Consider the following 288,358-nt stretch of genomic DNA (forward strand, 5'->3'; position numbering starts at 1 on the left):
ATGGACAAAAGAATGAGGTTTTCTTTAAAAAACAAGGACATTTCTAAGTGACCCCAAACTTTTGAACGGTAGTGTAAATATTAGGACGAGCAATATCAACGTGGCCTAGACCAAAATACAGTAGAATAGAATACAGTATATACATTTGAAATGAGTTGTCACACCCGGATCTGTTTCACCTGACTTTGTGCTTGTCTCCACCTCCTTCCAAGTGTTGCCCATCTTCCCCATTATCCCCAGTGTACAGTGCCTTGCAAAAGTATTCACCCCCTTGGCATTTTGGTATTTTGTTGCATTACAATCTGTTATTTAAATGGGATTTTTATTTGGATTTCATGTAATGGACATACACAAAATAGTCCAAATCGGTGAAGTGAAAAAAAAATATATATATATTGTTTCAAAAAAGTATAAAAAAATCAAAAATAGAAAAGTGGTGCGTGCATATGTATTCACCCCCTTTGCTATGAAGCCCCTAAATATGATCTGGTGCAACCAATTACCTTCAGAAGTCACATAATTAGTTAAATAAAGTCCACCTGTGTACAATCTAAGTGTCACATGATCTGTCACATGATCTCAGTACATATACACCTGTTCTGAAAGGCCCCAGAGTCTGCAACACCACTAAGCATGTGGCACCACCAAGCAAGCGGCACCATGAAGAAACAGGTCAGGGACAAAGTATGTGGAGAAGTACAGATCAGGGTTGGGTTATAAAAAAATATCAGAAACTTTCAACATCCCACGGAGCACCACTAAATCCATCATTAAAAAATGGAAAGAATATAGCACCACAACAAACCTGCCAAGAGAGGGCCGCCCACCAAAACTCACAGAGCAGGCAAGGAGGGCATTAATCAGAGAGGCAACAAAGAGACCAAAGATAACCCTGAAGGAGCTGCAAAGCTCCACAGCGTAGATTGGAGTATCTGTCCATAGGACCACTTTAAGCCGTACACTCCACAGAGCTGGGCTTTACGGAAGAGTGGCCAGAAAAAAGCCATTGCTTAAAGAAAAAAATAAGCAAACACGTTTGGTGTTCACCAAAAGGCATGTGGGAGACTCCCCAAACATATGGAAGAAAGTACTCTGGTCAGATGAGACAAAAATTGAGCTTTTTAGCCATCAAGGAAAATGCTGTCTGGCGCAAACCCAACATCTCTCATCACCCTGAGAATACCATCCCCACAGTGAAGCATGGTGGTGGCAGCATCATGCTGTGGGGGTGTTTTTCGTCAACAGAGACTGGGAAACTGGTCAGAATTGAAGGATGGCTCTAAATAAAGGGAAATTCTTGAGGGAAACCTGTTTCAGTCTTCCAGGGATTTGAGACTGGGACGGAGGTTCACCTTCCAGCAGGACAATGACCCTAAGCATACTGCTAAAGCAACACTTGAGCGGTTTAAGGGGAAACATTTAAATGTCTTGGAATGGCCTAGTCAAAGCCCAGACCTCAATCCAATTGAGAATCTGTTGTATGACTTAAAGATTGCTGTACACCAGCAGAACCCATCCAACTTGAAGGAGCTGGAGCAGTTTTGCAATGAAGAATGGGCAAAAATCCCAGTGGCTAGATGTGCCAAGCTTATAGAGACATACCCCAAGAGATGTGAAGCTGTAATTGCTGCAAAAGGTGCCTCTACAAAGTATTGACTTTGGAGGGGTGAACAGTTTATGCACGCTCGAGTTCAGATTTTTTGTCTTATTTCTTGTTTGTTTCACAATAAAACATATTTTGCATCTTCAAAGTGGTAGGCATGTTGTGTAAATGAAATGATACAACCCCCCCCAAAATTGTTTAATTCCAGGTTGTAAGGCAACAAAATAGGAACAATTCCAAGGGGGTAAATATACTGCTCAAAAAAATAAAGGGAACACTTATTAAACAACACATCCTAGATCTGAATGAAAGAAATAATCTTATTAAATACTTTTTTCTTTAAATAGTTGAATGTGCTGACAACAAAATCACACAAAAAGAATCAATGGAAATCCAATTTATCAACCCATGGAGGTCTGGATTTGGAGTCACACTCAAAATTAAAGTGGAAAACCACACTACAGGCTGATCCAACTTTGATGTAATGTCCTTAAAACAAGTCAAAATTAGGCTCAGTAGTGTGTGTGGCCTCCACGTACCTGTATGACCTCCCTACAACGCCTGGGCATGCTCCTGATGAGGTGGCGGATGGTCTCCTGAGGGATCTCCTCCCAGACCTGGACTAAAGCATCCGCCAACTCCTGGACAGTCTGTGGTGCAACGTGGCGTTGGTGGATGGAGCGAGACATGATGTCCCAGATGTGCTCAATTGGATTCAGGTCTGGGGAACGGGCAGGCCAGTCCGTAGCATCAATGCCTTCCTCTTGCAGGAACTGCTGACACACTCCAGCCACATGAGGTCTAGCATTGTCTTGCATTAGGAGGAACCCAGGACCAACTGCACCAGCATATGGTCTCACAAGGGGTCTGAGGATCTCATCTTGGTACCTAATGGCAGTCAGGCTACCTCTGGCGAGCACATGGAGGGCTGTGCGGCCCCCCAAAGAAATGCCACCCCACACCATGACTGACCCACCGCCAAACCGGTCATGCTGGAGGATGTTGCAGGCAGCAGAACGTTCTCCACGGCGTCTCCAGACTCTGTCATGTCTGTCACGTGCTCAGTGTGAACGTGCTTTCATCTGTGAAGAGCACAGGGCGCCAGTGGCGAATTTGCCAATCTTGGTGTTCTCTGGCAAATGCCAAACGTCCTGCACGGTGTTGGGCTGTAAGCACAACCCCCACCTGTGGACGTCGGGCCCTCATACCACCCTCATGGAGTCTGTTTCTGACCGTTTGAGCAGACACATGCACATTTGTGGCCTGCTGGAGGTCATTTTGCAGGGCTCTGGCAGTGCTTCTCCTGCTCCTCCTTGCACAAAGGCGGAGATAGCGGTCCTGCTGCTGGGTTGTTGCCCTCCTACGGCCTCCTCCACGTCTCCTGATGTACTGGCCTGTCTCCTGGTAGCGCCTCCATGCTCTGGACACTACGCTGACAGACACAGCAAACCTTCTTGCCACAGCTCGCATTGATGTGCCATCCTGGATGAGCTGCACTACCTGAGCCACTTGTGTGGGTTGTAGACTCCGTCTCATGCTACCACTAGAGTGAAAGCACCGCCATCATTCAAAAGTGACCAAAACATCAGCCAGGAAGCATAGGAATTGAGAAGTGGTCTGTGGTCACCACCTGCAGAACCACTCCTTTATTGGGGGTGTCTTGCTAATTGCCTATAATTTCCACCTGTTGTCTATTCCATTTTCACAACAACATGTGAAATTTATTGTCAATCAGTGTTGCTTCCTAAGTGGACAGTTTGATTTCACAGAAGTGTGATTGACTTGGAGTTACATTGTGTTGTTTAAGTGTTCCCTTTATTTTTTTGAGCAGTGTACTTTCGCAAGCCACTGTATTTATACCTGTGTTCTCTGTTTGTCTGTTGCCAGTTCATTTTGTTCGTCAAGCCTACCGGCGGTTTTCCCCTTGATCCTGTCTTTTTCCTAGTTCCTCTTTTCTAGTTTTCCCGGTTTTGACCATTCTGCCTGCCATTCTGTACCTTGTCACACCGCCCTGGATTATTGACCTCTGCCTGCCCTGACCCCGAGACTGCCTGCCGTTCTGTACCTTATGGACTCTGATCTGGAATACTGACCTCTGCCTGCCCTTGAATTGTAATTTTGCCTGCCCCCTGTTCTAGTAATAAACTTTTGTTACTTCGACACTGTCTGCATCTGGGTCTTCTCCTGAAATGTGATATGAGTAAAGCAGTATGGAAACATTATGACTAGTGTTCCATTATTAAAGTGGCCAGTGATTCCATGTCTATGTATAAAGGGCAGCAGCCTCTAAGGTGCAGGGTTGAGTAACCGGGTGGTAGCCGGCTAGTGATGGCTATTTAAAAGTCTTAACGGTCTTGAGATAGAAGCTGTTTTTCAGTGTCTCAGTCCCAGCTTTGATGCACCTGTACTGACCTAACCTTCTTAATGATAGCGGGTTGAACAGGATGTGGCTCGGGTGGTTGATGTCCTTGATGATCTTTTTGGCCTTCCTGTGACGTCGGGTGCTGTAGGCTATAGTGTAACACTTATGTCAATGAAATTCTTGAACCCTAGTTCAATCTCTCTCTAACTCAAAAGTATTTATTCATGACACTCTTATATTTATTCATTTTATTTATTAACTTCATATCTGTTTACACTGATTGTACAGAAAGAAAAGTTAAATGTTCTAAATCTCAAGTAAGTGGGTGTAATGTCGTTTTACATGAAACAGGTGACCTTTATTTGTATAAAATTGTGTCCCATTCAACTGCATGATCTACATATACAGTTGAAGTTGGAAGTTTACATACACCTTAGCCAAATACATTTACACTCAGTTATTCACAATTCCTGACATTTAATCCTTGTAAAAATTCTCTGTCTTAGGTCAGTTAGGATCAACACTTTATTTTAAGAATGTGAAATGTCAGAATAATAGTTGAGAGAATGATTTACTTCAGCTTTTATTTTTGTTATCACATTCCTAGTGGGTCAAATGGTTACATACACTCATTTAATATTTGTTAGCATTGCCTTTAAATTGTTTAACTTGGGTCAAACTTTTCGGGTATCCTTCCACAAGCTTCCCACAATAAGTTGGGTGAATTTTGGCCCATTCCTCCTGACAGAGCTGGTGTAACTGAGTCAGGTTTGTAGGCCTCCTTCCTCGCACACACTTTTTCATTTCTGCCCACAAAATTTCTATAGGATTGAGGTCAGGGCTTTGTGATGGCTACTCCAATACCTTGACTTTGTTGTCCTTAAGCCATTTTGCCACAACTTTGGAAGTATGCTTGGGGTCATTGTCCATTTGGAAGACCCATTTGCGACCAAGCTTTAAATTCCTAACTGATGTCTTAAGATGTTGCTTCAATACATCCATATAATTTTCCAGCCTGATGATGCCATCTATTTTGCGAAGTGCCCCAGTCCCTCCTGCAGGAAAGTACCCCCACAACATGATGCTGCCACCCCCGTGCTTCACGGTTGGGATGGTGTTCTTCGGCTTGCAAGCCTCCCCTTTTGTCCTCCAAACATAACAATGGTCATTATGGCCAAACAGTTCTATTTGTGTTTCATCAGACCAGAGGACATTTCTCCAAAAACTATGATCTTTGTCCCCATGTGCAGTAGTCTGGCTTAGTCTGGCTTTTTTATGGTGGTTTTGGAGCAGTGGGTTCTTCCTTGCTGAGCGGCCATTCAGGTTATGTCGATATAGGACTCTTTTTACTGTGGATATAGATACTTTTATACCTGTTTCCTCCAGCATCTTCACAAGGTCCTTTGCTGTTGTTCTGGGATTGATTTGCACTTTTCACACCAAAGTACATTAATCTCTAGGAGACAGAACGCGTTTCCTTCCTGAGCAGTATGAAGGCAGCGTGGTCCCATGGTGTTTATACTTGCGTACTATTGTTTGTACAGATGAACGTGGTACCTTCAGGCGTTTGAAAATTGCTCCCAAGGATCAACCAGACTTGTGGAGGTCTACAATTTTTTTTCTGAGGTCTTGTCTGATTTCTTTTCATTTTCCCATGATGTCAAGCAAAGAGGCACTGCGTTTGAAGGTAGGCCTTGAAATACATCCACAAGTACACCTCCAATTGACTCAAATGATGTCAATTAGCCTATCAGAAGCTTCTAAAGCCATGACATAATTTTCGGGAATTTTCCAAGCTGTTTAAAGGCACAGTCAACTTAGTGTATGTTAACTTCTGACCCACTGGAATTGTGATACAGTGAATTATAAGTGAAATACTCTGTCTGTAAACAATTGTTGGAAAAATTACTTGTGTCATGCACAAAGTAGATGTCCTAACCGACATGCCAAAACTATAGTTTGTTAACAAGAAATTTGTGGAGTTGTTGAAAAACTAGTTTTAATGATTCCAACCTATGTATATGTAAACTTCCGACTTCAACTGTACACCAAAGGTTAAAAAAATAGCTTTCCATAGAATTCTGCATATTTTCAGCAGAAAACCGTTTTCAAAATACCCCTCAAGTCATGTCAAACTGTGTTGAATTGTAAGAAATGTATTTTCAAATGTAAAAAAAAAATCCAGGGGAGGACACCCTTCTACTGTTCGTCCGCCACAATATCTACACCACAATTTTGCCCTTGGTGCATTCTGTAGTATCGGGCTGTAGGCTAATCAGTACTGAGTAAACTGAGAGTGAGAGTGGTGCCAGGCTCTAGATTGGCAGAGAGAGATGAGTGATGGGAGAATGAACAGGTTATGGAATGTGTTTCTGGTTTGGGACAATGCCAATAAGTTCACAAAGTTTGATACAAGCAGTCAGTGCACCCATAACTTATAATTCCAAACCTCTCTCCAATTCAGTCATACCTGGGTGGGTCATGCCCTCTTGTGGTCAGTGTAGAAATGGAGAAGCAATTTCCTAATGAAAACATCCCAAGATACATGTAGAGCCTGCCTGATTCTAATGATGGTTGGAGAGTGTTAGAGATGGGCATAGTATTTATTCACCATGTGCTGCAACTGTAATGTCAGTACACATCTTGATTTGAGATCAAATACAGAGGAAAAAAATTGCTATTTAGATTAAGGAACTGAAAGACTGTGTAAGTGAGAGACAGAGAAGGAAAGAGAGACATATTTGACATGATTGAACTAGAGATTGCGCCGGGGTAATGTATGGTGGGTGGGGCAGCCGAGGGTGTAGTGGTGTTTGGTAGTGGTGCCCTGCCCTGTCTCCATACTCAGCTGTTCAGGGTGGGGCCATCTGTCTAACAGACACTGTCCAGTGCAGAGTGGGACAGACGGCAGCTGCTGTATTCTAAACACAGCATGTATAGGCACACACACACACACACACACACACACACACACACACACACACACACACACACACACACACACACACACACACACACACACACACACACACACACACACACACACATATACCAGTGTTTCCCCTATATTCATTTAGCAGCAGAGGGACACATTTGCATTATACATTTTTATATATAATTTTCAGGATGGTAAAACGTTTTCAGTGTAAACTTAAATCCCCATGCAGTCTTTGTAATTTAAATCATCCTCACTGTATGTCTAATCAATCACTGTATGTGTTTATTTAATAAAATATATTTGTAATAATTATTTCCCTGAGCATCCTTTGGCCCTTGAAATGCTTAGTCGGATCATGTGGTCAGTGTATTAAATTTTAAGATATTTACATACACAGCCCAGAGCCAGAGCCCAGTTCCGCGATAGTGATGGAACTTAGGTTTATGAGTGTTTTAACGATGCATCTGTCCTACAATGGCCAAAGATGTAGCATGCGTTTCCCAAAACACCACACAGAGAGAACGTTCTCCAAGTGCGTCGTTGAGACATAGTGTCGATACCGACAGGATCAAAATAAAGGCTGCACAGTTTTTAGATCAGATTTCTCAATTTAAATCATACCGTAACGTTATAATTATTCCACAATACTGATGACATATCAGCTCTTAGAAAGATATCACCTACGGCGGCTTACCGCACTAAATCAAGATTTGGCACATTGTTGTTGCACATCATGAAATATATTGAGGCAAAAATTACAGACAGAACCATGAAATACAGCCCCAGACCAATATTCCTCCTCCACCAAAATTTGCAGTTGGCACTACGCATTCAGGCAGGTAGCTTTCTCCTGGCATCCGCCAAATCCAGATTCATCCGTCGGACTGCCAGATGGTGAAGTGTGATTCATCACTCCAGAGAACTCGTTTCCACTGCTTCAGAGTCCAATGTCGGCGAGCTTTACACCACTCCAGCCGTCGCTTGACATTTCGCATGGTGATCTTAGGCTTGTGTGTGGCTACTCGGCCATAGAAACCCATTTCATGAAGCTTCCGAGGAACAGTTCAAGTGCTGATGTTGTTTCCAGAGGGAGTTTGGAAGTCAGTAGTGAGTGTTGCAACCGAGGACAGAAGGTTTTTACACACTATGCACTCAGCGGTCCCATTCTGTGAGCTTGTGTGGCCTACCACTTGGTGGCTGAGCCGTTGTTGTTCCTAGACGTTTCCACTTCACAATAACAGCACTTACTGTTGACCGGGGCAGCTCTAGCAGGCCAGAAATTCGATGAACTGACTTGTTGGAAAGGTGGTATCCTATGATGGTGCCACGTTGAAAGTCACTGAGTTCTTCAGTAAGGCCAATCTACTGCCAATGTTTGTCTATGGAGATTGCATGGCTGTGTGCTCAATTTTATACACCTGTCTGCAATGAGTGTGGCTGAAATAGCCGAATCTACTCATTTGAAGGGGTGTTCACATACTTTTGTATATATAGTATAACTAGAGTATTGCTTAAAATTGGAACAGTAGTAGGCCATGGAGCTATCTAATTTGTGCATCACTTTGTTGATGAACAGGAAACAATGCAACATACGGTAAGAAGCTTTTAGCAATTTGATTAATTGTGCAAAACTAGCCAGCTAAGCTAAATTAGATAAGTTTTCTTGCTAACTACATCCAAGGTGGTGGCAATTTTATAGTGTACTTACCAATATTGCCTTCAATTGAAATATGTTATTCTCTTCTCCATACTGTCGTTTAGTAGTCTATGACATCCTCTTTCCGGGGCATGTGTGACAGAGATATTTGTTCTATTTTTCTGGAAATCCAAGGTTTCGTTACAGTTGTAGGGAGTGTAATACAGGCGCTGACTGAGCTCTCGCTTTTGTAACAGTTTTGCCTCCATCCCTCTCCTAGCACCAGGGACCCTCTGCACACATCAACAACTGACACCCTCGAAGCATCGTTACCTATCGCTCCACAAAAGCCACAGCCCTTGCAGAGCAAGGGAAACAACTACTTCAAGTCTCAGAGCGAGTGAGGTCACCGATTGAAACTCTATTTTCGCGCACCCCGCTAGCTAGCTAGCCATTTCACACCAGTTACACTTTGTGATGTTTGAAACTTTGGCGACAACAGCTGTCAGTCACATACTGTAGCCTATCATGGGTAAACAGTCCCTGTGGGGAAATGCTATACCACAGATAGAACAATGAGACAGATATTTCACCAGACATATAATACGAAGCATCCGGTTGGCGTTTCCACTCACTACCCAATATGGTAGATAGAGGAAGCCCATTGCCCAGCAGTGGGATAAGATGGAACGAGATGGATTTTGGCCGACATTCTGATAATGAAACATTTTTAGCTCAATACAGTTTCTGTTCCCAAAACTACAATCTGTTAAGAACAGAGTGGACAAAGTTTTGTATACTTTACCCTTTGCCAAAGTTTCAAAAAATGGCATTGTGTAGGAGTGCAAAGGCGAATTGAGTTATTGCACACGCGCACTTCAGAGTAGCTTTCCCCAATGGAAATATGCAAATGATTACTAGATTCCATTTGAAACGACAGGCTGTGGTCTATCTTGGTTTAGTAATAAAAACCTTTGGCTATAGGGTCCTATGCAGACACGCCTGGTGCCCAAATTGATGACGTTTGTTGCGCAGCGAGAGTCGAGTAGAGAGCAAACGTGAATGGTTTGTGTCTGGAGTGTATATGGTCAAAAACGGTGATGCATGTGTTGTAAGTATGTTAAATTTTTCCCTCTTCAATTGTAGGGTCGAGGTTGGACGGGGGGGGGGGGGGGGCTTGGGGGATTGGGGAGGGTCTGTTAGAAGTAAGTCGAGCTCTTTTTTATTTTCTTTATAGAACAGAGTTATTTAGGGGGATTTAGTTGATTTTTTAAATTATTATTTTATATATATATCGATGTAGAGCTAATGTAAACCGTGATTAACTGAATGGCGCCGGAGAGGACGGCTGACGTTTTACGAGCTCCTAACCAACAGTGCTATTTTGTAAATTTTTTTGTGTTGTTTGTAACTTATTTTTTAACTTATTTTGTACATCATTTTGTTGCTACCATCTCTTATGACCGAAAATAACTTCTGAACATTAGAACAGCGATTACTCACCTCGAACTGGAAGACGCTTTTTCCTTTAACGAGTCTGACAAGTCCGACGCGATGGATATACTGCTTTCTCGGGAACAGTCCCAAATCCCCATCATTTGCAAGAAAGAAAAGATGGAGAAAAAGGGGGCGGAGGTCGGGCTGCCTTCTGAGAATTCGTAGGCGAGCGAGTAAACTTCCTCTGCCATCCATTCTATTGGCCAACGTGCAATTATTGGAAAATAAAATCGATGACCTATGATCAAGATTATCCTACCAACGGGACATTAAAAACTGTAATATCTTATGTTTCACCGAGTTGTGGCTGAACGACGACACGGATAATATAGAGCTGGCGGGATTTTCCACGCACCGGCAGGACAGAGAAGCTACGTCTGGTAAGACGATGGGTGGGGGTGAGTGTCTATTTGTCAATAACAGCTGGTGCGCAATGTCAAATAATAAAGATGTCTCGAGGTATAGCTCGCCTGAGGTAGAGTACCTTATGATAAGCGGTAGACCACACTATCTACCAAGAGAGTTCTCATCTATATTATTCGTAGCTGTCTATTTACCACCACAAACCGATGCTGGCACTAAGACCGCACTCAACCAACTCTATAAGGTCATAAGCAAACAAGAAAATGCTCATCCAGAAGCAGCACTCCAAGTGGCCGGGGACTTTAATGCAGGCAAACTTAAATCAGTTTTACCTCATTTCTACTAGCATGTCACATGTGCAACCAGAGGAAAGCAAAAACTCTAAGCCACCTTTACTCCACACACAGAGATGCATACGAAGATCTCCTCCGCCCTCCATTGGCAAATCTGACCATAATTCTATCCTCTTAATTCCTGTTTACAAGCAAAAACTAAAGCAGGAAGTGCCAGTGACTCGCTCAATATGGAAGTGGTCAGATGACGCGGATGCTACGCTACAGGACTGTTTTGCTAGCACAGACTGGAATATGTTCCGGGATTCATCCAATGGCATTGAGTATTATACCACCTCAGTCATTGGCTTCATCAATACGTGCATCGACGATGTCATCCTCACAGTGACCGTACGTACATAACCCAGTCAGAAGCCATGGATTACAGGCAACATCCGCATCGAGCTAAAGGCTAGAGCTGCCGCTTTCAATGAGCCGGACACTAATCCGAACGCTTATAAGAAATCCCGCTAAGCCCTCAGACAAACCATCAAACAAGCAAAGAGTCAATACAGGACTAAGATTGAATCCTACTACACCGGCTCTGACACTCGTCAGATGTGGCAGGGCTTGAAAACTATTCGCACTACAAAGGGAAAACTAGACGCTAATTGCCCAGTGACGCGAGCCTACCAGACGAGCGAAATGCCTTTTATGCTCGCTTCGAGGCAAGCAACACTGAAGCATGCCCGAGAGCACCACCTGTTCTGGACGACTGTGTGATAATGCTCTCAGTAGCCGATGTGAGCAAGACCTTAAAACAGGTCAACATTCACAAAGCCACGGGGCCAGACGGATTACCAGGACGTGTACTCAAAGCATGCGCGGACCAACTGGCAAGTGTCTTCACTGACATTTTCAATTTCTCCCTGACTGAGTCTGTAATACCTACATGTTTCAAGCAGACCACCACAGTCCCTGTGCCCAAGGAAGCGAAGGTAACCTGCCTAAATGATTACCGCCTCGTAGCATTTACGTCAGTAGCCATGAAGTGGTTTGAAAGGCTTGTCATGGCTCACATCAACAACATCCTCCCGGATACCCTAGACCCACTCCAATTCACATACCATACCTCCCCCAACAGATCCACAGATGATGCCATCTCAATCGCACTCCACACTGCCCTTTCCCACCTGGACAAAAGGAACACCTATGTGAGAATGCTGTTCATTGACTACAGCTCAGCGTAAATACTTCCCTCTGCAACTGCATCCTGGACTTCCTGATGGGCCGCCCCCAGGAGGTAATGGTAGGCAACAACACACCTGCCATGCTGATCCTCAACACTGGAGCCCCTCAGGGGTGTTTACTTAGTCCCCTCCTGTACTCCCTGTTCACCCACGAACGCATGGCCAAACACAACTCCAACACCATCATTAAGTTTGCTGAGGACACAACAGTGGTAGGTCTGATCAGCGACAATGATGAGACAGCCTATAGGGAGGTGGTCAGAGACCTGGCAGTGTGGTGCCAGGACAACAACCTGTCCCTCAATGTGAGCAAGACAAAGGAGCTGATCATGAACAACAGGAAAAGGCGGGCTGAACAGGCCCCCATTATAACATCGACGGGGCTGTAGTGGAGCTGGTCGAGAGTTTCAAGTTCCTTGGTGTCCACATCACCAACAAACTATAATGGTCCAAACACACCAACACAATCGTGAAGAGGGCACGACAACACCTTTTCTCCCTCACGAGGCTGAAAAGATTTGGCATAGGTCCCCAGATCATTGCCTGGTATGTCAACTGCTCTGCATTTGACCGTAAGGCACTACAGAGGGTAGTGTGTATGGCCCAGTACATCACTGGGGCCAAGCTTCCTGCCATCCAGGACCTACAGTATTTACTGGGTGTCAGAGAAAAGCCCCAAAAATTGTCAGAGACTCCAGTCACCCAAGTCATAGACTGTTCTCTCTGCTACCGCACAGCAAGCGGTACCGAGGCACCAAGTCTAGGACCAAAATGCTCCTTAACAGCTTCTACCCCAAGCCATAATACTGCTGAACAATTAATCAAATGGTCACCGGACTATTTACATGTTACATTATTGACACCCCCCCATCCATTTGTTTTGTGCACCGCTGCTACTCGCTGTTTATTATCTATGCATAGTCACTCCACCCCTACCTACATGTACAAATTACCTCGACTAACCTGAACCCCCGCGGTACCGGTACCCCCTGTATATAGCCTCGTTATTGTTATTTTATTGTGTTACTTTTTATTATCTTTTGCTTTAGTTTATTTGGTAAATATTTTCTTAACTCTTTCTTGAACTGCACTGTTGGCTAAGGTCAGTAAGCATTTCACGGAGCGAAGGACACTGTCTGTGTTGTTTGTGTTGTCGGCTTGCAGCGCAAAGATCTCAAATCAAATATTATTCGTCACATGCTTCGTAAACAACAGGTGTAGACTAACAATGCAGAAAGAAAAATATATATATTTTAATAAGAAACAGAAAGTGACACGAATAATAAATACACGTTTTGTATTCGACATGTAGGCGCAAGTCAGACAATTTTTATCCCCATAATGCTACACTTTGAAAGGCGGTGACGATTGTCACCTACTTGACAAGTGATTCGCTCGAAAGCACACTATAGCAGGAACAGGTTTTAATTGGCTGATCTCTCAGGCTATCACCATATATCTAGCTGAAACCTTTGAACTTCCCTTCTACATTGTGGACTTCAAAGCGCAAGCAAAGTTTCTAAACTCAGAGACGCAACATTGCGAGACTTCCCGGAACGCTTGCGAAACAACCCAAACAGACCAGGCTGGGTTTTGAGAAGTACCAAGTTGTTCATTTTCTCAAAATCTAAAGGCACAGCCAATATTCGAGACAATGTCTTAAGTAGTTGAACATGTTATTACTCCAACCTCATGAAAGTGACCAACTGACACATTTTCAATTTCGTCAAAAACAACTTTATATCCAAGGAGTGCCTTTGATTTGACGGCTGCACATGCGCAGTTCGGCGCGAGATGACCGTTTAAACCCGATGACGTATGTCTACGCATGAGCATTGCTAGCCAAGGTCGCCATGACATCGTCTACAAGTGTTATCAGCGATTTTTATTGGAGAAGCAGTTTCAGCCTATCTCCATGCTGTACTGTCTTTGGTGCAAGCAGAGGAAGTGTTTCAAGGCCCCCACACCAGTCCATTTTATTCCTTGAGGCCCCCATTATTAGCCAGATAATAATTTCACCCACAAAAATTGACCAGCCCATTTGGCATTTAACCGAAATGCCAGCCCACCCATTTTCACATATATGTCAGAACTCCGAATCAATTGGTCTTCCCCAAAATAATATGGTTAATGTGATAGGTTATTTTAGCCACAGAGTCAAAATTGGCTACACATGTTGTCTTAATTTAAGGTTAGGCATATGGTTAACAGTGTGGGTAGTGTTCGGTTTAAAATAGAAATAGGCAGGGTTTAAGATTTTGGATGTGTTAACTAGTGATGACCCCCTGCCGCCTCAATTTAGAGCCACACCTCATAGTTGTGTGATTAGCGCAGAATTTGAATTGATTAGCACGTCACTCAGTAAATCCACACACCCTAAAATTCTAAACAGTCCCACACTGTTACCACGCCCTATAGCAATTCAAGTCTGGGGACAGGTTAAACTGCAAAGGGCAGAAAGGGCTTATCAGGAATGACTGAAATAAATCCATTTGTCCCCACACAAGACTCTCAGCTGCGCGACATACGTCAACCATTTGGGCACCAGGCGTGTCTGTAAAGCCTCACCCATCTCGGGTGTGGGTGATACTGTAGATCCACCTACCTTTTTCCAGTTTGTGTGTATATACTGGTTACAATATCCCTATACAGCATCTTTTCAACACATATGATCTGATCACCACAAAATACATTATGCTATAAGTCTACTTTATTTTCCACAAAAGTGAGACAAACTAGGCAATCTGATCAAACACCTTTATTTGCCTTATAAACAGCATTCAGTATATTACAGTTCAGTAACTTTCAACACCCTAATCAAATTCATTATTTACAACTAATTTATCAAAAGATTAAATATTACAGTAAGGGGAATATACAGTGCCTTCAGAAAGTATTTACACCCCTTGACTTTTCCCACATTTTGTTGTTACAGCCTAAATTTAAAAAGGATTAAATTGAAATGCTGTTTCACTGGCCTACACACAATGCCCCTTAATGTTAAAGTGGAAATATGTTTTTCGAAATTTTACAAATGAGAAGTTGAATACTTATTGTCTTGAGTCAATAAGTATTCAACGCCTTTGTTATGGCAAGCCTAAATAAGTTCAGGAGTAAAAATGTGCCTAACAAATCACATAAGTTGCATGGACTCTGTGTGCAATAAGTGTTTAACATGATTTTTGAATGACTACCTCTTCTCTGTACCACATGCATACAATTACCTGTAAGGTCCCTCAGTCAAGCAGTGAATTTCAAAGACAGATTCAACCACAAAGACCAGGGAGGTTTTCCAATGCACCGCAAAGGGCACCTATTGGTAGATGGCTATTTAAAAAAAAAAAAAAAAAAAGAACCATTGAATAGCCCTTTGAGCATGGTGAAGTTATTAATTACACTTTGGATGGTGTATCAATACACCCAGTCACTACAGAATACAGGCACTCTTCCTAACTCAGCTGCCGGAGAGGTAGGAAACCACTCAGGGATTTCACCATGAGACCAATGATGACTTTAAAACAGAGCGTTTAATGGCTGAGATAGGGAGAAAAAAAAAAAAACTGAGGATGGATCAACAACATAGTTAGGTTCGTATTGTGGAGTAACAACAGACAGAGTGAAAAGGAAGCCTGTAAAGATAAATATTCCAAAACATGCATCCTGTTTACGAGGCGCTAAAGTAATACTGCCAAAAATGTGGCAAAGCAATTCAACTTTTTGTCCTGAATACAAAGTGTTATGTTTGGGGCAAATCCAATACAACACATTACTGAGTACCACTCTCCATATTTTCAAGGATAGTGGTGGCTGCATCATGCTATGGGTATACTTGTAATCGTTAAGGACTGGAGAGTTTTTCAGGATAAAAAAAAATAAAAACAGAATGGAGCTAAGCACAGGCAAAACCCTAGAGGCAAACCTGGTTCAGTCTGCTTTTGACCAGACACTGGGAGAGGGCTCCCGAGTGGTGCAGCAGTCTAAGGCACTGTATCTCAGTGCTAGAGGCGTCACTACAGACCCTGGTTCGATTCCAGGCTGTATCACAACCGGCCGTGATTGGGAGTCCCATAGGGCGGCACACAATTGGCCCAGCGACGTTAGGGTTTGGGTAGGCCATCAATGTAAATAAGAATGTTTTCTTAACTTGCCTAGTTAAATAAAATAAAAATATGACCTTTCAGCAGGACAATAACCTAAAACACAAAGCCAAATCTACACTGGAGTTGCTTACCAAGATGACATTGAATGTTCTTAAGTGGCAGACTTAAATCTAAATGGAATAAAATATGGCAAGACCTGAAAGTGGTTGACTGGCAATGATTAAAAACCAATTTGACAGACCTTGAATAATTTTAAAAAATAATAAAAATGGGCAAATGTTGCACAATCCAGGTGTGGAAAGCACTTACCCAGAAAGACTCACAGCTGTAATCATTACCAAAGGTGCTTCTACAAATGATTGCCTCTGGGGTGTGAATACTTACGTAAATGAGATATTTAATTTGCAAAAAATTGTTTCATTATGGGGTATTGTGTGTAGATGGGTGAGAATTAGTATTTATTTATTTTTTAATCAATTTTGAATTCAGGATGTAACAACAAAATGTGGAATAAGTCAGGGGGTATGAATACTTTCTGAAGGAAGAGTATAGACAGGGGATCAAATTCTGCTGCAATGTTCCCAGAGAAGCATGGCAGATGGCTTTGTTGCTTTACCACCTTATGATCAACACAATCACATTAAGTTGTAATTTTCTAAAGCTATAAATCTAAGTAAACAAATTAAATGCAATGATAAGGAAGAAGGGACTATGACATGGTAGAAAGAGGAGAAGAAACAACCTCTAAAAGAGACCTAATAACATTCTAAATTCTTTAATAGACCTACAACTTCCAGTCCATGCCGGCTACCAAAATATGATATCACAGCAAATTTCTGGCCTCATTGTTGTATTTACAGTGTGGATTTCTGAACAGAAGTTAGTTATATCTCCATATCAAATCTTCCTGAAAAGAAGTCAGGATAAAATGGCATTTTAACAAAGCATTCCATTGCTTTCATGTCTTACTGCATACTGTAGTCGATCTATATTGAAGTCATCCAAAAGCAACGTCTCAGTCCCAACATCTACCACTTTAAAGTAACACCACTAACTATGAATAACACACGTAAAGAAAAGCATTTGTTCCCATCTGGGTGAATGGAAACTAGTAATCATTGAAACTTTGAAGAGTGGCATGACTTATTGCATAGTAAACATTTTCATTATGGATTCCATCCCTCAGCAGTCTGCAGCACAGCAATACATTACTCAGACCTTACAAAAGGCATAGGGAATCATCACACTATTGAAACAGAAGCATATAGCACTGAATGTGCTGTTATATTTCATTTGATGGCTTATTAGCCAGAACATTCTATGGGGAGAACATGAGAAACCAGGCTATAAATATGGCACTCTTGATCTCAAAGACAATATTTTACTTGTATACTGTATGTGGCCCATCAAATAAAGCTTTGGCAATTTACTGGATTACCAGTATTGTATTGAAAACAGACTTTTACAAAATGACCATATGTTTTGAGGCAAATCACAATGTGACCAATATGCTCAAATACTTATGTAGTCCCTTGAACTTTTATACCCGCTGTTAAAAATGTGCAATCTGTAGTGGTGAACTTCAATATGAGCAGATGATAAATGTTAATATACAGTTCCAGTCAAAAGTTGACACCTACTCATTCCAGGGCTTTTCTTTATTTGTACTATATTCTACATTGTAGAATAGAAGACATCAAAACTATGAAAAAACATATGGAATCATGTAGTAACCACAACAACAACAAAAAGTGTTAAACTAAAGTATATTTTATATTTGAGATTGTTCAAAGTAGCCACCCTTTGCCTTGACAGCTTTGCACACTCTTGGCATTCTCTCAACCAGCTTCATGAGGAATGATTTTCCAACAGTCTTGAAGGAATACCCACATATGCTGAGCACTTGTTGGCTGCTTTTCCTTCACTCTGCGGTCCAACTCATCCCAAACCATGTCAATTGGGTTGAGGTCGGGTGCTTGTGGAGGCCAGGTCATCTGATGCAGCACTCCATCACTCTCCTACTTGGTCAAATAGCCTTTACACAGCCTGGAAGTGTGTTTTGGGTCATTGTACTGTTGAAAAACAAATGATCGTCCCACTACGCGCAAACCAGATGAGAAGGCGTATCGCTGCAGAATGCTGCGGTAGCCATGCTGGTTAAGTGTGCCTTGAATTCTAAATAAATCAGTGTTGACAGAAAAGCACCCCCACACCATCACACCTCCTCCTCAATACTTCACGGCGGGAACCACACATGCGGAGATCATCCGTTCACCTACTCTTATTGGTGTCCTTTAGTAGTGGTTTCTTTGCAGCAATTCGACCAGTCTCCTCTGAACAGTTGATGTTGAGATGTGTCTGTTACTTAAACTCTGAAACATTTATTTGGGCTGCAATTTCTGAGGCTGGTAACTCTAATGAACTTATCCTCTGCAGCAGAGATAACTCTGGGTCTTCCTTTCCTGTGGCGGTCCTCAATGGAGCTAGTTTCATCATAGCACTTGGTTTTTGCGACTGCACTTCAAGAACTTTGAAAGTTTCTTCAAATTTTCCGGATTGATTGACCTTCATGTCTTAAAGTAATGATAGACTGTCGTTTCTCTGCTTATTTGAGCTGTTCTTGCCATACTATGGACATGGTCTTTTACCAAATAGGACTATATTCTGTATACCACCCCTACCGTGTCACAACACAACTGATTGGCTCAAACGCAATAAGTAAAGAAATTCCACCAATTAACTTTTAACAAGGCAAACCTATGAATTGAAATGCATTCCAGGTGACAACCTCATGAAGTTGGTTGAGAGACTGCCAAGAGTGTGCAAAGCTGTCATCAAGGCAAAGGGTGACTATTTTGAAGAATCTCAAATTAAATATATTTTGATTTGTTTAACACTTTTTTGGTTGCTACATGATTCCATGAGTTATTTCATAGTTGATGTCTTCACTATTATTATACAATGTAGAAAATAGTAAAAACAAAGAAAAACCCTTGAATGAGTAGGTGTGTCCAAACTTTTGACTGATACTGTAAATATACAACAAACAGAGGATGTCAATATATAGTTATTTCAGTTTTAGGGATCCGTCCAAATTAAAACCATAGAGTACATCCAACTATAGAGCACATACCGGCTCAGACAGTAGTATAGAACTCCCCCATAGTATTACCCTAGTGCCTATAACAGTGCAAGACTCTTCCTTACTTACCTGGCTTTCTAGAGAACAAGTTCGCAACGTTAGCGTATGCTGTATAAATATAGGCCAGGGCAGGGCAGAAGTGGTATCTGTGCAAAAATAATAGTAGACTATCGCAGAGTTAAAATGATCAGTCAGCCTGGGTTTATCTGTCCTTGGTGGTCAGCTTCTCAATCAAATCCTGTAGTGGGACCAGCTCTTTCCTGTCAATCAAGTTAAACTCCTGAAAAAGACAAAAAGAGAAAACTTGGGTTAAAGCAGGCGATTGCTACAGATTGGTGGTGGATAAGGTGAGTTACCCCTTACCATTGCAAAGCACTTTGAGCATCTGGAAAAGCACTATTTAAACCCAATTCATCGTTATAAAGATAACATCTCAGTCCTACTCAAAGGGTCATGGCCTCCAGTTCTTGGTGGCATACTCTTGAGGATAGCCTGGTTGCAACTTTGTTTGAGTCAACATCAAAATGAGCTTGCTAAAGAAGATATGCTTGACTGGGAACCAGGTATTTACATCTTTATCTTTTAGCGTAGCCTTGCCAGCACTATACAATTACCCAGTCGGGTAAAGTACTTAATTATAAATATTTTAAAGTACTAATTAAGTCATTTTCTTGGTGTATCTGTACTTTACTATTCATATTTTTGACAACTTTTACTTCACTACATTCCTAAAGAAAATAATGTACTTTTTACTCCATGCATTTTTGCTGAAGTACTCATTACATTTTGAATGCTTAGCAGGACAGGAAAATGGTCCAATTCACACACGTATCAAGAGAACATCCCTGGTCATCACTAATGCCTCTGATCTGGCAGACTCACGAAACACATGCCTCATTTGTAAATTATGTCTGAGAGTTGGAGCGTGCCCGTGGCTGTCCATAAAAATAAACTTGAAAATGTGGCTGTCTGCTTTGATTAATATAAAGGAATTTGAGATGATTTACACTTGTCCTTTTGATACGTAAGTGAATTATAGCAATTACATTTACTTTTGATACTTAAGTATATTTAAAACCCAAATACTTTTAGACTTTTACTCCAGTAGTATTTTACTGGGTGACTTTCATTTGAGTCATTTTCTATTAAGGCATCTTTATTTTTACTCAAATATGACAATTGGGTACTTTTTCCACCACTGCAATTACCAAGACATTTTAGGCCTATTCATTCCTGTGACGTTCATGGAGGTGGGTTCCAGTACTGAAATAGACTTGGGAACCAGGCTACATTGATAGTGGGCTCCAGTCCAGTACCTGAACGAAGAAGATGAAGTGTTTGAAGGAGGTGTTTAGGTGGGCCTCCTCCTGCAGCTGCATCACAGAGTCAAAGTGCTGGTGGTAGATGTGGGCGTAGACCCTGAACAGGCGCTTCAGGATGGTCTTAGCCACAGACATGAAGTTCCGCTTGAACGGGACACCTTGAGGGCAAAGACAAGGGTACAAAGTGTACAGATATAACAGAGACGAGGTATTCTGATAAATTATGGTGTCACTTTACTAGAAATGCAATGTGAAAGACATGGTAATGGCAAAACATGACAGACATGAACTCATACCTATCTTAGATGGGAAGAGTGTCTCGTCATCGAGCTGGTCCTGCACCCAGGTCATTAGGTAATCAATGTACTTGGGAGCTGAGCATTTGATCGGCTTTTTGATGTTGGTTCCATCTGCCCAATGATACTCATATCTACAGAAGAGAAGTTTCATGAATGGCAATTATCATTATGACATGAAAAAAAAAGCATGCAAGCACATGCACGTACCTACACAACCACACCCACACTTACTTGGGCCCAGCAGACATGACAGGACAGCTCTCTTCAGTGCAGAAGTCTGTTATGGTACCATAGAGCATGTTGATCTGGTTGAAGAAATCTACAGCTGTGGAAATAAAGAAATAACAAGGACATGTGGCATCATGTGGGACATGTTAGCTGATATTCAGAGAATTTTATATCCTACAGACAACATTCATATTGACGAAAATAAAAGTGCTAGTGTGTGATCTCAGATCTAATTAGTGTGTTGGCAGACATAAAGGGCACAAAGGCATTCTCACATTTCTCCACCCATCCAGTCACCTCTCCCTATGCGCAGTCTACTGCAAATGAAATCTCGCTCAGGGTCCCCAAATAGCTAGACTCCCATGCATTCCTCTCAAACACACATGAAAACAAATACCGTCTCATCTAATACACACTGAAGTCAGTAAATGAGCAATGTTCTTAAAGTTCCACCTGTCAAACCATCCTCCCATTCTATATTGAAACATGAGGAGGAACAACTCAGAAATTATTTTGTCATAGATTGAACTCTGTCTTAATGATGTTAGCGTAGCCTGGTTCTCTATTTGCTAATCTCACAGCAGAAACCTAACTAGTCGGTCCACTGACTGACAGAGGTCATCTGTTTGTGTGTGTAAGAGAGAATGTGTGTGTGTGCGCCAGAGGATGTGAGATATGCGCCGGACGAGTCGTTGGTCTTGGTGGAAGACCAGAGACAGCAAACAAAGCACCAACAGGAGTGGATGATGAGCTCTGTTTAACAGTCAAAGTTGTTTTTTAGGCCTACTATGTTAGTGGTGTTTATTGGATAGAGAAGCAGACTTGTTCCTTACTGTTGACAGCCACCCACTCGTTCAAGTCTTCCCCATCAGGCAGCATGACAGCCATGCGTAAGTTCCCACTGCCCAGTGTAGCCTCTGCATGTTTCAACAGCTCATACTGGTGAGATCCCTCTGGGATGTTCTTCTTGGGCTTGAAGGTCTTGGAAGACCGATTGCCACTGTGTGAGAAATTAGAATGGAAAGACAATGAGTTGGATCGTGTGTGTCTCATAATGGGAGATAAGTGAAGTAGGGAGTGATACAGTAGGCTACTCATTTATTTGACTGAAATAAATTGATATGGAATAGGAAAGAGCATATAATCTGATTTCAACAATAACAAAAGCTGACCGCACACCCTCTTATTAAATAGTAACAGCCAAAGTGCTCTTTGATACAGTCAGCTAACTAGCAACTGAGCTAACAATTTAGCTATCTAAATTTCTCATTCCAGTGTTTGACAAAGTTATGTAAATGGAAAAGAGACAACACTGAATGTAAAACGACTTCTCTTTTTAGCAAGCTAGATGGACATGGCCAGCTAATAACTAAGGCCTATGTAGTTGCATCTTGCTAGTTAAATTAATGCCACAAAATTGCTAATGGTTTAAATACACTACAGAGAGAAATAGTACATTTGGGTAAGTTGCTACCTAGTTAGCTAGCAATATATAATATTTATAATAGCTAACCTTGGCTAGCTAGACTAACTAGTTAATCTAGACATTGTAAATTAGCAATTTATACAAGGCAGCGCTCAGCTAACGTTATAGACCTAGCGCTAGTTACCTAACCAACCAACAGCTTAGCTAGTTACACTCTGCAGACAGTCAGCTAGCTAGCCTGGTTTTACATGTTGTTAGCCAGCTAGCTAGTTAACTTAAACGAGTTAACTATGTGTTAGCTTAGCTACCTAACGTTAACATAGCAAACAACGGTGGAAATGGTAACACTAACTTGAAAAGGCAGGCACATTGAACAAGCACATCAAAATAAGAGGCAGACGAATACTCACAATAGAAAGCTCATGTTTATCTTCTTTAACGTTATACAAGAGGAGCTTTCGCTAGGCCGTTGTGGAGAGAGATGAAGTCAAAACAAATGATTCCAGTCCAGTCAGTATCAGCACAGTGCCAGTGCCGTGGCTTGTCAAACTAGTCCAAATTTCACAGACTGCTTAAAGCGGCCCCTGGCCTGAAACAAAACTTCGTCCTACCACTAAAATGTAGCTTTGCATCAGCGAGCTCTGCAACATCTAGCTACCTAGTCACGGTAATATACATTCGACCGCCCTAAACGTTTACTTATCTGGTTGATTGAGTAACATTTCTGTGAGATCTGGCAATCTGCTCAGCACACTTATTTACAGCTCTCTTCAACGAGCCCTACTTGGAAATGAAATCTCGCGATAGAATCACATTAACGTTTTCATAGTACTCTACTAGGACCAGCAGAGAGCAGTGTTGAATCAAAGTGTATTTAAATATGGTTAAATCGTTTTTCATTGGTAAAACTGGTGCTCTCAACTTTATGTTAGAATCACCAACAGTATTTAGCACTAGAACAAGTGATTCAATTGAGATAGGCCTTTACCTTACTTTTTTTTCCTTATTTTTTTTGGTCCATTGCCATCATGGGTTTTACAGATTGAAAAATGAAGGTGTTTACATATTTCAATATGGACTCCTATTGGTCATATTTTTGCAATCCCTTTACCAATCACAATAGCTATCCTCCATTAATAGTATGTTAAATAATACACATTGGCTAATAAGCCAATACGTTGTGACTGTTACCTCCCGTTTTAGTTATTGTGATGATAATTATTAGGTGAGAGTAGCTACAGTATAGCCTAGTTTTTGGCTAAATTAGCTAGCTACCTGCTCTAAGCGTGACTTGCTAGAAAGTTAGAAATAAGTTGAAGCAAAAGTAACTAAACGAGACATGTTTTATTATCAGCTGAAACAATATGTTTCTCCTGTCTTCAATGAAAAGGTCATATTAATCTCCCAAAATAAATGCGATCTCTGACGAGACACGACTCTCCTCCATCTTGCGTAACAAACACTACACCTGTCCAACCAGTAGCGGATGAGATGTTCATAGTTAAAACCATTAACTTCTTCTTCAACGACGGTTGGCATCCAATATTTTGCATTACCGCCCCGACCAACTGAACTATATATATATATATATATATATATATATATATATATATATATATATATATGTACACTGCCGATTTTGCAGGTTTTCCTACTTACAAAGCATGTAGAGGTCTGTAATTTTTTATCATAGGTACACTTCAACTGTGAGAGACGGAATCTAAAACAAAAATCCAGAAAATCACATTGTATGATTTTTAAGTAATTAATTAACATTTTATTGCATGACATAAGTATTTGATCACCTACCAACCAGTAAGAATTCAGGCTCTCAAAGACCTGTTAGTTTTTCTTTAAGAAGCCCTCCGTTCTCCACTCATTACCTGTATTAACTGCACCTGTTTGAACTCGTTACCTGTATAAAAGACACCTGTCCACACACTCAATCAAACAGACTCCAACCTCTCCACAATGGTCAAGACCAGAGAGCTGTGTAAGGACATCAGGGATAAAACTGTAGACCTGCACAAGGCTGGGATGGGCTACAGTACAATAGGCAAGCAGCTTGGTGAGAAGGCAACAACTGTTGGCGCAATTATTAGAAAATGGACCTGGTCAATGACCTGAAGAGAGCTGGGACCACAGTCTCAAAGAAAACCATTAGTAACACACTACGCCGTCATAGATTAAAATCCTGCAGGGCACGCAAGGTCCCCCTGCTCAAGCCAGCGCATGTCCAGGCCCGTCTGAAGTTTCCCAATGACCATCTGGATGATCCAGAGGAGGAATGGGAGAAGGTCATGTTTAGACCAAAAATAGAGCTTTTTGGTCTAAACTCCACTTGCCGTGTTTGGAGGAAGAAGAAGGATGAGTACAACCCCAAGAACACCATCCCAACCATGAAGCATTGAGGTGGAAACATCATTCTTTGGGGATGCTTTTCTGCAAAGGGGACAGGACGACTGCACCGTATTGAGGGGAGGATGGATGGGGCCATGTATTGCGAGGTCTTGGCCAACAACCTCCTTCCCTCAGTAAGAGCATTGAAGATGGGTCGTGGCTGGGTCTTCCAGCATGACAACGACCCGAAACACACAGCCAGACATTTACATTTACATTTAAGTCATTTAGCAGACGCTCTTATCCAGAGCGACTTACAAATTGGTGCATTCACCTTATAATATCCAGTGGAACAACCACTTTACAATAGTGCATCTAAACCTTTTAAGGGGGGGTTAGAAGGATTACTTTATCCTATCCCAGGTATTCCTTAAAGAGGTGGGGTTTCAGGTGTCTCCGGAAGGTGGTGATTGACTCCGCTGTCCTGGCGTCGTGAGGGAGCTTGTTCCACCATTGGGGTGCCAGAGCAGCGAACAGTTTTGACTGGGCTGAGCGGGAACTGTGCTTCCTCAGAGGTAGGGAGGCGAGCAGGCCAGAGGTGGATGAATGCAGTGCCCTTGTTTGGGTGTAGGGCCTGATCAGAGCCTGAAGGTACGGAGGTGCCGTTCCCCTCACAGCTCCGTAGGCAAGCACCATGGTCTTGTAGCGGATGCGAGCTTCGACTGGAAGCCAGTGGAGAGAGCGGAGGAGCGGGGTGACGTGAGAGAACTTGGGAAGGTTGAACACCAGACGGGCTGCGGCGTTCTGGATGAGTTGTAGGGGTTTAATGGCACAAGCAGAGAGCCCAGCCAACAACGAGTTGCAGTAATCCAGACGGGAGATGACAAGTGCCTGGATTAGGACCTGCGCCGCTTCCTGTGTGAGGCAGGGTCGTACTCTGCGAATGTTGTAGAGCATGAACCTACAGGATCGGGTCACCGCCTTGAGCCAGGGCAACTAAGGAGTGGCTCCGTAAGAAGCATCAAGGTCCTGGAGTTGCCTAGCCAGTCTCCAGACCTGAACCCAATAGAAAATCTTTGGAGGGAGCTGAAAGTCCGTATTGCACAGCGAAAGCCCCGAAACCTCAAGGATCTGGAGAATGTCTGTATGGAGGAGTGGGCCAAAATCCCTTCTGCAGTGTGTAAACCTGGTCAAGAACTACAGCAAACGTATGACCTCTGTAATTGCAAACAAAGGTTTCTGTACCAAATACTTAAGTCATGCAATAAAATGCAAATTATTTACTTAAAAATCATACAATGTGATTTTCTGGATTTTAGATTCTGTCTCTCACAGTTGAAGTGTACCTATGATAAAAATTACAGACCTCTACATGCTTTGTAAGTAGGGAAATCGGCAGTGTATCAAATACTTGTTCTCCCCACTGTATATACACACACATTTGGAAAGTATTCACACCCCTTGACTTTTTACACATCTTGTTACGTTACAAACTTATTGTAAAATGTATAAATTAAATGTTTTCCTCGTCAATCTACACACAATACCCCATAATGACAAAGCAAAAACAGGTTTTTATAAATGTTTGCAAATGTATTACTTTAAAAAAAAAAACATTTTGCTATGAGACTCGAAATTGAGATCAGATGAATCCTGTTTCCATTGATCATCTTTGAGATGTTTCTACAACTTCATTGGAGTCCACCTGTGGTAAATTCAATTGATTGGACATGATTCGGGAATGCACACAACAGTCTATATAAGGTCCCACAGTTGACAGTGCATGTCAGAGCAAAAACCAAGCCATGAGGTCAAAGGAATTGTCCGTAGAGCTCCAAGACAGCATTGTGTCGAGGAAAGGTACAAAAGAAATTCTGCAGCATTGAAGGTCCCCAAGAACACAGTGGCCTCCATCATTCTTAAATGGAAGAAGTTTGGAACCACCAAGACTCTTCCTAGAGCTGGCCGCCCGGCCAAACTGAACAATCGGGTGAAAAGAGCCTTGGTCAGGGAGGTGACCAAGAACCCGATGCTCACTCTGACAGAGCTCTAGAGTTCCTCTGTGAAGATGGGATAACCTTCCAGAAGGACAACCATCTCTGCAGCACTCCACCAATCAGGCCTTCATGGTAGAGTAACCAGACGGAAGCCACTCCTCAGTAAAAGGCACATGACAGCTCGCTTGGAGTTTGCCAAAAGGTACCTAACAGACTCTCAGACCATTTCTCTGGTCTGATGAAACCAAGATTGAACTCTTTGGCCTTAATGCCAAGCATCACGTCTGGAGGAAACTTGGCATCATCCCTACGGTGAAGCATGGTAGTGGCAGCATCATGCTTTGGGGATGTTTTTCAGTGGCAGGGACTGGGAGACTAGTCAGGATCAAGTCAAAGATGAACGGAGCAAAGTACAGAGAGATCCTTGATGAAAACCTGCTCCAGAGCGCTCAGGACCTCAGAATGGGGTCGAAGGTTCACCTTCCAACAGGACAATGACCCTAAGCACTGTCATGATGTGGCCCTTTCTGGGTGTAGAACGTGCCCCCCCCCCCCCCTCTCTCTCTCTCCTAAACCCAGGTTTTGTTATCTCAGGTCATAAATTCCTGGCAGAGACACTCTCCCGCTGGTCATGCAGAAAGATAGGGAGAAAGCACAGAGAGAAAGCTCTTAAATCCCCAAAATAGGAGAATTAAATCATTTCTACTTTTGAGAATGTCGGAATGGTCCGTGGACGCTTAAGGTACAGTTATGATGAGTGTGTTTCATTTGGTGATCTCATGAAGGACAGGAAACACACATAACAGTTTCTCTTAAAGTGTACATTTCCCAGCTGTCAGGTTTACATCTAAATTGTGAAAAGTATGTGATTAAACATGAAACTATTTGTGAAGAGATATCATGTGATATTAACCTTCTAAATGAGAGTATGGATTTTCATACAAAGATGAACTAGTCAGTGGCCACACCCCCGTGAGGCCAGACATCACATTAGGCATCATGGACCGCCCTTTTCTACTGAAACGTATAAAACCGACTCCTGATGAAATTCACACCAGACCACGCAAACCGCGATGTAAGCTAAGGTTGCAAATGGTTGAATTTCTAAGACAAAAACATGCCGGGTGACGCTGGTGTGTGAAGTGGATTAAACTACAACTCTACCAAAGGACAAGACTATACCACGTGGAGCATTGGCTACACGGCTGGAAATGGTTAATCTCTGAGACTATCGATTCACTACAGAATAAGTGAGAAATTCTAGAGGACACGAATTACTAGTCTGCAGCTAGAAACTACGTAAATTACGTGTCCCCCTGTTCAGGGACACGTAATTCCATTTCTGTCAGTCACATGTCTGTGGAACTTGTTCAGTTTATGTCTCAGTTTTTGAATCTTATGTTCATACAAATATTTACACATGTTAAGTTTGCTGAAAATAAACACAGTTGACAGTGAGAGGACGTTTCTTTTTTGCTGAGTTTATCACTCATTGGCCTATGTCTCTATGCTGGCACAGATCTACTATTCACAGGGATCCTCTCAGAATCCTTCACCCTTGACCCATCCTCCTCTACTTTCTTGACTGCCACAGCATATGATACCTTCTCCACTACTCTGACTCTACTCTACTTCATATCCCCAGCAACATGTGCACCCCTACACAACTTTATCCACCAAAAACGACACAATCCTCTATCCCACGCCTTCCTGCACACTTCCCACATCTTGGAATCTCCCTCCTACAGACTGCTGCGACATTACCATAAATGTTGCACCAGAAACAGATTAGCCACAAAAGCTCTAAAAGGATAACTGATGAATCCTAACATTGCCTTGTCGGGTAAAGACCCAAAACTCAGAAGGACTGACAGTGACTCCTCTGTTTCACCATACTCACCACCGGGTCTGCGTCGCACTAAACCGCAGGCATCACAAACACCAGGAATATTCAACTTCAATTGCTCCACCTTCACACTTAACGCTACCCCAGAAATTACTCTTCAATGGTGCCCTGTTTCTCAGAGCAAAGCAAGAAACAGATCTTGACCCAAGTTGTGTGACACGGAGCGCATGCTCCCTCTGATTAGAACAAAACACAAACAAATATCACAAGTCCACTAGAGGTTACCTTCACTGATTCAACTGCACCCAACTCTTTTCCCAACTACCCTGAAAGCACAAATGGATCCACCAAAATGCAACAATCCACTTTCTCCCAAAATGTCACTCCTACTGGACCAGATTCTTCTTTATCATATCCACCGGTGCCATGCTTGGGCTCTGAGCTCTTCACCACACCTTCCACCTCATTTAACTCACCCTCACCCTCATTCACTTCCATTTCATCTCCAGAACTCGGTGCACGACTCACTCTGTTTGCACTTGACACCAATCTTCTTCGACACCCTATCTCCACTTTTATCGGCATCATCTACTGCTGGGTAGAGAATGCCGAACTTGGTGTCCAGAAAGCAATGTAGGAGCCCCCTCACGTCATTGAAGGCGGACCTCTTCTTCATGCCTGCTCTGTGTAGTCAGGGTAAATATGAATATTCTGGCCGTCATGGGTGATGGGAGCCGCTCATGATGCCTTACGGACAACAGCCTCCTTCTCCTGAAGGTAGTCGAATTTGACTACGATGGGTCCGGGCGGCTCCCCATTGTTAGGTGCGGACTGTAAGCTTCTGTACGCACGGTCAAGGGTGGGGCGTAATGGAGGCCTAGAATTTCCTGTAGCAGTTTAGCTATGAACAGGACAGGCCGCAATCCGCCTATGGTCTCGAGTCCCTCTCTCACGCCGAAAATGCGACCGTTCCCCCGGCGCTATCTGTTCTTGATGGTCTCGACCTTGGAAGTAAGTTTGACGACATCTGATGATAGCCGGGTGACTTGCTCTTCCAGTGTCACCACTTTGTAAGTGGATGCTCTTACTGACAAGTAAGTATTTGCGTCGCCTTCCAGGCTATTCAGACGTATGTCCTGTTTCGCCAAGTCTTCTTTAACGGAGTCGATCTTTGTGTTGACCTCAGTGGCGAGAGTGGCTATTTGTGCGGAAAGGTCAGTGGATAGTGACTCCACCTTAGCCAGCACCATCTGTTCAGACTTAATGATAACCGCCATTACCTTAGCTAGGTCAGGGGGATCAGAATCCGTGTCAGTGTCCGGTAACACCGGCCTTTAGTAGAGGCCTGCTAAAACTTGTGGCTGTTGTTTTGACATTTTACGATGAAAAGGGCAAAAATGTCAGAATAAATTGCCAAATTTGTGAATTGAGTTTGATTCCTAATTGAATGTTACAAAATTAACAAGGATCGGAAGGTGTTGGTCAAGTATTAATAGTAAATTGTTTGCCCTGGACAGCACAGAGAAAACACGTCTTCACGAGTTCCTGTTCACCAGCGCCCCCTGTTGTTGTATTTTTATTTTTTAAAACATACAAAAATGTATGTATTCTGATTTTTCAGCAGGTGCTGCAGCACCCTCAGTACCCATACTTCACGCGGCTTTGGCCCCAATTGAACCAATCTTGGTCAGAGTGAAAAAATAGGAGGAGCAATAGGACCTCGCAGACTTCACAGCACAGTTGGATCATAAATGCGCCATGAATCCACATGAGTAACGTTAGCTTGTTGCGAAAACGGAATGTTCCTGCTTGCTGACAGCCCCATGTCAATAAATTACACAGTAGCATTTGAGGAAGAAAGCCTACGATATATCGGGAAGCTGACACTATAATATATAAAAGTCACACCGCTTAGCTAATGGCTTCTCTTCAACTGTGAAAAAGACAACGTTAATTTACAGCGTGTGTTCCCAGTTTTGCATTCTCCCTTTCATCTCATTGCAGCAAACCAAGATGGAGTGCGAGTGGAAACCAGACGACCAAGGACTTCAGCAAATTCTACAGCTTTTGAAAGAGTCCCAGTCTCCCGATACGTCCACTCAAAGATCCGTCCAGCAAGTATCCTTCGCTCTCGTCTAAACATGAAAGTTTGGACCTCATTGATGGTGTATTCGAGGTGTTTCTGTGGTAGTTTGTGTGGTTAGCTTGGCTTGGCAAACATGACACGCGGGTAGGGCAGGCGCTAGGCTTCTGTTCTGTACAGGGCTAGCGGATAGTATACTGCATGTAGTTAGCTACCTACAATGTTACAAATATACTTTTCTATTGAGTCAGCCACATACTATGATGGGAATGTTATAAATGGGGTGTCATGCAGTAGCCATCAGTCATTAGTTAATCAAGTAGTCTTAAACAAATGTTTTCCCAAATGATAGTTTAGTTTTCGTATAGTCTCAAATCCTTTGATCTCCGAGTAACGTTAGTGTTGTTGAAATAATGTAACGTTAGCGGGTACAGTGTAGTTACTAGCGATTGCCGACCCTTTGGGCTTAAATGCAACAAAGAAACTGCAAGCCTGCGTTTAGAACGAGTCATCCCCCTGTCTCCCCCAGTATGGTTTCGATTCTCTCCCGTCATACAATGATGTCAGAAAGGGGAAAGAAAGCTGAAAACAACGTTCTCATTTTGGTTTAATCTTCTGTCCTGACATCTTGTTGAACCTGTGAGTTTAGGAACGTGACTTTTCAGCCAGCCACCCGCTCGTGGCAGTGATTATGTATACGAGCCTTCTTGTCACATTGTCATCATCATACAATACAGGTGTTACAGTATCAAGGTGCATTCGAATCATGAACGTTGGTGTGTGCATTCAATAACGGGCAAGACGTTCTATTGTAACGTCTTTATAGGTTACCTACTTAGTGTAGTGTTTGAGTGATGCAATATTGTCCATGTATGTAACTCTGCATACTCTACTCTCCATGTATGCAGAGTAGAGTTCTTACTGATTGGTGGTGTTGAATTGCCAAGTGCTTCTATTTGACTATATGTGCTCAGACTCCACAGCATCAGCCTGTTGAACATCCTATGATAACTGTGACTGATTTCTGATTTGTTATTCGTGGTGTCCATTGATGCCCTCTAAAAACCATTTAACACTAATTGCTATTTAACATCAAACTTTACAAACAGCTTGTTTTTGTGTATACAGCACACACTGCATGTCTACTTCTATGGTTGTGTGCCCAATGTTGGCTCTTTCCTTAACCATATTCTCTAAAGAGACTGGAACAGCTCAACCATTACCCAGACTTCAACAACTACTTGATATTCGTGCTCACAAAGTTGAAATCAGAAGGTAAGATATTTACCCCTCCACTCTCATTCTCCATCTCCTATTTGTTTTGTTTTACTACTTATTGGCACAAAAGACAACTGTAGGCTACAGAATGGTTGCTGGCAGTCACAGGCTTATCTCGTCCACCAACCAGCCCTCTCTGCTAGCAAATTAGCCTGGGGACGAGGTTACAGACGGGCTGATGTTCTGACCACCTAGTCTAGTGACGGGGGCTGCATGTCTGTCTGTTCTAAGAGTGGCGAACCCTGGAGGAGAACCCCACGGCTGGTGTCTGTCTTTATGACCTGCCACTGGCATTAAACAAAGCATGTGTGCTCATGTATGTACATGTGCTCATGTATGCTGCTGATTCAACCATATATATGCATTTATTACTGGCCACCCATTCCTAAACAGACTGCAACTCTCTCTCTGCGTGTGTGTGTGTGTGTGTGTGTGTGTGTGTGTGTGTGTGTGTGTGTGTGTGTGTGTGTGTGTGTGTGTGTGTGTGTGTGTGGTGTGTGTGTGTGTGTGTGTGTGTGTGTGTGTGTGTGTGTGTGTGTGTGTGTGTGTGTGTGTGTGTGTGTGTGTGTGTGTGTGTGTGTGTGTGACCACAGTTAATGAAGTCACTGAAACCCTTAGAGTTGCAGTCTGTTTAGGAATTGGTGGCCAGTAATAAACTGATCCTCAACATCTCTAAAACTACTTTATTTTATTTAACTACGCAAGTCAGTTAACAAATTCTTATTTACAATGACGGCCTCCTGCGGGGACAGAGGCTGGGATTTAAAAAAATGTATAAAAATATAAATACAGGACAGAACGCACATCACGACAAGAGACAACACTACATAAAGAAAAACCTAAGACGTCAACATAGCAAGGCAGCAACACATGACAACACAACATGGTAGCAACACAAAACAGGGTACAAACATTATTGGGCACAGACAACAGCACAAAGGACAAGAAGGTAGAGACAACAATGCATCACGCAAAGCACCCACAACTGTCAGTAAGAGTGTCCATGATTTAGTTTTTGGATGAAGAGATTGAGAACTGTCCAGTTTGAGTGTTTGTTGCAGCTCGTTCCAGTCACTAGCTGCAGCGAACTGAAAAGAGGAGCGACCCAGGGATGTGTGTGCTTTGAGGACCTTTAACAGAATGTGACTGGCAGAACGGGTGTTGTATGGAGGATGAGGGCTGCAGTAGATATCTCAGATAGGGGGAGTGAGGCCTAAGAGGGTTTTATAAATAAGTATCAACCAGTGGGTTTTGCTACCGGTATACAGAGCTTACCAAAACTAAGAGCATTGTACACTGCTCAAAAAAATAAAGGGAACACTAAAATAACACATCCTAGATCTGAATGAATAAAATAATCTTATTAAGTAGTTTTTTCTTTACATAGTTGAATGTGCTCACAACAAAATCACACAAATAATCAATGGAAATCCAATTTATCAACCCATGGAGGTCTGGATTTGGAGTCACACTCAAAATTAAAGTGGAAAACCACACTACAGGCTGATCCAACTTTGATGTAATGTCCTTAAAACAAGTAAAAATGAGGCTCAGTAGTGTGTGTGGCCTCCACTACAATGCTTGGGCATGCTCCTGATGAGGTGGCGGATTGTCCCCTGAGGGATCTTCTCCCAGACCTGGACTAAAGCATCCGCCAACTCCTGGACAGTCTGTGGTGCAACGTGGCGTTGGTGGATGGAGCGAGACATGTTGTCCCAGATGTGCTCAATTGGATTCAGGTCTGGGGAACGGGCAGGCCAGTCCATAGCATCAATGCCTTCCTCTTGCAGGAACTGCTGACACACTCCAGCCACATGAGGTCTAGCATTGTCTTGCATTAGGAGGAACCCAGGGCCAACCGCACCAGCATATGGTCTCACAAGGGGTCTGAGGATCTCATCTCGGTACCTAATGGCAGTCAGGCTACCTCTGGCGAGCACATGGAGGGCTGTGCGGCCCCCCCAAAGAAATGCCACCCCCACATGACTGACCCACCGCCAAACTGGTCATGCTGGAGGATGTTGCAGGCAGCAGAACGTTCTCCACAGCGTCTCCAGACTCTGTCACGTGCTCAGTGTGAACCTGCTTTCATCTGTGAAGAGCATAGGTTTGCCAGTCTTGGTGTTCTCTGGCAAATGCCAAACGTCCTGCACGGTGTTGGGCTGTAAGCACAACCCCCACCTGTGGACGTCGGGCCCTCATACCACCCTCATGGAGTCTGTTTCTGACCGTTTGAGCAGACACATGCACATTTGTGGCCTGCTGGAGGTCATTTTGCAGGGCTCTGGCATTGCTCCTCCTTGCACAAAGGCGGAGGTAGCGGTCCTGCTGCTGGGTTGTTGCCCTCCTACGGCCTCCTCCACGTCTCCTGATGTACTGGCCTGTCTCCTGGTAGCGCCTCCATGCTCTGGACACTACGCTGACAGACACAGCAAACCTTCTTGCCACAGCTCACATTGATGTGCCATCCTGGATGAGCTGCACTACCTGAGCCACTTGTGTGGGTTGTAGACTCCGTCTCATGCTACCACTAGAGTGAAAGCACCGCCAGCATTCAAAAGTGACCAAAACATCAGCCAGGAAGCATAGGAACTGAGAAGTGGTCTGTAGTCACCACCTGCAGAACCACTCCTTTATAGGGGGTGTTTTGCTAATTGCCTATTTCCACCTGTTGTCTATTCCATTTGCACAACAGGATGTGAAATGTATTGTCAATCAGTGTTGCTTCCTAAGTGGACAGTTTGATTTCACAGAAGTGTGATTGACTTGGAGTTACATTGTGTTAAGTGTTCCCTTTATTTTTTTGAGCAGTATATTTGGTACAAATCATTCCCTATGTTGTTCACCTCAGCTGAATCTGGTATTGAATGGTGTGGCTGTTGAACAAGTTGAGGAGACTAAATTACTTTGTTACCTTAGATTGTGAACTACCATGGTCAAAACATATAGATTAATTGGTTGTAAAGATGGGGAGAGGTCTGTCCATAATAAAGAGATGCTCTGCTTTTTTGACACCACACTCCAAGGAGCAAGTCCTGCAGGCTCTAGTTTTATCTTGATTATTGTCCAGTCATTTGGTCAAGTGCTGCAAAGAAAGACCTACTTACACTGTAGCTGGCCCAGAACGGAGCGGCACGTCTTGCTCTTCATTGTAATCAGAGGGCTGATATTAATACTATGCATGCAAGTCACTCTTAGCGAAGAGTTGAGGGAAGACTGACTGCGTCTCTTTTTTGTTGTACCTTTTTACCCCAATTTCGCAATATCCATTTGGTAGTTAGTCTTGTCCCATCGCTGTAACTCCCGTGCGGACTCAGGAGGGGCGAAGGTCGAGAGCCATGCGTCCTCCGAAACACGACCTTTCCAAGCCGCACTGCTTCTTGACGCACTGCTCGTTTAACCCGGAAGCCAGCTGCACCAATGTGTCGGCGGAAACACCGTACAACTGGTGACATGAGTCGGCGTGCATGCGTCCAGCACACATCAAGGAGTTGCTAGAGAGCGATGGGACAAGGACGTCCCGGATGGCCAAACCCTCCTCACTGCGATGCAGTGATTTATACCGCTGCGCCACTCGGGAGGCGCGTCACTTGTTTTTGTAACAAACTTTGTGTTGGAAATTCCAAATCGTTTGCATTGTCAACTTACACACACTTAACCCACCAGACATGGCACCAGCGATCTTTCCCCCAGGTCCAGTACAGTATTATACAGTCATGAGTACATGGAACTCCCTTCCATCTTATATAGTGCAAGTGAACAGCAAAAAACAAAATCAAAGCAACACCTCAAGGCACAACGCCTCTCCCCCATGTGACCTGCTTGTGTGTATGTACTGACATGTATACTGAACAAAAATATAAACGTAACATGCAACAATTTCAAAGATTTTAAATTGGTTACAGGAAATGAGTCAATTGAAATACATTTAAGTCATTTAGCAGACGCTCTTATCCAGAGCGACTTACAAATTGGTGCATTCACCTTATGATATCCAGTGGAACAACCACTTTACAATAGTGCATCTAAATCTTTTAAGGGGGGGGGGGGGGGTTATAAGGATTACTTTATCCTATCCTAGGTATTCCTTAAAGAGGTGGGGTTTCAGGTGTCTCCGGAAGGTGGTGATTGACTCCGCTGTCCTGGCGTCGTGAGGGAGCTTGTTCCACCATTGGGGTGCCAGAGCAGCGAACAGTTTTGACTGGGCTGAGCGGGAACTGTGCTTCCTCAGAGGTAGGGAGGCGAGCAGGCCAGAGGTGGATGAACGCAGTGCCCTTGTTTGGGTGTAGGGCCTGATCAGAGCCTGAAGGTATGGAGGTGCCGTTCCCTTCACAGCTCCGTAGGCAATCACCATGGTCTTGTAGCGGATGCGAGCTTCAACTGGAAGCCAGTGGAGAGAGCGGAGGAGCGGGGTGACGTGAGAGAACTTGGGAAGGTTGAACACCAGACGGGCTGCGGCGTTCTGGATGAGTTGTAGGGGTTTAATGGCACAGGCATGGAGCCCAGCCAACAGCGAGTTGCAGTAATCCAGACGGGAGATGACAAGTGCCTGGATTAGGACCTGCGCCGCTTCCTGTGTGAGGCAGGGTCGTACTCTGCGAATGTTGTAGAGCATGAACCTACAGGATCGGGTCACCGCCTTGATGTTAGTGGAGAACGACAGGGTGTTGTCCAGGATCACGCCAAGGTTCTTAGCACTCTGGGAGGAGGACACAAGGGAGTTGTCAACCGTGATGGCGAGATCATGGAACGGGCAGTCCTTCCCCGGGAGGAAGAGCAGCTCCGTCTTGCCGAGGTTCAGCTTGAGCTGGTGATCCGTCGTCCACACTGATATGTCTGACAGACATGCAGAGATGCGATTCGCCACCTGGTTATCAGAAGGGGGAAATGCGAAGATTAATTGTGTGTCGTCTGCATAGCAATGATAGGAGACACCATGTGAGGATATGACAGAGCCAAGTGACTTGGTGTATAGCGAGAATAGGAGAGGGCCTAGAACAGAGCCCTGGGGGACACCAGTGGTGAGAGCGCATGGTGCGGAGACAGATTCTCGCCACGCCACCTGGTAGGAGCGACCTGTCAGGTAGGACGCAATCCAAGCGTGGGCCGCGCCGGAGATGCCCAACTCGGAGAGGGTGGAGAGGAGGATCTGATGGTTCACAGTATCAAAGGCAGCAGATAGGTCTAGAAGGATGAGAGCAGAGGAGAGAGAGTTAGCTTTAGCAGTGCGGAGAGCCTCCGTGACACAGAGAAGAGCAGTCTCAGTTGAATGCCCAGTCTTGAAACCTGACTGATTAGGATCAAGAAGGTCATTCTGAGAGAGATAGCAGGAGAGCTGGCCAAGGACGGCACGTTCAAGAGTTTTGGAGAGAAAAGAAAGAAGGGATACTGGTCTGTAGTTGTTGACATCGGAGGGATCGAGTGTAGGTTTTTTCAGAAGGGGTGCAACTCTCGCTCTCTTGAAGACGGAAGGGACGTAGCCAGCGGTCAAGGATGAGTTGATGAGCGAGGTGAGGAAGGGGAGAAGGTCTCCGGAAATGGTCTGGAGAAGAGAGGAGGGGATAGGGTCAAGTGGGCAGGTTGTTGGGCGGCCGGCCGTCACAAGACGCGAGATTTCATCTGGAGAGAGAGGGGAGAAAGAGGTCAAAGCACAGGGTAGGGCAGTGTGAGCAGGACCAGCGGTGTCGTTTGACTTAGCAAACGAGGATCGGATATCGTCAACCTTCTTTTCAAAATGGTTGACGAAGTCATCCGCAGAGGGGGGGGGGGGGAGGGGGAGGAGGATTCAGGAGGGAGGAGAAGGTGGCAAAGAGCTTCCTAGGGTTAGAGGCAGATGCTTGGAATTTAGAGTGGTAGAAAGTGGCTTTAGCAGCAAAGACAGAAGAGGAGAATGTAGAGAGGAGGGAGTGAAAGGATGCCAGGTCCGCAGGGAGGCGAGTTTTCCTCCATTTCCGCTCGGCTGCCCGGAGCCCTGTTCTGTGAGCTCGTAGTGAGTCGTCGAGCCACGGAGCTTGAGGGGAGGACCGAGCCAGCCTGGAGGATAGGGGACAGAGAAAATCAAAGGATGCAGAAAGGGAGGAGAGGAGGGTTGAGGAGGCAGAATCAGGAGATAGGTTGGAGAAGGTTTGAGCAGAGGGAAGAGATGATAGGATGGAAGGGGGGAGAGAGAGAGCGAAGGTTGGGACGGCGCAATACCATCCGAGTAGGGGCAGAGTGAGAAGTGTTGGATGAGAGCAAGAGGGAAAAGGATACAAGGTAGTGGTCGGAGATTTGGAGGGGAGTTGCAATGAGATTAGTGGAAGAACAGCATCTAGTAAAGATGAGGTCAAGCGTATTGCCTGCCTTGTGAGTAGGGGGGGAAGGTGAGAGGGTGAGGTCAAAAGAGGAGAGGAGTGGAAAGAAGGAGGCAGAGAGGAATGAGTCAAAGGTAGACGTGGGGAGGTTAAAGTCACCCAGAACTGTGAGAGGTGAGCCATCCTCAGGAAAGGAACTTATCAAGGCGTCAAGCTCATTGATGAACTCTCCAAGGGAACCTGGAGGGCGATAAATGATAAGGATGTTAAGCTTGAAAGGGCTGGTAACTGTGACAGCATGGAATTCAAATGAGGAGATAGACAGATGGGTCAGGGGAGAAAGAGAGAATGTCCACTTGGGAGAGATGAGGATTCCAGTGCCACCACCCCGCTGGCTCGATGCTCTAGGGTTATGCGAGAACACGTGGGCAGACGAAGAGAGAGCAGTAGGAGTAGCAGTGTTATCTGTGGTAATCCATGTTTCCGTCAGCGCCAGGAAGTCTAGGGACTGGAGGGTAGCATAGGCTGAGATGAACTCAGCCTTGTTGGCTGCAGACCGGCAGTTCCAGAGGCTGCCGGAGACCTGGAACTCCACGTGGGTCGTGCGCGCTGGGACCACCAGGTTAGAGTGGCAGCGGCCACGCGGTGTGAAGCGTTTGTATGGCCTGTGCAGAGAGGAGAGAACAGGGATAGACAGACACATAGTTGACAAGCTACAGAAGTGTTGTTTCTTGTATTATTGTCTCTTGTGTCTTTAGAGAACTGTTTCACTTTGATATCCTTTTTCTTCTGTCCTGATTTTCTCTTTCTTTTATTCTGTTAACTAGATATTCTTTGTTGTTCTTCGTTAGCTAGCTAGCTTCTTCCAAAAGAGTCCTTAGCAACTGCTTAGCAACTGGTAAACAATTCAGCTAGCTAAGATAACTACAATTTTATGAAAAATAGTTATTTTTCAAAAGCCTATCTTCTTTGTTTGTTGCTTGTTTTTTCTCCTATTCAGTCTTGCAGTTTTCTTTTGCTTTTTTCCGATGTACTTCACTCTAAAAACCATGTAAATTTCAATATTTGTAGGAGCTCATTTTTCAGCTGCTGCTGCTAAATAAATAAATGATACCCTAATCTATGGATTTCACATGACTAGGCAGGGGCGCAGCCATGGGTGTGCCTAGGAGAGCATAGGCCCACCCACTTAGGAGCCAGGCCCAGCCAATCAGAATGAGTTTTTCCCCACAAAAGGGCTTTATTTTAGACAGAAATACTCCTCAGCCACCACCCTTTCCGCAGATGATCCCCGCAGGTAAATAAGCTGGATGTGGTCCTGGGCTGGCGTGGATACACGTGGTCTGGTTGAGGCTGGTTGGATTTAATGCCAAATGTTCTAAAATTACATGGTTGTGAAATGAAACATGAAATTCTCTGGCAACAGTTCTGTTGGATGTTCCTGCAGTCAGCATGCCAATTGCACAATCCTGCTACTTGAGACATCTGTGGCATTGTGTTGTGCGACAACTGCCTTTTATTGTCCCCATTACAAGGTGCACCTGTGTAATGATCATGCTGTTTTAATCAGTTTCTTGAATATGCCCCACCTGTCAGGTGGATGGATTATCTTGGCTAAGGAAAAATGCTCACTAACAGGGATGTAAACACATTTGTGCACAACATTTGAGAGAAATAAGCTTTTTATGAGACTGGAACATTTCTGTGATATTTTATTTCAGCTCATGGAAAATGGGACCAACACTTTACATGTTGAGTTTTTATACTTTAGTTCAGTATATGTGTAACTGATAGGCACTCGCACATGTTAATGATTTTAAATTTATGTAAATTAAGTATTTTGTCTGTAATGTTGTGTCAGACCCTTGTAATACTAGCTGGTGCCATAGGCATTGGCTAATGGGGATCTTAATAAATCAAATCAAATGTCTTGTCACTGATGTGGCACCACACCACTAGAATATGGGTCATTCAAATTTTAAAACTAATCCCCGGCCGGGCACAACTCAACTCCTGACCTGCTGACAACCTGTTTGTGTACAGTAGAATGGATGACCCAACGGTTTAGGCTGATGAGCCATTGCCTTTTGAGGATGGCGTTTGTTTTACTGCTCTGTGTCGAGAGAGATGCAGCGGTAATCAAATTTTAGTGTACTTTTAAATCAGAACAGAGGTAGACATTGGATCAAACGGCCATGGAGGAGAATTATCAGACAGTGAAATACCAATGGGGAATGCCCATTCAGTAGTATTAAGGGAAACTTGTTCCTTGCTATAAAGGCCTTTTTGATAAAACAGAAATCATGACTGAGGCTATGACTTTGATTGTAGTTATGCTACACCAAGCTGAACATCACAGTGTTAGGGGAATGAGTCAAAGAAAATGAACTTTTGAATCAGGGAAGCCAGTGAAAGCAGTGGTTTGCCATTGTACTGAGTAGAGAGGGTATGACATGTTTTTGTTTGGGTTTTCTAGTAGTGTTGCTATATGAGACATGGCTATACAGCAACCCCCTGCTCACTAGATGTTTAGCCTTTGTCTGTAGTGTACTTAATAGTGTATTCAAACTCCCTTCTACAATGAACAAATATGAACGCAACATGCAATAATTTCTAAGATTTTGACTGAGTTACGGTTCATATAAGGAAATCAGTCAATTGAAATACATCCATTAGACCCTAATCTCTGGATTCCACATGACTGAGAATATAGATATGCGTCTGTTGGTCACAGATACCTGAAAGGTAGGGGCGTGGATCAGAAAACCAGTCCCTATCTGCTGGGGCCACAATTTGCCTTGTGAAGCGCAACACATCTCACATGTCTGGTGAGAATGCAGGCCATGGAAGAACTGGGACATTTTCAGCTTCCAGGAATGATGTATAGATCCTTGAGACATGAGGCCGTGCATCATGCACATGAGGGGATGGTGGCGGATCAATGGCACAACAGTGGGCCTCAGGATCTCTTCACGGTATCTCTCTGCATTCAAATTGCCATTAATAAAATGCAATTGTGTTCGTTGTCTGTAGCTTATGTCTGCTCATACCATAACCCCACCGGCGCAATAGGGCACTCTGTTCACAACATTGATATCAGCAAACCGCTCGGCCACGGCGCCATACTGCCATCTGCCTGAAACAGTTGAAAACGGGATTAATCCATGAAGAGCACACTTCTCCAGCGTGCCAGTGGCCATCGACAGTGAGCATTTGCCTACTGAAGTCAGTTACAATGACAAGCTCCATTCAGGTCAAGACCCTGGTGAGGACGACGAGCACGCAAACAAGCTTCCCTGAGACGGTTTTGGACACTGCAGAAATTCTGTTGTGCAAACCCACAGTTTCAGCAACTGCCTGGGTGGCTGGTCTCATGATCCCGCAGGTGAAGAAGCCAGATGTGTAGGTCCTGGGCTAGCATGGTTACATGTGGTCTGCGGTTGTGAGGCCGTTTGGACCTACTGCCAAATTCTCTCAAATGACTGTGGAGGCCGCTTATGGTGGCGAAATGAATATTCAATTCTTTGGCAACCGCTCTGGTGGACAATTCTGCAGTCAGCATGCCAATTGCACTGTCCCTCAACTTGAGACATCTGTGGCATTTTGTTGTGACAAAACTGCAAATTTTATTGTCACCAGCACAAGGTGCACCTCTGTAATGATCATGTTTAATCGGCTTCTTGATATGCTACACCTGTCAGGTGGATGGATTATCTTGGCAAAGGAGAAATGCTCACTAACAGGGATGTAAACACATTTTAGAGAAATAAGCTTTTTGTGCATATTGAATATTTCTTGGATGTTTTTATTTCAGCTCATGAAACATGGGACCAACACATTTACATGTTGTGTTTTTATATTTTTGTTTAGTCTATTTAGACGCCAATCAAATGCATCATGTAAGTTAGGACAAGTTGTGTTAATTCTATTAAAACAACATTTTGTAAAATTAGAATTGTGTTAATTTGGAAAAATCTTCATTGAATGTTTAGTCCTAATAGAATTTATGCATTTCGGCTCATCGACTAATCGTACATTGACTTAACCTCTCTAGGGGGTGTGGGACGGTAGCGTCCCACCTGGCCAACATCCGGTGAAACTGCAGAGCGCCAATTTCAAATTAAATTACTATAAATATTTAACTTTCATGAAATCACAAGTGCAATACATCACAATAAAGCTTAACTTGTTGTTAATCCAGCTGCCGTGTCAGATTTCAAAAAGGCTTTACGGCGAAAGCAAACCATGCGATTTATCTGAGGACAGTGCTCAGCACACAAAACACTACATACAGTTACCAGCCAAGTAGATTAGTCACAAGTCAGAAATAGCAATAAAATTAATCACTTACCTTTGATCTTCGTATCATTGCACTCACAAGACTCCCAGTTACCCAGTAAATGTTTGTTTTGTTCGATAAAGTCCCTCTTTATATCCAAAAACCTCAATTTTGTTGGCTCGTTTTGTTCAGTAATCCAATGGCTCAAATACAGTAAGAAGAGGCAGATGAAAATTCCAAATAGTGTCCGTAGAAACTTGTCAAACGATGTTTATAATCAATCCTCAGGTTGTTTTTAGTCTAAATAATTGATAATATTTCAACCGGACAATAGCGTCGTCAATATAAAAGAAAGGCAAGAAACAGCTCTGGGGACATCCCACTATCCACTGACTCAAAGTTGTCATTCTCCCTCATTTTTCAGAATAAAAGCCTGAAACAATGTATAAAGACTGTTCAACTAGTGGAAGCCATAGGGAATGGAATCTGGGTCCTATCCCTTTAAATGGTGGATAGGCTTTAATTTCCAAAACAGCCATTTCAAAATAATGGCACTACCTGGATGGATTTTCCTCAGGTTTTCGCCTGCCATTTCAGTTCTGTTATACTCAGACATTATTTTAACAGTTATAGAAACTTTGGAGTGTTTTCTATGCATATCCTAGCTTCTGGGCCTGAGTAGCAGGCAGTTTACTTTGGGCACGCCTTTTATCCGGAGGTGAAAATAGTGCTCCCTACCCTAGTGAGGTTAATAGAAAATGGAATTGACCCCTAAATTGACTGCCCCTACTCCCCCCTTCTCTCCAGATGAGCCGACCCGGTCTCTGAGTGGTCTGATCCTGAAGAACAATGTGAAGGCCCACTACCAGAACTTCCCCAATGGAGTGTCTGACTTCATCAAGAGCGAGTGTCTGCAGAACATCGGAGACTCCTCACCCCTCATACGGGCCACTGTGGGTAAGTGTCATAGCCTGCATTTGTAACAAAGAATGTTGTCCTCATTGAATTATAGTGCTCTCTTCTAAGTGGTCACGTCCATGATGGACAATTTGATCACTATAATCAAATACACTGTAAGCAGTGTAATAAAGGTTGATTAAGACAGAGCAGGGATCATCAACTAGATTCAGTCGGGGGCTGATTATAATAGTATTTATCTTGAGTACATGGTCGGTGGGGCGGAATATCATTACAAATAATTTGTAGACTGCAAATTGAAAGCAAGATGCCCAAACGGGTATATTTGACAAAATCATAATGTCAAACCTTGCTTACATTTGTAAAAGATCACATGTCTTTCTGTTATGCGTGGGAATACTTGAACTGATTTCCTGGCGTTTTTTACAGTCTCATGTCCAACAATAAATAAAACAAAAATAATATACAGTTGAAGTTTACATACACCTTACACATTTCAACTCAGTTTTTCACAATTCCTGACATTTAATCCTAGTAATTATTCCCTGACTTAGGTCAGTTAGGATCACCACTTTATTTTAAGAATGTGAAATGTCAGAATAATAGTAGAGGATGATTTATTTCAGCTTTTATTTCTTTCATCACATTCCCAGTGGGTCAGAAGTTTACATACACTCAATTAGTATTTGCTAGCATTGCCTTTAAATTGTTTAACTTGGGTCAAACGTTTCGAGTAGCCTTCCACAAGCTTCCCACAATAAGTTGGGGGAATTTTGGCCCATTCCTCCTGACAGAGCTGGTGTAACTGTGTCAGGTTTGTAGGCCTCCTTGCTCGCACATGCTTTTTCAGTTCTGCCCACACATTTTCTATGGGATTGAGGACAGGGCTTTGTCATGGCCACTCCAATACCTTGACTTTGTTGTCCTTAAGCCATTTTGCCACAACTTTGGAAGTATGCTTGTTGTCATTGTCCATTTGGAAGACCCATTTGCAACCAAGCTTTAACTTTCTGACTGATGTCTTGAGATGTTGCTTCAATATATCCACACAATTTTCCGTCATCTATTTTGTGAAATGCACCAGTCCCACCTGCAGCAAAGCACCCCCACAACATGATCCTGCCACCCCCGGGCTTCACGATTGGGATGGTGTTCTTACAAGCCTCCCCCTTTTTCCTCCAAACATAACGATTGTCATTATGGCCAAACAGTTCTATTTTTGTTTCATCAGAACAGAGGATATTTCTCCAAAAAGTACAATCTTTGTCCCCATGTGCAGTTGCAAACCGTAGCCTGGCTTTTTTATGGCGGTTTTGGAGCAGTGGCTTCTTCCTTGCTGATCGGCCTTTCAGGTTATGTTGATATAGGACTCGCCCCTATAGGACTCGTTTTATTGTGGATATGCACTTTTGTATCTGTTTCCTCCAGAATCTTCACAAGGTCTTTTGCTGCTGTTCTGGGATTGATTTGCACTTTTCACACCAAAGTACGTTCATCTCTAGGAGACAGAACGCGTCTCCTTCCTGAGCGGTAAGACTGCAGCGTGGTCCCCTGTTTCTACTTGCATACTATTGTTTGTACAGATGAACGTGGTACCTTCAGGCATTTGGAAATTGGTCCCAAGGATCAACCAGACTTGTGGAGGTCTACAATTTTATGAATGAGGTCTTGGCTGATTTCTTTTGGTTTTCCCATGATGTCAAGCAAAGAGGCACTGAGTTTGAAGGTAGGCCTTGAAATACATTCACAGGTACACCTCCAATTGACTCAAATGATGTTAATTAGCCTATCAAAAGCGTCTAAAGCCATGACACCATTTTCTGGAATTTTCAAAGCTGTTTAAAGACAGACAACTTAGTTTATGTAAATTTCTCACCCACTGGAATTATCTGTCTGTAAACAATTGTTGGAAAAATTACTTGTCATGCACAAAGTAGATGTCCTAACCGACTTGCCAAAACTATAGATTGTTAACAAGAAATTTGTGGAGTGGTTTGAAAACGAGTTTTAATGACTCCAACCTAAGTGTATGTAAACTTCTGACTTCAACTGTATGCTGAGCACTTGTTGACTGCCTTTCCTTCACTCCGTGATCCAACTCATCCCAAACATCTCAATTGGGTTGAGGTCGGGTGATTGTGGATGCCAGGTCAACTGATACAGCACTCCATCACTCTCCTTCTTGGTCAAATACCCTTACACAGCCTGGAGGTGTGTTGGGTCATTGTCCTGTTGAAAAACAAATGATAGTCCCACTAAGTGCAAACTAGATTGGATGGTGTATCACTGCAGAATGCTGTGGTAGCCATGCTGATTAACTGTGCCTTGAATTCTAAATAAATCACGGACAGTGTCACCAGCAGAGTACCATCACACCACCACCTCCATGCTTCATGGTAGGAACCACACATGCAGAGATCATCCGTTCACCTACTCTGCGTCTCACAAAGACACAGCGATTGGAACCAGAAATCTCAAATTTGGACTCATCAGACCAAAAGACATATTTCCACCAGTCTAATGTCCATTGCTCATGTTTCTTGGCCCAAGCAAGTCTCTTCTTCTTATTGGTGTACTTTAATAGTGCTTTCTTTGCAGCAATTACACCATGAAGGCCTGATTCACGCAGTCTCCTCTGAACAGTTCATGTTGATGTGTCTCTTACTTGAACTCTGAAGCATTTATTTGGGCTGCAATTTCTGAGGATGGTAAAGCTGATGAACTTCTCCTCTGCAGCAGAGGTAACTCTGGGTCTTCCTTTCCTGTGGCGATCCTCATGAGAGCCAGTTTCATCATAGTGCTTGATGGTTTTCCTGTGTTGACTGACCTTCATGTCTTAAAGTAATGGACTGTCATTTCTCTTTGCTTTTTTGAGCTGCTCTTGCCATAATATGGACTTGGTCTTTTACCAAATAGTGCTATCTTCTGTATACCACCCCTGCCTTGTCACAACACAACTGATTGGCTCAAATGCATTAAGTAGCAAAGAAATCCCACAAATGTAACTTTTAACAAGGCACACCTGTTAATTGAAATGCATTCCAGGTGACTACCTCATGAAGCTGGTTGAGAGAATGCCAAGAGTGCAAAGCTGCCATCAAGGCAAAAGGTGGCTACTTTGAAGATTCTAAAATATATTTTGATTTAAAAAAACATTTGGTTACTACATGATTCCATATGTGTTATTTCATAGTTTTGATGTCTTCACTATTATTCTACAATGTAGAAAATAGTACAATTTTAAAGAAACCCTTGAATGAGTAGGTATGTCCAAACTTTTTTTACTGGTACTGTTTATTTATTTATATATATCACACACAGTACCAGTAATAAATCAATTATATATATATTACTGTGTGTGTGTGTGTGTGTGTGTGTGTGTGTGTGTGTGTGTGTGTGTGTGTGTGTGTGTGTGTGTGTGTGTAAACAAACAGGACAAAAGGGGTGGGGGGTGAAACTCAATTTTATATATATAAATAAACACACAGTACCAGTAAAATAGATAGATAGATATGCGTTTCACCCACCACCCCTTTTGCCCTCAGAACAGCCTCAATACGTTGGGGTATGGACTCTACATTCTTTCGAAAGCATTCCACAGGGATGCTGGCCCGTGTTGACTACAATGCTTCCCATGGTTGTCAAGTTTGCTGGATGACCATTGGCTGGTGCAAAAATTCTTGATACACATGAAACTGTTGAGCATGAAAACCCCAGCAGCTTTGCAGTTCTTGACACAAACCGGTGCACATGGCACCTACTATCATACCCTGTTCAAAGGCACTTAAATATTTTCTTGCCCATTCAACCATTTTGAATGACACACAATCCATGTCCCTTAATCAATGTGGATTTGAAATGGATTTAACAAGTGACCTCAGTAAGGAATCATAGCTTTCATCTGGATTCACCTGGCCAGTCTGTCATGGAAAGAGCAGGTGTTCTTAATGTTTTGTACACTCTGTGACTGTCAATACCATTGTACCCATAGTGCAGAAAAATGACTTAATGATGGACAGCTCCAGATCTGAATGGCAGTAGTGTCTAAGCTTTTGTTCCAGCCCAGCTCATACCTGATTAGAAAACCCTTCACACACTCCTTCTCTTCAATGACTGAAACAGATCAAAGCAGGAGAATGGTGTTCCAGGCAATGTTCCCTCTAATATTTTTTGGCATTGAGCAATTTTTTGGTCTGCTGATCGCTAACTTGAACCTTGTGTGTAACTTCCGGCGTGCGTTTACTGTGAACCCTCAAGGCTGTACCCGCTTTAATATACTGTTTTAACAGTGGCCAAATAGGCTACTGTGGCTATTTGATCATAATGTAGGTCTACCGGAGTGCCCTACCATCAAAAACAATGGAGAAAATGCATACCGTAACAGCTATTTCCATGTTAAAATGTTATCATTCAGCCTACAGTAGCAGCCAACGTAGGCCTACATTCCATGACACTTTTGGGGGGAAAAACTAAAAAAAACAACATGCAGGGCTTGACATGAAGTTGTTTAGCGACTTGTCCTTCAGACAAGGAGGCGACTGAACATTTTGTTGTAATGCAAGAAACCACTTTACAAAATAAAATGCATTATTATTCCAATACCATTTATTACAGAGAATCAGACAGATTATGCTACCCGTTGCCTATTGGCTACTTGGCTTATTCAAGCCTGTCTCAAAATACAGCACCGCCCCTTTTTTAAGACATAAAAAAAAATATACTTTTCAAAGATGTCTAGAAATGTTGAAGTTTTGTGCTCCCACATTGCTGACTACAAATGAGCTATAACTGGGCTAATAACTCACTAACTAGCTAAAAATGTGAACAAATGTGCGCACGTGGCTATATGCAGCTCTCGCTTTGATCTCAAAACAAGCGCATAATAATTGCGACCGCTCATGCTGTAAAACAGTCCAGTTCAAAGTAAATGGCACAAATCCATATATGGCAATGTTCTAATTGCATGTAGGTCTACTGCAGCTCTGATTGGTTATGGCGCACTGGTCTGTGTGGAGTACAGGCCTGAGTCGTGCCTGTCAATGCAATAGAATCCTAGTCCGATTGCGCTCTGCCTATTTAAAAAAAATAAAAAATAATAATAATAATAATAATCTCTTGCGTAGTTTAGTTTTGTTTCGGTATGTTGCATTGATAGTGGCTAATATTGCGTTGATTCCAACAGTAAAGGGAAACGTTAAGTGTTAACTTTCTAGAGTTTTCCCCGTGAGTTCAGTTCAGTCTTGTGCTTTTCTCGAAGGTGGAATTTATTATGATTTTTTTTTAAATGTGCGTCAGTCCCTGGTGAGCTGTGCGCCCACACGCAGCTTAGAGGGAACATTGGAACCGCTTACCTAGTTTTTTAAAGGTGATAATACTCAGACACACCCATTGGTTCTAGAATAGAGGAGGTGCAAATAAGATTTGCAATTTGGTATCAATAACATCACAGTAACTTTACCTCAAACAAACGTGTGAATACCAATTAATTTAAAACCCACCATAGCAGGTAGGACTAAATAATGTGACTAGGTGAAAAATCTGTGCCCTTGAGCGAGGCACTTAACCCTAATTGCGGCATTAAGTCGCTCTGGATAAGAGCGTCTGCTATATGACTAAAATGTATTGTGTAAAACTTGTCAATTTAAACAATTGTCGCCAATTTATTTATTGCAAATGTTAGCAAGCATTCGATAGTTGATCCAGATATTCTTACCTTTGCCTCGGTTTCGTCCAGATCATCATGGCCCTGGTGACATGCGTGAAGCATGTGACAGGCATGTGTAGTTCTGTATGATAGCCACATTAGCGGCTAATTAGCGTTTTAATTTTTGAGGAGTGACTACAGATGAATATATTGATAAGTCACCTTGTCCGAAAGACAAGGTGACTTATCATTATCAAAAAGTCACAACAGGGTAAGCCTACACTAAACACAGACCTTATTTGAATTGGTAAAAAAAATCATAATATGGAAAAATGAATTGTGAAAAAATTATTTGAAATCATTGACATTTTTGACCACTGTGTTTTTATGGGTATTATGACTCGTACTGTATTAACCTGAATCTTTGAGTCATTGAGGGGGATTCGATTTTCTGGCCCGGGTTACCTCGGTTGGAGAAGTTTGCAACGGGTGAAAAGTGATTTGCATTCTTTTTGGAACCGTGCTGCCTCGTGGGCCTGAGCCAGGTGCCCCGTTCAGAGCCAGTGGTGGAAAAAGTAGCCAACTGTCATACTTGAGTAAAAGTAAAGATGCCTTAATAGAAAATGACTCAAGTAAAAGTCACCCAGTAATATACTACTTGAGTAAAAGTGTTTGGTTTTGAATATACTTAAGTATCAAAAGTGTAAATAATTTAAAATTCCTTATATTAAGCAAACCAGATGGCACCATTTAAAAAAAAATATATATATATATATATATATATTTGTAATTTCTTAAGTTACATTTTGAATGCTTAGCAAGTACTTTTGGGTGTCAAGGAAAATGTATGGAGTAAAAAGTACATTTATTTTCCTTTTAGGAATGTAGTAAAGTAAAAGTTATCAAAAATATAAATAGTGAAGTACAGATGCCCACTGCAAAATCAGCTCAAAACAAAAGTGACGTAGCATAGGCTAGATTATGTACGTGAAGCAATGAGTAGGATTCTCTGTTTGCCATTTAAAAAAAAAAAAACGCTTTATCTGCCTTCCCAATTTAAAACTACTTTGAAAATTCTAACATATATTTTATGGAAAATATATGTTTTATGTTTCTGGACGCTGTACCATGCTGCCTTATTTCCGACATGACCAAGCGGCACAGATTATTGTTTGATTTGAGAAAGGCACTCCTCCCTCACTGCTTTTGCCTGTTTACGTCACAGGCCATAGACTGGTACACCACGGCTCAGGGTAATATAACTCCGTTCGTCTCACTGGTGTCTGGCTGCATGGTTATTTCTGAAGGTTTGATTAGCCAGCTGGCTTGTTGAGATAGCCAATGGTGTTTGCATGGTGCCTCCTTATCAGAGTCAGCAGGAAAGCAACAGACTGTGCCCGGGGCTCTGTTGCCATGGTTACCAAACATCTGACAGAAATGAACAAACAGGAGTGTGTAAATCACCTATTATAAACCGACTCAAAGTGCAGGATATTGGCTCTGCCAATCCTGATGGTGATCATGATGATTAAGCAAGGAGGTGATTGTTATAAGGGAGGGTTGTGGAGTTGCTCCGAGGAGACCTGTCTCATCTGTCTCTCTTTCTGTGTCTTTGTCTCTCGACCTCAGGTATCCTCATCACTACCATCGCCTCCAAAGGGGAGCTGCAGAACTGGCCCGAGCTGCTGCCCAAACTCTGCCTTCTGCTGGACTCTGAGGACTACAACACCTGTGAGGTGAGGGATGAGACTAGGACAGGGTCTGGGCTGCCAGGTCTGTGAGCTGAGCTATATGTCTATCACTACTACTGAGGTGACGACCTAGGTTAACACAGGACTGGGCTGCTGATGTTTTCTGAACTGTCATATGCTAAATATTGTGAGGAGAAGACTAGATAAGGATACAACTGGACTACACTGCTACATCTGGGAGCTCAGGTTTACAATTGTTCTACTAATACGGTCTCATGACTGCTACTGAGGTGAGTATGGTTTAGGATAGAGGTTGGTTTGAGAGTTGTTGACCCGTCGCTGTAATCGGTGGATTAATCAGAGATGATCTGCGTTTGAATGAGTGACCTTGATGTTTTGAATGAGTGATCTGGTTGTCTTGTCCTTTTTCACATTCAATACCAGACACAAGCAAAAAATATGTAGGTGTTTGTTAGTGTTCCTATGCACTTCTCTGGGGAGGGGGGGGGGGGGTCAAATAAAGCAGCATCTGGATGGAGTCCTGCTGACCGGCTCAGCTGAAGGCAAATACTCACAGCTGGATAGGAACTAACCCAAAACTGCAGCTTATTCAACATGAAATCACTTATATTATCCCTCTTTCTCTCTCTCTGCCTATCTTTTATACCAGTGAATATAATCTGACCTCATTTCTTGACTGGCTCTCGCCATGACCAAGAATACTGTCTTTGGTTAAGAGCAAGCCAACAACATCAAAGTGGTGGTGCTAAATTAAGCTTTTTTTTTGGGGGGGGGGGGGGGGGAATATTCTTAGCACTTAATCACATTCGGTGTCAATGTTGGGTGGCTGCCCTACTATTAGCGTTACTAACACAACTATTAGAATGACTGATTATTGCAAGAAGAGTTAGTAAGGTTAAAGGGATGGACACAATGCTACTGTACTTTGACTTCGTCATTGTGCTAAAGCTAGTTAGCATTGGCTCTTGAAACTAACACTAACTTCCTTCATAAAAAAATAAATAAAACGGTATCCATTTTTATGTCAGAATCTCACAGTATCCCTCCTAGTTGACACAGCAGATCTGTGGTTAGTCAATCGATCAGTCAGATTTGTGATCTTCATTCATTTGATGTGTCATCATGCCATGTTTGGGGGACATTTTAAGACTAAAGCCCTATACTATGTATGTGATTTGAGAAGGTAGCGAGGTAACGTAACTTTGGTCAACTCTGAATAACTGGTACCATGAAAGTGGCTCACCTTTTTAGCCAGGTAAATGTATATGGCAACTAATCCTTCATTACTAACCTGCTCCCGGGCAGGCTAACTCCATTTATCCTGAATGTAGTGCAGGGCTCAACATTAACACTTGTTCTCTTGTCCGGGACAAGTAAAATAAAAATCACAATATCAAGCAATTACTCCGATATGAATTGGATCAGTGAGGCCAACATTGGAATAATATTCTTATCGAATGTTCATATACAGTGCATTCGGAAAGTATTCGGACTCTTTGATTTTTTTGTTCCACATTTTGTTACATCCAGAGGTTCGATCGGGTTCAAGTCCGGGCTCTGGCTGGGCCGCTTAAGGACAGACACTTGTCCTGAAGCCACTCCTGCGTTGTCTTGGCTGTGTGCTTAGGGTCATTGTCCTGAGTGCTCTGGAGCAAGTTTTCATCAAGTATCAATCTGTACCTTTTATTCTCTGCTCTTCTCCCCCAATTGCTCAGTTTGGCCGGGCGGCCAGCTCTAGGAAGAGTCTTGGTGGTTCCAAACTTTTTCAATTTTTAAGGATGGAGGCCACTGTGTTCTTAGGGACCTTCAATGCTGCAAAAAATGTTTTTGTACCCTTCCCAGATCTGTGCCTCGACACAATCCTGTCTTGGAGCTCAACGGACAATTCCTTCAACCTCATGGCTTGGTTTTTGCTCTGACATGCGCTGTCAACTGTGGGACCTTATATGGACAGGTGTGTGCCTTTCCAAATCCTGTCCAATCAATTGAATCTACAATCAAGTTGTAGAAACATCTGAAGGATGATCAATGAAAACAGGATGCACCTGAGCTCAATTTCGAGTCTCAAAGCAAAGGGTCTGAATACTTATGTAAATGAGGTATTTCATTTTTATTTTAACATTTTTTAAATCAATATTTGCAAAATTGTCTAAACCTGTTTTCACTTTGTTATTATGGGGTATTGTGTGTAGATCTGAGGAACAAAATGTATTTAGTCCATTTTAGAATAAAGCTGTAACAAAATGTGGAAAACGTCTAGGGCAGAATACTTTCCGAACACAGTGTACATAAATAAAAAAGCCTACATGTCAGTGTAGGTGATATGCATATTGGCTACAGCCTCTTGTCCAAGCTGATGCAGTAAGGCCCGATGAAGTGTGGTATATGGCCAATATACCACGGCTAAGGGCTGTTCTTATGCACAACGCAATGCGGACTGCCTGGACACAGCCCTTAGCCGTGGTATATTGGTCATATATCACAAGCGCCCAAGGTGCCTTATTGCTATTATAAAGTGGTTACCAATGTAATTACAGCAGGACAAATAAATGTTTTGTCATACACATGGTATACGGTCTGATATCCCCTGGCTGTTAGCCAATCAGCATTCAGGGTTTAAACCACCCAGTTTGTAATGAATGATAATTAACGTCAAAAGGCTTGATTCTGTCGACATACTTGAGGCGTGGTTCATTGTTTCGTCGAGCTTATAATATGGAGAAATAAAACGATCAGCATTTTAAGATAAGTCTTTTGCATCAACCATTGCTTTTGTAGTCTGTTTTGAACAGTATCAATATCTTATTTTTTTTTAGGCCTGGAGGGAATTATTTAAAAAGAATACAACACTTTATATTTTTGTTTAGTTAAGTGTTGGTCCCGTGTTTCATGAGCTGAAATAAAACATCCCAGGAATTTTCCATACGCACATGAAGCTTATTTCTTAAAAATATTGTGTATACATTTGTTTACATCCCTGACAGTGAGCATTTCTCCTTTGCCAAGATAATCCATCCACCTGACAGGGGTGGCATATCAAGAAGCTGATTAAACAGCATGATCATTACACAGGTGCACCTTGTGCTGGGGACAATAAAAGGCCACTCGAATGTGCAGTTTTGTCACACAACACAATGTAACAGATGTCAAGTTTTGAGCGAGCGTGCAATTGGCATGCTGACTGCAGGAATATTCACCAAAGCTGTTGCTAGAGAATTTAATGTTCATTTCTCTACCATAAGCCGCCTCCAACAATTTTAGAAAATTTGGCCTCACAACTGCAGCCCACGTGTAACCACGCCAGCCCAGGACCTCCACATCTGGCTTCTTTACCTGCGGGATCGTCTGAGACCAGCCACCCGGACAGCTGATGAAACTGAGGAGTATTTCTGTCTGTAATAAAGCCTTTTTTTGGTGCAAAAAATCCATCTGATTGTTTGGGCCTGGCTCCCAGGTGGGTGGACCTATGCCCTCCCAGGCCACCTATGGCTGTGGCCTTGCCCAGTTTTGAAATCCATATTATGGTTTAATGAATTTATTTCAATTGACTGATTTTCCTTTTTATATGAATTGTAACTTGGGCTCCCGAGTGGCGCAGCAGTCTATGGCACTGCATCTCAGTGCTCGAGGCATCACTACAAACACCCTGGTTCGAATCCAGGCTGTATCACAACCAGCCATGATTGGGAGTCCCGTAGGGCAGCGCACAATTGGCCCAGCGTTGGCCGGTGTAGGCCGTCATTGTAAATAAGAATTTAACTGACTTGCCTAGTTAAATGTTATTTTTTGTTCAGTATATTTGGTTGTAATTGTAATGTTGCAGTATTTTCTAGGCTAGCAAGGGTGGCCATCCTCCAGGAGAGTCTTAAAGGGGCAGTGTTGTATTTTGTGACCAGCTTGAATATGCAACGAAGCCAATGGGCAGAGTGTGCATTTTTTGGTCTGATTCTCGATGGTAAACAAATATGGTAATGTAGGTTATTTTGTAAAGTGGTTCCTTGCGTCATACAATGATGTAACTTGTTTGTCTTTAAAAAAAATTAAATTGATAGGTGTGCAAAAAAAGGTGCTTGTGCACTGATTTTTCAAATTTTTTAAATGTAACCTTTATTTAAATAGGCAAGTCAGTTAAGAACAAATTCTTATTTACATTGACGCCTAGGAACAGTGGGTTAACTGTAAACAGATGTTTACCTTGTCAGCTCGGGGATTCGGTCTAGCAACCTTTCAGTTACTGGCCCAACGCTCTAACCACTATGCTACCTTCCAAAGACTGCATTAATGATAAGTAATAACATTTAAGACGGTACTTCAACAAGCTTATTTCACACGATAGCCTGCTGAATTTGCTAGGTAACTTTCCTTTTGACTTCGGCACATGAAAACGTGGCACTGACTCGCCCGTGGATTGATGTTTCAGCGTTATCGGTGAAGAGTTCGGCGTTTTGACTAGCCACGTGTGACATGCATCCGCAGTTACAAGCCTGTTAGAGTTGGCTGCAGGCGGGCGAGAAATATCCACCATCGTAGTACGTATGAAGCCTGAGCTGCAATCTGAAGCTACAAAACCCTGAAAAGATCTTGCTTCGTTTTGTAGTATACACCTCAGGTGTTACTCTGTCTGCTGTTGGTCAGCCAGTCCCCTCGCAGTTCTCTCTGACACGCCTTTAGTTATGGGTGTGTCCTGAGTTATAGCCTTCTCTCTGTAGTGTGTGTGTGTGGCTATGCTGTGCTCATAGATATTCAAGTCAGGTAAAGGGTATGGAGAGGGTTAGAAAAATCCACTGAATGCATTTGATGATCAAAGTACGAAGGAATGAATGTAGTGTGTTTGCATGGAGGCTAGTGTATTTTTAAATACCAATTTGATTGGGGCGTCATACTTTGCATCAAGCCTGGCGCTGCTGATGCAGAGTTGCATCGTGGGAAAACGCTCCCTTGCAACAGCCCCAAAAATAGCCTGGCTGTCCAGGATGCTTTGCGGTGGCCCCTGGCGGCTTGCCAGCAGCAGTAAATATAAAGCCACACACTCGCCTCACAAATGAGCTGATTTGAGGGTACCACACCCCACACACACACAGTTCTTCATATACACTAGTGATGGGGGGGTAATTGCTGCAGTTAAATGTCATTATATTATATGGATGCTTTGACTCTCTATCGATTTTGTTTTAAAAAAAAAATAAAAAAAAGGGGAAAAGTGTGTATCAAAATGTTGCGTTGGCAAACACTAGTCTGCTGTACCTGTGCCAACTCCACCTTTTCATCATATAGCTTGTTCTCCATCTTCTTTTTTAAATAGTGAGTCAACATGTTTTCTTATTTTCTCATGCGCTCTTGTCTCTCTGCAGCAGACATATAGTGAGCAATATATTTGGAACATCAAATTGCAATAAATACGCAATATCAACTCGCAATACATATAGAAAAACATGAGAATCCACTATATTGTATCGGCACCTAAGTATCGTGATATCATCCCTGGCAATTTCCAGCCCTAATATACACACTGGACAGCAGTCTCCATACAGATGTGTGGCTGGGGATCACTGTGTTCTGAAGGACACACACAGAGACAGGTGAGCTCACACACCTACGTGCATTCACTTACAGTAAAGCCTAGACATACCCTCTCATTTTCTTCTTACTCACTTGTGTAGTGTTGATTGGACTCAGACAGCACATGACCTTTGTACTTCAGAATGACCTAATCTTGGCTTGATGATAGATTAGTGTCTCCACTTCCTTTTACCATCTCTTTGAACCTGTGTGTGTGTGTGTGTGTGTGTGTGTGTGTGTGTGTGTGTGTGTGTGTGTGTGTGTGTGTGTGTGTGTGTGTGTGTGTGTGTGTGTGTGTGTGTGTGTGTGTGTGTGTCAATGGCTCATTCAGATCTACACAAGCTGCATGCCATTGATAATTTACCATGGAAGCATGGATCACTCTTATAGTCTAACACTTAAATATGCCCCAGTGCTATCTTCAACGGGACACAATCTGGACTCATCAATGGGAATCCAAGTAAAGCCGACGGGAGATCGAGTTGACCCGTACTCCTGGGCCTGGCAGACATCCCAAAGGACAGCCTGTACAATGGTTCTCACTATTGCCACAGGGTGTTCCTCCAACACAGAGCAGGTTCAGAAGCAGAGATTTAGTGCAAGTTATTTTCTGCGGTGGAGCTGGAGTGAGCTGTGATTAGTTTTGGTAATACTCTTCAGGCGGGCGGGTACTCCAAGGGTTTGGTGTACTCGGCTAGAGAAACCTCGTCAGTCGGTTTAGAAGTGTCGCCTTGAGATCTGCGTAGCCTAGTTCTGCTGTTTTTAATTTGCTGAAAGAGTATTTGCTTTCATCAGAGAATATAAATAGTATGCATGTAGCGTATTAGGCCTGCTGTTAATATGTCAGTGATTGATGTGAGTTATTCAGAGCATATGGATGAGTCTCAGCCGGGTCATGTTACAGACAGCCGTTGAACTTGTAAATTCTAGCTGACTGGTACATTTGTGTGTGTGTGTGTGTGTGTGTAAAAAAGGCATTCCACTGACTGAGCTCTTTGGCAGTGGTCTTAACAGCTTTGCGTGGTACAGGGCTCTGGGTAGCATATTACGTGATGAGAGTTGACGACCTCGAAGTCTACTGGGCCTCACAGGCAGTGCTATTGGCACTGGGTGGCGTGCCTCTGATTTTGGCTCTGAGCAGTGTGTCTTTTATGTGTTTATACATAAAGATGATCCTTTAGCGGCTAGCCTATTACTAGATTTATCCACATCACACACTGTTCTGAGTGTGTTAAAATCCGCATTGCACGCAGACTATATTTGTTGAAATCTGCAGTGCTCTCAAAGACACAATCTTGAGTTTCTGTGCTGCAGTTTCATTGTCTGCGTTTAGTCCTCTCCTGCTCTCCCAAGTATTAGATGAATCTCAGTCCCTTTGTCTGCACTGAGATCCCTGTGAGCTGAGTTGACTCTACCGCAGTGTGGAATGGAATGCTAACTAGGTTTGGCAATTTTACGATTGCGTCGTCTGTCGACGATGTTTGACAGCCATCGTCGATGGTGACAACATCGTGATGTCACATGATTGTTTTTAGCCTATTTGGACTTGACTGGAGTCTGGCAGTGAGCACACAGCAGGGCATCATGCCAAATGGTATTTTCCCTAAATGCCATAGCTTTCATTTTCTTTCTTTAACCTTTATTTTATCAGGGAGTCATACTGAGACCAAGGTCTCTTTTACAAATGAGCCCTGAATTACAGAAAATGCACACATCCAAATGTAAATACAAAACGAAAGCAGAAAGGAAAAACACTGTCATAAACACGTTCATTAGTAAAAAGGTCTTCAATCAGCTTTCTGAATTGGCCTAGAGGCACAAAAAACATCACATTTAAGAACATTTTGAAGATTGTTCCAAAAATAAGGTATAAGAAAATGTAAAAGCTGATTTACCGAACTCCGTAGAGACCAAAGGAATTTCCAGAGTTAGCCATCCCTGAGACCTGCTGTGGTAACTTGTCTAAAGTTTAGTAATGATGTTGGGTACAGAGGGACTTTTTGTAGACTATACAATCGTTTATCAACAATGTTAGGATGGGATGATGTGTCATTCCAGACGTCACCCAACCCTAATGCTAACTCCACACAGGTGTCTGTCTCTCTGACCGTCAGCACAGCAGTCCCTACGACCGCAGACCGCGTCCGAACCTGTTCTGTCTCTTGTCACAGCAGTCTGAGGGGCCCTCAATACCCCTCTCTCCTATTTCCCCTTGTTCCCGTTCTCCTCTGTCACCCCTTTCCCTCTCTTCCCCTCTTCCCTCTGCGCCCCTCACTCTATAAAAAGACCAGAGCAGGTATGTGTGTGGGTTGTCACCTCACGCTTATAGAATATTGGCTGATTGCTTTATTTAGGTTTTGCTGGAGAGCAGTTTTTACCGTGGTGATTAATAACGGCGCGGTTGGAAGGTGCTGGTGTGTGTTCCTGTCGTCTGACCGAACAACCAAGTGTAGCGCTGGCTGGTGCTTGTTCGTTCAGACATTGTACTGTATACTCTAGCATGTTGTCTGAACATAGCTTTCTAACAGAGGATAAAGGAGTAATAAAATGTTTTTTTTTTAATTTAATCCCTTTCTCTCTCTCTCTCTCTCCTCTCAACAGGCTCCGATTCTTTTGCGTAGTTGTAATTCTTGCACATTTCCACAGCAAGGCTCTTAGTCTTACAAGGACTATCCAGGTTCATTGGTATGTGCTCTTAGTCTGACTGCCCTCCCACTTTCTCTGCTGCTTGCGCACACACACACACCTGTCCCAGTCATTAGAAGCTGCAGAAAATATGTTTGTGCAAAACTAAATGAATGAATGCTAGCTAAGTTTTTCCTGGTTGGACCTTCATTTACAATTAATCCAATTTCAGTTTGTGTGGTGGTATGGATTTCTGTAACTTTGTAGCAAGTATGTACTGCATGGTGTAGTGCTTTAGAACGGTAAAAAGGTGCCTATTGTTGGAACTGCTTCGGAGTAGAGGTCGACCGATTATGATTTTTCAACACCGATACCGATTTAATCGGCCACTTTAAAAAAAAAATATATATATATATATATATATATATATATATATATATTTTTTTTTTTGTAATAATGACAATTACAACAATACTGAATGAACACTTATTTTTAACTTAATATAATACATCAATAAAATCAATTTAGCCTCAAATAAATAATGAAACATGTTCAATTTGGTTTAAATAATGCAAAAACAAAGTGTTGGAGAAGAAAGTAAAAGTGCAATATGTGCCATGTAAAAAAGCTAACGTTTAAGTTCCATGCTCAGAACATGAGAACATATGAAAGCTGGTGGTTCCTTTTAACATGTCTTCAATATTCCCAGGTAAGATGTTTTAGGTTGTAGTTATTACAGGACTATTTCTCTCTATACCATTTGTATTTCATTTACCTTTTGACTATTGGATGTTCTTATAGGCACTTTAGTATTGCCAGTGTAACAGTATAGCTTCCGTCCCTCTCCTCGCTCCTACCTGGGCTCGAACCAGGAACACATCGACAACAGCCACCCTCGAAGCAGCGTTACCCACGTAGAGGAAGGGGAAAAAACTACACCAAGTCTCAGAGCGAGTGACGTTTGAAACGCTATTAGCACGCACCCGGCCAACTAGCTAGCCATTTCACATCGGTTACACCAGCCTAATCTCGGGAGTTGACAGGCTTGAAGTCATAAACAGCGCAATGCATTGCGAAGGGCTGCTGGCAAAACGCACAAAAGTGCTATTTTGAATGAATGCTTACGAGCCTGCTGGTGCCTACCATCGCTCAGTCAGACTGCTCTATCAAATCATAGACTTAATTATAACATAATAACACACAGAAACACGAGCCTTAGGTCATTAATATGGTCGAATCCGGAAACTATCATCTTGAAAACAAAACATTATTCCTGTTACATTGCACAACCTTCAGTGTTATCTCATAATTACGTAAAATTCTGGCAAGTTACTTCACAACGAGCCAGTCGGCCCAAACTGTTGCATATACCCTGACTGCGTGCAATGAACGCAAAATGACACCATTTCACCTGGTTAATATTGCCTGCTAACCTGGATTTCTTTTAGCTAAATATGCAGGTTTAAAAATATATACTTCTGTGTATTGATTTTAAGAAAGGCATTTATGTTTATGGTTAGGTACAGTCGTGCAACGATAGTTTTTTTTTCGCGAATGCGCTTTTGTTAAATCATCCCCGTTTGGCGAAGTTGGCTGTCTTTGTTAGGAAGAAATAGTCTTCACAGTTCGCAACGAGCCAGGCGGCCCATACTGCTGCATATACCCTGACTCTGTTTGCAAGAGAAGTGACACAATTTCCCTAGTTAAAAGAAATTCATGTTAGCAGGCAATATTAACTAAATATGCAGGTTTAAAAATATATACTTGTGTATTGATTTTAAGAAAGGCATTGATGTTTATGGTTGGAGCAACGTGTACCTAAGCGATTATATGCAACGCAGGACAGGCTTGATAAACTAGTAATATCATCAACCATGTGTAGTTAACTAGTGATTATGATTTGATTGTTTTTATAAGATAAGTTTAATGCTAGCTAGCAACTTACCTTGGCTTCTTACTGCATTTGCGTAACCTTGTGGAGTGCAATGTAAAGCAGGTGGTTAGAGCGTTGGACTAGTTAACCATAAGGTTGCAAGATTGAATCCCTGAGCTGTCGTTCTGCCCCTGAACAAGGCAGTTAACCCACCGTTCCTAGGCCGTCATTGAAAATAATAAGAATGTGTTCTTAACTGACTTGCCTAGTTAAATAAAGGTCTCCAAAACAAATCGGCCAAATCGGCATCCAAAAATACCGATTTCCGATTAATTAGGGCCGATTTCAAGTTTTCATAATTAATCGGTCATTCCGATTAATCGGTCGACCTCTACTTCGGAGGTGTCCTATAACTTTTCCAAGTGTCCCGTGCATTCTCTCACGTCAGATGTCGTCACTCCTACGCGCTGCTCGTCCCTCAACCGATCTGTCTTTTAGGACTTGGAATTCATAAAATGCCAAACACTAGTTCCTAATTCTGAAAATCGCTCCTCTCTCACCCTTAGTAGCTATGGCGCACTGGCGGAAAGCCATGCTCGATCAGCAGAGCAAGCTGGTTTGAATGGCCATACGGTAGCTAGTTTGCCAGCTTGTTGGTGAAGTTGTACGGTACCAAAGTTATGGGACTGTTCTCAGAAATTGCCATGTATTTGACACTGACAGAAGCTGGGACTGTGACTCACTACTTTGTAACAGTTGGCCACCGTGATGACGTTGCAGAAAAGTCAGCTGTGTTGAAATCATGAAACGTCTTTTGTGCATTAGCTACAACTTCTGCGCTAGCTAGCTAGAGGGAGCATTCAGCATTGAGTGTGTGAACTGGTGTTGCTAGCATCCTTCCCTTTTCGTTTCATGGATTGATTTGAGACTGGTTCAGCCAGCAAGCAGATACTAGCTAGTTTTCTTGCAAATTTCATAAATACTGATTTGTACCACCACAAAACACCTTAACTAGATGTAGAGTTGGGTAGTGAAGTCTTGCTCATGCAGAAAAACGTAGCTACAGGTTTATAGTTTTTGGTTAAGATTAACTCTTTTGAGGATGAAAGGGGATTCAGTGGGCGACGTCATCTTGGTAACCTTTTCGAATGTTAGGACTAGGGATGTACATTTTGTCTTAACGTTTAAAGTGCCATTGGGGGAAAAAAAAAAAGTATGCATGCATGCATGTATGCATTCATGCATGTATGCTGCATACATTTTTTTTTATATATGTATATGTGTATGCATGTATGCTGCATACATTTTTTTTATATATGTATATGTGTGTGTATATATATGTTAAATGACGAGTTCACAGTTCAGATGTGGTTCTACGTGTGACCGCTAGGGGGCAATGCACTTCAATCTACCACGGTCCTGGCTACTACCTACCGGTCATCACCAGTTGTCATAAAGCCTGTGTTTTTTTTTAAATTTAACTAGGCAAGTCCGTTAAGAACAAATTCTTATTTACAATGACGGCCAAACCCGGATGACACTTGGCCAATTGTGCGCCGCCCCATGGGACTCCCAATTTATTTTATTTAACTAGGCAAGTCGATTAAGAACAAATTCTTATTTACTATGACGGCCTAGGAACACTGGGTTAACTGCCTTGTTCAGGGGCAGAATTACAGATTTTTACCTTGTCAGCTCTGGGATTCGATCTAGCAACCTTTCGGTTACTGGCTCAACGCTCTAACCACGAGGCTACCTGCCACGCCACTCATGGCCAGATGTGATACAGCCTGGAATTGAACCAGGGCTGTAGTGACACCTCTTGCACTGCAGTGTCTTAGACTGCTGCGCCTCTCGGGAGCCTGTGTATTTCTATATTTTATTTTCTTAACCCTTGTGTAGTCTTGACATTCTGTATACTCTCCTTGTCCTAAGGGTAAAAAATGACCCGCCTTCACTAAACCTCTAAAATAAAGCAGCTTAATTCAATTTTAAACCCCAAATCTGTTTTGCATGAAGAAACAACCAGTCATCCATCACAAACTTTGAATATCTGGGTTTTCCCTCTTCACAATGCAGAAAGACTGCATTTAATCAGTGGACACCACTCGTTTTTATTATAATTCACCTGTCATAATTTTCTTTACTAAAGTACAGGTTTATTATTGTTAAAGGTACTGCATAGGTGTAAACGTGTATATATATTTTTTAGCAAGAGATAGCACTTGTATAGCCTAAGAAAGTAGCAGAAATGTGCAGAAAGTAGTTTTGAATGCATTTTATTGAAGGGAAGAGATCTCAAACTTTTTTGGCAACATAGTGATATATTCTTATACTGTACAATGAGGAATTCAACTACAAAACACTGGTCTTCTCCCATTTTTTTTTAACCACTGCCCCCTCCCACAAGGTGTATAAGCAACAAGAATAAGATAATAGATACAAAACAAAAACGTGAAGAACATAAATCAATCAACTCTAATTAGTGTGTGTGTGTGTATGGACTTTGCAGATGTATTTCTCACATGTGCAGCACATAGTATATGTTTTACAGTCCTTTTGGGGGGCAGAATTGGCATCTCCCTTCTCTTGCCTGCCCCAGCTGCAGCCTCAGGTGGATCAGGACAAGATTCAACCTCCTGAACAGCTTTCACAAGCGCTGCTGTTTGGGGGAGGCGCTCCCTTCGTTGAATGTGTGGGGTTACAAGTGCATTTCCCAGCTGCTCCAGGAACACCCTCGTCTTGTTCCGCTTATCAGGCATCCAGGTAGGGTTGATCTTGTTCCATATCACGCAGGCATTGTATGAGGACACATCAATGATGTTATGGAAGATGACCAGGGGCTAGTGGGCAGTCGGTCATCCTCCTGCAACTGTAAGTTACAATCACCTTGTCCAGGTTGTCCACGCCTCCTTTGTTGTGATTGTAGTCCAGGATGATGGCTGTCTTCCTGTCCTCACGATCACTGATCTCAGCCGCTTTGTGCAGTGCGCTCAGGAGGACTATATTCTTGTTCTTTTTGGGAGGTAAAAAACTAGAGTGGTGGTGGGGGTGAAGGCAAACTTTGATGAGAAGGCCTCTCTCCCCATCTTCTAAGTGTAGCTGGATTGTGCGTCACAGGCCACCCATATCTTGATGCCATACTTTGCTGGGCATATACTGCTGGAAAGGACAGCAACCTTTTGACAAAAGAGATTACTATCAGTAATTAGTATCAGTGTCACAGAAAACATTCACATAAATCAATGATATTACAGCAATACATAATAAAATGAACAGTGAAAATCCCTTACATTACAGATATTTCAAAATGTACCTCTGAATGGAACCAGTTGCTCATCCACTGTTACTTCAGGCCCAGGGTTGTAGAGGTATGGCAGACTCTCCACCCACTTCTCCCAGACCTCTCTTATGGCCATCAGTTTGTCTCTTACACGTCTTGCAGGTCTTGCCTCATGGTTATCAAATCATTACATTCTTGAGAAAGTGTGAAAGACTTTCAGTGGCATCGTGGCACGGAAAATCACCCTTCCACTCTCTGCATCCCAGAGACTACATGTAGCCTCTCCTCGGGACCTATATACACCCGCTAAGATTAGCAGCCCTATGTAGGCACGCAGGTCAATCTCATCCATCCTTTTCCAGTTGTCTTCATATTTACGGAAACCCTCCAAATTTGTCATCTCCAAGATGATTTTTTTCGATGGCTGGTGTGATGAACATGTAGAATGTTGAGGCGATGTCCTGGACATGGGCAACTGCATGTCTTGTGGGCCCTGGGGTCATCCTTATGACATTTTGTGCTGCCATCCTGCCCTGGTTGTCATATGGTGACAAGGACCATGTTATTTTGCTGTTCTTTGACAGAAATGTCTCTCTTTCAGCTTGGGGGATTTCTTCTTCATCTGAAGATGATGCATTGTTCTCTGTGTTGTATTCTTCCCCATTTTCTTCTTCAGATACCACCTCTTCTAAATCATTGTTCCATTATTCCTCCTGGACATCTGAAAAATCAGGTCTATGACCTGTTGGGCACTGAAACGTGCAGTCATGGCTTCAGCAAAGAGAGAACTGGGGGGACTGTCATCTGCAGCACCTTTATAGCCTCTGACTGCATTCCCCATTAGTAAACAATGCTTTCCAGAAAGTTATATTTTGCCATTTAAAAAAAAAAAATTGTCTGTGAACTTGAGTCGTGGGGTCGCTGAGGGGAAGTGCTGCACATGCACAAGAGGTTTAGTTTTCTGAGTTCAATCAGTAGCACACAATCTCAATTTCTCATTGTGTGACTTTGTGGTGTGTAAATGATTTTATAACTGCCGGGTCAAAAATGACCCTAAGACTATCTTTGTACCCTGGTGGTGTACAGCTTTCATGGGAATATGAACAAAGGCGATGTTTCACTTTATCTAATGTTGGGGTCACTCTAGGAAAAGTCACCAAATTTCAATTTGAAAAAATATAATTTAAGGTGTTTTCTCTGCTGTTAAACATAGTGGCGGGTCATTTTTTTTACCCTTAAGACAACACAAGGGTTAAAATGTGATTTAAAAAAATTCATGTTAAGCCCTAACCCTAACCACACTGCTAACCTTATGCCTAACCTTAAATTCATTTTTATTTTCATAAATGTTTACGATATAGCCCATCCAAATATGTTTTTTGACTGTGGTAACTAGTGGAAACCCTACGAGACGGCACACACCTTACTGCTTGCTGTCCCACACCCACTCAGCGCCATGTTCTCAGTTTCCAGTACCTACTTCATGTGCCACTTCTCATCAATGTGATTGCACATTGCAGTGATGTATGACAGCGTATTCATAGACGTCGAACATTTATGTGGCGCGCTTTCCATCCGTGGCAAATCATTTGAAAGATGCATTTCTCCTACTAATGTTACAGCATTTATTTTTCCCTTGATGATGATCGGGGCCAGTTAGTGGTAGTTTTCTGATAACTGCACTGTGATTTTATGTTAACGATCCCAATGTCGTTTAAACATTCACACCCCTAGTTAGGGCAGCATATTGTAGCAGTATGAAGAAACTGCTTCTTCAATAGAAATCTCCGATTACATTTCTAGACGACGTCATGGCGACGTTGGCTAGTGTAAACGCCTTCACGCTGCTCGCTTAGCGAGTACCACTTCCTCTCATTTCGGCCCATACCTGACGCAAACTCTGGTTCTCCGCTTCACAAACACACGTGGCCTCCCTCCTCAAGCGTCTTAGCCGATCGTGCCACCTCAAAAGCTCGATAATGAGGCGACGCAAGCAGGACATTTTTAAGGCTGAGGACTACATGTCACAAATCCCCATGTGCTACACTAGCTAAGCTCATGTTCAGAAGCACGTCATCAGGTCTAAAGGTTTAGAAACTGGCTAAACTTATTTTTAGCAATCCCATGAGCGTTTGCAAGTTCAGACAGATCATATCAGACAGATCAGCAGTATCTCATTTGAGAAAATGCTGTCCCGTGTATCTAAAGTAAATATAATGTCTGCTCTAGAATGTCCTAGCCAATCAGAAAAGATTTTTTAACAATTAAACAATAAGGGCTGAGGAGGTGTGGTATATGGCAAATATACCACAGCTAAGGGCTGTTCTTATGGACAACGCAATGCGGAGTGCCCGGATACAGCCCTTAACCTTTGCCTACACAGTCTCCATCCTAATAGGCTGCATCCACTTCCTTGTAAGCTATATCATTGCTGACCTTGGTTTAACCTTGGTTGGACCGGCTGTCTCGCATCCAGACAGAAACCTTATCTTTTCTTTAACCACATCGTCTCAGTCTCTAAGCTGACTGGTTGGAAGGGAAGAGCGCCCGCCCTGGAAATGGTTACCTAGGAAATGGCCCTCAGATAGACCACGGCGGCCGTGGCAGCGGTGCTTTGTTGCATTCCTCTCCGTGTGTGTAATGTGCGACTGGCGGCATATTGAATTTGTCTGCCACTGCCGTCAATCCCAGAATATATATTTCCCTGGGCAGAGATGTTCCAAGGCTGCATTATCATTATTTACAGACAGAACTGCAAATCATCAGCTGCATTCAAACATGACGCAGGCTTACATTGTCAATGTCCTCTTTAGATTTAGACAATCGAGCTTTTCAAGGGGCTTGTTCTTATTTGTGTGTGTACATTGCCTTCAGAAAGTATTCATACCCCTTGACTTATTCCACATTTTGTTATAGCCTGAATTCAAAAATGTATAAAAAAAATAGATATAATTCTCACCATCGACACACATTACCCTACAATCACAGTGAAAGCGTGTTTTTAGAAATGTTAGCAAATGTATTGAAAATTAAATCCAGAAATATCTCATTTACATAAGTATTCACACCTCTGAGTCAATACTTTGTAGAAGCACCTTTGGCAGCGAATACAGCTTTGATTCTTTCAGGATAAGTCTTTAAGAGCTTTGCACACCAGGATTGTGCAATATGTGCATATTATATATTTTTTTAAATCTTCAAACTCTGTCAAATTGGTTGTTGATCATTGCTAGACAACCATTTTCAGGTCTTGCCATGGATTTCTAGTAGATTTAAGTCAAAACTGTAACTCAGCCACTCAGGAACATTCAGTTTTTTTCTTGGTAAGCAACTCCAGTGTAGATTTGGCCTTGGTGTTTTAGGTTATTGTCCTGCTGAAAGGTGAATTCATATCCCACTGTCTGGTGGAAAGCAGACAAACAGGTTTTCCTCTAGGATTTTGCCTGTGCTTAGCTTCATTTTATTTATTTTTTTATCATGAAAAACTCCCCAGTCCTTAACGATTACAAGCATACCCATAACATGATGCAGTCACCACTATGTTTGAAAATATGGAGAGTGGTATTCAGTAATGTTTTGTATTGGATTTGCTCCAAACATAACCTTTGGTATTCAGGACAAAAAGTGAATTGCTTTGCCACATTTTTTTTGCAGTATTACTTTAGTACCTTGTTGCAAACTGGATGCATGTTTTGGAATATTTGTATTCTGTACCGGCTTCCTTTTTCACTTGTCAATTAGGTTAGTATTGTGGATTAACTACAATGTTGTTGATCCATCCTCAGTTTTCTCCTATCATGGCAATTAAACTCCCTAACTTTTTTTAAAGTCCCCATTGACCTCATAGTGAAGTCACTGAGCGGTTTCCTTCCTCACAGGCAACTGAGTTAGGAAGGACACCTGTATCTTTGTAGTGATTGGGTGTATTGATACATCATCCAAAGTGTAATTTAATAACTTCACCATGCTCAAAGGGATATTCAATATCTGCTTTTTTTTATACCCATCTACCAATAGGTGCCCTTCTTTGCGAGGCATTGGAAAACCTCCCTGGTCTTTGTGGTTAAATCTGTTTTGAAATTCACTGCTTGACTGCGGGACCTTTAGAGATAATTGTATGTGTGGGGTACTATTATTGCATGCAGAGTCCATGCAGCTTATAATGTGATTTTAAGAAAATGTGTACTTCTGAAATTTAGGCTTACCATAAGAGGTTGAATATTTACTCAAGACATTTCAGCTTTACATTTTTTATAAATGTGTAAACATTTTGAAAACCTCAATTCCGCTTTGACATTATGGGGTATTGTGGGTAGGCCAGTGTCAACTCTAAATGTAATCCATTTTAAATTCAGGCTGTAACGCAACAAAAAGTGTGAAAAAGTCTAGGGGTGTGAATAGGCACTCTATATAATGGACAGCTGTGATGTTTGCTAGTTGTGGGCTCAAGGGCATTGAGTGACAGAGTTTGGGAGAAAATAAGACACTCCTGTAGAGTAGTCAAGCTTAGTGCATAGACGCGTGCTCATATGGCTCTCATTGATACACGATGTATACAATAGAATGTGGACACCCCTTCAAATGATTTGAATTCGGCTATTTCAGACACACCCGTTGCTGACAGGTGTCAGCAAAGAACTGTTCGTCGGGAGCTTCTTGCGATGGGTTTCCATGGCTGTTATAGCAGCAAGGGGGGGGGGACCAACTCCATATTAATTCCCATGATTTTGGAATGAGATGTTCGACAAGCAGGTGTCCACATACTTTTGGTAGTGTATATCAAACTGCTCTGCCAAGTGGACACCTGCTGGACTCCGTTTAGTGTGTGCGCGCTCACTGCTAGTGCGTGTCATACTATGTATCACGGAAGTGCTGTTGACTTTTTTTTATGGTGAACACTTTCTTTACTTTAGTCGTTATAGAGCGACTACAGTACACACTGACTGCCTCTCACGTGACTAGGCCTATACTGTAGCTGTTTTTATGTTTAACTGTCAAATTCATCAATACCTCCCGCTGTTCATGTCCTAATTGGCCGTCCGGGTTTACGTGTTTATCCTTGTGCTGATGTTAGATCTAGTACTTGTCCTTTTTTTTATAGGTTGACTCAGGATTGATGGAGTATGACATGTTTACTGTCCATATGGTCTCTGCTCCATCTCCTGTCTTTGAGGCGACTGTCTGACCCTGAAACATATTGGTTAACCCTTCATCTTGCTATTTTTCGATCAATCTCTCACTCTTTCTCCCCCCCCCCCCCCCCCTATCTTTTAGGGGGCGTTTGGAGCTCTTCAGAAAATCTGTGAGGACTCCGCAGAGGTCTTGGACAGTGACATGTTGGACCGTCCGCTCAATGTCATGATCCCAAAGTTCCTGCAGTTCTTCAAGCACAGCAGCCCCAAGATCAGGTGCTGGCTATCTCTCCTGCTCCCCCTGCTCACTGCCTTGTCTCTCCCTCAGTCCTCACTCCTTGGCCAATGAGGTTCCTTAAAACCTCTTGAAGTTCTCCGTGCGGGATCAACATCCAGCGTAAAATCATTTTGCCATATTCATAACCGAACAATAGAAAAATTTCATTTTCTTTTTCAAATATAGGACTATTTTATATCGTTTTATAGATACACCTCTCCTGAATCGAACCACGTTGTCTGATTTCAAAAAGGCTTTACAGCAAAAGCAAAACATTAGATAATGTTAGAGGAGTATATCGTCAAAGTATTCACATAGCCATTTTCCGACCAACCACATGCATCACAAATAACCAAAAAACAGCTAAATGCAGCACTAACCTTTGACAATCTTCATCAGATGACACTCCTAGGACATCATGTTACACAATACATGCATTCTTTTGTTCGATAAAGTTCATATTTATATATAAAAACAGCATTTTACATCGGCGCGTGACGTTGAGAAACTATTTTCCCTCAAATGCATCCGGTGAAACAGCGCTACAATTTACTAAATTACTATTCGAAAACATTTTTAACATGTAATATTGTCATTCTAAGAATTATAGATTAACATCTCGTGAAAGCACCCGCAATGCCAGATTTAAAAATAACTTTACTGGGTAATCACACTTTGTGATAAAAGGGGATGCGATACTCAGAAAAATAGGCTACCGTTACAGGTCAGCGCCATCTTGGAACAATCGAATATCAAATCTACTCTTGTATACTATTGTAAATAATCCCTTACCTTTGATTATGTTCATCAGAAGGTACTTCCAGGAATCCCAGGTCCACAACAAATGTATTTTCGTTCGAAAAAGTTAATCATTTATGTCCCAATAGCTTCTTGTTGTTAGCGCGTTCTGAAGGCTGCTCCAAATGTACCGTCGTGCGCGGGACTTCTCTCTTACCAAAATGCAATTTTTTTTTTATTTAAGTTCGTTCAAACATGTCAAACGTTGTATAACATAAATCTTTAGGGCCTTTTTCAACCAGAGCTTCAATAATATTCCATGGGTACTGTTGCATTGTCTTTCAAAACGTTTCGAAAAGGGAGGGTAGCCAGGGGCGCCCGCGTCATAATGGTGATGGCTCTCCCCATGTGACCAAGATCAACAGCCTCTCTTTCAGTCAGTTTTCACAGTATAAGACTCAAACCACTTTGTAAAGACTGGGGACATCTAGTGGAAGCAATAGGAAGTGCTCAATGAACCATAGCTCACGGTGTGATTTATAGGCAAAGTGCTGAAGTTGAGTCCGCAATTCAGAATTCCACATCCTGTTACGATCTGTCTCTGGGTTTTGACTGCCATATGAGTTCTGTTATACTCAAAGACGCCATTCAAACAGTTTTAGAAACTTTAGGGTGTTTTCTATCCACAACTATTAATTATATGCATATCCTAGCTTCTGCGTTTGAGTAGGAGGCCATTTAAAATGGGCACGTATTTTTTTTCAAAAATCGCTGTAGCGCCCCCTATCCTAGGCGACCGTCAAGAGGTTAACAGCTCTTACCGCCTGGTCAGGCAATCAAATTAAACCAAATATATTTTATAAAGCCTTTTTTTACAACAGCAGTTGTCACAATGTGTAGGGCGTGTGCACTAATATGAAAAGTATATAATAACATGTGAAAAAACTACATGTCATGTCTCAAAATTGATATTCATCTTAACTCCTATATTGTTTTATGTCCTCCGGATTTTATGAAGAAAGATGACTAGTTCAACGGTGAGCCTTTCAGTTAGCCTCAGTTCGTGTACAGCATCCAGCCTAGCTAACTATTTTTTTGTTGTGGTTTTTTTTGGCCTCCATTGATTTAGTTGCCCTAATTTTGGCCATCCTACAAGGGTAAAAACTCCAATAACCTTTGAACGGATTATGATAAAGACATGAGGTTTGGACCATTGGTTTTCTTTAGAGGAGTATCTACACAATTAACATATCTTACCCATTGGTCAAAAGATGCATTTTTGTTTGGACACACTACAAAGTGCCTTACAATAATCTGGCCTAGACCACAGACGGCAAGCTGAAGCACAGTGGTAAGCAAAAGTCCCTAGAAGGAATGACTGTACTCTAGTATGAGTGTACTGTGCCTTCCTCTCTCTCCCTGCTCACAGCCTTGCCTCTTTCCCCCAGTCCTCACTCCCGGGGGAGCCAACACCTTGCCCCTCTAATCGGTCCCAAAACAACCCATAGCCAAGTATTTCAAAAAAAAATTGAGATATATTCACAGGCGCTTTGATCCAAAATGGCCCCTCAAATCCCTCTTTCCTCAGGCTTATAGATTAAACTTTCTCTCTGATTTATATCCATCCTTTGGTGTTATCAAGGTCTGAGATCCCAGATAGGAGACTGGGGGAAAAGGGAGGTGGGGGGAGGAACAGAGACCGAGACAGAGTTAATGAGGGGGTCATGTGAATTTGGGTTGTGTGAAGTTAAGGTTTTAAAGGGTATGTTGTTGTGTTGCAGGTCTCATGCCATCGCCTGCGTCAACCAGTTCATCATAAGTAGGACCCAGGCCCTCATGCTGCACATCGATGGCTTCATTGAGGCAAGTCTGACCCCGCAGTGACCTCTGACCTATACACTCTGACCTCCCATAACCCCCAGACAGCCCTGTAACTGTCTAATATGCCCACAAAGTCAGACACATGGTATGGTATGAGGCTTATGTGACCCCTAAGTTATGCAAACAAACAAACACACAACCAGCACATATTCCCCTTGACACACACAACTCTGCTGACCATCTCACATGGCCATTAGACGTCATTACACACACACACACACACCCACCCCAGCCATAAGACCCAGAATGTGTCATCCAGGCAGGCAGGTATATGGCCTTAGCTCTCAGTGCAGTGTGTCAGTGGGTTATCGCTGCGCCTCTAGGCAGCACAACACTGTTCTAACCTAGCTTCAGTTCAGTACACAAACCCCAATTCCTCTGATTGGATCAGGGCTGGTAAGCCGTTGGAAGTAGATCAGGTTAACCACTGATGAGCTTAAATTCCAGCCAGCTGGGCCCTGGATGAGGACAGATGCACCCAGCACAGTGACATTGACAATACATGACAGGCAGAAGAATATTGCAGGCGGATAAGGGATGAAGAGAAGGCTGCTGTTGAAAGTCCCTCTGTCTTTAGCTGTAGGGGTGAGAGAGCGGGCACTCGGCGTAGAAGAGGCACAGGTCACATGGAATCTGATTTGCATCCTCTAAATTGGTTTATTTCTGTAGGGTGTTTTGATAGAGCTATTTTCACTGGAGTTCTTTATGTGATAACAGGCAGAGGGACGGCTAGAGGCTCAGTAGTCGTAAGTGGTACAGGTCAGACCTCAGGACGCACATGAAGACATTGTCTGAACTCAAGGAACCTTTCCTTGGCTCTATCTCAATTGCCCTAAAATGTGTCATCTCGTCTCCTTCCCTTTGTCTTCTAGATTGGAAATGCCATTTTAATAGTAGTGGGATTATTATTCGTTTTTACAAATAATGTAAAGTGAGGAATGATAGCCCCTTTGAGACTAGTATGGCTACATAGGTGTATGATGTTTGACCCCCTTCCCTCCCTGTAGAACCTATTTGCCCTGGCGACTGATGAAGAACCGGAGGTGAGGAAGAACGTGTGCAGAGCTCTGGTCATGCTGCTGGAGGTCCGCATGGACCGTCTCCTACCACACATGCACAACATCATAGAGGTGAGACTGGGGCTGGGTGGCGTGGGGCTGGGTGGCGTGGGGCTGGGTGGCGTAGGACTGGGGCTGGGACAACCATGGGGTTAGAGGAGGGAGATGTATGGTGAGTGAAGGAGGTTGAGGTAGGGGGAGGGAAGGCGGTTGAGATGGAGGTAGATGGCATGGGGAGGGATATAGAGAGAAAAGAAGGGAAGAAAACAAACCAAGACAATTGAATAGAGTCTTTCATAAGTCTTTCATCAAATGAGCTCAAGATGCCACCTAGTGGCCAAAAGCTATGTTTTCCAGCAAACTTGATCCATAATCAGTTGGGTGATTGTGGCTGCCCAGCTTGTGGCCTTGTAATGGATCCTGAATGTTGATGTGCACTACAAGTATAATGCAAAATAACTAATTTTCCCATGGTCCTCTCCTCCTCAGTACATGCTGCAGAGGACTCAGGACCAGGATGAGAATGTGGCTCTGGAGGCCTGTGAGTTCTGGCTGACCCTGGCTGAACAGCCTGTATGTAAGGACGTTCTGTGTAACCACCTCTCCAAGTGAGTAACTATATATATATATATATATATATATATCTATATCTATATCTATTTCTATATCTATATCTATCTCTATCTCTATCTCTATATCTATCTCTATATCTCACAGATGATGCTACAATAATGTTATAAATGGCATATGGGAAAGCAAAGACGGTCATAGCAGCACAAATGCTTTGTGACACATGCACAGTACAACACCAGCCTCCATATCAAAGCTTTAGCTATAACATTTGCTCCAATCCCACACTAAGTCGTTCTAGACCTCACCCCTGGGTGTACTGTCCTCATCCTGTCACCTCGGCCATTGCTCAAGAGACATAGCTGTTAGAGCTCATCTGTTACACATTGTTGACAATGCTGACGTATTAATGTGGCCTGTCCTTGCCCACTCTCCCCTACCCTCCATCCCCTGTCTGTTTTCAGGCTGACTCCGGTGCTCGTCAACGGGATGAAGTATTCGGAGATCGACATCATTCTGCTCAAGGTCAGTCTGCTCCGAGTGTGAGCCAGGAAATGGATCTATGGGCTGCTGGACTGCTGCTGGACTGGAGACTGATTTAAGATATACTAGACACATCACACCTTAACCCTGGGGGAGGGAGAGGGTGGAGGGTATTGCAAGGCATATCAATCTTGTTGCTGTGCATGGCTGTGTTTCAACCTTGGGTATGTGTTGGTCCTGAGGTTTGAGTATCACCCGTCACTGGCCTGTCACTATGGTTACAATTATATACATTTTTAAAGATGCATAAATATGTATGGGTCTCTGTCTGCTTGTAAGATTATAGTCTGATAGGTGAAATGACAGCTACCCAGTTACAGCCTAAAGGCAGCTCAATGTCTTAAAGTAGTATTAATAATTAGAATTGTGTGTGTGTGAGACTGTGTACACTTGCGAGTGTCTAACTTTGTGTTTTTGTGAGACTTGTGTGTTTAACTGTGTGAGTGTGTGTCAGGGTGACGTGGAGGAAGATGATGAGGCCATCCCTGACAACGAGCAGGACATCAGGCCCAGGTTCCACCGCTCCCGTACGGTTGCCCAGCAACACGAGGGTGACCGGGACGGCATTGAGGAAGACGACGATGAAGACGATGACCTGGAAGATGATGACACCATCTCTGACTGGAACCTCCGTGAGTGGACCTCTTATCTGTTTTTCAAATCAAATTGTATTAGTCACATGCGCCGAATACAACTACTTTAGACCTTACAGTGAAATGCTTACTTATGAGCCCCTAACCAACAATGCAGTTAAAAAAAAATATGGATAAGAAATAAAAGTAACAAGTAATTAAAGAGCAGCAGTAAAATAACAATAGCTGGACTATATCCAGTGGGGTACCGGTACAGAGTCAATGTGCAGGGGCACCGGTTAGTTGAGGTAATATGTACATGAAGGTAGAGTTATGAAAGTGACTATCCATAGATGATAACAACCGAGAGTAGCAGCGGTGTAAAGGAGGGGGAGGGGGGGCAATGCAAATAGTCTGGCTAGCCATTTGATTAGGTGTTCAGGAGTCTTATGGCTTGGGGGTAGAAGCTGTTTAGAAGCCTCTTGGACCTAGACTTGGCGCTCCGATACCGCTTGCCGTGCGGTAGCAATCTATGACTAGGGTGGCTGGAGTCTTTGACAATTTTTCCTCTGACACCGCCTGGTATAGAGTGATGTACTGGGCCGTTCGCACTACCCTCTGTAGTGCCTTGCGGTCGGAGGCCGAGCAGTTGCCATACCAGGCAGTGATGCAACCAATCAGGATGCTCTCTGGTGCAGCTGTAGAACCTTTTGAGGATCTGAGGACCCAGGCCAAATCTTTTCAGTCTCCTGAGGGGGAATAGGTTTTGTCGTGCCCTCTTCACGACTGTCTTGGTGTGCTTGGACCATGATAGTTTGTTGGTGATGTGGACACCAAGGAACATGAAGCTCTCAACCTGCTCCACTGCAGCCCCGTCAATGAGAATGGGGGCGTGCTCGGTCCTCTTTTTCCTGTAGTCCACAATCATCTCCTTTTGTCTTGATCATGTTGAGGGAGAAGTTGTTGCCCTGGCACCACACGGCCAGGTCTCTGACGACCTCCCTATAGGCTGTCTCGTCGTTGTTGTGTCATCGGGAAACTTGTTGATGGTGTAGGAGTCCTGCCTGGCCGTGCAGTCATGAGTGAACAGGGAGTACAGGAGGGGCCCCTGTGTTTAGGATCAGTGTGGTGGATGTGTTGTTACCTACCCTTACCACTTGGGGGCGGCTCGTCAGGAAGTCCAGGATCCAGTTGCAGAGGGAGGTGTTTAGTCCCAGGGTTCTTAGCTTAGTGATGAGCTTTGTGGGCACTATGGTGTTGAATGCTGAGCTGTAGTCAATGAATAGCATTCTCACATGGGTGTTCCTTTTGTCCAGGTGGGAAAGGGCAGTGTGGAGTGCAATAGAGATTGCATCATCTGTGGATCTGTTGGGGCGGTATGCACATTGGAGTGGGTCTAGTGTTTCTGGGATAATGGTGTTGATGTGAGCCAGCCTTTCAAAACACTTCATTGCTACAGACATGAGTGCTACGGGTCGGTAGTCATTTAGGCAGGTTACCTTCGTGTTCTTGGGCACAGGCGCTATGGTGGTCTGCTTAAAACATGTTAGTGTTAGACTAGGACAGGGAGAGGTTGATAATGTCAGTGAAGACACTTGCCAGTTGGTCAGCGCATGCTCGCAGTATGCGTCCTGGTAATCCGTCTGGCCCTGCGGCCTTGTGAATGTTGACCTGTTTAAAGGTCTTACTCACATAGGCTGCGGAGAGCGTGATCACACAGTCTTCCGGAATAGCTGGCGCTCTCATGCATGTTTCAGTGTTAATTGCCTCGAAGCGAGCCTAGAAGTAATTTAGCTCGTCTGGTAGGCTCGTGTCACTGGGCAGATCTCGGCTGTGCTTCCCTTTGTAGTCTGTAATGGTTTACAAGCCCTTCCACATCCGACGAGCATTAGAGCTGGTGTAGTATTAATCGATCTTAGTCCTGTATTGACACTTTGCCTGTTTGATGGTTCGTCGGAGGGCATAGCGGGATTTCTTATAAGCTTCCGGGTTAGAGTCCCGCTCCTTGAAAGCGGCCTTTAGCTCAGTGCGGATGTTGCCTGTAGTCCATGGCTTCTGGTTGGGGTATGTATGTATGTATGTATGGTCACTGTGGGGTTGACGTCATCGATGCACTTATTGATGAAGCCAGTGACTGATGTGGTGTACTCCTCAATGCTATCGGAAGAATCCCAGAACATATTCCAGTCTGTGCTTGCAAAACAGTCCTGTAGCTTAGCATCTGTTTCATCTGACCACTTTTTTTTATTGATCTAGTCACTGGTGCTTCCTGCTTTTAATGTTTGCTTGTAAGCAGGAATCAGGAGGATAGAATTATGGTCAGAATTGCCAAATGGAGTGTGAGAGAGCTTTGTATGCATCTCTGTGTGTGGAGTAAAGGTGGTCCAGAGTTTCTTTTTTTTTCTCCTCTGGTTGCACATTTAACATGCTGATAGACATTTGGTAAAACGGATTTTGAGTTTCCCTGCGTTTAAGTCCCCGGCTACTAGGAACGCCGCCTCTGGGTGAGCGTTTTTGTTTGCTAATGGCGGAATACAGCTCATTCATACAGCCATCTTAGTGCCAGCTTCTGACTGTTGTGGTATGTAAACACATACTCAGTTTTCTTTCCCCATTCACAATTGCTCTCCCTCCTCTCCAATCTGATCCACTTAAGTCCACTGTTTTTGTCTTTCTCTTGCTGTCTCTCTTCCTGCCTTACCCCACATATGTACAATATGCCATCGATATTGTTGACCTTTTTTTGTGGGCAAGGGTGCTTGTCTGTGTACCCCTCTATACTTGCATGTTCTTCTCTCTCTCTGTTTTCAGGTAAGTGTTCAGCAGCGGCGTTAGATGTGTTGGCTAACGTGTTCAGAGACGACCTGCTCCTCCCTATCCTGCCTCTCCTCAAAGAGCTCCTCTTCCACCCAGAGTGGGTCATCAAGGAGTCTGGAATACTTGTTCTGGGGGCCATCGCTGAGGGTAAGGCCCTGTTATAGTACCCTAACCCCTGAGGTCAGGGGGCGACTACTGGAAACCCGAGGGGAGAGAAAGGGAAGGAAGTGTTATGCCGAAAGAGATGGGAGAATGAGACTTTGGAGGGTGGATGACAATCACCTGGGAGTGCTAGAATATCTTCTATATGTAAACTTTGAAACCAGCAGACATCATTGGCATACATGTGTCGTGTCTTTGGCTATGCCGGATTAAGTGATATGACATGCTAACCTATAAAATTCTTTCTCTAATTAATATTACCTGATTAAGCTAATCATGTAAATGTAATTAACTAGAAAGTCGGGGCACCACGGAAGAACGTTTATAGAGCTGTTATCTTCCGAATAAACTCTTAAAATACTTAGTAATACTTTACATCGATAGCAGTCAATATTAACCCTTATCTTATTTTCAGTCTCATAATGAAAGTTGTAAATTCTTGGCTATCTTCACGAACCCTGGCTAACAAGTTGAGTCAGCAATACAAAATTGGGTTTAATTATTTATTTACTAAATACCTAAACTAATCACACAGAATTACAAATACACCGAATACAAATGATGTCATACATGATGGCTGGTTACACAAAGGAAAGGGGGTTGGGCTTGAATGAAAGAGCGGGAAGATTTAGGAACAAAGAAACAGCAGCTATGCTATCGTAAATACATTATCTTATGCATTCTAAATTACCGCCCATTTGGAAAAGGAAAATGCAATAAATATTTACTCTGAGCTGCGCTTCGTTAGATTGGTTGTAAATGCTGGCCGGGTTGGCCAACAGATCTTCCTGTCCTCGGAAGAATGTCTCTGGTGGTAAATTGGATACATGGTGGTATCTTCGTCTGGTTGTTAGACTGGCTCCGTCGTCCGTCCTTTCCTAGCCCATGTCTACAGCGGCCGCTGCTAACTCAACGGCTAGGAAGTATCACTTCTGTAGTGAATAAGCTCAAAGTTCATACCATTCGCCACCAAAGCTCACGCCGAGGTTGGCTTAGTTCTGTACTTGACATGTGTCCTTCTAACGTAGAGGCTGCAGACCTCACGTACTGGAACATGTGGTTATCTTTTCGTCAAAGGCTTATATAGTGGAGAGGGGGAAGGATGTGTTTCATCATTTATAACCCCTGTCTCTTCACAGGGGTGGGCCACTGATCAAGCAGGGCACTTTCCTTATGAAAACCCAATTCTCTCATTTGGAAGCTAAAATTACATTTAATCTCCTAACAAACAATTTAAATATCAAACATTTCAATTGCATAACAATTCCATGTTACTCTGATAACTAGAGGGTGTATACTTTCTCAGGTACAGTTTATGTCGTCCTGTCATCAGTCATAATGTCTCAGATGACAACCGAACTGACATCCATACTCATTACGTTCCCAAGCATATTTCCAATTGGTTTTATTAACAAAATATGTGGTACCTTTCCCCATTTGTTTGATGTTCCCAGACTCTCTATATTTAACACAGGCTATTCAAGTCCTTCAGTAGGGTCAGAAAGAGAGGGGAAGGGAGAAAGGTATTTATGGGGGGGTCATAAACCTTACCCACAGGCCAACGTCATGACACATGTTAATTATAGTAATAACACCCAGCTTCGTCCTCCCAGGTTGTATGCAGGGTATGATTACCTACCTGCCAGAGCTCATCCCCCACCTGGTGCAGTGTCTGAGTGATAAGAAGGCCCTGGTGCGCTCCATCACCTGCTGGACCCTGAGTCGCTATGCCCACTGGGTGGTCAGCCAGCCACCTGACACCTACCTGAAGCCCCTGATGACTGAGCTGCTCAAACGCATCCTGGACTCCAACAAGAGGGTGCAGGAGGCCGCCTGCAGGTGAGAGGGAGGTTGACTGTGGTTCAGTTGCGGTCAGTGTGTGGTTTGCTGTGGTTACTTTTGTCCAGATGTCCTTTTTTATTTCTTTTTTGTAAATGATCGATAGATCACCAGTAATAAGTGGCTTTTGGTTTTCCCACTCAAGCTGGTGATGACTGTCCTTGGGAGTGGAAGTAAACATGATGATCATTGTGATGTTTGGTTGACCCAATCAAACGTTTTTGAACAGCTTGATTGCGAAGTGACGTTCAAAACGACCCTTTATTTTTCTCTCACCCCTTTCTCTCTCTCCTCTCTTCTCTCCCTCTCCCCTCTCAGTGCCTTTGCCACTCTAGAAGAGGAGGCGTGTACAGAGTTGGTTCCCTACCTGGCCTATATTCTGGACACTCTGGTTTTTGCCTTCAGCAAGTACCAACACAAGAACCTGCTCATACTGTACGACGCTATAGGGACGCTCGCTGACTCTGTGGGACACCACCTCAACAAGCCGGTACACACGGACGCGCACATAGATACTAGGGATGTGATAAATGGAACATTTTGCTTAAAGTTTAAGCTAGAGAGATCATTTATTTTTTTGCATGGGCTCTTCGATCGCATCCGCCAATGTCGTCCTTCCGCATCTGCGGTGGAAGGGGCCGAGCTACAGCGGTGTTTGTCAGACCATGAGATATCAGGGATCCCGTGTGGCTCAGTTGGTAGAGCATGGTGTTCGCAACGCCAGGGTTGTGGGTTCGATTCCCACGGGGGACCAGTACAGGAAAAAAAAAAAAATTATGAAATGTATGCATTCACTACTGTAAGTCGCTCTGGATAAGAGCGTCTGCTAAATGACTAAAGTGTAAATGTAAAATCTCAAAACTAAATTACTGTACCTTCATACTTCCATTCATTTGTATGGGTTACCTTCAGACGAGTCCTGTGACACTTGTGGGGGTTGTAGAGAAAAACGGAGAACACCTTCGTGTTCGTGAGTCCCCTTTCCACAGAGGCCAAACCTTTTGGACACTACAGACGTTTTTGTGAGAAGACCGATTTTTAGGATGATTCATGGGCTGACGAACACTGCTGTAGCTCGGCCACCTTCCACTGCAGATGTGGAAGACCGACGTAGGCGGATGCGGTGGATTGAGACAGTCCGTGCAAAAAATATCTCCAGCTTAAACTGAAGGATTTAGATTGATGCACTGGTGCGTCAGACTCTTAAGAAATAAAACGATAACATATTTTAGTTTAGTAGACCCCCCCCACCCTCGCACAATTCCACATCAATTCACAATGCAGAATAATAGTCATATTAGGCATGTATGCTACAGTAGGGCCAGGCAATTAAGTTGTATTTTCCATGTTCATATACCCATGAAAGTGCCTCGGCTATGGCCCGTTTGTTTGTAAGGGTACACTACAGCTTTTTAAATGCCAACGCGGAACCTTCTCTGGAGACCAAATCATCTTGAGGATATTCTACATGCAACAGACCGAAGAACTAAAACACTTGCATCATTAACGAAGTGAAAGAGCCGGCGAGGAAGATGCACTGTGACCCCAAAATTTGTCGCCCCCCCCTCTTTAGACACACACACACATTCCGCCAATGTCTCCCACACACCACAATGACTTGAGCAATACAGAATCTGTACTTGCATTTCATTTCCCCTTTCAAGTGCCTGTTGGATTGTGATTGCTAATGTGTGTACTACTGTATTTGTTTAGGAGTACATTCAGATGCTGATGCCTCCACTGATAGCAAAATGGAACCAGTTGAAGGATGAAGACAAGGATCTTTTCCCTTTACTAGAGGTGAGCCTCACCATTAGGGTTGCAAAGCTACAGGTAGTTTACCAAAGTTACCGGAATCTTAAGTAATTGAGGTAATTAACAGAATCTGTCGATCTATTGTAAATCTTGATTGACTTTAAAAAAAAATGTATTCATAGTCTTAATTTTTTGGGATTTGTGTCCATATTGTCCATGAGTTTCTATTCGATAGATAGACCATATGGTTCAAGAGGAAGTATCCTACATAATGAAAAAAGCATCTAATCAACAATGGTATTATTTTCAATTAACTCTGCAACTCTTCCAACTATTGACTTTTTTCACAACTGCCACCAGTTTGACACAAAAACATTGACAAAAAAATACATGTGACCGACCAGCAGGATTCGGCCTTATGTAGCAAAATTTAAAATGCAGTTTTTTACATTGGATAAAAGTAGAGACTCAGAGCTAAAAAAAGGTATATCATATACTACAGTTGAGAAACAATGTGAAAGTAATTCTGCTTTTAAAGTTGATAAACTTGTAACCCCACTTTTGAGAGAATGGCCCTTAAATGTTTTGGTACACCTACTGGAGAGCCCTTCTTTGTCTACACCCATTCAGCATCGTTCACACCCCCTCTTAAGCCTTAGCCCCACCCATCTCCTTGAAGGATTCACATGAGGCCATGTGCTAAACAGAGTGAGTACGGTAGTGTACTAAACAACCAAAGATTTCAAGACTAAAGGCTGATTTATACTACGTCTATCGACATGTCTGTAGACTGTTGTCGCTGTGCCATGAACATTCAGTTGTTGTCCGACATCAAACTTGTCGTTATGAAAAAGTATAAACACAAAAAGAACAGGCTGCATGACATCAGTGTTTTGGTTAGTTTCTAGCTTGTTAGACAGTTCAAATAATAACCATATCATATAGCTGACAACGTCTTAAATTGAGTTAATTTCTATTTAATATTACAGGAAAATTCATTGACAACAAAATCACTTTTTACAAGTTAATGGTGAGCTGATTACAGAAAATAGCTTGCGGTTGTGAGTGTGATGAAATAAAAGCAGGGCATTCTACTGGAGAATGTTAGAACTTGAACACCGTCTCTTTGGCCTAACGTTATATCCTAATATGACTTTGGTGCAGGTCATGTTCTTCACATTACCGTCGCTGGTAAACACACACTATGTCAAATAAAATTCAAGTTTATTTGTCACATGCATAGGATACAGAAGATGTAAATGGTACAGTGAAATGGTTACTTGCATAGTGGAGTATTCTGTACACTTTAACTAGAAATGAAAATGACTTTCTGACAATTTAGAAACGTATAATATCTGAATGTAGCTAGCTAGACTGTCTTAGCCGTATACATAGATGAACGCTTCTCCCTCTGATAAACTTTGAAAGTTTCCAGTGTATACCCTCTTTTTGCAACCCTACTCACTGTCCTCTAATCAGACCAATCCCCCCCCCCCCCCCGCATCTGTCCTTTCTCGCTCTGTCATCATCCCTCTCTCAGTGCCTGTCGTCAGTAGCCACGGCTCTCCAGAGTGGTTTCCTGCCCTACTGTGAGCCTGTGTACCAGCGCTGTGTTAACCTGGTGCAGAAGACCCTCGCTCAGACTATGGTGAGACACGCGGGCACGCACGCATACAGTGGACATGCAGTGCATTCGGAAAATATTCAGGCCCCTTGACTTTTTCCACATTTTGTTACGTTACAGCCTTATTCTAAAATGGATAAGATTCATTTTTTAAGGCCGACACCCTACCATGTGTTTGTTTAGTGAATGATGTAAATGTTTGGCCTGGATTCTGGCTCCCCTAATCAGTATGTTGCATGAGTAACTTTGTTTCTGTAGCGCAATGCTTGTTTTCTTGCCTGTAAACAATATATTGTTTGTGCCAACTGGCTGCGTGAGTTGGCACTGAACACACCAGGGAGAGGCAATTGGCACAGATTGTGTGTGAGAACATTCAGAAGACTATCTGCTTGCAGTAGGGTGTCATGCTTGGGGAATGTGGCATCTAATTGTTTACAATCCCTCCATTCCCAATTCTAATCCACACTCTCACTTCCTCTACCACTTGTCTACCCCCCTCCCCCCAATCCAGCTCCACCAGTCCCAGCCAGACCAGTACGAGGCCCCTGATAAGGACTTTATGATTGTGGCCCTGGACCTGCTCAGTGGATTGGCTGAAGGGTTGGGTGGCAACATCGAGCAGCTGGTCGCGCGTAGCAACATCCTCACGCTCATGTACCAGTGCATGCAGGTAACCTGTGTCCTCACCTAGAGCTGTGACGATAAACCGAAATGTACCCCTCTTACCGGCGCATTTAGTTTACATCGGTCATTTTCAGTGATTTTGTTTTGCTACACAAAGTTGCTGTAGATTGTTCTAAAACCATTATTTGGTCAACAGGAATAGCCTATGGATTATGTTGATTCCTGCTATGAAGGTACTGTATCTGCCTGACCCCGTTTCGCTGTCGGCTGCTGTGTGAGCGAGCCATTCTCAATCTCTCCCCACTCTGCACAAGGAGGGACAGACGCATTCTGAGAAGCACAAGCTCAAAATGCTATTGCGGGAAAAATACAGTTTTCAAAGCAACTACTGTTGTTCCAGTTACGTAGAGGAGAGTCACGACTTTCTGTGATCATTATTATTATTATTCTTATTTTATCATGTATTTCTCACCTCAATATTGAGTTCATGGTACCACTACATCCGGAGGAGGCTATAGTTAGTAAGGTTTTGATGGTCCCGCAGAGCGCAGCGCACCATTTGCAGTGAATAGTAGTCTAGGCCTAGCACTGGGAAGTTTGTGTAGGGCATCAGGCTACATTTACAGAATGATGAATCAATTAGCCGACATGGCTATCTAGCAACAATATCATATTTAGAGTTAGTGATCTCGCTAAGTGTTTTGAGTTCCCACTTCCTCAGGTGGTGAATAATATAGCCTATAGTGTAGGCCAATATGGACGAAGATGTCCGAAAATTCTCTGAAGCACCAAAAATAAATCGGAAAAGTCTGGATCCAACATTAAAAGGTTGCACATCAAAATATCAATCGTGCATTTCCTGGATATGTTAGATGAAATGGCTTATTTTTGAAATCATAGGCTACCATCACAGTTGTCTGTCTTGGCACTGCTGCTAATGTAAAGTTACTATACATTAAATGTTATTTTTTACTATTGTTTTTATGTTATCGACAAATTCCTCTCTCTCTCTCCCCCTCTTTTCCTCGCTCTCTTTATCGTTTCCTCTCCCAACTCTTTTCCTCTCTACCTCCCTCGCTTTTGTTCTCTCTTCCTTTCTCTTCCCCTTCATCTCCCACTCTCTCGCTCTTTCTTTTTTTCTTTTCTCCCACTCAGGACAAAATGCCTGAGGTGCGTCAGAGCTCCTTTGCTCTGCTGGGTGACCTGACGAAGGCTTGTTTCCTGCACGTAAAGCCGTGCATTGGTAAGTACTCTTTTCTCTTAATCCACATTGGCAGTAACACACCGCTTAGTAGTCCAAATGTCAGGTTATCAATTACCGACGGTATAAGCCTCTTTCTCTCCTGTGCAGCTGATTTCATGCCTATATTGGGCACTAATCTGAACCCAGAATTGATATCGGTGTGCAACAATGCCACATGGGCAATCGGAGAGATATCTATACAAATGGGTGAGTGTTCGCAAAATGTCACAAAACAGACACACACACACACACACACACACACACACACACACACACACACACACACACACACACACACACACACACACACCAGCTTACATGCATTATAATGAACACACGCACCTGCACTCACACACACAGCCTCCCTCACGGACCTTTTCCCGCCTCTCCCCAGGTGCTGAGATGCAACCATACGTGGGCATGGTGCTGCACCAGCTGGTTGAGATCATCAACAGGCCCAACACCCCAAAGACCCTGCTGGAGAACACAGGTACCACAAGGTGGCACTTTGCAGAGCCCGCCAGCCCCAGCGCAGGGAGGTGTCGCACAGTCCATCAGGCCTGCTCTGAGCGCGTCCCAATCGTCCCTCCCTTCTCCAAAAGTGTGCACTTGTTCACTTCCCTTCATGGATTTGACAGGAAATGACCGGTATATGAAAACTCCCCCGTGCCAAGACTAATCCAAAGCGTTTACATTTTTGGGGAGTAGTGAACGTGTGCACACTTCAGGATGAAGGAGAGATTATTGGGACGCACGCTCTGACTGGAGAGAGGCCATTCATCTCTTATCTGAAAGCCTCCTCAAGCCCTATGCCTTACAGGTTTCGCCGGTTTCGCACAAATATTCCAACTATTCCTACCAACCGATCTATGGCTTAGCGGCTCTGTTTATGGGCTGTTGGATCCCAGCTGAACTAAATGAAATGTTGCTCAGGTGGAAAGAGGGAGTGAACCAGGTTTCCACCCATTTATTTATTTTTTTACCCCTTTTTTTTCTCCCCAATTTCATTATTACGATCTAGTCTCATCGCTGCAACTCACCAACGGGCTTGGGAGAGGCGAAGGGTTGAGTCATGCGTCCTCCAAAAACATGATCCGCCAAACCGCGCTTCTTAACTGACAACCGAAGTCAGCCTTTAGGTGCCCGGCCTGCGTGAAGGAGTTGCTAGAGCGCGATGAGACATTTAAAAAAAAAGATATATATATATTTTTTTATAGACCGCTCACTCGGGAGGCCTCCTGAAATCCTTATATGCGAGTAAAGTACATGTCGGATAAAAAATGTCATGACAGGCCTGATGGGAATGGCACATTTTGTCTAAACTTTCCAAATGTTGACAAAAGAAAATACGCTAGACAAGATGATCTTTTTGTCGGTAAAATTAGTTGTGTGACAAAATGGTGTCGGAAACTAGACTGGAGACCCATACTAAGTTCTTCCGCTGCTTTTTCATTCACTACATACTTTAGTCTGCAATCATTGAAGTAATTTGTGGTGACGATGGGCATTGTACAAAAGTCATCATCGATTGTATCATCTCCAACCAATCAGATTATCAAAGCCAATGACGGATTTTCAAACTGCCGCTTTACCCACGTGTGTTCTGGCTCTGGCCCAACCCATCAGTTTCTGGACCAATCAGATGGCCCTGAATTTGTTCGCATTCGGTGACGCGTCAGGGAGGTACTCAGATCCAGACTCATTTCAGAGAAGAAACTAATGTCCATGGGCGTGGTGTACCGTTTGGCCGAGGCAAGGCTTCTGGGTAGCCAGGCACGGTTGAAACCCCTTTATGCACAAATATTGATATAATAACCATCATATCGAAGTAAACTTGGAGTAACGCAAATATGTTACGTAGTCCTCCCACTACGACTCGGGAAAGCATGCAGTTTATTAGGCTACAGATGAAATAAATGACGATTAACTTCACAGGGTGGTGAAAGAGCACAGTGAGCTTGATGCTTCTTTCCAATAAATATTGAGGGTCTTATTCTGGTGACATGATGATCGCTGTTTGACAAGGGGGGAAAAAATGTATGCTCTTAGCATGTAGGTATCCTACCTGCACTGTATCTGCAAGCTGTTGGTTAGAGTACACATGCGAAGACCAGAGTGGGCACATTCGCAATATAACGGAACATTTGTTGTGATAAAACCATCAGTAGAGTTGAAAATGCGATGGAAACCAATTTAACTTGTATTTCTTTATTCGTTACATGGGAATTTAACCGCAAACGTTATTTTATATGCACCACGTCATCACGCACAGCCATTTATCTGCAACAAGTCAATTTGATGGAAACACATCGCTGGTGTGAAAATGCGCATATTGTTTTTATGCAGATTTTATAATATTAGCATGAAAATCTGTCTCCAATTGGATGGAAACCTAGCTATAGACTAAGAATCTTGGAAAGTTTTTAAAAACCGAGCGAACCCTGTAAGTGTACAGTCTTGGCGTGATTAACTGAAATGAATTGAATCTATTGTACCTGTGGTTGTCAGCTTTTTCTAGCTGTATTTCCATTGAAGTGAAGTTGAAGTGTTGAGCAGCATCAGTAGCTGACAGTGAGGCCTTAACTGAGACAGATGAGTGTCTCCCAACCTCACTTATAGTTAAACGCTTAAAGAGTTCATACGGTTAATTGAATGTTTACTGAACACTCGGATAATAGTAATGAATAATAATAACTAGTCTTCTTTGCTGATTGAGGAAAGAGCTAATCCCACCCTAAACATTTTTGTGGTGTTAAAATGTTATAGCACCTACACTTAGCAAACAAACCTTCGGTTACACTCTGCTCTTATTTAGAAGCTCTATTCGAATTGTAAACTGTGCTTGGGAAAACCAAAATGGCCGCCTGACATAAACTAGAACTACTGAGCCAAAATGAGGGTGAAGTGTAACCTGCTTAACTAACCCTACCAGGAAAACTAGGGAATTTGTAGATGTTGTTCTGTTTGTCAGTTTATTTGTTTTTAGTTACAGTTTTTATGTGAATGCATATCTGCCAATAGATGTTGAATGTTGTTTAGTGAAAGGATGGCAAATGTTTGATGCAGGATACGTGATGGATTGATGGAGCCATAGCACTATGCTGTTGAGCTCAGACCACTGCCATTCTATTTTAGTATGATAAATTGAAACATAAACCTCTGTTTCCATTTTGTTTCCATTTGGTTTCCCAATCTCAATTTTTCCCCTAACCAATCAAAACATTCAGAAATATATTAATGTTGATTATCTTATACCTCACCAATTTGATCATTCAGAGCACTTTTAAAACACATTTAATGTCACATCAACACTAAAATTGAGGTGGACTGGGTTTGAGGCCATATATAGCTATAACTCCTCCCCTCCACCCTCATTTGAAACTAATCAGCCTATCCTGCACTGAACTCGATTTCTAATGAGCCTATCATCTGCTTTCTGCATGTCTCATTGGACTGTTCATAAATGCCTGTTTCTTAATGAGAATGTTGCATAGTTTTGTGTCTCTTAAACTTAGGTCCTCTCTGCCTCTTCATAAGAACCTGCTGTGCTGGATACTAGTCTCCTTCCATGTAGTTGGCTTGGAGTAATGTCATTTCTTTCCAACCAAAAGAAAACGTTTCTGTTTCTTAAGGAAAGATTAACCTTTTTGTGAGTTTAAGGGAGAACCCTATGAAAGCTCAATTCCCAGCTACCAACTTTGAGAGGAATAATAACCGTGTAAACATTCCATGCTGGCAGTTAACTAATGACTTCACATTTATACTTTTATTTTTTATTTAAACAAAGATCATTAACATTTTGGAGAGAGGAGTTTGTTGCAAGAGAACAGAGGCCATTTCGCCATTCGTATTTCTGACGTCATATTTCTGACGTCCGAGCAGGCATGTTGCCGTTTGATATTGTCGTCAAAGTGTTCTCCCTTAAATAAATGTTGTGTTTTTACTATCTTAAATTCCTCCCCCGTAGTGAGTGGGGCAGTAATAATCAACACTAGTGAATTCTTCTGTTTATTGTCATGCACAGATTCTGTTGATTTATGTTTCTGAGTTGTTTTTGTTTTTTTCCTCCTCATTGCTCATGTCTTCGTTGGCGTTTGGTGGTGTATAACCGTGATTGCGTTACCTTAGCAATAACAATTGGTCGTCTTGGTTACGTTTGTCCTCAAGAGGTGGCACCGATGCTACAGCAGTTTATAAGACCCTGGTGTGTATTATTCAATCTTTTATTTTATTCATTTTCTCTGGGTCTGTCGCTCCCTGTCCTGTCATTCTCACTTTTCCCTGTCAGTGTCTTTCCCTCTCTCTCTCTCTCTCTTCATCCCTCTTTATTTCTAAAATAAGTATTTTCTGTTTCTCCTGAATTGCCAACCATGTGACTAATCTTGTCCTCTTTTAGGTCCCCTCAGTCTGTGATTTTAATTTTGCCTCAGTAGCACCTTCATGTATTTGATACATTATTGGTTTATTTATTTTACTTTTTGTTGTTGTCGTTGTTAATTGTCGGTAACTACTAATTAGTGCATGGGATTCAGATTGTCACATGCCTGCTGGTTCAGAACGAGAAAGGGAAAACAAACGGCTTCCCAAAAATTCCAGACGCATTCCAAAGCAATTCCCAAAAGCATTTCCAGATCATTCCCAAATCCCCCCTCTCGTCCAATAGTCCTCCAGCTGCACGTGCTTATCCCAGAATGCCTCAAAACTTCCTTTAAGAAAAAAGTTACAGTAAAGGCTTCCCTGAATGCCATATCGGCCAAAGTGAAGTTATTTTAAGTGATCAAGCAGTTTTAGTGATTCACGTGTAAGTGAATCGAGTTAAGTGCCTTCACACAGTCTCAGAATGACAGGTTTGTTTGATCTGCATGCACAATTCTGATACTGTTTTAGATAACCTGAGAGAAATAATTTTCTCCCCACAAGAATGTGTTGTACCGAACTAAGTAGTCTTCCGGTAGTATCAAATCTTTGAAAGATCTAAAAGGTCGTAGATTGAATTCGCATGTATAGAGTAAAAATGGCAAGTTGACATTTATACTATAGGTTCTATTTATAAAAATGTTTACAATAACATATAATCAACAAAACCCTTTGAGGCAATATGTAGTATTTTTATATTTTAGAATGTATTTTACTTATACATGACATTTCATAGTGGAATTTGTTTTTGAATTGTGTTAGAATGTATTAGTGAAAAGTAATAGCAATATGGCATACCTGTACAAGTAAGTTATTGAATGCAGGCAATGGTAACTTCAGAGTGCTATAAGGGTATTGAATTGTAATTCTATGCAGTACTTAAAGGCAGCCCTTCTGGCCTGGTGTAAAACGTGGCTGTTCCTGTTGGCAGGTGTACCTCTTTACGTAACATAAGAGACAATGAGGAGAAAGACTCAGCGTTCCGAGGCATCTGCACTATGATCAGTGTCAACCCAGGAGGAGTTGTGCAGGTGAGGCCCCTAGGCAACGCTGCCCTCTTGAGGATAACTTATGAACTGCACTTTTTATGGCCCAATCAATTGAGGACTATGAAAAATAAAGGAACTGCATTACTGGTTAGATGGCCCCATTCGTGAAGGATGTTAGTTGTAAAACTTGTCTCAAGCCAGACTTTTTCTCATTTCCTCCAGGATTTTATATTTTTCTGTGATGCAGTGGCCTCATGGGTAAATCCAAAGGATGATCTGCGTGACATGTTTGGCAAGGTAAGAACTGATCGTGACTGTGGCCTTTTTCATTTGGGCAAAATTTCGTCCACACCCTTCCGTGACCCGGAAACTTGTAAGTGGTTGAGGAGAGTGTCAATTTCTTAGTAGGTGAACGGGTGATGGCCTTGATAGCCAGTCCTTTTTATGGAAGAGTTTTGACATCTGCCACACCCCCTTTGAAGCAGTTGTTTTCTCGAAGGAGAAAAGCATGCAAACGTTTAAAAATGATATCCTACTTATACGTGAATCTATAAAATGTCTTGCACAACTAGCTACGGTAGTTTTATGACTACACATTTTATTTTGGGATTCCACCCCTGTAAATGTAATTTGCCTGATGACGCGCGAGTGGCGTTATTTCGTAAAAGCGTATTTTCGTCCACGTTCCTTCACATCGCCACTTCTCCTCGATTACCTTTTGACCTTTTTCAAAAGGAGGCGAGTGTGGAAGGTGGAGAGAGGACGCAGGAGTTGAGCAACTCCAATTGAGGAAAGGCCTATGTACCATGGGGCCAAGACTGAGTACCTGTGTGTGAGAAAGGAGAAGATGAGATTATCCTGATCCACAATGTGTGTGTGTATGCATGTGCGTGCATGGCTTTGTGCGTACATTGTAATTATGTGTTGATGTTTTCAGATCCTCCATGGGTTCAAGAACCAGGTGGGCGAGGAGAACTGGGGGCGTTTCTCAGACCAGTTCCCTCTGCCTCTGAAGGAACGACTGGCAGCCTTCTACGGGGTGTAACGCTTTCCATAGGAACAGGCCTGTTCAAGGGGGTAAGTCGCACATTCATGTTTATAAATGGTTGAAAATCTAATTGGAGCTGAGATATCGGATCTAAGGCATTTTCGTGTCTCAGTTTGTCATCCACCTTATTTGAGCAAAACGATAAGCAAGCAAAACAAAGTTGATATACAGTGCCTTCAGGAAGTATTCACACCCTTTGACTTTTTCCACATTATGTGTTACAGCCTGAATTTAAAATAGATTAAATTGAGGTTTTTTTTGTCACTGGCCTACACACAATACCCCATCATGTCAAAAGTGGAATTATGTTTTGACATTTTTACAAATTAATTTTAAATTACATTTCTTGAGTCAGTAAGTATTCAACCCCTTTGTTATGGCTAGCTTAAATTCGTGGTTAAAAATGTGCTTAACAAGTCACATAATAAGTTGCATGGACTCACTCTGTGAAATTCTGTGAAATAGTTTTTAACATGATTTTTGAATGACTAGCTCATCTCTGTACCCCACACATACAATTATCTCTAAGGTCCTTCAGGCGAGCAGTGAATTTCAAACACAGATTCAACCACAAAGAACAGGGAAGCCTGTACAGAATAACAATACACAGATATATACAGTTCAGTTGGAAGTTTACATACACTTAGTTTGGGGTCATTAAAACTTGTTTTTCAACCACGCCACAAATTTCTTGCTTACAAACTATAGTTTTGGCAAGTCGGTTAGGACATCTACTTTGTGCCTGACACAAGTAATTTTTCCAACAGTTGTTTACAGACAGATTATTTCACTTATAATTCACTGTATCTCAATTCCAGTGGGTCAGAAGTTTACGTACACTAAGTTGACTGTGCCTTTAAACAGCTTGGGAAATTCCAGAAAATGATGTCATGGCTTTAGAAGCTTCTGATAGGCTAATTTACATTATTTTAGTCAATTGGAGGTGTACCTGTGGATGTATTTCAAGGCCTACCTTCAAACTCAGTGCCTCTTTGCTTGACATCATGGGAAAATCAAAAGAAATGAGCCAAGACCTCAGAAAACAAATTGTAGACCTCCACAAGTCTGGTTGATCCTTGGGAGCAATTTCCAAATGCCTGAAGTTACCACGTTCATCTGTACAAACAATAGTACGCAAGTATAAACACCATGGGACCATGCAGCCGTCATACCGCTCAAGAAGGAGATGCGTTCTGTCTCCTAGAGATGAATGGACTTTGGTGCGAAAAGTGCAAATCAATCCCAGAACAGCAAAGGACCTTGTGGAAATGCTGGAGGAAACGGGTACAAAAGTATCTATATCCACAGTAAAATGAGGCCTATATCGACAACCTGAATGGCCACTCAGCAAGGAAGAAGCCACTGCTCCAAAACCGCCATAAAAAAGCTAGACTACGGTTTGCAACTGCCCATGGGGACAAAGATTGTACTTTTTGGAGAAATGTCCTCTGGTCTGATGAAACAAAAATAGAACTGTTTGGCCATAATGACCATCGTTATGTTTGGAGGAAAAAGGGGCAGGCTTGCAAGCTGAAGAACACCATCCCAACCGTGAAGCACGGGGGTGGCAGCATCATGTTGTTGGGGTGCTTTGCTGCAGGAGGGACTGGTGTACTTCACAATAGATGGCATCATGAGGATGTAAAATTCTGTGGATATATTGAAGCAACATAATAATGACCTGGGGCTGTTTCTCATGGTTCGTTCTAGGCCCCTTAGATCCAGTGAAGGGAAATCTGAACGCTACGGCATAGAATGACATTCTAGATGATTCTGTGCTTCCAATTTGTGGCAACAGTTTGGGGAAGGTCCTTTCCTGTTTCTACTTGACAATGTCCTCGTGCACAAAGCGCGGTCCATACAGAAATGGTTTGTAGAGATTGGTGTGGAAGAACATGACTGGTCTGCACAGAGTCCTGACCTCAACCCCTTCAAACACCTTTGGGATGAATTGGAATGATGACTGCAATCCAGGCCTAATCGCCCAACGTCAGTGCCTGACCTCACTAATGCTGAATGTCCCTGCAGCAATGTTCCAACATCTAGTGGAAAGCCTTCCCAGAAGAGTGGAGGCTGTTATAGCAGCAAAGGGGGACCAACTCCATATTAATCCAATTCATTTTTGGAATGAAATGTTTGACGAGCAGGTGTCCACATACTTTTGGTATATAGTGTATTCCAAAACATGCATCCTGTTTGCAACAAGGCACTAAAGTAATACTCCAAAAAATGTGGTAAAACAATTAACTTTTTGCCCTGAATACAAAAGTGTTATTTTGGGGCAAACCCAGTACAACACTTAACTGAGGACCACACTCCATATTTTCAAGCATAGTGGTGGCTGGTATTATATTATGGGGATAAAAAAATTTACTTAATGGAGCTAAGCACAGGCAAAATCCTAGAGGAAAACCTGGTTGTCTGCTTTCCACAAGACACTGGGAGATGAATTCACCTTTCAGCAGGACAATAATCTTTAACATTCAATGTCTTCTTGGTAAGCAACGCCAGTGCATATTTGGCCTTGCGTTTGAGTGGCCGAGTTAGTTTTCAATTAAATCTACTTGAAAATCTATTGCAATACTTAAATGGTTGTCTTGCAATGATCAACAACCAATTTGACAGAGCTTGAAGAATTTTGAAAATAATAATAGGCAAATGTTGCATAATCCAGGTGTGGAAAGCTCTTAGAGACTTATCCAGGAAGTCTCACAGCTGAAATCGCTGCCAAAGGTGCTTCTCCAAAGTATTGACTCGGGTGTGAATACATGTAAATTAGATATTTCTATATTTAATTTTCAATAAATTGGAAATGTCTAAAAGCATGTTTCCCCTTTGTCATGTGTAGATGGGTGAGAAGAAAACTATTTTAATCCATTCTGAATTTAGGCTGTAACAACCAAATGTGGAGTAAGTGAAGGGTTTGAATACTTTCCGAAGGATCTGTATGTGTGGGGGATGGGCTTAAAGCATATTTTTTTTCCATTAATATTGGTCTCCCTCTCTCTCTCCTACCAGGTCATGCACTATGGGAGACGACGGATGGGAACCTCTTATACCCAGGGAACATGTTACCCTTTACTGGGGGTAGGGTCTGCCAGCTGGGGAGGGGAAGGGGGTGCAGACCGTGACCCCCTCCTCAACCTTCTGGATGGGCGGGGTGGGAGGGAGGGAGGTGTTAGCCAGCTGAGGCACTCGGCGCCCCCCCCCCCCCCCCCACGCAACAGGCGAGGGGGACATGGGGACCGGCGGGCCAAATTTATCTAGGGAGGAAAAATTAATTTAATCATTTCAACATCACAATCCGTAATGAAAAGATGTCAGCTTAGCCATTTTTGTTTAGTCTCTTTTTTTAAATTTTCTTTCATCCAAGCTCTCCAGCGACGTTAAACAAAACAAAAAAAAGGGGGAAAAAGCTTATTTCGTTTAGTTGTGGTAAAATCATGGTTTTATATTTAGAGGGGGTAGTGCTGATTTGAGGGTAAGCGGACTGTGAAGAAGAGCTTTTAAATCAATACGTATCGGCCGGAAAGTGGCACTCAGAGGTAGGGGGAGGGAGGGTCTTGGTGTAGACTGGAGGATACCAACCATAAAATGTATGTAGGGGTGGTTAAAAAATCAGGAAGTCGCATGGAAATGTTGTTAATGGTCTCAAAGACAACATAGTATCCTCAACAGCCAGGACGGCTGCTACCCGAAGGGTATTCGAGTAAAGTAAATGCTGAAACTATCATTATTTTAAAAAATCGAACCAGCAAGTTTTTTTTTCTCTTTTTTTCTTTGGGAAACTGCCTCTACATATCTTAGAATAAGAATAGCATGTATTTTCTTGTAGTCATCAAAGTAATTACATTGAGTTAATGAAAAATCTTGTCAGTGCATATTTAGAGTAATATCAGAGTTTAAATCTTTTTAGGCAGGTCAGAAGTTGTGTTGCCTAAACCAGTCAGTCAAACACACATCACATACAGAAGTTCACATGATTTTTATTTGTTGTGGTTGAAAGTGACTTGTCTTAAAAACAGGAAATAACTAAGTAGCATGCTTGCGTCAAAGTTGGAAGTGAGGACAGTGGGTGTACAACGTTAGAGTGATATGTGTGGCGTCATCGGATAGTTGTGGTATTTCTTGTATAGCCCTGTGATAAGGTTTCTTAAACAACCATGTAGTTTCCCGTTTTTCAGGTTTTTGTCCCTCCACCACCCCTTTGTTTACCAGAGGCTTTCCCGTCAGTGTCTAGCATGAACCAGGTTTACAAACAGTTTAGAAAACATACAAGTCTGGAAACGATCTTTTATATTCTCATCTAGTTGAATCCATCTAGCAGGGGTTTTGGTTGTGATTCTCCAAAGAGACCGTGAACACTGCTTCATACATGTCATAACTTTAAGGTCAACTTTCTCAGGCTGCCTCTGTTCTGTTCTGTTCTGTGCTGTGGAAGTGACGTGTTCTCTGCATGCATGGACGTTTTACTAGTGGCCATCATATCAGTCTCTTAGATGCTTACCTGACTCTTGACTCATATTGTTTCAAATCTCAATTTCCAGCTTTCTCACCTTTTTCTGAAAACAAAACTTGGAATCGTGGCGACGTATTTCTAACCTTGTCAGAGGGAGGTAGGGAGAGGGGTAGAGAAAGGGCATACAGGGCTTTAGCTGAACGTGTTCATCCTTTGTTCCTTGAGTATTACTACTGGGACTATGGCACTGTCTTGATAGCGTGTCTGTCTCTGACCTTGGTTCGTTGCCGATCCAAAACTCAACAGCACGCAAATCGTTGTTTTTAAATTATTTTTTTTCCCCCGTCTGTACTGTTATTGTTGCTTTGCTTTCTGTTTTAAAAGCATGACCTTTGAGGATGATTGTAATGACCGTTTTGAATGCAGCGTACTCTAATGCTTGATCCCTTGCGTGTTGGTGGCCCTTTACTTCCCAAACCATTTAGTTGACGTGCAATATTGGACCTTGTATCTCATACATACCTGCAGGAGCATTTTTTCCCTTAACCTTTTACCTGTAGCCCACATCCAAATGTATTATCTTGTTAAATACTGTGAAGCTTGAACTATTTTTGGCTCATTTTTGTTTTTGGAGTGTTATTGTTTTGACTCTGTTAAGTGCAGAAGTCTTGAAGTCGTTGATTGCCTGAATTTATCCCATGGTGGGCAGGGATTGGGTGTGTGTGGGAGAAAGCAGCTTTATGTCCAACCAACTAATCAGATTCACTCTGTAGGTCAGAGTAATCATTGTAGTATTTTTGTCCCCCTCACAAAGAACATTAGAAGCACTTGTTCAAACAGACTACACATAAATGCATACTTTAGTAGACCCACACATTTTACCTACTCATAAAGTATTCATTTACAGGAGACTTATAACACTAAACACCTCATGTATTACTTCACTGGGTATTCGATATGGTATAGTCACTTCTAAGGTATGTATATTTTTAAACTTGTGTGGGTGTTTTTGACCTGTTTTAAATATAAGATTCTCAATATCAGAAATGCTCTAAAAGATAATTGGTGTGAACTAAGCCTGGGGATAAAGTACTGCAGATATTGCCACAACCCTTTCCAAAGCCAACAAACTAAGGTTGTTGTTGTTATTATTATTATACATTTTGTATTATTTTTGTAACTGTTTATTGATGGGGGGTTTTACTCATTGGTAACATGTAGTTAATGGGACAATTAAACACTAGTAAAACCCAAAAAATGGTATGTCAAGTTAGCCTGGATCCAAACAGGATTGTTCCTTTTCACTTCACCAGGCTAATGTCAAGTAACACAAATAAGACATAATGGGATATATGGAGGCACATGTTTCTGTAGTTGTTGTTTTTGTGCCATGTCTGTTGTGTCCTGAAGTTGAAATGTATTTAGTTTTTGTCACATTCCAGCTGTTTGGCATGTAAAAAATTGGATGAGGCATGGCTTGATTGGTTTTGTCCTACCACTACTTATCACACTGAATGGAAAAAATACAAACATAGAGGGCTGGTTTCCGAGACACAGGTTAAACCTAGTGATGGTCTATAAAGCATGGTGAATGGAGAATATCCACTGAAATATTTGTTTAGTCCAGGAATTAGCTTTATCTGTGTCCCCCACAAACCGCCCACAAAGATGCATCAAAACAATCTCTGTTGGTGTGCTGTTTTACCGATATTGCTGCTGCTATGATGTCGTTTCTTTACTTGAATATTTGTTTGTAGTAACCGCAGGAGGTTATGTTTACCGTTTTATTTTTCTTATTGTTTTCCAAATGTATGCCTTTTTTCCATCTCCCTTTACCGATAAGAGATTAGTAAGCCTCTCCTGCTTTAACCCTTGAATACAGAGCATATACCCGTCTATGGGTGTTCAGTTCACTAATGTGTTTGATATGTGTGCTAGCTCACCATTAAGACACGGAGACTTACACACACCCAGAGTCAGTGTCAAAGAATAATTGTATCTAGATATACACAGACATTCAAATTGGCTTAGAACTTTGAGGAATATGAAATTAGGAAGAGAACTTGCACATAATTAATGCAACTGTGGCAAAGTGATTGTAAGACATTTGTAGATGGTGTTAAAATGTAATATGTACATGATGCCTTGATAACAACTGGATGATGTGGTGGTGATGGTGATTCATAATGTTTTCCAATAATGGGAAAAAGACCTTGCACGTTAAGCGAAAAACAAATATGCTCATGGCTTCTTACAGCTTTGTTTGCAAATTGAGGTCTTTCATTTTGAAGAAGAGCGGGGCAAAAAGCTTTATTAAAAATCGTATTCTCTTTTTACAGCACCAACCAACCGCAGTAGAATGTCTCATTTAAAGAACACCTCTAACAAATAGCCTGTGACCTTCATTTAGCCATGAGAAAAAAACTTTACTAGAATTTCTCCCAAGTCTGCCTTCACCCCTTTTTGCTGAATAATGTAAGAAACTAGTAATTTATTTATATACAGTGCCAGTCAAAAGTTTGGAAACACCTACTCCTTAAAGGATTTGTATTTATTTAGACTGTTTTCATTCATTGTAGAATAATATTGACGACATCAAAACTATGAAATAGCACATGTGGTCATGTAGTAACCAAAAAAGTGTTAAACATTTCAAATTCTTTAAAGTAGCCATCCTTTGCCTTTGACAGCTTGACACACTCTTGGCATTCTCTCAACCAGCTTCATGAGGTAGTCACCTGGAATGCTTTTCCAACAGTCTTGAAGGAGTTACCACATATGCTGAGCACTTGTTGGCTGCTTTTCCTTCACTCTGAGGTCCAACTCATCCCAAACCATCTCAATTGGGTTGAGGTAGGGTGATTGTGGATGCCGGGTCATCTGATACAGCACTCCATCACTCCTTGGTAAAATAGCCCGTAACACAGCCTGGAGGTGTGTTGGGTCATTGTCCTGTTGAAAAACAAATGATAGGCCCACTAAGCACAAACCAGATGGGATGGCGTATAGTTGCAGAATGCTGTGGTAGCCATGCTGGTTTAGTGTGCCTTAAATTCTTAATAAATTAGTGTCACCAGCAAAGCACCATAACTCCACCACCTCCATGCTTCACGGTGGGAACCACACATGCAGAGATCATCCGTTCACCTACTCTGCGTCTCACAAAGACACGACGGTTGGAACCAAAAATCGTATATTTGGACTCATTAGACCAAAGGACATATTTCCACTGGTCTAATGTCCATTACTTGTGTTTCTTTGCCCAAGCAAGTCTGTTCCTCTTATTGGTGTCCTTTAGTAGTGGTTTCTTTGCAGCAATTCGACCACGAAGGCCTGATTCATGAAGTCTCTGAACAGTTGATGTTGAGATGTGTCTATTACTTGAACTCTGAAGCATTTATTTTGGCTGCAATCTGAGGTGCAGTTAATTGCAGATTTCTGAGGCTGGTAACTCTAATGAACATATCCTCTGCAGCAGCGGTAACTCTGGGTCTTCCTTTCCTATGGCGGTCCTCAATGGAGCCAGTTTCATCATAGCGCTTGATGGTTTTTGCGACTGCACTTGACTCTTTCAAAGTTCTTGAAATGTTCTGTATTGACTGACCTTTGTCTTAAAGTAATGATGGACCGTCGTTTCTTTTTGCATATTTGAGATGTTCTTGCCATAATATGGACTAGGTCTTTTACCAAATAGGACTATCTTCTGTATACCACCCCTACCTTGTCACAACACAACTGATTTGGCTCAAACGCATTAAGAATGAAACAAATTCCACCAATCCACTTTTAACAAGGCACACCTGTTAATTGAAATGCATTCCAGGTGACTACCTCATGGAGCTGGTTGAGAGAATGCCAAGTGTGCAAAGCTGTCATCAAGGCAAAGGGTGGCTACTTTGAAGAATCTCAAATATAAAATATTTAACACTTTTGTTACTACATGATTCCATATGTGTTATTTCAGTTTTGAAGTCTTCACTGTTATTCTACAATGTAAAACGTAAAAAAAGAGTAAAAATTAAGACAAACCCTTAAATGAGTAGGTGTGTCCAAACTTTTGACTGGTTTCTGTAAATGCTGCTGAAATTTTAAAGGCCCAGTGCAGTCAAACTTTATTAAACTGTTTTATATATATTTCCACACTATGAGGCTGGAATAATACTGTGAAAATTATAATGCCCTTTTAGTGTGAGAGGTTTTTGAAAAGGCCACCTGAAATTTCAGCCTGTTTTGGTGGGATGGAGTTTTGGCCTTCCATGAGGTAAATTAGCTAATAGACCAATAAGAAAGAGGGTTATAAACCTCTCTGCCAATAACAGCTAATTTTCAGTTTTCCCCCTCCCCACTCCCAAACAGTCCAAGCAAAATTTTTGCTTGAGAAATTGATCTTTGCTAAGAAGCTATTTTTGTTGATTTTGGACCATTTTAATTGAAAGCGTTGGGCCAGTAACTGAAAGGTCACTGTTTTGAATCCCGAGCCGACTAGGTGAAAAATGTCTGTGCCCTTTTAGCATGGCATTTAACCCTAATTGCTCCTGTAAGTCACTCTGGATAAGCACGTCTACTAAATGACTAAAATGTAATTAATTGTTTCCCAGAAATGATTTGATAGTGAGATAAAAACAGCTGCATTGGACCTTTTTTTTTTTTTAAGGTAAAATAATTTTTGGGGCCACCAAATATTTTGGATCATGCAAAGAATCTATATTGTACTGTAGTAATTTTGTAATGACATTTGTATGATGTGATGGATGTTAACGGTAATCACTGCTTGGATCTGTACATAGTTGAGAATAAATTGTTTACATAAGTCTGGGACTGCTCTTTTCTGTTACTTTAGTGTTACAATTTTAAATGTACTTTAGATCAAATTAAACTTTATTTAATGGTTTTGAACCTGGTAAACAGCAATCGACCAGTTATCGATTGACCCCATACTTTCATCCACCGTAGACAATTAGAGGTGAGGTGGTTGTGTAGATGACGACAGTGTAATGTCCCTATGGAGGAGCCCATTGCAGCCTAGTGTACCCAGATAAGTGTGTTAATGGGAACTACATAGCTAGGGAATGATCTACCACTCTGACAGCATCACCAGTCTTAAGACTTTCTCTTAGAGCAGTGTTTCTCTATCTCCCATTCATGCGATAATGACTGAACAATAGTTAGTCGTTGACAGGCACCAAGAGGTCCACCGACGAGAATAGCCCACATGACACAGCATCTGATACCTGACACAGAAAAGGACTGTACTAACTGCCCTGAAGGAGGAGATATGAGATACACAGTGGTTCTAATGTTATGATAAAACATTTTTGCATAGCCTGGTATCCTTGCCCACATAGGCTGATAGTCATCACAGCAATTTAGAACATTAAAATACACTGAAAATAAATATAAATGCAACAAGTAAAGGGTTTGTCCCCTGTTTTCATGAGCTGAAATAAGTTTCCCAGAAATGTTCAATTCGCACAAAAAGCTTATTTCTCTCAAATGTGCAGAAATGTTTTAACATCCCTGTTAGTGAGCAATTTCTCCTTTGCCAAGATAATCCATCTACCTGACAGGTGTGGCATATTAAGAAGCTGATTAAACGGCATGATCCTTACACAGGTGCACCTTGTGCTGGGGACAATAAAAAGGCAGTCTAAATGTGCAGTTTTGTCGCACAACACAATGCCACAGGTGTCTGAAATTTTGAGGGTCAGTGCAATTGGCATGCTGACTGCAGGAATGCCCACCAGCGCTGTTGCCAGAGAATTTAATGTTAATTTCTCTGCCATAAGCCACCTCCAACGTCATTTTATAGAATTTGGCAGTACGTCCAACCGGCCTCACAACCGCAGACCACGTGTATGGCATTGTGTGGGTGAGTGGTTTGTGGGTGTCAGTGTTGTGAACAGAGTGCTCCATGCTGGCGGTGGGATTATGGCATGGGCAGGCATAAAGTATGGACAATGAACACAATTGGATTTTATCAATGGCAATTTTGAATGCACAGAGATACCGTTACAAGAGGCCCATTGTCGTGCCATTCATCCGCCACCATCACCTCATGTTTCAGCATGATAATGGCCATGTCGCAAGGATCTGTATACAATTCCTGGAAGCTGAAAATGTCCAAGTTCTTCCATGGCCTGCATACTCACCAGACATGTCACCCATTGAGCATGTTTGGGATGTTCCAGTTCCCACCAGTATCCAGAAACTTCACACAGCCACTGAAGAGGAGTGGGACAACATTCCACAGGCCACAATCAACAGCCTGGTCAACTCTATGCGAAGGAGATGTGTCACGGTGCATGAGACAAATGGTAGTCACTGACTGTTTTTCTGATTCACCGCTCCTTAATTTTTTTATTTTATCTGTGACCAACAGATGCATATCTGTATTCCCAGTCATGTGAAATCCATAGATTAGCACCTAATGAATGTATTTCAATTGACTGATTTCCTTAAATGAGCTGTAACCCAGTAGAAATTTTGAAATTGTTGCATGATGCGTTTATATTTTTGTTATCCCATGGAACTTCACAGAGATTTGACATTAGACGTGGAATTAAACAGGGATGCCCAATTTCTCCTTTCTTATTTGTATTGGCACTTCATATAAATAAGGATAGTTTTAGGGGTATTCAGATACAAGACAAAGAGAAAATGTTAACAATTGTCTGATGACGCCACCATTTTTTTGAAAGATCATAATGAAGTCAGGAAAGCTATTGAGTGTATTAATGCCTTCTCACATGTATCTGGTTTATCTCTGAATATTAAGGAAATGTGAATTATTTGCGTTGAAAAGATGTGACTTAAACTCAGTGTGTAGTATCCCTGTAAAAGATGTGATCACAGATTTTGGTATTAAAGTTAGCAAAGATCAGAAAGAAAGGGCCAACTTTTAAATTTCTCTCCTATTGTAGAGAAAATTGGAAAGAGATTTAACTCCTGGTTATTAGGAGATCTTTCTTTATCTGGATGTGTACTTTTATCAAAATCTGAAGGTCTGTCCAGATTAGTTTATACCTCCCTTGCCTTGGATGTTCCTGTCAGTAACTAAAATGGTTGATACTAAATAATTTAACTGCATATGGAGGAATAAACCTCATTTTTTAAGAACAGCGGTAATATGTAGTACCCAAAGTGAGGGAGGGTAGAATGCTCTGGATTTTAAAACCTCTTATATAATCTTTAAAATCAAATCGATACAAAACTATTTAAGAAATAAGGATTGCATTTGGAATATAATCTCTAATTTAATATTCCAACAGATTTGTGGTCTAGAATTCTTACACAAATGCAACTTTGATATGTGTAAAATCCTTATTAAGCTTGCTAACTTTCATAAACAAGTACTTCTAACTTGGAACCTCATGTACAAACACAATTTTTCCCCACGTAGGTATACATAAAATACAAAACAAGTCTTTATTTTTCCAGAACTGGTTTGACAACAACATTATTTGGGTTAAACAATTATTGAATAATGATGGCCAACTATATGATTATCCAGAATTCATGACAACACACAATGTTACATTCACTCCCGAGGAGTATCAAATTGTTGTTAGAGCCGTCCCTAAAGGTGCTATTCTTCTTTTAGGAGAATATAACAATACTACAAGCGCAACAATTGAGGATTTGGTAGCCTCAATACAATTAGAAGGAATTGACATTTTAAACTATAAATGTAATAACATGTATATAAGGAAACTATCAATATGTTACTATTCCCTCTGCTAAAATGTACTGGAATGCAGCCCTGGGACAAGTGAACTGGAACAAAGTTTTGTTATCTGGTAAATATTGTATATCTAATAAGGTGAAAGAAGTATCATACAAACTCATTCATAGAATCTTCCCTGTAAAGACATTTTATTATACACAGATTTAAAATAGCTATTGATAACAAATGTGCATTTTGCTGTTGTGACCCAGAAACTCTTGACCATTTATTTTGGGACTGTTGTCAGAAGATTGTTGTTGTCAGAAGATATGTCAGAAGATTTTGGAGTGAGTTAGAAGATTTTATTTTATAAGAAACGACTATTAATGTTAATCTGAGAGACTCTGATATTATGTTTTATTTTGATCCAAATGATATGGAACCTGATTTAACTTTCATTGTTTATTTGTTTATCTTTCATGGAGGATTCTTTATCCATAAAATGAAGTGGGCAGAGAACAAACCCTTCTTCGCATTATTTAAGAATTGAAATATTATTTTGAAATGATCAGTAAATGTAAAAACAAAAAAGCAATATGCACCATAAAATAATTTAACAAATTGAAAATGAATATTGATATGTAATCTGTTAGGTTTATGTACTTTTGTTTGTATATTTGTGTTTTTTTGTATTTGTTGTGTTCATAATAATAAAAAAATAAAACAAGTAAAACAAATGTGTTCAGTCGAATTCTAGAACCATTGTAGAATATCAGTGCAGAACAGAAACTGCTGTTTTTCTTCCCACCATGGGTGGCGCTGTTTCTTCGTCTGAATTTTTGGAGGAGAAAGATTGAATTCAGTTGCCTTTCGCTTTCTAAAGGAGGTGGAGTTTGAGGTGGGGAGGGAGAAGAAAGAGGAACGTAAGGAAAAGGAGCAAAAGGCAAACAACGGAAACGGAGAACGGCGGAGCAATTGCCTGAATTTAAATTAAACAAGAATATAGTTGAAGAGAGGAAAGAAGAAGAAACCAAGATGATAACGCCCTACTTCCTAGAGAATTTCTGGGTAGGTTCTGCTTTTTTTGTTGTTGGCCGGGTTAGTAGGCTAAATTGTTTAGCTCAAGTCCCACAGTCCCGCAAGTGGATGTGACAAAGACATTAACAAATATATTATTCGCTTCAACCAGATTTATGCGTGATCTTTCCGGTGAAATTGAAGGATCTGGGTCAACACAATGTCACCCCCGCTACTTTTCTCGGCGAATATTATTTTGTCACCCCGGGGATTGGGCCTCTGTGAATGATATCTAACATGACCGCTGAATTGAATCCACCTCTCGTGCAGTCAATTGGCTGTTAAGGAGTGTCTTGGAATGTTTATGGTCTTTCCCGTGGAAATGATTGGACCTTTGTCATTGTCATTCACAATCCCTACTCGTCACTTTCTTCCATACTGATGTTTCAGTGAGTCCAGATGTTTTAATAAGTTTGATGCAGGCTTATGCTAACCTAACTAAGGTGCTACGGTGTTGCAACATTTGTCTGAGTAAGAATGGTTACAATGTTGCAGTTTCCGTTACTGTACTATGTTGAAACATAACATTCTCCCTGAGCGATCGGTTCTGTTTTTGACGTGGCCACATTGTGACTGAAGCTAGATCGATTTAATCGATTATGTCGTATGAAGGCCTTTCCCATAAGGTCCACAATGTTTATTTAGCATCAAATCAAATTGTATTTGTCACGTGCGCCGAATACCACAGACGTAGACCTTAAAGTGAAATGCTTACTTACAAGCCCTTAGTTAACCAACAATGCAGTTTTAAGAAAAATAAGTGATAAGTGAAAAATAAAAGTTACAAATTAAAGAGCAGCAGTAAAATAACAATAACGATGCTATATACAGGGGGTACCGGTACAGAATCAATGTACGGGATAATAAACAGACGTGCTGTAGCAGAGAGAACAGTCTATGACTAGGGTGGCTGGAGTCTTTGACAATTTTTAGGGCCTTCATCTGACACCGCCTGGTATAGAGGTCCTGGATGGCAGGAAGCTTGGCCCCAGTGATGTACTGGACCGTTCTGTAGTGCCTTGCGGTCAGAGGCCGAGCTGTTGCCATACCAGGCAGTGATGCGACCAGTCAGGATGCTCTCGATGGTGCAGCTGTAGAACTTTTTGAGGATCCGAGGACTCATGCAAATACCTGCTCCACTACAGCCCCATCGATGAGAATGGGGGCGTGCTTGGTCCTCCTTTTCCTGTAGTCCACAATCATCTACTTTGTCTTGATCACATTGAGGGAGAAGTTGTTGTCCTGGCACCACACGGCCAGGTCTCTGACCTCCCTATAGGCTGTATCATTGTTGTCGGTGATCAGGCCCACCACTGTGTGTCATCAGCAAACTTAATGTTGGTGTTGGAGTCCTGCCTGGCCATGCAGTCGTGAGTGAACAGGGAGTACAGGAGGGGATCAGCGTGTTGAGGATCAGCGTGGCGGATGTGTTGTTACCTACCCATACCACCTAGGGGCGGCCCGTCAGGAACTCCAGGATCCAGTTGCAGAGGGAGGTGTTTAGTCCCAGAGTCCTTAGCCTAGTGATGAGCTTCGAGGGTACTATGGTGTTGAACGCTTAGCTGTAGTCAATGAATAGCATTCCCACGTAGGTGTTCCTTTTGTCCAGGTGGGAAAGGGCAGTGTGGAGCGCAATCAAGATTGCATCATCTGTGGATCTGTTGGGGCGTTATGCAAATTGGAGTGGGTCTGGGGTTTCTGGGATAATGGTGTGGATGCCTTGACCAGCCTTTCAAAGAATTTAATGGCTACAGACGTGAGTGCTACGGGTCGGTAGTCATTTAGGCAGGTTATCTTTGTGTTCTTGGGCACAAGGTCAATGGTGATCTGCTTGAAACATGTTGGTATTACAGACACCGTCAGGGACAGGTTGAAAATGTCAGTGAAGACACTTGCAAGTTGGTCAGCGCACGCTCGTATTACACTTCCTGGTAATTCGTCTGGCCCTGCGGCCTTGGAAATGTTGACCTGTTTAAAGGTCTTACTCACATCGGCTATCGAGAGCATCACCACACAGTTGTCCAGAACAGCTGATGCTCTCTTGCATGTTTCAGTGTTACTTGCTGTGAAGTGAGGATAGAAGTAATTTAGCTCGTCTGGTAGGCTCGTGTCATTGGGCAGCTTGTGGCTGTGCTTCCCTTTGTAGTGTGTAATAGTTTGCAAGCCCTGTCACATCCGACGAGCATCGGATCCGGTGTAGTACAATTTATTCTTAGTCCTGTACTGACGCTTTGCCTGTTTGATGGTTTGTCGGAGGGCATAGTGGGATTTCTTATCAGCTTCCGGGTTAGAGTCCCGCACCTTGAAAGCGGCAGCTCTACCCTTTAGCTCCGTGCGGATGTTGCCTGTAGTCCATGGCTTCTGGTTGGGGTATGTACGTACGGTCACTGTTGGGACGACATCATCGATACACTTGTTGATGTGGTGTACTCCTCAGTGACATCGGAAGAATCCTGGTACATATTCCAGTCTGTGCTAGCAAAACAGTCCTGTAGCTTTGCATCTGCTTCATCTGACCACTTTTTTTTATTGACAGAGTCACTGGTGCTTCCTGCTTTAGTTTTTTAGTAGTCGTTCAATCTTCTCTGTGTAACATTTGGGATAGTGGGACAATTTGGAGTACAACAGATTTCTCATCCCTTGATTGAGGTACGTTTTCCGAGCCATATCTCACACCAGCTCCGCAGTGTCTTCATTTAAGCAAATGGCCTGTCTTACCCTGTAGTGCAGCTGAAAGCAAGCGTAAGGTGTTGGATCTGCTGGCTAGTGCAGCCACCTGCTACTTTGACAGCCTAGGCTTTATGACAATGGACTTGGATATTGTCTCCCCCCCCCCCATGCCTACTGTACATCCCCCAGTAACCCTACCGTAACATGACATCAGCATTTCGCTGTTGAAGGGCACAGACGGACACTGACACTGCCTGTGGTGTGTAATCGCTGGTGTTTGGGGCCGCATTCCACAGATGTTTGCTGAGATCATAAGGAAGTAGCGGTCAGGGTGCGTCCCTTCTGTTCTGTTTCATAACAAACACAACAGTCAGCTGGACTAACCAGACCCAGAAAAGAGGTCCTGCTGAGATGGAGCAGTACAGTGGAGAGGAAAGTGGCCAGAAGTCTGGGAAACAACACTGTGGTTAGCCTAGTCTGTGATACAGTAGGTTGATATCGGCTGATGACAGTAGAACTCATCTTGATGAAGATAATGTAAAATGCACACACACACACACCACAGACTTTTTGAAGACCTTTGATATATATTTTTTATCTACTAGAGCAATGGGTATATGATACAAGGAAATTGGGTTCGGAGTGAAGAGCACAAAGTGTATTTTTACTCTGCCACATCATAGTACAAGGAGAGGAAGGAGGAGGATGACTGTGTGCCTACACTAATAGTAGGCTACACAACTGATTGTTCACTTTCAGTGGTGGAAAAAGTACTCAATTGTCATGTAAATGTAAAGATATATTTTAATAGAAAATAACTCAAGTAAACGTGAAAGTCACCCAGTAAAATACTACCTGAGGAAAAGTCTAAAAGTATTTGGTTTTAAATATACTTAAGTATCAAAAGTAAATGGAATTGCTAAAATGTACTTAAGTATAAAAAGTAAAAGCATAAATCATTTCAAATTCCTTATATTACGCAAACCAGAATGCACAATTTTCTTTTTTTTTGTGTTATTGATGGATAGCCAGGGGCACACTCCAATAATTTACAGATGAAGCATTTGTGTTTAGTGAGTCTGCCAGATCAGATGCAGTAGGGAAGACCAGGGGTGTTCTCTTAATAAGTGTGTGAATTTGACCATTTTCCCGTCAAAATGTTAACAACTACATTTGGGTGTCACGGAAAATGTATGGAGTAAAAAGTACATTATTTTATTTTGGAATGTAGTGTAGTAAAAGTTGCCAAATATATAAATGGTAGAGTACAGATACAGTAAGTCATTTTTGGGGGTAAGTAGTACTTTAAAGTATTTTTACTAAAGTCATTTTATACAACTGATCACTTTCAACTCACTCAAGACAATTGGACTAATCTTGATGTGGCGCAGCACTCTAACATGCTGACCGTACATGGTGTGTGCTCAAGCGTTGGTAAATAAATGTACACATACATGTTATTCAATCATTGCACCCACACTGGTCGCGAGGGTCTGCGTGGCCAGGCGCTAAAATAGAAATCGTCTCTATTTGTGACGCTCAATGCGCTGCAAGTCCGGCCTCTCCCTTCTCCTCATAGGTTTTTAGAAGCATATGCCCACGTGGGTGATTGAAAGATGAACTTAGGTCGAGAGGAAAAAAAACGGTAAACCGAATTCCTGTGGATTCCTGAATATCTGTGGATTAATTGTCGGAGTAGAGGACCTTGTGCATTTCAGGTAAAATAACAACCCAATGTTTATATCCCAGAAAAAAAATAGCTAGCAAGAGCAAGCTAGCTAGCTAAATTGACATAAATGTTTAATGCTTTTCGACCTGTCCGCACGCACTTGTCCGGTTTGGTCAGCATGTTAGGCACTGCATCTCAGGGCTAGAGGCGTCACTACAGACCCTGGTTAGATTCCAGGCTGTATCACAACCGGCTGTGATTGTGAGTCCCATAGGGCGGCGCACAATTGTCCCAGCGTTGTCTGGGTTAGGGTAGCCCTTCATTGTAAATAAGAATTTGTTCTTAACTGACTTGCGCATAGTTAAATAAAGGTTAAATACATTTTAAAAAAAATATATAGGCCTAGGCTAAATACCACCACTGATTTCTTGAAGACTTTTTAAAATATATGTTTTGATGTACTTCAACATACTAGACTAGAGAAACCGGTATATGATGGTAGGAAATCAGGTTTAGAGAGAAAGAATGAAGACCGCAAGGTGTATTTTTACTCTGCCACATCACAAGCACTCTGAAGTTCAAGGTTTATTTCTCAGCTTGAACGGCTTTGATTATGTCTTGCCACACAATCAAAAGAAACCGACGCCGGTTCAATTAATTGAACTCCATTTAGTTGTAGTTTTTTTGTTGTTGTGAGGCCAACATGTCGTTTCTCTAGAGAGAAATCAAATCATTTACAAGAGAAATAAAGTCATGAACTATGTGGGATGCTGGGCACACACACACTCTCTCTTACACACACACAGATATTTTCACCGACTCCTGAATTTCAAATGTTGACACGGCAGCATCTCTTCCCTCAGCTAAACGAACAAGTGTTTTAGGAATACAGGAAACACACTGTAGTGTCTACTGTGTCACTGCTATGCTTCCCGTTCAATAGCTTTGCTCCCTGTTTTTAAATGAACCTGTTCCCTCTTTCCATTCTGATTTTAATACTTTCTACCCAACAGTCGATAGTATAGTACAGTTGCAGCTGTACTGAAACAGTACAATATTCAGTATTGTTTGCAGTCTACTGTTTTTTAATGTGGTGTTTTGTTTGCATGCATAATGCATTGTGTTCGTGTACAGTAGACTCCATCTAAACCAGGAGCGTATTCAATAATGTTCAGATAGACATGTATTGTGCAGAACAGACATGGCTCTCTACCGTGTGGAATAGCTTTGTGTCGGCTCTAAACATTAGATTTCTGTCTGCTATTTCAATATGTCTCAACCTACTGAATGTGACTGTAGCCCAGGCCAGGCATATAGCCTACTGCCCTCCAAGTGAACTGTGTATCAGTGGATCAGCAGGTTGGGTTGAGAGAGCACTGTAGCTTTCTATAGCCCACTAAACTAGTGTTGTGTGGCTTGTGTGTGGTGAACTGTCTGTCCCCCTCAGCGTTTCATGGGACAATAAGATGTCACCGCGATAAGCAAACAGTGTTAATAGAGCCAACAGCCCTGGGACATATTTCTCATCCCTGTGGTGAGGAGCTGTGTGTGTGTGTGTGTGTGTGTGTGTGTGTGTGTGTGTGTGTGTGTGTGTGTACTAGTGGAAAGGGAAGGGAGCTAGTGGGAAGTTATTAGACCACACACCAGGAAGGAGAAAGCTGTCCTAGGGACACACACACATCCACATAATTCGTACACACTGAAACACACCGAGAATGTTCTAGAAAATGACTGTTGACATTGGTTTGGGGTTTTACTTTGATTAGCCTCAGATGTAGTTTCAAATCACTCCATCCATCCAATATGTGATGAAACATGGTGAGATGAGACCACCGGGCCTAGTAACATTACCATAGCTTCTGCCCTTTCCCTCACTGTGAAGAGCCACTGTCCAAATAATAAATGGCTGCCTTTGTTTGTCTTGCCTCTTATTTGTTTGCCTCTGCTGAGCGTTGAATATGAGGTCATCACAAAATGTCATGCTAGAAAGAGGATAGCTCCTGGCTCTGACCCCTGACTCTCTTGCTCTGTGGAGAGGAATATAGGAGTATTTTCTGTTTGTTTTGGGTTATGGCCATGAGATTCAGTTGTGAGCTCATCAGAGATGGACCTAGCCAAATGACAGTTGGAGGAATCTTTTCATTCTCCCCTGGTATCTGGGGTTGGGAGGTATAGGTCAACATTGAGTTGGGGAAACGTGGGTTTCCACAGGGAACGGCTACTCTTGAGTTGAGTCAATTTATATTTTACCTCCCAAATAAGGTCAAGAACTTGGGCCTGGAGTTTTTCCTCGTCAGGTCACGTTGTCAGGGAAACTCCTGGCCCTGTAGACATTTGTGCTTGGGAGCAACTTGGAAAGGCAACTATTCCTCTGCCAACAGAATGCTTGATTATGAATGGGGTGTGGTGGAGACAGCAGTAAAATATAGGTCTAGATGGTAATTGCTCGCCTCGCAGCAAGTTCTGCAGGCTCTTGTTTTGTCTAATCCTGATTTATTGTCTAGTCGTGTGGTCCAGTGCTGCAAGGAAAAACCTACTTACACTGCAGCTGGCCCAGAACAGAGCGGCACCTTTTGCTCTTCATTGTAATCAGAGGGCTGATATTAATACTATGCATGCCAGTCTCTCTTGGCTAAGAGTTGAGGAAAGACTGACTGCATAACTTCTTCTTTTTATAATAAACATTGTGTTGAAAATCCCAAATTGTTTGCATAGTCAACTTACACACAGCTCTGACACATACACTTACCCCACCAGACATGCCACCAGGGGTCTTTTCATAGTCCCCAAATCCAGAACAAATTCAAGAATGCATACAGTATTATATAGATCCATTATTGCATGGAATTCCATTCCGTCTCATATTGCTCAAATAAACATCAAACCTGGTTTCAAAAAACAGATAAAGCAACACCTCGAGGCACAACACCTCTCCCCTATTTGACCTAGATAGTTTGTGTGTATGCATTGATATGTAGGCTACGTGTGCCTTTTTAAAAATGTATGTAGTTCAGCCCTTGAGCTGTTCTTGTCTAATGATGTTCTGTATTATGTCATTCTGTATTATGTTTCATGTTTTGTGTGGACCCCAGGAAGAGTAGCTGCTGCTTTTGCAACAGCTAATGGGGATCCTAATAAAACACCAAATGTCATGACATTGAGGGAGGAGGCCTTACACATACTGCCCATCTGTCCTAGCTTCATGCAGTCATAGCGAACCTAATGTGAGTTTACACTACAACCTTGTGTATACTTACTTAACCATGGAACTCTCCGGTCCTGTGTGAGTCAGTGAGTTACTGTTGGTTTGACATGTTGTGACAGACCTGCGTGCTGCTGCTCTGCTCGCCTCGCAGGCGTTCTCTAGTCACATGATCCTCAGTGCCGTCGGCAGGCAGACATTCTGATGATGTCATGAGGGCGTCTGGGTTTACACGTGCGTGTGTCGAGGAGAGCTCTCTCGCTCTCCCGATGGCTCCCTCCCTGCCATTTACAGATGGGAAACCTTTTACCATATCTGTCTGGAGAGAGAGAGAGAGACATGTTAAACAGTCACACATACTAAAAGCCTTAGTGAGTTTGTACAGACAAGGATGTTTTTTCGTAGCTTTCACTTGGCCAGTGTGAGAGTGTCCACCTGGGTTATAAGTACCATTGGCCAACTAACTGCTCCAAGGCTTCTTTTGGCTTCATCACTGAAGTTTCCACTACTGAAGAATCAAAGGATATGTGAACATTTTTGATCTGATATTATTTGATCTAAATGTACACAAGTACAAAACAAAGTTCCTGTCCAAGCCTAGTGGGAGTGAAGAGAACCAGAGACTCTTTGCCTTATTTATTTATACAGTGATGACCAATGAGGATTTAGGGAGTAGCTTCAACCAAGGATTTTAGCTGTATTTGTTTGAATGGGCAAAATAAACCATGTTCTGTTTTTTCCACATCTCACAAATCAAATCATATCATGAAGTTTAGACGAGGATACATATTCTGGTCTGGTGGCTAATGGGCTCTTTAGTCTGGTTGCTGTTACACATTTTCTCTTCCAATCCATTTTTGTTGTTGTTGAGAATTACAGCAACCTATTTTCGCTCCTGTGCTAGTGTTCTGATCTATGCACTGCAATTTTCTTTTTCCTTTGTTTTGACTTGCTTAAATCCATGTTATTCGTCATTGTGTACATTTTGTGCTTGGCTCAAATGTGAAGATTGATGCTAACTGGCTATTTCCCATAAAGATCTAGTTTAGCATAATTTGTACTACCAAAGCAAACAGAACACATAACACATTCTCTGTTTTGAGGCCAGAAAGACAGATGGACCTGGGGCATTCCCATCCGTAATCGATACGCATCAATTAATTTGTAAAATATAGAGACCAGCATGGATCCGAGGACAACTAGACCTGTTATATATATATATATATACATACATACATATAATCAGACCTGATCCGAGTGCGGGAAGCAGCAGAAGAGTAAATTTTTAAGCTACTTTATTAACCAGAGCTGATAAAGCGCGAGGGAGAGGCGGCAGAGTGAGGTGATGCTCTAGCAGGGGCCGCTGTGTGTATAGGCTACCGTGAGTGTGAGCGAGTGACACAGGGAACCAGGAGGAGGGAGGGAGGGAGGGATGAGAGACAGCAATCAACCAAGCCGACTCACGCTATAGTAGACTAATACCTGCCATAGCTAGGTTATTTTATCATCCAATATGGTTACGTAGTAGCTACATGTCTTGACTGTAATGAAGCCCGGAGAAGCTAGTTAAGCTAGCTAGATAGCTAGGCTATTTGAGGCGGCATGTGCTTTCTCGTCCTACAGTTACAAACAAGAACTCCATTCAGAATATACAGTAGCGGCCTACCTGTTGGATCTTGGTCGTTGTAGCCTATCCTTCTTTTAATTCCGTCATTTTAATTCCATCTTCCATTGATTTATCCCCTAACTTTTTGCCCCACACAGAGGCTCTATGACTGTAGCCTAGTGCTGCTACGATGACTTATAATTGACCAACAACAAGCTACACGCGCCACTCATGAAAAGCAAAGAGCAGTAGCATAAATGATAGCATTTCTCTCTCTGTCTCTTCCCCACCCCACCCCGACCCCACACTGCAGCGTTTGGATCTGTATGGGTCCTTCTGGAACAAGTCCGTTAAAATGACACAGACCCTTAACAATCAGATCTGACCAGGACCCGTGACATTATTTCGAATTCTGGATCCGGCTTTTCGGGTACAGGTGGATCTGTAAAGACCTCTACCACAGGCCAGCTCTTGTTAAAACGAATGCACGATTTTGCTAAGTGACTGAAATGAGCACTAATTCATGATCATCAGAGTTGAGCTCTGTACTGTCTCTCCCAGCATAAGGCTCTGCAAAACCACACAATCGCCACGTCTGGTGTGTAAACACACACCAACATCTCTTAATGGTCTATAATGGTAGGTAGAGAAATGGGAATACTGTAGAGTTAGTGTAGTAGAAGGTGGTGGTGGAACAGACATGTTCTAATGCTATCCATTGCAGAAGCAGCAATTCAGCCATAACCAAATAACTTCCTCAGGATATGGAACGTTCTGAACTACATATGGTTATATTGGCGCAGAATGGAGGCCTCCTACTGGCATAGAATGGAATACATATAATGGAAAGCCAGGCACATTTCACACGGCATAAAGCAACATGGTGTTTGATTAGGATTATAACATCTGCCACGTGTGGATATAGGATATTTTACATGTTTTGTCTTAATTTACGTTGCTGCTACTGTGTTTATTATATATCCTGATGCCTAGTCACCTTACCCCTATACTTTTGTACATGTAGTGTAGATACAGTTGAAGTCGGAAGCTTCAGCCAAATACATTTAAACTCAGTTTTTCACAATTCCTGACATTTAATCCTAATAATATTCCTTGTCTTAGGTCAGTTAGGATCACCACTTTATTTTAAGAATGTGAAATGTCAGAATAATAGTTGAGAGAATTATTTATTTCAGCTATTATTTCTTTCATCACATTCCCAATGGGTCAGAAGTTTACATACACTCAATTAGAATTTGGTAGCATTGCCTTTAAATTGTTTAACTTGGGTCAAACGTTTTGGTAGCCTTCCACAAGCTTGCCACAATAAGTTGGGTGAATTTTGGCCCATTCCTCCTGACAGAGCTGGTATAACTGAGTCAGGTTTGTAGGCCTCCTTGCTCGCACACGCTTTTTCAGTTCTGCCCACAAATATTCTATGGGATTGCGGTCAGGTCTTTCTGATGGTCACTCCAATACCTTGACTGTGTAGTCTTTAAGCCATTTGCAACAACTTTGGAAGTATGCTCGGGGTCATTGTCTGTTTGGAAGACCCATTTGCGACCAAGCTTTAACTTCCTGACTGATGTCTTGAGATATTGCTTCAATATATCCACATACTTTTCCTTTCCTCATGATGGCATCTATTTTGTGAAGTGCACCAGTCCCTCCTGCAGCAAAGCACCCCCACAACATGATGCTGCCACCCCCGTGCTTCACGGTTGGGATGGTGTTCTTCGGCTTGCAAGCCTCCCCCTTTTTCCTCGAAACATAACGATGGTCATTATGGCCAAACAGTTATATTTTTGTTTCATCAGACCAGAGGACATTTCTCCATATACTACGATCTTTGTCCCCATGTGCCGTTGCAAACTGTAGTCTGGCTTTTTTATGGCGGTTTTGGAGCAGTGGCTTCTTCCTTGCTGAGCGGCCTTTCAGGTTATGTGGATATAGATACTTTTGTGCCTGTTTCCGCCAGCATTTCCACAAGGTCCCTTGCTGTTGTCCTGGGATTGATTTCCCCTTTTTGAACCAGAGTACGTTCATCTCTAGGAGACCACACGCGTATCCTTCCTGAGCTGTATGACAGCTGTGTGGTCCCATGGTGTTTATACTTGCGTACTATTGTTTATACAGATGAACGTGGTATTTGGAAGGCATTGGCATGTGCAGGCATTTGGAAATTGTTCCCAAGGATGAACCAGACTTGTGGAGGTCTACAATTGTTTTTCTGAGGTCTTGGCTGATTTCTTTTGATTTTCCCATGATGTCAAGCAAAGAGGCACTGAGTTTGAAGGTAGGCCTTGAAATACATCCACAGGTACATCTCCAATTGACTCAAATGATGTCAATTAGCCTATCAGAAGCTTCTAAAGCCATGACATAATTTTCTGGAATTTTCCAAGCTGTGTCCCTGTGCACAAGCAAGGATAATACAGAAATGGTTTGTTGAGATCGGTGTGGAAGAACTTGACTGAGCTGTACAGAGCCCTGACCTCAACCCCATCGAACACCTTTGGGATGAATTGGAACCCCGACTGCGAGCCAGGCCTAATCGCCCAACATCAGTGCCCGACCTCACTAATGCTCCCGCAGCAATGTTCCAACATCTAGTGGAAAGCCTTCCCAGAAAGGTGGAGGCTGTTATAGCGGCAAAGGTGGGACCAACTCCATATTAATGCCCATAGTTTTGGAATGAGATGTTCGGCGAGCAGGTGTCCACATACTTTTGGTCACGTAATGTACCTCTGTCACTCCAGTATCACTGCACATTGTAAATCTGATATTGGAACTGACTAAATGCTTTTCACTGTACTTGTGCACGTGACATTAAAACTTAACTTAAAAACTATGTTTAGCGGGCAACCGTTGCACATGAGATTTAGAAGCATTGAGGGAGTTGTTGACATTTGAGGTGTTGCTACATTTGGCTGATCTCTCGTCAGTGATCCGTGCATTGATGGCAGGGGCGCAACTTCCACTGCATTTTTGTCCCCCCACAGTTTTATCATTGGAATGTGATACAAAATGAGGCAACGGTGCACTTTAGGACCATGCGGATGCCTCTGGGTAGTCGGGTATGAAGTCCCCACCCACTTCTAAAGCCAAAGTTCTGTCCCCTGAATTGATCGTGCGGCGCTATAGGCTAACTGGTGGAAATGTCAATTGCATAATGTGTGTGCTACTTTTTCCACTAGGGCCTATTGACTACTGTATGTGTAAGGTACAGTACATGTTGTCTTTTGTTTGTTAGCAAAACTGTCCCAATGAATTTCCACTCATTAGAGAATATAGGCTAGTTGTGAACTAACGTGAGACGTACAGAGATAGTTTGCGTGAAGAGTCATTACAACAATTTAGCTTGAGGTCACTACCTCTCCACCTGGCTAGCTGTCTGTGTGAGTGAAACCAGTGTTCCCAGTAGAAATACACACGTTTGCACGTATGCTTGTGCACGTACACACTCCGTGCAGTCTTAATTTGTCAACTTCTCGCATGGTTATACTCTTGCCTACTTTTGTCTAACTAAGGCCAATGTTTGTTTGCTGACTGTAGCAGAGAAGCATAGCAGCGATTTCCATGGTCTGGTCTATCACTGGCAAAACAATATTCTACTGCATTTGGCATGCAAGACATTACAGAATCCATTCTTTCCGCGGCGTAAAAGTAGCATGTTGTACTGTATCAGTTGCTAATCATCGGCACAACTTGAATAGGCCTATTGATTCTATTTGGGTAAATGGGTACATTTATTAAAGTGATCTCTCTCTCTCTCTCAGCTCTTTCAGCTTTCTCTCTCTCTCTCTCTCTCTCAGTTCTTGGGAAGCTCTGAGCTCTTTCAATTAGGCATTGTGGACATCTCTAGTCTCGCTCCACAGAGGCATCGATTGATATGCACGTGCCAACCCCTCCACAGGTTATCTTTCACTGGGGCGGAGGGCAGTCTTAACAGGCCACTTACTGCCAGGCCAAGAGTAATGACTGGCCTTGAATTTCACAAAGTGTGGTTAGAGTTTTAATCACTACACCAGAGCCTTGGTCAATAAGTCTCCAAATGGGGCATTTGAAGTCAAGAGCCATGTGGCACTCCTGTCTCCTAGTATCACTGAGTCAGTAGTGTTCCACCACAGCACAGTTGTTTTCAGACTCATAACCATCACAGCTTTTCCCTTGTATAGAATGTGTGTGACTGTTCCTTGTATAGAATGTGTGTGGCTGTTCCTTGTATAGAATGTGTGTGGCTGTTCCTTGTATAGAATGTGTGTGACTGTTCCTTGTATAGAATGTGTGTGACTGTTCCTTGTATAGAATGTGTGTGACTGTTCCTTGTATAGAATGTGTGTGGCTGTTCCTTGTATAGAATGTGTGTGGCTGTTCCTTGTATAGAATGTGTGTGGCTGTTCCTTGTATAGAATGTGTGTGGCTGTTCCTTGTATAGAATGTGTGTGGCTGTTCCTTGTATAGAATGTGTGTGACTGTTCCTTGTATAGAATGTGTGTGACTGTTCCTTGTATAGAATGTGTGTGACTGTTCCTTGCGAGTCACTATGGGGCATTGTACTGGTGGGGCGGAAAAAGCAAGAACGCCCAGACCTGTTTCCTGTGATTGTTTTTATTTAGCTTTTGTGTTCATTTTCTTTTTCTATACTGCTGCATTCCAGTAGCACATAATATTAGCCCTTCCTGTTGCTGTAAACATTTTGTTTTGAGTTTTATTTTGTCTCTCCGACTCTCTCTCTCTCTCTCTCTCTCTCTCTCTCTCTCTCTCTCTCTCTCTCTCTCTGTCAGTACAAAAAATACAATCTTAATTTCTCTATTTTTCTGCCTCTGCCTGTCACTCTCTGTAGGTCTCTTGGTATCTAGTCATTATGGTGACTAAGGTCTGGGACAGTCACGGTCTTTACAGTAGGTAGCAGAGACAGTGGACATAGTTTGCAGCTGTTAGCCTAGGATATGTAAAGCATGGTGTGTGAGTCATGTGCTAAAGTCATACTATTGATTATAGCCACAGAGCTGAGGCCTGGGCTGCAGGTTCGTTTGGAATGAGCCTTGCATGACCCTTGACCTCTCGGAGGGGATAGGTAGGAGGGGGCAAACAATATGGTGGAATTAAATGAACCCATGTGTTAATTGAGCACAGCGGGGTGTGATGATGATGTATGACACCGATACAAAGCGCTGACTGTGGCCCTGTTCAGGACGCAACCAGGAAGTGGCTGTGTGGCAGTCAAGGGTTATTTCAGTTGATGAGGTGAATCACAGCTGGTGCACAGATGGACGAATGAGGGTATTTCATATCTATGCTGTGCTAGGGTTGATGGTTTAACCAAAGAATTGGTTTCTGTCATACATTCTCCATAAACTGCTTACAGGGTAAGGAAACCAATTTGTAATATTTTGTAATTTGGGTTTACTTTCCCTTTAACATTGGGGGGTCCTTAAAAAAAATATGCAGCATCACCTAATGCAGGTCAACCTGGTAATATCAGAATGTAGGATGGGACATACAGTTCTTCAGAAAGTATTCACACCCCTTTTTTCACATTTTGTTGTGTTACAGCCTGAATGTAAAATAGATTAAAATGTTTTTTTTTGTGTGTTTTTTTTACGCTGGCCTACACACAATGCACGTGGTTTGCAGAGTTCACAACCTGCTACACTTGTGAGAACAAGTTTTAGTTTATTTCATACCATCATTTATGAGATTTGTCAATTTCTTTTCATTGTCTTTTGTTTTGGAGTGCTCTATGTGAGCAATGAGGGTGTGTCTGGTTTCTCTGACCTGATAATGATGAGGGAGTGCTCGCGCCTGAGCATTTACAGAATTACCTGGCCTGCTGCACGAAAATGTAGGAAAGTGTTGTTTTTTGTGTTATTTAAAAAAAATGTACATCCTTTCCGAGTTATATATTAAAACTATAGCTCCTCACAGTAAGCTATTTTGAAAAATCTTTACAGCAATCTCCCCCTCGATAATCACCATTCCTTGGTGTGAAAGAGCATAGAAGTTATTGGCCTAGTGCTGCATAGGCTATGAGTTCCAGCCCTCATTTCTTTAGCCGTCAATGGATTACTCTGTATCAATGTGTCCTTATGGCAGAGGCTGGTGATCTCGCATTGGTTGACTTTTAACTTTGAGATTTTTATCATTTTAATTTTGATTTTTATGATTAAACACTTGCCATTGATTTTTGAGAAACAAAAAGTTATTTAAATTAAACTGTTCCACGAAAATGCACGTATGAAAATTGGAACTGTCACGCAGAACGGATGGAAATTGTAGAATAAACTGTTCCTCGGCTGTCATTGAAAATAAGAATTTGTTCTTAACTGACTTGCCTAGTTAAATAAAGTAAAAAAATATATATAAATAACTCAACTCACGAGCCGCCTATGATGTCATCATAAAATAATCGTTTCCATGGTCGGATTTTGCCTATAGGCTACTTTCAAGCAAGGTAAGACATGCCTCATAATATGAAATAAAATGTTTTATGTTTTCCAAATGCATGCTGCCTCCAGCTCACATTGTAAGGTGGTGGGTGACGTGCTGATAGCCTGTTGCCTGCACCTCAATGATGAATGGGAGGCGTGCCAAGGTAATTCATAAATTTATCGTGCAGCAAAAACTGTTTTTAACATGATTGCAGTTAGAAATGTTGCGCAATAAATGGGCTTATAAAAGCCCATGTTTTACTCCAGCAGCAACCAGCTGAGAAAAAATAGGCTCTGTCTGTGTGATAGTTGTGAACTAAATTATGCAAATTACCCTATAGACCAATAAGCATGACGGTCAAATGGATTTCCATTAATGACTAAAAAGCATTATTTCGCAATGGGATTATTTGAACATCAAAAGTTGTATTTATCGGCCAAAAGCCTGAAATTGCCAGCTAACCGAAAACCTGCCCGAGACACAGCTCCATACTACTTGTCAGACATAAAGAACTGATACTGTACAGTGCCTTCAGAAAGTATTCCTAGCCCTTGACCTATTCGACATTTTGTGTTACAGCCTGAATTCAGAATGGATTACCTTTTTCCCCCACCAATTTACACACAATACCCCATAATGACAAAGTGAAAACATGTTTTTAGAAATGTTAGCACTTTTTTTCTTAAATTGAAATATCTAATTTACATAAGTATTCACACTCCTGAGTCAATACATATTGGAATGACCTTTGGCAGTGACTATAGGTGTAGGTCTTTCTAGGTAACTCTTTTAAGCGCTTTGCACACCTGGATTGTACAATATTTGCACTTGAATTTTAAATTCTTGAAGCACTGTCAAGTTGGTTGTCGATCATTGCTAGATAGCCATTTTCAAGTCTTGCCATATATTTTGAAGTCAACTGTAACTAGGCCACTCGGGAACATTCACTGAACTCTTGGTCAGCAACTCCAGTGTATATTTGGCCTTGCGTTTTAGGTCATTGTCCTGCTGAAAGGTGAATTAGTCTCCCAGTGTCTGGTGGAAAGTAGTCTGAACCAGGTTTTCCTCTAGGATTTTGCCTGTGCTTAGCTCTAATCCATTTCTGCTTTATCCTGAAACAATCCCCATTCCTTAACGATTACATGCATACCAAGTGGTGTAAAAAGTACCCAATTGTCATACTTGAGTAAAAGTAAAGATGCCTTACTATGAAATGAAAGTCACCCAGTAAAATACTACTTGAGTAAAAGTATTTGGTTTGAAATACACTTAAGTATCAAAAGTAAAAGTATAAATCATTTCAAATGTCTTTTATTAAGCAATCCAGATGTCACAATTGTTCATGTTTTTATTTATTTAAGCCAGAGACTTGTTTGGTTAGCAATGTTTCTGTAGCGCTCATGTGATTACAGAGTTTGCAAAACAAATTGCCATTGAATAGATGCAAATAATCATGATGTCATTTTGCCAGGTAGGCATAAGCTACTTTGTAGTTAACATGGACCTCAAATCTTGAGTGGACAAGTGACAGTGACTGCATGGAATTCAAATGGACAGGTAAGAGAAGGGGGGGGGGGGGGAAATAGAACGTCTCAGTTTAGGAGAAATTAGTAGTCCTGTGCCATCACCGCGACGACCAGATGCTCTCGGACGATGAGAGAACACATAAATGATGAGAGATCAGCTGGAGTAGCATTGTTCTCATGGGGTTATCCATGTCTCCATCAGAAAGTCTAAGGACTTTAAGGTGACAAAGGCTGAGATGAACTCATCATTGTTGACCACCGATTGGCAGTTCCAAAGGCTGCAGGAGACTAGGAAGTCCACATGCGTTGTGTGCGCTGGGATGAGCTTGCTAATTTCTGCCCTCTGTTGGACAGACCTAGGCTCTGCAACAGAATAGCCCTTTGCTGCAGGAGGAAGTTGCCTCTAAGACCTGATCTTAGGTCAGTTTTGTGTTTGACCTCCATAATGTGTAGGGGTAAAATTATGGCACTGTAAGGTATTCCTCGAACGACCATTGAACTTTCCTAAACAGTAGCCTACTACTCAGAGGAAAGCATGAGGTCCGGAAAACGGTGTTTATACTTTTGGCACTGTGAAGTTTGTTGTTTATTTCGGCTCATTTTGGGAATATACTAAACAAAAATATAAACAATTTCAACGATTTTACTGAGTTACAGCTCATAAAAGGAAATCAGTCAGTTGAAATAAATTCAATAGGCCATAAACTATGGATTTCACATGACTGGGCATGGGATGCAGCCATGGGTGGGCCTTGGAGGCCATAGGCCCACCCACTGGGGAGCCAGGCCCAGCCAATCAGAATTCATTTTTTCTTCACACAAAAGGGCTTTTTTTCAGACAGAAATACTCCTCAGCACCAGCACAACCATCCCCCACCCCCAGATGATCCCGCAGGTGAAGAAGCCAGATGTGGAGGTCCTGGGCTGGCGTAGTTACACGTGTCTGCGATTGTGAGGCCGGTAGGACGTACTGCCAAATTCTCTAAAACGACGATGGAGGCAGCTTATGGTAGAGAAATTGACATTAAATTATCTGGCCACAGTTCTGGTGGACATTGCTGTGGCGTTGTGTGACAAAACTGCACATTTTTAAAGTGGCCTTTTATTGTTCCCAGCACAAGGTGTAATGATCATGCTGGTTTTTTTTGTGTGTGTTTTTTGTTGTTGTATTTTACCCCCCTTTTCTCCCCAATTTCGTGATATCCAATTACGATCATGTCTCATCGCTGCAACTCCCCAACAGGCTCGGGAGAGGCGAAGGTCGAGTCATGCGTCCCCAGAAACATGACCCGCCAAACCATGCTCCTTAACATCCTCCCGCTTAACCCGGAAGCCAGCTGCACCAATTTGTCAGAGGCGAAGTCAGCCTGAAGGCGCCCGACCCACCACAAGGAGTTGCTAGAGCGCATTGAGCCAAGTAAAGCTCCCTCCAGTCAAACCTTCCCCTATCCCGGATGACGCTGGGCCAATTGTGTGCCGCCCTTTGGGACTCCCGGTCATGGCCAGTTGTGACACAGCCTCGGATCGAGCCCAGGTCTGTAATGACGCCTCATGCACTGCGATGCGGTGCCTTAGACCAATACTGCGCCACTCGGGAGGACCCCATGATCATGCTGTTTAATCAGCTTCTTGATATGCCACACCTGTCATGTAGATAGATTATCTTGGAAAAGGAGAAATGCTCATTAACAGGGATGTAAACAAATTTGTGCAAAACATTTGAGAGAAATAAGCTTTTAATGCGTATGAAACATTTCTGGGATTTTTTTTCATTTCAGTTCGTGAAACATGGGACCAACACTTTACATGTTGCGTTTAATATTTTTGTTCAGTGTATTTATAATGCTGACCTACCCAGTGCTCTTTCTCTCGGTCCATTTTGGTGTTTGAGGTACATTAGCAGTGTTACTGTGTCAGCCCTATTGTCTCCTCTGCTGTGAATAGACTTAATGATTCAGCTGTGTTGTGAAAGAGCTGGCCTTATTCCACTACTTAATGCTTAAAACAAAGACCGAGATAAAAACTGTTCAGAAGTATTGTGTTTATTTTAAAACTGTATTTCCAGAGCAAGTTAACCATAAATAATACATTGGCAACTTTTAAAACCATGGCTCACCTAGCTTAACCGACATTTTGGGACACCTATTTGAAACGGCAGGTGACCTAATTGCCATGGTTAAAATCAGCTGTGTCAATTAGCCACATCCATTAGAGCTCAGCCAATTGAAATAAAGAAACAATTAAACATACAAACACTTTGCTGCAGAGGTTTGAGATGGTGGATAAGTTATCTTAGAACTGTTGAAGGTTTGTAAGTGACTGAATGAATAAATAGGCTACATAGACAAAACACAACTTGCTCATCAATAAATAATGGGAAGAAATACCTTCGGCGTGTATATGATCAAACCAGAATGTCTTTAGGTGGGGAGCCACTTCCCCACGTGTATGAAATGTCTAGCAAAGGACCTCTGCATCACTGTGCTCTGAATGTGTTGAATAGATACCTCGTCACTTTAGCGCTACTATTTAGACCTACTGTTCAAAACAGTTTCAACTTTTATATTCATATATATATATGTATATATATATATATATTTAGCCATTGATTCTTGAAGAAAAAAAAAACCTAAATGTCTCACAAGCTTATTTCAACTGCCTATAAGAAGTCTGTCCATAGTAAAGCGCTGCTCTGCCTTTTTAACAGGCTCTAGTTTTGTCGCACCTGGACTACTGTTCAGTCATGTGGGTTAGGTGCCACAAAGAGGGACCTCAAAAATGACAATTGGCTCAGAACAGGGCTGCCTGTAGATCTCTCATGGCTCAAAGTGGAGGAGAGATTGACTTCACCACTACTTGTTTTTGTAAGATGTGTTGACATGCTGAATGTACCGAGGTGTATGTTTAAACTACTAGCACACAGCTCAGACAGCCATACATACCCCACAAGACATCCCACCAGAGGTCTCTTCACAGTCCCCAAGTCCAGAACAGACTATGTGAGGCGCACAGTACTACATAGAGCCATGGCTACATGGAACTATATTCCACATCAGGTAACTGATGCAGCAGTAGAATCTGATTTTAAAAAACTGGATAAAAATACAGCTTATGGAACAGTGGGGAATGTGAAGAGACACGCACACACATACACATAAGACACGCACTCTACACACACGTACACATAGATTTTGTATTGTAGATATATGATTAGTAGAGTATTGGCCATAGGGAATATTTGAAATTGTATATAAGTGCCTTAATGTTGCTGGACCCCAGGAACTGTAGTTCCCTGTAGTTGTTACAATTCTCCAGCCCCATCCACTCAGCTATTTACCAAAACAGAGGTGGGGTGGTCAATTTCTTATTGTTTTAACTAACTACAGATCAACATTTTACATTTACATTTTAGTCATTTAGCAGACGCTCTTATCCAGAGCGACTTACAGTAGTGAATGCATACATTTCATACATTCTTTTCTCCGTACTGGTCCCCCTTTGGGAATCGAACCCACAACCCTGGCGTTGCAAACACCGTGCTCTACCAACTGAGCCACACGGGACCTTTTAAACTAGCCAAACAGACAGTTTTAGACATGTCCACGGCATATTAATTATTGAGTGGTGGTGTATAGGGCTGGCACAATTACCGTGTAACCGACGGTTACAGATGAAGGCCGTCATGAAAATAAAATAACCGTCATATAGTTAAAAAATAATGTAACAGCTGACTGAAAGATGGATGTTTCTGCGGTACATGGACTCTTAACGTGATGAGAATTTGTTGCTCCTTGCTGAAACATAGAAAGTGCAAGTGTAGTTGATATGAAAACCGTGGCCATTTGCCTTGCCAGTTACCAGCATCCAAAATTCCATGACCGTCACAGCCCTAGTGATGTATGCATTTTTAAATACCCGTGGTGCAACTGGACACCCTTCTCCAGAGTAGTGATGGTTACTGACCACACAAACAAACAGTCTGGTCCTCTGTCGCAGATGGGGCCACTGTCTACACAGGTCTTCAACAGTCACACTTTCGTCAACCTGCTCCGTTAACGTTATTTGGAACATGCTTAATGTATGGGGATTGTAGAAATGTTCTAGGCAGCATAGAATCGTACAGGGATCGTAAGAAGTATTCTAGGGACCATAGAACTCTGTTAGGGACCATAGAGCTCTATAGGGAGCATAGTAGAGCCTGAACACTATGGCCAGGATGACTATGGTGGACCAGTCAAGGCTGCTGAGGATGCAGCTGACAGCCATGCAGACCATGAGAACGCTGATAGTGGAGAATGCCAGTGCGGTAAAGCATGGACGAACCGCTTAACTCAAACTCAAGGGAACACTATAGAGCGTTTGATGTTCTCAGTGGTTTTAGGCTTACTGCCTACTATTATTTCAGTTTACTAACCATCTGTTGTTTTTTACCCCAGGGCGAAAAAAACAATGGATTTGATGTTCTCTACCATAACATGAAGCATGGCCAAATCTCCTCCAAGGAACTTACTGATTTCATCAGAGAAAGGTACGTTGTTGGTTAGCCTGGTTCCACATCTGTTTTGTGCTATGTCATGTGCTAACGACGGTTGTAACCAGGCTATGGGGTTTTCTTACTTAAACCTCCACTCACCCTCATTTTGAGCCTTTAACCCAATGTTGTTCTTCTCATCACAGAGGTGAATTTGAATCTCGAGGCTTACTTTCAAAGTTACTCAACCCTCTTTTTCTAGTTAACCTTTGAGTTGACCGTCTGTTAAAACATTTCATGTTCAGTCTGGTTTTCTCTCAGTGCAGGTGTTGTTTTCAGTCTTTCGGTTCAATGGTTATGCAAATTAAATGTTGGGGATTTTCCGTTTGACTTGTTATTTGGCATTCGTTCATAGCCTAACCCTAACTTGAGATTCACACGCTTCTCAAGATTTGCACCTATTTGCCATTGACATCAATAGATGATTTACACACAGAAGTTTCTCAAGACTTTATGGAACCCATTTTCCATTTTCTTGCCTTCTATCTTCAACCACATTTGCCTACATGCTCACTTTTTCATGAGTAACCAAATTACATTCTCAAGTCAATCAATCACTTAAAGTACAGTGAGGGGAAAAAAGTATTTGATCCCCTGCTGATTTTGTACGTTTGCCCACTGACAAAGAAATGATCAGTCTATAATTTTAATGGTAGGTTTATTTGAACAGTGAGAGAAAGAATAACAACAAAAAATCCAGAAAAACGTTTGTCAAAAATGTTATAAAATGATTTGCATTTTAATGAGGGAAATAAGTATTTGACCCCTCTGCAAACTTAGTACTTGGTGGCAAAACCCTTGTTGGCAATCAGAGGCCAGACGTTTCTTGTAGTTGGCCACCAGGTTTGCACACATCTCAGGAGGGATTTTGTCCCACTCCTCTTTGCAGATCTTCTCCAAGTTATTAAGGTTTTGAGGCTGACGTTTGGCAACTCGAACCTTCAGCTCCTTCCACAGATTTTCTATGGGATTAAGGTCTGGAGACTGGCTAGGCCACTCCAGGACCTTAATGTGCTTCTTCTTGAGCCACTCCTTTGTTGCCTTGGCCGTGTGTTTTGGGTCATTGTCATGCTGGAATACCCATCCACGACCCATTTTCAATGCCCTGGCTGAGGGAAGGAGGTTCTCACCCAAGATTTGACGATACATGGCCCCGTCCATTGTCCCTTTGATGTGGTGAAGTTGTCCTGTCCCCTTAGCAGAAAAACACCCCCAAAGCATAATGTTTCCACCTCCATGTTTGACGGTGTGGATGGTGTCCTTGGGGTCATAGGCAGCATTCCTCCTCCTCCAAACACGGCAAGTTGAGTTGATGCCAAAGAGCTCCATTTTGGTCTCATCTGACCACAACACTTTCACCCAGTTGTCCTCTGAATCATTCAGATGTTCATTGGCAAATTTCAGACGGGCATGTATGTGCTTTCTTGAGCAGGGGGACCTTGCGGGCGCTGCAGGATTTCAGTCCTTCATGGCGTAGTGTGTTACCAATTGTTTTCTTGGTGACTATGATCCCAGCTGCCTTGGGATCATTGACAAGCTCCTCCCGTGTAGTTCTGGGCTGATTCCTTGCCGTTCTCATGATCATCGCAACTCCACGAGGTGAAATCTTGCATGGAGCCCCAGGCTGAGGGAGATTGACAGTTCTTTTGTGTTTCTTCCATTTGCGAATAATCGCACCAACTGTTGTCACCTTCTCACCAAGCTGCTTGGCGATGGTCTTGTAGCCCATTCCAGCCTTGTGTAGGTCTACAATCTTGTCCTTGACATCCTTGGAGAGCTCTTTGGTCTTGGCCATGGTGGAGAGTTTGGAATCTGATTGATTGATTGCTTCTGTGGACAGGTGTCTTTTATACAGGTAACAAACTGAGATTAGGAGCACTCCCTTTAACCTCTTACATCTAGACGTTCCGCTAGCGGAACACCTGCTCCAATATCCAATGATAGGCGTGGCGCGAATTACAAATTCCTCAAAAATACAAAAACTTCAATTTTTCAAACATATGACTATTTCACAGCATTTTAAAGACAAGACTCTCCTTTATCTAACCACACTGTCCGATTTCAAAAAGGCTTTACAGCGAAAGCTAAACATTAGATTATGTCAGCAGAGTACCAAGCCAGAAATAATCAGACACCCATTTTTCAAGCTAGCATATAATGTCACAAAAACCCAGAAGACAGCTAAATGCAGCACTAACCTTTGATGATCTTCATCAGATGACACACCTAGGACATTATGTTATACAATACATGCATGTTTTGTTCAATCAAGTTCATATTTATATCAAAAAACTGTTTTTTACATTAGCATGTGACGTTCAGAACTAGCATACCCCCCGCAAACTTCCGGGGAATTTGCTAACAATTTACTAAATTACTCACGATAAACGTTCACAAAAAGCATAACAATTATTTTAAGAATTATAGATACAGAACTCCTCTATGCACTCGATATGTCCGATTTTAAAATAGCTTTTTGGTGAAAGCACATTTTGCAATATTCTCAGTACATAGCCCAGCCATCACGGGCTAGCTATTTAGACACCCGGCAAGTTTAGCACTCACCAATATCAGATTTACTATTATAAAAGTTTGATTACCTTTTGTTGTCTTTGTCAGAATGCACTCCCAGGACTGCTACTTCAATAACAAATGTTGGTTTGGTCCAAAATAATCCATCGTTATATCCGAATAGCGGCGTTTTGTTCGTGCGTCCCAGACACTATCCGAAATGGTAAATCAGGGTCGCGCGCATGGCGCAATTCGTGACAAAATAAATCTAAATATTCCATTACCGTACTTCGAAGCATGTCAACCGCTGTGTAAAATCCCTTTTTATGCCATTTTCCTCATAAAAAAAGCGATAATATTCCGACCGGGAATGTCCATTTAGCTAAACAGAAGAAAGAAAACTAAGCTTTCGGTCGACGCGGGCACGAGCCTGAGTCTCACAGTACTGTAACCAGCCACTACCCAAACGCGCTACTTTTTTTCAGCCAGAGCCTGCAAAGCCACGATTCAGCGTTTTGCCGCCTTCTGAGAGCCTATGGCAGCCGTAGGAAGTGTCACGGGACAGCTAAGATCCTCACTCTTCAATAAACAGAGACAAGAAGAACGACACCTTGTCAGACAGGCCACTTCCTGCATGAAATCTTCTCAGGTTTTTGCCTGCCATATGAGTTCTGTTATACTCACAGACACCATTCAAACAGTTTTAGAAACTTTAGGGTGTTTTCTATCCAAAGCCAGTAATTATATGCATATTCTAATTACTGGGCAGGAGTAGTAACCAGATTAAATCGGGTACGTTTTTTATCCAGCCGTGAAAATACTGCCCCCTAGCCATAACAGGTTAAGAGTGTGCTCCTAATCTCAGCTCGTTACCTGTATAAAAGACACCTGGGAGCCAGAAATCTTTCTGATTGAGAGGGGGTCAAATACTTATTTCCCTCATTAAAATGCAAATCAATTTATAACATTTTTGACCTGCGTTTTTCTGGATTTTTTTGTTGTTATTCTGTCTCTCACTGTTGAAATAAACTTACCATTAAAATTATAGACTGATAATTTCTTTGTCAGTGGGCAGACAACAAAATCAGCAGGGGATCAAATGCTTTTTTCCCTCACTGTTGGTTAAAATAATTGTGAGACTAGGGCTAGACAACTTATTTGCTGTAGAGGGAGCCAGTGTTGTATTTAATCAATTACTTGACTTGTACACTGAGTGTACAAAACATTAAGAACACCTGCTCTTTCCATGACATAGATTGACCAGGTGAAAGCTATGATCCCTTATTGATGTCACTTGTTAAATCCACTGCAATCAGTGTAGATGAACGGGAGCCATTCAGAGGGTGGACAAGACAAAATATTTCAGTGCCTTTGAACGGGGTATGGTAGTAGGTGCCAGGCGCACTGGTTAGAGTCTGTCAAGAACTGCGACTCTTCTGGTTTAGTTCTTCACGCTAAACTGTTTCCTGTGTATATCAAGAATGGTCCATAGATTAGGTCCTAATGAATTTATTTCAATTGACTGATTTCCTCATATGAACTGTAACAGTAAAATCTTTGAAATTGTTGCATGTTGTGTTTTATATTTTTGTTCAGTATATTTATAACTTATTACCAGTGTTTCCCCTACATGCATTTAGCAGCAGCACATTTCCCCCTAAGCCTGCCACTGCTGCTGGGGAAGGGGTCCCCCAATGATGAAAGGGTGGCATGGTTGAAAAAGTGATGATCACATTTTTGTGTGGGCCAGCCTGGCCTGAAGGTAAGCAGTGGAATTCCAGTAGAATTCCACCATCAAACATTTTAGAAGATGAGGTTATAAATATAGAGCTCAGACACAATGCAAGACATCTCAAGGTGTGAGAGGAATTATCAAGGAAGGTAGGATTAAGGTCTTTTTATGGTTTAGACACTACAGTTATGCAGTCCACTAGGCCAGTGTTTTTCAGTCTATGGTGTGGCCTAAATAGGCCTAAACCTGTGTGAATAGGCTACACCGCAGACACCTTCCACAGCAAATTCTCTGTGCTTAGGAGAGCTAAAAGGGACTGTAAATCCTTAGGTTGGTTTAACCAGATCGTGTTCGCTCCTGGGTGATATGAAATGTTGCAATATTCATCTACTTTCTCCACAGCCTTTTGTACTCAGCAAAATATATTGAGTATACCAAACATTAGGAAATGCCAAATTCTCTAAAATGACGTTGGAGGCGGCTTGTGGTAGAGAAATTAAGTCATTTTCTGCCAACAGCTCTGGTGGACATTCCTGCAGTCAGCATGCCAGTTGCACGCTCCCTCAAAACTTGAGACATCTGACAAAACTACTAATTTTAGAGTGGCCTTTTATTGTCCCCCAGCACAAGGTGCACCTGTGTAATGATCATGCTGTTTAATCAGCTTCTTGATATGCCACACCTGTCAGGGATGTAAACAAATTTGTGCACAAAATTTGAGAGAAATACGCTTTTTGTGCATATGGAACATTTTGGGGATCTTTTATTTCAGCTCATGAAACATGGGTCAAACACTTTACATGTTGCATTTATCTTTTTGTTCAGTGTAGCTCTCTAAGGTTTGCAATGATTGACATGACAAGAGGAAAACTGCTGATGCACTACTCTTTTGAAATTGTACCTTGTGCATTCTATGTACTATTACAACTTTCAAGAGTTAGATGAAAGCATGACCTGAGCTCCTTAACAAACAAAAAAAATGCATATTTTTTTGCCTTTGTTCATGTCCCTCTACCTCTCCGCACCCCAAACTGGTTAGCATAGCTCTAGTCTAACAAAAAAGAATTGTTCTAAATATTAGCTAGCTGGCTAGAATTTACAAGGCCAGCAAACACATTCCTAACCCGCTAGGAACGCATTTCCTCCAACGCTATAATGAAAAGGTGCCTCGCTCCAAAAACACGTTTTCTGGAGGCTTGTGGGAGGAGTGCTGATGATGTCGCCCAATTTATGCACTTTCAGAAGCCTGATTTGCGTCCATACTGAGGAGAAATCCACACGCAATACATCCCTGACCACCTCCTGAAGCGGTCAGCCAGATCTGAACACAATCAGACCACAATGTGACTTTTGTGCGCCTCGACCCGTCTTTTCAATACGATATTCATATTCTGATAGCAAAGTCACATGTAAGTGTCAAGTGTGGACACGGCCTGTGGTGTAGCTTACTAGCCTACATCTCAGGATTAGGCCTATGCTATATCTTTACTCCTCTGTGAAACTGAAACTCATCTTGCACACTTACCTACCCATCAGAATCATTGTTGACATGTGACTGGATCTGAGTTTTCTGAGGCTGTTCCCTTGAGGAAGTCTCTCATGTCTTAGAAACACTGCACTGGGACTCCCTCTGGTGGTCAGAAACAGACATGCACCCACAGTACTGTATTGTGTAAAGTGATAGCCTGCTGTTATGACTGTGGCCTGTTTCCCAGGCCTCTCAAACACACAACCAATATTCGTCCTGCAGGGAGTTGTTAACTTGTTTCTGTCTATAAACTGAGTGTACAAACATTAAGGACGACTTCCTAATATTGAGTTGCACCCCCCCCTCCCTCCCCTTTGCCATCAGAACAGCTTTAATTCTGCTGGCCTATGTTGACTCCAATGCTTCCCACAGTTGTCATGTTGGCTGGATGTCCTTTGGGTGGTGGACCATTCTTGATACACACGGGGAAACTGTTGAATGTGAAAAAGTTAGCAGCGTTGCAGTTCTTGACACAAACCGGTGCGCCTGGCACCTACTACCATTCCCCGTTCAAAGGCACTTAAATCTTTTGTCTTGCCCATACAACTTCTGAATGGCACACATACACAATCCATATCTCAAAGCTTAAAAATCCTTCTTTAACCTGTCTCCTCCTTCATCTACACTGATTTGAAGTGGATTTAACAAGTGACATCAATAAGGGATCATAGCTTTCACCTGGATTCATCTGGTTAGTCTATGTCAATGAAAGAGCAGGTGTCCTTAATGTTTTGTACAATCAATGTTTAAGTCAAAGATAAATAGATTAGAGAGAGGTTTGGTCAGTAACTTTGAGCGTGAGTGTTTTAGTTTGGAGTGGAGGGGTGCAGGCAGGTCTGTGTGAGTCAAAGGCGCTGCACGGTCAATCCGACGTCTGCATTGGCCGTGTGAGAATTTATGGTGTGTGGCCTCTGCAGAAGACCGGTCATTCATACTTCTTGCACTTTGCGAAGCAGAGCTGTTGTGAAGGAAGTTGCCAAGGAAGTGAGTTTGTGTTTATATAGGACCTCCCGCCCCCTCACCTACCATCAACCAATCATGTCAATGCGGAGTTATACGGAGCCCTCCGCATTGTTACAAAATTCGAGAGGCGCATAGCGATGCGGTACGGAGCTCAATTTGGCCTCTACGTGCCTCCGGCGGCTCTGCTATTGCGTCACACCATCCATACGGAGCCTCCGACCACATTTTCAGATCAAGCATAAATGAGCTTTTAGGAGGGGGAGAATTGTCTTGGCCCAGAGTGTATTTACACACCTGGAGCGTTTTGTTTTTTTCTCTGTGGAGTCATGGCTTTTCCTGTGTGTGTGTGTCTTTGTGAGAGCCTTGAGTTATGGATTTGGGAACTGGGCGATTTTATTATTCCTGGGGTGAGGATATAGAGAGAGTATGCCACAACAGATAAGGATGACCAACCATGGTAACCTGTCTAGAATAAATTCTATAAACCTTCGTTTGGTTGCGTTCCCGTGCATCTAGGCGAAGTTACACTAATATCTGTTAGAGAAGGTAGGTTCAGTCTTTGTGCCTGCCTGCCCGCACGTGTGCGAATGCGTGATTGCTCCTGCTCCCCCTGCCTAACCCTCTTCTCCTCCTGTGCTGACGTGACTGCAGTGGGAGGCTGAGTAAATGACACATGCATAATTCAGGCCTCCACTAAACCAACGTTTTAAGTTTTTACTTCTGTCACTTCCATGCAGGAGAAATGGGGGATGATGATGAGGGTGGGATGGGCTATTCTTTCCTTTCTGTGCTTCGATATGACACTAGATGGGAGACTGACGAGCAGCTCTAGCTACTAGATGAGCCACACTTAGTCAAAGCAAAGCCCAACCAACACTCAACTTTGTGCCTGCAGTCAAACATGTATGTTACCTGTGTTTGTGTTTGTGTGTGTGTGTGTGTGTGTGTGTGTGTGTGTGTGTGTGTGTGTGTGTGTGTGTGTGTGTGTGTGTGTGTGTGTGTGTGTGTGTGTGTGTGTGTGTGTGTGTGTGTGTGTGTGTGTGTGTTTTGTGGGAGTGGAGTTGTCCTGTGCTTTGACTTACATGTGCAGTACTTGTTGTAATCACTCAATTAAAACTCATTACAACTGGTAGAGGTTTTGGGGGCTTTTAATACTGTGTTGTTGGATTGATATTGGTTGAACTTATTCAGAAGAGACTGAGGATGAATCCCAAATGGCAGCCTGTTCCCTATATAGTCGACTGCTTTTGACTAGGGGCCCATAGGGTCAAAAGTAGTGCACTATATAGGGAATCCATTTGGAACGCACACTGAGTGATGTTACTGATTCAGTAGGTGAAAATGATGAAGGTAATGACGTGATGTGTTTTGTCCTTCTAGGGCTACCATAGAAGAGGTCTATGCCAGGTCAATGACCAAACTTGCCAAGTCAGCTGGCAACTTCTCTCAGCTTGGGTAAGACACACACACACACACACACACACACACACACACACACACACACACACACACATTTTGTTCTTCTATCCTCGTGAGGACTTTGGGGAAGAGGGATGAGTTTGAGTTCCATATCAAACCCTCCCTATTTAAAGATAAGACAAGTCTTCCCTGAATGCTCCACTGAACACACCCCAGTTAATAAAGTGTGTGTGCCTGCGTGCGCATGTGTGTCCTGCAGGACATTTGCCCCAGTGTGGGATGTGTTTAAGACGTCCACAGAGAAGCTGGCCAGCTGCCACCTGGAGCTAGTGAGGAAGCTACAGGAGCTTATCAAAGATGTGCAGAAGTATGTGGACGACCAGGCCAAGGTCCACAAAAAGGTATGGCATGGAGAACTGCACACAACTACACACTAATAATCTGCCATTTAGCAAATGCTTTTATCCAAAGCAACTTAGTCATACGTGTATACATTTTGAATGTATGGTTGGCTCCGGGAATCGAACCCACTATCCTGGCATTGCAAACGCCAAAGCCATGCTCTACCAACTGAGCCCCAGAGGACCGCTACTTTGTTCCTTTAGGCATCAGCTAGTCTGTCCTTTTGTATGCCTGTGTGTTCGTACTGTTTGTCCACGTAGGCTGCTGCTGGGGACAAACCTATGTTCACCCTCAAGATCAATAAAGTTGATTCCTTTCAGTCACCACTATGGGGAAGAGTTTTTTAGTAGAGTGATTCTACTGATTCTGGGGAGAATGCGTGTGTTCTGTTTGGGATTCACTGTCCTGCCTGCAGTAGCCACACTGTGTAGCTGTTGAGCTTGATCAGTCTTCCCTCCCTGCTTGTGGATCTGACCCATCGTCCAGTTAACATGCAATGTGTTTACCCGTTCTGAGTTCTATTGGCTTTATTGATTCTGTTCTAGAAAATGGCCCGTCCTGAATGATCTCACCCCTGATCAGCTTGCAGACATGATGTCACTACTTTAGAGGAGCCTCCTAAAGTAACCACGAGGTTCTGCTTGTGATTAATCATTTCATTTCTCTAGAGAGTAACAAAGCAGGGGCTGCGTTTGATCAGTCTTTCAGCCTGCCAAAGTCTGCTGATCAGTAGTAGCTAGGCTAGTTGTTGCTGTCGTGCCAGGGCTGTGCTTTGAAGCCTGCATTTTAGACACCCCTCTCTCCCTGCTCGATTTAGACCCGGAGCGCACAGGAGGTTGGTGGCACCTTAATTGGGGAGGACGAGCTCGTGGTAATGGCTGGAGCGGACTGGGTGGAGTGGTATCAAATGCAATGAAACGCATGGTTTGATGACATTCCATTCGCTCCGTCCCAGACATTATGATGAGCCGTCCTTCCCTAAGCAGCCTGAAATGTCGGAGCGTCGTCTCATGCATGAGTCAGGAGGTCTCAGTCCAACTAACGAAACAGGAACTGTGAATTAGCAGCGGAGATGTGTTTTTGTGCTCTCAGCATAACAAAAGTGTTGTCACACACACAGTGCCCATCTCTCTCCCTCTCCTCATGCGAATGGGGTTTTAACCAATCTCTTCTTTTTTTTTCATTATCTTTGTTGCCGTTAAGTGGTTTCAATAAATGGCTTTTCAAACTATGCTAAAATGATTGTTTTAATGGTTGTTGTCTTCCCCCTCCCTCTGTCTTGTTCAGACAAAGGAGGAGGTGGCGTCCACTAATGGGGCAGTGCAGACCATCCAGACAACCGGGGTGGCCTTACAGAAGTCAAAGGAGAACTACAACGCCAAAACTGTGGATCAGGAGAGACTCCGCAAGGAGGGAGCCACACAGAGAGAAGTGGACAAGGTACACTACACTAGACTTAAGTACACTAGACCAAACTACTCTAAGAGAGAGCCACACAGAGCAATGTGGGAAATCACAGGTGGACAACAGAAGACAATAAGTGTGCAGCTGTAGATTCCCAGTACATCCTATCACTAGCCCATTCTCTGCCTCCATTTCCATACCCAAGTCTGTCATTATGTACATGCGTAATAGTAAAGCCAGAAGAACTGTTTACTGCCACAATCTGTTTCTGAATCGCATACTGTGGTTGGTTGTTGTGAGTAGTAGTGGTGTCTCTGGTCTGGCGAGATCTGTTACTCCATAGAGCACTGTGCGACTCTAATGCTGATGGTGACACATGAGAACAGATGGCCATTTTCCTGTTGTCTGTCTCCCTCTGTTCTCTGCAGGCGGGAGTGAAGGCCAAGAAAGCCACAGAAGCCTACAAGGGCCTTGTGGAGAAATACGCCGCAGCCAAGTCCGAGTTTGAACAGAAGATGGCTGAAACTACACAGGTGTGGGTTTGTGTGATTTGGTTATTCCGTGCACTTTCTAGTACCACAGTAGAATGTGGTTGTGTGTTTCTTGTTTTTGTGTGTGGTGTACTGTACTCTTATGTGCTTTGTGTGCATGTTCTAAGGGACTTGCTGTGTGTGTGTGTGTGTGTGTGTGTCCACCGCTCAGTATTCCGTGCTGTGTGTGTGTTTTGTCAGTCTGTGTGTGTGTGTGTGTGTGTGTGTGTTTTGTCAGTGTGTGTGTGTGTTCTGCGTTCCATGCCTTTATCATCTCCAGCTTGTTTTTTCCTCCCTAACGGAATCATTGTGGAAAACTCTGATTGGAACCATCTGAACGGCTGATTAGATCAACTCTAAATTAAAATCAGATCAACAGAATTTGGCCCTCCATATCCTCCTGCACCGCAGCGAGACACACGGCCAAACTGGTTTAAGTTAGGGGAGCGTTTCTGTTTCCCCCCCAGAGAAAACAGCAGGACAGCTCTGCTTCCTTAGATCACAGTCGACGGCTCATCTCAAATTCAACACATGTGCACATGACTTATAAACACAGCGCGGGCGCACGTGTTCTGTGACGTCACTTGCGTGTGTGTGTGTGTGTTTTGAGTTTGTGTCTCTTATCTGTCTGTCTGACTCTCTGTCTGAGTGTGTCTGTAGGCTGACGTGAATACTGGGGTTTATGCACGTGCGCTCGCCTGTGAATGTACTCTGTGTGTCGTGCATTTTTGTGTGTACACTAAATGTGGTAGTGTTTGCTCGAGCAATCATGGATGTTTGTGTGTGAAAGAATATGAGATTGCCTATATCCATGATTGTGCACATTTTACGAGCTTGTGTGTGTGTGTGTGTGTGTGTGTGTGTGTGTGTGTGTGTGTGTGTGTGTGTGTGTGTGTGTGTCTGCGATGTATGTGTTTATGTGGTCAGGCACGCTCATCTTCCCCTCTATCCACCATGTGATTTAGGAGTTTATGATTATTTATAGTCATTCTCCTCAGTTTACCCCAAACTCTCTCCAGCCAGCACTTGATGGGAGTAAACACCAGCGTTTAGAGCCCAGCCCCCCCCCACCCCCCCCCCCCACACACACACAGACCGCTCCAAACCCAGAGATGAGCCCAGCTCCTTGTGGCTGGCCCACCCTGGATAATTGGCACCTTGTGCTGCAGGGGGATCTGTGTTGGTGTCCCTTCGTTTCCAGACCACCCAAATAGAGATGACACACACAAGAAGGAAGTGGCCAGGGCACAAAGAGGAAGTCTTTAGGGAAATGTATACATGTGTTTTTATCAATCCAAGAGTAATCCTTCCGCGCACTGTTTTTCCTGCATTGGACACGGTGCACATGTTCTGTTGTACACACACACATTGGGCTCTTTTGAATTCCTCTTTTTCGTAGACCGTGACAGTCTTTCCTGACCTGGCCTGACCAGGAGAAAGTATTTGTCTTCGTTATCTATAAGCTACGCACACCAAGGCGCATTGAAGCTGTTCTGGTGGCTCGTGGTGACCTAACACCCTATTAAGACACTTTTATGTTGGTGTTTCCTTATATTTTTTTACCTTTTATTTAAGCAGGGGTTCATGCTGAGGTTACGGTACTTTTTATTTTAACAGGGGGTCATGCTGAGGTTACGGTCTCTTTTTGCAGATGAGCCCTGCATCAACACATCAATAGACAACCATTACACTATTGGCTACGTAGCCTATCTATATACACATCAGTTACACAATACATGAAAAGCAAACACGGAAAACACGAAAAGCAAAACACAATCATATGAAACAAACACATTATTCAGTAAAAAGCCCTGTAACATCCGCCTGAATTGCCCTAGAGGCACCAACTCCACCAACATTTGGAAATCATTCCACATGAGAGGCGCAACAAAAAAAACTAAAAGCAGATTTACCGAACTCGGTGGAGATTGAATGGATCCCCAGGTTTAGCCACCCCTGACTCCGGGTCTGGTAACTTATATGTCTGAAGGTTAACAATGAGGTAAGGTATGGCAGAAGTTTATGCAAGAGTACTTTATAGACATTGAGTGTGCAACGCATCAATATACTAGCCTTCAAAGAGGGCCAGCCTACTTTCCGATAGGTTCAGTACACATCATTGCGTTTTCTATCATCCGTAATAAAGTGCAATGCGCTATGATAAACTGCGTCCAATGGCTTCAATACAGTAGCAGCTGCATTCATATAGACGATATCGCCATAGTCAATAACCAGAATGAATGTTAAGTGAAATATTTGTTTTCTGCTATTTTAAAGTAAGACAGGACCGTGTCCTAATAGAATATTTATAAGCGGGGACACGATTAATGAGGGCACCATCCAAAGTACATATGCACAAATCATCAAACATTTTTAATTGATTTGGAAAATAACATATACTTGCTTTTACCTACATTGAACTGAAATTGGTAGTTAAAGGCTTTCAGCAGGGCAATAAAGGCTGATTGAAGCTCTGACAGAGCCTGGTTAGCTGTGGGGGCAATATCATGCACTACATTGTCATTTGCATACAGGTGAAAGTCAGTGTTTTTTACTTATTTTTTTTATTTTTTATGTAAATAGTGAAATGAACCCGGACCAAGAATCGCTGATCCCAAGAATTCCTGATTTAACACCACCAGTAAATTCACACTGTGTTCTGTCCTTTAAATACATTCCAGCTACACACAGCCAGGTCCAGGCCAATTGATGAAAGACTCTGAATAAGTAATGATTGGTCCACAGTGTCGAAGGCTTTAGACGGGTCAATAAAACGAGCCGCGCAGTGTTTCTTCTTATGCACAATTAAGAACATAATTTAAAACCAAAGAAGTATCAGACATTGTTATATGACCTGGTCTGAAACCTGACTGGTGTACGGTCGTGGCCAAATGTTTTGAGAATGACACAAATATACATTTTCACAAAGTCTGCTGCCTCACTTTGTATGATGGCAATTTGCATATACTCCAGAATGTTATGAAGAGTGATCAGATGAATTGCAATTAATTGCAATGCAAAGAGGGACTTTCCCCAAAAAACATTTCCACTGCATTTCAGCCCTGCCACAAAAGGACCAGCTGACATCATGTCAGTGATTCTCTCGTTAACACAGGTGTGAGTGTTGACGAGGACAAGGCTGGAGATCACGCTGTCATGCTGATTGAGTTCGAATAACAGACTGGAAGCTTCAAAAGGAGGGTGGTGCTTGGAATCATTGTTCTTCCTCTGTCAACCATGGTTACCTGCAAGGAAACACGTGCGGTCATCATTGCTTTGCACAAAAAGGGCTTCACAGGCAAGGATATTGGTGCCAGTAAGATTGCATCTAAATCAACCATTTATCGGATCATCAAGAACTTCAAGGAGAGCGGTTCAATTGTTGTGAAGAAGGCTTCAGGGCGGCCAAGAAAGTCCAGCAAGTGACAGGACCGTCTCCTAAAGTTGATTCAGCTGCAGGATCGGGGCACCACCAACACAGAGCTTGATCAGGAAGGGCAGCAGGCAGGTGCGAGTGCATTTGCATGCACAGTGAGGTGAAGACTTTTGGAGGATGGCCTGGTGTCAAGAAGGGCAGCAAAGAAGCCACTTCTCGCCAGGAAAAACATCGGGGACAGACTGATATTCTGCAAAAGGTACAGGGATTGGACTGCTGAGGACTGGGGTAAAGTCATTTTCTCTGATGAATCCCCTTTCCGATTGTTTAGGGCATCCGGAAAAAAGCTTGTCCGGAGAAGACAAGGTGAGCGCTACCATCATTCCTGTGTCATGCCAACAGTAAAGCATCCTAAGACCATTCATGTTTGGGGTTGCTTCTCAGCCAAGGGAGTGAGCTCACTCACAATTTTGCCTAAGAACACAGCCATGAATAAAGAATGGTACCAAGACATCCTCCGAGAGCAACTTCTCCCAACCATCCAGGAACAGTTTGGTGATGAACAATGCCTTTTCCAGCATGATGGAGCACCTTGCCATAAGGCAAAAGTGATAACTAAGTGGCTCGGGGAACAAAACATTGATATTTTGGGTCCATGGCCAGGAAACTCCCCAGACCCAACAAAAACCCACATATTCTGACAATATCTAAGCATTGATTATGCAAGAATGGGCTGCCATCAGTCAGGATGTGGCCCAGAAGTTAATTGAGAGCATGCCAGGGCGGATTGCAGAGGTCTTGAAAAAGAAGGGTCAACACTGCAAATATTGACTCTTTGCATCAACTTCATGTAAATCACCACATTCTTATTGGCAGACTCAACAGCCTTGGTTTCTCAAATGATTGCCTCGCCTGGTTCACCAACTACTTCTCTGATAGAGTTCAGTGTGTCAAATCGGAGGGCCTGTTTTCCGGACCTCTGGCAGTCTCTATGGGGGTGCCACAGGGTTCAATTCTCGGGCCGACTCTCTTCTCTATATACATCAATAATGTCGCTCTTGCTGCTGGTGATTCTCTGATCCACCTCTATGCAGACGACACCATTCTGTATACTTCTGGCCCTTCTTTGGACACTCTGTTAACTAACCTCCAGACAAGCTTCAATGCCATATAACTCTCCTTCCGTGGCCTCCAACTGCTCTTAAATGCAAGTAAAAATAAATGCATGCTCTTCAACCAATGACTGCCCACACCTGCCCGCCCGTCCAGCATCACTACGCTGGACGGTTCTGACTTAGAATATGTGGACAACTGCAAATACCTAGGTGTCTGGCTAGACTGTAAACTCTCCTTCCAGATTCACATTAAGCATCTCCAATCCAAAATTAAATCTAGAATCGGCTTCCTATTTCGTAACAAAGCATCCTTCACTCATGCTGCCAAACATACCCTCATAAAACTGACCATCCTACCGATCCTCGACTTCGACGATGTCATTTATAAAATAGCCTCCAACACTCTACTCAACAAATTGGATGCAGTCTATCACAGTGCCATCCGTTTTGTCACCAAAGCCCCATATATTACCCACCACTGCGACCTGTACGCTCTCGTTGGCTGGCCATCGCTTCATACTCGTTTCCAAACCCACTGGCTCCAGGTCATCTACAAGTCTCTGCTAGGTAAAGCCCCGCCTTATCTCAGCTCACTGGTCACCATAGCAGCACCCACCCGTAGCACGCGCTCCAGCAGGTATATCTCACTGGTCACCCACAAAGCCAATTCCTCCTTTGGCCGCCTTTCCTTCCAGTTCTCTGCTGCCAATGACTGGAACGAACTGCAAAAATCTCTGAAGCTGGAGACTCGTATCTCCCTCACTAGCTTTAAGCACCAGCTGTCAGAGCAGCTCACAGATCACTGCACCTGTACATAGCCGATCTCTAAACAGCCCATCCAGCTACCTCATCCCCATACTGTATTTATTTATTTATCTTGCTCCTTTGCACCCCAGTATCTCTACTTGCACATTCATCTTCTGCACATCTACCATTCCAGTGTTTAATTGCTATATTGTAATTACTTCGCCACCATGGCCTATTTATTGCCTTACCTACCTTATCTTACCTCATTTGCACTAACTGTATAGACTTTTCTTTTTTTTCTACTGTATTATTGACTGTATATTTGTTTATTCCATGTGTAACTCTGTGTTGTTGTATGTGTCGAACTGCTGTGCTTTATCTTGGCCAGGTCGCAGTTGTAAATGAGAACTTGTTCTCAACTAGCCTACCTGGTTAAATAAAGGTGAACTAAAATAAATAAACATTTTCAATAAAAGCCTTTGACGCTTATGAAATGCTTGTAATTATACTTCAGTATTCCATAGTAACATCTGACAAAAATATCTAAAGACACTGAAGCAGCAAACTGTGGAAATTAATATTTGTGTCATTCTCAAAACTTTTGGCCACGACTGTACATTTTAGTATATATTTTGTAGTTAAAAACAATCTCATGTTGAGTATTTACCAAGGATTCTATAATTTTTGCTAGGCAAGACAGTTTGGAAATGGGGCGAAAATGATTTAGGTCACGTGTGTCACCACCTTTCTGAAGGGGGGAGTATATATATTTGCAGACCCAAGGGATGGACCCAAGGGATGGTACCTGAAATAATTGTAAGGTTAAAGATTCTGCGATCAGAGGAGCAGAAAGCTAAAGCAAGAAAGGATCAAGCAAATCAGCCCAAGTGGATTTTTTTGCTTTTTTTACATCCATCTTTCGCAAGGCATCTAGCACGTCATAAGTCGAAAGTAGCTTAAAGGAAAATCTTTTGGTATTTGTTTCATTAGTCCCATTGTTGATATAGTCCCAACATATTTTGTATGTCAGCAATCAGGTTTTCAAGATACTCTATGTAACTTTCAGAATACAAAAATACAGCAGGTATAATGCAAAACAAAAATCAGCTGGGGCTGTGTTTCCTGATCAGGTCAAACGTCATGGAAAACTCTGGGTCCTAACTCTTCTACTGGCATATTTGTTTTCCTCTAGTTTAGTGACTCCTAAATGTAAGTGGATGATTTGCTGCATATTTACTCCTTTGTGTTTTCTTTCTGTGTTCCAGAAATTTCAGAACATCGAGGAGAGCCACATCGTTCACATGAAGGATATCATTCAGTCGTACGCACAATCTCTTGACGAGACACACGTTCAGATCGGAGAGGTGAGTCACACACACACACACACACACACACACACACACACACACACACACACACACACACATTCCTGTGGGCGGGGTGGGGTTTGTGTCCTGTCCCCTTGCTCAGTGGGTTCACTGTGCGTCAGATGAATTAGTGTAGTCTTTGATCACTCTAATCGTTTAACTGAGAACCAGGAAGCCTTCCATTCAGTGGTTTATATCAACCAATTAAAAACTGATCAAAACTCCCTCTCGACCAATCTAAAACACCTTCAACATGCAACCAGAGGCACGGCATGCCAACTGTACTAGGCATTGCACTCTGATCTTAAGAAGTGTGGATATTTTACTGAACTTTACTGTGTTTTGCTGTACATATAGTACTGAATCAGTGATAATTACAATGTTGATCGTTCCAATTACAACATAATATAATTTTTTTTTACATCTCAAATGTTTATCTTCTATGAAGATGTTCTTAAAGAAATTCTAGAGGTTTTACTACTTGACGCAATAGACAACTCAAAAGAAACTCCGCTCCACTGTGTGTGTACTGTGCAATGGCTGTTGCTGCTGCAGTCCCAGTAGTGTCCACAGGGGGAGCCACAGCCCCACTCTCTGCCTTAAAGCTCCAGTCTTACCATGCATTTGAACAGGAGAAGGACAACGTTGCCTGTCTGTGTTAGCTTGGCTAGGCTGGGCTGGGCTTAATTAAAATAGAGCCTAAAGGTGGGTGAGTGCTGTCCCAAACAGCTGGGAAATGACGCGCAGGCAGCCCAAGTAATTGTGATTCCGTGATGAATACCCTTTGAACCAGATTGGAGGGGAGAGGGAGAGGAGGGATCCGAGGGAGGGAGAATGTGGCCACTCTAATCGTGCAAGATTCTGCTTCATCAGTTAGACCACAGACACTCAAACTCGGCCTAGACATGCAAACACGCACGCACACAGTACACTTACTTGACCAGCAGTATAGACAAACAAATACACACACTGTCATTATACTGTACACACGCACAGGGGTGTCTTGCTCACATTATTTTAGAGGGGGCACAAAGGGTGTGAGGATGGAAACTGTTTTTTTCCCCCCCTGCAATCTAGAGCCATAATATTTTATGCGATGTAAAACAAATCTTTTATTTATTTTTTTGCATAAATTATCTTTATCTGTTAAATTGACATTTCAATGAGGGTGTCATTTTGACTGTTGTAAATCACACATCTCAATATACTGCATTAACATGCCGATGATATTACATCCAAATCACAACATAGTACATGGGATCATAACATACATCATCAACACAGGCACATATCATGGTATTTGTAGATTCATTATCATAAGGTGCCCGATTTACTTGTAAACCAAGTATTTTTTTTGGCATATCTAAGCATACCTCTTGAGCTATCTGTATCCTCCTGACTGGTGCTTTTTTTTTTAAGAAACTTAATATGCTTCTCTGTTAAAATCTGGGTAAAATATTGAAAGGAATGTGAGTCTTATTGCATTTTATAATGGCTTGCTTTTCTGAAGTGTAGCCACATTTCCAGCAGGCATGCCAGCTAAGAGAGCAGCTTGTCTAACTATAACTTGATTGATAGCCAGAAATGACTTGGTAGGCAGTTGTGAGGTTGAGAGATTCCCATTCTAGCTGGCTAGCTAAAGCCAACTTCATAAAATTGCTAGGTGGCTATTATTACAGAGAAACAGCAACACATGTTAGTTTTATTTATTCATCAAGAAGGAATGAATAGGCTGCATAGCTTGATCAAATTAATTTACAAACATACCTCCTGTGAGTCCTGCCCTTCGCTGACGGCTAAAATCAAATCAAATGCTCCATTGTGCACTATGGAAGGAACCACGTACTGGGGGGGGGGGGGGGGGGGGGTCGTCCAGTGTGCCCCCTCAAAAATACCACTAAATAATGATGATAAAACATGGGCTTAAAAATGAAGTTAAGTTATTTATTTAACATCTGCAATGTTTTAGAACATGGAAAATCGGATGTGCCCTTGTGCCCCATATGGGCATGACGCCTCTGCACACGCAAATGGACATTACACCTCTGCACACGCAAATGGACATTACACTGTACACACACGGTCAAGTAAACACATACTCTTAAACAATCCATATTTTCCAAACACATCAACACACTAAAATAATGAATACGGTCTAGTGACTCAACACACCATTAACTGGCCAGGTGACCACAATGTGTACTGACATGCACACAGCCCCAGTTTGGCTGTTTGGCACACTGGCTAGCCTGGCGTTAAGTGTAGTTTCATGTTAACCTGGGGCTGGGGTCTAAACAGTGGCGTGGCAGTCTGCATGTCTCAGCCATTTTCTAGTTCTACTACCCCTCTACTCTCTGGACATGAATAGAAACCACTAAAGACCACGGCATGGGAAAAGAGGAGGGAAGAGGGGAGGATGTAAAGAGACTGCATGAAAGTAAAGAGGGGATGTGAGGTCACACGGTACAATGCGGTTTAAGAGGAGAATGAGGTCCTCTGTAGCTCAGTTGGTAGAGGATGGAGCTTGCAATGCCAAGATATTGGGTTCAATTCCTGGGAACACCCATATGTTGTTTTTTGGGGGATAAAAGCCTCTGCTAATTGGCATATACTATTATTTATGTATTTATATATATTAGAATGACGACAATTGAACTAAAAGTCATATTTGGTACTACGTCCTTACTACTGCGTGTTTATTCTGGTTGATATTTTTACAACGATATGCCTCCGTGCTGTGCAGAGAGTCACAGGCGGGCAAGTGTGTGTGTAGTCTGTGTGTGTGTGTGTGTGTAGTCTGTGTGTTTGTTGTGCGTGCAATGTTTGTATTTGTAAGCGAGCATTTGTGTGTGAGGGAAGTGCCCTTGAGTGCGGATGTGTGTTTTTTCTGTGCATGTGTGAAAAATCACTACCGGTAAGGAGGGGTTTGAGGGGGGGTTCTGTGTGTGTGTGTGTGTGTGTGTGTGTGTGTGTGTGTGTGTGTGTGTGTGTGTGTGTGTGTGTGTGAGAGACGCAGGTGATGACATTACAGTGCATTTCCTCACGGCAGCAGTGAGCAGCTGGGCTAGAGCACCTGACATATCGCGTGTGCTGGAGTGAGCATTCGACCTCGCCAAGGCCCCCCTCCACCCCCCCCCCCCCCACCCCCCCCCCCCCGTGAGGGTGCAGGGGGCTAATGCACTCCGCCTTGCCGGAGGGGCTCAGGAGGGGGGAGGGGGAGACGTGTATGTATGGTCATGATAGTGGATGGAGGTACTCTGTTGTGCTTACAGTATCACGCACATCTGAATCGTTTGGCGAGATGGCACAGTCAGTCAGTCCCTGTTCGTCATCTGTCTGGTCCTTTTACCCTTCCCCCGATACAGTCTGACACACACACACACACACAAACCACTGACAACAAACGGCACACACGGACACACACGCCACTGACATCCAAAACAAATAAACAAACACCATCCTTCCTGTGATAGCACCCAGAGGGCATCAGGAAACCGCTCTGTCAACAACAAACCTACCGACACAAAACCATACCAAAATGTATTATGTAAGCCAGTCCCCACAGGCCATTGAGACACATTGTACAGAGATTTTTATATTTTCTTAAATAACAGAGAGCGAAGCAAACACTGGGTAGTACAGTCTATTAGAGGGAGTATACAGTGGAAAGCACAGAGCCATATTGTATGTGTCACTCCTTCTGAGCATTCTAAAACCAGAGACACCCAGAGAGCAGTCCCCAAGGACCCGAGCTGTCACTCACAACACAAACCATCACACACCACACAGCAAATACACACACATTCTCCCCCTTTTCTCTCTGTCTCACACATGACTATCACACACACACAGATACAGGCACACCCACTCTCTGTCACACACCCACTCTCTGTCACACACCCACTGCCCCATTTTCTTATTGCACCAGCACTTCCCAGTGTTACTACTAACACAGAGTGAGCCCTCAATGGACTCAATCAACACCCATTCAAGTGTGTCGTATTCCAAGTGTCTGCCTCTCTGCCTTCAGTTCTTCAAGTGATTTTTTTTATTTTATTCATGTAATGCTAACTGTATTGATGCCATACTGGGGTCAAATACATGTGAAAATACTTGAGCTGAGCTTGATTTTGTTTCCCCTGTACAATGGAACCAATGGAATAGTCCCAAAAGTGCAAACTCCAAGATAAAGATTCAGTGAGTCTTATCAGAAGCTAGCAGATTCATTACTTACCAACAACAGCTGCACATTCCAATAAAACAACATTGAATATCACTTTCCGTACTTTGTCTAACAACACTATGATGAATCTAACACTTAGGTTTTGTGGGTCAATGCAGCATGTATTTAGTTTCATGGCACAAACGTTTGTTAGCATTCTTACACTAGCTTTATCCAGAGGAAGCAGGCCTGTTCAGGGGGGTTGCCGAGCAACACGTGCCTTGGAGGGAGAAAACGTTCTGCATAGGGCGACAAATTCCCATGATTTGTGAATCTGTTCGAACCGAACAGCTAGGTTGACAGCTAAAATGGCTTTGAAAAAACATGATTTCAGCTAATAAGAAGTATCTCACAAAATGGCATTCACTAACCATAAACTATTTATAAACTCAGCAAAAAAAGAAACGTCCTCTCACTGTCAACTGCGTTTAAGTTCAGCAAACTTAACATGTGTAAATATTTGTATGAACATAACAAGATTCAACAACTGAGACATAAACTGAACAAGTTCCACAGACATGTGACTAACAGAAATTGAATAATGTGTCCATGAACAAAGGGGGGGCAAAAGTAACAGTCAGTATCTGGTGTGGCCTCCAGCTGCATTAAGTACTGCAGTGCATCTCCTCCCCATGGACTGCACCAGATTTGGCAGTTCTTGCTGTGAGATGTTACCCCACTCTTCCACCAAGGCACCTGCAAGTTCCCGGGCATTTCTGGGGGGAATGACCCTAGCCCTCACCCTCCGATCCAACAGGTCCCAGACGTGCTCAATGGGATTGAAATCTGTGCTCTTCGCTGGACATGGCAGAACACTGACATTCCTGTCTTGTAGGAAATCACGCACAGAATGAGCAGTATGGCTGGTGGCATTGTCATGCTGGAGGGTCATGTCAGGATGAGCCTGCAGGAAGGGTACCACATGAGGGAGGAGAATGTCTTCCCTGTAACGCACAGCGTTGAGATTGCCTGCAATGACAACAAGCTCAGTCCGATGATGCTGTGACACACCACCCCAGACCATGACGGACCCTCCACCTCCAAATCGATCCCGCTCTAGAGTACATTCCTTCGACGATAAACGCAAATCTGACCATCACCCCTGGTGAGACACAACCGTGACTAGTCAGTGAAGGGCACTTTTTGCCTGTCCTGTCTGGTCCAGTGATGGTGGGTTTGTGCCTCTAGGCGATGTTGTTGCCGGTGATGTCTGGTGAGGACCTGCGTTACAACAGGCCTACAAGCCCTCAGTCCAGCCTCTCTCAGCCTATAGCGGACAGTCTGAGCACTGATGGAGGGATTGTGCGTTCCTGGTGTAACTCGGGCAGTTGTTGTTGCCATCCTGTTACCTGTCCCGCAGGTGTGATGTGCGGATGTACCGATCCTGTGCAGGTGTTGATACACGTCGTCTGCCACTGCGAGGACGATCAGCTGTCTGTCCTGTCTCCCTGTAGCGCTGTCTTAGGCGTCTCACAGTACGGACATTGCAATTTATTGCCCTGGCCACATCTGCAGTCCTCATGCCTCCTTGCAGCATGCCTAAGGCACGTTCACGCAGAAGACCCTGGGCATCTTGCTTTCAATGTTTTTCAGAGTCAGTAGAAAGGCCTCTTTAGTGTCCTAAGTTTTAATAACTGTGACCTTAATTGCCTACCGTCTGTAAGCTGTTAGTGTCTTAACGACAGTTCCACAGGTGCATGTTCATTAATTGTTTATGGTTCATTGAACAAGCATGGGAAACAGTGTTTAAACCCTTTACAGTGAAGATCTGTGAAGGTATTTGGATTTTTACGAATTATCTTTGAAAGACAGGGTCCTGAAAAAGGGATGTTTTCTTTTTTTTGCTGAGTTTATATAATATACATTTGGGGACAAAATTCTAACTTACTCAATCTGTAAACGAGGCGCACGTCTTGACCCTATGTGTTTGTTGTGTTGTCCCTCTGCAGGTCCATACAGAGTTTTTGCGGAACATGGAGAACACCTCTGTGGAGGGCTTAATACAGAAACTGGCTGAAAGTAAAGGAACGGGCAAAGAGAGACCAGGTAAGATGCCCTACACGCACAGACACACCTGCGATGATAGGAAAAACACGTATGCAGATCCATGTATTACACATATGTTATTGTGAATGACTGGTGAAGCACTTTAGTGGTTAGGGGCAATTTTATATAATTTGTCTACTCCTTCAGTATGCTTGAATCTGACTGTGGCTCAGTGGTTAGTTAGGGGCAACTTCTATACTTACTCCTTCAATGTGGCTGAATCTGACCCTGTATCAGTGTCAGTTTATTAGAGGCAACTTCCTTGAAAGTAACTTTCTGTCTTTAAGATGGATATGGGCCTATGATAGGGAGAGCCAATGAGAGAGCAGTACAAGGCCATCTGACTCAATAGATGTAATCTGCTTTAAAGGTAGGTAGGTGATATTCCACTTAGCATGTGACACCATGCAAGCTGGGACACTGGTCGGGGCGTTTACACACATGATAACTTGGATATATACTGTGTCCATGTGCAGGGGTACGAGGTAATTGAGGTAGATATGTACATATAGGTGGGTAAAGTTACTAGGCAACAGGATAGATAATAAGCAGCAGCATATATGATGAGCCAAAGGAGTGAATGCAGATAGTCCGGGTAGCTATTTGGTTAACTATTTAGCAGTCTTATGGCATGGGAGTAGAAACTGTTTAGGGTCCAGTGGATATCGATATCGCTTGCAATGCGGTAGCAGAGAGAACAGTCTATGACTTGGTTGGCTGGAGTCTTTGACAATTTGCAGGGCCTTCCTTCCTTTTAGGGCCTTCCAATTTGTAGGGCCGTACGCACTACCTTATGTGGTGCCTTGCGGTCGGATGCAGCCAAGCGGTTGCCATACCAAGCGATGATGCAGTCAGTCAAGATTCTCTCAATGGTGCAGCTGTATAACTTTTTGAGGATCTGAAGGCCCATGCAAAATTTTTCAGCCTCCTGATGGGGAAGAGGTGTTTTCGTGCCTTCACGACTGTGTTGTTGTGTGTGTGGACCATGTTAATTCCTTAGTGATGTGGACACCGAGGAACTTGAAGCACTACAGCCCCAATGATGTGGATGAAGTCCTTGATCAGCTCCTTTGTCTTGCTGACGTTGAGGGAGAGGTTGTTGTGGGCCTTCCAATTGACTGACCTTCTCCCTACAGGCTGTCTCGTCATCATTGGTGATCAGGCCTACCACCGTTGTGTTGTCAGCAAACTTAATGATGGTGTGTTACGTTTCCCAGCAAATAAAACAAATAAAGAGGATACTAACAAACATTCACTGACAAGTACCAAAACGAAACAGGTGGGGTTTTAGGAGGGGTTCTAAAAGACACTCTTGGGGGTGTCCACTGAAAGTTGCATAGCAACAACTGGGACCTTAAAACACCCACCATGAGCACCCACTAAATTTAGTAAAGGCAAACCAAAAGGCAAACCAACACCAAACTTAAAGACAGGAAGCAAACCAAAAAAAACAAAATAAGAAAAAAGGGTTGTCTAGAAATAAAAATAGGGAGAGCCAACTAAAGGTGTTAACCCGCCGCATCTCTCAAGACAATTGGAGTTCTGGGCCAGCCACTCTTAAATAGCACCTGGGCTCGCACAGGTGAAACACCTTCCCACAAATGAGATGGCAAACAGCACAGGTGTAACATACAGTATACTGACTAACGAGGTGACACCAATAGATGCACCCTATGTGCTAACAAACTATATGTACTAAAGTCCAACTTCAAAACATAAATGAAAAAACCAAAGCCTGTAACAGTGTTGGAGTCTGACGTGGGCTACCCTCACCGCTTGGGGGTGGCCCATCAGGAAGTCCAGAATCCAGTTGCAAAGGGAGGTGTTCAGTCCTAGGGTCCTGAGCTTTGTGATGAGCTTGGAGGGCACTATGGTGTTGAATGCTGAGCTGTAGTCAATGAACAGCATTCTCATATAGGTGTTCCTCTTGTCCAGGTGGGAGAGGGCAGTGTGGAGTGCAATAGAGATTGCGTCATTTGTTGATCTGTTGGGGTGGTATGCAAATTGGAGTGGGTCTAGGGTATCTGGGATGATTGTGTTGATGTGAGACATGACAGGCTTTCAAAGCATTTCATGGCTACAGATGTGAGTGCTACAGAGTGATAGTCATTTAGGCAGGTTACCTTGACGTTCTTGAGCACAAGGACTATGGTGGTCTGCTTGAAACATGTAGGTGTTACTATGGTGGTCAGGGAGAGGTAAAAAATGTCAGTGAAGACACTTGCCAGCTGGTCAGTGCATGCTCTGAATGCACATCCTGGTAATCCATCTGGCTCTGTGGCCTTGTGAATGTTAACCTGTTTACTCACATCGGCTGCGGAGAGCAAGAACACAGTAGTCTGGAACAGCTGGTGCTCTCATGCATGGTTCAGTGTTGCTTGCCTCGAAGCAAGCATGGAAGGCATTTAGCTCATCTGGTAGGCTTGTGTCACTGGGCAGCTTGCGGCTGCGTTTCCCTTTGTAATCCATGATAGTCTGCAAGCCCTGCCACATTTGACAAGCATCAGAGCCAGCGTAGTAGGATTCGATCTTAGTCCTGTATTAACGCTTTGCCTGTTTGGCTCGTCTGAGGTCGTAGCGGGATTTCTTATAAGCGTCCGGATTAGTGTCCCACTCCTTGAAAGCGGCAGCTCTAGCCTTTAGCTCAGTGTCGATGTTGCCTGTAATTCATGGCTTCTGGTTGGGATATGTCCGTACGGTCACTATGGGGACATCGTCGATGCACTTATTAATGATTCCGGTGACTGATGTGGTAAAACTCATCAATGTTATCGGATGCATCCCGGAACATATTCCAGTCTGTGCTAGCAAAGCAGTCCAGTAACTTAGCATCCACTTCATCAGACCACTTCCGTATTGAGCGCATCACTGGTACTTTTCTGTTTTGCTTGTAAAGAAGAATCCGAAGGATGAGTTATAATAAGATTTGCGAAAGGGAGGGCGAGGGTGAGCTTTATGCGTTTCTGTGTGTGGAGTAAAGGTGATCAAGAGTTTTGTTGCACAGGTGACATGCTAGTAAAAATGAACTGATATGTTTCCCTGCATTAAAATCACTGGCCACATGAAGCGAAGCCTCTGGATGTTGCATTTTCTTGTTTGCTTATGGCCCTATAAAGCTTGTTGAGTGCAGTCTTAGTGGTGGTAAATAGTCTCAGTCTTAGTGGTGGTAAATAGACCGTTACGAAAAGTAAATAGTATGGTCTGCATCTTATCATGAAGTATTCTAACCCGTGCGATCAAACTCTATACTTCCTTAATATTAGAGATTGCACACCAGCTGTTGTTAAGAGCACACACCCCTCCCCCCTTTCTTTTTACCTGAGGCAGCCGTCCGGTCTAGATTATTTATGGAAAAAAACAGTGAGATGTATATTATCCATGTCCTTCTTCCGAGAAACATAGAATATTACAGTACTTCAGGTCCCGTTGGTAGGATAGTCTCGAGCGGAGCTCTTCCAGTTTGTTCTTTAGTGATTGTAAAATTGCCAATAGAGTGAAGGGTGGAGGCGGTTTATTTGTTAGCCAACATAGTCTTGTCAGGATGCCGGCTCGTTTGCCTCTGGCGCCGTTGCTTCCTCTTTCGAGTGCCGGAGATTAGTGCCTGGTCCGGAGAAAGCAGAACATCCAGAGCTGCTGACTCATTGAAGTAGAAATTGTAATCAAAATCAAGGTTAGTGATCGCTGTTCTGTGGTTCAGAAGCTGTTTTCGGTCATAGGAAATAATGGCGGAGATATATACACTGCTCAAAAAAATAAAGGGAACACTTAAACAACACAATGTAACTCCAAGTCAATCACACTTCTGTGAAATCAAACTGTCCACTTAGGAAGCAACACTGATTGACAACAAATTTCACATGCTGTTGTGCAAATGGAATAGACAACAGGTGGAAATTATAGGCAATTAGCAAGACACCCCCTATAAAGGAGTGGTTCTGCAGGTGGTGACTACAGACCACTTCTCAGTTCCTATGCTTCCTGGCTGATGTTTTGGTCACTTTTGAATGCTGGCGGTGCTTTCACTCTAGTGGTAGCATGAGACGGAGTCTACAACCCACACAAGTGGCTCAGGTAGTGCAGCTCATCCAGGATGGCACATCAATGTGAGCTGTGGCAAGAAGGTTTGCTGTGTCTGTCAGCGTAGTGTCCAGAGCATGGAGGCGCTACCAGGAGACAGGCCAGTACATCAGGAGACGTGGAGGAGGCCGTAGGAGGGCAACAACCCAGCAGCAGGACCGCTACCTCCGCCTTTGTGCAAGGAGGAGCAGGAGAAGCACTGCCAGAGCCCTGCAAAATGACCTCCAGCAGGCCACAAATGTGCATGTGTCTGCTCAAACGGTCAGAAACAGACTCCAGGAGGGTGGTATGAGGGCCCGACGTCCACAGGTGGGGGTTGTGCTTACAGCCCAACACCGTGCAGGACGTTTGGCATTTGCCAGAGAACACCAAGATTGGCAAATTCGCCACTGGCGCCCTGTGCTCTTCACAGATGAAAGCAGGTTCACACTGAGCACATGTGACAGACGTGACAGAGTCTGGAGACGCCGTGGAGAACGTTCTGCTACCTGCAACATCCTCCAGCATGACCGGTTTGGCGGTGGGTCAGTCATGGTGTGGGGTGGCATTTCTTTGGGGGGCCGCACAGCCCTCCATGTGCTCGCCAGAGGTAGCCTGACTGCCATTAGGTACCGAGATGAGATCCTCAGACCCCTTGTGAGACCATATGCTGGTGCGGTTGGCCCTGGGTTCCTCCTAATGCAAGACAATGCTAGACCTCATGTGGCTGGAGTGTGTCAGCAGTTCCTGCAAGAGGAAGGAATTGATGCTATGGACTGGCCCGCCCGTTCCCCAGACCTGAATCCAATTGAGCACATCTGGGACATCATGTCTCGCTCCATCCACCAATGCCACGTTGCACCACAGACTGTCCAGGAGTTGGCGGATGCTTTAGTCTAGGTCTGGGAGGAGATCCCTCAGGAGACCATCCGCCACCTCATCAGGAGCATTCCCAGGCGTTGTAGGGAGGTCATACAGGCACGTGGAGGCCACACACACTACTGAGCCTCATTTTGACTTGTTTTAAGGACATTACATCAAAGTTGGATCAGCCTGTAGTGTGGTTTTCCACTTTAATTTTGAGTGTGACTCCAAATCCAGACCTCCATGGGTTGATAAATTGGATTTCCATTGATTATTTTTGTGTGATTTTGTTGTCAGCACATTCAACTATGTAAAGAAAAAAGTATTTAATAAGATTATTTCATTCATTCAGATCTAGGATGTGTTATTTTAGTGTTCCCTTTATTTTTTTGAGTAGTGTGTGTGTGTGTATGTGTGTAGATATATATATATATATATATATATATATATATATATATATATATATAAATATATATATATATATATATATACACATAATATATATACACATATATATATATATATATATATATATATATACATATATATACATATATACACATATATATATATATATATATATATATATATACATATATATATATATATATATACATATATATATATATATATACACATATATATATATACACATATATATATATACACATATATAATATATAATATATATATTATATATATATACACATATATATATATATATATATATATATATATATATATATACACACATATATATACACATATATATACACACACACACACACACATTGCTGTGTTGAGGCTGCAGGCTGCAGACCGAACTAAGCAACCAGAACCAAGCTCTTCTGGAGGTCAGGAGCTCAACATTGGTTCTTGTGTAAACTACGACATGCTACAGCAATCAAGGGAAATCTCTCCAAATGGTGTCACTCCTTCTCCCTCTCTCTTGCTTGGTTGGTCTTGCACTCTCTCGCACACTCGTCTGTGTAAAACCTTGCGTGTCAGGAGTTTATTAGATCCTAATCTCAAAGCCAATCATGGTAGGCCTAAAGAAAATGGGTTGACTATCACATACAGTGCCTTCGGGAAGTATGACCTTTTTCCACATTTTGTTACATTACAGCCTTATTCTAAAATGGATTAAATAGATAAAATTCCTTAGCAATCTACACACAATACCCCATAATGACAAAGCGAAAACAGGATTTTAGACATTTTTGCCTCTTTGGCAAAATGAGGCAAAAATACTGTATTTACATAAGTATTCAGACCCTTTGCTATGAGACTTCAAATTGACCTCAGGTGCATCCTGTTTCCATTGATCATCATTGAGATGTTTCTACAACTTGATTGGAGTCCACCTGTGGTAAATTCAATTGATTGGACATTTGGAAAGGCACACACCTGTCTATATAAGGTCAGAGCAAAAACCAAGCCATGAGGTCGAAGGAATTGACCGTGGAGCTCCGAGACAGGATTGTGTCGGGGCACAGATATGGGGAAGGGTACCAAAACATTTCTGCAGCATTGAAGGTCCCCAATAACCAAGTGGCCTCTATCATTATTAAATGGAAGAAGTTTGGAACTACCCAGATAGAACATCTCTGGATAGACCTTAAAATAGCTGTGCAGCAACGCTCACCATCCAACCTGACAGAGTTTGAGAGGATCTGCAGAGAAGAATGGGAGAAACTCCCCAAATACAGGTGTGCCAAGCTTGTAGCGTCATACCCAAGAAGACTCAAGCCTGTAATCGCTGCCAAAGGTGCTTCAGCAAAGTACTGAGTAAAAGGGTCTGAATACTTATTTAAATGTGATATTTCAGTTTTTATTTTGAATAAATTAGCAAACATTTCTCAATCAGTTTTTGCTCTGTCATTATGGGGTATTGTATGTGTATATTGATATGGGGGGGGGGGGGGGGGGACTAATTAATCCATTTTAGAATAAGGCTGTAACCTAACAACATTTTGAAAAAGTCAAGAGGTCTGAATACTTCCCCCAAGGCACTGTAAGTATGGCAGGGATAATGGGGAGTAATTCACATCTTTACCTTACACATCCTTCTCTCATCTCCATATTCATGAATAGCTTATGCCATCCTTTTGACTCCTGGGGAAGGTACATGGTAATCTATGGTTACAGCCTATGTTGTGTTATGCATTGTGGCTTTCCCAGGGGCTTGCGCTGTATCTTATCAGGTAGCCAACACAAAGGGCCCGACTTGGGGTGTGTTTGTGTGTATACAAATGGTGACCCTTGACCTCTGTGTCCAGACGTGGCGTCCAGACAGCAGCGGCCTTCATTTTGTTTTGACAGCAGAATTAATTGAGGGCTGAAAACAGTTGTAAAATTCCTCCCCTTATCAAGCTGTTCATTAGAGATCGCACCGTGGCCTCGGCCGTGTCAGAAAAATAACCTGCCTGTCCCTTGATGAAATAGCTGAACGGATGGCTGGTCCAGTGCCTTCAGAGAGAGGGAGCTTGAATAAACTTTCTACTGCGGAAACAATCCTAAAGTGACACGCTGCGAGGGTGGGTGGGGGGGGGGGGGGGGGTTCGCAGTGTTCACCGATATCCAGCTGAGCTGTCAACTGGCGGCTAGCCAGACACGCAACCCCTCCGCCCCTTCTCCCTCTCTCTCCGCTCCGCTCCGAGCACCATATGAAGCATATACAATTTAAAAAACCATTCTCCGCTCATGTGTGACTCGACTGCATGCTTCTCTCAAAGAGAGAAATAGAAAAGAAATCTCTTCCTCTATATAAACAAAGTCGTCTTGTCTGTTTATGAAATGTTTAAACGGTTCCCAATGCCGCCTGTGCAGATTTAGGTAAGATTAGCGTGTCTAGTTTGTAGTTTTTTTTTGCTGTAGTCCATGTATGCGTAAATATTGTCAGATGCAATTTTAGGATGCTGTCAGCGAAAGGTTCCTGCACTGTTCTTGCTTTATTTCAGGCAATAGCCGTTTTGGTCAGTCATGCAATGTGGAGTAGCCTAAGTATAGGCTTTAGAAATGTTCTTTCAAATATGTTTATTATTCTCTTAGAATTGGTTACTATGGGGTGTTTGGCAATGGCAGCAACTGTTTAATACTTTTGGAGATTATGGTAAATGTAAGTGTTCCCTCTTGGCTAAGTAAATCTACCTGCTTCATGTCAGCACTGTGTGGATTAGGCATTGAGCAAGGATCCCTCCTCTCCTCTCCTCTCCTCCTCCTCTCCTCTCCTCTCTCTCGTGAACTAGTTCTCGGATGAGCGTAGCGCACACACAAACAGCAGTCACGTCAGTGTGTGTTAGCCGGCGGTGAAGAGCTAACGATAGACGCTCTGATATTGTAGAGTAGATCGGTCATTGGTGGACTCTATCCACTTCACTTGGCGTGATGCGTGCCTCTCGTGACTCGCCGCTTCCATGCGCTTCTCCAAGCTCTGCGCGCCCTGAACAATGCGTCAATTCTGCCCGCGACTGACGTTCTCTGGGGAAGGCTGCATTGAACCGCTGTTGCCGTATATGTTTGACTAAAATATCATTAGCTTTGTTTTTTCAGGTCAAGGCATTTTGGTGCCATGGAAATAAAATCTTGCCCAAGGCTGGCCTCCTCCCCTCTCTTCTTTCTCTTTCCATGGTCTGGTATAGGCTAGTAAACGCAGACTGTGTGTCGTGCATGAGCTTTTAAGAAGATAAATACAAAGGAAAATGCCCAAAAAGGCACTTGGAACGGATCTGTGTTCTGATGAGTAGGCTGTGTAGTCACGGAATCCCAAGATTGCTTTATCAACGGACAAAATAGATAACAAAATTGATAAAATCCTAGTTATTCCATCTACTATAGACTATACCACTTTAATCTTATGTTAATAGGAATTCATTTATTGTTCATAGATTATTCCTCTGAGAAAATTCACATAAAACAAGGTAAAAGTCACCATTTCACACTCATCGTCTTTCTGCTCATGGTAAACCGTAAGATGATAGCTTTTGACTGGCTGACTTGTCATTGTGCTAACATCATATGGGGCCTTGTACTATTGACACGCACATTCATCGTGAGTGTTGGTTTTTCCCACAGCTTTTTATTTTGTATTTTTTTTATTCAACCTTTTATTTAACTAGTCAAGTCAGTTAAGAACAAATTCTTATTTACAATGACGGCCTACCCCAGCCAAACCCAGATGATGCTGGTCCAATTGTGCGCCGCCCTACGTGACTCCCAATCACGGCCGGTTGTGATACAGCCTGGAATCAAACCAGGGTCTGTAGTGACGCCTCTAGCACTGAGATGCTAGAGGCATTTTCCTCAAGACTCGTGGCATTCTAAGTGCTCCGAGGTAAATATGCATAATTGATGAACATTAAATTAAGCAAGATCTTTGTTGTTTTTCGTAGGGGGTTTTCTTATTCATTTATGTATTCATTTTTTGTTGTTGTGAAAATCAAGTTCGGCTCAAAATTACATCAAGGTCATTCCTCCGAGCAGACTTGACCTTTTTTTTTTTTTAACATGTCTACTTATTGAATTATCACTATATGCATTATCATTGGTTTGTCAAGACTGAGATGGAGCCAACTCACAAGCTCTGTGTGTTTAGTGTGTGCGTGCGTTCTCGCTTACGAGAAGGGCAGATCAGGTTAGTGGGGTGTGTCTGTCCATGGGTTTTAAACACCTCACTCCGGGACACTTTAAGTGGTTCAGTGGCTCAAACCTGTTAAATCCCTCCAACTCTGCTAGTCTGCTTAGTTTGAATGGCAGGTGTTATTTCATTTGATTGGTTGTTTGGTCTCTTTCTCCGGTTTACAGTATGTACAGAATAATTGTCTTAAGTGTGTGTATGTCCATGAGAGTGTGTGGCTAAAAGTGTTGAGGGTGTGTGTTTGTGAGAGAGAGACTGAGGAATACTGATTGCTTGTTAGTGTGGCTATACATGCATGTGTGTGAAGTGTGCTGTTGTTTGTGTTGCGTGCTGCAGTGCTTGTGTGTGTCTGTATGTGTTCATGAGTGCAATGAATGTGTGCTGTACTGCACTGTACCTTTGCGTGCTGTAGTGTTTTCCCCTGTTTCAGGATAGAGCGTCACACATCTCGCTGATGGCCACCAGACACTGTGTTGAATGTGCTATTGACCCTTTCTGCCCTCTATGATCAGCATGGACAATTTACCAAGCGTGTGTGTGTGTGTGTGTGTGTGTGTGTGTGTGTGTGTGTGTGTGTGTGTGTGTGTGTGTGTGTGTGTGTGTGTGTGTGTGTGTGTGTGTGTGTGTGTGTGTGTGTGTGTGTGTGTGTGTGTGTGTGTGTGTGTGTGTGTGTGTGTGTGTGTGTGTGTGTGTGTGTGTGTGACTGGATGCTGTCTGTTCCTGCCAAGCCGTCCGTGCGTGCGCGACATTCACAACACTGCCAGCAGAGGGTCATTCACCTCGGGCTCGCACAACTACCGTATAACCATGTGACCGACGGTTATGGATGAAGACTGTCATGAAAGTAAAATGAACGATTTAACCGTTTAAATTGTTGTTTTTGTGGAACAAACTGCTGACTGAAGACCGGACGGCCGGGCATTCATTCGGTTGAGTCCGTTTCTGCGGTAACATGGACTCTTAACAATGTATTGAAACGTTGTTGCTACTTGCGAAAACAAGCAAGTTGTTGTAGCAAACGAGTCGGTTGCCTAGGCAACACCCCCCACAATGTAGCAGCAGGGCATGGATGTTCTAAACCTGGCAATTTGACTGGTAAACTCGTGTACACTTGCAATGGCTGCCCGGTGTTGTGATGCAATAATTTCCATGGTAATGTAGAATGTTCATTCAAATGATGTTAACTGGTGTGGTTCATTCATATTTTTTATGTCAGTTGAGTTTAATCCACAAATCACGTCGCATTGATGGGTACACTTCCTGCTTTTACTTCCTATGGGTACACTCGCAATGGCCGCTAGTCTACCCATTTTGCCATCATTGACTTGAATTTGGATGTCCATTCTATTCATTCTATTTCTTTGTCAGCACATGTAGTCCGGAGAGGAGAAAATGTGTGTTTAAAAAATATATGTTTTGCTGTTTGAGCGGTTATTCCGATGAATTCCATGACCGTCACAGCCCTCCATTCACCTCTTAAATGGCAAATTAACCTAACTTATTGTTTCTGTCTTATCAGGAGACTCTAGAGAAGGGATGGGTGGCCACATTATTCAAAACTGCAAACATTTCTCTCCAACCCATTGCATAAATGAGTAAAATTGCATGAAATCAGTAATAAAATTGCAAAATATTCTCTCCGCCCCATGACAAAATATGTACAATTGCAGCAAACTTTCTTTAAAAGTACCATGTTTTCTCTACGCCCCATGACAAAATATGTACAATTGCAGCAAACTTTCTTTAAAAGTACCATGTTTTCTCTACGCCCCATGGCAAAATGCATAAAATTGCTGGAAATGAACTCTTAAACGTATTTCACTTAGTTCCCCCAAAAGGCTAGGGCTGGCTCTGACTGCATGTGTGGGTAAGGATGTGGGTACACAGACCTGCAAGCCACTGCAGCCCCTCTAAATGATTGTTTCTGTCTTATCAGGTCCTATTGAGTTTGAGGAGTGCAACACTGCCATCGCCACTGAAGGTAAGTCTCACACACACACACACACCCTGCTTTTCTATAGTCTATTCCCACCTCAATGAAACAAACAAACCAACCGAGAACTGGGTGAAAATCTGAAATAAATGTGAAAAGTCAGACTTTATATTTTGCTAATAAATGGTGGTAACACTTAAAGTCTAGATGTTTTAAGTTGTCTGACCTCTTCCCAGCTCAATTGTGATAAATCTGAAGAATTATGAGTGTTTCTAAAAGTTACCGATTTATCACTTTTTGTTTCGGTTTGGAGTTTGTCACTCATATTTGTCAAAACCAAATCCATTTGTTCAGTCTGACACGCACTCCTTTGGTTTGTTTCTAGGAGCCAAACCCAGAAAGAGAAAAACGTATGCATTCCCTGGCCGCCGGAAAGACAACAAGGACACAGACTCCACGTGAGTATACAGCTTCTACTTTTACACTTTGAAAAGTATTTATCAAGGATTTGTAAGTCGTTTTTATACTGTTAATTGTGTACTTTCCACTGTCTGGGAATAGGATGGGATGGCTTTGTGGAGAGTCTTTTTAAACGACTGATTCTGTTTCAAATCATCTTGCTTTTTAATAGGGGTGTCCTGCAGACCCAGGTTCAAATACTATTTAAAATATCTCAAATAGTTTCACATACATTTCGAAATACATATTCGGATAGTATTTGAAAATACTCATGCGCGGACTCAAATACATTCCCATGTATTTGAAAATAGTATTTGAAATAAGTATTTGAAAACTCTTTGAAATAGTAGGCTATTTATAGGACATTATTAGAAAATACTTTCAAATACTTCCAATAGAAGTAGTTATTTGAAAATACACAGAAAACAACAATTTAAATAACAAATAATCAAATACTCATGTAACCCAGGTTTGGTGTCCTGATAGGTGATACTCCTTTAGCTTCGTTGGACTCAATGATAAAATGTTTCACTTTTATGACCATGGCTTTTTTATGAGTATGAAACTACTCTTGGTTGTTTCTTTTGGCATGTTCTCAGGGAGTCGACAGAAGTTGAAGCTGCTGTGAGTACCCTTCAGTTACATACTTTAAAATGGCATTTATTTGAATGACATTAATTCAATAGTATGTACGATACTGTATTATTATACTAGTGAATTATTTTGTAGTGTAGTCATCATGCAATAGTATTGCAAATATTTGTCATTTATTGTAGAAATTGTCGACGTAATTACATTTGTTGAAATGATAGTAATCCTCTCTCGCTCTCGCTCTCTGCCTCTCTCACTCTCTGCCTGTCTCTCTCTCTTCTTCTCTGGGCTGTAGAATAATGCCAACGGAGCTCCTCCTGGGTACTACGGCACCATAGACTTCCAGAACGCTGTGAGTGTCACACACACACTAACAGCAAAATACCACAGCAAGTTATGTGCATTAATGACCCAATATTTTTGTCGTCTCTCTCTTCTAGAATGTCCCCACGGTTGATGAAGATGGCTTCTGTATCAGACCAGAAGACCGCAACGAAAATGATATCCTCCAACACTCCTCAATGCTTTACACTGTTCAAAAACTATTTTGTATTCAAACACATTTTATCGTTCCTTTTGGCACGGATCCCATTCTAATATGCATTCAGTAAGATGTAACCGTTGGTTTCATGTTACCATATCTCCATGAAGCCACTATATTGCCATAGAGCCACTAATCTCTCTGGCTGTGTGTTATGATCTGTTCTGCTCCTTAACCGTGTGTTCCACATGCCAAAGATAACTCGTTCTATTCATCGAGTGACTCGGAGGACGAGGATGAACCCAGGAAGTTCCGCGTGGAGATCAAGCCGGTGGCGCCCAACAACGGGACGCACCAGAGCCGAGCCACCATCGACGAACTCAAGGCCTCCATCGGAAACATCAGCCTGTCGCCTCCAACCATGGTACGTCAATTCTGTAGTCTTTACAACTTCATTTGATAGAAACCTGTTGCTCCACAGTTCTGTCAGAGATTCCACACACATATTGTAGACAGTCACAAACGTTTTGGTCTTCTGGAGCTCAGTTGGTAGAGCAGCATGGTGCTTGTAATGTCAGAGAATAGTGGGTTCACCTTACCGTGAAATGCTTACTTACAACCCCTTAACCAACAATCCAGTTCAAGAAATAGAGCTAAGAAAATATTTACTAAATAAAGTAAAGTTAAAATTAAATAAAAAGTAACACAATAAAAGAACAATAACGAGGCTGTATACAGGAGGTACAGAGTCAATGTGCTGGGGTACAGGTTAGTCGAGGTAATTTGTACATGTAGGTAGGGGTAAAGTGACTATGCATAGATAATAAACAGTGAGTAGCAGCAGTGTACAAACAGGAGGGGGGGACGTCAATGTAAATAGTCCGGGTGGCCATTTGATTATATATCAGTCAAAAATGAAGGAGTCCTCCATACTTCAATACTTTGAAAAGACCAAGAAAGCGATTTGGGATAAAGGAGATCCGATATCCTACAATGTTAAGACCAAGAAAGTGATATACAGTACTACCATTATCACTCTAGTCATGTACATACAGAACAAATTGATTCTGATCTATATACTATCTAACTCCATAAGATGTTTCCTCTGTACACTTCATCCGGACCCATTCACTAACCTTAGTACGTCTACCCTCTCAATTTGCCTGTCTGAGGAGCAGTACAGTTTCCCCCGTCTGTCTGTCTGTCTGTCTGTCAGTCTGTCCCATCTCCTCTCTAACACTAGGGGGCAACAGTACATTGTATTTCTCCTGTAAGTTCTGGGAAACTGGGTACTCCTTCTGAAAAAAATGAGACAGTCACTGTATCATTCATATTTGAAAGTCTTTCCTGAGGTATTCTGTTCTTCCTGTTTGGACCATTGTCTCTGTTCTCTAAGATGAGTCACTGTGGACAGTGTGAGTGAGCTCATTCAGAATGTTCAGTTTTTCTTGAAAGATTGAAATTCGATCATCTGGAGTTAGAATTCAAACATCCTTATTTTTCATTTGCCTGTGTTTGTTATTTACAAGACCGGTAGTATGGAAAAAAGTGTCACAAATAGTCTCCACTTTTGGACGCTTGTTTTCTCTTACTTGACTTGAACACATGTACATCTGTTTAATGGCACAGGTGGAATGGCAATGTCTCTTGTCTCTCCAACACTCCTATTTAACCCCCTAGAGTCAATGTCCGCACCCCCACGGAAATCGAATTAACATAATTTAAAAAATACCTCATAAATCTGTCAGTTTAATCTAGAGCGATCTGTTTTTTTTTCACCCCATCTGCCGACGTCACTTCTGCATCTGCGGTAAAAGATACAGAGCTAGAGGTGGTGTTCTCTGTCATTTATGACCCCACCCCACAAGCGTCTTGGGACTTGTCTGAAGTCAGTCCTGCCCATCTGTCAACTTCTTTCTGTAGCGTCCGAACAGTTTGGGCTACACGCTACACCCCTCTGTGCAAAGGTGAGACTCTCGCGAACATGTACGTATCAGATGTTTTGCTCTAGGACGCCCACAGGCCTGACGAGACTCATCTGAAGGTCACCCGGTTCCAGTTTTAAAAAAAATATGGAAGTAGTGTGTGTATATATGGAGACTGTAAGGGGTTAAATACATGTTAAAAAAACAAAATGTTTCCTGATCTTACTTATATCTCTCAGATATACGCTTATTTAGAACATCCACTTACGATTGACGCAACAGTCAGTGTTTGAGCTGGCCACACAGTTTTTTTTTCTTCACAGAAACATTTTGCACAGACAGTCTTTACAACGTTATGTCCTCAATGTGAGACGTTTATTTTTGGATGCAATGTTCAGACATTCACAGAAGTAGGGACAGCATAACACAATTAGTCGTAGCACTGGGGAAAGAGTGACCTAACACAGGCTGTCATATTTAGCTAACTCTTGTCTGATAGAAACCATAATATGAATTGGCTAATAACAATTACTATTTACAATTCATCACACCATGGGTGCCCTCACCAGTGATCGAAATAATTGAGTAAACCACTTTTTTTTTTAAATCTGAAGTTATCAGACAATGTCTAGTTTGTGTGCGCCGCCATGTTTGTTTTTTTTCGTGTCAACCAAAGATTAGAAGTTACAAGATGAGTTGGGTCTGTTTACAGTATGCATGTTGAAGGAGGTGTGTCATCTACCATCATTCACTTCCGTAAGTTTACTCGAAAGTTGAGTGAATCATCCCTTCACCTCATTTTGTTATAACATCTTTGGCCAGATTGCATTGCAAACATGGCACCACACATAGCTGGCAATTAACTTAGCATTAGCTCATCATAATCAGTACAACCTTCAAAAAAGTATTTTACACACATCATACAGTATGTGTCCACTACAATCTATGCAAAATCGGAATGCATGACTTGTCATCAGTACTTTAAAATATGTGAATAAAACAGTAAATACATTATGCTCCATACATTCATATGGTGTGCTACGGAAGAAACGTCAACACAATGTTCAGAAACTATAATGATAACGTAATAAGGCACTTTGATAGGAACGCACACGTCCAAAGTTATTTATTAGTAGTGAAAGCAATGCGGGTGCCAGCCAGAAAATGTGCCAGGGAGGAAAAGGTTTGTGCTTGATCTCTTGTCGAAGAGAGACGTTTGTCCGGCTCAGTAAAGCCTCAAAGGTAAATTGTCCGCAACAGTGAAATGGGCTACGTCTATGGGAATTAATGAGGAGACGGAAAACACCTCAATTCAAACTGTTGTTAGAAAATAAAACTTGTTAGAAAATAATTTGAAATTGGTAAGTTGAAACGTAGCCTATAGATAATTAGCAGGCAGCGTGCCTTGGTTTGAGGGCAGCGCGGGTTAACTGTCCTGTTGCGTAACAATCACATTTTGGAACAGTGAGGGCATTCTGACATCACGCACATAAAAAAAAAAACTCACGCTGGGGACGACCGTTAGAGATATTTGGAACTCATGCGTGGAAAGGTTAAATGCATAAAAATAAAAATACATTTCCTGATCTTTCTTCCATCTCTCAGATATAGGACAGTCACTTCAGAACTAACTTCCTTTTAGGTCGTTTTTTGGTCAATCTGTTATTCAATGCATTTGTATGGGCTAATAGCAGGAAGGCCAACCATAATTTTGAATCAAATGTTTTTGTATATTTTTTTTAATACTTCAAAGAGTCTTAAAATTCAAAATCAAAGAGCTAAATAATCCTTGGTATGACTTTCTTAAAACAATTCCATCTAGCTTAGTAGAACCCCCCCGGCTTAGACGGCAGCAGGGATGCCGCTTCTGTATAGTTAGTTGCGTGGTGTTACACAGTAGAGTCAGTAGACAAACACACACCACTTCACCCTGCTGTCACATCATGGCATGGCATGGGATAGGATGTGCTGGCATGCAGAGACTGTCAGAGCTGAGCTGCACGCAAAGCCTGGCCTGACCTTTGACCTTTCTGCCTGGAGTTAAGCTCTCCGTTCAACCTTAACTGACTAGCCATAAAATCTCTCAATCTCTGAGCCTCTCTCTCTCTCTCTCTCTCTCTCTCTCTCTCTCTCTCTCTCTCTCTCTCTCTCTCTCTCTCTGTCTTTCTCTCTCTCTCTCTCTCTCTCTTACCTCTGTCTTTCTCTCTCTCTCTCTCTCTCACCTCTGTCTTTCTCTACCTGCCTGCTCAGGTTGGAATTAGCGCCTGCCATTAAACTTCCCTACAGTGTGCGTGTTTGTGTGCGGTAGGGGGCACGCTCAGTGTGCTGATTCTTCTAAAAGAGGTCGTGTGAATCCCCCCCCCCCCCATATCAGCGAGAGGAGTCCTACTGCTCACTAAACAACTGTCACGGAATCTCTCTCTCTTTATCATTTTCTCATTCACTCTGCCACGCTCTCTTTATATCTCTCTCTCTATTGGTCTTCTGCGCTCTTGTTTTATTAGGGTCATTTTGCTTCTTGGTTTGGACATTACTTGTATGTGATTATTTATGCACACTTTATAGGGGTTAGTCGCCCATTAAATGTGACAAAGTGTGTAGAAATGTTTTTCCAGATATGTTTTATTCATACTGTTTGTTTTAAACAGAGTGATTCCACTTTGGCGAAAATTCCTACATTTAAGGATAATTTATTGATATTTTCTAAGCATTAAGGAATATCTTGAGGAAAAACATTCTATGGCTTTACCAAGGCCTGAACCTCTGACTTGGTTCATTACAAATAATATTTTCTCAGTCCAACGACAGAAAACAGCAACCTACTGTTTATTTTTTTCTACTTTGACTTTCACCTAAATACTGGATAATTCCCTCCATGTTTTCTCTCTTATCGCTACCTCCTTTAAATCTCTTCACCATTTTTTCCCACTTTAATGTTGAAGGAAATGTTCTGTGCTCAGAGTTCTTGAGTTAAAAAATCTAGGTGACGAGACGAACATTGCATCATCTGGTGTGAATTATTGAAGACACTTTCCTTTTCCTTCTTCCTCCCCATTCTTTGCTGTTCGTCTTTCTCCTTTTCCTGCCCGGTACACTTCTGTGCTTTTTGTTCCTTTTATTGAAACCACAGTTGGAAGCCGGAATGGTGTGTGTCTGTGTATAGAAGTCTTGAAAGGTGTGTGTGTGTGTGTGGAGATCTGTAGCGTTTGTGTTGCTGGCTACAGCTGTGATTGAACCCATTTGCTGCTTAGTGCCTGTGGGACTAAACCCTGACCTCACAAGCGCTATGGTGGTTTAACGCTTTAGCTGCATCCCTCTAAACCCCTTCTGGTTCTCTTCTTCTCCCTCTTCTTTTTCCCCTCTCCTTATCTTTTTCAGTGTGTGAATAAAGGCTTTATTGGGATTGATGGCCTTTAGTTTCCATTGGGTCACACAAAAGTACATGCAGATCTTCTGTTGGTTGCCATGACAACTGATTTATGTCCTCTGTTAGGGAGCTAGAGTAGCAGTGTCTGTCTGTCTGTCTGTCTGTCTGTCTGTCTGTCTGTCTGTCTGTCTGTCTGTCTGTCTGTCTGTCTGTCTGTCTGTCTGTCTGTCTGTCTGTCTGTCTGTCTGTCTGTCTGTCTGTCTGTCTGTCTGTCTGTCTGTCTCTCCCTCCCTCTTGGTGTGTAGTACCTGATTGATCACAGTGCAGGGTTAGATACGGTGTCCTGTCTGTTCTGTGCAGCTGAATCTTTCCCCCTAGGTTTAATGTGTTCTGTGTGTTTGAGGCTTAATCCTGGGATTTACTGTCTTTTAACACTGGTGTGAAAAAAGTTCATAGTTAATAATACAGTTTTAAAGTTTCCATGTATCAATTACACTGAGTGTACAAAACATTAAGGACAGCTGCTCTTTCCATGACATTGAGTGACCAGGTGAATCCAGGTGAAAGCTATGATCCCTTATTCATGTCACTTGTTAAATCCTTTGTAATCAGTGTAGAATGTAGATGAAGGGGAGGAGACGGGTTAAAGATAGATTTTTTAAGCCTTGAGACATGGAGTGTGTGTGTGTGTGTGTGTGTGTGTGTGTGTGTGTGTGTGTGTGTGTGTGTGTGTGTGTGTGTGTGTGTGTGTGTGTGTGTGTGTGTGTGTGTGTGTGCCATTCAGAGGAAGAATGGGCAAGACAAAAGATTTACACAATGTGCCTTTGAACAGGGTATGGTAGTAGGTGCCAGGCGCACTACTTTGTGTCAAGAACTGCAACACTGCTGGGTTTTTCACGCTCAACAGTCTCCCATGTGTATCAAGAATGGTCCACCACCCAAAGGACAGCCAGCCAACTTGACACAACTGTGGGGAAGCATTGGAGTCAACATGGGCCAGCATCTCTGTGGAACGCTTTCGACACCTTGCAGAGTCCATGCCCCGATGAAATGAGTATGTTCTGAGGGCAAAAAGGGGAGTGCAACTCAATATTAGGAAGGTGTCCTTAATGTTTTGTATACTCAGTGTATACTCTAACTGTTCGGGAAAATTTGGGGGGTTTGCGAGTACCGTGTCACCACTGATAAATATAGCCTGTACATCTCTGTTTTTAGGAAGTATTATTCAGAAAGTAAGATATTACTCAAGTGTTGATTCTTAAAGAGTAATACATTGAGGAACTTTGTGCTGTCATTTTAAGTAGGTCTAGTTTCAGTCCCTGTAAACAGGTAAAAGTGAATTGACCCTGCTCTACTCAATATATGTCCTGAGGCTAGGTAGTACTTAAGCCAGGTCTTAAAATCATGTATAGTCTGTGATAATGACATCTAAGTATGGATACTTTTCAAGCACATTCCAGATACGAACATGTTTTACATACGTTACCGTATCTACTTCAAATGTACTTTCCCTGATCTTCGGTTTGTCTTTGTACATTAAGACGTATGTTCTGGATTTGCTAGGGAGTCTTTTTTTGTTGTTGTTGTGGAGAATGAGGGCTGAAGCTTGTGTGTGTGTGTGTGTGTGTGTGTGTGTGTGTGTGTGTGTGTGTGTGTGTGTGTGTGTGTGTGTGTGTGTGTGTGTGTGTGTGTGTGTGTGTGTGTGTGTGTGTGTGTGTGTGTGTGTGTGTGTGTGTGTGTAACTTATCCGTGCTGTAGTTAATTAGTGTGTTTATATTCTCAGGGTCAGATGCGAAGGAATCAATCCAGTGAGTATTTTATTTTACACTCCTCTCTGTGTCTTTCTGTCTCTCTCGCTCTCTCTCTCTTTCCTCTTCTGTGGCTGCGACCAGGGGGGCTACCTCTTAACTTTTCAACTTCATTTTTCTTAGCTCGGTCATTTTTGAAGAAGTTCGCTCTTTTTTTTTTTCTCCCGAAATCCTAGCGACCTTGCCAAAACCAACACATCCCCAGCGAAAGTAAACATAGTTTGTTTTTTATGTGTGTATTTGAGAAATGACTTCCATTCCCCCTCTAAGCTACGAGTAAGATGAATTGCTTAATTTCTTGTTTCTATTTTGCATGTCAGAAATTATATTTTTCCTCCTGCGCTTTGGCAACAATTTTGTATATTTTCCTACGTTTGATTTTCTGCTTGGATAAATTAGTGCTTGAACAAGTTAATTAATTATCTATGGAGGAATGCAACAAGTCACGTAGTCTCAAACTGTGAACTCACTATGAAGTATTAGTGGGAGTTAGCAAGTAAAGAATGAAGAAAGAAAAATATATTAAATATATTATTTATACACACTATACATGTACTGTATACATTGTTCAAACCCCTTGACTTAGTCCACATTTTGTTGTTACAGCCTGAATTCAAAATGTTATAAATATATTTTTTTTTCTCACCCATCTACACACAATACCCCATAATGACAAAGTGAAAACATATTCTTAGAAATTTGTTCTTTTTTTTCTCTTAAACAAAAATGAAATACAGAAATCTCATTTACATAAGTATTCACACCCCTTTTCTATGACACTCCAAATTGAGCTCAGGTGCATCCAATTTCCTTTGATAATCCTTGAGATGTCACTACAACTTGATTGAAGTCCACCTGTGGCCAATTCAATTTGGACATGATTTAGAAAGAAACACACCTGTCTATATAAGGTACCACAGTTGGCAGTGCATGTCAAAGCAGAAACTACACCATGAAGTCCAAGGACTGGCTGTAGATCTCCTAGATATATCTGGGGAAGGGTATGAAACAATTGCTTGAGTTGTGAAAATCTCCAAGAGCAATTGAAAAAGTATGGAACTACACAGACTCTGCCTAGAGCTGGCCGTCCGACCAAACTGAGCAACCGAGAAAGAACGACCTTGGTCAGGGAGGTGACCAAGAACCCAATGACCACTCTGACAGAACTACAGAATTCCTTGGCTGAGATGGGAGAACCTGCTAGAAGGACAACAGTATAGCACTTCACCGTTCTGGGCCATATGGGAGAGTGGCAAGATGGAAGCCACTCCTATGAAAAAGGCACATGTCAGCACGCCTGGAGTTTGCAAAAATTCACGTCAAAGACTCTGAAAGCATAAGGCAAAGGATTCTGTGGTCTGATGAGACAAAAATTCTCAGTCTTTGGACTGAATGCAAAGTGCTATGCCTGGAAAAAACCAGGCACAGCTCATCACCTGTCTAATACCATCCCTACTGTGAAGCGTGGTGGCAGCATCATGCTATGGGGATTATTTTCAGCAGCAGAACTGGGAGACTGGTTAGGATAGAGCGTCTACTAAATGATAAACATAATAGAGGGAACAGTGAATGGAGCCATATACAGGCAAATCCTTGATGAGAACCTGGTTCAGAGTGCAAAATACATTCGACTAGGGCAAAGATTTACTTTCCAACAGGACAATGACCCCAAACATACAGCCAAAGCAATGCTGGAATGGCTTCAGAACAAGAATGTGAGTGACCCAGCCAAAGCCCAGAAAATCTGTGGAAAGACTTGAAGATTGCTGCTCACCGCCACTTCCCATTTAACTTAACAGAGCTTGAGAAAATCTGCAGGCAAGAATGGGAGAACATCTTCAAATCCAGATGTGCAAACTGATCAAATCAAATATTATTGGTCATGTACACATGGTTAGCAGATGTTAATGCGAGTGTAGCGAAATGCTTGGTGTAGACATACCCCAGACAACTCAAAGCTGTAAAAGCCGCCAAAGGTGCTTCTACAAAATATTGACTCGGGTGTGAATCCTTATGTAAATGAGATATTTCTGTATTTCATTTTCAATAAATTAGCAACAGTTTCTGAAAACATGGTTTAACTTTTTCATTATGGGCTATTTTGTGTAGATGGGTGAGAAACATATCTAATCAATTTTGAATGTGATATGAATACTTTCTGAAGGTTTAAATAACTTCACTTTATTATCCCTTTATTCATATTTAATATCAAGTTCATATCAAGTTATAGTTTTAAAGTATTTTATCCATTTGATAGAGTTAAGACTAATCCTCAAACTTTTTGATAGAGTTTAAGAGTGATAGTTCAAACCTTAAGACTGTTACTGGGTATATTTGGTAGAGATAAGAAATTGATAGCCATGTGCTACACGTGCTCAGGGCTTTTGGGAGTGTATTCCACCCCAGGGTTAGGCTCTCAGGTGCCAGGTGAGTACTATGTACCTCTCTAGTCAGTTTGACCTCCCACCACCACACGCCATGCCAGGTAGTCCTCCTGACCTCCACCTCAGTCCCACCGCCACAGCCTAGGCTAGTGGACCATACAGTACCTTGGCTTATTCTGTTCTCTACAGCTAAAGCTAACATAGCTAGCTAATAACAATGCTATTAGCAATGCTTCAAAACTAGAATATTCTAGTTAAAGTTAGAGATTTGCTGACACTATGGCTTTGTGGCTATATTTGCCACGGTCTTAGAGAGGATACACTTAAGTTTAAGTAGTTTGATGTAGATCTGAACAAATATGTGTCCAAGGAATGTCTTGCTGGTGGGGAACCTCTGCTTCACATAGCACCTAAACACACATTCTAGTTTGAGCCACGCAGAGCACTGCAGCCCTGTCCTTTAACATCAGCTCTCTGCAGTGTGTGTTTTATGTGCGTGTCTGGTTGGGTATGTATGAGACAGGGTTTTCCTCTGCACCTATGTAACCTTGTGTGTGTGCCGAGGTTAAGTCTGTAATTTGTATGTTCTTTCCTCAACCAGGCGACGAGTTGGGAAAGACCAGGATTCCAGCGTCTTTCAACGAGTAAGTTGATGTCCCTTAACTTTCGCAGTTAAAAACGGGCTCAGAAACACTAAAAGTGAAAAGTAAAAGCTCCTTGACTGACACCCTCTAGTGCCATTCTCTCACTGTTTAGTAATTGCTCTAATTTCCATCCCTCTTTCTATCCCTACCTCTCCCTTCCCCCTGTCCCTACCTTCCCCCTGTCCCTCTCTCGCTCCTGCTCGCTCGCTCTCTCTCTTGCTCTCTCTCTCTCTCTCTCAGCAGTAGACCAGCTTTCAATAATGACCTTCTCTCTCTGGATCCTTTCGGCCCGACCCTGGGAGGCTCCTCCTCATCGACGGGTAAGCCCCGCCCCCACCCACCATGTTTTCCCAGAGCTGTATAAACAGATTTCCAATGTACTCCTATGGGTGGCTGGGCGAGTTCGGTGCCAACAATGGGGTTCTATCTAGATCACTTTCCTAAAGTATGGGTCACGACTGTGTGTGTGTGTGTGTGTGTGTGTGTGTGTGGTGTGTGTGAATAAATACATTTATTTATTTCATATTTGTATTTTTTTTATATTTTTGACCCCCTTTTTCTCCCCAATTTCGTGGTATCCAATTGGTAGTTACAGTCTTGTCTCATCGCTGCAACTCCCGTACGGACTCGGGAGAGGTGAAGGTCGAGAACCGTGCGTCCTCCGAAACACAACCCAACCAAGCCGCATTGCTTCCTTGACACAATGCCCACTTAACCCGGAAGCCAGCCGCACCAATGTGTTGGAGGAAACACCGTACACATGGCGACCGTGTCAGCGTGGTCTGCACCCGGCCCCCCACAGGAGTCGCTAGTGCACGATGGGACATGGACATCTCTGCCGGCCAAACCCTCCTCGAACGCGGACGATGCTGGGCCAATTGTGTGTCGCCCCATGGGTCTCCCGGTCACTGCCGGCTGCGACAGAGCCTGGACTCGAACCAAGAATCTCTAGTGGCACAGCTAGCACTGCGACACAGTGCCTTAGACCACTGCGCAACTCGGGAGGCCCTTGTAAATATTTTTTTATGATCTCAGTCGGGGTCTGAACTTATTAGAATAGTAGAATACACAACGTGCAATTAAAAACTTTGCTCGTGCATCAGCAGTTTTTCTCTTGTAATGTCAGTCACTAACAGTCACTCAATTAGCCATGTCAGTTAACAATTTTTAGATTAGTAAGTTAGTCTAGCCAATTATCTAAAATTGTAGAAATGATATCCGATACCGACCGGGCACGCAGGGGCCCTGACCCCCAGGGTGCCCACATTTTGATTTTGGCAAAATGTGTGGAATTGTAGAAATGTAGCTTTAAAACGGCAAAGATATCTCTCCACCCCATGGCAAAATTAGTAGAATTGCATGAAACGTGCTTTAAAACAGCAAATGTTTCTGCAAGCCCCAAGGCAAAATGTGTAGAATTGCAGTAAATTTACTTTAAAACATAAATGTTTCTCTCTGCTGTCAAGAAGGGGGTCACTATATATATTTTGGGTTAAAAATGTTTTTAGACCTTTCATTATGGGGTATTTTGTGTAGGTGGGTGAGATCTAAAAAAAATATTTAATCAATATTTAATCCATTTTGAATTCAGGCTGTAACACAACAAAATGTGGAATAAGTGAAGGGGAATCTGTACATTCAGAAGGCACTGTATAGGGAGGAATGGTCTATGATCCCTCTCAATATGTTCTCCAATCTTATAAAACATTTTAGAAAAGGGCTCAGTCCTTGCAAGGGGAGGGTGCCGGAGTATTGAAAACAGGGGTGCCAATAATGTTTACCCATATCTTTTTTATCTTTTTTTTCATTACTTGTTTAACAAAATCTACATTTCTTAGCAATTGTATTAGTATAAAATAATATCAATTAAACATATGTTTTGCATGTAATATAGCTCAGTATTTGTAGATTTTATTTTATGGTCTTTTTTTTCTAATTTATTTTTGATCATTTATCGAGGGTGCCAATCATTTAGGTCATGTTTTCACTATCATCTCAGACTACTACTGATACAGACATGACCCCACACAGCTCCACAGGTAGGCCAGGCAGTCCCCTGCAGAGCTCAACAACATTAGGAAGCTCCTACTGTGCACACATTACACATTGACATCAGTCTTCCTCATACAAATCTTATGTTGACAGGGAACTCTCCAGTGCTCATGTTTTGTGTACTGCTTGTGTTGGTTATGAGTTTCTAATATATGATGTGACCTTATTTTTTATTTGTTTAAAATTTGACTTAAAGGTGTCATGTCAGGAGGTTTTGCTCATACCTTTTTTTTTACAGTGTATTTAATTGTACAGATTTTTTTGGTGTGGAATTCTTGTCACAGTTTTGATTAGTATGCATTTGGCTGTCTTCAGCTGTAAGTACACACATGTATGTTTACTTTGTTTGGCATCTCATTTACATCCCACTTTTTCTCATTCACTCTGTCCTGCCTCACTCCAGTACAGATATGTGAGAACCTGTTTTTTAGTGGCAAGGTTTATGTGGTGTGACTATCAAAACCGCGTGTGTAACTAGGGCTGTTACGGTGACCGTATTACCGCCACACTGGCGGACACGAGTCATGATGGCAGTCAAATTCCACATGACCGTTTAGTCATGTTTAGGAAGGCCACCAAAAATTCTGAAATGTCCATCCCCAACTACAAGATTTTCCAACAAGTTAGAACTGCCAAAGGGGGCGGAGTTGCAATCTACTGCAGAGAGAGCCTGCAGAGTAATGTCATACTATCCAGGTCTGTGCCCAAACAGTTTGAGCTTCTACTTTTAAAAGTCCACCTTTCCAGAAATAAGTCTCTGGACACCATATGTGAATTGATTGCCCCCCATCTATCTTATGAGTTTGTACTGTCATACTGCTAAACAGGGATATGCTTAACACCCCGGCCGTCCTACAATCTAAGCTAGATGCCCTCAATCTCACACAAATTATCAAGGAACCTACCAGGTACAACCCTAAATCTGTAAACATGGGCACCCTCATAGATATCATCCTGACTAACTTGCCCTCTAAATACACCTGCTGTCTTCAACCAGGATCTCTGCGATCACTGCCTCATTGCCTGCGTCCGTAATGGGTCTGCGGTCAAACGACCACCACTCATCACCTTCAAACGCTCCCTAAAACACTTCAGCGAGCAGGCCTTTCTAATCGACCTGGCCCGGGTATCCTGGAAGGATATTGACCTCATCCCGTCAGTAGAGGATGCCTGGTTGTTCTTTAAAAGTTATTTCTTCGCCATCTTAAATAAGCATGCCCCATTCAAATAAATGCTGAACTAAGAATAGATATAGCCCTTGGTTCACTCCAGACTTGACTGCCGTTGACCAACACAAAAACATCCTGTGGCGTACTGCATTGACATCGAATAGCCCCCTGCGATATGCAACTTTTCAAGGAAGTCAGGAACCAATATACCCAGTCAGTTAGGAAAGCAAAGGCTAGCTTTTTCAAATAGAAGTTTACATCCTGTAGCACTAATTCCAAAAGTTTTGGGACACTGTAATGTCCATGGAGAATAAGAGCACCTCCTCCCAGCTGTCCACTGCACTAAGGCTAGGAAACACTGTCACCACCGATAAATCTACGATAATCGAGAATTTCAACAAGCATTATTCTACGGCTGGCCATGCTTTCCACCTGGCTACCCCTACCCCGGCCAACAGCTCTGCACCTCCCGCAGCAACTTGCCCAAGCACTTCTCCTTCACCCATATCCAGATAGCTGATGTTCTGAAAGAGCTGCAAAATCTGGACCCCTACAAATCAGCTGGGCTAGACAATCTGGACCCTCTCTTTCTAACATTATTCGCCGCAATTGTTGTAACCCCTATTACTAGCCTATTCAACCTCTCTTTCGTATCATCTGAGATCCCTAAAGATTGGAAAGCTGCCGCGGTCATCCCCTCTGCAAAGGGTGAGACACTCTAGACCCAAACTGTTACAGACCTATATTCATCCTGCCCTGCCTTTCTAAAGTCTTTGAAAGCCAAGCTAACAAACAGATCACCGACCATTTCGAATCCCACCGTACCTTCTCCACTATGCAATCTGGATTCCCAGCTGGTCATGGGTGCACCTCAGCCACACTCAAGGTCCAAAACGATATCATAACCGCCATCGATAAAAGACAGTACTGTGCAGCCATCTTCATCGACCTGGCCAAGGCTTTCAACTCTGTCAATCACCACATTCTTATCGGCAGACTCAATTGCCTTGGTTTCTCAAATGACTGCCTCGCCTGGTTCACCAACTACTTCTCAGATAGAGTTCAGTGTGTCAAATCAGAGGGCCTGTTGTCCGGACCTCTGGCAGTCTCTATGAAGTTGCCACAGGGTTCAATTCTCAGGCCGACTCTTTTTTTTCTGTACATATCAACGATGGCGCTATTGCTGCTGGTGAGTCTCTGATCCACCTCTATGCAGACGACACCATTCTGTATACATCTGTCCCTTCTTTGAACACGGTGTTATCAAACCTCCAAACAAGCTTCAATGCCATACAACACTTCTTCCGTGGCCTCCAACTACTCTTAAATGCTAGTAAAACTAATGCATGCTCTTCAACCGATTTGCTGCCCACACCCGCCCGCCCGACTAGCATCACTACTCTGGACAGTTCTGACTTAGAATATGTGGACAACTACAAATACCTAGGTGTCTGGTTAGACTGTAAACTCTCCTTCCAGACTCACATTAAGCATCTCCAATCCAAAATTAAATCTAGAATCAGCTTCCTATTTCGCAAAAAAAGCCTCCTTCACTCATGCTGCCAAACATACCCTCGTAAAACTGACTATCCTACTGATCCTTGACTTCGGCGATATCATTTACAAAATAGCCTCCAACACTCTACTCAGCAAACTGGATGCAGCCTATCACAGTGCTATCCATTTTGTCACCAAAACCCCATATACTACCCACCACTGCGACCTGTCTGCTCTCGTTGGCTGGCCCTCGCTACATATTCGTCACCAAACCCACTGGCTCCAGATCTATAAGTATTTGCTAGAAACGCCCCGCCTTATCTCAGCTCACTGGTCACCATAGCAACACCCACCCATAGCATGTGCTCCAGCAGGTATATTTCACTGGTCATCCCCAAAGCCAACACCTCTTTGGCTGCCGTTCCTTCCAGTTCTCTGCTGCCAATGACTGGAAGGAATTGCAAAAATCACTGAAACTGGAGACTTATATCTCCCTCACAAACTTTAAGCATCAGCTATCAGAGCAGCTTACTGATCACTGCACCTGTACACAGCCAATCTGTAAATAGCCTACACAACTACCTCATCCCCATGTTATTTTTTGTTGTTGCTCTTTTGTACCCCAGTATCTCTACTTGCACATCATCATCTGCACATCTGTCACTCCAGTGTTAATGCTAAATTGTCATTATTTCGCCACTATGGCCTATTTATTGCCTTACCTCCCTAATCTTACTACATTTGCTCACACTGTATGTAGATTTTTCTATTGTGTTATTGACTGTACTTTTGTTTATCCCATGTGTAACTCTGTTGTTTTTGTCACACTGCTTTGCTTTATCTTGGCCAGGTCGCTGTTGTAAATGAGAACTTGTTCTCAACTGGCCTACCTGGTTAAATAAAGTCACGGTAATTAGGCTTCTCCAAGCTCTGATGCTGCTGATGGTCATTAGTAGCCTACCAAACCTGCTAACTGCCTGGTACTCAGCACTCTATTGTCCCTCTAATAACTCTGACATAAGTGCAAATGTAATCAAAAATCTAATCAGACACTTCATGAGAGCCCATGAGCTCATGTTGCGCAACATTTCTATAGGCTATGCAATTGCATGAGAAAACAGTGATGGCCTCTATTAAAATGTAGATCTCATCAGCTTTCTATAGGCTAGGCCTACTATATTTATTTCTAAACTTTCCTAATATTAAGCACATTGCTTCTCTTTACAACAGGAGTATAGCCTACCTGGCTGGCATGAAAATGATCCACGGGTACAGTCACTGGCTGACAAAATTTCAAGGCCGCCACAGCCCATTGTGTGACTGACTGTGTGTGTTTTTATATAGAGTGACGTTACTGCTGATCCATTGCCTAGGCTAATCGTAATCCACAGTTAATTGCACCTAGTTTGGGTCAGAGGGCTGGCTATAAAGCCCACTGGCACGTATGCTGTCAAACACTATCTCGTTACTGTCAAAGGTCCTAGCTTAAAAGCCAAAAGAGCATCAAGTTCCCTGGTTAAGATACTGTGATGATGCTTTTTAAGCTCTCTGTACAATGGAGGCATTACCAGGCGATAACACATTCATCACATTCAGCTAGCCCTGAGTGAACTGCAAACAGTTAATTTGAGAAACCTGTAAGAATTTATAGTTGTTTGATTATTCAGGGGCTTTCCAACTTTGAAGTTGGTTCTTTTGCTTTTCATTCTTTTTGTGTCTTATTTTCTGTGTGTAAGATTTGCAGTCTTGTGTTTGGTTGCTGTATTGTTTTTTTTGCTATCTGTATGTGTTTTTTTGCTATCTGTATGTGTTTTTTTGCTATCTGTATGTGATTTTTTGCTGTCTGTATGTGTGTTTCTCCTCCACCTTTCTTCCCCTATCACCCCCCCTCCTCAGACATTTTGTCTTTTCCTCTCCATCCCTTTATCTCCTCTACACATTAACGAGTCCCCTGTCTTTCTGCCAGGGGAGCCAGGTAACATCTGTTCTTTAGCTGCCCCTCTTTAGAGCAGTGTGGTTGCACTGTACTAAATAGTTTTCCAAGTATCCAATAGCTTTTCAACTATCTAACCTCACTTACAAATAGCCTTTACATGGCATCCAACATTTGATTCAATTGCTTGTCATTCATTTTTTTGTTGTTGTCATTTTTGGTTTTTCAAATGAACACGTTTTGGGTCAACATTTGCTTTGTTTGTCTCTCTCCAAAAATCCACTCTGTTATCGTAGGACTTCATAGTTGTAGCTATGTTTACTTTTTTTCCCAATCAAGCCAGTGAGGAAGATGGCTAATTTAAACAGTGGTAGATTGAAAGGCCCTGCTAAGCTTTGATAAGCTGAGAGCTCTGTGTGACGCTGCGTGTCTGCAGGGTGTGATGACCTAACACCAAACAGTCCGAGTAACTGAGCTCCCCTCAACCAGCTGTAATCCTCTAACACATTTATTACCCACAACCAACCCTTCACAGTTCAATTTTAAACATGTCAGACATTCATATCATAGCCTGGCACTCACATTGCCTAATGTTGCACAGCGATTGCATTTGATTGCAGTTCACAGTGAACTAAGCCTACACCTGGCTGTCTCATAGCAGGGTTGGATTTAATGTTTGAATGGTTTAGATGGAAACCATTTTTTATTATTATGGAAGTCACTGCGTAAGGATTATAAAGAAAACTACGCTACTGGTTTGTTCAATTGAATTGAATGGAATGGAATAACTCCGGTGTATTCAACCGGGGGTCCTGCAGGGGGTCCACATAAAAAATGTTTTCAAAAAACATTGAAGAAAAAAAGATTTAATGTGTGTATGTACAGTCGTGGGCAAAAGTTTTGAGAATGACAAAACTATTCATTTTCACAAAGTCTGCTGCCTCAGTTTGTATGATGGTAATTTGCATATTCTCCAGAATGTTATGAAGAGTGATCAGATGAATTGCAATTAATTGCAAAGTCCCTGTTGGCCATGCAAATGAATGGGCAGCAAATGGGCAGCAAAGAAGCCACTTCTGTCCAGGAAAAACATCAGGGACAGACTGATATTCTGCAATAGGTACAGGGATTGGACTGCTGAGGACTGGGGTAAAGTAATTTTCTCTGAATCCCCTTTCCGATTGTTTGGGGCATCTGGAAAAAAGCTTGTCCGGAGAAGACAAGGTGAATGCTACCATCAGTCCTGTGTCATGCCAACAGTAAAGCATCCTGAGACCATTCATGTGTGGGGTTGCTTCTCAGCCAAGGGAGTGGGCTCACTCACAATTTTGCCTAAGAACACAGCCATGAATAAAGAATGGTACCAAGACATCCTCCGAGAGCAACTTCTCCCAACCATCCAGGAACAGTTTGGTGACGAACAATGCCTTTTCCAGCCTGATGGAGCACCTTGCCATAAGGCAAAAGTGATAACTAAGTGGCTCGGGGAACAAAAAATCTATATTTTGGGTCTTATGGCCAGGGAACTCCCCAGACCTTAATCCCATTGAGAACTTGTGGTCAATCCTCAAGAGGTGGGTGGACAAACAAAAACCCACATATTCTGACAAACTCCAAGCATTGATTATGCAAGAATGGGCTGCCATCAGTCAGGATGTGTCCCAGAAGTGAATTGACAGCATGCCAGGGCGGATTGCAGAGGACTTGAAAAAAAGGGTCAATACTGCAAATATTGACTCTTTGCATCAACTTCATGTAATTGTCAATAAAAGCCTTTGAAATGCTTATGAAATGCTTGTAATTATACTTCAGTATTCCATAGTAACATCTGACAAAAATATCTAAAGACAAAGCAGCAAACTTTGTGGAAATTAATATTTGTGTCATTCTCAAAACTTTTGGCCACAACTGTGCACTACCGTTCAAAAGTTTCGGGTCACTTAGAAATGTCCTTGTTTTTGAAAGAAAAGCACATTTTATTTGTCCAGATCTTCAGTTTCTTTGCAATTTCTCACATGGAATAGCCTTAATTTCTCAGAAAAATAATAGACTGATGAGTTTCAGAAGAAAGTTCTTTGTTTCTGGCCATTTTGAGCCTGTAAACGAACCCACAAATGCTGATGATCCAGATACTCAACTAGTCTAAAGAAGGCCAGTTTTATTGCTTCTTTAATCAGAACTACAGTTTTCAGCTGTGCTAATATAATTGCAAAAAGGTTTTCTAATGATCAATTAGCCTTTTAAAATGATACACTTGGATTAGCTAACACAGTGTGCCATTGGAACACAGGAGTGATGGTTGCTGATAATGGGCCTCTGTACGCCTATGTAGATATTCCATAAAACATCTGCCGTTTCCAGCTACAATAGTCATTTACAACATTAACAATGTCTACACTGTATTTCAAATCAATTTGATGTTATGTTAATGGACAAAAATATAGTGTGTGTGTGTGTGTGTGTGTGTGTGTGTGTGTGTGTGTGTGTGTGTTTGTTTCTCAACTCCTAATATTGAGCAAATTACACTCACTGGAGTATCCGACATAGGCTTTGATAAAGCACCATTGCGACAAGTGTCGCTGGCTGCTGGTAAGCTCTCTTGACACATTTTTGCAAACACATGGCTAACCTTTGTTTTAACCAGTTAAACAGCTGCTCTTAGTGAACATGTGTTTGGAGTCACCTTTCTAGCTCATAGGCTATGTTAGAGTTTACACTTCCTCTTTCAATTATAATGTGGGGAGGTCAAAATAATGAAAAACTATCTATCAAATCTATTCATTTAAAATGTTGATTACTTCTCCTTGTCATTATCATTCACCTGATGAGGTAGGAATGTAAAGATGTTTGCATGAATATCTTTGGTTCCTTCTTTTTAATCTGTGGCATGTGTCTATCACTCTGCCCCACCCTGGACTCTCCGGCACCCCTCACAGCTGAAGTGATATTGCAGCGGGAGCTCTCCTCTCCCCCACTGGCAGACAGCCTGCAGACCAAAGGAGAGGTCACCCCTCTCCCTCCCCTCACCTCCACCACCACTAATACCTTCTCTCCATGGGAGGCCTCACTGGACGACCCCTTCCTGGCTCTGAAGCCCATACCAGCCCGGGCCCAGAGTGCCCCCATCACCTGGCAGGTTGAGCCCCTAGACCCCCAGGATCCAACCCCAACCCCTGCAGCCCAAGTCGGGCTCCCTCAGGGAGAGGACCAGTCAGCATTCTCCTGGTCCCAGAGCCAGTGGATAGCCTTCAACGATGACTTTGTCCCATTCCGACGCCAACAGAGTTGCGGTCCTGGTACGGGTACAGGCCCGGTCAGCCATGACCGGACCCAGTCAAACCCCCCTACCAGCAGGACCCAGTCTAACCCTCCTATTGGCAGGGTCCAGTCTGGCCGGTCCATCCGTTTCTTCTCTGAGGACCCCGCTGACCCCTATAACAAGATGCCGCTGAGCTGTGGGGTTGTGGAGGACAGCGCCTCCTGTGTCTCGGAGGTGTTATCAGCACTGACAGAGGGGATGGTAGCCTCAGCAGCTAGCCAAACAAACAACGGTAACCTCTAGCATGCCACAAACAAATGTTTTTTTTTTTGTCTGAGTGAAGTTTTGACTAGAGTTTTTTTCAATTTTTTTCAACTTTTAAAAAAATTGTCTTTTCAGTTTGAAATGTCCACCTTTTCATAACAATGTTGTTTTTTTAATCTTATTTACAATATTTTTGGTTGAATAATACATTTTTATTTGTTGTTTTTGTTTTGCGGGGCATATGCTTGTTTGCCTTAGAGAATTGTTAACCCAAAGTTTTGTGAGCTATGTTCATTTTTTTCTGTTTGTATTCTATGATTTGGAATTTGCATGTCGTGACTTCTGCGTTGATGCATGATTTTTGCATTACTTTGAGTGATTCTGTTGTCTAAGAAGTTTAAATTCACTGAACCTGTTTTAGAATTCCATCACAAGTACATCACAAGTATCGCAGCATGGCATTACCTTATCATACCCTAGCTCACTTCTGCTTTTAGTCTGATTGACCCTCTTTACCCCCTCCTCCCCGTCCCTCTGCAGTGCCTGCCCTGGCCAGACCCACTACTCCTCTAGCTGGGGCCCTGGTGCCTCCTCCACGACCCTCCTCCAGACCCAAACTACCCACAGGAAAACTCACAGGAATCACTGAAATTGTGAGTGTCTCCGGCAGAGTATCTGCCCAGTATCTAACATATCTCTTTGTGCATTAGAACATTGATTGATGGAACCATTCTCTATTAATTCATGATAATGGACCACATACTATTTCGAGTTTTTCACTCTTGCTATATACAGTACCCTGTATGGGGTTTACTTGCCATATCCGTTACTATTGGTTACATTTCTGTGTTTGTGTGGTCTAACCAGGTACGGCCGTTCAGCCCGCCCAAGACGTTGTCCAACGCCAGTCTTCCTCTGGCTGCTCCCCTCGCCCGGGCAGAGAGCTCCTCCTCCCTGTCCTCCACCGCCTCCCTCAGTGCCTCCAACACACCCACCGTGGGTAAGAACATGACAAAGCTCCATCACCTTCCCATCTCTGTACCTCCTCTTTACAGTCTTCTCCTTTCACCTCCTCTACTGCAATTCACATTTCTTAACAACGTCCTTTCCTCTCAAACAATTCTCAGCTTGTTCCTCTCCTCCACTCTCACCTGACCTAACCCCACTTCTTGTCTTTAAATCTTATTGGGCTTCTCTCCTTCCCTCACTCTTCTCCTCCTCTCAGGGCCTGAGCATACCTTTCGTCTCTCCCGCTCCTCTCCGGAACCAGAGTTCCTCCTTTCTCCCTCTCTTCTGTTTCTCCTCAGCCAAAGTGAGTCTCCTTTCTCCCACCTTTCTCCTTCACTCCGTAAAGCACCTAATGCACACAGTGTGTCTTTAGGGTTTGTCACCCATCCTGATTTCGTACACATGCTCACATTCACACCCAGGTGTGTTGGTTTGGAGCCCATTGCCCTGTGCCATCATCTCACCTCATCTCACCACATTCTTGGGTTTTTTGGTTTCTTTCCTCTTTTCTTTTGTTGGGCCCTTTAAAGAGGATGATGGTTTCATTGGGAAGCTGCCCACCTTTGAGAAGCGCTGTGAAACGCCTGCAGGTAGGGGGTGTGGTCAAATAGCCCGGACACGCCTCTCTGTGTGTGACACACTAACAACGGCCACTCGGATTGGCTGTCTAATCTCTGTCTGCCTGCTTATGAAATGTATCTCTCTTCTCAACGCGTCTGTCAGCATACGCCCGTCTCTCATTGTGAACGTCCATGTAATCAACAAACCGTAAAGCATGGTTGTGTTCTGTTAAATAACAAATCATTTAAAGGTTGGAAGTTAATTGCAGTGTTTAACAGTTCTTACTCAAAGAATCCCAGACAGTAATTAATTCCAATGGTACGTTTATAATAATTCTTAAAAATACATCATATTTTACCCAAATCTAGAACATTTTAATTCCTAGAGAGGTGTGATTTGTTTTGGTATGTAATGTCTTGGGATTTTTTAAATGTACTTTTCCTCTGAAATAATGGAATGATTATTAGCCTATTTTCCATAATGATATAATTGAATGAATGACCTTATTATGTAGTAAATTAACTGTGTTCTTCAGGTTGTGTTGTCTGTTGCATGAGTGAGTGTGAGCCTTTCTCGTTTTGATGTCAAAGTTAAATTGAATTGTACACTTCAGTCATAACAGTACACTCATTTGATCTTTCTTTCTTTATCTCTCTCCCTCTCTATCCCCCACAACTCTCTCCTCCTCTTTCTTTCTTTCTTTCTTTCTTTCTTTCTTTCTTTCTTTCTTTCTTTCTTTCTTTCTTTCTTTCTTTCTTTCTTTCTTTCTTTCTTTCTTTCTTTCTTTCTTTCTTTCTTTCTTTCTTTCTTTCTTTCTCCCTTTCTTTCTCCCTTTCTATCTCTCCCTCTCTCAGGGACATCTCGCGGTCCCAGCCCGGTGACCCTGGCATCCCAGGATGCCTTGCCCATCGCTGTGGCCTTCACAGAGTCTGTTAATGCCTACTTCAAAGGAGCTGATCCCACTAAGTGAGTCTCACATGACCACCTACAGCTCAGAGAGCTAGCCTGGGCCTAACACACACAGCACCCAGGCACGAACACACCACCTGCACGCAAGTGAACACACACCTTGCACATAGACACACACAAACGCGTACACACACACTATGAACAACCATTGTTCCACTGCATTTACTGCTGCATACTGCTATTCAACTCGTCCATGCACATAATATGTTACTCAAATATTAAAGTTAAACTTTGCTCCATACTTCACACACACATGATGAGCCAGTGGGTCTGTCTGTCTGCGTCTGTCTGTCTGCGTCTGTCTGTCTGTCTGCGTCTGTCTGTCTGTCTGTCTGTGCGTCTGTCTGTCTGTGCGTCTGTCTGTCTGTGCGTCTGTCTGTCTGTGCGTCTGTCTGTCTGTGCGTCTGTATCTGTCTGTCTGTGCGTCTGTATCTGTCTGTCTGTGCGTCTGTATCTGTCTGTCTGTGCGTCTGTATCTGTCTGTCTGTGTGCGTCTGTCTGTGTGCGTCTGTCTGTGTGCGTCTGTCTGTGTGCGTCTGTCTGTGTGCGTCTGTCTGTGTGCGTCTGTGCGTCTGTGCGTCTGTGCGTCTGTCTCTGTGCGTCTGTCTGTCTGTCTGTGCGTCTGTCTGTCTGTGCGTCTGTCTGTCTGTGCGTCTGCCTGTCTGTGTGCATCTGTCTGTGTGCGTCTGTCTGTGCATCTGCCTGTCTGTGTGCGTCTGTCTCTGTCTGTCTGTGCATCTGTCTGCGTCTGTCTGTGCGTCTGTCTGTGCGTCTGTCTGTCTGTGTGCGTCTGTCTGTGCGCCTGTCTGTGTGCGTCTGTCTCTGTCTGTCTCTGCATCTGTCTGTGCGTCTGTCTGTCTGTCTGTCTGTGTGCGTCTGTCTGTCTGTCTGTCTGTGTGTGTCTGTCTGTCTGTCTGTCTGTGTGCGTCTGTCTGTCTGTCTGTCTGTCTGTGTGCGTCTGTCTGTCTGTCTGTGTGCGTCTGTCTGTCTGTGTGCTTCTGTCTGTGTGCGTCTGTCTCTGTGCGTCTGTCTCTGTGCGTCTGTGCGTCTGTCTCTGTGCGTCTGTCTGTCTGTGCGTCTGCCTGTCTGTGTGCATCTGTCTGTGTGCGTCTGTCTGTGCATCTGCCTGTCTGTGTGCGTCTGTCTGCGTCTGTCTGTGCGTCTGTCTGTGCGTCTGTCTGTCTGTGTGCGTCTGTCTGTGCGCCTGTCTGTGTGCGTCTGTCTCTGTCTGTCTCTGCATCTGTCTGTGCGTCTGTCTGTCTGTCTGTCTGTGTGCGTCTGTCTGTCTGTCTGTGTGTGTCTGTCTGTCTGTCTGTGTGCGTCTGTCTGTCTGTGTGTGTCTGTCTGTCTGTCTGTCTGTGTGCGTCTGTCTGTCTGTCTGTGTGCGTTTGTCTGTCTGTCTGTGTGCGTCTGTCTGTCTGTCTGTCTGTCTGTGTGCGTCTGTCTGTCTGTCTGTCTGTGTGCGTCTGTCTCTGTCTGTGTGCGTCTGTCTCTGTCTGTGTGCGTCTGTCTGTGTGCGTCTGTCTCTGTGCGTCTGTGCGTCTGTCTCTGTGCGTCTGTCTGTCTGTCTGTGCGTCTGTCTGTCTGTACGTCTGTCTGTCTGTGCGTCTGCCTGTCTGTGTGCATCTGTCTGTGTGCGTCTGTCTGTGCATCTGCCTGTCTGTGTGCGTCTGTCTCTGTCTGTCTGTGCATCTGTCTGCGTCTGTCTGTGTGCGTCTGTCTGTGCGCCTGTCTGTGTGCGTCTGTCTCTGTCTGTCTCTGCATCTGTCTGTGCGTCTGTCTGTCTGTCTGTCTGTCTGTCTGTGTGCGTCTGTCTGTCTGTCTGTCTGTGTGCGTCTGTCTGTCTGTCTGTCTGTCTGTCTGTCTGTGTGCGTCTGTCTGTCTGTCTGTGTGCGTCTGTCTGTCTGTCTGTGTGCGTCTGTCTGTCTGTCTGTGTGCGTCTGTCTGTCTGTCTGTGTGCGTCTGTCTGTCTGTCTGTGTGCGTCTGTCTGTCTGTCTGTGTGCGTCTGTCTGTCTGTGTGCGTCTGTCTGTCTGTGTGCGTCTGTCTGTCTGTGTGCGTCTGTCTGTCTGTGCATATGTCTGTCTGTGCATATGTCTGTCTGTGCGTCTGTCTGTGCGTCTGTCTGTGTGCGTCTGTTTGTCTGTCTGTGTGCGTCTGTCTGTGCGTCTGTCTGTGCGTCTGTCTGTCTGTCTGTCTGTCTGTGCGTCTGTCTTTCTGTGCATCTGTCTGTGTGTGTCTGTCTGTCTTTCTGTGCGTCTGGCTTTCTGTGCGTTTGTCTTTCTGTGCGTCTGTCTGTGCGTCTGTCTTTCTGTGTGTCTGTGCGTCTGTCTGTCTGTCTGTCTGTGTCTGTCTGTCTTTCTGTGCGTCTGTCTTTCTGTGCGTCTGTCTTTCTGTGCGTCTGTCTTTCTGTGCGTCTGTCTGTGCGTCTGTCTTTCTGTGTGTCTGTGCGTCTGTCTGTGCGTCTCTGTCCGTCTGTCTGTGCATCTGTCTGTCTTTCTGTCTGTCTTTCTGTGCATCTGTCTGTCTTTCTGTGCGTCTGTCTGTCTTTCTGTGCGTCTGTCTGTCTTTCTGTGCATCTGTCTGTCTGTGTGCGTCTGTCTGTCTGTGCGTTTCTGTGCGTTTGTCTGTCTGTGCGTATGTCTGTCTGTCTGCGTCTGTCTGTGCGTCTGTCTGTCTGTGCGTTTGTCTGTCTGTGCGTCTCTGTGCGTTTGTCTGTCTGTCTGCGTCTGTGTCTGTCTGTGTCTGCGTCTGTCTGTGCGTATGTCTGTCTGTGCGTATGTCTGTCTGTCTGTCTGTCTGCGTCTGTCTGTGCGTCTGTCTGTCTGCATGTGCGTCTGTCTGTCTGCGTGTGCGTCTGTCTGTCTGCGTGTGCGTCTGTCTGTCTGCGTGTGCGTCTGTCTGTCTGCGTGTACGTCTGTCTGTCTGTGCGTCTGTCTGTGCGTCTGTCTGTCTGTGCGTCTCTGTGCGTTTGTCTGTCAGTGCGTCTGCGTCTGTCTGTGCGTCTGCGTCTGTCTGTCTGTGCGTCTGTCTGTCTGTGCGTCTGTCTGTCTGTGCGTCTGTCTGTCTGTGCGTCTGTCTGTCTGTGCGTCTCTGCTTTTGTCTGTCTGTGCGTATGTCTGTCTGTGCGTGCGTCTGTCTGTGCGTCTGTCTGTGCGTGCGTCTGTCTGTCTGTGCGTATGTCTGTGCGTGCAATGATTTTGGTTAGACCGACACTACTCTTTCAGAGTGGATAACCCACATGGGGCAGATTATAGTCTGGGACATAGAAAACATACACCCTTTTATTGGTTAACTGCTGTTAAATTGCTGCTGTGCAAAATTATTATTTTTGCAGGGATTAGCAAATGGAACATTTCATAAGCAGTGCAGTGGACACACAGGGCAGGGTTGGGGCTCGCACGTAGACCACACCACAGCAGACTGGGATGGGGCTAGACTACCGGGCCTTGTTTACATTTGGACTGAGTTAGCCTTGGCCTGAGTTGTACTGGGTCGAATTTAGACGTGGATGAGTTACATTTGGAGTTAAACGAGTGGACTAACTAAGACTGAGACTGTGCACTGCCTCAGACTACAATTCTATTAAAGGTACAGTACTGTGATAGACTGGACTAGTGGGCAGATGTTTAACCCTTTGTGTTAACACTCTGCTGTGCCGCTCAGGCGCATAGTGAAGATCACAGGTTTAACACTAGAACCGCTGGGCTTTTTAGCCTATAAGTACCCCCTAGGCTAGATAGAGAACGTTTCCGGGCGTCCCCTTTAGCATACGCATCAGATGCATATCAACTCGCATGGTGTGCAGGACAAATTATTTGCAATAAACATAAGCACCAATGCTTATGATGATGATTCGGTTATTATTGGAGTAAGGTTCAAGCTGGGGCAAACTGTGACACCAATCAGGCCCTCGATGACTGGAATTGCCCAAGACAAAGGAGATGACTGTGGACTACAGGAAAAAGAGGACCGAGCACGCCCCCATTCTCATTGACGAGGCTGCAGTGGAGCAGGTTGAGAGCTTCAAGTTCCTTGGTGTCCACATCACCAACAAACTAACATGGTCCAAGCACACCAAGACAGTCGTGAAGAGTGCACGACAAATCCTATTCCCCCTCAGGAGACTGAAAAGATTTGGCATGGGTCCTCAGATCCTCAAAAGGTTCTACAGCTGCACCATCGAGAGCATCCTGACTGGTTGCATCACTGCCTGGTATGGCAACTGCTCGGCCTCTGACCGCAAGGCACTACAGAGGGTAGTGCGAACGGGGCCAAGCTTCCTGCCATCCAGGACCTCTATACCAGGCGGTGTCAGAGGAAGGCCCTAAAAATTGACTCCAGCCACCCTAGTCATAGACTGTTCTCTCTGCTACCGCATGGTAAGCGGTACCGGAGCGCCAAGTCTAGGTCCAAGAGGCTTCTAAACAGCTTCTACCCCCTAGCCATAAGACTCCTGAACACCTAATCAAATGGCTACCCAGACTATTTGCATTGCCCCCCCTTTTACACCGCTGCTACTCTTTGTTGTTATCATCTATGGATAGTCACTTTAATAACTCTACCTACATGTACATTTTACATACACTTAGGTTGGTTAAAGCCATTTGTGAAGTGGTTTTTCAACCACTCCACAAATGTCTTGTTAACAAACTATAGTTTTGAGAAGTCGATTAGGACATCTACTTTGTGCATGACACAAGTCATTTTTCCAACAATTGTTTACAGACAGATTATTTCACTTATAATTCACTGTATCACAATTCCAGTGGGTCAGAAGTTTACATACACTAAGTTGACTGTGGCTTTAAACAGCAAGGAAAATTCCAGAAAATTATGTCATGGCTTTAGAAGCTTATGATAGGCTAATTGACATAATTTGAGTCAATTGGAGGTGTACCTGTGGATGTATTTCAAGGCCTACCTTCAAACTCAGTACCTCTTTGCTTGACATCATGGGAAAATTAAAAGAAATCAGCCAAGACCTCAGAAAAACAATTGTAGACCTCCACAAGTCTGGTTGATCCTTGGGAGCAATTTCCAAACGCCTGAAGGTACCACATTCATCTGTACAAACAATAGTACGCAAGTATAAACACCATGGGACCACGCAGCCCTCATACCACTCAGGAAGGAGATGCGTTCTGTCTCCTAGCGATGAACGTACTTTGTTTCGAAAAGGGCAAATCAATCCCAGAACAACAGCAAAGGACCTTGTGAAGATGCTGGAGGAAACGGGTACAAAAGTATCTATATCCACAGTAAAAACGAGTCCTATATCGACATAACCTGAAAGGCCACTCAGCAAGGAACAAGCCACTGCTCCAAAACCGCCATTAAAAAAAACAGACTTCGGTTTGCAACTGCACATGGGGACAAAGATTGTACTTTTTGGAGAAATGTCCTCTGGTCTGATGAAACAAAAATAGAACTGTTTGGCCATAATGACCATCATTATGTTTGGAGGAAAAAGGGGGACGCTTACAAGCCGAAGAACACCATCCCAACCGTGAAACACGAGGGTGGCAGCATCATGTTGTGGGGGTGCTTTGCTGCAGGAGGGACTGGTGCACTTCACAAAATAGATGCCATCATGAGGATGGAAAAGTATGTGGACATATTGAAGCAACATCTCAAGACATCAGTCAGGAACTTAAAGCTTGGTTGCAAATGGGTCTTCCAAATGGACAATGACCCCAAGCATACTTCCAAAGTTATGGCAAAATGGCTTAAGGACAGCAAAGTCAAGGTATTGGAGTGGACATCACAAAGCCCTGACCTCAATCCTATAGAAAATTTGAGGGCAGAACTGAAAAAGCATGTGCGAGCAAGGAGGCTGTCACGCTCTGACCATAGAGAGCCCTTGGTTCTCTATGGTGTAGTAGGTCAGGGCATGACTAGGGGGTGTTCTAGTTCAATATTTCTATGTTGGTGTTTTGTATGGTTCCCAATTAGAGACAGCTGGTAATCATTGCCTCTAATTGGGGATATTTAGGTAGCCATTTCTCCCACTTGTGTTGGTGGGATATTGTTTGGTTTTGTGCTTGTTGCACCACGTAGTCACGTTTTTGTTGCTTGTTATTTGTTTTGTTGAAGAAGTTTCACTTTAAATAAATATGTGGAAGTCAACACACGCTGCGCCTTGGTCCGTCTCTTACAACAACCGTGACAGAGGCCTACAAACCTGACTCAGTTACGCCAGCTCTGTCCGGAGGAATGGGCCAAAATTCACCCAACTTATTGTGGGAAGCTTGTGGAAGGCTACCTGAAACGTTTGACCCAAGTTAAACAATTTAAAGGCAATGCTACCAAATACTAATTGAGTGTATGTAAACTTAAAGTCCTAGTGAAAAACATATATTTTCGTTCTCTACAATTAAAACATTACAGTAATACATTTGATCAATTTTATTTGTAGATTTGATTGGTAAGAGTTATCGTAAGTAATACAGTTAAGTTTCAGCTTCTTTTGACAATGTAGGAAGTGAAAGATAATATAACCAGGCAGTTGTCACTCTCCATCACTGGTATGGAGTACAGCTCCACTGGTATGTTCTGCTCAGAGGGCGGCAGCTCCCTACTCTGTTTGTTCACGGTTCCGAGCAGGCTAGTCTTCTTTGCAATCAACTTGTCTGCCAGGGAAATTGATGTGAAGAAGTTGTCCGTTGTCACTGCCTTTGCCCATGTAACGCTCTGAGTCTCAAAACCACAGGCTCAAACAGTCGCTCACCCGCTGGCCTGCATTCATCTTTCCCCAGATATGGAAAGCCATTGAGCAAGTACTTGGTTTCGACATCGGCGGCCAACCAAAACTTGTGTCCAGTTTGTTGGCCATGTATTGGGTGAAATGGCACCGAAATCTGGTTTTGGAATAGTTGCTCATCAACAGTTATATTCTCTCCTGGCAATGCAGTTCGTCACACAACATTTCCAGGTGTCTGAGACGGTGGTGATCTTGGTCCATCTGCACTCGTGTTGGTATCCGTGCCATCAAAATGCAGGTGTCTCATAATCTCTCTGAAGCGGTTGCGTGGCATGGTCTCTTGGGAAAAACCTCAAACCTATCAGACCAAGTTAATATGAGTGCAATAAATGCTTTGAGTTCATGCATAGACATGTCCCACATACTGTTTCCTTTTCTGTGCGCATCCGCAGCAGTACAATCTCTGATGTGCTGCAACATCCGCATGTCACGTGAACAAAACTATCCAGTGTGGTGGCAATTTGTCTCTTTGCGTGAGCTGTAGGACCTGCTCTCTCTGCTGCTTTTCTCGTCTCCTCAGGTGTGGTGAAGATCACAGGTTTAACCCTTTACGTGCTGCTCTCCTTCACTCTCTAGGTGCATAGTAAAGATCACTGGCGACATGACCCTGTCCTTCCCCATGGGTATCATCAAGGTATTCACCAGTAACCCTTCCCCTGCCGTGCTCACCTTCAAACTGAAGAGCACTTCCAAACTGGAGCAGATCCTCCCCAACCAGACACTACTGTTCAGGTGAGTGGAGAAATTCCAACATTCTGATAACCATATCAACTGTGAATAAAACGTTAACATAAACATTCATACAACGTTTTAATGAACCTGATCAGGCATACAGGACCAAAGAGAATCATTCAGCTATATCAGTAAAGACCAGATTCCAATACAGGTGTGTGCGCGTATGGACCCAATGAAAGGCTGTAACACTGGTTGAACACCAGTGGACAAGACTGAAGCATATCAGGGTGGCAGCCCGTAGAGAGGGAGGGAATAGGGGTTGTGGGGTGATGAGGGAAAACCTAGCTTGCGTCATTGAGGGGAAATTCTATTAGCATCGGTCATAAACCTATCATTATCCTGGCAGCGAACTATTTTCCACCATTCCTCTTCAGACATCAGGTTCTCCACAGGCCATGTCTAGAGGAGTGTTGCGTCAACTCTCAACAAGCTACAATATCACCTCTAAATTGAAGCTTCATGTTGTGTTTTCTCCAGCATAGCCACCATGTGTCTAGCCCTAGCCAACTTATTAGCAGTGAATCATCAGTGGAAAACAGACAGCCACCTGAGAGTCTCTTTGAAGAGTGGATTCCTTTCTTCCCCCAAAGGAAAAGAGGATCTTTTCTTCCCTGTTTTCTTTCTGTCCTTCTCGGTCTGCTTCCTCTGGGTAACTCTGAGTCCACATGGTTGGACTAATTGAATCAAACGGAATTCATTTTTTAATAGCTGGGGGGCAATAAAAGGGTTTCCAAGCTATTGGAGCTCTGTGCAAGTGCGCATGCACACACACAGAGCAATGAATATTTGAGTCTCTGATCATTTTGTGTGTGTGTGTGTGTGTGTGTGTGTGTGTGTGTGTGTGTGTGTGTGTGTGTGTGTGTGTGTGTGTGTGTTATCCAGTGATCCCTCGCAAAGTGACACTAATACCAAGGACTTTTGGTTCAACATGCAAGCTCTCACATCCTACCTCAGGAAAGCATCAGAGCAGAACCCTGCTGCATCCTACTACAATGTGGACATCCTCAAATACCAGGTTAGTCCCAGACTAAACTAAATACTCACTTTAGTATATTGTATATACTACAGTATATACTCCAGAAGTAAAATAAGTTATACTCAAAATGAAACGTTTATTACCATCCAATTTGTGTTTGTAAATGTATTTATTTCACATATTGTTAGTGTATTAATTGTTTTGGCATCTCTCCAATAATATGATATTTGCTGTTTTCCTTCTGACCTTATGCTGTATCACTGGGTGTGCAGGTGTCCTCGAATGGGATCCAGTCGACCTCCCTCTGAACCTGGCAGTGTACTGGAAGTGCACCTCCGCTACCACTGACTTGACCTCTGACCTGTCCCTCTGTCTAGGTGTCCTCTAATGGGATCCAGTCCACCCCTCTGAACCTGGCAGTGTACTGGAAGTGTACCCCCACCACCACTGACCTGAGGCTGGACTACCGTTACAACCCAGAGTCCATGCTCTGCCCCGGCCCTCTTTCCAACGTACAGGTCCTAGTGCCCGTAGACGGAGAGGTCATCAACATGCAGTCCCTGCCCAATGCTGTCTGGTGAGCGAAACGACCAGAGAACATGTGGACAGCAGTACTATTTAGTTGATATCTTTTTTTTTTATTAACCCCTCCACCTCTTCAGAGGACAAATATCTTTTAGTTTTTTTACAGCTATTTTTGCTACATATACATACATTTTACATACAAATTTAGTATACACATTTTACATACAAATTTTACTTTTATATTTAAAGCAGTCACATAACAATAATACAATACCAAACATAAACTCTTTAATCCCAACCCTCAGCCACTCTCAGCCTATCACCATAGACCGCCCTCGTTTGGTTTCCATGTGCCGTATATTTTTCATTGTGCTATGAAGTTTTACATAGGTTAAAAAAAATTCTAATCGTATAGTATCCACAGATTTTGAGCTAAAGTTGAAAACCTTTCCTATGAATATTATTTATTGACTGACAATGGCTTTCCAAATCGCCCAACAATGCTATTTGTAAAGTTAATTTTAAGTGCATGTTGTGATTTTATTTATTTTTTTAACAATTCCTGAACCTGTGATCAGAAACAAGCTACATAGGGGCAATACCAGAATAAATTATCTATTGATTCTGTCTCTTTGTAGCAAAATCTACAGAGCTGAGATAGTTGTATGCCCCATATATATAGCAATCTGTTGGTGGCAAGAATTTTATAAACTCAGCAAAAAAAAATAAACGTCGCTTTTTCAGGAACCTGTCTTTGAAAGATAATTCGTAAGAATACAAATAACTTCACAGATCTTCATTGTGAAGGGTTTAAACACTGTTTCGCATGTTTGTTCAATGAACCATAAACAGTTAATGAACATGCACCTGTGGAACAGTCGTTAAGACATTAACAGCTTACAGACGGTAGGAAATTAAGGTCACAGTTATGAAAACTTAGGACACTAAAGAGGCCTTTCTACTGACTCTGAAAAACACCAAAAGAAAGATGCCCAGGGTCCCTGCTCATCTGCGTGAACGTGCCTTAGGCATGCTGCAAGGAGGCATAAGGATTGCAGATGTAGCCAGGGCAATAAATTGCAATGTACTGTGAGACGCCTAAGACAGGGAGACAAGACAGACAGCTGGTCGTCCTCGCAGTGGCAGACCACGTGTAACAACACCTGCACAGGATCGGTACATCCGCACATCACACCTGCGGGACAGGTACAGGATGGCAACAACACCTGCCCGACTTACACCAGGAACGCACAATACCTCCATCAGTGCTCAGACTGTCCGCAATAGGCTGAGAGAGGCTGGACTGAGGGCTTGTAGGCCTGTTGTAAGGCAGGTCATCACCAGACATCACCGGCAACAACGTCGCATATGGGCACAAACCCACCGTCACTGGACCGGACTGGCAAAAAGTGCCCTTCACTGTCAAGTCGCGATTTTGTCTCACCAGGGGTGATGGTCAGATTCGTGTTTATCGTCGAAGGAATGAGCATTACACCGAGGCTTGTACTCGAGTGGGATCGATTTGGAGGTGGAGGGTCTGTCATGGTCTGAGGCGGTGTGTCACAGCATCATCGGACTGAGCTTGTCGTCATTGCAGGCAATCTCAACGCTGTGCGTTACAGGGAAGACATCCTCCTCCCTCATGGTACCCTTCCTGCAGGCTCATCCTGACATGACCCTCCATGACAATGCCACCAGCCATACTGCTCGTTCTGTGCGAGATTTCCTGCAAGACAGGAATGTCAGTGTTCTGCCATGGCCAGAAAAGAGCCCGCATCTCAATCCCATTGAGCACGTCTGGGACCTGTTGAATCGGAGGGTGAGGGCTAGGGTCGTTCCCCCCAGAAATGTCTGGGAACTTGCAGGTGCCTTGGTGGAAGAGTGGGGTAACATCTCACAGCAAGAACTAGCAAATGCAGTTCATGAGGAGGAGATGCACTGCAGTACTTAATGCAGCTGGTGGCCACACCAGATACTGACTGTTACTTTTGATTTTGACACCCCCTTTGTTCAGGGACACATTATTCCATTTCTGTTAGTCACATGTCTGTGGAACATGTTCAGTTTATGTCTCAGTTGTTGAATCTTGTTATGTTCATACAAATATTTACACATGTTAAGTTTGCTGCAAATAAACGCAGTTGACAGTGAGAGGACGTTTCTTTTTTTGCTGATTTTAATTATTTAAATTTAAAAACTCTGTTGAATCAAGTGTAGTTTTTTGTACCAGTTCATAAACCATATGCCATGGAATTGGTACATTGAAAGTCTCTTCCCATTTATTGGTAGTGCTGCAATCAGTTGGTTGCAAGTTTGGATTGAGCAGATATTCCCATATATTTTCGATAACTGCATATGACATAACTCCTCCATTTCTATTCATAATATCATGAATAAATATAATTAAAAAAATTATTAATCAGTACATTTGAGTTTAACCATAACATTTGTTGTAATATTTGTTCTATCTTTTATGGAGGATAAAACTGAAATTGTAACCAGCTTTGTATGGCTTGTTTAAAAGGGAGATACTTTAAACAAAATTAAATGTTCAATTAGTCGGAAATTAGAAGTTGTATAAAGGCAAAAAGGCCATTTTTGAACAAAGGATGAGCCTTTCTTAATAATCTACTGGAGAAGCATTTTGGGTTTAAGTATAACTTATGCATGAGTGAAGATTATTGGTAAACTACAAGGTAGTGTAAACACTGTATTTTTTTACAATCCAATACGTAATATGGTACACTTGTCATAATTAGGTTTTAATCCAGAGAGGCTAGAAAAGTGATCAAGATCTTCAATGAGACTGTGCAGAGATCCAGATTGCAGACTTAAGAAAAAACTCATCAGCATACATTGACACTTGTTTTTATCCCCAGGATGTCTAACCCCTTGATGTTCTTGTTGGATCTAATTTTAATAGTTGGCATTTCAATGGCCATAATAAATAGATATGGAGACAACGGACAGCCTTGTTTTACTCCTCTTAAAAGCTCAATACTTTCCGAGAAGTAACCATTATTTACTATTTTACAATGTTGTGATTTTTTTCATCACAACATTGAAGTGTTAAAGGCCTTCAGTTTTTTAAATGGACTGGATCTTTATACTTACCATCTGGATACTGCTTTAGTAGTAATGAAATCAGACCTTCTTGTTGAGTACCTGAAAGTCTACCATTTGTATAAGAGTAATTGAAACAGGCTAATAATGGATCTTTGAGTGCACAAAAAAGGTTTGATATACCTCTACTGGTATACTGTCAAGCCCTGGTGTTTTTCCAGACTGAAAAGATTTAATTGCATCAAAACGTTATTCTTCTGTAAGTTGGCCTTCACACAGGTCTTTCTGTAAATGTGTTAATTTTACATGATGATGATTATTATTAGGAAAGAAATCCTTACATCATTCAGTGGAAATGGAAGAGACTGAAAATAAAACATATGCTTAAAATATTTTGCTTCCTCTTTCAAAATATAATTTGGTGAATCATGGATAACTCCATTTGTAACAAGTTTCTGTAAATTATTTTTGTGTATTTTTAACCATTTTCCATCCAATTAACTTTATTTTGTAATATATTACACTTGATTGTTCTTGAATAAGTACCTCCATTTATTTTTGTTTTTCCTATTTTGTGCCTCTATAGTACAGTTCTGCGATGTTACTTCCTCTATTTCCTTTATTAGTCTAATCTCTTTTGACCTAAACTGCTTTTGTTTTAATGCTGAGTATTCTATTGGATGGCCTCTAAAAGTACATTTGAAAGTGTCCCATACAATAAGGGGATATGCTGTACCTATGTTGTGCAAAAAAAAAGTAAATGATAAATTATTTTGTCTTAGTTAAGAACAAATTCATCCAATAGGCTTTGATTAAAATGTCCAATATCCCAGTGGAAATTCAGTAAGAGTTATATGGAGGCCAATTAGATGGTGGTCCGATCGCATTCGGTCTCCTATTAATACTTTTTTTAAACTTTTGATGTCAGGAAGAATGAGACTAGGAAGTAATCAAGACGGCTAGCTTGATTTAGCCGCCTCCATGTATATCACACTAGGTCAGGGTTTTTCAACCTCCATATATCCACTAGTTCTAATGTATCCATGATCTTTGTGATCTCCTTAAGTGCTTGAGGGTGATAGTTTGTAGAATGATTTCCTTTACGATCCATCGAGGTACTTAAAACCGTGTTATAATCGCCCACCATAATAATAGATTATTTTGTTGCTTGTGAGCTCAATAAATTATGATATATATTTTCGAAGAAGTGTGGGTCATCATTATTTGGCCCATATAGATTAATTAGCCAGATCTGTTTTTGGTCCAATAGCATATTTAAAATAATCCATCTTCCTTGCAGATCTGTTTGTGCCATCTGATCAAAATTTGTATCAATTAGTATAATCACCCCTTTTGAGTTTCTTTGCCCATGACAAAAATCTATTTCTCCCTCCCAGTCCTTTTTCCACCCAACCTCATCTATATTTGTAGAATGAGTTTCCTGTAAACAATAGATATTATATTATTTATCTTTTAGCCATGTAAAAATGTATATCTTTTTTTATGATCTGCTATACTTATTTCCGCACTTACCATAATGATACCCAAGTTTCAATTATACTTACCACAACCAATGTTTGTAAACTTACCATTAAAAAGCACCATGATGATAGTACCATAATAATTTGCAACTTTGTAAACCTCCAATTGTCCTAATATTCCACCCACTAAAACCTCCCCCCCATATCTAGGTCTGTTCAACCAAAATATGGGGCAGTCCCATGATAACATAAATAACTATGAGGGTGCTTAAGGGAACTAACCAAATAACATTTTTACCAATAATAGATCATATTAATAGAAATAATAACAGCACAATTTTATAAATGCATGCTCATATTTTGAAAGTCCTAGCAAGGCTATAAGCATGTCAGCCCAGCCTGCTCAGTTCATTGGATTAAATTGTTCGAAAATTTTTGAAAAAATGAAGAGAAAACAACCTACATGTGTCGCAAGACCAGTCCTTTTTTTTTAATGTCCATTACATGCAAGACATTTCATGTAGTCCTCATATAGCCTGTTGTATTCCGACAAAAAAAGGAGGAAGGAAAAAGGAACATAGATTCTAACGGCCGCTAATGACTACAAGTAAAAAATGTGTCTTAGGCATCACACTGCCCATAAAGGAATACCCAAGTTTAACTTACGATCGACTCTGACACAGCCATGGCACGATAGCCAAGAATACATGCATTACTGACAATCCATAGCGAGTAAACCTGTAAAACCAACCTTCTCTCCACCGATACACATTTAGTTTTTATTCCAGGGTCGTTGCTCTATCATCTCGGCTGTTTTACACATAGGCCTATATCATTAGGATCAGTAATATAAAATATAGCATAAATAGCTTATATAGAAATATAATATACCTTTCTCTCGCTTAGAGAAGTGCTTCCATAAGCCAGTGATTGTGTTAGTTCTACCGTTAACTTCAATCAGTTTATCCGTCTTAACCAGCCCGCCACACACTTATAGAGACAACAACCCTGTTGACAATACCTACTCCATTTGCCGGTGTGTATCGGAACAATAATCATCCTTTACATTTTTTATATTGAGATTTATATTTTAAATGTAAAAGGGTAACAACACCAATTATTTTAGGATCGTATAGGCCTATTCCAATGGAGAACCGTTTTTAGTTATATAATAATTTTGCCTTATAATAAATCTATTAATATTTATTAAGTTTTATCTTAAAAGCGAATCGTTCCGATTCACATCGGCGAACAAGGGCCGAACTATATAACAGCTTTTAAGTCATAATATACCCGACCTCTACAATTAGGCTATCATATTAAACTAAAAAAACAACCTTGGTATTTCTAATGTTCAATCTTCGAATTAAATAAATAAACAATCATACAGAAAAAAAGATCAGCCTTACCCAACTTCGCCTTCCCCTGAATCAGAACCTGATATTACGTCCAAAGTTCCATATTGCCTAAATAGAAAAAGGATAAGTTCATCATACCCATTCTGCATTATCATAAGTCCAACCTTATTTTAAGTCCACATATAGTCCACGGTTCCATACTGCATGAAAAAAAAAACAAATAAGTCGTTCATGTAAAAAAAACAAATGAATCAAATCAAATGTTATTAGTCACATGCGCCGAATACAGCAGGTGTAGAACTTACAGTGAAATGCTTACTTACGAGCCCCTTAACCGACAGTGCAGTTTAAAAAAATACGGATAAGAGATAAAAGTAATTAAAGAGGAGCAGTAAAAAAATATATATATATATATATATACCTCCCGCAGTAGCCCAGGCAATAGATCCTGTTTTTAAGGCCTAAACCTCCCGCAGTAGCCCAGGCAATAGATCCTGTTTTTAAGGCCTAAACCTCCCGCAGTAGCCAAGGCAATAGATCCTGTTTTTAAGGCCTAAACCTCCCGCAGTAGCCCAGGCAATAGATCCTGTTTTTTTAACTGCTTGCTCATACTTGTAAGCAATGCTCTATCTTCTGGAGACATTAGTTATAAAAACGTCCCCCTCCAATGTTACATTTGTAATTTTAGACGGCTTCTCTTCAGTTTTGCTCGCAGAACTCGATTAAAGGTCTTCTCTTGTTCGCTTCTTTTTCGAGCATATCAAAATGCTGATTAATAAGTAGTTCCAGATTCTCTATATTATCCAGAATGTTTGTTTCATAGTTATCAGCTAATCCTCAATTTCTGTGATTTAATTCATGGGACAAGCTGTTCCTACCACGCTGCCACCTGCCAGTTACTGATGCTTTGATATATTGCTTGCTTGATTGATTCGAATTGACTGACTCATATTGATAAATTGATTTTCCATTACAAAAACAGACCACAACAGTCAAGACAGCACAGCACTGGCATCAGCTGTGAGCATGGTTAATGTTGTATTGTACTTATCGCTAGCATTACATGTGTGTTTTTGTTGTTGTATATCTGTAGTAACAGGAGTGTTTCCTCTAGGATTGGGGGCAGAGGTAGTGGCTAGAGTGGGGTCTTCCTGAATGACTGTGAGGTCATTTTTAACACTTTTTTTTAAAAGGACATTCCTACTCCAAAATGCATGAACATTTAATTATGTTCTCTTACTTTGAAATTCATTTTTCTTACCACATTTGAAAATCGAGGACTGTTTTAATTGTATTTCTTGAACTCAATGACATCACCAGCCAATTCTATATTAACCCCCAAAGAATTTAGCTAGCTTAACATTACTGCATCTTAGCTAACAATTATTACATGTGTCTATTGGCTACACTTCCAGGATTACACGCTAGCTAGCTAGTTACCTTGGCGGTTTCTCGGACCATCTGATGAAAATCTGAAGATATGTAACTTTGCCACTTTTCACTCTGATTTTAAAAGCCCATCTGTGCAGAAAAACATTTGAATTCTATATATACTTTATATATACATTGCATTCTGAAAGTATTCAGACCCCTTTATTTCTTCCACATTTTGTTACGTTACCGCCTTATTCTGAAATGTATAAAATATTTTTTTTCCGTCATCAATCTATACACAATACCCCATAATGACAAAGCAAAAACAGGTTTGTAGAATTTTTTTCAAAATCTTTGAAATAATAAACAGAAATACTTTATTTACATAAGTATTCTCAGACCCTTTGCTATGAGACTCACAATTTACCTTTTTTTTCAGTGGTGGCAACGATTTAAAATGAATGAATTTAGGGGAAACACTGAATAGTGTATCTGTGTTTGTCATGTCTCTATGGTAGAGTGGAAGTGCAACTACTTGTGTAAGATACATGTTCACATGTCTTCTTTCATCTCTTTCCACCAGGAACTCAGAGCTGAATAAGTCTCTATGGAAGCTGAGTGATATCTCAGAGAAGTCAGATAATGAAGGCTCGGGGTCTCTGAGGGCTAAGTTTGAGCTGTCGGACGGCCCGTCCACCCCATCCACCCTGGCTGTGCAGTTTATGAGCGAGGGGAGCACGCTGTCAGGGGTGGACATGGAGCTGTTGGGAGCCGGGTACAGACTGTCCCTCAACAAGAAGAGGTTTGCCACAGGTACGTATAGGACCAAGATCTAGACACACAATCTGACACCTGATAAAGGCTTCTGCAGCCAAAACATATGGGTGCAGGAATAAAGCAAAGGAGCATATATCATGTATGGTAGATTCTTTCTTTCCTACTCACCACATAATCTATTCTTACCTAGCTATAAGTGAATAGCTACAGGTAATAACTACTAACTTGTCACCAATTTATTGTTTTAATGTATCTGTTGTGACTTGAGGTGAAGACACGCCCTTTTGGTTAGTCAAATGTGAATGATGTGGTCTATACTGGGGTCTAATGTCTGTGTTCCTTATTCTCCTAGGTCGTTACATGGCAGACTGTTGAGTAGGCACACCGGCCTGGATCCCCAAGCACAACGGCTCTATTGAAAGCTTTTATTTTTAATATTGTAGTCATTTCTCTCATATTTATGGAAAGGGAGGGTTAGAGGGGAGAGGTGCAGCGAATACAATGGGTTTTTGTGACACATCCAGACATTTTGGAAACAGTCTTAATATTATGTCCCAATGTACCTGTCTGTCCCGGGAAGAGAGAAGAGAGCTTCTTACTGCAGTAAAGCAGCACTGAGTATTGAACACTGTTTTAAAAAAAATACAAATAAACGTTGAGCTGTCAGGAAATGTAAAGGTATAGATATTGAGAAGTGTAATGCTTTCTGATTTAATTCAGACTTTTATAAAGTCAGAATCGTAGTGTTTTGTTACGTATAGGTGACAATGTATGGCTTTTATATATATATATATATATATATATATATATATATATATATATATATATATATATATATATATATATATATATATATCCACAAAAAAAATTGGGAAAAAAATTCTGCACTAACAATCTTTCCGGACATTTTATTTTCTCTCCTTTGTAAATGTTCTGTGTTCCACTGAAGCTCTTGAGTAACAAAGATTTTGTGTAAAACGGTGAGAAGAGAAGATGTGAGAAGAGGAGTGGAAAGGCCATAGTTTCTTCCCTCACCCCCCTCTCCTTCTCTTCTCCAGTCAAAATACGGTCGCTGAGTATTGATTGTACTTTGCAAGACTTAACTCGATTTCTTTTTACAGATTTGTCTTTTTTTCTATTCTGATTGTGTGCAATGAAGAAATTGAAGTAGAAGCTGTCTTAAACTAAACAGCTTCTCTAAAACTGTCATGGCACAAGCTTAATTGGTTGTATGTTGCTTCAGACAACCATACAAAGTACTTTTTAAGTGTTTTTGTTCAAAGGAAAAAAACAATTTGTGGGCTGCACGTTTCGTCACAATATTGTTTTGAACATTGGTTTTAGGACTGATGCCCGACTGATCATTCCACTCAATGCATTGTCAATTTGTGATGATTAATTTTTAATCAAAAGTGCATTGCAGTGGCTTGGAAATATAATTATATTACTAAAGAAGGCAAATAATTCGTAGGAAAACCTTTTGTCATCATTTTGATGTTGCTATATTAACTTTAGATGCAGTATAATGTTTGCTAGCTAGCTAAGATTGAGTGGAATTCACCGGATAGCTAACTTTAGCATTGCTAGCTATTTTTGACGAACTGTGCTAGGTAATGACAACATTTCCATCTGCATGAAGTACATTTGACAACATGATAATGATGGCAAAGTTGTTTCTTACTAAATATTTGCCTACTTTAGCAATGTCATCGTATTTCCATGCCACTATAGTGTAATTTAGACAAAACAGTCATTAGCCCACGTTCTACTTTTGGGTATCAATATGGCTGTGACGTCTAGAACATTGATAACAATGGCAATGACACGGCCGAGTGACAGGTGCAACTCATACTTAACTGACCTCAGTGCCTCTTCTTTACTGTGGATAAATTCATGGAGAAACGTGCCTATCGTTTCTTTCTGCCCTTTTTGTATGTTAAAAAACACTGCTAACAAAAAAGAAAGCACTAATCTTGTGCCAGTTGTTGTTTTATAATAGTACTGTTTTCGGACATTGAAAGGAAAATGCCTCTAGTTTCTACACCAGTCAAACCCAAAGGCATCTGTCTTCCAGAAACCACTGATCCAGTGGACTCACTGTCTCAGTTCTCTCTTTGCTACCATGTCACCTTTGAAAGTCTTTTCAATCTTGGGTATTTTTCTCTCTTCGATCAGAGAGAGATCTTTGTTCCCAAAAAGCCTTCTGTCTATTTAAGAGCACTGGACAGCCTACTGACCTAGCTTCTTAATCAAAATCAGGCCAAATCAATTCTAGAAATGCCTTAAGAAAATATACCTTGACATCTGTTGATAACGGTAATACAATTCTATCCAGATGGGATAGGTTACATACTGTAACTGCCATGTTTGCCTGTGAGGAGAGAGACAGACAAAGGTTCTTGGTGCTGACTCGATGTCATACTGAGGGATTCATTCTTGCCTTATATAACAATGGAGGACCAGTATCTAGATGGGTTACATCTCCTAGATGGAGGGATATGCATACACGTTATGTAGCAGTTAGTTCTATCAATATCACAAACATGTTTTTGTATGCCTTTTTCATCCAATGCCTCCTACCCCAAACCATTGTTTTGACATAGGTATAGGTAAATGATCAGTACTGTATTGTCATTACAAACATTGATAATGGGCACATCAGCAACATTGTGATTGTGGACTATTTTCTAAAGGCCCCTCTAGGCATTGTAGGTTACTTCAATACTAGATTTGTACTGTTACTGTCCATCCTGTATGTGGCCATCTGACCACCGTATCCTTGTAGACACCTGGTCTTTGGAACAGTTAGGGTTTGATACTGTTAACGTTCTTGCTGCTTCTGAAATGACAGCCTATGCCCCACAGTATATAGTTCAATTATTTTGTTTAATAGTAGTGCACTATGGAATAGTGTGCCATTTCAGAGGCACTCTGAGTAGATCTGGTTAATCCAAGCCTTTCTCTTACTTGTATAAAAAGGTGCCTTTCGTCACATCGCATCGCTTACTAGTTAATATGTGATCCGCTCATAGAGATAGTTAGAGGACTCATCTCCATATATATCCATCTAGACTCCTCTCTATCTATCTCTATGTATCTCTGTATCCAACCTATCCTCAAATAAAACTGTTCAGTATAACAACAAAATACTTAGACCATGTGGCCACAGAATTTAATAACTATGAGAAAGAAGTAATTATTGTTTAACAATGTTGATGTTTAAAATATTATTTGTTTTGTACACAGTACGATTCGGTCAAGATTTCGTTTTGTAAGGGCATGGATTAATCTGAATCACCACTGTTTTTATTGGAAATGTTTAAATTGTGTGTACAATGTTTTTTAAAGATGAGATTTGCAACCTTCAGTAGCATTGTAGAGGCAGATACTTAGTTTAGTTGTATGATGGGTAAAATAATACACAAAAAAACCAACATTTATTTAAATCTCTTCAAGAACACTATATGACACCATACTGTCCCAACCAAATGATGTGAGGTTATCTGAATGGAGTTTAACTAAACTAAAGCATTATCATGCAAAACAAATGTAGCAGGTGAGGAACGTTTAGAGTGGAACAACATGTTTTTGTGGAGTTCTCCTTTAAACAGCACAGGCTACTCTTGATTCACCCCTCCGATCAGAGAAACCCCACACAGAAACGGGAATATATATGCAACGTATATTTAGCAAGCTGGTTCTTGCTGTCTCTACATAACACCCTGTGATTTTTTTTGGGGGGGGAGCTTGTCATTATGGGAATTCTTTATATGTATGTATGTCTGTCAAAAGGAGAGTTAAAAAAGCAAAATTGTGTGTGTATATGATTTCTCATGAAATGTACATTTTTACAAATATCTCAGCCACTTTTTTTTCTGTTCTCTTCATGATCGATCTCAATATGCCTGTATTAAATGTGTAATATATGAATATATACATGTGTATATAAAAATGACTACTTAAAATGGTGTCTCTTGTTTTTGTTTTTCTTCCTGTGCACCTATGTGAATCATCTAGATTCTAAATGTATATCCTAAATTCCTGATGATGCATTATAAGGCTATTGTCAAGGGGAGATCATTCAGAGATCACTATCAAGGTAAAAAAAAAATCACACATGAACCCTGTCAACTAAAGGTAGATTCATAACTAGGTCACTATGTGCAAGAACAATCTGTAAGAGACACACTTGCATAATATTGCTTTTTAAGAGATGACGGTTGATTTCTGGGTTGAGATAGAGCCTCGGTTTAGGTCTGATTTGTGTTTGGGGATCTCAACAAGCCCAGGCTCTGAATGAAAAACAGAGGATGATGAGACCTTGTTAGTATGAACCCTATTACAGCAGTATTACAGCAGCATTTGGAGCAATTTTCTCACTGACCTTCCAGAGACCTTATTATGTCCAACTGACTGGCCTTTGCCTCTCTTCTCCTGTCCTGGCTTCATTCAGCCCCACAATGACTTTAGAGTTTTTAAGTCAACAAATGACCGGTTGCTGTTAGGATGACAATATTCTCAGAGTTTTGGGATTTTAGTATAAGGGGAAAGGACTTGAAGTGGAATAAATATAACCTGATAGCCTTTCTATACTCACTGCTCATATGAACGGTCCTGGCCGTGTTTCTTTTTCTTCAGGCAGGCTGAGTTGGCCTTCAGACACTAGCAAACACATCCAATAAATTCACTGGTACACTTTTAGCCTAATTTATTCAGCTAATTAGCCCTCTGACACTCTCACAATCTGTGAGACATTGTGTGTACATACCCACCCACCCATGTGTAAGGTGTGTGATTATGTGTGCGTGCATTGCTTAATTTTGCTCATGTCCTGACTATTTTGTTTCATGAAGTTTCATACGACCACTGTCTGTACAGCATACTCTATTCAAGATGTATCATTCTGAACATTTCATAATGAGGGCATTGAAGCTATTTCACATGTGATGTAAAAGCAGTGGCCTACAGTAGACCAACCATTAGAGAGAGGGAGTGTGTCACGGGAGACGAGATGAGAGCATCAGGCTCTGAGGCTGAGGTAATGGCGTGTGCGTACGGGCACTACATCGACTCCTTGTGCATATTTACACAGCCAGTCAAATCAAATCAAATCAAATCAAATTTATTTTTATATAGCCCTTCGTACATCAGCTGATATTCTCAAAGTGCTGTACAGAAACCCAGCCTAAAACCCCAAACAGCAAGCAAAGCATGTGAAAGAAGCACGGTGGCTAGGAAAAACTCCCTAGGAAAAACTCCCTAGAAAGGCCAAAAACCTAGGAAGAAACCTAGAGAGGAACCAGGCTATGAGGGGTGGCCAGTCCTCTTCTGGCTGTGCAGGGTGGATATTAAAACAGAACATGGTCAAAATGTTAAAATGTTAAAATGTTCATAAATGACCAGCATGGTCAAATAATAATAATCATAGTAGTTGTCGAGGGTGCAACAAGCACGTCCGGTGAACAGGTCAGGGTTCCATAGCCGCAGGCAGAACAGTTGAAACTGGAGCAGCAGCACGGCCAGGTGGACTGGGGACAGCAAGGAGTCATCATACCATTTAGCACTAACTGAAGTTTATTTAGTGCTTTATCCGGGTAGCCGGAAAGTAGAGCATTGCAGTAGTCCAGCCTAGAAGTAACAAAAGCATGGATTAATTTTTCTGCGTCATTTTTGGACAGAAAATTTCTGATTTTTGCAATGTTACGTAGATGGAAAAAAGCTGTCCTTGAAACAGTCTTGATATGTTCTTCAAAAGAGAGATCAGGGTCCAGAGTAACGCCGAGGTCCTTCACAGTTTTATTTGAGACGACTGTACAACCATCCAGATTAATTGTCAGATTCAACAGAAGATCTCTTTGTTTCTTGGGACCTAGAACAAGCATCTCTGTTTTGTCCGAGTTTAAAAGTAGAAAGTTTGCAGCCATCCACTTCTTTATGTCTGAAACACAGGCTTCTAGCGAGGGCAATTTTGGGGCTTCACCATGTTTCATTGAAATGTACAGCTGTGTGTCGTCTGCATAGCAGTGAAATTTAACATTATGTTTTCGAATGACATCCCCAAGAGGTAAAATATATAGTGAAAACAATAGTGGTCCTAAAACGGAACCTTGAGGAACACCGAAATTTACAATTGATTTGTCAGAGGACAAACCATTCACAGAGACAAACTGATATCTTTCCGACAGATAAGATCTAAACCAGGCCAGAACTTGTCCATGTAGACCAATTTGGGTTTCCAATCTCTCCAAAAGAATGTGGTGATCGATGGTATCAAAAGCGGCACTAAGATCTAGGAGCACGAGGACAGATGCAGAGCCTCGGTCTGACGTCATTAAAAGGTCATTTACCACCTTCACAAGTGCAGTCTCAGTGCTATGATGGGGTCTAAAACCAGACTGAAGCGTTTCGTATACATTGTTTGTCTTCAGGAAGGCAGTCAGTTGCTGTGCAACAGCTTTTTCTAAAATTTTGGAGAGGAATGGAAGATTCGATATAGGCCGATAGTTTTTTATAATTTCTGGATCAAGATTCGGCTTTTTCGTCATGCCTTATGTCACAGCTGCTCCACTTCCAGACCTCCTTGCTAATTGAAATTAAGCTTCTCTGAGCCGCCTGGTCGGTCGGCCCACCGGTCCACCGGCACATGTGTGAACCATCACCATGTTCCCTTCTCTCTCTCTCTCTCTCTCTCTCTCTCCCTGGTGGACCTCTGACTGTGGTGTGTGCTGGGCATGGACTATGTGCGTCTGTGTGTGTGCGCACAAGTTCAACGTCATAATCATATTTTTTGGGGAACCTGTGTAATGTGTCTAGTCCACGAACAGCATTAATCTAGATCAGGTATTCCAAACCTGGGGTACACGTACCTCCAGGGGTACGCACAATGCCGTCGGGGGTACGCCAAATAAAAATGTGATTCACATTTATATATTTTTTATAATAAAGAAATGATTTTAAAAAATCTTCACATTTTTCAAACATTTCCCAATATGGCTATACATTTGGGTGATGTTTTTTCTCTTGCCTGAGTAGCCTTGTTTCACTGCCAAAAATACAATTAAACCATATCTAGTGTTCAGCGAAATAACAACACAATGTCAAATACAAGTAACCTAGTAAAATAATTAATATCCAATCACATTAACCATTACTCTCTCGCGGGAATTCCACTAACGGTCCGTATGTAGCCAAACGTAGCTGCTGCTCATTCCGTTTGCTCGAAAATTGATAAATGGTTAAAAAATGTAAGGCCCGCGTCCATAGACACATACCATCTCTACTGCTAGTACTGCTACTACCAGCAGTACTACACCTGCACCTGTTGACGACACAAGTTGTTCTGCTTCCACGAGCACATCCAATGCTAGCATCAGTAATTCTACATTTGTTGTTAGCCCAGCTAGCATGGACACTGACAGAATCTGACGCAGCTGAAGAGCTACCGCCCTCTTACTCGGGAAAGCACCGAACAACAGACAGGGACGTTGGACCATCGAAGAGGCACAAATATGATGAGAACTACATTGATTTTGCGTTCACTTATATTGGGAGTAGTGCCTTTCCTCAGCCACAAGGTGTTATATGTGAAAAAGTACTATCTCATAACTTGATGAAACCTTCACTCTTGCGCAGATATTTAGAAACAAAACATGACAATTTGAAAAATAAGCCACAGGAGTTTTTTGAGCGAGAATAAAGACGACTTCCGAGTAGTAAGATGTATAAAAGCAACAGATACCATTAATAAGAAGGGACTATAAGCATTTTATATGGTGAGCTACCAAGTGGCTAGGACAGGCAAGCCCCATGCTATTGTGGAGGATTTAATTATTCCTGCTGCCGCAGATATGGCTGGGACAATGCTGGGGGAAAAGGACAAAAAAACTATACAGACAATGACTTCATCAAACAACACTGTTTCACGACGCATCAGTGACATGGCTGGAGATGTTTTGAAACAATTACTGCTTCTCATCCAAGCCAGTGAATTCTATGCATTACAGCTGGATGAGTCAACAGACTTGGCAGGCCTGGCACAGCTCCTGGTATATGCCCGTTACGTTTACGGGGGTCAATTAAGGAAGACATCCTCTTCTGCAAACCACTGGAAACCAGGACAAATACTGGACAGCTTTGTGACATCAAATGGACTTTGGTGGTCAATAATTGTTGGTATCTGTACTGATGGTGCAAAAGCCATAACAGGGAGACATAGTGGAGTGGTAACGTGCGTGCAAGCAGTTGCTCCCGATGTCACTTGCGTACACTGCAGCATCCACCAAGAGGCTCTTGCTGCCTTGGGAATGCCTGACAGCTTGAAATACGTTTTGGACACTACAGTGAAAATGGTTAACTTTGTTAATGCAAGGACCCTGAACTCTTGTGTATTTTCTGCATTATGCAATGATATGGGCAGCGACCATGTAACGCTTCTACAACATACAGAAGTGCACTGGTTATCAAGGGGGAAATTATTGATACGTTTTTTTTATTGAGTAACGAGCTTAACGTTTTTTTAGTGACCATAATTTTCACTTGTCTGACCGCTTGCATGATGACGAGTTTCTCACTCGACTGGCCTATCTGGGTGATGTTTTTTTTTCGCCTGAATGATCTGAATCTAGGATTACAGGGACTATCAGCAACTATATTCAATGTGCGGGACAAAATTGAGGCTACGATTAAGAAGTTGGAGCTCTTCTCTGTCTGCATTAACAAGGACAACACACAGGTCTTTCCATCATTGTATGATTTTCTGTGTGCAAATGTACTTAAGCTTACGGACAATGTCAAATGTGATATAACGAAGCACCTGAGTGAATTACACAGGTACTTTAATGAAATGGATGACACAAACAACTGGATTCATTATCCCTTTCATTTCCTGCCTCCAGTCCACTTACCAATATCTCAACAAGAGAGCCTCATCGAAATTGCAACAAGCTGTTCTGTGAAAATGTAATCAGAAGCCACTGCCAGATTTCTGGATTGGGCTGCGCTCCTGCCTTGGCAAATTGTGCTGTTAAGACACTGATGCCCTTTGCAACCACGTACCTATGTGAGAGTGGATTCTCGTCCCTCACTAGCATGAAAACGAAATACAGGCACAGACTGTGTGTGGAAAATGATTTAAGACTGAGACACTCTCCATCACAACCCAACATTGCAGAGTTATGTGCATCCTTTCCAGCAGACCCCTCTCATTAACCTGTGGTGAGTTATTCACATTTTTTGATGAACAAAAAAGGTTTTATATGCAAGATGGTTAAATAAAGACCAAAATGATTGATTATTATTATATTATTATTTGTGCCCTTGTCCTATAAGAGCTCTTTGTCACTTCCCACGAGCCAGGTTGTGACAAAAACTCAATCACTCATTCTTATGTTTAATAAATGTATTGTATAGAGTGGGGCAGGCTTACAATGATGGCAAAAAAACAACATTTGAGAGTGCGCTGACCCTGGTGTTAGAGGGGGTACGCCGCTGGAGGTTGAATGTTTGAAGAGGACTATAAAAAGTTTGGGAACCACTGATCTTGTCACGTCCTGACCAGTAAGGGGTCATTTTGTTATTATAGTATGGTCAGGACGTGGCATGGGTGTGTTTGATTTATGTGTCTTGGGTTTTTGGGTAATGTTCTATGTTGTCTATTTCTATGTTTGAATGTCTATTTAGTCTATTTCTATGTTCAGGTTTGTTTGGCCTTCCATTGGAAGCAGCTGTTCTTCGTTGCTTCTAATTGGAGGCCATATTTAAGTAGTTATTTTTTTTTTGTCACTGTGTTTGTGGGTAGTTGTTCCATGTATAGCTGTGTAGCCTTACAGGACTGTTTTTCATCGTTGTTTGTTAATTTTGTTAAGTGTTCACGCTTATCCAAATAAATAAGGAACATGAGCACGAGACCCGCTTGGTCCACTTTTTACGACGCACCTGACAGATCAGTGAGTCTGGAGTTGACTGAGAGGGTCTATGAGGGTGGTGTAGGTTGAACAAAATATATTTGAGAGACTACAGTGTACACTTAGACTATAGCCCTGAAGGTCTATGAATCTGGTGTGGATTGAGGGGGTCAGTGTGTCTGATGTACTCTGTAAGGATATTTATCTGGTATAGATTGAGATTGTGTGTCTGGTGTAGATTGAGAGGGTCTGGGCCTCAGATGGACTCCAATTGAGCCTGGAGCACAGGGAGCAGTTGGCCTTTGCTGGCTGCCATCACACACACACACAGAGTCATATTTGTCCAGAGGCCCAGTGGAGCCATAGACATGAGTTATTTTAGAAATCAGAGAACGAGAGCAACATCAGTTACATTTAATTGATGTGCTTATTTGATCTCTCTCTCAAACACGAGGAAAACCATCTGAACAAACAGGGATGGTGTAAGTTTATTACATTAATATGGATTCCTATCCTCCTTCGCCACGCTCTAAAGCTCAGAAGACCTCTTCAGTATAACTCAGAGCTTGAAGTAGTACAGTTTACATCCAAGGGAATGATCTCTCATCATATTTTCCTTTGGAAGAGCAGCTCAAGCCCCATGTGCATCCCCAATGGTATCCTAATTCCCTACGTAGTGCACTACTTTGATCAGAGCCTATGGGTTTCTGGTCAAAAGTAGTGCACTATATATACGTAATCGGGTACCATTTGGGACGCAGTCCCTGAACTATTCATCCCCGCTCACTGAAAATAGGAACAAAAGGACAGGTTTCAGGACCTGTGATAGAAAATGTATCTCTCGCTATTATTCAGTTGCATGCATGTACTGTTTTCCCTGCTTTTTCTAGTGTATTTGTCAAGTTGAGTATTCACTTAGTGATTCACATGCATTGGCATGTCACATGAAGAAAAGTACGTACATCAAGTATCCAGTATTTAAATCTTATTATCAAAATTACAGTCTCTTCTCAATTGGTATTCTGTGTTTGTATATTCCATAACACACTAAGAAAATGGCGCCGGAGAAGAAGGCAGACGTTTTATGTGTCCCCAACCGATTGTGTTTTTTTGTACGTTTATTAGCGTTTTTTGTAACTTCTTTTATTACTTATTTTGTGCATAATGTTGCAGCTACTGTCTCTTATGACCGAAAATAACTTCTGGTCATCAGGACTGTAATTACTCACCCCGGACTGGCAGAGTCCTTTTTTTCTTTTAACGAGTCTGACGAGCCCGACGTGAACGATATACTGCTTTCTCGGGAACAGGCCCAGATTCCTGTGATTTGCGTGAAGAGGAGGCGGAGAAAAAGGGGCAGGAGGGCGGGCTGCCTTCTGAGAATTCGTAGGTGATCGAATAAACCCCCACTTCCTTCCATTCTGCTAGCAAATGTGCAATCTTTGGAAAATGAAATCGATGACCTACGCACAATATTAAACTTCCAACGGAACATTCAACACTGCAATATCTTATACTTCACGAAGTCGTGGCTGAATGACTACACTATCAACATACAGCTGGCTGGTTATACGCTGCATCGGCAGGATAGAACAGCAGCATCTGGTAAGACCAGGGGCGGCGGGCTACGTATTTTTGTAAATAACAGCTGGTGCACGATATCTAAGGAAGTCTCAAGCTATTGCTTCCCTGAGGTAGTGTGGTCTACAGCTTATCATGAGATACTCTATCTATCTAGAGAGTTTTCATCTGTATCTTTCATAGCTATTTACATACCACCACAGTCAGAGGCTGGCACTAAGATAGCATTGATGGCTACTTTGAAGAATCTCAAATGTAAAATATATTTTGATTTGTTTAACACTTTCTTAGTTACTACATGATTCCATGTGTTATTTCATGGTTTTGACGTCTTCACTATTATTATACAATGTAGAAAATATGGAAAATAAAGAAAAACCTTTGAATCAGTAGGTGTGTCAATTTTTGACTGGTACTGTGTACACATTTTACGAACACAGTATATTTTACTTTAGTTATCTTGTTATTTTCAGTCCCACCCTTCATCTCCACTCAACCCCTTCCATCTATCTCTGAACATTATCCAGTTTTGTATTTGCCATATATTTTTCAACTGTGCTGTGATGTTTCATTTAATCTTCTTTGCGATTTCAGACCAGGTTTGGCAGAAGGCATGATGATCTCCGTTCGGCTTCAACTGCCCTGATTGATAAATATTGTGTCACTTTTGTTTACCAAAGACACCATAATTAGATATTAATTAAACTTCTTCCCACTAATAAAAAGGACTCCACACAACATTATTGTCCAAATAATCCATGTGCACCTCCAAAATGTTTTTGCTTTTGACTCCTGGTAGCTTAAAGTATTTGAAATAGCCAAATCGGTCTGCGTCAGCCTGCTCATAATATAAAACTAGTAATAATTTGTTATTATTATTATTATTATTATTACTGCATGAGGCTATAAAACTGCCACAGCAAGTTGATCCCTGCAATGTGAGGATTTATTTTGCAACCCCCTCACCAAATCCATCCATCCCTCTCAAGCACTCCTTCTCGAGGATGCTTTCAAATCAATATTTTTGCTTACCAAGCAAATCTCAATTGAAGGCCTATCACAAACCTCTTTTTGTAGGCAATTCTGGTGGTCTAATAGAAGCATGTCGTTTGCAGCATAATCTATCCTCAAGTTCATTAATTTATTGATGATGGATACTCTAACTGTGCGTTTAGACTGCTGATAAAGCGCTCACATATAGGCTAATTCTCTGCCAGAGAGCGTGAGATAACTAGTCCTACTGGTAAGTGTGGTCTAAGCAATTCCCTTATGATAAAATGTAGAAGTTGCTCCAAACATCAAATTTCAAAGTGTTTTTGTTGATCCTGCTGCTCTGTATAGTTCCATTTCTCGAAACATCAAATTTCGAAGTTAAGGGTTAAGTTTAGGCACTCATTCCAATGGTTAAAGTAAGGGTTAAGGTTTGGGATAAAGTTAAAACCTTACGTTTAGGCACTCATTCAAAATGGTTAAGGTAAGGATTAACGTTTGTGATAAGGTTAAAACTCCAAATAAAAAAAGTGTCCAAGACTGGGATTGAACATGCAACTTTCTGATCCAGAGTCATGGGATTACACCAATCCACTACCCTTGTCCACAGCACCTTAGTAAAACCTATGCCTACTTGATGGTTATAGCGCTGACCGTTGCACCTAGTGGCCAGTTTAGGAGGCATTTCCCAACGTCCTCAGGACATGGATAGAAGTCAGATTTTTACATCAATCTTGAATGATCTGGCTTATCATCTTACCTCCCTATATTGATTCTATTGATGGAAAACCATTGTTTACCTCTTCTGTCGGACATATTTCATTCAACTTTTCATCCTAGCTCACAATCAAGGACAGCTGTGTATTCCCCCCAGCAGTGGTGAAACTTATTGTTCTGGCAAAGATGAGTCAGTAGTAGATTGCTCAACTGTATTTTATATGGATAATAAACATAGGCCTACTCTGTGTTTACCAAAATTGGTCTCTAATTTGGACATGCACGCCCGCCTTTGTGTGCCAATGCTAATGACTGGTCATTGGTCAACAATCAAGATTGTTTTTGGTTCTGAAGCACAGATGAGAATTTAACGACGACTTGCGGTCAGTGGGTTCAGAACATCAACAAAACATTTATATATGGTGCATTCGGAAAATATTCAGACCCCTTGACTTTTTTCGCATTTTGTTACGTTACATCCTTATTCTAAAATGTATTAAATTGTTTTTTCCCTCATCAATCTACACACAATACCCCATAATGACAAAGCAAAAACAGGTTTTAGACATTTTAAACTGAAATATCACATTTACATAAGTATTCAGACACTTTATTTAGTACTTTGTCGAAGCACATTTGGCAGCAATTACAGCCTCGAGTCTTCTTTGGTATGACGCTACAAGCTTGGCACACCTGTATTTGGGGAGTTTATCCCATTCCTCTCTGCAGATCCTCTCAAGCTCTGTCAGGTTGAATGCACAGCTATTTCCAGGTCTCTCCAGAGATGTTTGAACCGGTTCAAGTCCGGGCTCTGGCTGGGCCACTCAAGGACATTCAGAGACTTGTCCTGAAGCCACTCCTGCATTGTCTTGGCTGTGAGCTTAGGGTTGTTGTCCTGATGGAAGGTGAAGCTTCACCCCAGTCTGAGGTCCTGAGCGCTCTGGAGCAGGTTTTCATCAAGGATCTCTCTGTACTTTGCTCTTTCCCTTGATCCTGACTAGTATCCAAGTACCTTCCGTTGTAAAACATCCTCACAGCATGATGCTGCCACCACCATGCTTCACTGTAGGGATGGTGCCAGGTTTCTTCCAAACGTGACGCTTGGCATTCAGGCCAAAGAGTTTAATCTTGGTTTCACCAGACCAGAGAATCTTATTTCTCATGGTCTGAGAGTCTGTATGTGCCTTTTGGCAAACTCCAAGCAGGCAGTCATGTGCTTTCTACTGAGGAGTGGCTTCCGTCTGGCCACTCCACTATAAAGACCTGATTGGTGGAGTGCTGCAAAGATGATCCCTCTGGAAGGTTCTCCCATCTCCACAGAGGAGCTCCGGAGCTCTGTCAGAGCTGTATCACATGTTGACATTTTGCATCACCATGTTGCCACATTTATTCACATGAGATTGCATTTCCACATGTGCTCATGTAACAGTACTCTTCTTCCGTTGTGTACAATCAATCATCGACACGAACTCCAACTTGTACCACCAGTCATGGAGCTTTATTCTGATAGGAACAGCACAAAATTGCACGTCATGCAATGCACGGCTCACCATCCAACTCTGCACTCACGCACGCTGGTTTGGTGCTTGTTCACTGGGACGATGTAGTTACCAAAATAATACAGCAATTACAATATACAATAGAATATTTTTAACAATGTACCTGATAGAAACAGCACAAAATTGCACGTCATGCAACACACGGCTCACCATCCAACTCTGCACTCACGCACTGTAGAAAATATACAACCCCCCCACCAGACACAGTAAGTTGCTAGCTAGTATTAGCTGGAATTCTCGACAACAAAATGCACAACAAATATGCATCAAAAAACGCTGCATCTTATGTGTGATGCTCTAATAACATTTGCAAACAAATTGATATAAATTGTACATTTAAATCATCACTTGGGAGTATAAAAATCACTTTTGACGGACAGTGCTTTGCAACCAACAACTTACCGCTGTTTTGGTGCTTGTTCACTGGGACGATTCTAACTGAAACATCCTCCCCCATAAGTGAGCTACGCAAACCAACCAATAAGATGCCATGTTGGGTAGGTGAAGGCAAGACAAAAATCAAACCAAAAACCCATTGGGTTAACAATAAAGTGGCAAGGGGAATCACCAATATAACCCTGTTACACTCACATGTTGTCACGTGTAGTGTCATGTTATCACATGTTGAAATTCTGCATCCCCCATGTTGTCACATTTATTTCACATGAGATCATGTGTAGATTTATGCTATCACATGTTGCTTCACGTGTTTTCACGTTATCACATTACCTTCACATTGAATCACGTTATCATACAAGATCCCGTATTCATGTGTTTTTCCATAAGGACCCTGTCCTCTCTAGTCCCCTCTGACCTCAGAGAAAGACATCACAGACTACTACCATTGTCACATCCTGACCAGTAAAAGGGGTTATTTGTTATTGTAGTTTGGTCAGGGCGTGGCAGGGGGTGTTTGTTTAGTGTGTTTCAGGGTTTTTGGTTGATGTTCTATGTTTTCTATTTCTATGTGTTTATCTAGTTTTTCTATTTCTTTGTTGGGGTTTTGGAACGACCTCCAATTAGAGGCAGCTGGTTGTCGTTGTCTCTGATTGGAGGCCATATTTAAGTGGGCTAGTTTTCTCTTGTGTTTGTAGGTGGTTGATTCATGTTTAGTCTATGCACCTGTTTCGTCGTTTGTTTTGTGTAAGTGTTTGGTTTTTCCTTCAATAAAAGAAGATGATAAATATACCCGCTGCAGTTCACTCCATACGACGAACGTTACAACCATGTCATTCTAGTTCAACCCCTCCCTGGGTAAAGTGCAAAGTTCTCTGAACTGAGACTTTTAATGTAACAATCATGAACACAAAAAAAGTACATTGTCTCAATCAAAGCAGCTGTGGACTCGTAGCGTGGTATTATGCTGGGTGTGGTTAATGTAGGAAATGGATTGTAAAAGCAGGGTGTGGTGGCGAATCAGGACAGCGTTCCATGGTCAGACACCATGTCCCATCCGTCCGTCCATCTGTCTGTGCGGGCAGAGGGCAAGGAGCGACGCTTGGAGTCTAGCCTAGCGTGCAGCTAAAGACTGTGTGCAGCTGAGCATGCGAGAGGGAAGGAGGGAGGGGTGTAGTGTGGAGAGAGACAGACAGTAACTTTTCTGTGAAAGTTAAAAAAACATCCAGAATAATTTTAGCTATTCAAAGAAAGGCCGTCATATGTTTCCCTTTGCTCTACTATTAGGAGTTATAAATGTGTATTTTTATTAACTTGTTCAGAGATGGTGTAGATCTAGGGAAAGTGGGAAGTGAAGGGAAGTGAAGCAAGAACACAGGGAATCAATTTGAACTCTAAATGAGTCAGCAGGACACACACAGAGTCATCGATCCCCCACGTCACACACACACACTAGCTCCAGAGAGGAAATGTTCTGATTATAAATATTTGGACTTGTCTTAATTGAAAGAATGTGTGGCGCTCCAATTCTGGTGGGTTCTTTTAAACACTCTGTGTTCATATGGATTCTTTGTATAGTCATCGGTCCCTGCATTCATCAGTGTTCGCAGTTGTAAAAACCCAACCACATTCAATGAACTGCAGGGCAGATTACACACACGAAGGGTGATAAAGGCCATAAATGAACCGAAGGGGGCTAGCAACTGAACGCCTTACTAACACCTTGTTGAATGTATGAACACCTGAATGCTTAAAATAAAAAAAATAAAACATTGTTAACGTGTGTCCATTGATCGTGACATTTTTGTATTATTATAATTTTAAAGAAATGTATTGAAAAAAGTGGCAAGTCGATCCAATACATTCAGCCTAGAACTGGATCACCAGGCCCTTTATATATATGTGTGTGTGTGTGTGTGTGTGTGTGTGTGTGTGTGTGTGTGTGTGTGTGTGTGTGTGTGTGTGTGTGTGTGTGTGTGTGTGTGTGTGTGTGTCGTGCGTGCGTGCGTGCGTGCGTGCGTGCGTGCGTGCGTGCGTGCGTGCGTGCGTGTGTAGCAGGATTTGGAATCAGACACGGGACACCGGAGACAGAGTATAGGCTACAATTCTCAGCCATGACAGGTTTTCACTCAAGATATAGACTTGATAAGAAACAAGATTGTCTTTACTTATTCTGGACAGGTCGTAATTCAATTATGTTTAGGGCTGTTAGTAGCCAAGCCTAACAGTTCTTTCAGTTAATTTTGTAAATTGAACGGTGTAATTTGCAATAAATAATGTAAAAAAAATTGTCGCGATTACTATTTGGCCTTTGTAGTTCCCTAGCCTGAGTGGGCGCCAGACTATGATCGGCTGGGGGTCATTTTTTTCTCCAAATGGGGACACTCTTTATTTTATTTGAAATGTTTTTCTTTTTTTCTTCTCCAAACCAGTTACAAACATATACATACAAACAACAATTTACAGACGCACACAAACAAGGACTACATTTAATCTGCCCGGACCCACATGCTCACACCCCCATCCCTAGTGCCTGCATTATTGCTTGCCACATGGCCTTAAATTGTATCAACAAAAATAATCTTGGTTGCCCATGCTATTTCAATAATAAATTATTGGATTTTTCCATTGTGTTAATGATGGTGGATTGATTGATTTCCAGGTTTTTAGTATATGTTTTTTCACGATGAGCACCCCCATATGCCATGTCTTGAAATGTGAAGACAGATGGATTAAAAGTAAGTTTACATTTTAATACTTGTCAGCCAACTTTCTAGCTCCACCCATAACTTTTGGACTTCATATATATATATATATATATATATGTATATTTTACTAGGCAAGTCAGTTAAGACCAAATTCTTATTTACAATGACGGCCTACCAAAAGACAAAAGGCCTCCTGCGGGGACGGGGGCTGGGATTAAAAATAAAAATACATTCAATAAAAATATAGTACAAAACACACATCACAACAAGAGAGACAACACTACATAAAGAGAGACCTAAGACGACAACATAGCATGGCAGCAACACAACATGACAACAACATGGTAGCAACACAACATGGCAGCAGCACAAAATGGTAGCAGCACAAAACAGGGTACAAACATGGTTGGGCACAGACAACAGCACAAAGGGCAAGAAGGTAGAGACAACAATACATCATGCAAAGCAGCCACAACTGTCAGTAAGAGTGTCCATGATTGAGCCTTTGAATGAAGAGATTGAGATAAAACTGTCCAGTTTGAGTGTTTGTTGCAGCTTGTTCCATTCGCTAGCTGCAGCGAACTGAAAAGACGAGTGACCCAGGGATGTGTGTGCTTTGGGGACCTTTAACAGAATGTGACTGGCAGAACGGGTGTTGTATGTAGAGGATGGCTGCAGTAGATATCTCAGATAGGGGGGAGTGAGGCCTAAGAGAGTTTTATAAATAAGCATCAACTAGTGGGTTGGGTATACAGAGATGACCAGTTTACAGAAGAGTATAGAGTGCAGTGATGTGTCCTATAAGGAGCATTGGTGGCAAATCTGATGGCCGAATGGTAAAGAACATCTAGCCGCTCGAGAGCACTCTTACCTGCCGATCTTTAAATGACATCTAACATGGGTAGGATGGTCATCTGAATCAGTGCTAGTTTGGCAGCTGGGGTGAAAGAGGAGTGATTACGATAGAGGAAACCACGTCTAGATTGAACTTTAGCCTGCAGCTTTGTTATGTGCTGAGAGAAGGACAGTGTACTGTCTAGCCATACTCCCAAGTACTTGTATGAGGTGACTACCTCAAGCTCTAAACCCTCAGAGGTAGTAGTCACACCTGTGGGGAGAGGGGCATTCTTCTTACCAAACCACATGACCTTTGTTTTGGAGGTGTTCAGAATAAGGTTAAGGACAGAGAAAGCTTGTTGGACACTAAGAAAGCTTTGTTGTAGAGCGTTTAACACAAAATCCAGGGAGGGGCCAGTTGAGTATAAGACTGTATCATCTGCATATAAATGGATCAGAGAACTTCCTACTGCCTGAGCTATGTTGTTGATGTAAATTGAGAAGAGCGTGGGCCTAGGATCGAGCCTTTGGGTACACCATTGGTGACAGGCAGTGGCTGAGACAGCAGATGTTCTGACTTTATACACTGCACTCTTTGAGAGAGGTAGTTAGCAAACCAGGCCAAAGACCCCTCAGAGATACCAATACTCCTTAGCCGGCCCACAAGAATAGAATGGTCTACCGTGTCAAAAGCTTTGGCCAAGTCAATAAAAATAGCAGCACAACATTGCTTAGAATCAAGGGCAATGGTGATATCATTGAGGACCTTTAAGGTTGCAGTGACACATCCATAACCTGAGTGGAAACCAGATTGCATACCAGAGATAATACTATAGACATCAAGAAAGCAAGTCAGTTGATTATTGCCAAGTTTTTCCAACACTTTTGCTAAACAGGGCAAAATAGAAATAGGCAGTAACAACCACATCATCAACTTTAAGGGACATATGCAGCTGTGAGGAGGAGGGTTTATTCTCCAGGTCTTTAACCGTTTTCCAGAACTTCTTGGGGTTAGACCCATAGAGAGAGAACTGCTCCTTAAAGTCACTAACTTTGGCCTTCCGGATAGCCTGAGTGCACTTATTTCTCATTTTCCTGAACGAGAGCCAGTCAGCCTGAGTATGCGTGTGTAGAGACTTTTGCCAAATGCAATTCTTGAGGTGGAGTAACTCTGCCAGATAACAGTTGAACCAGGAGCTGAACCTCTTTTTAATTCTAATTTTCTTTATGGGGGCGTGTTTGTTAACAATATCACTGAAGACATCAAAAAAGAAGCTCCAAGTTTCTTCGACGGATCTTCGATCAAGCTGATTCTATACCAATTGACAAAAGCCGATTGGCTTGCTCATTAAAGTTTTTTTAGCAAGCGTCTAAGACAAATCAGGACAGGACGTTTCACTGAGCAGCATTCCCAGAAAGCATGGATTATTGAGTCATTTTTAGTTTTATACCTAAGACATGACTCTGCCATTGTGCAGTAGAATTTGTGAATTTTGTCTCGTATAAAAAAATTAGAAACTTTGGTACTGTAATTTCATTAGTTATGCTCCAACATTCCCTCCATCTTGTGCCAACATCAGTTATTTTGAAGTCTTGGTTCCAATAGCTTATATTTTTTTCTAAGAGATTGTAAATTGGATATGCTCTCTACAATGTTTTGTATATGTAACGGCTGTCGTAGGAGAGAGAGGACCAAGGCGCAGCGGGTTGCGTGCTCATCATTATAATTTATTAAATAAACGTGAACACGGAAAACAAAGAACGACAGTTTCACAGGCTACAATAATAACAGCAGTGCGAAATACAACTACCCACCATTAACAACCCCAAGTGTTTGGAGCTGTTCAAAATAGGATATCATCGGGTCCCAGGTGGAATAAAATGAGTTGGTTGACATTCAAATGCTATACTTTTTTTTCTAATTTTAGGAAAAGCATCAGATCTTTGAGCTAAAGAGATTGATAGATTTCCAATTCCATAAAATCGGTCTGTGGTCTAACAGAGAGGCAAAGGCATTGGCATCTAGCTGTCTATTGGTCAGAGAAGGATTGTTGTTTGGTACTCCAAAAATAACCATTTCTGCACTAGGCTGCAACTTTATATCAAATGCTGCAGAAAGGGTTTTAAATATAGTGGACCAATAATCTGTCAGACGGGGACAAGACCAGAACATGTGGGTCAAGTCCACCAAGGAGCTTTTACCATCATGTACCATCAATATTTGGGTAGAATTTGGACAATCTGGCCTAACTGAAATGGATAAGGTGAAGTGCCTTAAACTGTATAAGGCTGAGCCGGGCACAAGAGGAGCTTCCATTTACCCTAAGTAAGGCACTATTCCAGACTTCATCAGAGATCTCTCCACCAAGTTCCTTTTCCTCCTCAGATTGGATTTTTATTGAGTAATGGGTTATAAAGGGACATACTTATCTAAAAAATACAGGATATGAGTCCCTTTAGTTGAAAAGGTGTCTTCAAAAGGGCATCCAGCCCAGATCCGGGTGATCAAATTGGAAAGGTTGGGCTTTGAGTGCGAATAAACTGGTGGATTTGGAAATACCTAAATAAACTTGAATGCGGTAGATTAAATTTGGTAGCGAGGTCCTCGAAATCGGCAAAGGTGCCATCAATATAAAGGTCATTAAACTTAGTAAGACCATTATTCTGCCACAGCCTGAAAGCTGAATCCAGTTTGCCTGGAAGGAAGAGGTGATTATTACATATAGGACCTTGAATAGAAAAATCACAAAATGTAAAATGTTGACAGAAATGAGCCCACATTTTAAGAGTATTGACAACAATTGGATTGGATGTGTAGCGCGAAGCTGAAAGAGGGAGATTGGAGGTGAATAAAGCTTCTGTTTGACACCAGTCAGTTTCTGGGGTGAGAGGGCCAGTAAACAATCTTTTGTATTTTCATTGTCCAGTAATAATACATAAAGTTAGGAAGGGCTAGTCCTCCATTCTTGGATTCCCACCACCCCATAAAAAATATAAAATCTTACCCATTAAAGTGAAAAAAGACTGGAAAAAAGAGAAAAAAAATCTCTGAAAGTCCAGTTTAAGTTTGCTAATCAGGGGAATAAAGTTCTCATCATGGAAGGAAGACAAGGTACAGATGATATTGTTCCTTAAATATTTAAAGCCAGACTTGGACATACGAAATTGAATAGTACCCTGTGGAATTTGCAATGCTAATTCATTAATAGGAAAACATTTTTGAGAAATTAAATGTATAACCCGAAAACACACCAAACCTACGCAGTAGGTCCACTACCTCAGGGACACACACTTCAGGGTCTGAGATATATAAAAGCAGGTCATCTACATACAAGGAAATGTTGTGTTCCAGTCCCCATCTGCAGATGCCATGTACTGAGGGTGTGGCTTTTAGGATAATAAAAAGGGGTTCTATCGCCAGGGCAAATAACAGAGGTGAAATTGGACATCCCTGGCGTGTGGCCCTTGATATTGGCTTTTTAATTCTGTCATGGAAATAAATGCATTTCAAGTCATTTACGGTTTCTATGCCTTTAGTTTTCCTTGTAGACCAATTTATCTGTGAATTCTGAAAACCTATCCAAGGATTGTTCCACAAGGTTATGTTTTTAGTGAGTGATATTGGTTCTTGAAGAAAATACTTTTCATTTTGTTCCATATTGTTATTATGTTTAACTATGAAGTTGTTAATGTTCTTAGCTCTATCCTTTGAAAATAGCCACGTAGAATAATTCTGGTGATGAGCATGTGCATCTTCAATATGTACCCATTGTTCCTCTTTAGTGCAACTGAACAAAAATATAAACGCAACATGCAACAATTTCAAAAATGTTACTGAGTTACAGTTCATATAATGAACTCAGTCAATTGAAATACATTTGTTAGGCCCTAATCTATGGAATTCACATGACTGGGCAGGGGCGCAGCCATGGGTGGGCCTTGGAGGGCATAGGCCCACACGCAGCCAGGCCCTACCACTGGGGACCCAGGCCCAGCCAATCAGAATTAGTTTTTCTCCACAAAAGGGCTTTATTACAGACAGAAATACTCCTCTTGAGTGACATGTGTGTTGTCATTTGTGTTAATAGTGGCACTACTTTTTTCCAAAATGTTAAATAGAATTCTATGGGAAAGCAACCCATTCATGTTGCTTTTCTCTACGTGAATGTTTTGACAGTATCTAATATATATTTTCATCTCTGTTTTTAGTGATTGTTTTTTGTCTGCTGATAATTACTTCAGGGTTGTTGAGTCTAAGAAGGGAATAGGATCTGTCGAGCTGATTTATATTCATTTCCATAGAAGCTTTTAAAATTGTCATTAATCGTGTTGTTGTTTGTAATCAACGCATTTGTATCTTTATATTTTTAAAATTATAACTGGTTTAGTGTGTATTAATTTTGTGAGAGCTGTGAGATATTTACCAGGTTTATTTGCCATGAAGTATTATGCTAAATTTGAGTTTAATAACCTGTAGTTGTTGACTCTCTTCAAAAGTAAAATATCATATTCTTGCTTAAGTTCAGAAAATACTTCTTTGCCTTGTAAAGATTTTGTATGGGCTTTTTCTAAGAGTAATTTATTTTTCTTTAATGAAAATGTCTAAATCAGATGTCATTTTTATTTTGCAGAGTATGAAATTATCTGTCCCCTAATGTACGGCTTTCCAAATTATATTGGGGGTCGGCTTTTCTCTGTCCTCTGTCTACATTTGTAATGTTAAAAAAATATTATTTTGTTTTACGTATTTAATACATTTCGGGTCCAGAAGATACGCTCTGCTCATTCTCCATATTCTGTCGCTAAGTGTATTTTCTGTTGGTAGGCATGATACCAGAGAATGATCCGATATCACTATATCATGCATTTTTTAATCCAGTAAATTGTTTAGTGCATTTTTGGAAATAAAAATTGTGTCAATTCTTGAATTGTCACGTCCTGACCAGTTATTTGTTATTGTAGTTTGGTCAGGACGTGGCAGAGGGTATTTTGTTTATGTGGTTCGGGGTGGTGATTTATGTAGTAGGGTGTTTGATTTATTATTTCCGGGTTTTGGTCTATGTTCTATGTTTTGTATTTCTATGTTCTGGTTTGTTGTATTTCTATGTTTAGGTTGATGGGGGGTTGGACTCTCAATTGGAGGCAGGTGCTTTCTCGTTGCCTCTGATTGAGAGTCCTATATATAGGTAATTGTTTGGTTTGGTGTTGTGGGAGATTGTTTCTTGTTTTGCCTGTGCGAGTGTGACAACTGTTTTGTTGTTTGTGCGTTCTTCGTTTTTGTTATTTTGGTGTTCTCTTGATTTAAAATAAATTAACAAGATGAGCATCCACATTCCTGCTGCGTTTTGGTCCTCTATTCCCGACGACAGCCGTTACATGAATAGCTTTTCTTACTTTGTGAAAAAAAGGAATAGTATTTTGTAGTTGGGAATAGTAATCTCCAGGTGAATTATTTGTAGAGATTAACATTTTCAGCCTCTTTGGAGCTCCCTAAATTTGTATTTTTTTTATTACTACCACTGTCAATCTTATCAAAATTATGATTTAGGTCATCTGCTAAAATAATAGTTCCTGTCTGGATTTGATCTAATATATCTTCAATTCGATAAAAAACAGATATACAATTAAATCAATGTGTATTGTTCACCATGTAAGGTACAATTCAACATTAGAAAACAGCCTTCTTGGTCCGTGCTGGCATATGAGGGGAAATTGTGTATTCTTATTTATCAGAATGCCTACACCCCTGCTGTTACTGCAGTAGGTGGCAGCACAGGCCTCTCCAACCAATCTCATCTTTAAATATTACATTTCAAAAAACAATTTGGATGTAACTCTTGCAAAAAAATCACATCTGCTGAAAATCTCTTTAAGTGTTCGAGAACCATATGCTTTTTTCCATCATAGACCTGTGCACATTCCATGTGATAAAGTGGATTTTGCTGGTCTTTACTGTATAGAATCTGTATAGAATCAACGTTAACCTTATCTGTTCCGTCTATCATTGAAGAACCAAATAAAACGTTTTAGCAGACATGATGAGGGCGGTGGGCATTCCATAAAATGTGAGGATCATAGTATAATACATAGTTATTGTATACATTACATATATAGAGCATGTGAGCATATGGGCTGAGCAGACATTTAACAAAAAACACACAAAAAACATAAAGCAAAGTACATCTTTGTACATTGAGGTGTTGTACCTTTTTAGGGCTTTTATACGCTCCAACTCCTCTCCTAATGTACCAAAAGTCAGGGGAGTACATACATTGAAGAAAGACTGACACTTAAGTACTGTGGTCAGTTTGTAATACCTTGTAAATTAAATATAATTATAGTTGCTGGTGGGAGTCTAATTGCGGAGAGTTGGTCCACCGAGAGACTGAAGTGAGGTGAGTGGAGGCCTCACACACGCACCTCAAAGAAGTGTCTAATGTCCTCCCAGTCACCCCGTCCCAATCCCCTCTCCACCCTCACCAATAACGACCATTGTATCTTAGTTATAATAACAAACACATAATAATAACGATCAACATTATCTCCTTATCTCCTTACCAGAACTCTTATTTATTTTACAGCATGTTTGAAAGTCACAAAAATAAATCCAATTACAATTTCATATAGTTCAATTATTTATTCTCTCTTCTGACTGTATCTCACTGGAGAAAGCATCTGAGCGAGCAAAACAGCACCCATGAGGATCTCTGTATGTGTAGGCAATCTTTCTGATGCTGTCTAGTCAAAAAGCGTATGACATTGTTACCACCCGTAGCATTGAATGCAAGAAAGGGAAGCCAGCAAGCATTTGGCCTCCCTTGATAAAAAAATACAATAATAGCCAATCAATGTAGAGCTAAACTGATTGAGCTCAACTGTGAATGGTTCTGGTGCACCAAAGATAAGTGTCAAGGGAAGGCAGTTTGGATTTGGCTTCACTCCAATTACATCACATCGAGAGCCAAATGTCATTGATAGAAACAACTTGAATTGTTACATCTCGTTGTGTTGTTGTCCTCCGGTGGCTAGCTAGCTGGCTAAAATAGTCCCTTTGCTAAATTAGCCATGGATGGAGATGGAGATTTGGACTTGTGGTTAAACTTCATACTGGCCAATGATTATAACGGTGATTCATACATTGTGCCCCTGGCTTGATGGATAGAATTCCATATGTAGCTAGATGTTGAAGGCTAATGTTAACTAACTGGCTCATCGCTGCCCATGAAAGTTAGGCTAGCGAGCAAGCATTTTAGCCAGGTAACTTAAGACAACAAAAAATAACAAAAAAAGTGTATTGTATGACAGAGTCCTAGACCGTTTTGTCAACATGAAAGATGGCATTGGCATTGGCGTTTCTCTACAAGTAGGGCGAGTCATGTTTTTTTCTACGAGCAGGAACACATGCACACACACACAGAACTCAAAACTATGGACAGCCACATCGTATTTAGCTTAAGTCGATTGGACTAAATTGTTTTTGCTATCTTTTAGTTTTCACTGTATTGGACTAACGATACATGATTTGATGATGTTGAAATGCTGAAGCGGTGCTGGAATAGTGGAGGCAGCTCCTGTTTTCTTTGCTACTTGCGATAACTCTCCGTGGTTCTAAATCAATAGCTGTTTAGTAGTCTGAAAATGTCAGAAACAGTAACTTTCTTGACCATGCTGTAGGTCATGTAACTGTTTGTTACATGAAATATGCTTTGTGGACTTGACCGGACAGAGGTTGCTCTCCGGTTTTGTGATTAAACAAAACTGTGGTTGAATTTATTCTGCAACTGTGTCTTCTTATTGTCTCGGCCTTAGGCCTATATATCACGGTGGCAAAGAATATGAACTAACAGGTTATAAAATAAACATCGCAATTATCACAACACAGGTTGCAATATGCCTCTTTTTTTCCTGGCTTAGCTTCCCCAGTGATTGTACCCACCCACCGCTACTGCTTCGATCGCTGCTTCATATTTAAGTGATAATGCCTGAGAAGCCGGTTTTTGGAGGATATATACTGGCACTGGTGTGGTTCAGCCAGAGACGAAGTCGAGTGCTGGCAAACCGTGCCAATATATCCTCCAATAGCCGTCTTCGAGGGAATTATCACTTTTATACAACGGATTACCAACATATTAAAATAATGGTTGACATATTTTCATTAAAAATGTTATTTTGACAAATTTATTCATACTATTTCAAAGCATTTTTATTAAAAACATCCTTCCATAAGATATAGACCCGACACAAATCTAGGGTTGCTACCCAAGCTGGCTGGTCGTTCATTCTACCCGTTTGGTTGCTTGAGATGCAACCCAGTATCTATGGACGCGACCCAGTCGTTCGTTCTAAATGTTCTAAATGTTCTAAATGTTCCATTACCATACTATCAATCAATCAATAAAATTGCCCTTACATCAGCTGATGTCACAAAGTGCTGTACAGAAACCTAGCCTAAAACCCCAAACAGCAAGCAATGCAGGTGTAGAAGCACGGTGGCTAGGAAAAACTCACTAGAAAGGCCAGAACCTAGGAAGAAACCTAGAGAGGAACCAGGCTATGAGGGGTGGCCAGTCCACTTCTGGCTGTGGTGGGTGGAGATTATAACAGAACGTGGCCAAGATGTTCAAATGTTCATAGATGACCAGCAGGGTCAGATAATAATAATCACAGTGGTTGTAGAGGGTGCAACAGGTCAGCACCTCAGGAGTAAATGTCAGTTGGCTTTTCATAGCCGATCATTGAGAGTATCTCTACCGCTCCTGCTGTCGCTAGAGAGTTGAAAACAGCAGGTCTGGGACAGGTAGCACGTCCGTGAACAGGTCAGGGTTCCATAGCCGTAGGCAGAACAGTTAACACTGGAGCAGCAGCACGACCAGGTGGACTGGGGACAGCAAGGAGTCATCAGGCCAGGTAGTGCTGAGGCATGGTCCTAGGACTCAAGTCCTCTGAGAGAGGAAAGAAAGAGAGAAAGAGAGAAAAAGCGAGAGAGAATTAGAGAGAGCATACTTAAATTCACACTGGACACCGGATAAGACAGTAGAAATACTCCAGATATAACAGACTGACCCTAGCCCCCCGACACATAAACTATTGCAGCATAAATACTGGAGGCTGAGACAGGAAGAGTCGGGAGACACTGTGGCCCCATCCGACGATACCCCCAGACAGGGCCAAACAGGCAGGATATAATCCCACCCCCTTTGCCAAAGTACGGGCCGCACACCACTAGAGGGATATCTTCAACCACCAACTTACGATCCTGAGACAAGGCCGTGTATAGCCCATACTAGCTGGCAACGTTCTTATCCCTTGCTTGCTAACTAGCCAACTACGGCTGACTTAGTCACGTCAAACAGTGCAGCCAGAATAACAACAGAATAACAACAGAGTAGCTGCATTTGCATTTATTTTCTAGAGACATTTATTTTGATACATCCATAACAATGAGCATTGAAGAGCGATTTTGCCTGGCATAGAAAATGTGCTCTCTCTCCAGGACACTGTTGTCCAGAGGAGCTAGCCAACAACACAGCTAACACAATCACTTCAAACTGAAGCTGGAAAGACTGCAAACTAGCTGCACTTCATTTCGTTTGACCTTTTTTAAATTGAAATTTGGTTGTATATATTCATAAAAATTATGCCAGCTGATTCATGATTTCGACTGGCTGAGAAATGCTGCCTGCCTGTCTCGTTAAGACTCCCTACACGTTCATTACTATGGGACAGCTGGAGATCGAATTTAAATATTGAAACAATGTTGCAAATGTCGGCGAGACAGACAGCAAGGTTTATACAAATCTCCAATGTTGAAAACTAAATGTTAGTCTAAAAGAAATGTGAGATAATGTCTTGGTTTTATAATGGAGATCAAGTTTATAAATCACCTGGCTGGGCTGATGAGACAGTGACTTGCACAGTCAGATGGAACAGAGTAAATAGGTATTTTAATTTAATAGACTTAGCCGGTGGTAACTTGTGGTATAGACACCAGCTGGAATGCAGTTTTAACCAATCAACATTCAAGATTGTATAAAGAATAATAATTAATGGGGAAGGTAGAGTATAGATTGTATTGGGAGGAAGGGGCACTAATATTGTCTCAACTTACGATGAGCTGGTCCTAGGCATCCATGTATTTAGCCTAGTGTGTTTATCACCTTTTCCCACCTCTTCCTCTCCTCAAAGCAGGGGGCTCTCCTTCAACTGGAAGGGCCTCATCTGCACTTGTGAATTCAATCCTTTGCTTTCCTTTCCATACCCACATTACTGCCGGGAAGCAGGGCTGAGATTTGATTCCACTTTTCTCCACTCTATTTGATGCCTTATTTATGTACTGTATATGAAACAAATCTTCCACCAACAGGTTTCTGTGCATGCCAATGCACCACATAGGCCTTCCACCTGGCTACCCCTACCACGGCCAACAGCTCTGCACCCCCCGCAGCAACCTGCCTAAGCCCCCCCCCCCCCCCCCCCGCTTCTCCTTCAACCAAATCCAGATAGCTGATGTTCTGAAAGAGCTGCAAAATCTGGACCCCTACAAATCAGCTGGGCTAGACAATCTGGACCCTCTCTTTCTAAAATTATCCGCCGCAATTGTTGCAACCCCTATTACTAACATGTTCAACCTCTCTTTCATATCGTTTGAGATCCCTAAAGATTGGAAAGCTGCCACGGTCATTCCCCTCTTCAAAGGGGGAGACACTCTAGACCCAAACTGTTACACACCTATATCCATCCTGCCCTGTCTTTCTAAAGTCTTCGAAAGCCAAGTTAACAAACCATTTTGAATCCCACCGTACCTTATCCGCTATGCAATCTGGTTTCTGAGCTGGTCATGGGTGCACCTCTGCCAGGCTCAAGATCCTAAACGATATCATAACCGCCATCGATAAAAGACAGTATTGTGCAGCCGTCTTCATTGACCTGTCCAAGGCTTTCAACTGTCAATCACCGCTTCTTATCGGCAGACTCAATAGCCTTGGTTTCTCAAATGACTGCCTCGCCTGGTTCACCAACTACTTCTCAGATAGAGGTCAGTGTGTCAAATCGGAGGGCCTGTTGTCCGGACCTCTGGCAGTCTCTATGGGGGTGCCACAAGGTTCAATTCTCGGGCCGACTCTTTTCTCTCTATATATCAATGATGTCACTTTTGCTGCTGTTGATTCTCTGATCCACCTCTATGCAGACGATACCATTCTGTATACATCTGGCCCTTCTTTGGACACTGTGTTAACACACCTCCAAATGAGCTTAAATGCCATACAACACTCCTTCCGTGGCCTCCAACTGCTCTTAAATGCTAGTAAAACTAAATGCATGCTCTTCAACCCGAAAGCTGCCCGCACCCGCCCGCCCGACTAGCATCCCTACTCTGGACGGTTCTGACTTAGAATATGTTTGACGACTACAAATACCTAGGTGTCTGGTTAGAATGTAAACTCTCCTTCCAGACTCACATTATCTCCAATCCAAAATTAAATCTAGAATCGGCTTCCTATTTCGCAACAAAGCCTCTTTCACTCATGCTGCCAAACATACCCTCGTAAAACTGACTATCCTACCGATCCTTGACTTCGGCGATGTCATTTACAAAATAGCCTCCAACACTCCATTCAGCAAATTGGATGTAGTCTATCACAGTGCCATCCGTTTTGTCACTTAAGCCCCATATACTACCCACCACTGTGACCTGTACGCTCTCGTTGGCTGGCCCTCGCTACATATCCGTCGCCAAACCCACTGGCTCCAGGTCATCTATAAGTCTTTGCTAGGTAAAGCCCCACCTTATCTCAGCTCACTGGTCACCATAGCAACACCCACCCGTAGCACGTGCTCCAGCAGGTATATTTCACTGGTCATCCCCAAAGCCAACACCTCTTTTGGCCGCCTTTCCTTCCAGTTTTCTGCTGCCAATGACTGGAAGGAATTGCAAAAGTCACTGAAGCTGGAGACTCTTATCTCCCTCACTAACGATAAGCATCAGCTGTCAGATCAGCTTACCGATCACTGCACCTGTTCACAGCCCATCTGTAAATAGCCCACCCAACTACCTCATCCCCATATTGTTATTTGTTTTGCTCTTTTGCACCCCAGTATCTCTACTTGCACATCATCATCTGCACATGTATCACTCCAGTGTTAATGCTAAATTGACATTATTTCGCCACTATGGCCTATTTATTGCCTTACCTCCCTAATCTTACAACATTTGCACACACTGTATATAGATGTTTCTATTGTGTTATTGACTGTATGTTTGTTTATTCCATGCGTAACTCTGTGTTGTTGTTTTTGTCGCACTGCTTTGCTTTATCTTGGCCAAGTCGCAGTTGTAAATGAGAACTTGTTCTCAATTGGCCTACCTGGTTAAATAAAAAATAAAACCAATGAGCAAAGCGTTAACAATGTTCAAATATACACCAGAACAGAGCCATTTATTTGGTCCGGAGTAACAAATTATGGGGCCCAGGGCAAAATCGTATTTAACCAACTGTGGTCGCAAAATACATGTAAATCAGAATACAGTGGCATGTGGTGGCATGTTGTAAATAATTGGGAAAGGCGACTTGTCTGTTTTGTACATCTCGGGGTGTGGGAGCACTCGGCAAAATTGATAACACGACAGTCTCATCACAATGCAACAACAGAAATGAATGAATTTGCTTTAGGAAACTTTCTGAATGAACATTGAGAGAATTAGAGAACTCACATGCACACCAGTTAAAAGGACCCATCAATCATAGCCCCCAGCGCATCTCAAACACACAACAGCAAATCATATTTATCCTTTCCCAAAAACATAGGCTATTAAAAACCTAGGCCTATAGGATAATGCTAAAACAATGTAGCCTATCAAATGAATTGACAAGGAAAGTTTGAAGGGGATAGAGAGACAGCTATGAGACACTAGGCACACTTTTTTTCCCCAAGATGGCGTAGCAGTTCAGACGTCCTCTACCCTCCTCTTGTCGTGTCCCGTGTATATATATATTTACATATTTTTTCTTCACTTATCTTTTTATATATATATATTTTTTTTAATTCTAAAAACTCAACCTCAAAGCACTCTCCTGCAACCCGCCTCACCAATTTAAAAAAGAAAGTATTATTTACCTCATCTGAATTCCACAACAGAAGCTAGCAAGAGGTTAGCCATTTTCACTGGCTAACGTTGAAGTTCAGCTAGCCACGGTTAGCTGTCCTCAGCTATCCATTAGCTCGAAAAGCTATCGCCAGTTTTTGTACAGCGCGACTCAGACCAGAGCATACCGGACCTATTCTCTCTCCTTTCCCCGATTTCTACCGCAGGCTCTGGACATTTACACCTGGATCTTGCAGCTAACTAGCTGCTACCTGAGTGACTATTGGCAACGTCGGTCACGGAATTAACACACATTATTACGGAGCTAGCCAGCTAGCCAGCTGAAGAGTTCCGTCAGCCACTCCTGGGCTATTCCTGAGCTAGCCAGCTGAAGTGTCTCCTGGGCTACAACTCACCTATCCTGACCCGTTTTACTGCCGATGCGGAGCCCCATCGGGTCTTCACGACTGGACCACCGACGTTATCTGCCCGAGGGAGTTATCCAACTGGCCCCTCCGTCGCGACGTAACCTGATCGCCCATCTGCGGCCCGCTAATCGTTAGCTGTCTTTTCGGCTGCGATCTGAATAGGTCTATCGGAACACTTTTCTTGGGCCACTATAACTATTTTGCCAACTTGGACTGGTCCCCCCTTCCACACGGAACCCCACTAACCCACAGACGGAAATGCACGAGGTGGCTAAAAACAGACCTCCCTCCCATCTTCCACCAGCTTGCTACCTATGGCCCGGCTAGCTGTCTGAATCTCACTGGACCCTTTGATCACTTGGCTAAGCATGCCTCTCCTTAATGTCAATATGCCTTCTCCATTGCTGTTCTGGTTAGTGTTTATTGGCTTATTTCACTGTAGAGCCTCTAGCCCTGCACATTATACCTTATCCAACCTCTCAGTTCCTCCACCCACACATGCTATGACATCTTCTGGTTTCAATGATGTTTCTAGAGACAATATCTCTCTCATAATCACTAAATGCCTAGGTTTACCTCCTCTGTACTCACATCCCACCATACCTTTGTCTGTACATTATACCTTGAAGCTATTTTATCGCCCCCAGAAACCTGCTCCTTTTTCTCTCTATTCTGGACGTCACAGACGACCAATTCTTATAGCTTTTAGCCGTACCCTCATACTTATTCTTCTCTGCTCCTCTGGGGATGTAGAGGTGAATCCAGGCCCTGCAGTGCCTGGCTCCACTCCTACTCCCCAGGCGCTCTCTTTTGATGACTTCTGTAACCGTAATAACCTTGGTTTCATGCATGTTAACATTAGAAGCCTCCTCCCTAAGTTTGTTTTATTCACTGCTTTAGCACACTCTGCCAACCCGGATGTCCTAGCTGTGTCTGAATCTTGGCTGAGGAAGTCCACCAAAAACTCTGAAATCTTCATCCCTAACTACAACGTTTTCAGACAAGATAGAACGACCAAAGGGGGCGGTGTTGCAATCTACTGCAGAGATAGCCTGCAGAGTTCTGTCCTGCTATCCAGGTCTGTACCCAAACAATTTGAACTTCTACTTTTAAAAATACACCTCTCCAAAAACAAGTCTCTCACCGTTGCCGCCTGCTATAGACCCCCCTCGGCCCCTAGTTGTGCTCTGGACACCATATGTGAACTGATTGCCCCCCATCTATCTTCAGAGCTCGTGCTACTAGGTGACCTAAACTGGGACATGCTTAACACCCCAGCCATCCTACAATCCAAGCTTGATGCCCTCAATCTCACACAAATTATTAATGAACCCACCAGGTACAACCCCAAAGCCGCAAACACTGGCACCCTCATAGATATCATCCTAACCAACGTGCCCTCTAAATACACCTCTGCTGTTTTCAACCAAGATCTCAGCGATCACTGCCTCATTGCCTGCACCCGTAATGGGTCAGCGGTCAAACGACCTCCACTCATCACTGTCAAACGCTCCCTGAAACATTTCAACGAGCAAGCCTTTCTAATCGACCTGGCCCTGGTATCCTGGAAGGATATTGACCTCATCCCGTCAGTAGAGGATGCCTGGTTATTTTTTTAAAATGCCTTCCTCTCCAACTTAAATAAGCATGCCCCTTTCAAGAAATTTAGAACCAGGAACAGATATAGCCCTTGGTTCTCCCCAGACCTGACTGCCCTTAACCAACACAAAAATATCCTGTGGCGTTCTGCATTAGCATCGAACTGCCCCCGCGATATGCAACTTTTTAGGGAAGTTAGAAACCAATACACACAGGCAGTTAGAAACGCCAAGGCTAGCTTTTTCAAACAGAAATTCGCTTTGTGCAACTCCAACTCTAAAAAGTTTTGGGACATTGTAAAGTCCATGGAGAATAAGAACACCTCCTCCCAACTGCCCACTGCACTGAGGATAGGAAACTCTGTCACCACCGATAAGCCCACTATAATTGAGAATTTCAACAAGCATTTTTCTACGGCTGGCCATGCTTTCCACCTAACTACCCCTACTGCATTCAACAGCACTGCACCCCCCACAGCTACTCGCCCAAGCCTCCCCCATTTCTCCTTCTCCCAAATCCATTCAGCTGATGTTCTGAAAGAGCTGCAAAATCTGGACCCCTACAAATCAGCTGGGCTTGACAATCTGGACCCTTTCTTTCTAAAATTATCTGCCGAAATTATTGCAACCCCTATTACTAGCCTGTTCAACCTCTCTTTCGTGTCGTCTGAGATTCCCATAGATTGGAAAGCAGCTGCTGTCATCCCCCTCTTCAAAGGAGGTGACACTCTTGACCCAAATTGCTACAGACCTATATCCATCCTACCCTGCCTTTCTAAGGTCTTCGAAAGCCAAGTTAACAAACAGATTACCGACCATTTCGAATCCCACCGCACCCTCTCCGCTATGCAATCTGGTTTCAGAGCTGGTCATGGGTGCACCTCAGCCACGCTCAAGGTCCTAAACGACATCGTAACCGCCATCGATAAGAAACAATACTGTGCTGCCGTATTCATTGACCTGGCCAAAGCTTTTGACTCTGTTAATCACCACATCCTCATCGGCAGACTCAGTAGCCTTGGTTTCTCAAACGATTGCGTCGCCTGGTTCACCAACTACTTCTCTGACAGAGTTCAGTGTGTCAAATCGGAGGGCCTACTGTCTGGACCTCTGGCAGTCTCTATGGGGGTACCACAGGGTTCAATTCTTGGGCCAACTCTTTTCTCTGTATACATAAATGATGTCGCTCTTGCTGCTGGTGAATCTCTGATCCACCTCTACGCAGACGACACCATTCTGTACACTTCTGGCCCTTCTTTGGACACTGTGTTAACAACCCTCCAGACGAGCTTCAATGCCATTCAACTCTCCTTCCGTGGTCTCCAACTGCTCCTAAACACAAGTAAAACTAAATGCATGCTCTTCAACCGATCGCTGCCTGCACCTGCCCGCCTGTCCAGCATCACTTCTCTGGACGGTTCTAACTTAGAATTTGTGGACAACTACAAATACCTAGGTGTCTGGTTAGACTGTAAACTCTCCTTCCAGACTCACATCAATCATCTCCAATCCAAAGTGAAATCTCGAATTGGCTTCCTATTTCGCAACAAAGCATCCTTCACTCATGCTGCCAAACATACCCTCGTAAAACTGACCATCCTACCAATCCTCGACTTCGGCGATGTCATTTACAAAATAGCTTCCAATACCCTACTCAACAAGCTGGATGCAGTCTATCACAGTGCCATCCGTTTTGTCACCAAAGCCCCATATACTACCCACCACTGCGACCTGTACGCTCTCGTTGGCTGGCCTTCGCTTCATAATCGTCGCCAAACACATTGGCTCCAGGTCATCTACAAGACCCTGCTAGGTAAAGTCCCCCCTTATCTCCGCTCACTGGTCACCATAGCAGCACCCACCTGTAGCACGCGGTCCAGCAGGTATATCTCTCTGGTCACCCCTAAAGCCAACTCCTCCTTTGGTCGTCTCTCCTTCCAGTTCTCTGCTGCCAATGACTGGAATGAACTACAAAAATCTCTGAAACTGGAAACACTTATCTCCCTCACTAGCTTTAAGCACCAGTTGTCAGAGCAGCTCACAGATCACTGCACCTATACATAGCCCATCTATAATTTAGCCCAAACTACTACCTCTTCCCCTACTGTATCTATTTATTTTATTTATTTTGCTCCTTTACACCATATTATTTATATATTATCTCTGAACTTTCTTCAAACTACAAATCTACCATTCCAGTGTTTTTCTTGCTATACTTTATTTACTTTGCCACCATGGCATTTTTTTGCCTTTACCTCCCTTATCTCACATCATTTGCTCACATTGTATATAATCTTATTTTTATTTTTATTTTTTTTCTACTGCATCATTGATTGTATGTTGTTTTACTCCATGTGTAACTCTGTGTTTTTGTATGTTGTCGAACTGCTTTGCTTTATCTTGGCCAGGTCGCAATTGTAAATGAGAACTTGTTCTCAACTTGCCTACCTGGTTAAATAAAGGTGAAATAAAAAAAAATAAAAAAAATATGATGAAGATGAAATGCACAACCACATTAGCCATTTTAGTGTGGCTGATTGCTGAGATCACATTTTTAAATATGTCTAGATTAAGATATGAATTAGCCTACCCACATTTCTAATTAACACATCTCTCTCTTCACTGTTCCGTCTTGTACAATTCACTCAACACTGCTGGCATACAGCTCCACTGGCCTCTATCTCTTCCCCTCTCCTCTCTCTATTCCTAATAGCTCTTGTACTGAAGGAGTAGTCTATAACTCAGGAATAGCAATATATTTTAGTCACTTGTTTTGAGCAATTGTTTTAACTAAGAGTATAGTAGGCTGCAGGGTTGGAAATGAACTGGAGGGAAGTTTGAATGGCGAGAAGTCGCTCTGGGCCACGTTTCCCAGAGACATCATAGTGCTGAGATCATCATTAGAACCATCTTATGATGTTTGGGCCCCTGAGTGGTGCAGCGGTCTAAGCCACTGCATCTCAGTGCAAGAGGTGTCACTACAGTCCCAGGTTCAAATCCAGGCTGTGTCACATCTGGCTTGGTTTGGGAGTCCAATATGGCGGTGCACAATTGGCCCATGGTCGTCTGGGATTGGCCATCATTGTAAATAATAATTTGTTCTTAACTGACTTGCCTAGTTAAATAAAATGTTAATATCTTTAGTAGCCGATCTGTTTCCCAGAGCATTTCGTTTAATGTTGCTCTTAAAAAAAGCATAATAAGCTGCCTCAATATTTGCAGCCATAGGTGGTAATAAGGTATCTATAGGTCCCTCAAACTCAACTATGGATATTGAAGCCAGTTCCACTGCGTTTTTTCATTGTTCCCCTCTAAACAGATTTACACCTGGAACCAGGGGCGGAAATCCCGGGGGGGACGGGGACACGACCCCCCCCCCCCCCCCCCCATCCTGGGAAAAATATGATTTGTCCCCCCCAATATATCACTGAAACATAACTATGTAATTTAAATAATATTAATAATACGCAATGAAAGCAATTGTGCTGATTATAGACACTTAATAGCGCGTTTTTAAGTTTCAAAAGATTGCGACCCCCCCCACCCTTTGCCTCACAATGGTTTGATCCACTGCCAGTTCCTTAGTTGGCAAGGTAACAGAGGAGTCGTGTCTACTGTCTGAAAGGCACTCAATGAACGTAACTGACGTAAGGTTAATCCAGTCAATCGCGCACACACACTAGCTGAATATGCAGAGCTAGCACGCAAATATGAACTATTAAGCTAGCTAGTACCTATTCCATTTATGTGGCGTCGTCAAAGATGGAATCTTTGCTATCGTCAATTTATTCCAAGATCAGCATGCAGATGATGTAAGTTAGTGCTTCAAAGTCCCTGTGATAAGGTTAGCGATAAACTGAAGTCCAAACTGAACAGAACTACACTCTCTTCTACCATTGTCTTAAATATATTTAATGGTCTCGTTGCAAAAGCTAAATTGTCGCAAGGGAACTTTTATTTATTTATTTTATTTCACATTTATTTAACCCGGGTAGCAAAGATTATAGCAAACACCACTGAAACTGAATTGGTGCTCGCTAGCTTTGCAAATTCAGCTATTGTTGGAAGCCAGCCAATATGAAACAAACTATTAAAATTACAAAAGGTTGCAGCATATGTTGTGTAAATGGTGAACTCATACAGCTGTCAACTCTTGTCATTTTAATCCGTTTCACATTTGCTAGCTACCTTTTAGATCGAAGCCCAAATAGAATGATAGAAGATGATAGAAGCCCATCTCCTACTGTAAATAACCTACACACTGTGTGTGTGTGTAGCCAGCCAGCCAGCCAGGTAGAAAAATGGCAGAAAAATAAAAGACGGACATCAGAGTATTTTTCAGTACACCAAAACGCAAAGTAAGAACCCTAGTAGCCAAATATCTCAGACTAGTTGATAAAATGTTCATAAGAAAGAAATCAAATTCTAATGGAAATGTTTCACAATGATGTCATTAGGCAGAGCAGGCAACAGATGGCACACAGACAGCAGAGTTGGGGACAGCTATGCAGGGACAGACTGGCAGAGACAGGGAGTCTCAGGTAAGTTTGTTGAGTCTTTGTTTGGCAACATTATGAAAGGTTCTCAATTTTTTTGACTTGTAAAATAGGAACATAATTGGAAAATGCCATGGATACCCCCACTCTCAACTTAAAATGGTGACTGAACTAAGATTTGTTAAAGGAAATGGTATTGCAGTTGTGATTAGTTGTGTAGTTTTGGGTACCGGTAGTTAGGAGCACGGCAAACACCTTATTTCTTTGGTTCCTCAATATACATTTACCATATTACAATGTAGGCTATGTGTTACAGCACTACTTTTGGTGTCCCCCGCAGGAATTGCTCTTGAGAAAATGTCATGTAATTGTCCCCTCCAAAGTTGATATCAGATTTTCGCCCCTGCCTGGAACACCAGGTGGGTGCAATTAATTATCAGGTAGAACAGAAAACCACCTCATAGAGTAAGATTTGAATACCCCTGCTCTATGAGCTGATCCGTTGTCAGTATTGTGGAATAATTCGTTTTGAGTGGAGAAGGCTGATCCGAGAGTAGCGTTGCTTTTCTTTCGATCCTATCAGTATTGGCACATGGTCTAAAGACGCACTTAGCAAACGTTCTCTCTATGTGCTTGTTTGGGAAACACTCTTAAAAAGTTGGGTATCAATAACTATGGGAAATGAGGCCCTGGTGTATTGTGATTGGCTGGTGGTGATACATTGATAGCCTAAATGGCTGAACTGATGCATTGCAAATGTACAGGACAGACTGAGGTGAATTAATGAATTAATTAATTCACACAACTCCTGCTGTAGATACTGGTTTGTCCTATTTCGTGTGTCGTAGCAAGTGTGACCGTGCATGGTGCATGATGTCAACATATCCATCTGTGCAACAGATATGAACTGTCATTCAAAATGCCTATATTGACGTGTAACCGTTCCACTACGCATTATGATGAGAAATAAATAATGCATAAATAATATCTACAAGATTTCTAACGAAATGCCCATATTTAAACTATCGAAATGTCTGATAAATGCAATTCAAAATGACAACGAAAAGAGTGCTATCACAACGGAATTCTATCTTGATAAAACCAACACATCAAATAAATATTGTCCATAAACAACACATTTAGGCAGCTTTATGAAACGAAATGTGAACCTATCTAAATGACAGGTTTTGCTGACAGAAAACAAAAAATAGGCTAGTGACCTAACAGCTAGAATTGTTTACAATTTAGCACATCTCTGGTGAGCACATCAGATAAAAGTAATATTGTTTAGGAAAGAGATACGCTACGGTGTAAACTGAGCTAACAGCAGCTACATTCTTAGAGTTATTGTATAGCCTCCCTTTGCTGAAAAAGACGAAGGATTCGTTTTCAGATGCATCACACACAATACAGAATTATTTGATTGAAGCGGTCAGTGATATAAGGACAGACGAATGGACTTAATTTAAAAGTTATAAGGTCGGCCAAAATGCATTTTTTTGCATGCTGTTTATTAGCCTGGAAAATGAAAAACACAAGCTGAAGGCAATTCTAGTAGAAATGTTTTAATTTACGGTCGCATATTTTACACTTACCTGTCACCCCTTATGGAAAAACACATGATTTCACATGTGCCCTTTCCACGTTTTGAATATGTGAAATCATTTGAAACATGTGTTTGGAACACTTCACATGTGATGATATTTTAAATAAAGTTTAACAAGTGAATTTTCACATGTGATCACAAACTTTCACATGTGAATTCAAATTTTCACATGAGATTTCACAAGTAATGCCCTGTGAACAAAAATGTGTTATTATGACATGCACACAGGGCTTTTAACACACAATATTTGACACACCTGACCACATTGTATATTTATACAGTAATTACTTTTTAATTATTATTTAACATGGCCTTGCCTGGGATTTGAACTCACAACCTCTTGTTTCACAGCATTCCAATCGTCCTGCTATGCCACCATGTCTGTGTCTCTAACTGATTTCACCTGTATTCTTACACTTTGGACTTCAAAGTAGATCTCAGGTTTGTTAAAAATACACAGAAGAAAATCGATTATATGTATCAAAGTGATTCAGGAGTAACATAAAATAGAATAATATGCCCCACCAACATTAGACAACAATACAGAAAACCCTCAAATTGCTGAAATAAGTCAATTAAATCCATGATGAGGGAATAGTCAGAATAACTGAGAGCAAAAGAGCACTGCACTGCTACTTTCGTTATGTGCAGAGAGGTATTATATACTGAACAAAAATGTTTTCAATGCAACAATATCAACGATTTTACAGTTCATATAAGGAAATCAGTCAACTGAAATAAATTCATTAGGCCTTAATCTATGGATTTCACATGACTGAGCAGGGGCACAGCCATGGGTGGGCCCGGGAGGGCACAGGTCTCAAACGATCCCGCAGGTGAAGAAGCCAGGTGTGGAGGACCTGGGCTGTAGTGGTTACACGTGGTCTGCGGTTGTGAGGCCAGTTGCATGTACTGTCAAATTCTCTAAAACGATGTTGGAGGCGACTTATGGTAGAGAAATTAACATTCAATTCTCTGGCAACAGGTATGGTGGTCATTCCTGCAGTTAGCATGCCAATTGCACTCTCCTTCAAAACTTGAGACATCTGTGGCATTGTGTTGTGTGACAAAACTTTTTTTTAAATTAATTTAACCTTTATTTAACCAGGAAGGGCTCATTGAGATTTAAAATCTCTTTTTCAAGAGCGTCCTGGCCAAGATAGGCAGCACCAAGTCACTACAAAAATGACAGACAAACAACATGAAAAACTACAAGTAATCTAGTAAAAACCATAGAATTCACAAAAGTATAACAAAATCAAAAACAACAAATTAAAAACATTGACAGGTCAGGGAATCAGTCTCAAGATCATTCATCAGTGATTTAAAAATACCAATCGGGACAAGTTCTTCCAGTTTAAAAGTATTTTGTAAGGCGTTCCAAGACGATGGCGCAGAGTACATAAAAGCCCCTTTACCAAATTCAGTTCAGACATTTGGAACAGTTAGCAGGATAAAGTCCAGCGAACGAAGAGTGTACCCACCACATTTCTGAACAATAAAAATGGGCAAACAAAAAGGTAGTAAACCCAAAATGGCTTTGTAAATAAAAGTATAGCTGTGACTGAGCATAAGAGTGACTAGAGAAGGCCAGCCAACCCCGGTATACAAGGTGCAGTGGTGCGTAAGGGTTTTGCAGTTTAAAATAAATCTCAAAGTGCCATGGTAAAGGGTGTCAATTGATCTCAAACACTGAGCGGAAGCATTCATATATAAAATATCTCCATAGTCTAGTAAAGGCGTAAATGTAGCTGATACTAGCCTCCTTCTGGCTTCAAAAGAAAAACAGGCCTTATTCCTAAAATAAAATCCCAATTTCAGCTTCAATTTTTTTGTAAGTTGTTGAATATGCAATTTAAAAGAGAGGCCGTCATCAATTAAAATGTCAAGATATTTATATGAGGTTCAAAAACAATATTAATAGTTTACATTTGATAAATAGTGTTTTGTTGTTACATTTAACTGCTGAAAGTGCTGTTTTCAAAGGTCATTTCCTTAGTAGGTGACGTCAGAGGTCAGCATGTGGGAGAAGTTGGACCTCAGGGATGATAGACGCGTTTTCCACTAGTAATTACCAGTTGGGGGGCCATTCAAGTGGATTTTTCCCTGTCATATATGTTACATTTCCACTTCCCACTTGGTTTTCGAATGTCAGCATAAGGAACAATCATTACTGCACTTTGAAATGTATGTGTGGCCAATGTGCTGTCGGGGCTCATTAACATATTTGGGGGCATGGTCTAAAGCACTCACAGGCGGCCCAGTCCTCGCGCAGCAGTCCCTCCCAGCTGCAGTTAGAGCAGGAGATGTTCACCCCTCCGCGTCCAGACTGCAAAGGAATTGCGCATGCGGGATACCGCCGCTGGCTGATACCACCCTGGCTTACATTCAGGGTGGGATGTAAATGTAAAATGTTCATTGCCTAAAATAAATCACTGCACAAAAATAAATCACTGCATTTGACTCACACAGTCTCAGTCACTTACTCACCTTGTCCACTGTGTGTGTGCCTCTCTGTGACATAAGCTAAACATCTAGCTGGCTAGCTCATCATGTCTCAGTCTAAACTGTACACTCAAAAATACAGAAAGGAGTGGGAATCAAACCCTGAATTCAAAGGCTGGTTGAAGCCGTTTACTGGAGATGATACACGGGCGTACTGCCTGTATTGTAAGAATGATTTCTACGCCAAACTTAGTGATGTAAAAAAACACATGACAACTCAAAAACATACTCAAAAGGCAAAGCCTTATAACAGTTCCACCCAAAACAAGCTGCCATTTATGGTTAAAAAAATGTACTCTGCAAAAAAGGCTGAGGCCATCATGGCATTAGCTATCGCTGAACACTGTTCCATGCTGGCATGTGATCACATTGGAGAAGCATGTAGAGCTGCTTTCTCAGACTCCACTGCTGCTACCCACTTCAAAATGCACAGGACAAAGTGCACAGAAATGATTAATGTTGTTCTAGCACCATACTTCCTGAAAAAGTTGGTCGCAGATGTGGGTGACCAGCGTTTCAGCCTCCTCCTCGATGAGTCCACGGATGTAAGTGTTTCTTAGTACCTGGGGGTTGTGATAAGGTACTTTAGTGACACTAAGCAGACAATTGTATCAACATTTCTGGGGCATGTTGAGTTGGAGGGTGGAGATGCCAAATCTATAGCCCGTGCTGTTGTGGCTTTCCTCGAGAAGTGTTGTCTTAAAAAAGAGAAACTCCTGGGAATAGGAACTGACAATGCCTCTGTTATGGCGGGAATTAACAATGGGGTCCATAAAGTGCTGAAGGAGGAGTATGGCCTCAAATATCTGGTTCTTATTTGCTATGTGTGCCACTCTCTGCAGCTTGCTGTAAGTCATGTTTCCAATGACACCATCCCTCGTAGTGTGGAGTACTTGGTATGAGAGACTTATAACTGGTTTTCAATGTCTCCAAAGCGCAGGGAGGCCTACAAGGCCATATATGAGACCATCAACTGTGGGGAGAAACCTTTACAGATAACCAAGGTGTGTGCCACACGTTGGCTCTCCATTGAACCTGCTGTTTCACGCATTTTGGACCAGTCGGAGGAGCTTAGTGTCACGCCCTGACCTGAGAGAGTCGTTTTTCTCTGTTTGGTTAGGTCAGGGTGTGACATGGGGTGGGCGTTCTATGTGTTGTATGTCTATGTTGTTTTTGTATTTCTTTGTTTTGGGCCGAGTATGGTTCCTAATCAGAAGCAGCTGTCTATCGTTGTCTCTGATTAGGAATCATACTTAGGCAGTCTGTTCCCCACCTGTGTTTGTGGGTTATTGTTATTTCTGTGTGTGTACGGCACAGTGCGTTATGTTTCTTGCTGCGTACCTGTTTTGGTTTCGGTTTCCTTTAATAAAGATGTGGAATTACCGGCACGCTACACCTTGGCTCCTTTATGACAGGGAATTTGAAGATTCAGAACGTGACACTTAGGCTGCATTTCGCAGTCACCAAGTCCAGTGAACACTGCTACATGGCTGAGGTTTTATACTCCATGTACAGTGATCCTCAAAACATATTGTATCTGACTTTTTTGAAGTCAGTGCTGGGCGAGGTACAGTTGGCCATCAAGGCTTTTAAGGGAGAGCAAGTAGATCCTCTTAAGCTACTTGACAGCTTGGTTAGCCTGATCAAGTCTGTGAGCAGCAGGGTGCAGAATCCACTGGCAAATGCTTATGTACACAAAGGGCCAATAGATGGACTTCTGGAGTGAGATTTGGAAGTTCAGGGACGCAGCTGATATCAACCCGTTTCAAGAACTTGCCATGGCTGCTGTGTCTGTGTTGTCCTTGCCACACTCGAATGCTGAAGTCGAGAGAGTATTCAGCCAGATGAGTGTGGTAAAAAGCAAACTTAGAAATGGGATGTCCTTGCAGACCCTTAACTCCATCCTGTACATTCGATATGGACTGAAGCTGTCTGGTGAGGCTTGCTATGAGCACCAGCTGCCTGATAATGTTTTGCAGCTTTTTGGCACATCAGCTGCTTACTCATTAAAGTCAGCTCCCTCATTTGCTGAACCTGACATAGAGAGCCTTGACCAAAATGAGATTACCCACTCTTTCTGTGAGCCAGCACAGGCTGTGTGTGTGTGTGTGGAGGGGGGTCTGGAAAAAAAACAAACAATTAACCTGATTTAGGGCCAGACTAGTTACCATAATTTTCTCACATTGCCATTGACAGTTTTTTCTATTGTCTCTTTTTGGTCCATTTAGATTGTTAATGTAGATTGTATACAAAAAATATGTTAAAAATGTTATGGTTAAAAATGTTCATGTTTTACTGTGACTAAACCAGAGTGTCTCTTTTGGGTCACTTTTGCCGGTCCCAAGCCCGGATAAAGGAGGAGGGTTGGAATTGTGACATTGAAAAAAACAAGAATCGACAGAAGAAAGTTCATTTGTAGTTCTAAACATATTTAGGGTGTTTTTTTACTCACTTTTTGTCTCTCCCATGACGTTATTTCTCTCCTACAGCGTTCATCACAATTACATAAACATGGCCAATTATGCAGATTAGGTGATGACGTCATTTAGCAACTTCTAGCGACTTTTAGGACAGACAATAGCTACTTTCCTTACTGATGAGTTGGCAACACTGATTGGAAGAACTGTCCACATTTACTTTTTGTCAGCCAACAAGATGAGTAGGCCTAATAAACAGCAAAAGCACTAGCCTATGTCAATCTACTATCCCCCATAGTACAAAAGTTGACCTATTCTATTCTGTGCGAGAAATACATTTTATAAACAAAGTCTGGGACAGTTGTGGGATGCCATAGATCCCAAATGAATACAACCACTAGCATCAAAAAAATGTTTTTTTTTTATGCAATGTGGCTGACGCAACAGATCAGAACGTTTAACTTTATCTGTTGAGAAACTATTAGGCTGTTTCTTCATATTATAAGCGTAGCAATGCACACATGGCAGTAGGCTGTAAGCACAAATGTTCCATTAGCGGTAAAACACCATTATCAAAAGGGAGAATGTTCCATTAGCGGAAAAACAACATTATCAAATGTGAGCGCAAATGCGATTACGCATGTAATGCTTTTATTATGAAGGTGCATTTTTATGGTGGAAATTTTCTTCCCCAAACTTGAAACTCACGCATTGCTTATTTATGCCAGTTACTCTCTGCACCCCTTGCAAAACAAATTATTGTGCTTAATTTTAAGAAGTTATTTGGCCATTTTAGTTGTGTTGCAAACCTTATCAAAACATATAGGCCTATGGGCTAGGCTACATGAGGTGTGCGACTATGATTCAAAAAAGTTGCCTTACGCTGGGCATCATTCACAAGTGATAATATTTAATTCTCAAGTGATAGGCTACTATTGTCACCCATCAAACTATTCTTGATTTAATCTTGACTAAATAACATCTGAGTGAAATTTGTTATGATTTAGATCGGACCGTTATCATGCACCTGTCTCGAAACAGGGACAGCGGGAAAAAATACATGTCATCTATGCACTTCAAATCAAATCAAATTTTATTGGTCACATACACATGGTTAGAAGATGTTAATGCGAGTGTAGCGAAATGGAGGACACTTTTCCCGTGGTTCATTTTCATGCCAGCCAGGTATACTCCTGTTGTAAAGATAACTAATGTGCTTAATATTAGGAAAGTTGAGAAAGAAATATAGTAGGCCTAGCCTAGAGAAAGCTGATGGGGTCCTCCTCTTTTTAATAGAGGCCATCACTCTGTTTTCTCGCACAATTGCATAGCCTATAGAAATGTTGTGCAACATGAGCTCATGGGCTCTCATGAAGTGTTTGATTAGATTTTTGATTACATTTAAATTGATGTCAGAGTGATTAGAGGGACAATAGAGCGCTGAATACCAGGCAGTTAGCAAGTTTAGTAGGCTACTAATGACCATCAGCAGCATCAGAGTTTGGAGTAGCCTAATTACTGTGACTAAACGGTCACGTGGAATTTGACCGCCTTCATACTCGTCAGTGTGTGGTGTGGCGGTAATATGGTCACCGCAACAGTCCTGGTTGAGCACCACTTTTGACATAGTCAGTTCTGCAGTTCTGCATAACAGACAGTGTCAAAGGAGGTGCTTTACTTGAATTGGCATGACCATCAAACACTTAAACTGATACAACACCTTCACTGAGGGTTGGCACAAATACACATATAGTGAGTTGACCACGAGGTTGTTCATATTCTCGAAGAATTAATGTGTACTCTACGTCAAGTGTCCTTGAGTACTTTTAGTTTCACATTGATGTTCCTTTGAGGGTGATAATTTGACAATTATTTACTTGATTTTGAGCAGCTTTTAGCAAAGTGCAGAAATGCATTCTTGCCAAAAAGTTTTAAGTATTTTTTTTATTAGGATACCCAGTAGCTGTTGCGACAGCCACAAATCCAAATCCCTATCGCCGTCCATGGCTTTTTTAGGAAAGGTCTGATTTTAGCTAGCCGATTTTAGCCACCGAAAGACAACGACACAACGAGATGCAACAATTCAGGTTTTCTGTAAATTACTTTTGGCTTCTAACGTGATGTGATTGCTGTGATGCCAAATCCAAACTGGCTTCCCCTGACCCTTTTTTTTTGGTGCGCCAGGACCATTCACAGTTGAGCTCGCTCAGTTTAACTCACAACTGATTGGCTATTATTTGATCATTTTTGTATAAAGGGAGGCCAAATGCTTGCAACAATGTCATACTCTTTTTGACCAGCCAGCATAGATGGGCTACATGTACAGAGTCAGAGGGGCAACATGTTTTGTTTGCTTGGATGCTTTCTCCGGTGAGAAATAAATCATACAAAAATTTATGACATTTATGAAACAGAGAGTCTTTTTTTCTTGGTAATTTTTTGGGGAAGCCTGAAATAAGACATCACATGTATTTTACCTCAAGTGAATGGGCTATTTTCTGGAATGTTTTTTCAGTCGCAAGATATCCCTAATGGAATAAATGTGTTGTTCAAATCTATTGAAGGGGTGAAAGTGTGCCTCTGACTTGATCTACCAGAACAACGGTGTGTGTGTGTGTGTGCGTGCGTGCGTGCGTGCGTTGGGGACTAAATTGAGCCTAACTTAGCAACCAAGTCATCTAATGTGTTACTGAGTGCCTAAGAAATCGCCTTGGGTTAAGTGGTTAGGAGACTTTCTGTATCTTACAAGTTAGGCTGCTATTTTGCTGTAGCAGGCAGACTGCGTGTTGCGCTGGTTTTTACCCAACGCTCAGCTTGTTACCCACTTCCCGATGACATGTCTTGCGTGATGCCTGTGCTTTTAAATCCCCTGCACTTACCATGCTACACTGATTGTTCAACAATTGCAATATGGGGCTGATGGTGATAAGTTATGTATAACAGTGCGATTGGAGATGCGATCATGTGAAATTATATTTGACAAGGTGGATTGCAGCTCGTGTTCCATGGTCTGTGCGTGCAGGAAGGCACCTCCCTTTCTTCTTCTACTTCTTCTCCCTCCCTCTCTTTCTCTCCCCTCCTCTGTCTTCCCAGCTAGCACACTTGATTCCTTGGAAGTTGTGGGAACTTATGTTTTTGGTTTCACATTGGTTGTGAGAACGAAGCCATGCGTTTCCTGACCGGTAAAACAGAACGTTTAACAGACATTCTGAGAACAGAAGTTGTGAGGACAGACGGTTGGAGACGAGAATCAAGTACAGGGAGTGAACATTTAATGAATAAACAGACATGAAACAGGACAGGACAACATCTGGACATGAAAACATAATTTTAATGGACAAAAAATGTGCTTTTCTTTCAAAAACAAGGATTTCTAAGTGACCCCAAACTTTTGAACGGTAGTGTATATGTTTTTAAATAACATTCTTAGAACGTTCTCTGAATATTACTAAGGCTTTCCATTGGCTTTTATGGAATGTATTCTTTATGTTCTCAGAACAATTTGAGAACACGACTTTAAATAGAACCACAAGGAAAGCTGTAGGAAACGTTATACTGAAGTACTGAAATTCCCACAGAAGAACATTGGTTCTTAACGTTCTCTGAACTATTTGAGAACATGCCCAATGTCAAACCAGTTGGAGAACGTTCCTAGAACATTACCAAATTGAAATTCAATGTAACCATGTTTAAACTTTTAGGAAACGTTTTGTTAAAGTAATGAAATACCAAGAAAATTGTTTTTTTTTTGCCAAGTTCCTTAAATGTCCTGAGAATGTTTCATAGCCAAGCAACTGTCTTGCACCATTCCCAGAAAGTTGTGGGAAGGTTGTATGCAAAATAACCATAGGACAAGAACGGGCTTACCAAGCTCTAATAAATATATGGTTCTCAGAATGTTATGTGCTAGCTGGGTTAGACCTCGAACACTCCTGTGTGTTCAAACACATCTCTCGTCTCTCGAACTCTCCATGCGTTGTAGTTCTCCTTTGGGTAATGAGATGTGTAACAACTGACTCAAATATTGATACCAAACCTGTTGATTGGGTTTGCGTTTATCTCTGTCAATGAAATATGAGTTGTAGTCCGAATAGATGAACTGTGTGGTTAAGACATCAACTTCCACAACAAGCACAGCAGCAGCTATGTGAGGTCATGAACTTAAAGTAAACAAGTTGTGATCAAGCGTCATGAAGCTCCAATATAGCCTACTGTATCTGCATGTTGTTATTATTGTTTGGCCGGGTGTAACAAATCCTGTGTGATTAGGAGTAATTAGTAATTAATTCAGATCACTGAATCTGCCCAAATAGGCCGGTACTATGCACAGTGAAAAAAATCTTTACAATATGAAAATGTTGAGTCATGAATGGTCAGGAGGCACCCTTTCTGTCTGCTCTGCACATGTCCATCCTCACCTGACACGGTTCTGAGGGCTTAAACATGTGAACGGACACAGGAACCAACCACCATGTGGGAAAACAAACCCTTGAGAAACAAAAGCCCTGTGTATATTAATTGTCATCACCTTGCCTTCTGATAGGCTTGATGGAAATTTCCATCTGATCGTTTCATATCTGCAGGAGTGACTATGGGGTAGGGGCAAGCTGGGGGCTAGTGGTGGAAATGTTGAAATTCAGACAGTTTATCAATACCCACAGTGACAGGAGGCATGGCTCCAACTAAAAGCACAAAACACAGGAGCAACCAGAGCACTCCTTAGTGAGGTGACAGACTGGACTGGAGTTCGCCACTTCTGGAAGGGCATGACGGGCCAGCAGCCTCGGTCTCAGCCGACAACACCGGCAGAGGAGACACGGCAGTAACTGCCGCTAATGTTACCGGCACCTTTGACGATCTCTCTCTGAAGGTGGTACCTAGCTCTATCGGATCCATCCCTCCTTTGAGCCAGTTAGACAGCCACGTGTCGGTCTCAGACGGGGAAAAGAGGGTAGCCACCTTCCTGTTCTCTGGGATATTCCTGGATCTGGTGGGCATGACGTTCATAGTCATGGGCTGGCTTAAGTACGACGTCAGCCGCAGCTTCGACTGGACCCAGCTGCTCGACCCCATCCTGCTGTCTGTAGGAGGCACCTTCATCCTCATCAGCGTCTGTATGTTCAGGATGCTCTCCTGCCAGGTGTGTAAGTCGAAGGACCATGACGAAGAGTTTTCCGAGTCACTGGCGATCCCAGGGTCCTGCCAATCAATTGTGTTCAACGGGATCAATCAGCCAATAATGTTTTACAGAGCCTCGGTAGTGCAGTATATCCAAGCTCCATATGAATTTGTTACACAGGAAGTGAATCCATCCAATGGGTTTCAGCCCAATGGTGGCTCAGCCAATGGGGTTCCCAGAACCTTGCCACCTCAATACTTCACCGTGTGCCCATTGGGTAACCCAGCGTTTATAGGAGACAACAAAAGCCCTCCAAACAACGGGTCAGACTGCAGACAAGATGGCAGACATAGCAGGTAGGAACATATGAATGAATGTATAGACCAGGTGAGACCTGGGTTCAAATAGTATTTGTTTTCGTTTCAATACTTTGAGCGTTTGATTGAGAATGTCTAAAGTGCCAGTTGAGCGGGGTTTGTTGGCACGTATGAGACTATTCCATTGGTTCCATTGCACCAGGAAAGCGCAATCAAGCACGTTGTTTGGAGGGTTTGTCTGTCATAGTATAACTCTCAACCTACAAGACAGCAACAGGTACTCAGGTGGATGGTAATACATGGCTAACAAGTTAATGTTTGTTAGGGATGATAGAGAGCAATTTGGATCGCTACTGTTTAACACCATGTTCGTCACAATAGGTCTGAGGGAAACAATTTAAAGCGGAATAGTTAATTAGCCATGGTCTGTTGGCATTGGAAGACGACTGAGAGGCTAGTTTGGTTGTCACAAAATTGTCAACCAAGTGTGAACCAATTGACTTTCATCTGTTCTCTCTTTACTATGGTGTCCCTTGAGGATGGGATCCTGTAGCAATGAACTTCAGCCAATAGGGGCAGCCCCATGGATCCCATTACTCTATAGTGAATGTGTTATTATAAACCGGGTAGTTTGAGTCCTGGATATTGATTTGCTGAAAGCCGTGGTATATCAGACAATATACCATTGGTATGATGCAAAATTACTTGTTTACTGCTCTAATTACGTTGGTAACTACTTTATAACAGCAATAAGGCACCTCAGGGGTTTGTGTTATATGGCCAATCCAGGCACTCTGCATTGCGTGGTGCGTACTAACAGCCACTTAGTCGCGGTATATTGGCCATATACCACACCCCTCTGGCCTTATTTCTTAATTAGCTATGTATGGTCTAACACTCACCCTGCATAATATCAAGTCAAGTTTCCTTTATTAGCCCAGAAATTGAAAATTGGGTTTGCTACACATTAAAAGCAAATGTGAAGCAAACCCAAACTATTTCCTATAATTCTTTCATGTTTTCTATTACCTATTTTCTTTAACAGGCTAACAGTGTGGACCGAGCACCCAGATGATGGAAAAGGATCTGAAGCAGATAACAGTTCTACTGAGCCTCGTTCACCTCCCCCAGCATACAGAACCATCTACACCTCTCTAACTGTCTGACAGCTAGTAGGAGGCATCAACCTGATGCCTCCTACTACTACTACTGTAAAACAACAACGGAAATGGTTTTCCCCATAAACTGACCTGCTGCTTATTTGGAGTTCCTCGGGGCGCTTTTATCAATGATGGTTTAGTTTGAAGATATGTAGAAACTGCTTTTCCAATAGAAATCCCTTATGATGCTTGTAGGCAATGTCATGGCGAAGTTGGCTAGCTAAGCTAATGCACAGACACACGTCATTGGGTGTAACGCCCCGAACTGCGCATGTGCAGGCTGTCAAATCAAAGGCACCCTTCAATATATAGTTGTTTTTGATGAAAATGAAAGGGTATCAGGTTGTCACTTTCACAAGGTTGGAGTAATAACATTTACTTAAGATATTGGCTTGAATCTAGGTTGTTAGATTTAGAGAATATGAATAACTTAGGAAGATGTTTTCACTTCTCACATTGACTTCTCAAACCCCAAATCCCGTTTTGGTCTGCCAAGTCTACTTCGCAAGCGTTCCTGGAAGTCTCGCAATGTAGGGCCTCTGGGTTTAAAAACTCTGTGCTTTTACCAAAGCTGGTGGATAAACAAAGATAGTTCACTCAGACTGTTTACCATTGAAGAAAGGGTCAGTTCTGGTCTACATAAAAGGTGTCAGGCAAAGATTTCCCTGTTTTAAAAGAAGCATCTCTGCCTGTCAACAAGCTCCTTTGGAGTGCTTGGAAACGGTGTCATGAGGGCATTGTGAAAATTCCATCATTTGAAAAGGTTCAAACGTTATCTGATTTTAGTACACTATTTCACATATCTCTGAGCTCACATGCTCAATATTGTACTGTTGAGAACTCAACCAAAACTCTATTCTAAGTTTTACATTTGATCCAGGTATTCCATTCAGGAAATAATCGGGTGCCGGGATTTTAAAGTAGTTTTCATTTTTCACTTGTGCTGCGCTGTGACAGTCGGTGGTGGGTTGGATTTATGCTGCAGAATGAGAAGACAAGACGCTGTTCTCCTTCTAGCTAACTATAATAATTCACTTGAAACAACTACTGTCTACAGTGATCTTTATTTATAGACTGCTCAAAGTGGTAAGAGTATTTGTGATTGAGAAAATGCTTTTAATGACCAGGGATATTATTGGCTAGCTAAGCCTCACTTAAGCTAGGTAATGTTGGCTAGCCAGCTATTCAACTAGCTAGCCTTGTGTTCACAGTAAAATTGTCAGAAAGGGTCTAGCTAGCTATGCACTGAGTGTACAAAACATTAGGAACACCTACTCTTTCCATAACATAGACTGACCAGTTGAATCCAGGTGAAAGCTTGATCCCTTATTGATGTCACCAGTTTAATCCACTTCAATCCGTGTAGATGAAGGGGGAGACAGGTTAATGAAAGATTTTTAAGCCTTGAGACAATTGAGACATGGATTGTATATGTGTGTCAATTCAGAGGGTGAATGGGAAAGACAAAATATTTAAGGTACACCACCCAAAGGACATCCAGCCAACTTGACACAACTTTGGGAAGCATGGGCCAGCATCCCTGTGGAACACTTTGGACACATTCTAGAGTCCATGCCCTGACTAATTGAGGCTGTTCTGAGGGCAAAAGGGGGTGCAACTCAATATTAGGACACTCAGTGTATATGGTGACATTTGATCAGAAGTAGCTGAATTATTTAATGGCTGCAGCCAGTGTAGCTAGCTAGAGTTTGCATCTTAGGATATTTCTGATAAGTTTATTTGCTAGGTAGTTAGCTAGCTAACATTCATTATACATGTGTTGTGTTATCCAACAAGTCAACTAAAACATTTAGCCAGCTAGTCTTAGCTGTTTGAAATGCAGCCTCATCACATTGATTGGGAACACGCTGCCTGGCTATAGCTAGCTAACTAGTTAGATCTCATCTCATTATCTGCATATGAGTGTTAATGTCCCAGATATACAAGTGTCTTCTCACATCATGTCAGTATCATTTGCTTAATTTATGATCCAGACAATGACTCATAAAAGCCATGTCTGTAGCTTGTCTTCCTTGCAGTAAGCCATTGTTATTTTAATTTTCCCCTCAAATGATGTCATTCTTGCATTCTATGGCCAGACATCTTCACCAAAATGTAGAAATGACAGCTAAAATGTAGTCATAGACAACAATGTTGTTCAGGCTTCTTTAATGAAGCCTAAATGAGCATTAGTATTAGGTGTTATGGTTTTTGTGGAGCCTGTCACCTTTAAAGGGTGACTGCACTTCCTGATTTGGCATTGTTTTTCATCAATAAGAAATGCTAAAAAGGACTGAAGGCAAACAAGAGTTGTCTTGGGGGTGTGGTTTGATGTGGGTGTTTCTTGGGTGTGTCTTTACCATTCAATCACAACAAACAAGGGCAGTAGTGAGTACAGTGAGGTAAGCTACAGTAAGCTAGTTTTGTTATGGAGAGAAGAAAGTTTTGAAGTTGAGGACTCCTGACTGACTCCCCTCCTGACTGACTCGCCATGTCAAGATGGCCAGCTAATTCAGTTCTATGTGTAGGCTAAAGCCTGCACAGACCTTGTGTTTAGCCAAGCTGAAAGCAGCTAGCTAGCATAATTGGGTGATAGCTGTAGCTGGTTGTCCTATCTAGCTGATATTTATCTTTCAAATAAGTTATGGCAAGATAGCAAGAGCCAGTGTCTATAATGTGTTTCATGAGACATTTGTTCTACAACACCTTGCTACGAATGTAGCTTGCAACTTAGTTTCACCGTTTCATCACATCATGTAAATACACGTTACCGTGAAAATTGTATCAACTGTGAATTGAATGTCCGGTCTTGAATCAGCTCAGCTGTCCTAACACATTCTATAACTGGCTAGTTTTGTCTCGTCTCGTTTCTCCTTATGTCCTCTGTTTGATCTCTCCCGGGTCAAATCCCAGAAGTACTAATATCCCTACAACTGGTGTAGGCTTCATGTGGACATTACACAAACATCGCCCAGCTTGACCATAGATACATTTATCAACAAGAAATCAATGTGTGTGTTCATGTTACAAAGACAAAAAAAATGTATACTGTAAATATCATATTGATGTGCTTATGAAGACAGTATGCATACACTTACCTAGCAAATACAAATACGTTGTGTGTAGCGTACAACTTCAGCTGTATAACCAGAACTAGAACGGCATTCTATTTGTCTATTTGGCCAAATCTAAGGGTTTGGGTGTCTAACCATACACTTTGACATGCACAGCTCTCTGGGTGAGGTTCTGTCTTCAAATCTCCAGTGAGTGATTAAGTCCCTTCCATCTATGTAATGCATTACAGGTTATGGACAGGTGCAGTCAGGTGGCACTCCATCCTGTATATGACAGAGTTTGCCTCAACCTATGGGTCCAGCAGGTAGAGTTTAATAACTACAGGTAGATGTGAAATACAGGAGGGTGGCACTCTTCTCATACCACTCTGTAGGCTACTGACCAATTCAAAGCTTCCTCCAGGAGGAAGCTTTGAATCGGTCAGTGGCCTACAGAGTAATATGAGAAGAGTGCAATTGCTGAACTTCTGTAGATATTCTAAACAAAGTGTGTTGATCACTTTTGAGTGTAACAGTTCCATGTAATACTGTAGAAGCAGTGTTCTGATAATTTAACAATGTGCAAATATTATACCTTCCGGTATGGTGTCCCGTATAAGACGGGAGTTCCCTGACATGTTTGAAGAATACTGAAAAGGTGATATTACTAAACACTTGTGATGTACGGTCTTATTAGATATTACCATTTGTCCCTTCTGAGGTGTTTGCCAATGACTGATGGGCATGGCAGTGTAGATCATCTCCAGGCTCCTCTCATCACAGATACTGGTCATGAAGGAGCCCAAATTCGGCTCCTATATCCGGCCCAGCTCCTAAATCACAGAGGGAGGAAAAGAGAGAAAGACTGTCACCATGCAGTCATGGAAACCAACATTAAATACACAGTTGAACATAGCCAATCAGAGATCCTGATTGACAACTAATTCACAAGGGACATGTGCAAGCATGGCACTGACTGGTTGGCATTACTCACTCGAGCCCAGGAATAGTCCATTGGCACAATGGAGGTGTCACCTCCTTACAACATACAATACACACATATACACACAGCACCGATTACATTATCAATGGTGGTTAGGTGAATTCAAGGACAGATAGTATTTTGACCAGATCAAATGTGACCAACCTGATTCAAGTATCCTCCATTACTCTGAAGCAGAACTGGTGTATGGCCACTGCCTCAGCCTTCTGAAACAGCTTCTGATATGGTAGGGGGGTTCCCACGACGCTGCTGAACAACAACTCCACCAGGTTTTGTACTTACCCTGTGAATTAAATAAAATGTCTTTCTCTGGTTTGGAAATAATTTATATGCTAATATAGGGACTGTAACTACATAATAGCCATTACTGATACGTTTTTCTATTTGCTGCCAGAGCCATAGGTATGCTGAACAAAAATATAAACCTAACATAAAGTGTTTGTCCCACGTCTCAGGAAGCTCATCTGCGTGCTCGTCGTCCTTGCCAGGGTCTTGACCTGACTGCAGTTCGGTGTCATAACCAACTTGCAAATGCCACTGGCACGTTGGAGAAATGTGCTCTTCATGGATGAATCCCGGTTTCAACTGTACCGGGCAGATGGGAGACAGCGTGTATGGCGTCGTGTGGGTGAGTGTTGGGAGACAGCGTGTATGGCGTCGTGTGGGTGAGTGGTTTTCTGATGTCAACGTTGTGAACAGAGTGCCCCATCAAATTAAATTTTATTGGTCACATACACGTGTTTAGCAGATGTTATTGGGATTGTAGCGAAATGCTTGTAAACAACTGCCCAGCACTGGGTACGAAGTCATGATGCTCAGAGCCGGAGTGCGCTGCTTATACCACTGCGCCAGCAAAGTTCATGAATGGTATGGGCAGGCATAAGCTACGGACAACAAACACAATTGCATTTCATCGATGGCAATTTGATTGCATAGAGATACCGTGACGAGAGCCTGAGGCCCATTGTCGTGCCATTCATCCACCGCCATCACCTCATGTTTCAGCATGATAATGCACGGCCCCAGTAGTTCCTCACCGCCGAGGTGAGACAATGGGACATGAAGGCACAGGGATGAAGCTTTTGGTCCTGGATGGATCGCTGGGAAAGGATGGCCCCTACTCCCACTTCGGAAGCGTCAACCACCACAAACTGACGGGTCGGATCCGGATGGATGAGGATGGGGCGGTGGTGACTCGTTGCTTCAGATCCACAAAAGCCTTATTCACTGCTGGGGACCATGTGAATGGTACCTTGGGAGAGGTGAGTGCAGAGTGGGGAGCCGCCAGCTTGCTGTAGCCCCGAATGAAATGGCGGTAAAAATGAGCAAACCCCAGAAACCGTTGTAGTTGCACCCTGGACATGCGTTGGGGCCGATCCACCACCACTCTCACTTTTTTCCGGTCCTCCATCTGAACATTCCCTTCAGTGATGATGTATCCCAGAAAATAGATTGTGGAGCAGTGGAACTCGCACTTTACAAACAACTGGTTCTCCAGGAGGCACTGAAGGACTTGTTGAACATGGAGAACGTGTTCCTGGGCAGAATGGGAGAAAACCAGGATGTCATCAAGGTAGACAAAAACAAACCGATTCAACATGTCACGGAGCACATCGTTGACCAGGGCCTGGAAGACAGCAGGACCGTTAGTGAGTCCAAACGGCATGACCAGGTACTCATTGTGTCCACTTGCTGTGTTGAAAGCCATCTTCCACTTGTCTCCTTCGCGTATCCGAACAAGGTGGTAGGCATTCCGGAGGTCCAGTTTAGAAAAGATGGTTGCCCCCTGGAGAGGTTCGAAAGCCGAGGAGAGGAGTGGTAGCGGGTACCGATTCTTGATCGTGATGTCATTGAGGCCCCGGTAATCAATACATGGACGCAGGGTCTTGTCCTTCTTTCCCACAAAGAAGAACCCTGTGCCGGCAGGAGAGGCAGAAGGGAGAATGCTCCCAGCAGCCAGAGAGTTCTCAATGTACTCCTCCATTGCCTTGGTCTCAGGGCCTGACAGAGAATATAGCCGGCCTCGAGGTGGTGTGGTGCCCGGGAAGAGGTCAATAGCACAATCGTAAGGACGATGTGGAGGAAGGGAGGTAGCACGAGCCTTACTGAAAACCTCCCAGAGGTCATGATACTCTGCGGGAACAGCAGAGAGATCCGAGGCTGTACTTAACCCAGGAGGCAGACGTTCCAGGGAAGGCTGCGCCGCCTTTAGGCAGTGTGAATGGCAGAACAGGCTCCAACCCAGGATTGAACACATGTTCCAGTCAATATGTGCTTCTGGAGCCAAGAAAATCCCAAAACAACAAGGATGTGAGGAGACTCAATGAGGAGAAGCTGTATTGACTCACTGTGATTACCAGATACCCGCAGATTAATGGGAACTGTGCTGTGCGTGACTCTACAAATGGAACGTTCGTCCAGTGCTCTGGCATCCATGGGAAAGAAGAGGAGTTGAGTGGGAATACCTAGTTCCGATACCAGGGTAGCGTCCATGAAACTCTCATCAGCCCCAGAGCGTATGAGCACCCGAAGAGACTTTGTCTGGTCTCCCCACAGCAGGATAACAGAAAAAGGGGTACGGGTAATAGGAATTTGAGGATTCCCAGTCTGGCTCACCAGTGTACTTGTACCTCCTAATGAATTAGGTCTCTTCACAGGGCAGGTAGCCATGAAATGCCCCGCAGCACCACAATACAGACAACTGTTGGAGCTTAGCCTATGTGGACGTTCCCTAGGCGATAATCTAGCTCTTCCCAGTTGCATAGGTTCCCGTTTATCTGACTCACCCGTCGTCGATGATTCTCGAGGGAGCTTGGATGTCTTCAGATCCTCTTGGAAAAACAGTCTTCGGGGACTTACGGAATCCCTCAGAGGTGAGCGACCCATAGCGGATGAACGAGTGTGACCCAGGTCAGACCTCCTCTCACTCCTGCGTTCCCGTAGATGTCCATCAATCCTAATGGTGAGAGCAATGAGGGAATCGAGGTCAACCGGTAAGGAAGGAAGGTATCAAAAAGGGACTCCGGATTCCAGGCACTCTCGGTAGCCAACGTGCGAAAGTCTACAGCGTAGTCTACCACACTACGGAAGTCTTGACGTAATTCCAGTAGTTTTCGGGCCGCCTCTCTCCCGGATACCGGAGAATCTAACACCTTTCTCACCTCTGCCAAAAAATCCTCTAGATGACGACAAAATGGCGGATTGTTGCTCCCAAACTGCCGTAGCCCAGGAGAGCGCCCTAACTGACATTAGCGTAATAATATACACTATCTTCAATCGGTCCAAAGAGAACAAAGATGGCTGTAGCTCAAAAATAAGGGAGCACTGAGAAAGAAAACCCTGGCAGGTTCCAGAATCCCCAGAATATCGCTCCGGAGGAGATAAGCGGGATTCTCGGGGAGCCGGGGTAGGCTGTACAAACTCACGACTAATAGAAAAAAGGTTACTGGGTAGTTGGGGGTTCTCAGAGGTGGCAGGCTGCCTATGAGATAAATCCCTGATTTGCTCCATAATAGCCTTAAACCCTTGGTCATGGCGTTCCGTCAGGGAACGAAGCCCTTCCAAAAGGTCCAGTAGTAGTACATGCACCCCAATAGTGGCTCCCTGCAGGAGTGGCGGAGCTGGTGGCGGAGCTGGTCCAAGTCTGCTTGGTCTGTCATGGCCAGTTCGTAGTAGAAGGGCACAGGGCGAGACCCAGATGCAGACACGGGAGGCAGATGGTTTGAGTCTATGATATTTATTAGTATCCAAGGGGCAGGCAAGAGAATGGTTGTGGACAGGCAAAAAGATCATAACAAAGTCCAGGAGGTACAGAGTGGCAGGCAGGCTCGAGGTCAGGGCAGGCAGTATGGTCAGGCAGGCGGGTTCAGAGTCAGGGCCGGCAAGGGTCAAAACCGGGAGGACTAGCAAAAGAGAGAATAGAAAAAGCAGGCGCACGGGAAAAACACGCTGGTTGACTTGACAAGACGAACTGGCACAGAGAGACAGGAAACACAGGGATAAATACACCGGGGAAAATAAGCGACACCTGGAGGGGGTGGAGACAATCACAAGGACAGGTGAAACAGATCAGGGTGTGACAGTATATTTGTGGTAGACCATCCTTCATTTATTTAAGTACCATCCTTCATTTATTTTTGTCCTAGAATATACACAACCAACTTTTATGAGAACAGGGATGTTGTTTTGGGTTAGCAGACTAAGCCCCTGAATGCTAGCTAGCTACCTAACTTGCAAATCCGGGTTAGTTATCATATCTTTGTCCAAGTTGAAATGAGTTGGCTAGCTAGCTAATGTTAGCTAGCTAGTTCGAGTTTAAACATTATTGAAAGTAAACTGCTTACATCCTATGATTAGCTAGCAAGCTAGTATCCAATTGCCTGCCCCGTATTGACAATGTCAATGGGCTCCAGTTAGCCGTTGTTAGCAAGGAAGCTAGCTAACATGAGCTACACACATCTTCCTCTGACATACTACATCACATTACACATAATCTTGATATATTTAGCTACTTATCATTTCCCTTTCATCTGTAGTATCATAGCATGGCTTTCTATCATTATTAAATAATGTTGTACAGTGGGGCAAAAAAATATTTAGTCAGCCACCAATTGTGCAAGTTCTCCCACTTAAAAAGATGAGAGATGCCTGTAATTTTCATCATAGGTACACGTCAACTATGACTGACAAAATTAGAAAGAAAATCCAGAAAATCACATTGTAGGATTTTTTATGAATTTATTTGCAAATTATGGTGGAAAATAAGTATTTGGTCATCTACAAACAAGCAAGATTTCTGGCTCTCACAGACCTGTAACTTCTTCTTTAAGAGGCTCCTCTGTCCTCCACTCGTTACCTGTATTAACTTCTCTAGGGCCGGCGGGACGAAATCGTCCCACCTACGTAACAGCCAGTGGAATCCTGTGGCGCGTTATTCAAATACCTTAGAAATGCTATTACTTCAATTTCTCAAACATATGACTATTTTACAGAATTTTAAAGACAAGACTCTCGTTAATCTAACCACACTGTCCGATTTCAAAAAGGCTTTACAACGAAAGCAAAACATTAGATTATGTCAGCAGAGTACCCAGCCAGAAATAATCAGACACCCGTTTTTCAAGCTAGCATATAATGTCACAAAAACCCAGAAGACAGCTAAATGCAGCACTAACCTTTGATGATCTTCATCAGATGACACACCTAGGACATTATGTTATACAATACATGCATGTTTTGTTCAATCAAGTTCATATTTATATCAAAAACCAGCTTTTTACATTAGCATGTGACGTTCAGAACTAGCATACCCCCCGCAAACTTCCGGTGAATTTACTAAAAATGTACTAAATTACTCACGATAAACGTTCACAAAAAGCATAACAATTATTTTAAGAATTATAGATACAGAACTCCTCTATGCACTCGATATGTCCGATTTTAAAATAGCTTTTCGGTGAAAGCACATTTTGCAATATTCTCAGTAGATAGCCCGGCATCACAGGGCTAGCTATTTAGACACCCAGCAAGTTTAGCACTCACCAAAGTCAGATTTACTATAAGAAAAATGTTATTACCTTTGGTGTTCTTCGTCAGAATACACTCCCAGGACTTCTACTTCAATAACAAATGTTGGTTTGGTCCCAAATAATCCATTGTTATATCCAAACAGCGGCGTTTTGTTCGTGCGTTCAAGACACTATCCGAAAGGGTAAAGAAGGGTGACGAGCACGGCGCATTTCGTGACAGAAAAATTGTAAATATTCCATTACCGTACTTCGAAGCATGTCAACCGCTGTTTAAAATCAATTTTTATGCAATTTTTCTCGTAAAAAAGCGATAATATTCCGACCGGGAATCTGCGTTTAGGTAAAAAGAGGAAAAAAAATAAAGCACGGGGTCGACTCGTGCACGCGCCTAAGCCCATTGTCCTCTGATCGGCCACTTGCCAAAAGCGTAAATGTGTTTCAGCCTGGGGCTGCCTCGATATCATTCAGCTTTTTCTCTGAGAGCCTATGGGAGCCGTAGGAAGTGTCACGTTACAGCAAAGATCCTGTCTTCAATAAAAAGAGCCAAGATGAACAACAACTTGTCAGACAGGCCACTTCCTGTACAGAATCTTCTCAGGTTTTTGCCTGCCATATGACGGACGACCAACCCGGACGACGCTAGCCCAATTGTGCGCCACCCAATGGGACTCCTGATTCAGGCCGGTTGTGATACAAACCCGGGAACGAACCAGGGTTTGTAGTGACACCTCTAGCACTGCGATGTAGTGCCTTGTACCGCTGTGCCACTCGGGAGCCCCCCCAACACCAGTGGTTTGACAGTTGACGGGCAGCAGAAGTAAGCGTGTCGGATATAATCCATTCCTGACCATACGGCAATATATTGAAAACGCAATTAAAGTTTGCACCAACTTTATGGAAGCCCATTTTCATTCATATTTGCCAAGCGAAATCATTGCACCCATATGCAGACTTGACAACAAATGTCCATATGGCAGGTGGGGCGGACCACAAAGTGTTGTCTCTAGGCAATTGGGCATCGTTGGCAAAAGTGGGCATGTAAGTAAAATCCATACCCAAGTCGTGACAAGCTCACTTACAATACACAGTTTTGGACGAGACTGTCATTATGACCAAAATGATTCTATTTACACTTTGTAGTACATTTTGACACTATAATTAATGTTTCTGACTCATATCGATAACACATAGGTGTTTACAACCAGAGAAGTTGGTTTTAAGGGGCAGTTGACATTTAACTGGTTGTGTCTTCCATAGACACCAATGCAATAGCAGCTGGGTCAAGTCTACTTAGTTCATTGACTTTCATTGAAAACTAAAAAAAACTGCTAGTTGTCTGTTTCCTTCCTCTTCCGTCTCTGCATTTACCATGAAACATCTAGGGATATACAGTACCAGTCAAAAGTTTGGACACACCCACTCAAGGGTTTTTATTTTTCTACATTGTTGAATAATAGTGAAGACATCAAAACTATAAAATAACACATATGGAATCATATAGTTAGCAAAAAAGAGTTAAACAAATAAAAATATATTATAGATTTGAGATTCTTCAAAGTAGCCACCCTTTGCCTTGATGACAGCTTTGCACACTCTTGGCATTCTCTCAACCAGCTTCATGAGGTAGTCACCTGGAATGCATTTCAATTAACAGGTGTGCCTTGTTAAAAGTAAATTTGTGGAATTTCTTTCCTTGTTAATGCATTAATCAATCAGGGGTGCTACTTTGGTTTTAGAAGTAGGGGGGACATAATTTGTTTGTTTTTATAGTTATGGTATCCAGTAGCATTAATACTTCACACAGCCTACCCGACCGCTCGGAGGCATCCGCACAATCCTAATGCACACTGTTGCCTCGTTTTGTATCACATTCCAATGATACAACTGGAGGGGCCAAAAATGCAATTTCAGAATGTGGAGGTGGGAGGTCATGTCCCCCCCCATCCCCAGTGAAAGTTGCGCCCCTGCATTCAATGGAAGGAAAGTGAGAGAAGCAGAGTGGGCGGGGACCATTGCGCGACGCTAGTGTGGGCGAGGGAGCTGAACAGGGCAGGACTAAAGTTGGGGAAAGCTGACATTTTTTCAATCAAATCCTCGCGAGTGACCAAACAAAGCTCCGCATAGCTTCCAACCCCTACTAGATAGCTGACAATGGCTGTTGATACGTACCACTAGCTTGCTTGCTAGCTTGTTAGCACCCACATCAAATCAAACTTTATTTGTCACATGCTCCGAATACAACAAGTGTAAACTTTACCGTGAAATGCTTACTTACAAGCCCTTAACCAACAATGCAGTTCAAGAAGAGTTAAGAAAATATTTACCAAATTAACTAAAGTAAAAAATTATTTAAAAGTAACACAATAACGAGGTTATATACAGGGGTAGTGACTGTGCATAGGTGATAAACAGCGAGTAGCAGCAAAGTACAAAACAAATGGAGGGGGGGTTCAAGGTAATTGTTCGGTGGCCATTTGATTAATTGTTCAGCAGTCTTATGGCTTGGGAGTAGAAGCTGTTAAGGAGCCTTTTGGTCCTAGACTTGGTGCTCCGGTACCGCTTGTCGTGCAGTAGCAGAGAGAACAGTCTATGACTAGGGTGACTGGAGTCTCTGACACTTTTATGGGCTTTCCTCTGACACAGCCTATTATATAGGTCCTGGATGGCAAGAAGCTTGACCCCAGTGATGTACTGGGCCGTACGCACTAACCTCTGTAACGCTTTATGGTCAGATGCCGAAGCAGTTGCCATACCAGGCGGTGATGCAACCGGTCAGGATGCTCTCGATGGTGCAGCTGTAGAACTTTTTGAGGATCTGGGGACCCATGCCAGATCTTTTCAGTCTCCTGAAGGGGAAAAGGTTTTGTCGTGCCCTCTTTATGACTGTCTTGGTGTGTTTGGACCATGATAGTTTGTTGGTAATATGGACACCAAGGAACTTGAAGCTCTCAACCTGCTCCACTACAGCTCTGTTAATGTTAATGGGGGCCTGTTTGGCCCGCCTTTTCCTGTAGTCCACTATCAGCTCCTTTGTCTTGCTCACATTGAGGGAGAGGTTGTGGTCCTGGCACCACACTGCCAGTTCCCTGACCTCCCTATAGGCTGTCTCATCATTGTTGGTGATCAGGCCTACCTACAGATTGGTTGCCGGATTGGAGGAACATATTATTATTATTTTTTTTTAACACTTGTGTCGTCAGCAAACTTAATGATGGTGTTGGAGTCGGGTTTGGCAATGCAGTCGTGGGTGAACAGGGAATACAGGAGGGGACTAACTACACACCCCTGAGGGGCCCCAGTGTTGAGGATCATTGTGGCAGACGTGTTGTTGCCTACCGTTACCACCTGGGGGCGGCCGGTCAGGAAGTCCAGGAATCAATTGCAGAGGGAGGTGTTTTGTCTCAGGGTCCTTAGCTTAGTGATGAGCTTCGTGGACAGTATGGTGTTGAACGCTGAACTGTAGTCAATGAACAGCATTCTCACAAAGGTATTCCTTTTGTCCAGGTGGGAAAGGGCAGTGTGGAGTGTGATTGATATTGTGTCATCTGTGGATCTGTTGGGGCGGTATGCGAATTGGAGTTGGTCAAGGGTATCCGGGAGGATGCTGTTGATGTGAGTCATGACCAGCCTTTCAAAGCACTTCATGGCTACCGACGTGAGTGCTACGGGGCGGTAATCATTTAGGTAAGTTACCTTTACTTTCTTGCGCACAGGGACTATGGTGGTCTGCTTGAAACATGTAGGTATTACAGACTCAGTCAGGGAGAAGTTGAAAATGTCAGTGAAGACACTTGCCAGTTTGTCAGCACATGCTTTGAGTACATATCCTGTTTATCCCTCTGTACCCGCGGCTTTGTGAATGTTGACCTGTTTAAAGGTCTTACTCTCATCGGCTACCAAGAGCGTTATCACACAGGCATCCAGAACAGCTGGTGCTCTCATGCATGCTTCAGCGTTGCTTGCCTCGAAGCGAGCATAAAAGGCATTTAGCTCGTTTGGGAGGTTCGCGTCACTGGGCAGCTCACCTCTAGGTTTCCTTTTGTAGTCCATAATAGTTTTCAAGCCCTGCCACATCCGACGAGCATCAGAGCCAGTTTAGTAGGATTCAATCTTAATCCTGTATTGACGCTTTGCTTGTTTGATGGTTCATCTGAGGGGATAGCAGGATTTCTTATAAGCGTCCGGATTAGTGTGCTGCTCCTTGAAAGTGGCAGCTCTAGCCTTTAGCTCGATGCGACTGTTGCCTGTAATCCATGGCTTCTGACTGGGATATGTATGTACGGTCACTGTGGGGACGTCATCGCCGATGCTTTATTGATGAAGCCGATGACTGAGGTTGTATACTCCTCAATGCCATTGGATGAATCCCAGAATATATTCCAGTCTTTGCTAGCAAAACAGTCCTGTAGCTTAGCATCCACGTCATCTGACCACTTCCGTATTGAGCGAGTCACTGGTACTTCGTGCTTTCATTTTTGCTTGTAAGCAGGAATCAGGAGGATAGAATTATGGTCAGATTTGCCAAATGGAGGGCGGGGGAGAGCTTTGTATGCATCTCTGTGTGTGGAGTAAAGGTGGTCTAGAGTTTCTTTTCTTCAGGATGCACATATGACATGCTGGTAAAAATTTGGTAAAACTGATTTAAGTTTGCCTGCATTAAAGTCCCCGGCCACTAGGAGCGCCGCTTCTAGATGAGCATTTTCTTGTTTGCTTTTGTCTTATAGAGTTGGTTGAGTGTGGCCTTAGTGCCAGCATCGTTCTGTGGTGGTAAATAGATGGCTATGAATAATATAGATGAGAACTCTCTTGGTAGATAGTGTGGTCTACAGCTTATCATAAGGTACTCTACCTCAGGCGAGCAATACCTCTAGACTTCTTTAATATTAGACATCGGGCACCAGTTATTGACAAAAAGACACAAACCCCCACCCCTCGTCTTACCAGACGTAGCATCTCTGTTCTGAAAGTGCATGGAAAATCCTGCCAGCTCTATATTTTCCATGTCGTCGTTCAGCCACGACTTGGTGAAACATAAGATATTACAGTTCTTAATGTCCCGTTGGTAGGATAATCGTAATTGTAGGTCATCAATTTTATTTTCCAACGATTGCATGTTAGAAAGTAGAACGGTGTAACGCCCTGGCCATAGAGAGGGGTTTTTTGTTCTTTATTTTGGTTAGGCCAGGGTGTTACATTGGGTGGGCGTTCTATGTTCTTTTTCTAGGTTTTTTGTATTTCTTTGTTTTGGGCCGTGTGTGACTCCCAATCAGGCACAGCTGAAGTTCGTTGTTGTTGATTGGGAGTCACACATAAGGAGCAGGTTTTTCCTTTGGGTTTTGTGGGGGATTGTTTTCTGTCTCGTTCGTTTTTGACCAGACAGTACTGTTAGCTTTCGTTGCTGTTTGATGTTTTGTTTATAGTGGTTCATTTTATTAAATATTTATAATGAATCCACAACCTCCGCTGCATCTTGGTTTTCTTGCGACGACAGCCATTACAGAATCCCCCACCAAGAAACGGACCAAGCAGCGGAGGAAGGAGAAGAGCTATTGGGACTCATGGACGTTGAAAGAAATGGAGAGAAGCTATCTGGAGTCGTGGACTTGGGAGGAAATCCTGGACGGTAAAGGACCATGGGCACAGGCTGGGGATTATCACCGCCCGCAGTGGGAGATCGAGGCGGCGAGAGCTGAGAGGCGCTGGTACGAAGAGAGGGAGCGCAACGGACACGGGAGGCAGCCCCCCCCCAAAGAAATGGGGGGGGGGGGGGGGCACACGGGGAGATTGGCGGAGTCAGGCGGTAGACCTGAGCCAACTCCCCGTGCTTACAGGAGGCAGCGCAGTACTGGTCAGGCACCGTGTTATGCGGTAAAGTGCACGGTGTCCCCAGTACGTGTTGATAGCCCTGAGCGCTACATGCCAGCACCCCGCAAGTGCCATGCGAGAGCAGGCATCGAGCCAGGACGGGTTGTGCCAGCTCAGTGCGTCTTGTCTCCAGTGCGCCTCCTCGGTCCAGGTTATCCTGCGCCGGCGTTGCGCGCTGGGTCTCCATGGCGCTGGGAGGGTCCAGTTCGCCCAATGCCTGCTCTCCGCCCGTGCCGGGCCAAAGTGGGCATTCAGCCTGGAGTAAGCATGTCGAGCGTCCGTACCAGAACTCCAGTGCTCCCCCACAGCCCGGTTTATCCTGTGCCTCCTCCTCGGACCAGGCCTCCAGTGGGTCTCCCCATCCTGGTCCGTCCTGTGCCTCCTCCTAGGTCCAGGCATCCAGTGGGTCTCCCCATCCTGGTCCGTCCTGTGCCTCCTCCCAGGACTAGGCCTCCAGAGTGGCCCGCTTGTCAGGAGCTGCCAGAGTGGCCCGCTTGTCAGGAGCTGCCAGAGTGGCCCGCTTGTCAGGAGCTGCCAGAGTGGCCCGCTTGTCAGGAGCTGCCAGAGTGGCCCGCTTGTCAGGAGCTGCCAGAGTGGCCCGCCTGTTCGGATCTGCCAGAGTGGCCCGCCTGTTCGGATCTGCCAGAGTGGCCCGCCTGTCCGGATCTGCCATCGCCGCTCGCCAGCCGGGCGCAGCCATCGCTGCCCGCCAGCCGGGCGCAGCCAGGGTCGTCCGCCAGCCGGGCGCAGCCATCGCCGCCCGCCAGCCGGGCGAAGTCAGGGTCGCCCACCAGACCTTCGGCGCGGCCAGGTGCGCCACCTAAGAGGGCGACGCCAAGGGTGGGGCAGAGGACCATGTCCTGCACCTGAGCCGCCGCCGTAAGAAGGCCCACCTGGACCCTCCCCTTCAGTGTCAGGTTTTGCGGCCGGAGTCCGCACCTTTGGGGGGGGGGGGGGGGGGTACTGTAACGCCCTGGCCATAGAGAGGGGTTTTTTGTTCTTTATTTTAGTTAGGCCAGGGTGTTACGTTGGGTGGGCGTTCTATGTTCTTTTTCTAGATTTTTGGTATTTCTTTGTTTTGGGCCGTGTGTGACTCCCAATCAGGCACAGCTGAAGTTCGTTGTTGTTGTTTGGGAGTCACACATAAGGAGCAGGTTTTTCCTTTGGGTTTTGTGGGGGATTGTTTTCTGTCTCGTTCGTTTTGACCAGACAGGACTGTTAGCTTTCGTTGCTGTTTGATGTTTTGTTTATAGTGGTTCATTTTATTAAATATTTATAATGAATCCACAACCTCCGCTGCATCTTGGTTTTCTTGCGACGACAGCCATTACAGAATCCCCCATCAAGAAACGGACCAAGCAGCGGAGGAAGGAGAAGAGCTATTGGGACTCATGGACGTTGAAAGAAATGGAGAGAAGCTATCTGGAGTCGTGGACTTGGGAGGAAATCCTGGACGGTAAAGGACCATGGGCTCAGGCTGGGGATTATCGCCGCCCGCAGTGGGAGATCGAGGCGGCGAGAGCTGAGAGGCGCTGGTACGAAGAGAGGGAGCGCAACGGACACGGGAGGCAGCTGGGATTGGCGGAGTCAGGCGGTAGACCTGAGCCAACTCCCCGTGCTTACAGGAGGCAGCGCAGTACTGGTCAGGCACCGTGTTATGCGGTAAAGTGCACGGTGAACGAGGTAGTGTGAACAGGGAGGGACCAAAGTTGGGGTAAGCTGAACTTTAAATACTCTGCGATACTCTGGGACCATTGGGCGATGCAAGCATGGACGAGGTAGTGTGAACAGGAAGGGACCAAAGTTGGGGAAAGCTGAACTTTAAATACTCTGCGATATCACGACACTATTGACCAATCGAAGCTCACTAAAGCATCCAGCCCCTACTGAATTGGCTGTTGATACCTAGCACCACCTAGCCTGCTTGCTAGCAGCCACATGAGGGTGAAGCTAGAGTGGCTTTTCAAATTATTGTGTTATGTGGAAATCCCCTACAGTTTTTAATTGAATGTGTATATGAATAAAAGTAAACCTACATTTAGGTTAAAAATAGGCATGTCTCTTTTCTGTCTCTGGTGGTATATTAGAATCACTTAGCTAACAGTGGGCCACAATCCAGTTGGAACTGAAACTATACAGTTTATCTATAATTCTTTAATCAAACCCAATGAAAACGTCCCTTGGATTCAATACAATTCAATACAATACGTTTTCCAAGAGCTTTCTATTTCGCCCAGGTCCCAGCTCTCCTTCCTTAGCCTATAGTATAGGTAACTGATCCCATCCCATAGCTTTGGGGAAGTGATCTGGCGCCCAGTGGCTGTTTATTTTACATGAGGGCCTGAGTGGAATAAAAACTCCACGTCGTTGGCTATGTTCCTCTAGGACCTATACCGTTATCTTTAGAGGAATAACTGATTTGAAAGTGCCCGCTGTAAGACACCAGCGTTTGTCTCAAGCCGTGAACCTTAAGTGAGTTGGTGCCCTCCCACGGGACCGGGGCGCAGTCGGTTAAATGCAAGTGTTGCTTAACCACATGGGGGCGGAAACACTGAGGGAATCAATATAGCCTCTGTCTGTCTCCAGGTCAGGTCAGACAAGTCTGGTCTCAGAAGTCGGGAGCAGCTCAGACAACTGGCTGGCTGGTGCTGGTAGCCTAATAATAATAATAATAAAACCAAAAAATCAACATCACAATAATCCTAATAATAATCATAGTATTAATACTACTACTACTAATAATAATAAATTGACTTGACATTAAACGGTTAGCCTTGTAAGGAATTGCTACCAAAATATCCACTAAATAGCCTAAATAACCTACAATTGTTTCCATAAAAATATAGTATCTTATATGAGACATCAATGATAGAGTTCACCAAAGTTTGCAACAGTTCACCTGTGCCTTTTTGATATTGTTGATTATTGGCTACCACATGTTAGCCTAATTGCACCCCTGTTACATCTGAATAACATTTAAGGCTGAAAGTTCAATTATGTCCAATTATCTTCAATTACACATATTGTTAATGATATAACTGATAAAGATCATGCCACCATGGCCATTGAGTTTTGGACCATTCCGTAAATAAATAATTTGCCTACTCTAATTCTACTCGACACATTTAGACTACTCAATTTTACTTCGGCTACCAACAAGTGTTTCATTCAAAATAGCTGCAACGCTCAAGTTGAATAATAGCAGGCATCTCCATTCAGTGTGCCCCATCAAAGACAAAAATTAATAAAACATCACGACGAATAAATTACTGCAAATGAATATAGTCTGACAACTCACTCTCTCAAAAAACATTTGTCTTCAATTGTATTAAGATGAATCACCACTTTTCTCCTGCATCCAACGTTTGGAAACATAGTTGCTCTTATTTGAAGTGGAATTAATTTTGAATTACTCCAAAATAAATGTATCCTACTGTAGACGTTGCGGGTTTGTTATTCACGCCTCTACTTTGATCTGTAAAAAACATATAGGCCTTGGCTAAGTGGTTCCACAATCTATAATTTTACAGAAAGTTTTGGGAATTTTGGGCTATTATAAACTCTATTTTAAAACGTTTTGATGTTTCACAATTCACAAATCTTAGGTTCAGTCTAAATACGAAGAGTGAAAATATTTGTACAGCCCACATGATTATATAAGTTCATAACAGCCCCGACGTTCTTCTGCAACAAAGGTTGTATAGCCTAACAGGTGCCGATAGGAAACTCTCATTTTTACCCGGGGAAAAAACATGGCCCTAATACAGCATGTAGGTATACAGAACCTTCTATTAGGCTCAGGGCCTATTTAATGTAGCCTGAATAGGCTATTGGCAAATGCCCATCGCGTGATTCCTCATGTGGCCTATACATCTCATTAATGACGTTTAAATCACACTACAGGGTGTTATTTCAAGACCAGGGGGTTGCGAAGACAGGTGAGTCAGGCTACCTACTGGTTTTGGCAAGCATGCACCCCTAATTTAGTCTGGGTACCAGTCATTTTAGCTAACATTCCACTGTACAAGGAGTGGAATGAAATAGCTGAACAGTGATGGCAGCAGGCTACTGGCTAGCCCTAATTCCTTTGGCTTTTGTGTGTGTGTGTGTGTGTGTGTGTGTGTGTGTGTGTGTGTGTGTGTGTGTGTGTGTGTGTGTGTGTGTGTGTGTGTGTGTGTGTGTGTGTGTGTGTGTGTGTTATAATGACTGCAAAAATAGCACTTTCTAACTGCTTTTGAACCTTGAAGCATTGAACCACAAATTCCCCCAAATTGAGATAGCCCTATATGGTTCCCACCGAAATAAGAGTGCAAATTCCTTATTTCGAAAACAGTTTAAAACTGTGTGAAAACTGTTGCTTTTTTTTGTCTTTGTAGATGTATAAACCGCAGCTCAATGTGACTTCCATTAATTTTGCTGCACAGTAAAATGTGGGTGGCCGACAAGGCTCATTATTTTGCAGTTTTGTTGCATTTGAGACATTTTCTAAAAGTATTACGGAACACGTCAAACGTTTAAACTACTCTGAAATGAAAGAGGGCTCTACAAGTGCACAGAACCGTTTACCACAAATCTCCTGAGAACGTCCATATCGACAGGCGATGAATGAGAAGGTACCACCCGGGCTTAATGGTTATTTATGTTCTAGCGGGGGAGGGTACATGGGGACAAGAGACTAACCCAAAGCAGACAACTTTTAATCCTAAACATCTGATAGTGATATCCAATCCAAGACCAGCTCAATGGGAGATACAATGCATTCAGAAAGTATTCAGACCCCTTGACTTTTTCCAGATTTTGTTACGTTACAGCCTTATTATAAAATATATATTTTTTTTAAATGTTCCTCATCAATCTACACACACAGCGAAAACAGTTTTTTTCTCTCGAGATTTTAGCAAATTTATTACAAATGAAAATCAGAAATACCTTTACATAAGTATCAAAAATTGAGCTCAGGTACATCCTTGTTTCCATTGATATCCTTGAGATGTTTCTACAACTTGATTGGAGTCCACCTGTGGTAAATTCAATTGATTTCACATGATTTGGAAAGGCACATACCTATCTATATAAGGTCCCACAGTTGACAGTGCATGTCAGAGCAAAAGTCAAGCCATGAGGGGTCGAAGAAATCTGTATTATCTGTAGAGCTCCGAGACAGGATTGTGTCGAGGCACAGATCTGTGGAAGGGTAGCATTGAGGTTTGGAATCACCAATCACCGCCCGGCCAAACTGAGCAATCGGGTGAGAAGGGCCTTGGTCAGGGAGGTGACCAAGAACCCGATGGTCACTCCGACAGAGCTCATGAGTTCCTCTGTGGAGAACCTTTCCTTAAGGACAACCATCTCTTCTGCACTCCACCAATCAGGCCTTTATGTTAGAGTGGCCAGACGGAAGCCACTCCTCAGTAAAAAGGCACATGACAGCCCGCTTGGAGTTTGTCTAAAGTCACCTCAAGGACTCTCAGACCCTGAGAAATAAGATTCTCTAGTCTGATGAAACCAATATTGAACTCTTTGGCCTGAATGCCAAGCATCACGTCTGGAGGATACCTGGCACCATCCCTACGGTGAAGCATGGTGGTGGCAGCATCATGCTGTGGGGTTGATTTTCAGCAGCAGAGACTGGGAGACTAGGGAAAGTTGAACAGAGCAAAGTACAGAGATATCCTTGATGAAAACCTGTTCCAGAGAGCTCAGGACCTCAAACTGGGTCAAAGGTACCTCCCAACAGGACAACAACCCTAAGCACACAGCCAAGACAATGCAGGAGTGGCTTCTGGACAAGTTTCTGAATGTCCTTGAGTGGTCCAGCCAGAGCCCAGACTTGAGCCCGATCGAACATCTCTGGAGATACCAGAAAATAGCTGTCCAGCAACGCTCCCCATCCGATCTGACAAAGCTTGAGAGGATCTGCAGAGAAGAATGGGAGAAACTCCCCAATACAGGTGTGCCAAGCTTGTAGCATCATACCCAAGAAGACTAAAGGCTGTAATCGCTGCCAAAGCTGCTTCAACAAAGTACTGAGTAAAGGGCCTGAATACTTAGGTAAATGTTATTTTTTTGTTTTATTTGTAATACATTTGTTACATTTTCTAAAAACCTGTGTTTTCTTTGTCATTATGGGGTATTGTGTGTAGATTGATGAGGGGAAAAAACAATTTAATACATTTTTAGAATAAGGCTGTAATGTAGCAACATGTGGTAAAAGCCAAGGGGTCTGAATACTTTCCAAATGCACTGTATAGCACAACTAAATCTATGACTGATAAACTATTACTCTACATCAACTCTTCTACCACATTTCTTGATTTCTCAGTTAACCAGACAGCCTCTACAGGCCCTAGTTTTGTCGCACCTGGACTACTGCCCAGTTGTGTGGTCAGGTGTGGCAAAGGACATAGGAAAATTGCAGTTTGTCCAAAACAGAGCAGCATGTATTGTACTTAGATGTAGACGGGTGAATGTCAATTGCATGCATGTCAATCTCTCTTGGCTCAATGTTGAGGAGAGATTGACTGCATCACTATTGGTTTTTGTGCAAGGTGTTGAAGGTACTGAACTGTCTATTCAAGCAGTTGGCACACAGTTCGGACACTCGTCGGTATCACACAAGACATGCAACCAGAGGTCTCTTCACAGTCCCCAGATCCAGAACAGAGGCTGGGAAACACATATAATTAAATAGAGCCATGACTAAATGGAACTCTCTGCCACCCGAGGTAACTCAATCAGATCAAAGAACATCTTACGGCAAGGCGAGGATTGTGAAGAGACACAGACATTGTTATGAATATTGAATTGTATTTTGTATTGTATTATATATTGTACTATGTATGTGATACATGGTTGGGATACGACTGTGATATGTGGTTGTCTCGCCTGGCAAGCTTATGATAAATGCACTAGCTGTGGGATGCTCTGAATGAGAGCGTCTGCTGAATGGTTAAATTGTATTGTAAATGTAGTGCTACGTATGTATATTTATTTATATTATGTATTTCATTTGTTGTTTCCTGTTTGGACCCCAGGAAGAGTAGCCGCTCCCTCGGCAGCAGCTAATTGGGGATCCTAATAAATACAAAAAAATACTACCACTAATGATATAAACAAAAAATAATAATATATGAACAGGATGAATGTTTTTTGTGTGTGTACGTATGCATTATGCATGTAGGAAATGTGTTTTCAATGTATTTGTGCACACAAGCACATGCACACACTTGCACACGCACCATTTCATTAAAATCACATTGTAGAGGGCGCACAGTTGCCTTCATGACATTGTTAGTAATTACGTGTGTTTGATTTGTCACAGGCTAAGGCAGATCTGACATTTGACAGTTATATTTCAGTCTTTGGGTCCCTCGGGACTATTTTTAGCTGCTGAAAGTGGCTCTTTTGGAAATAAGTTCCTGACTCTATATCAAAGATAACCACCACAGTCACAGTGGGCTAGGGCCAGGTCTCTGCCAGCTCTCTCTCTCTCTGTGTGTGTGTGGTGTGTGTGTGTGTGTGTGTGTGTGTGTGTGTGTGTGTGTGTGTGTGTGTGTGTGTGTGTGTGTGTGTGTGTGTGTGTGTGTGTGTGTGTGTGTGTGTGTAACGTGTTACGTAACTCAGCGTAACTAAAGGGCATGGGGACTGGGGGACAAATGGATTCCATGTTTGCAGGAAAACTTTGTTGTTTATGAAGAACACGTGTAAACAATCAAATCCGAATTATCTTCCTGTTGTTCCAGCTTTTGTCTTTTGCAGTTTTCAGTCTGTTTGCCAGGAGTGTCGCCACCCAGCGAGCAAGTCTGGGTCTGTATATGGATGGAGAGACTATTGTACACACACACATGCAGACACACACATACCGGTAGACATGCACACAGACCTACGCACAAACAAAAACTCATACACACACCCAAAGACACACGTGCAAATACTCAAACACATAGATTAAACACACACACTTTCCAAGCTGTTGTACGAGGAGCATCCGACAGTAAAGCTCAAGGGGATCTGATAAATAGTCAGTCCACAGGAAATTATTTGCAGGCCTGCTCAGCATAATAACTTATTTACATATGGTGCTGGGCTATAGACCATAGACACACACACACATACACGCAATCTGTCCCTAACACATGTACATACTACTCTCAGACCAAAAGTGTGCACACACTCGTACACACACTTATTTACCTAATCATCACATAGGGAATTCCACATCAGTTGTGGGCGAGCTGGAGTATGACAGTACAGTGGGACTTTTGAGATGAATGTACTCTACCCTGGTTATCCAGGGGTGGTGCTGTAGTGTGGCAAACACATCAGCAGTAGTCATCTTATTCTCTCTCTCATTGACTCAGGCAGTGAGCCCTGAGAAAACCATTGCCTGGGAGGCAGGAGGCAGCAGTTCTCTCTGGACCCTCTTAGAGTGCTCCTCATCCCATCTTTTACTGCCTGAGACTCAAGCTGCATCCCAAATGACACTCTAATCCTTTTTTTATTGAATTACTTTTGCCACAGGGCTCTGGTTAAAAGTAGTGTACTATATAGAGAATAGGGTCTCATTTGGTATTCAGACTCGGCCCCTAGCTCAGTCTCTAGGAGCAGGTGTTTTACTCATCTAATCCACAGAGCAGAGGCTGAGGTAGACTGATATGTTATTGAGTACGGTTATATATGTGTTACATACTGTATATGTTGGTCTAAGGGTCAATGTCATTTTTCACATGTACTGTATAGCAAACATGTACTGAATGTTTATGGTACAGATGTAGGATCTTAATTTAAGACAGTTTGTTACAGCAGGAAAATAATCCTGCAGCAGCTGGAAATGTGAATTATTATGTGGATTATAATTAATGTACATTTTTACTGGGGTTGATATATTTTTCGGAAAGGAAAATCAAGTCTGAAACGTATAAGTGGAAATTCTAAACTTCAGAAGCCTTTTTAAAACTCAATTACACTACTAGTTAAACATGTCCTGCATCGCAGGAAAGTTCTCCTGCAACGTGTCACGTCCTGACCCTAGTAAGTTGTCATTTTCTATAGTAGAGTAGGGCAGGGCGTGACAGGGGGTGTTTTGGGTTGTTCTATGTTTTCTATTTCTATGTTTAAGTTCTAGTTTTCTATTTCTATGTTGGGATTGTTTGGGGTTGATCTCTAATTGGAGGCAGCTGACCCTCATTGCCTCTGATTAGAGATCATATTTAAGTAGGGGTTTTTCTCATTGTTGTTTGTGGGTTATTATCTTTTGAGTAGTGTGTTTTCCTCTCTGCGGCACGGTTTGTTGTTTTTGTATATTCAAGTATTTAAGTGTATTGCATTCAGTTTCACTTTTAATAAATATGTGGAACTACGAACACGCTGCAATTTGGTCCGCTCCTTCGAACAGCCGTGGCACAACGGGGTGATCAAATTAAGATCCTACACCTGTACGTGCATCCACAGTTTTGTTAGTTATTAGGAGTTCGTTCATGAGCTTCCACTTTTATTTGTATGTGAAGTGAGGTAAATACTGTATGTACATGTATATTATGTTGTATGTTGTGAAGAGTTATTGGCATTACGCTTATTTCATTCAGTGTATTACCCTTTTCTTTGGTTATATCAATGACAGATGCACTGAAGATTGAATGAAATGGGAAAAGTAGAAACATTTGATAAAATGTCTGTTCATATGTTTTACGGATACCTTTTGCTATATATATGACAGATTTTTCCTGTGTAAGAATGGCCCAAAATGATCATGTATCAAAAGTTCATCAAAATAGCCTGAACTCGCTTGATTGATTATTTAAACAGATGCTATCTGTGTGGCTGTAAGGTATGTGAACTTCAGGGAACTGTTTTAGGGGACTAACACGTTTCTCAGTGACTCTGTCAGCTATCTAGTAAGACTGGTCTCGTCAGAATATGTCTGACTGAGAATTTAGATTATTAAATTCATACACACACACACCCTGTGTATATATCTTTTTTTAACTTTAGTTTATTTAGTCCATATTTTCTTAACTCTTATTTTCTTAAAACTGCATTGTTGGTTAAGGGCTTGTTACTAAGCATTTCACGGTAAGGGCTACTCCTGTTGTATTTGGCATATGTGACAAATACAATTTGATTCGATTTGACACACACCCACACAATCCTCTGTGTATCAGCGTGCAATAAGCTGTGTATTAAGAGTTCTATTAACTGAGTGTGTGTCAGTAAATCACCAGAAAGGTGAGGACAGGAGTTCAGTCTGCTCTCACTTCTTTTCCCCCAGCATCAAGATCCCCACTAAATCTAAATATATGTAGGGTTTCGATCCAAACAGCATGATATAAGACCGGCCTCAAACTCCCAACCATCAAATGTTGACACTTTTATTAACTGCAATTCTTTTAAAGTACATTTCCAAATGAATTCCACGGTTGTTCAACATTAAAGTGAGACTTAAAGCCAGACTGAATCAATAATAAAGTTCTGAACAGAAGAACACATTGAACATAGCACTCGTAAAGCTAGTCACCCTCTAAGGCCACCTGCACTATAATCACTGATTGGATAATTGGGATGTAAATTGAGGTGACATGCTGACACCTGTGTGCCCTCTTACACCTTAGAGAGTCACTCTTAGACATTCAGTCATGAACACTTCTCAGTCAAATCTATAGCAATAAGGCAAATGATATACATCAATAACACTAGGTCCATGTACTGTATATCAATCTAAATAGATATTTTAAAACGATAACAACAATGCACTCAAAGAACTGTCATTGAAAGCCCACACAGTTATACTTTATTAGGCTATCAAAAACTGGAATAATCAGGTAACGACTCATGAAATCGCTATTGGGATATAGTGAGAATTAGGTTTCACAGTAGTTTAAATGCTTTGAGAGACCTGCTTATCTAGCCTATAGCAACTTCCAACAGCATCAGTCACATGACTAACTTCCCATGCCGTTTCTATCCCTCCCTATGGGTAAATACATTAGTCAGTACTACATTTTAAATTAACAGAAATTGGGATTGAGGAGAAAAGTAAACACGGGAGATTTTGGAAGCAAGGTTATTTAGTCAAAATAATCCTGTGTTTGTGGTAATATTTTCCCTCCGGGAAAACTTCTGCCACTGTGAATTGACTAGGGCACGCTGCCAACATATGTCAATTTACCGTTACAGAGGTATTTATGACTTTATTGAATTAGAGCAGAATATCTGTGGTGGGTCGACATGTGGGGGGTGGAGAGTGGGGAGTGAGAGGGCCGCAGGGAGAAGGGGTGGAAAATCTGGAGTTATATTTGTTTAAAATGTGTATCCGTTCACATATGGTCCTTGTTTTGGCCTACATACTGGGACTCTCATCGTTGACCCCTGACCTGCCTCTCCAGAGTGACATGATTTTGGCTGCCTCATTCTGAGTTTAGCTTGACCCCGCGACCACCAGGAGGTGAAGGGAGCAGCAAATTAACCCAATGCGTCAAACCTGGCATGACACCATGTTCAGCGGCGTTCTATCGTTAAATATTTAGCTATTTTCCAATTGCACAGCGTTTGATGTCGAGCAGGTCTCCAGTCTACCGTTTTTGCGGATGGTTTCAAATCCACACTCTCCTGCTAGTTTATGATGCGTGTCCAACCCCAGCGCTCCCATACCTCCCTTCCACCTCCCCACTTCTCTCTGCTGTCTCCTCTCCCATCTCTCTTTTCTCTCACTTCCTTACCTCTCTTTTTTTCTCTCTTGAGCTGGTTCTCTTCTTCCCTTCCTCACCCCCCTCTCTCTTTCTTCTTCCTCTCTCTCTCTCTCTCTCTCTCTCTCTCTCTCTCTCTCTCTCTCTCTCTCTCTCTCTCTCTCTCTGTCTCTCTACTCTCCCTTCATGGTTAAAGACGTTTCAGTTCAGCTGTCACAAATTATGTTCGCCTGCCCAGCTGTCCAAACAGGGGGGTGTCCTTTTCATTCCACCTCACATACTACCAAAGGAGAAGAAGGGAGAAGAAGGGGGATGGAGGGAGGAGGGTGGGGTAGGGGGAGATGAGGGCTTCAACGCTCGTGTTTGGACACAAGCAATTATCTCTAATTATTGTTTTTCTTTTCAGTTTCCCTGTCCCGATGGAGGTCCGACCAGACGAACATGCAATAATCAGCCCCAGTCGTCCTGGCTCAGCGGGCCCCAGAGCTGCAGCCCTCGGTCCCGGGACTACACGGCCTTTCATCTCAATGTGAGTCTAGAGTTGATTCAAACGCGGAGCGATTGGTGAATTAACCCCCAAGACCCAGCTTTCAATGGGCTCAGCTAAGAGATTATACGTGTTGATGGCAGGCTTTTATATGCACTGGGCTTTCAAAAGAAACTTCAGCTGTTAATTCAAGGCACCACAGTCGTGACCCTCCACCTCCTCTACATCGTCCTTTTCTTCCTACCTTCTCTTCTTCTAGCATGGTGTTTTTCGAGACACCATATTTTTCTCTGTAACCGTGAGAATTAAAGTACTAGATGTGATGGAGCTGTGTTTGAGCTGAGAAGTTCCTTATGGGGCTCATAGGTTCAGAAGTTCCACTTCCAACTTTCACTGATAAGTGAGTTATCCTAAAAATGTGAACGCTCCAAATTCCTGTGAGAGGTTCTGACCTGTATGCAACCAGAGGTTATGTTCAGTCACATTACATTTAGTCATTTTGTGAAGTTAATTTGTTCTCTTTGTTAATGTGATGATGCTAGATAGGGCTAAAGAGCTGTGTGGAGGGTTTCATTTGTTAAGCTATACACACACATGTACTCATGTATTTACTCGAATGCACACTTACACACATACAGTACATTGACGCTCGTGCTCCACACACACACACACACACACACACACACACACACACACACACACACACACACACACACACACACACACACACAAATACAAATAAAAAAACTTGTATGTGCTTTCCATAGTAGATGTCAGACAGCGAGAGAAACTCCTCACTGATGAGTACAGGGATATTCATTCAGACTGGGTGAGAGATTGTAATTGATTTGAGGAACTGTTTTCAAACAGCTCACATCTTTGGTGGTCCCGGGTGACAGGCAGGGAAATACTGCCTCTAAAGCGTGGACAGGAATAAAAACCAAGCCCGGCAGTTTTGCTTTCACAGACTTGTTCAAGATGTTGCGTGGAAACTACCATCAAACGTCTCACATGGCCCACAGTCAGTCGATATGAAAGAGAGGGATAAGAGGAGAAGAAAGGAGGAGAAAACAAATTAAGGGTAGATGAATGGATCCACACAGAGGGGATGGAACATAGAACCCTGAATTGATCCACAGACAGTCTCACTCTAGAGTCTAGACACAGAATCCATCATCAAATGAAATGAGGGATATAACATATCCCGCCTTATGCCACTATTAGCACAGTTTTGCATTATTATCATTCATGGTAACAATTTTGCAGATCCAACATGGTTGCCGTCCCAGCCTGTTCTCCATTGGTCTGCCTGACAATCGTGCTCGAATCAAAGTATGTCTATTAAGTCATGTGATTGCAATAAGTAGGAAGTAGGGTACCTCCCTCTATGGCCCCTCACCATTCAGGAACTGCTCCCTGCAGAGTCTGATCATACCTCTTAATTCTGCTCCGCTGCATGGCGATTCAGGTTGATTGCACAGACTTCATCCAAGTCAGTTCTCCATGAGCATTAAAGCCACACTCTGCAATATATGCATATCATGAATGTGTGGGCTGCCAACCAAAACATAAGCAATGGAATAATAGGTTGTTTAAACACCTCGTTAAAGGGGCAATCTGCAGTTGCTTCATCCATCTTTGGACTTCTGAATTAATGCAATGTACCCATAAATGCCGCATGAGCTTAGTTTAACTGTTGTACCAAATCAGAACCCAAACTAGGATTTTGTTTCACCACTTTGTACACAAAGTAAATGTAAATAAATACTATATAACTTCTAAACATGATTAAAACTATATTTTTGATATCATGGATTGGCCGGTCCTTGAATCCATAGCTATGTCCCTCAGCTTTTTACTAAAACAGGGCTGGGCAGAGCACTTTGTTATCGTTCCAACTGCTGATTGCCACTTGAAGGTATTTATAAGCCATATTCTTCTAAATCAATGGGGTACTTTTATTTCATTCATTTAAATTAATAGAGATCTTGCCGACTGTGGCTTTAAAGAAAGTACTAAAAAGCATCCAACGTGAGATGGTCGGGGGGGGGGGGTTGGTGAAAGAGTGTCTAGAGTGGCTTTGTGGGTGAGTCTGAGGCTGACTATCATGACAACCTCTGAATCATAACTAGGTCCTATTATATGAGGTCTGTAAATGTAATGTAGCATTAATTAGACCACCAACGCAAGCCCTCTGGAACCTCCAGCTCATTCAATATAGTATATTCGCACTACATATGCTTCTTTTGGCATGTGATAATTTTGTCTCTGTGAAAGTCATCTATATCATAGAAACCACTATGGCCAGGCCTGTCTCATTGAGTTATGAGCTTTCCATGCGGTTGGTGGCTTGAGACCTAATTCCTCTCTTTCTCACAGACAGACGGACAGACGGACAGACAGAGAATTTTTCGGGCATTGTCCTCTCAGGGAATACCATGTCTGAAATGCACACCTGTCTGTCTGTCTGTCTGTCTGTCTGTCTGTCTGTCTGTCTGTCTGTCTGTCTGTCTGTCTGTCTGTGTGTGTGTGTGTCTGTCTGTGTGTGCATTTCAGACATCCCTGAGAGGACAATCCCTGAAAAATTCTCTCAAGAGTTGAAATGTCTCAAGTTAAGACCAACACTTTGAAAATAGGTCTCATCTTCAGAAAAATATCTCCTCTCTAAAATGCATGTTATTTTCAGAGAACATGCAGGTACAGTAAAGTACGACAGAAAAACAGCCACTCTTATTCCAGCTGAAAAGTGTGAAGCCTTAAGTGCGGGCCACTTCACAATCATAAACCTGGCCATATAGGAAAAGGGCATACTCCTAAGGCCTAATGATAAACTCCCACAAGTACCATCGACTTGAGTGTTGCTGATAGCCCTACAACAAGTCTCTGTCTTGTCTTGTCCTGCACTGTCAGAGGTTCCCTTAACACCCCCCGCGGCCCGCCCACCTCTTTTCTTTACCCCTGGTGAACATCTTCCATTTCAAATAGGCCCTTTTAAAAGTAAACACAGCCCTCTGGTCCCATTATGGGCCTTCACAATGGTCAATGCACATGTTGATCACTGTCTAGTGTCATAGCAGACCCTGAGCCTGAGCTTTGTGCTCTGAGGGTCCCTGAACCCCCCTGTACTCCCCGTCAGCACGCTGTCCAAAAGGTGGTACACATACACACACATGAATGGACGCAGGCAGGCAGGCACGCACGCACACACACACACACACACACACACACACACACACACACACACACACACACACACACACATTCCTCTTGTCTGATTCAGCCTTTTGTCCTCCCTGCAATGTGAAGACATTGCATGACAGCCAAATCCCCATTGTCCAGCCCCAATCTGTGTTTGTAATCTCTCTTGTCAAAGAGAATCTACTGTGATTAGCCTCAGTAAATGAATAGGGATGATCTGTGTGTCTGTCTGTCCCAGACCATCCAATCGATCCCCAGCTTCCCCAAAACCACCACCACCCACACCACAGCCTCCGACCCTCAACCTCTAACCCTTGACTCCCTCCAACCCCTAGTTCTGGCTCCCTGGCGAAGGGTTACACAAGGATTACACCAGTAAAAAGATGGTTGTGGTCTAAGTCCTTGTCATTGTCGATGTGTTTCTCGAGACACAACAAGAAAGAGCTCACCCATTCAACCCCACAATAAATTAGATGTCCTACGGACTAGTATGGCTGTTCTATGCAACCATGTTGTAATGGACTCACAGGCCCAAGAAACCTTTCTGCTGTATATCAAGTTTTAATGTCACATGCACAAGTACAGTGAAATGCCTTTCTTGAAAGCTACAAACCCAACGATGCAGTAATCAATATCAATGTAGTACTAAAAATAACACAAGGTAGAACAAAAATAAGAACAGCAGAAATAATTATGGGGTCAGTTCCAGTACCATATTTACAACGTGCAGGGATACTGGAGTGATAGAGGTGGATACAGTTGAAGTCGGAAGTTTACATACACTTAGGTTGGAGTTATTAAAACTTGTTTTTCAACCACTCCACAAATTTGTTGTTAACAAACTATAGTTTTGGCAAGTCGGTTAGGACATCTACTTTGTGCATGATACACGTAATATTTCCAACAATTGTTTACAGACAGATTATTTAATTTATAATTCACGGTATTACAGTGGGTCAGAAGTTTACATACACTAAGTTGACTGTGCCTTTAAACAGCTTGGGACGTTCCAGAAAATGATGTCATGGCTTTAGAAGCTTCTGATAGGCTAATTGGCATCATTTGAGTCAATTGGAGGTGTACCTGTGGATGTATTTCAAGGCCTACCTTCAAACTCAGTGCCTCTTTGCTTGACATCATTGGAAAATCAAAAGAAATCAGCCAAGACCTCAACAACAAAAAATGTAGACCTCCACAAGTCTGGTTCATCATTGGGAGAAATTTACAAATGTCTGAAGGTACCACATTCATCTGTACAAACAATAGTACGCAAGTATAAACACCATGGGACCACGCAGCCGTCATACCGCTAAGGATGGAGATGGCCATCACAAAGCCCTGACCTCAATCCTACAGAAGAATTGTGGGCAGAACTGAAAAAGCATGTACGAGCAAGGAGGCCTACAAACCTGACTCAGTTACACCAGCTCTGTCAGGAGGAATGGGCCAAAATCCACCCAACTTATTGTGGGAAGCTTGTGGATGGCTACCTAAAACATTTGACCCATGTTAAACAATTTAAAGGCAATGCTACCAAATGCTAATTGAGTGTACGTAAACTTTAGAGGTAAGGTGACTAGGCATCAGGATCTATGATAAACAGCAGTGGATGATTGTATGTGAATGTGTATGCATGTAGAGCAGTGGTCACCAACCTTTTTTGATTCAAGATCACTTTTGCAGTCAAACAGCAAGAATTTTTTTTAAATATGATTTTAAAAAGGTAACATTAACCCAATAAAAATAGTTCTGTAAGATTGGGGTTTGTGCAGTAGGCCTAATACATTATCATAGCATATTGGCTATATGCCTGGCCTGCCAATATTATTCTTCTCAGACCATATTATATTTCAAAACTCAAGCTTTGATTACAAAATAGATCAGTTGATGTAGCACTTGAAAGACATAGTTGAGCATAAATTGAAATAATTAGCAAATAGCTTTTTTATTTACTGGACTGATGGTACCTGCATCCGATGGTCATGGTGCTTTCAAGACAGCTGGGACCCGTAAAAAAACGACGTCAAGTCATGACGTCAGTGATCTTCAGGTTGGAAAATCAGAGGTCTAGAAAGATGCCAGAGTTTCCTTCTTGGAATTCCGAGCTGGATGACCGTTCAAAACGATTCTTCCCAGGTGGATCTAGTTCCCCCCCCCCCCGAGTTCCCAGTTGTCTTGAATACGGCATTAGTGTCAATGGAGAGAGGGAGAGAACAGCAGAGGGTCCGTCTTTCACGTCCCTGCTCTCTCCTTCCTTTCCTCCGGTGAGACTGACCAGAGAGAGGGGACACCGTCTTCCACCTGATGGCAAAAGTCAAGTCGCACCGCATCTGCCTCAAGCACAAATTCATATTGTTCTTATGACCAGAGAAAGTGAAATATTCCTAGATATTAAAATAGAGACGACGAGCAGCTAATAATAATAAAAACACAGGCTATCAATGCACTTGGCTACTCATTCATTGCAGCTGCAGCGCTGGAAGTAGTAGTGAAGCGTGTTTTATGTTTTGTAATAGTGTTGAATAAAATCAGTGACCTTGCTGAATAAAACATTTAACATGAACTCACTTATAAAAACACAACAGCTCTTTGCTGTATTCTTTGACAGTCTCTCTGTGGCCATGGTTTTAAAAGTGATTGAATCTTATGCAGGCTAGTATCAAACTCTGCTGTGGCCAAGCTCTGTATACACGGTGATTTGAGCTACCCGATTGGCCAGCGCAATAGACACACTCCATTTAGCCACAGATCTCCTGGTCAGCCGATAGAGGGGAAGTTTGTATTTTCAGACACATGAAATGGTTCACAATGGGAACACTTTGCTTACCCATGCGCAGGGCTTCTGAATCAACTGCACCTACCGTCAACAGCGCGACACAAATAATTTAAAAAAGCGCATGCCTTTATGCCTTTATCGTTGGATTAGGCCTACTACCGCCATCAAACACCTACTTGATGCTGGTGCTTGAGTCGTGCGTAGCCAGCAGTCGTGGGTGAACAGGGGATTACAGGAGGGTCAGCGTGGCGGAGGTGATGCTGACTACCCTCACCACCTGGGCTCGGCCCATCAGGAAGTCCAGGATCCAGTTGCAGAGGGCGTACCAGGGTCCTAAACTTGGTGACAAGCTTGGAGGGGACAAGGGTGTTGAATGCTTAGCTGTAGTCAATGAACAGCATTCTTACATAGGTATTCCTCTTTTCTAGGTGGGTCAGGGCAGTGTGGAGTGCAACTGAGATTGCGTCGTCTATGGATCTGTTGGGGTGGTATGAAAATTGGAGTGGGTCTAGGGTGTCTGAGATGATGCGGTTGACGTATGGCATAACCAGCCTTTCAAAGTGCCTTATGATTACAGATGTGAGTGCTACAGGGCGGTAGTCATTGTGGCATGAAGCCTTAAAGTTCTTGGGAACAGGAATGATGGTGGTCAGCTTAAGACATGGGAGGATTACAGACTGGGACAAGGAGAGATTGAAATGACGCGTGACAGTTTTATTGTCGGCTGGTAGAGCGGCATAGTTAGGCAGATCATGGCTGGGTCTTCCGTGGTAATACGTA

At 42.6% G+C, this 288,358-nt stretch overlaps 4 protein-coding genes and 1 non-coding gene across 14 annotated transcripts; 4 read left to right on the forward strand and 1 right to left on the reverse strand.

Moving 5' to 3' along the window:
- Window positions 1-14,664: 14,664 nt before the first annotated feature.
- LOC106562938 (MOB kinase activator 1B) lies at window positions 14,665-23,211 on the reverse strand. Its single transcript, XM_014128058.3, has 6 exons — window positions 22,849-23,211; window positions 21,846-22,012; window positions 21,016-21,109; window positions 20,782-20,915; window positions 20,480-20,643; window positions 14,665-19,443 (listed from the first exon to the last, which is right to left on the reverse strand). The coding sequence occupies exons 1-6, from the start codon at window positions 22,860-22,862 to the stop codon at window positions 19,366-19,368; spliced, it is 651 nt and encodes a 216-aa protein (XP_013983533.1). The 5' UTR covers window positions 22,863-23,211; the 3' UTR covers window positions 14,665-19,365.
- Window positions 23,212-30,277: 7,066 nt separating this feature from the next.
- tnpo1 (transportin 1) lies at window positions 30,278-97,571 on the forward strand. Of its 3 annotated transcripts, XM_014128059.3 has the most exons (24): window positions 30,279-30,739; window positions 31,904-31,979; window positions 43,362-43,511; window positions 50,746-50,852; window positions 69,443-69,576; window positions 72,097-72,178; window positions 73,204-73,326; window positions 73,744-73,862; window positions 74,289-74,349; window positions 74,822-74,999; window positions 77,751-77,903; window positions 79,532-79,757; window positions 80,076-80,247; window positions 81,471-81,557; window positions 83,053-83,160; window positions 83,648-83,806; window positions 84,916-85,003; window positions 85,112-85,210; window positions 85,398-85,493; window positions 89,132-89,207; window positions 90,351-90,450; window positions 90,631-90,705; window positions 91,346-91,485; window positions 94,475-97,571. In XM_014128059.3, exons 1-23 carry the CDS (start codon window positions 30,635-30,637, stop codon window positions 91,451-91,453), a joined length of 2,682 nt encoding a protein of 893 aa, XP_013983534.1. In that variant the 5' UTR covers window positions 30,279-30,634; the 3' UTR covers window positions 91,454-91,485; window positions 94,475-97,571. The 3 variants fall into 3 exon arrangements, 2 of the variants coding, with proteins under 2 accessions (XP_045545812.1, XP_013983534.1); XR_006757623.2 differs by lacking the exons at window positions 89,132-89,207; window positions 94,475-97,571 and having other exon boundaries at window positions 30,278-30,739; XM_045689856.2 differs by lacking the exons at window positions 84,916-85,003; window positions 85,112-85,210; window positions 85,398-85,493; ... (3 more) ...; window positions 91,346-91,485; window positions 94,475-97,571 and adding an exon at window positions 83,957-84,909 and having other exon boundaries at window positions 30,278-30,739.
- On the forward strand, window positions 80,438-80,520 carry trnaa-cgc (transfer RNA alanine (anticodon CGC)). Its single transcript has one exon. It is a non-coding gene; the product is annotated as a tRNA-Ala (tRNA).
- Window positions 97,572-104,406: 6,835 nt separating the features above from the next.
- Window positions 104,407-206,535, forward strand: fcho2 (FCH and mu domain containing endocytic adaptor 2). 8 transcript variants are annotated; one of them, XM_014128062.3, is made up of 27 exons: window positions 104,407-104,646; window positions 126,200-126,291; window positions 134,409-134,483; window positions 134,707-134,848; window positions 136,137-136,289; window positions 136,682-136,786; window positions 143,287-143,385; window positions 149,560-149,656; window positions 161,149-161,193; window positions 161,531-161,603; window positions 162,204-162,228; window positions 162,491-162,547; window positions 162,636-162,696; window positions 162,925-163,100; window positions 169,752-169,776; window positions 172,762-172,804; window positions 173,045-173,124; window positions 182,392-183,006; window positions 183,519-183,631; window positions 183,846-183,978; window positions 184,204-184,290; window positions 185,402-185,513; window positions 192,855-193,010; window positions 193,896-194,028; window positions 194,367-194,566; window positions 202,374-202,603; window positions 202,920-206,535. In XM_014128062.3, the coding sequence occupies exons 1-27, from the start codon at window positions 104,614-104,616 to the stop codon at window positions 202,940-202,942; spliced, it is 3,183 nt and encodes a 1,060-aa protein (XP_013983537.3). In that variant the 5' UTR covers window positions 104,407-104,613; the 3' UTR covers window positions 202,943-206,535. The 8 variants fall into 8 exon arrangements, with proteins under 8 accessions (XP_013983537.3, XP_082814207.1, XP_082814206.1 ...); XM_082958081.1 differs by lacking the exon at window positions 104,407-104,646 and adding an exon at window positions 121,851-123,297 and having other exon boundaries at window positions 173,048-173,124; XM_082958080.1 differs by lacking the exon at window positions 104,407-104,646 and adding an exon at window positions 121,854-123,297.
- A 44,022-nt stretch (window positions 206,536-250,557) lies between these two features.
- Window positions 250,558-253,993, forward strand: tmem174 (transmembrane protein 174). The gene is made up of 3 exons (XM_014128178.1): window positions 250,558-250,573; window positions 252,155-252,866; window positions 253,873-253,993. Exons 1-3 carry the CDS (start codon window positions 250,558-250,560, stop codon window positions 253,991-253,993), a joined length of 849 nt encoding a protein of 282 aa, XP_013983653.1.
- The last annotated feature ends 34,365 nt before the right edge of the window (window positions 253,994-288,358 follow it).

The sequence above is a fragment of the Salmo salar genome, chromosome 11 (genome assembly GCF_965601325.2).
Source record: "Salmo salar chromosome 11, fSalSal1, whole genome shotgun sequence".
NCBI classification, from domain to species: Eukaryota; Metazoa; Chordata; class Actinopteri; order Salmoniformes; family Salmonidae; genus Salmo; species Salmo salar.

What these genes read in the sequence shown, in the direction of transcription:
- tnpo1 (XM_014128059.3), top strand. Translation starts at nt 30,635, where the DNA reads ATGGAGTGCGAGTGGAAACCAGACGACCAAGGACTTCAGCAAATTCTA. An exon ending in CCTCATACGGGCCACTGTGG is followed by an intron (nt 43,512 to 50,745) that starts GTAAGTGTCATA and finishes TCTCGACCTCAG; the next exon opens with GTATCCTCATCACTACCATC. An exon ending in ACATGCACAACATCATAGAG is followed by an intron (nt 73,327 to 73,743) that starts GTGAGACTGGGG and finishes TCTCCTCCTCAG; the next exon opens with TACATGCTGCAGAGGACTCA.
- tmem174 (XM_014128178.1), top strand. An exon ending in CAAGATGGCAGACATAGCAG is followed by an intron (nt 252,867 to 253,872) that starts GTAGGAACATAT and finishes TTTCTTTAACAG; the next exon opens with GCTAACAGTGTGGACCGAGC.
- fcho2 (XM_082958080.1), top strand. Translation starts at nt 123,262, where the DNA reads ATGGCCAGTTGTGACACAGCCTCGGATCGAGCCCAG. An exon ending in CACAGAGAGAAGTGGACAAG is followed by an intron (nt 136,290 to 136,681) that starts GTACACTACACT and finishes TGTTCTCTGCAG; the next exon opens with GCGGGAGTGAAGGCCAAGAA. An exon ending in ATTCCAGCGTCTTTCAACGA is followed by an intron (nt 172,805 to 173,044) that starts GTAAGTTGATGT and finishes TCTCTCTCTCAG; the next exon opens with CAGTAGACCAGCTTTCAATA.
- LOC106562938 (XM_014128058.3), bottom strand. An exon ending in GTCATGTCTGCTGGGCCCAA is followed by an intron (nt 20,916 to 21,015) that starts GTAAGTGTGGGT and finishes TCTCTTCTGTAG; the next exon opens with ATATGAGTATCATTGGGCAG. An exon ending in ACTCTTCCCATCTAAGATAG is followed by an intron (nt 20,644 to 20,781) that starts GTATGAGTTCAT and finishes TTTGCCCTCAAG; the next exon opens with GTGTCCCGTTCAAGCGGAAC.